This window comes from Coturnix japonica, chromosome 1 (genome assembly GCF_054131305.1).
Source record: "Coturnix japonica strain WE chromosome 1, WE-NBRP24, whole genome shotgun sequence".
Taxonomy (NCBI): Eukaryota; Metazoa; Chordata; class Aves; order Galliformes; family Phasianidae; genus Coturnix; species Coturnix japonica.
In genome coordinates, this window is record NC_140663.1 from 131,973,891 (window position 1) to 132,262,248 (window position 288,358).

General features: G+C 37.7%; 2 protein-coding genes across 10 annotated transcripts in view; one reads left to right on the forward strand and one right to left on the reverse strand.

Moving 5' to 3' along the window:
* The window catches only part of ITGBL1 (integrin subunit beta like 1), a 121,292-nt gene extending 108,708 nt beyond the window's left edge, over positions 1-12,584 (reverse strand). The window contains exons 1-2 of one of the 5 annotated variants that reach the window (XM_015851485.3): positions 12,285-12,584; positions 10,911-11,122 (exon numbers count right to left, since the gene is read on the reverse strand). In XM_015851485.3, coding sequence (XP_015706971.2) covers positions 10,911-11,122; positions 12,285-12,376 — 304 coding nt within the window. In that variant the 5' untranslated portion in view covers positions 12,377-12,584. The remainder of the gene's footprint in view (positions 1-10,910; positions 11,123-12,284) is intronic. The other 4 variants (XM_085552866.1, XM_015851487.3, XM_015851486.3 and 1 more) reach the window with 4 other exon arrangements.
* An 8,755-nt stretch (positions 12,585-21,339) lies between these two features.
* NALCN (sodium leak channel, non-selective) lies at positions 21,340-218,435 on the forward strand. 5 transcript variants are annotated; one of them, XM_085552963.1, is made up of 44 exons: positions 21,340-21,618; positions 30,273-30,419; positions 33,110-33,292; positions 48,290-48,373; positions 48,917-49,056; positions 49,724-49,852; positions 66,114-66,268; positions 95,674-95,816; positions 95,930-96,034; positions 98,800-98,886; positions 125,259-125,390; positions 131,891-132,058; positions 136,599-136,790; positions 142,314-142,451; positions 145,970-146,044; positions 172,103-172,239; positions 173,507-173,648; positions 185,001-185,074; positions 188,597-188,698; positions 189,135-189,204; positions 190,429-190,520; positions 190,668-190,790; positions 192,609-192,665; positions 193,042-193,162; positions 193,262-193,393; positions 195,148-195,315; positions 196,030-196,134; positions 196,742-196,848; positions 198,630-198,750; positions 198,836-198,934; positions 201,078-201,171; positions 201,703-201,809; positions 202,181-202,255; positions 204,889-205,008; positions 206,019-206,087; positions 207,655-207,803; positions 208,146-208,239; positions 208,811-208,943; positions 209,471-209,586; positions 211,292-211,449; positions 212,048-212,198; positions 214,260-214,409; positions 215,079-215,196; positions 216,152-218,435. In XM_085552963.1, exons 2-44 carry the CDS (start codon positions 30,312-30,314, stop codon positions 216,343-216,345), a joined length of 5,217 nt encoding a protein of 1,738 aa, XP_085409089.1. In that variant the 5' UTR covers positions 21,340-21,618; positions 30,273-30,311; the 3' UTR covers positions 216,346-218,435. The 5 variants fall into 5 exon arrangements, with proteins under 5 accessions (XP_085409089.1, XP_015706983.2, XP_015706982.2 ...); XM_015851497.2 differs by having other exon boundaries at positions 21,340-21,492; XM_015851496.3 differs by having other exon boundaries at positions 21,340-21,446.
* The last annotated feature ends 69,923 nt before the right edge of the window (positions 218,436-288,358 follow it).

The window sequence follows — 288,358 nt, forward strand, 5'->3', positions numbered from 1 at the left end:
CTCACTTCTACTACATTAAATTTCCTGTGTACATTTAGATTATTTTTCAGCCAGGCAATAAGCCACAACAGAGTGGAATTCTTGGCTGCTGATAATTGCCAGAAGGTGTGAGGAGGTATGCAGCCAACGTAAGGCTCAGTCTGATCCATTTTTGAAAAGAGATTTAGAAATATAAATGGAGGGTTTGGAATACAAGGTTTTGACATTACTGGTTTTTTGTTGCTGTTGGGTTTTTTTGTTTGTTTGTTTGTTGTTTTTTAAAGAAAAAAAAAAGAAGGAAAAAAAAAAAGGAAAGCTTAAGGAAATCAAGTTCTTATTATGATAGTGTCAAGTAGGTGACCAAAAGAAATGGTATCTTTTAGGTGCCAAAGAGGATCTGTACATAATGACATTAAAGTTGGAACAGAATTAGCAAAAGTATCTGTCAGCAATACCATATGACTCACTGAAAGACATTTAAAATCTCTTCTGTGACTCACACTGGGAGAGAAAAGACAAAGCAAAAGGAGAAAGAATAGAGTGTGTGGTGGAACTGTCCATGATGTCAAGACAGTGTGACTTTTGAGGATTGGCCTTTGTCACTGCTCTTGGGAGGTGATAATTCTGTTTGCAGCACAAAGTTATACCCCATCAATGCCACATCTTTTGACTTGCCATCCACCTAGATCATGTTTTCATCAACACAGAATCACAGAATGACCCGGGTTGGAAGAGACCTCAAGGATCATGTAGCTCCAACCCCCAACACAGGATACAATCCATCACTATCAAAGCATAATGAACATTTGGGAGAGTATGATTTTGTGTTGAGACAACATAGGAAAATAATATCCCCATGGCAATGTTCCAAAAAATGTTCTATGACTATAACTTTATTAGCAATGCAATCCTACTTTATATCTTCTTCTTCTTCTTTTTTTTTTTTTTTTTAATACATGAAAAAAAAAAAGCATTTTTACATATTTACTTTCAGTGAAATATACAGAACAGATGGAGTTCCTGTTTAAGTAAAAATTAAGTTATTTGCTGTCTAATGGGGCCAAAAAGGACAAGGAGCTTCTGGAATATCATTTTTGTTATGATATGCATTATCCTACATCAAACTTCAGGCTAAACATTCAATTTTCCTGTTTGTTTTTAATATTTTGCCTATTATCCTCAGCCAGTCATTGAGTGAGACTGCATGTGGTTAATCACAGCAAATAAAATAACAGAAACGCTTCTGCTTAATACTTACACTACCTCATATCCATTACAAAGGCTTGATATAAAAAAAGTTTTCCAGTGACTCCCAACTTATTACAGAAGTCAAACCACCACATTAATTTATGCTTCACTGTTGAAAGCAGGTTTATATTTTAAACAAACAAACTTGTTCCCTGGATTGCTCTTGCTTAAAGACTTGATTTAAAAGTGGGGTCACACAAACTGAAAATAGACATCTATTCTTTAAAATATTGTAAACACTGTGAAAAAAATGAAAGTTCACGGTCTTAAGAGATTTAAAAACTATGGTTGGGCATTCCTTTCAACTAATTATTACATTTAGAAACATAATAGCATGACAAAAATATCATTACCACAGATCCTCCTCACGAGGGCAGAACACTAGGCCGGACAATTGGCCTCGCAGCAGCGTTGATGAAAATCAGCCTCAAAGAGACCTCTAGAAGAAATCATCTGGTCCAATTTGGTGCCTGAAGGCATAAACAAGTGGTTGCTTTTCACTTCTGACAGCTAACTTTCCAGCCTATGATAGAAATCCCACAGCCTCCCTCAGGCAAGCTTTAAAACTGTGTGCAAGAAATGCTCTCTTTGGGAGTAAGAAACATAATTGCACAAAAATTTTTTCATGTGCTGGGCCACCTCCTCCAATCAGGTGAATGGGGAAAGTAGGAAGAAATTTAAGCATATTTTAGGGATTCTGTGGTTTAGCATCATATCCTACCAAGAGCTTTTACTACTGAACTGCACTCACATGAATAAAGGATGAGTTAACAGTAAGTATTTAATTTCATATAACCATGGTTAACTTCTACAAGTCTGTGAAAACCTGAGTTATTCCTCCTCCATAAAAACACAGCACTGAAGCACTGGTGTGACATTGGAGGTCACTGGTTTGAGAAACAGCCACCAGGAAGTGAAAAGAGAGCCAAAGTGGATCAAACACTCACCCAGGTCTTCACAGAAACTGCTCTTCGATGGGCTAGAAGAATGGATTAGAAAACCTGTTAAGAGTAGCACCAAAGAACTGGGCCAGATAGAGACCACCCAAAAAGCAGCAAAGACTCCAAGAGCAGGGAGTGGTATTAGGAAAAACAATCTGGCATTTGTATAGTCAAAATCTTCAGACTGGGGCTGGAAAACACTGCTTGTGCAGAAAAAAAGATGGAGGAAAAGTCAAGACAACACATGTAAACCTGAAAGACAGAGGACAAAAAGTCTATAAGAAGGTCCAGAAATTACATGCTTGTCTTAAGACATAGCTAAATTGAGTACAAGGTTGAAAAACTTTATCTTAAAATATTCTGAGTACCTTTGTGAGACACAGACAAAATAAAGTGAAATCTGTATCTATTGTATTATTTAAATGAATTATATTGCAAGAACTTAAATTCAAACCTTCTTGTGTGATGTATTTCTTTGAAACCACCAATGGAGAAATAATGATCTCTAATCTGGGCAAATAGAATCTCTTCTAACCTGCATGTAAGTGTAGCAGATACAAATTATAAGCAATTAGAATTTTCTTATTTACAAAACAGAATTCCACAGAGCTCACACACAAAAGCATGAAGATGGTGAAGGGACAGATGACAACTGCTCATCCAATTAAAAAACGTTCTTCTAATTGTAACTTTCCAAATCAGTAGACTGTTTAATAAAACTCGGGATGGTTCTGACAGTATGATTTCTTAATTAATGCAGTGAAGGCTAATTCTGAAAGAATTATGTTTTCATTTATCAGAATGTTTTCATACAAAACTCACATTTCTGTTAAGTCTAATTCTGCCAGTCTAAAGAAATATACATATATATATATATATATATATTTGGTAGATCTCCTGTCAATCTGATGAGTTACATGAAAGTCCTTCAAGTACTAAAATACACCAAAGAACACAAAGACAAAGCACAAAAATCAGATTAAAATGTTGCTGAGATTGAAAGCATTCTTAACTTCAGAGATTTCAATTATACTGTTACTATTTTACCGTTATTCTTAGCAAGTAAATGTCACAGACTGCATGATGCTGCTGTGATATTTATCTGCTATTAACTGGAGATTCTGGTCAAACAAAGGAAGAAAATATTGAAACCAATTTTCTTGTTTACATAGCTGTATTGATTTCATTAGACTTATGTCAGTGGAAAATATAAAAAATATAAAATATAAAAAATATAAAAAATAGCCATACCATTAGCTTTTATTAAAACATCTTTTATCCCCAGCAGTAAAGAGGAGAGACAGGATCCAATTCTAAATCTAATGAAGTATATTACTTGGGTTTGGTAGTATTGCCAGTTTCATCTTCAGTCGTTTCTTATGCGTCTGTGCATCACACAGAAGGCTCATAGGAATACTTTAAATCTTGAGTGTAAAAGTATTTTTTAATGTGACACATAAATTTATGCCACAGTTAAGCCTCTCTGTTTATCAGAGAACACATACAAAGGAAAGTGATTAAAAAAAATAAATAATGCCAATGATACACTCCCATATTTTTCCTCTGTTTCAATTCATTAAGCAGTCCTGGGGGAAAATGGTGCAGTGGGAAATGCTCTCTATCTATGGTGGACTAAGAAATGTGGAAAGTATATTTAATGAAAGAGGTGCGCTGCATCTTGAGCTTATGAAGGAACGGGTTGCTCAGAGTGATTTGTTCAGGGTAGTTCTCAGGCAGATTTTCACTTACAGAAGCAGGAAGGAAAGAACTTAAAGAGTCCTCCAGAGCATGCCAGGCTTATGGTGTTAAATAAGGGCTGGGCCAGCTGACATTGTACTGCTACTGTTGCTGTTGTTGTTTAGAAAGGATCATTGTAAAAACTAATCTTGGGCATTCTGCTTTAAATAAAAAGGATTTTCACAAATGAGACTGCATGTGAACACACATAAATGGGGAGCAGCTGTATTCAATCGCATTTGCTCCTATATTCTCCATTCCCATTTAGAGAAACTGCCCTTTTGAAGATGATGGGCAATTTTCTTTCAGCAATAGCTGTCACTTGGATCTGTTCCTAAGCTCAAACTGGGAGTTATGCTGCATTACACTGGCTGTGTTCATGATGAGGATCATCTGTGGCTTGAAACAGAAGTGAGAACAAAAATAATTCATTCAAAGGATGATCACTGGAAGTTCCAGTCTTACAACAATATTCCAGCAAAGTGCTTCAACACCACCTTATGATTTTAAATACATTTATTATTAGTGTTTATCTGCTTTCCACATAATTTACCTGACTACAAAAACAACAGACAAAAAGCCAAGTACATTTGCAGTATTAAATTCTACGATTCTGTAACAGAAGACCTCTGAAAATCAGACCATAGTTGTACAACTTATTCATTGCTGATATTCTTTCCAGTTTAAAAGCTGATGGAATAACTTTGCCCCCGTGAACACAGTGCTGTGACCAGTTACTCCAGATACAACATCTGCTGTTGCATGTTGCTGCCAGGGCAATAGCAGGTTGGCTGCAACATTTTCCACCTCATAGAATTATTACTCAGTGCACTAATTTCCAGACAACTGTCAGAGTTGGCATTCCCAACCACTTTCCCCATGAAGAGACCCAGGTATCCCTCTGAAGACTCTGGCTGCCACTTTTCAAGTCATTGATGAGAAAATACCTTGGCTTTTGTCAGTGGTGCTTATCAGTTGGACAAATCAAAGGATTAAGTGTGTCTGAGTAGCTTTAGAAATTGCTTTTCAAGAAGGAGACAGGTGCAAACTTTTGAAGCTTTATTATTTCTTATATGAAAATCCGATCATATGGCTGCCTGAGTTGGTGTTTCAGCCCACTCTCTATGTAACACCTTCAGAATCTCTGTCTGCTAATTAGAACCTACTCCCGTAACAGGAAAGGAAGTTTCGAAATAGCCTTTGAAAATATTGTTTAAAGAACTTTGTTTTCACTCTGTACACAAACTTAAAGCAGAGGAGTGCAGAAAAACATACCTCTGGATATAAATATGTGTTTTCAGATGTGGAACTGTTACTATGGGCAGAAATTGCAAGTTGTTTGGGTTGAAGTAAATTCCCTCTTTCTAGTGTGAGTAAAAGCTGAAAGAAACAAAAGGTCTACAATCCAGTAGTAGAAGCAATGGATGGTTTGCAAAACTGCCTACTAGTAACAGAATTTTAAGTAAGCACAGAAAGAGTTACCAAGCAAGTCAATTCTTTTATAAAGGCTCTCATACTTACTAAAACAATCCATTGCCAAAGCAGGTTAAGATCGTTAATATAATCTTCTGTAACAGTAAGTACACCATTTATTATCTATCACCCATCTACTTCATATTAATGGAAATGGAACACATATGTTCATGAAAGTGTGTAGGCTTAAATATCAGCTAGCTTTAAGGCCCCTTGCGATAGGCAGGGTCACCAGCTGCTAGATCAGGCTGCCCAGGATCCCATCCAACCTGGCCCTGAACACTTCCAAAGAAAGGGCATCCACAACCTCCTCGGGCTGCCTGTTCTGGTGCCTCACCACCCTCTGTGCAAAAAATTTCTTCCAAACATCCAACCTAAATTTCTCCACTTTTAGTTTAAAGCCATTCCCCCTTGTCCTATCACTATCAGATGGTATAAAAAGTTGGTGTTCCTCTTTCTTGTAAGCTCCCACTGAGTAGTGGAATGTTTCAATGAGATCTCCCTGGAGTCTTCTCCAAACTAAACAGGCCCAACTCCCTCAACCTTTCCTCACAGAAGAGATGCTCGATGTCTTTGATCATCTTCATGGCCCTCCCATAGACCTGCTCCAACAGCTCCAACTCCACCTTTATGTACTGGGGTTTCCAGGCTTGCACACAGCACTCCAGAGGGAGCTTCACAAGCACAGAGTAGATGGGAACAATAATCTCCGTCACACTTCAAGCCTGATGCAGTCCAGGATACTGCTGGCTTTCTGGGCTGCAAGAGTAATCTGCTTTGAAATCTGTCTGCCTGTCTGACCTTTCTCTTCATTCCTCATTTGTCACTGGTATGAAAATACATATCACAGTTGGAACTAAAACAGTTGCAGGTGAATCCAAGGCGGCTTGAATTTACCTATCTTGAATATCAGCAACATAAAGCTGTGATCAATAAAGGCTTTGCAAGTTCTTTGAATTCCATTCTCAGTTTCTATCTGGAAGGGGAAAAATTGTTTATCAAAACTTAATAACTATGGAAAAAACAAATCAATTTGTTTTTGAGCAATTAATCAATTAGTTGTGAGCATAGAGGACTCCTTTCCTTTTGCTGGACTGTTTTCTGCTGTCACAGGGTCATGTCTGACCCCTGATCTCATTAGACATGAGCAGTGAAATCTCTGGTGCACCAGCTGGTAAGTTCCACATCCATTCTCTAAGAAAACCTAGAGTGTTCCCACTAAAGTTATTCATGGAAGTTTATGCATAGTTTACTTTCTCTACCTTTGTTAATCACAGGCATATTTAAAACAACAGCAAGAAAAACTAAAACATTTGTAAAAATCCACTAAAAATGAATTTCCTCTATTCTTCCAAATCAAAGGCAAACAGGTGTCAAGCAACAGGAAACCAAAGGCAAACAGGTGTCAAGCAATAGGAATTCATGCCACATTCTATTTTCCTTTGCACACAACACAGCCTCCAGTTGCGCTAAGAAAGCCCTAGGCAACATGAAACTGAGGTCAAAACTACTATTTTCAAATAAACAGCAACAATTACACTCCCTGCCCGGAATAATGTATTAATGTTTTAAGATTTTATTTTAGTGGTGTGCATTCTTCTTACTTCTATCTCCTCCTTTGAAAACCAGCGACAAATGGCAAAATACAAATACCACCAGCATTGCAAAGAGAATTACAGTACTGGTATTTCACTCTTCTTTGCACTCTCAAGGTACAGCAGGCAGATAAAAAGGCCCCCAAGGAGGAGAGGGGATCCAATTAATAACTCTCTTCTTTGTTTCTAACTCCTTGAAAAAAATTGCCTATTACATTACCCATTTTAATAGGATAAAAGAGAAAAAACTGATCACAGTTCTTCCCAAAGCATCTGGGAACCTCTTGGAAGGGAAACAGGGCAAAGAAGTCTCAAGCAAGGGAGAGTAAAAGAACAGGGAGAGACATTGTACGTACTTTTCTTTATTGTTTATGGAACAATTTATTTTCTATTGCTTACATAATGCAATAAGAAAAAAATGACTGATACAGAGATGGACGTCTATTTTCAGGCCTTCCATCTTCAGAATAAGGGTTTCCTACATCTGGTTCAGAAGGTGGATCTTACCCAGAAAGCATCTTTTATGAAATGCATACTGAGCAACTAAGCATTTAGTTTAGCTTGGGACAGGAGATGGAAATGAAAGAGTGTCTGAACTGATGGGTAGGGAAACACCAAGATAACTATCTTTGGCGTTAGTGACAGACAACTCTGTCTGTCCAACTCTGAATATGAACACCACTAGCGATTACACATCAGCCACTTGAAAAAGCCATCACTCTGGCAGGATGAAAAGTAGCTCGCTTGAAATAACATTCAACTCAAATGTCATGGCTCTCTAGAGGAATATTCAATTAGTGTCTCAAAGTTCTGCATGTGATCCCGCTCAGCTCCAATTGTTATTATACTTATCAGGACAGACTAGCATGAAATAGTGCAGTATATGTAACATTAAAAATAGGGGGGAGGGGAGGGGGGAATGGAAGGAAGGAAGGAAGGAAGGAAGGAAGGAAGGAAGGAAGGAAGGAAGGAAGGAAGGAAGGAAGGAAGGAAGGAAGGAAGGAAGGAAGGAAGGAAGGAAGGAAGGAAGGAAGGAAGGAAGGAAGGAAGGAAGGAAGGAAGGAAGGAAGGAAGGAAGGAAGGAAGGAAGGAAGGAAGGAAGGAAGGAAGGAAGGAAGGAAGGAAGGAAGGAAGGAAGGAAGGAAGGAAGGAAGGAAGGAAGGAAGGAAGGAAGGAAGGAAGGAAGGAAGGAAGGAAGGAAGGAAGGAAGGAAGGAAGGAAGGAAGGAAGGAAGGAAGGAAGGAAGGAAGGAAGGAGAACAGAAATGCAGTAAGACATCTTGGTTATTCACCTAGAAGGAATATAATTTCATCACTGAGTCATAAAAATTTGCTCTAAAATTCAAAGAAAGAAAGGCATTCCATACATAGGAAATCAGCTTGGTGGCTTAATATGAAGAAATGTTGGAAGATAATGTCCAATGAATGGTCCTTCATAGTCAACATATAATTTTCATTTCTGATGGAATATTCTAAATTTGACTAAGAAGAGTGGTGACTAATAGACAAGACTTGACTGGATGCAAAAATGGTAGATTCACATAATGAATTATTGTAATAGCAGTATCAGCGCAGATTTTGTTGTCAGAATACTTAGACAAGATTGTGAAATTCTCCATATGTGGCATACACATAGAAGCTGGTTTATTAAAACCAAAATACCAGCCATATTTTTCTGTTGTGCTAAATAACAAGACCACAGAATTGAAAGGCAAATAAAGGAAGTCACATTAGTCTTTGAGGATCAATGTCTACTGATGCTCACCGCACAAAAAGGCAGTATTCATTCAGATCTGCCAACAGAGTATTTTTGCAAGGAACAAAGGGGATGTTAGTCATATACTGCATGGATCACCTTCTTGCCAGTTACGGTAGACCTGACCAGGAATGGATAGTCTGGAATATGGTTTCCACTGACCAGATCCATACTATGCATTTCAGCCCCAAAAAAAGTTGCCTAGGATCTGCTCTCCTGAAGTTCTGGTCAACTCCAATCTCCAAAAAAGTTAGCTCTACTACTGACAAGAAATACAAGCCAATCAAAAAATCTCAGATATTTCCCTCCCCATAAATGTGTACTTATTTGGGTTTTTTTTTTAGTTTAGTTAGGATTTTAGTTATTTAACATGCTGTGGTGATGCTGCTTCAGTGCTCCAACTAGAAGAAGTAACAACTACAAAAATTGCTTTTTGGAAAAAAACATTTATCACTTAACATTTGCATTTTTAAACTGATACAAAATATCATTAGAAATCTCTTGGGTTTGTTTATCCTGTCAGCACCTCTTTCCATCAAAGCACTCTCAAAACTTTCAGCTGCTATTCATGACATTAACAGGAACAGAACAACTGAATTTGCAGTAAACTATTAAAACTGGAGGAGCTTTCAGTTTAACTGTGTAATTGCCCCAAGAAACAATACCAAGCACATTGAGATCACACCACTGATCTGAAAATTCACCTTTGGGGCAGCGAAACACTGACATGAGCAGCAGTCCTCAGATATTTCTGGCGTAGCTGAATTTATATTGCTGACTAGAGAGTCTATAAATCAGTTTCTCCATAAAGTCATAGGTGCCAAAGATAAATATTTTTCTTATAAACCCATTCTTGATCTTCTCATATTAGTGTTGGACTTCTTAGCTACATTGTTGCTAAAATAAGTTGCTCTTTTTTTCCTACAGAATTTGCCAAACCCACTGCTGGAATGCATCTGTATTATCCTCTTACTAGCAGAATTCCTGTAACATTCCCATTGACCTAATTGCAGTTTTTGGCCTGAAAAGATGACACGTTTGTGTGAATCTGGTAAAGCTGTTTAAGCAGGGACACTAGAAATGAAGTGCCCGTGTGGCCCCTTTTATCAAGATCCAGACTGAATCCCCTTAGGAATGTGATGGCATTTCTTGCTTTTCTCTAAAATCCTATTCTAAGCTGCTTTAAAGAAAGAAAAAAATAAGAAAAAGTAAGAAAGCAAGAAAAAGCAAGAAAGCAAGAAAAAGCAAGAAAGCAAGAAAAAGCAAGAAAGCAAGCAAGCAAGCAAGCAAGAAAGAAAGAAAGAGAGAGAGAGAGAAAACCCTCCAAAATCTGACAGAAATAGCCCAAAAACTTAAGTAAAGACTGCTGGAAAGATGAAAGAGTGATAATGTTTAGATGCAAACCGAGCAATACACTCCAGCAATTGGCAGAGGCTACATTCTGTCTCAGAAATGTGTGTCATTTAATCTGCCATTAAAGGATACAGTGTTAGTGGAGAAATCTCAGAAACCGCAACACAATTACATTGTTTTAATGCTCTGTTTGGACATCATCATCTCTACACTGAGTAAAACTCTTTTGGTCTTTGTACCCCTCAGCATGATAGATGTTACAGCAAATATTCTTCCTCATAGTAGAAGAAAAACATTACAGGACACAACTGAATGTTTAGCAGTAGTTTAAAGCCTTGATAGAAACTGAGCACCACTAGTAGGTGAGCAATTCAAATGTAGCAGTGTTACAGAAATAAAGCATAGTCCTGCATTCTGTGTTAGATTCAAAACACAGTTTATAGAGTCTCCACACCAACGTGACTCCTACTTGTACACATGCTGCTAAAAAGTGGGCAAAGTCCCATCTTATGTCAGAGGCATTTCCTTTGACTTGTGACATTTAATGTCCTCCAATGTGCCAAAACCCCGCATCTCAGTGTTACGAGGCTCAGTAAAAATATATATATATATAATTAATGGTTAAAAATTAAAGATTCTAAATTATGGTTGGACTTGATAATCTCGAAGATCTTTTCCAACCTAAATGATTCTATGATCTTATGGTACTGTAAGATGCATAGCTGACTGTGTCTCCGCTATATCTATACGCTGTGTTTCCAGCATATTTCTGGACTTCACATAAATTCTTAATTTTCTAAAGCTCCAGTCACCACAGTAGCTTCCTTACCTGCACAGACCTTCCCATCGTAGATCTCGCACACCCAGTCCTGGCACTCGCACAAGGGCCCATAGTATTTGCCAGCCTCTGTCACTTGGCAGACGCAGACCCCGCAGTCACACCTGCCTCTACCGCTGCACAGTGGTCCCCCTGGGACACGACACCGAAGCTCTGCCTCAGCACGGGGCAGGAGGCACAAAACAGGGCTGCCCGAGGAGCTCCTGAGAAGGACAGCCAAGGGAAGAAGCTGTGGTCAGAGCCAGGTGCTACTGAATAAACCACCCTGCTGCCGCAGTTTCAGCCATTCCCCACAACATCATTTTTAATGCCACAGATTTGTTCATGGTTTCAAACTACCATTTTCCTGAAATGACTTGATTTTAATCCCTTTTATCAGAAATATCCTTGTTATCTACAGGAATGCTTATATTGTATATTAATTAACATGTTAAAATGCATTAGAATCATCTCTTTCACATCTACCTGCATTCGTATCTGCACATATATGTACTACACATGTATAATTTGATTATCTGTTATGAAGCATTTTGGTCTGGATTATTTCAAAAGCTTTACAAAAGATAGAACTTCTAAACAGCAAAAACAGAACACAGAATATCAAAAAGCAATTTATTGTTGATTCTACTAGAGATATATTTGTGAAAGTAATCATTTTGCAGTCTCCTGGTTGTCAGAGATAGAAGATCTATGCTTTCATCAGAACAGAAAACAGCAGTCATCACTGATTTCCATGTACAAATTCAGTGGCTGTGATTTTTTAAATTCAGGAGAAAACACATGCAAGATCTACAGATTTGCTGTTCCGCCATGCAGTAATGTCCTACAGTGGAGATCAGGACTTGCAGGATATACACAAGGAGAATCAGGTGCTGACTCACCAGGATCAGGATTGCAGAAAACAGAAAAAAAGAACAAGGCCAAGTGACAAGTGCCAAAAGTGGGTGTTCACCATGATAGGGAATTCTGAGGTATGAGTTTGGTAGTATCCACAGTCCTGAGAAACTAGATGTTACAGGCTTAGGATAGAAGAGCTGCTGACTATAAGCATAGGCAGGTGCTGGCCCTGATGGAGGCAAAGACCTAAAGGAAAATAAAGCTCATTGTGCTGCCACATCAAGGCAGCTGAGCACACACAGTTTGTGGTCATGCTCCCATTCTACTCAGCAGCAAAATTTGAAGTTTTGGGCATAAACAGCCATCCCTGTCCAACTTTTCCCTCTTTAATGCATGAAAGTTCTCCATCTCAGATACAAGATACCCCACACCTGCACACCACTCTGCTTTCTCCACATTCAGACCTCCATCAAGCATCCCCTAAGGTGGGTGATAACCCCCCAGGATCACTTCCCCAAGTGCACTTACCGCAGGGATGAGGGGACGGCGGGCCGCAGACTGGGCAGGGAGCCCACTGACGCCGTCAGCAGCATCAGTCCCAGCAGTCCCCATGCATGCATCGTGCCGGCCGTGCTCCTGCTGCCTCCCTTGGTTAGATGGACAGACAACGGATGGACAGACAGAGCCGCTGGGTGTGTGTGGAGCTGTGAGCTGGACAAGCCCAGCTCCAGGGCTGCTCCCCCCGCACTGCAGTGGCGGTGATTAGCTGCCTGGGAGCGGGATTTGGGCAGCACTCTGGGAGGGAGGCCGGTGCCAAACCCTGAAGTTTACAGTCTAGGCAGGGAAGTAATTAGAAACAGTTGCGCAGCCAGATGGTTTATTTTGATGTTTTAAAAGTGGCCCGCACACAGATGTGAGCAAACTGTCTCAGAGTGCAGGCACCGTAAATATTCGAGGTATGCATATCCCCACGTCCTTTGACGGATGGTTGTTTGGGATGTGCCCTGGAAGGCAACAGGAAAAGCTGTATGGCAGAGTAGTTGGGTCTGATGCTCCCCTGCAGCCCTAGGTTGAGCAGCAGTGCAGCAGATCCAGGTCATGGGCTGGCACCAGGCTGGGTGAGCACCAATGTATAAACATCAGTATTGAGCTGATGCCCAGCAGCTCATTAACACACATAGCACAGTGCTTCAGTGCACCAGCATAAGAGTTTAGAAGCGGCTTAAAACTAACCAAAAAAAAGGGAGATACATACCAAATGAGTGAAATTTGGCAGGAATTAACATGTGCATTTCTGTCGAAGTGTTGCAAACAGAGGGTTCAAAACATCTCTCCCGTGAGGAGAGGCAAAGAGCCAGGACTGCCTGGCCATGGGCCTGGGCACCCTGCTCTGGGTGGAGGTATGTCCAGATCTCCCTGCCTGCCTCAGCCACCCTGTGAGCCTGTGGGTTGTCCTGGGGAATTGCTGACTGTCTAATACATACCTGTGATGGAAAGCTCTTAAGAAAGAAAACAAACTTCCACCACCTAAGACAGTACAGCATAGTTGTCCTTACCTAGACATCCACATGGGCAGTTTTGAAGCAGATAGTTCATAGAAGATTTAATTGGTTCCAGGGAGTGTTTTGTAGGCCAAATTCTTCAGTAGCGTTCACAAAACGAATAACTTTTGTTCTCATGTTACATATCTGGAATAGCACGGATTATACTGTTTTAGAAAACTTCAAAAATGTTACAGATACTGCCTTTTCCAAAAGTGTAATTGGGTTTAACATATTGAACTCAAGTGCACACTTCCCAGGATTCTTGCTAACATCAGTAGTTCTGCCAGAGATCTTTCTGTGAACAATAAGTCAATCTATTGGTCTTAGAGATGCCAAAGAACATTGTAAAGTCCAGTTTGGGCCCTATAAAGTTCAGTTCAGAATCGTACCCTTTCAAGTTGAAATATGCACTTTCAATGAAACGCAAAAGAATAGACAGGAAGAAAATCTGTTCTGTCATAACATACAAGGGCTGCTCCAAAAGTAATGCCTCCTATTTTATTCTGTTGGCCCACAGCGTCAGGGGAAGGTGGTGGTGGCATGGCAGTAGAGGTTGAACTGTCCTAACAATATTCCATTACATTTTGTTGCTGTGTGACAAATGGCAGTAGAGGAGCAATCTGACCGTATAGCATCTGACATGGAAGTGCATATGAAGCAAAGAACTAAATTCTTACATGAAGAAAAGAAGAAGAAGAAGAAGAAGAAGAAGAAAGAAAAAACAAAACAAAACAAAACAAAACACTTCTTGAAATTCATCGATATTTGGTGAGCGTAAATGGAGACCAAACAATAGATTTCAGCACAGTGAGAAAGTGGGTGGTGCATTTCAGCAGTGACGACAGCAATGTGAAGAACAAGACACATTCCAGAGAGCAATGCACAGCTGTTACACCATGAGATGAAGAGTATTTTAATCAGTTTATCAATGTATTTTAGTGCGAATTTGCTCTATCAGACAGTGTTATTACGCTTTTTATCTGTTGCAGTTCTTACAGAAATAAATAGGAGGCAGTACTTTTCACAGAATCACAGAATCACAGAATCACAGAATGACCCAGGTTGGAAGGGACCTCAAGGATCATGTAGTTCCATTTATTTATTTATTTTTTGAAACAATGCATTTACATTCCCATTCCCTGAAGATACTAAACTAGATTCCAATGGGCTATTAAAACATAAGAATTTTGCCTTTCTTTTAACATGGTACCTTAAAGTTGTGGAGTCTACAATTCTGCTACCTACATGTAGTGCACATCATTTTGTACTGTAGCAAGGATATTTAGAAGGAAAAACAATCTACAGTCCTGTATCTAGCTGCTGCATGCTGTACACTAAATTTCTAACAGTTTTTCTGTCCTTTATTGCTTTCCATTGCAAAATTTTCTCACGCAACTGGTAAAAATCTGATATAAAGACTGACTTACAGGTTTCTTCCAAATGTTTACCAGTGCACTAAGCTTTTGCATTTGACTTTGATGGATCTAGTGAAAAGCTAAGCAAATTGGCAGGCCTTTACTTTTGACATTCCTTGCATGCTGAAGTCCACACTTAATAAAGTAATGTGTTCTATACAGTTGTTTTTCCAATTTATTTGAAGTGTTATTATCAGTAAATAATGATAACAAAAAATCCTAAGACCACAAAGTTCAAAAAGGCAGCAGCTCTAAGAACAATGTAATTGTCAGAAATTGTACTGCTAGAAATCTGGAGTTTTAGTCAAATAATAGAAAGCTCTGCATTTTAAACAATAGTAATTCCCTTTTGGCACTAAATTTATCTTCAATCCACACACTAAAATGTTGCCATCTGTTCATCCTTCTCCTTTTTTTCCTGTGCAGACTGGTGGTGATATGTGTCTGCAAAATGTTTGAGCAGTCTGCAAACTGCAACTTCATATGTACAAGGAGAAAACATCTGTCATGATATGTTGACCTTATTGCTTCATTATTTTTTATATATGTACATTTGTTGGTGTTCTAAGAAACACATACATTTTGACTGTGTACCTTCTGAATTTTGAGAAGGCATAGTTACAAGGTTCAAAAAAGGACTATTTCAAATGCGCACCCAGAGCTTAAGTTTGTTAGTTGTTTCCATATGTACTGGCCTCTAATACAATATCTCAATACTTCTTTACTGGATTTTACCCTTTGCTTGGATGTATTATTTGTTTATCCATAGAATCATGGAATCATAGAACCTCCAAGGCTGGAAAAGACCCACAGGCTCACCCAGTCCACCATCCACCCATCACCAATAGTCCTCACTAAACCCTGACCCTCAAAACAATATCCAAACATTCTTTGAACACCTCCAGGGTTGGTGACTCCACCACCACCTTGGGCAGCCCATTCCACTGCCTGACCACTTTCAGAGAAGTAATATTTTCTAGCATCCAGCCTGAATCTCCCCTGATGTAGATTGAAGCCATTCCCTCTAGTCCTATCACTAGTTACATAAGAAAAGAGGATGATCCCCAGCTCACTACAACCCCTTCAGGTAGTTGTAGAGAGCACTTAGGTCTCCCCTGAGCCACCTCTTCTCCAGACTGAACAATCCCAGCTCCTTCAACCACACCTCATAAGGCCTGTGCTCCAAAGCTGAGAATGTTTGTATGCATGCACACATACTTATGCATACAGACTAAAAGGTTTATTATCAATTTAAAAGGAGATGGTCTTTTTCTAAATGAGAACCTGACGTGCATACTTGAGGACTGTTCACTACTTTTCAGCCACTCCTGGATATAATCATAAAAACTTTGTTCTCCGCTAGATAACGTACACCAACACAACGTAGTGCTCATAAAATGTTACTTTTTCTTCATATTGGGGTTTCAGACTGAGGCTTCAGACCTGTAGGAGTGTGGTAGATGTACACTTAATGTGTTGTTATCATCATCATCATCATAGTATCATAGTCTCGTGCGGGTTGGAAGGGACCTTAGAGATCATCGAGTCCAACCCCCCAGGATTCAAGCCTCTGTGTAGCAGAGCGGCACTTCTACCACTTGCGCCACAGGTGGGATTCGAACCCAGGGCCCCTGGTGTTGCAACGTGGCATTCCTACCACTTGCACCTCCAGGGCACACATAACATATGACAGGTTATGTCATCACCTGCAAAGGTGGTAGAGAAGCAGAGAAGAGAAATTCAACACAATGCCGAGAAGGAGGAGGAAATGGAGCACATTACCAATATTGAACACCTTCTGAAAAGTTGGCAATAGATTTAAGTAACACTTGTCAGACAAGAAATGTCTTCACATAAAATGTGGAATCAAGAAAACTGATGCTGCTAAACACCCTGCATCCTGAACCTCAGTTTAAGTACATCCCTAATAATGTTCTCATTACAGGTTTGCAGGATTTGGTATGGTGAGAGACTCGGATAAGTCTTTCTCCTGCAGTTTTATTTACCAGGAGTAGAACAAGTAGTGTAATTTCCAGTCCAGACTAGTGATGGCTATTTTGTGGTTCCATAGCCTTCTGAACTGCCCTGAGCAGCTAGCTTTAGGCAGCTCTGCTTTGAGCAGGAATTTGGACCAAATGACCTTCAAAAGTCCCTTCCAACCTCAACCATTCTGTGATTCTGTTACTCTGATTACATACCGTGCTGCTAAACCAGATTTGATTTGGTGCAGGGAAGCCAATGGACTCTTCTTACTCTTTTATTATGGCCTCACTGTGGCCAGCTTAATTTTCCCATCTCTTTATTTAGGGCATTAGGTTTGCAAACCAGTATTCCATGCTATTTTTAAGGACTTTTTTTATATAAAGCAAGATACAGAAAATCTACTGAAGAGCCTAAGCTTAAAAATGCAACTGAAGACCACCAAAACTTGTCAAATAATTTTCTAGATTTCCATGGAGCCCAATATAATAACACCACCAGTTTTCGTATGAAGAGACATTGCAGAGGCATTCACTTACATAGCAATTTTCTGAAATTAAACAGAAGTTGAAAACAACAGAACTTATTATTTTTCTCTAAAACTTGGAATGAAAAGACTTGGAAGCTCCCAGCAATTCTGCATCACTTCTGTCACAGACACACAATCACCTAACTAGCTGTCTCTAAAGATCTAACTTGTGACAAGCTGTTTCAACACCTGCAGACCAAAACATTTGACAGAGGTAAGTCAAATCTATCTAAACTAAACAGTTTGGAAATGCACACAACTGTTGAGATTCATCACTGTGCTAACCATTGGCAGCAGAGCTGTACAGAGCAGAAAACCTTGTATTCTTTTTGCTGACATGACATGGAATCTGGGACAGCTGATGTATCACACAGGGAATAGAAATAGCTTTTGGAGTTACAGGATCAAGGTTAGAACAAGATTAAAGCTGAGCTGGCCTGAATGTAGCTGGCCTGGATAGTAGTGGATATAAGCTATCCAAACAGTTCACAGGCCAACATTAATCAAGAGGTTATTGTTTTATACCCTAGTGTAAAGCCTTAGCTTACACTTTCAGGTCTCAGTCAAAACTTTATATAGTAGGTACATTTTCTGTTTGTTTAATATTTACTAGTCAATTCCCCCAAACAGCAATACTACCCTTCCTTTACAAAGGCCTTAAGGCAGCATGAGATTTTTAGGCATGAGCTTCCAAGGTGGCTCAAAATGCCAGAAGTAACAGTATGTTTTTAAAAACATACTATCATGTTCTTAACCATTTAGCACTTAGTTCGGAAAGAGAGTCAGGTTCGGAAAGGGAGTCAAGTGTTAGTCCATGCTAACAGTATTGTTGAAGAGGCCAAGAAGGAACGTAAATGGGCATGACATTTTTCAACATAATATGGTTTAATGTCCAAGTTGAACATACGTACACCAGATTTTCCAGGTCACAGCAACCCCTCTCATACAATTTTAGTACTCTGTCTTTCATCGGTCCTGCTGCTTGTTGTTGAATCTAAAATGAAGACAGAAATAGAGGGGGGTGACTGTTATTGCTCCTATTACCATTTTTTAATTTTAATGCCCCCTATACCATTTTTTAAAGATAACACACATACAAACACATTTAGTTTTAGATTTTGGACCCTGGTTAATGTCTGGAAATTTAAAAAGCTTACTCCATGTCCTTTATTCCAGTTCTTCAGTGCTGACGCTACTCACAGAACAGCAGTTTTGCAATCCATCCCCATCAAAATCTCATGAATACTAACCCACCTTCTCTTGCACTCATCAGCCTGAAGTTGCTCGGTGATGATTTTTGTTGTGGTCATATGCTTCCAAGTGAAGGCACTTCTCATCCTGAGCCATACCAAGCTGGCAGCTGGAAGAACACTGGGCGGTTGGACCAGTTTCAATCAGTCAGAGTCCTGTCACTGTGATGCTGCTCTGCATGTGCTGAGCAGAACTTCAGATTCCTGAAGAGTTTTGTGCTCACAGCCATTAAGATGACTAAGGGCTTTGGATGCCTCAGGGCCAGTCAGCAACTTTTTGACTCCTTTCCCATGCCGAAATGATTAAATCTTCTTTCGGGTTTGAAGTTTAAATCTGACTTTCTAAATGATATTTTATGACCTTTTTTTAAAGGCTCGACCATCATTCCAAAATGAATATTTCATGAATTCTTTTACCCATTACAGAATAACTAAAATCAGATCAAGCAGTGAGTTCTTTTCTAAGTGGTTAATCAAATTCCAACAATAGCATTTCCATTAAGCTCAGCTCTATGGGATGTTTTACAATTTTTTTTTTCCATTTTCTTCAACTCCTTAATAGAAATATATGGATGGTGAGAACAAGAAAGGTATAAATAAAGCTCAAATACATTCAGAATATAAGTCCATAATTTCATTATTAATAATGTGCATCTTTCTATTCTCAGCTACACAAAATGCATATAATGCTATGGAAACATGTATTTATATGTACATTAACAAAGAAGATAGTAGCAATTGAGTTCTGTAATACAGAAGATTTGGTGCCTAGAATAAGCGCTTTCCCTTCTTAACTGTTGACCTTTCGCACTGAAAATGGGAAAGATGAGAGGTTCATTATTTGTCTGCTTTGGTACAGTCTAGAAATCCACAACTAATTTTTATCTATATAGTTGCTTGAATTAATTTCATTCCAAATTAAATAAATAAATAAATAAAATAAAATCAGCCTAACAAACAAAAACACAAGCCTTGAGATCTATCCAATTTCTGCTGCAAAACACACACAACCAAGTTTTGCATTCATCCATTTTCTTCAGGACCTACTGAGTGAGCAGGACTAAAAGCATGATTTGTAATCACCTTTTTTGATGGAAGTTCTTACTGTGTTCAAAGATCATGTTACAGAAAGTAAAGTAATAGAAAAGGGTGAGAATTCTGCTCTTGAATTCTTACTATCAGAAATCATTTATAGTTTGTTTTTATTTGAAAGTTTCCTTATGGCCAGTTTCAATCACATGCTCACAGGAAGCACACCAACACATCAAGGGTTAAATCATTTTGCCAGCAGTATTACCACCTGGTGCAGGTCATGTTCACGGACAGACAGTGGAACAGAATCCAGCCCTGTACTGAAGTACTGGTCTGACTCTGTTAGTAGCCTGCAGTTCACAGAAGCTGCACAGGGGTAGGGAGGGCAAAATCTAATCATTACCAATATCATAGGAGGTAAGAGCAGAAGTGTGAAATAAGTTAAGGAAAATGTGAATACACTAGAGCTCAGGTTCATTTGCAGGACAACCAAGATGGTTCAGCAGATTGGCCAGACCAGATGGCCTCCTGAGATCCCAACTAAACCAAATTGTTCTATCACATATCAGTTTTCACTAGCCACTATATCCACTGAAAAGCAGTTGTACAAAATCACACTGGCTTTGCATATGCTGGTTTCTTTTGCTTAGATGTAACTTTAAAGTTTTGCTCTGCAACTGTCAATTCTCATTCAAGAGATGCTATCCTCAACAGCATAACGCTGCCTAAAAACTTAGTCCGACTACTAGAATATAACTGAGGAGGAAAATGATTAAAAATATTAAGAGTACTACTTGTAAACACATTTATTTCTAAACTGATTTGCTTACTTTTTTCCTCTTCATTTTATCTTTTTTTTTCTGTATGAGCTGGTCATTTACTATTAGAGGCACTAGTTCTGCAAACACTGTAATTAGGTACTCAGATTCACTGGAATTGCTAATGCTGTTAACACAGAACACAAGCGCTGACAGAACTGCACCCACAAACCTCAGGCCAGTTCCCTGACAGTCTTATTAGCTTTTTATTGTAACAGTCACATAGATACAATCTAACAGAACTTAATGCAATTTATGCCCTATGTTTCCCTTCTGTTTTCTGCAGTATTTTGCTAAGGGTTTCGTTTTTCAAATCCTATTCCACATCTTTAAGGCTATCACAGCAACTGCATTTGCAGGATTATCTCTTTGATTTTGCTAATTTTACAGGCTCAGAAGGCTACCAACTGGAATCATTTAAAGCGTGATTCATTGAAATTCACTTTTATTATTATTATTATTATTGTTTTTCTTTTTCTCACAAGAAGATAAAAATACAGGCCGAAACGTGGTGACTTCAGTGACAGGGGTAGTTTTCCAAGTATTTCTTTAAGGTATTCCTTTACAACAGGTGATATCAGGCTCTCCATTCACTCATAGCTATTTTAGGCCTCAGTGAACCGACACATTCATTCCCAAGAGCACCCTACACTCTCAGTCTGATGCTGGGGGCCGAGTAGAGGCACTGGCAGTGACAGCTGCCTCAGATGTGCCAACCCCAGGATGCGCTCCCAGGGCTGCATTCTGCTTTCTCGCTGCGTGATGGCTCTGTTTGAAGTCATCGGCGGCCTCAGCTCACCCTGCGGCTCCCAAATCACTTTACTCCGAGCCTCATAAACCCGGAGGATTCAGAACCTGGGGTGGATTTTATTTATTTATTTATTTATTTGGCCTGGCTGTGCGTATGTTGCACTGGGTTGGTCCGGTCCCCTCCTCGGCCGCTCCTCGGGGCCCGCAGGCCGCCCCACCCGCCGCCGTTGCCGAGAGACCGAGGGCGGCCGCCCGGCTCCTCTCCGCTCCGCTCCCCCCCTCTCCGCCGCCGAAACACCGCTAAGCATCTCACACACCCGCGGGGGTCGGGGCCGGCCCCTCCCGAGCGCGCCATGAAGGCGGATGCTGGCGGTAGGTTGGAGGCATCGGGCGCGGCTCTCAGCGCGGTGCTGGCTCGGTACGGTGTCCCCCGGCTCCTCCCCGCTCCATCCCCGGTTCCCCGCGCAACCAGCGCCGCTGCCATCCGCCGCGCTTCCCAGGCCGCCGGCGGAACGAGCGATGAGAGGCCCGGCAGAGGCTCCGGGTATCGCTGGGGCCGCGTCCTGCCGAGCCCCGCGGTGGGAGGGGGCCAGAGCCAGGGAGGAGTGGGAGGGCGGCTGCTCGCTGTCGGCCTGCGGGGCAACGAATGTATCTGGGCCCTGGGTGCCGGCACTGTGCAGGCCGGGTGCGTGGTTCGCGCTGAGCCCGGCATGGGGCCCGCTTTGCTGGGCTTCGTCAGCCGCCGGGTGAGGGGTGGATGGAGAGAGGCTGAGCTGAAGTGCGCCTTCCTGCAGTCAGTGGTCGGTGTTTGGGGTTGGTCCAGTGGAGAAAGGCATCTTTGGGGTTTGGTGTTCGCATCTTTATGTTTTAGCACTCCTGATGTCAAAAGCACCATTCTAGGAAGAGCTGGGATTTCCAATGGTCTTTAGTTTCTCATCAGCCTTTAAGTTAGCTGTGCTTTCTTCAGTTGTAGTGTTACATTCTGAGTCTCTCAACAAGAAAATATTCACAGTGACATAATGCTAACTAAATGCTCTTTAGGTCTTTGTTTTTTGATGTGACATCTCAACTTCCCATTTCATTTTCCCTCTATTTATTTCCTTCTACAGCCACCATGTCCCTCCAACCCCCTAAGCAACCAAAAAAGGAAGTAATACATATTAACTATGAACTATTTTTTTTCTTTCTGTGTAAATCACAAAATTATAAAACATCTGTGGATGGATTAAAAAAACATCTTTGAGCTGGTCTACTGGGCTTCTAGAAGGCTGCTGCAAGTCCATAAGGGTACCCCTAGGAGCATTTAGGAACAGCTGAGGGAATACTTTAATTGCTTCAACTAGGTGCATTATTTTTAAAATGAAATTTTAAAGCCATGGCAATCAACAGCATTGAAGTATAGACTCATGGTCGTATTTTTGTCATATATTTTATTTCATTCTAAAGCTTGGTCTACCAAAGCTCATTCACATTTGAGATACACCCGAGAATACCAGTTTCTAACATCCAAACTGTTTTGACTTCCTTCCTTTTGGACACTGACGTCACCATAAGCACCATGTGGAGCTGTGTGGTATTCATTCCAACCCATGTCTTGAACCGTGTAGGTTTTCAGGCCTTAAATCCTTCTTCCAAAGAAAGAAATGCTAAGCTTTGATATAGGTGTTGGGCTATAGGACCAAACTCAGGAAGAAGTGGGAAGTCAATGAATTTTCAGGATGAGAATGCCTTCTTGGATATTTATCATGATGAGTTAGAACTGTTAGTGGCTTCTGGAATTTGGGGTTCCCCTCAATGTTATTGAGGAATTCAGGCAGTTGAAAACAAGATATTTTATGTGTTTATGAGTTAAACAGAGTCAATGTATTCATGAAATCAACCTATTTTTGCTGTTTTACCAATGCAGTATTTCCACAGTTTGAGAATGACATGGTTTTCCCATAGGTATTGAGCTTGAAATCTTTTTGGAAGTAAAGAGCAAAAAAATCAGACTAATATGAACATTATGGGTTGAAGGGCTATGGTTTCAAACTGTTTTGTTTCTACTGATTTATCTATTTTCCCTTCCTTTATTTTCTCGGATCTATCTGTGATATACTCATCTTGCATCCCTTTTCCCCCTCTGTGAGGATCCTTAAGCAGTTGAAAAAGATGCCCAAAGAAACTGAGCAGTCTCCATCCTTGGTGGTTTTCAGGACTGTACAAATATGGGCTGACATCGCATTTGACCACACTTGAGCAGAAGATTAGACTAGAGACACCGTGATTCCTTCCAACCTGATTTAGCCTGTGATGTTGTGGTTTCTTCTTTCCATTTAATATATATATTATTTTTTTTTCCCCCAAAATAAAACCTTTACAACTTTGCCCTTTTATTCCTGGAGCACGACATTCAGTCATTGTGTTTATGAAGATGGCAATAGGTTTCCAAAGTCTGTGGCTGCAACATGCAAGAACTCTATTGCAGCAATGAGATCAAGTATCACAGGTCAGTTTGTTTGTCATAAAGAAAATATAAGAGGATGGAAGAGTCTTGATAGTATTTTAAGAATTTCACACTTAAAATACATGGGAGGTGGCTGTTTTTCTGGCAGATCCTAAAACAACGGGAAGAATTTGGAAAGGGAAATTCATTCCGATTTTTTAAATAATTACTTTAGTAAGAATTGTAACAGTGCTGAAGGAATATAATCACTACTTATTATATTTTAATGTATTTCAATTTAAATAGTGAAAAGATGTGTACACAAAGTTGTAGGCTCAATAGAGCATAATTAGTGGTACAACTAAATCCCAGCAACATTAAAATAATCACTTAAGCCAGCGTGCTGCCAGCCTTCTGCCTACAGAGAAACTCCTTTCCACCCCTTCATCATACTGGGAAGGGTGCCCTCAGGCCTTCTTTTAAAATCCTGCAAAACATATCTCCTGCAGTATTCATAGGAGATTATGACATGTGGGCTGCTTTAAAAAGGATGGGTTGCTCCCTGAATCCTCTCAAAGAATAACTTGCTCCCTGTCCCCTTGCTTTCATACATATAATGTGATTTCTATCTAGAGAAGAACAGACCACAAAAGCAAATCCCAGAACATAGCTCTTTAATTTTCTTTTTTTCTAGTATGACTCTTGACAGCTCATTGCTGCATTTCTTCATCAACTTTGTCCTTTAAGGGGTTTTCGTATAGACTAGACTGCAGTAGACTAATCTTGGGACAGCAAGTGATAGGTGGGTGGTCTGTACTTGAAGTGAACATTTGAAATAATCTAGTTGTTAAATCACACTGTGGATCCATAGAGGGAATACACTGCCATCAGTATAATCTCCACATGTAACTTCTGTGCCACCATTGGTCATCATTACAACCACAGCATCTGAAATATCATCTTCAGTTTTGTTTTTATTGGTTTCTTAATTGAAAAATGTGAAAACACAACATTTTTAATTAAATTATGATGGCCATTGTCTGGGTGGATACATGTAGGTTCTCCAGAATTGTGTCTTTTAATGGTCAGAAGGTTTCCTGTGAAAGGAATTTGTCACATGACGTGGCATAATGGTGATGGTAGGCTTACATCTTGGCCGTGTGAGGACTGCATTTATATGCAGTTTGATATTTGATTCTGCCTGCTGAGTGGTCCGAATCATTTTGTCTATGTCTGGAATTAAGAACTTAAATTTAAGAACTAAGTATGGCATGAACATTGTCCTTTGACAGAAACAACACAGGAAAATGTCAGGAGGAAAGTACTAAAGCCTGGTTGCCTTTTTTTTTTTCAAGCTAAGCTCTCCGTGTGCAACACTAGCAGCCTCAAGCCAATGTTAAACTTTCCTTGATTGTTGAACCCCAGAGAGAGAGTTTTGGTCTGCAGTTCTGTTAGTGGGTTCAAACTGTCACTTCTTTCTTACCAAATGATGTGAAATTAAAGGGGTTTTTCAGATATTTCCTTCACTTTCCTTCACTTTTTTTTTTTTTTTTTTTCAATCTTTTAACAGTCTGCTGCATGTAAAATAATGAGATTTTTTGGTACAGTTAATCACAAGGAATAATAATACCACACAAAGATAAACATCATGAACACAAACTTTTCTTTGAAACCAGTTATGTGTTAATAACATCCGGAGTGTAATGTGTCATATGATTGTATCCTTTGGAATTCCATCTTTACCCTTCTAAACTGAAGTGTATCTGTGCTGCCATATATGTAATTGTCTCACTTCAAATGCTCTGGTACATGAAAACAAACCTTGAAATATCTTGTACTTTCAACTGTGCCCAATAGCAGTCATGGAGGGAAAAGCTAGTGGAGGAAGAGGGAAAATTTACTAGGAGGGAAAGATGTCTATGGACAGAAGGAAAATGTCTATCTTTTCTTTAACCACATAATGCGTAGCTAAGAACAATTTCTTCCTTCGTCCTGTGTGTTTTTTTGTTTCTTTGCTTGTTTTTAATATAATATGAAAAAATGTTTTATCATCATGCTATATATATGGGTGTTCATGTCCTCTTCCTGTCATCCATTTTATATTTGGTACATTTCAGCTTCTATAGATAGTAAGAAGTTAAAAGATAATTATTCTATTGTAAGTTTAAGTGAACTCTTTGTGTGTTCTGAATCTGCGAAGAGTTGAATTGGAGCTCACATCTTCAAACAAGAGAGAATTTGCATTGAAGAGTGCTCTTGAAAATGACCAGCCATAGGACTTCAACTTCAGGCTGCGCACTCAGGTGACAAAGTCAACAAACTGTGAGACAGAAATATGTTGGAAAGCAGACACTGCTGATTCCAAGGATTTGTCTTATCTTTGAACTCTCTCCATAAATCTTAGATAGGAATATCTGCTTTATTTTTCTGTTTATTTTATGTGAAGTCATTTTTCATCTGCTTTCTTTCTATCAGAGAATATTTATAAGCATATTTCCCTGAGTTTGTAGTAGGAACTTGAGCATAATATGCTATATACAGCAAACTTTCTTTTTTGGTAAGCAAGACATGGTGTTCTCAAGTTTTGATGTTGGGTAGGATCAGCTACTTTTGTTAATTTGTCTTTTGATTTTTGTAGAAGTGCAAACTTCCATCAGCAGAAGTGTCTTACAGTTAGTGTGGATATCACAAACTAGGATTAAACTCTCTTCAGAACTTTTCTTTACGTACATGCACAGTCAGTGTTAAATTTACAGTGTTTATTTTATATATGTACATATATATAAAACACTTTGTTGTGTTAGTGTAGTTTCATTTCAGCAGAAGCTGCAAATTTAGTGTAATGCTGATAAATCTAGTGTACGATTAAATTTAGTTCTCAGGTGGAGTAAAAGGTTGTTCGTGAGAAGGAGAACAGGCTGACCACATGGATCAGAGGGGGCACAGTGAGTGAATCATATTCTGTTTTGTTCTCTTCCTTTAATTTGCTTTTCTTTCTAAAAATAGAGAAGAGTTTCAAAAGCAAATAGGCTTCATTCCTGCCTGAGAAGGTTGGCATCTGTGCTACGGATTTTCATTGTTGTTGTAAAGAAAATGGTCCAAAGAAGTCTGAAGTGAATGTAACCCCAGAATTCCATAATATTTTCTTGTCTCAAAACCTGTCTTTTCCATGCACCCTTTTTTTAAAAGTCTGGAGCTAGAAATACATCCCAGAGAATTTATTAGGCCTTTCATGTTAGTAACAGGTTGTGATCAAAGAAGGACCTAACGATGTATGTCGGAATCAATGTGGGAACTGCAGGGGTGGATTTATAGTCAGGGTTTGGGAGAACTACAGCCTCCCCATTAGCACAGCTTGGTGTGGTGCTCACTGCATGGTGCGTGTTCGATGGAGTTTCTGAACAGCTCCCTTCCTCCCATTCATCTTTATTTTAGTTCCCACTTACAGGAAAAGGTGCAAAATGGATTGCAGTCCAAGAGTTAAGTCAAGATGTTCTTATATTCCATAAATGTTTCCTCTCTTCTGCTGGTTTTATATGCATGGCAGTTTATTTATTCAAGGCCACTTCTTATAAAGAATTCTGATCCCTTTAGTTATAACATTTAAGTATGTGAATTGAAAGTTTTCACTCTGCGTAAGGGTAGATGGGGATTTCTTTAGAAGGATGTGGCATGTCTTCCTACCCATCAGATTTCTAAATGAGCAATTCTAAGAAAAACATAAAAACAATAGATCCTCTCTAATGGCCAGTTGGTAATTATTTCCTTTCTTTCCCAAATGGACACTTTAAGGAGTGTCCTCTTTAAAACAATTGCTCATTTTTCAAATCCTGACTTCTTTCATGATTCTCTTATTGACTGTACTTATCTTATTGATCCTTTATTTACTAGTGAGTGTGATTTGTATGTGTCCAACATGAATAAAGATGTCAGAAGTTGTCCTTTATTTTGTACCGTTACGTAGTTTCTGTTTCATTAAAAAAAAGAAAAGGGGGGTGGGGGGAAAGGACAAAAAACAAACTACAAAACAAACAAAAGCCCAACGTCCCAGAACTGTATAATTTCAGCCCCTTCAGCTGAAGACCCTACTTGTTATGGTCTATGTAGACTGAGACCGATAGTCTAGACTTTTAGCTAGTGGTCCAGGTTTTTAACTGTTAAACAGCAAATATGAGAAAGATGCAGATGGGCTGATCATGTGGATCATATAGTTACCATGGCCAGGAGTTTTAGTTTACTAGCAGCTATGAAGGAGAGTAATCCAAAAACCTCAGAAAGGCTTTCAAGTAGGACTTCACATATGGAGAGACATAATCTGAAAAAGCACAAAGCACTCTTCCTAGAATGGAGCAAACCTGAAAAAAAAGAAAAAAAAAAAAAAAAGGAAAAATAGAGTGGGATAGATTCAGAAGAAGCTGAAAGAACATGATTTGGTGATGCTTGTCGTAATAGTGAAGAGATAGCCAGAAGTGTATGGATGCCAAGTGGGTGAGAACCAGTAATCTGTGTGGTGAAAAGGCGAGTTGAGGCCAACCATATGAGCACTTCTGTAGGTTTGAACTCACTACTTCTTCCAGCTCACCAAGGACAGTTTCTTTGGCATTCCTGCTGCAGTCATGACCATACCTTGTGATACTTGATGGACAACTTGTAGCTTTCTTGTATTTTGTATTAGTTAGTGCTGACAATCTTTTTGGAAGTCTAGTGTCACCTACAAGCCAGGTTTGGCCCGGGGTAAAGGTCTATAACAGGTCTCAAGATCTTGCTTTCTCCTTTCCCTTCACCTTCCTGAAAAACCATTCCTAAGGGACTGAATTTCATGAAAGACAGTTTCTGTGTAAGCTCTGTGCTCCCTTCTGGGTAGGCTGTGATTTCTTGGGAGAATGCATCATCTCTTAGCGTCTATTCAGATTTGGGGATGCATGTTATCTGGGGGAAAGCTGATACTAATATCTAGGTTTCCTTCTGCACTTGTGGCTTGTAGTGGTCACTTCTTGCTTCGCTGAGGCCTGCAGAAGGCTCAGCCTCTGTGCCACCCCAGCAGGAATGTCCAAACTCTGCCTAATCTTGTGGAAACAGCACGTTTTGCTCTCTGCCCCCATGTATCAACATAAGCCCCAAAGACAGCCAACTTTCCCACTGTTAGCTTACTAGCACTACTAACATTAAAGAATTAGAAAAATGCATACTAATAATAAAAGTACATAGCAGAAAGACTCTTTTGATTTCAGTAAAGAACAATAACATCTGTTTGCTACTTAAGATCACCTGTTTGCCTTCGGCTTATTGGGCTTTATCTTAGCCTAGTATAATAAATGGAAGTGTCACCATAAAATTAAATGGCTTCAGGTTAAATCCATCCAATGATTACTTTGGATTTAAGTTCACAGTAATAGCCGCCTTCGCATATTAGTCTGAATTTTCTGACAGTGCTGCTAGGTTTCTTGTAATTGTGTGAGCTGCATACTTTCAAGTAAATTGGCATAAACTGAGAGTCGTCACTGATTTATATAGGCAAAATTTTTTTTATTAAAATGAAGGTCCTGTTAATAAATACAAAATCTGTTTGGCATGAAACTAAAATCTTGCAACATCCTTGTTATGAAACTTAGAAAATGTGGGATAGATTGGTGGATGGTGAGGTGGGTTGAAAACTGGCTGACTGAATGAGCTCAAAGAAGAGTTGTCATCAGCAGTGCAAAGTCCATCTGGAGGCCTGTAACTAGTAGTGTTCCCCAAGGGCTGGTTCTGGGTTTGGTCTTGTTCAGCATCTTTATCAGTGAGCTGATTGAAGGGATAGAATCCACCCTCAGCAAGTTTGCTGATGATACACAGCTGGGAGGATTGGTCTGTGCACCTGAAGGTTATGTTACCATTCAACAAGACCTGGACAGACTGGAGAGCTGGGCAGAGAGGAATCAGATGAGGTTTAATAAGAGCAAGTATAGAGTCTTTCACCTAGGAAGGAATAACCCTGTGCATCACTACAGGTTAGGGGATGACTTGCTGGAGATGATCTCTGGGGAGGACCTAGGGGTCCTGGTGGACAGCAGGTTGGCCATGAGCCAGCAGTGTGCCCTTGTGGCCTAAAAGGCCAGTGGTATCCTGGGATGCCATAAAAAGAGTGTGTCCAGCAGGTGATTCCCCCTTTTACCCTACCCTGATGAAGACACATTTAGACTAATGTATCCAGTTCTGGGCTCCTCTGTTCAAAAACAACAGGAAACCCCCTACAGGGAGTCCAGTGGAGGGTCACAAAGATAATTATGGGCCTGGAGATCTCCCATGAGGAAAGGCTAGGTAATCTAGGTCTCTTCAGCCTGGGGAGAAGAAAACTGAAAGGGGATCAAATAAATATTTATAAATATTTAAAGGGAGGTGGGAAGCAAATGGATGAGTCCAGGCTCTTCTCAGTGGTGTGTAGCACAAGGAGTAATGGCCTGAAACTTGAACATAGGAAGTTCCGTACTAACATGTGGAAGAACTTCTTTACAGTAAGGGTGTAGAAGCACTGGAGCAGGCTGCTCAGAGAGGTTGTGGAGTCTCCTTGTATGGAGATATTCAAGATCGATGTAGATGCCAACTTGTGCGACCTATTGTAGGGTACCTGCTCTAGCAGGGAGGTTGGAATCAACGATCCCTTGAGATCTCTTCCAACTTCTGTGATTCTGTGATTCTGTGACAGTGCTTTAGCTTAGTTATAAAACTGCTCAAAAATGCATTATAAAATAGTTTTGGTGAATTGATGTCTTTTTTCTTTTTTTCTCCCCAAGGACATTTCATGATCATAGATAACAAAAGTTAACTTCAGGATGCTGAAAAGGAAACAGAGTTCAAGGGTGGAAGCCCAGCCAGTAACAGATTTTGGTCCCGATGAATCTTTGTCAGACAATGCAGATATTCTGTGGATTAACAAGCCAGTAAGTATCTTTTTCCAGGGTTATTAATTGTAAGTTAAATGCAACTTATATTGTCGAAGTATGACTTCTAAGAAAAGTTCTGAAATAGTAGTCAGAAACAGTCATTGAGTTATAGCTGCTAACCTGCAAGTTCTATTTGTTATTATTTTTATTCTTATTTTTTTTGCAAAAACGTAGAAATTATTTCAAAAGGCTGGTTTTCCACACAGAGGTGATGGGGATGATCAAATAACAACCAAATCCATCAAGCTGAGTCTGTACAGCCCTGAGAAAAAAAAAGGCTGGAAGGGGATCTTTAATGTTCATAGATATCTTAAGTGTGGGAGGCAAAGTGACATGGCCAACCTCTTTTCAGTGATGTGCAGGGACAGGACAAAGGGAAATGGCCATAAACTGGAACATAGGAAGTTCCATACAAATATGTAAAAAAGAGCTTCTTTATGGTGAGGGTGAAGCAGGCTACCCAGGCAGGTTGTGGATTCTCCTCTGGAGATATTCAAGATCCTCCTGGACACCTACCTGTGCAGCCTGATGTAGGGAGACTGCTTTGCAAGGGAGTTTGGACTTGATGGTCCATTCCAACCCCTACAATTTTGTGATTCTTTGATATACCGATTGCTATTTTACACAGCCACCTTTTTGATGTCTCTGTTTCCTACATATTTGTTACAAGTAGAAGTGAAGTTTGCAAAATGAGCTTTTGAAGAGAATGTCAAAAAGAGCATTTCATTGTTGAAGTGGTAACCAGTTGATAGCTTTGACTTTCAAATTTCCTTTTTTTACAACTCTCATGAATACAGAAGTGTGTTTAGACTGTTTATTTTCAAGTACAGCTCATATTTTTCTAGTACAATTTGACCTACAATGTGCCCTACACAATAGGTAAGTGTGAAATTGTCTGGTGACTTGAAACAGGAGATTGTTTCATTATGAAAAGAGCTATTAGCAGTATGCACAGGATTAAGAGAATGCCTTTGCCACATAAATATGGTTGTTATGATCACGTACTTCAACAGTCAGTGTGCATATGGGATTCCTATGTTTTTTGAATGATTTCTGGTTTCATAGGGAAGGCATTTCTGTGCTTCTCCTAGAGGAAAATTTTATTCTGTGAAATAATACATATATTCTGTGAAATAATATCCTAAAATAAATACCTGTTGTTGGGATTACTTTTTTTTAATGAAACTATCACATCCACTGCATTATGGATCTCAGATCCATCTTGCTTTGCTCCCAACTCTTAACATGTAAATCGTTTACAATACAATTAATTATTCATGGTAAATAGTTTAAAAAAGAATGTTCAAATTGAATTTTCTAATTAGCTCAAAATGTTATTGCAGGAATATATGCAGGGTTATTTACATGTGTTTCTTAGTGCACAGTATTCAGCTTTTTTCTCGTCATATTGCTAAACTAGGTGCCTATTGCTCAGTATGTACAATATTAAAATTTTACTAAGGCAGACAAGAATTTTATATATGAGCAAAACTTTGCTGTTTATGTCATTTCTTTTCAATTAATGCAAGGTTTAAGACAAAGATTGTATAAAAGGGACACAAAGCTATGCATCAGATGCCTTTCACTTTCGGATTATTAATTTAGGCCTAGAATATACAAACAAAAGAGGTATTTGATTCAGGTCAGATTTAATTACATTTAGATGAGCATTAAATGAAATAAATGTTCTGGTCATTTCTTGATATCAGAAGGTGTGAACTGGTGTAAATTACTGTATCATTTTTTTCTGCAAATTGGTTTTAATTCACTTTTATATCTCAGGTTTCTTTTTTGTGTATTTTGGTAATTTTTTGCTTGCTGAAGTGTCTTTTTTTTCTTTTTTTTCTTTTTTTTTCTGAAAGATTTGACCCTACCAACTCTGATTCATTACCCTTGTCTGGCTTCAAGATGTTTCAGCGGTATCTTGATTTAAAAGCACAAAAATAAAATCCAGTGCTAAACCCTTACACTGATACATTCTGCTTTCTCATTAGACCTCCCAGTGTGGTTGGCACTGAATATAGCCTTATTAATAATGACTGTTGTGAGACGGAGACCTAAGTAGCCTTAGAAATAAACTGTTCTCTTACAGGAACAAAACTTGTTTTGAACAAAAGTGTATTCTGATATAGAAAAAGTTGTTTTCTGTGACAATCTTTTTCTATATTTATCCTGATGATTTTAATCCCTGTGCCTCTCTGTTCATTTTTCGAATAATTAACTGAAATAAAATCAATTCATCTAAATAAAAAAACACCTGAAAAATTAACTCACCTAAATGTGAAATAAAATTTTTCCATGAATATTTTTATTTAATGTATTTAACTTATAACATCTAATAATAGCACATTTGTCAGCATATAAAGTGAGTCAAATTGTCATTTTAAAATAAATAGGATTACAAAATAGAAAGGATAGAATCTTTACTCTCAGTTTCCTGGCTCTAAATACTTGGTTTATGAATTATACAGCCTCCCTTATTTCATAATTAATAACTTGTTTTGTATATTTCAAAAAGTCAAGAGTGCTTACTTTTAAGATTAGGACCTTAAATATGTGCATCGTGATGTAAAAGAAAGCCACAAATGTGTGTTTACAAGAAGTGTCAGTACAAGTTAGAGGGGATAAATATTTGAGCTCGTTTTAAACATTAATGCAAACTCGAGATGTCTTTTTTTCTTTTCCAGTGGGTGCACTCTTTATTACGAATCTGTGCCATCATCAGTGTTATTTCTGTTTGTATGAACACTCCAAAGACTTTTGAGCATTATCCTCCTCTCCAGTATGTGACATTTGCTCTTGATACCCTACTGATGTTTCTTTACACTGCAGAGATGATAGCAAAAATGCATATCCGTGGCATAGTTAAGGTAAGTATTTGCAAATTAACCTATATATGCTCAAGAAAATTGAGATGAATAAATACTATTGGCATCTGATCTTTCTTTTATAACTTCTCAGTTCCTTTTGCTGTGAGTATTCTTAGCTGCAAGCAGCATCATGGCATATAAAGAGAAAAGATGGCTCGAGAAATATGTGACTTTACTGCATAGTTAATCTCCACCTAAGTTTAACACATTCATAATAATGGGTTCCTACTAAGAAGTAGATAGTTTCAGTGTATTAATTTAAAGAATGAAAAGCAGAATGATTGGCGTGTACAGTAGCAATAATCTTTTTAAATGTCTCGAGATGCATGTATTGATATAGAACTTGGATTGCCTTTTCACAAGACTGGATATTTGGCTGTGTGGTTACTTTATTTAAATGAGAGCATTATGTCCTACTGTGAGCTGAATGAAAATGCAATCTTTCTTTGCTGTATTTTTTTCCTTAATAGGTAAACAAATGATTCTGTTATCATATATTTACTGTTGTTGCTGAACTAGTTTGTATTGGTAGGTATGATATGGGAGAGCATTAACCTGCATAATGTTTCAGTAGTCATCATTTTTTAGCATTATTTTACTGATTGTTTCTAGTCTTCAGTAAAACAAACAAACAAATAAAAACAAGTTTGTCTTATACATAGTAAAATACATCTGTGGCGCTTGTTAAGAATACAGTTTTATCACTACTGCAGGGAGCATATAATCACTGTGTTATTCTTCCTTTCACTGCTGAAAGGTCTGGTGACTCCATAGACAAGTTCTACTTAGCTCTTCAGTTTGTTCTGAGATTGTGGGTAGCACTTTTTGTTCACTGCCAAACTAAGCTGTTATGCCATCATATATAAAGAATTTTAATAGTAAAAGTTGGAGCATTATTAATATTAGTATTTAGGAAAGTTACTGAAATAAGATGATTCTGATAAAATATTCTCATTTTATGTAAAGCCAAAGTAATCCTTTGTGAAGTAGTATTTCTGGCTGCAAGCTATTGATTATTCAGAGATATCCATTAGGCAGGTGGTTATGAGGACAAAGAAGCTCACAAATGGGGAATTAGTGACCAGTACAAGCATTTGAACAGTGCAGAGTTAATGAGTTACTATTATAGCCAGCATGAACTTTGCAAAGCAATGGGTATTAAAATATTATAGCAGAAGGAGAGAGATGGATGGCCAACAGCATGACTTTTGTAACAAGCTTGTTTTCTCAGCCTTTGTGTATGGAAATACAAGCTTCACTCACAGTCATAACCTAGGGGCAACGAATCACATATTGATGAATATTCTAATATCTTTCATTGGGTGGTTTAAATTGTTATTTTTGTGGATATTATGAACTTATTTTTGAAGCATATCTGATGAGTTTGTCCTCAGAAAATGAATAGCTGTGTGGAGTTTGTTCCACTGTCCTGAATCGTGTTATACATGTATAAATGAGGATGCAGATTACTTGATTTGCACACTGACATTTTACTCTTCCTCTATGGGACAAAAGTATGGTAAAAAGGATTATGCATAACCACTGTTGGGAAAAGATAAAATAGAAGCTATAGAAACATTTATTGTTACTGCATTTATTGTTATTTTAACAAATGAGTGTTTGCTTACAATTAATGTCTTTTAGCACTCTATGCTAAATGCAGTTACACTTTAATGAATTGCTTTTTTTAATGCTATATATGGTGTTGTAGACTAGTTTAGGTTTGAAGGGGACTTTCAGAAGTCATGTAGCCCAACCTGCTGCCCAGGGCAGATCCTGTTAGATTAAGTTGTCCACAGTTGTGTCCACACGAGCTACAGACTCCTCTACAGATGGAGATTCCACAAGCTCTCTAAAAAAACCTGCTCCAGGATTTGATCATCCAAAAAATATGCTTCTCTAGTACCTAATCAGAATATTTATGTGGAATGGGCTGCCCAGGGAGGTGGTGGAGTCACTGACCCTGGAGGTGTTCAAAGAACATTTGGATGTTGTATTGAGGGATATGGTTTATTGAGAACTATTGGTGATGGGTGGATGGTTAGACTGGGTGATCCTGTGGGTCTTTTCCAACCGTGGTGATTCTATGATTCAATGACTGTAAAAGCTCAACAGATCTGTGTCACTCATCCTGACTCTCTAGCCTTTTCAGTAGTCTTCTGCTAGACTAGCTCCATTATATCTACGTCTTTCTTGTACTAAGGAGTCCCAACCTCAACTCAGCTCAAAACGAGGTGTCGATGTGGTCTCACAAGTGCTGATTAAAGGGAAAAGGTTACTTTACTGGGCCTGCTGGCTGCACTACTGATGTGAATAGGGATGAATTGTAGCTGAACTATGTGAACTTGCATTATATACAGTAATCTTCATAAAATAATGTTAGAATAGAATTAGCCTTAATGTGTGTGTGCTATTAAATTAGACCGTTTTTTTAATATGCTACCTACATGTTTCGTTGAATGTTAATCAAGGAATAATCCATTTTTGTGAATTATTTTATTTGTTCTTTTGATTATTGAATCCAGGGAAAATATTGCTTCAATTAATATTACTCTAACTCTGCCAAGAACATAATTGCCTATGGACATAATGGCAATCGAAGTAAAATACAGCACTCTTTAGAAGCCTATTAACATATGTTAAAGATATTGTATATGAAATATCTTTATTGAAGAGAAACTGTCTATGGGTTATGGTCCTGATTTAAGTGCACTAAAAACTTTTAGAGTACACAGGATCAATCAATGTATTGCTGTATGATTCTACTGAACTTTACCATCAAATAGTAATTCTGTAGAGCATTTGGATTTGAAGTGCTAACAAACTTTTCAACCTTGATAAATGCAAAATTTTGGACCAGAGATAAATCTATGGGTAAGGCAGGTAGAATCCACTTAAGTCTCAGTTTGTAACAGTATAAGTATAGCTGAGCTAAGAAGATATTTGAAAATGTTAAGTCATGTCTAATTAACACCTTCTGAGAACAAATTATAAATTTACTTCCTCTGGTTCCCTGGGGGTTTAGAAAAGGTAGTTTCTGAAAATTCTTGCCTTTTCACTAAGTGAGAAAATAAAGTGATGCATCCATCCAAGTGCTTTGTTATGCCAGAAGGAAAGTTAAACTGAGATGTTGCCATGACATTATGTCTTCTAGTGCTCAAGTTTTCTACTGAATAATTATTCTGTGCTAGTTGAGTCTATTTAAAATTTCAGCCTCCTGTACCTTGTGAGTAATGGTCATTGCTTGTCCTATTTGACAAGAAAATTGATTCAGTCAGAGGAGTTCGAAGGCAATGCACATATTGATATCCATCACCTTCAGTACTCATATGCAAGCAAGGGGCATGAAATACAGACATTAAATAAATCAGGTGAAATCAGGGTCTGAGGTACTTTTCTTTTCAAAATAGTATGTTGGTATTTCTTATTATCATATTATCATATGCTGTTGGCTTCCAGTAGGTGTTTGTAATACTGAAATGACTCTTCTGGAAGAATTGAAATGGGGATAAAAGTGCAGTCATATTGTATTCTGTACATAGGTGCTATCTGGGAAGAAAAGCCTGAAGAGCTTATGACACGATACTATTGTAATTGTTTTTAGTGTTATAGACTATTGTTGCTTCTCACAGTTTTAAACAAATGCTAATAACATCTCTACCATAGAAATTCATATCTGAAAAATGCAGTACAGGCCATAATTTCTTACTGACTGAGGTCTTATAAAATTGTAGGACCATTTGTGTAGTGTTGGGCTGTCTACATTCTATAAAACATACATGCAGACATTAAAACCATCTTGTACTGACTTGCAAAGTTTTATGGGATAATTAGACCAAGTCTGTTTGTTTCTTACAGTATAATTGGACACTTGAATTCTAAATTATGTTCTAAGCTGAAGAATGTTGGCCTGTGTTAGAACTCGCTGTGAAATAATGTGAATAATGCTCAGAAAAATACTGTGCACATGGTATTAAACCTATACGAAATAGATTTTAAATAGAAATTGAAGAATAACTTTCAAGAATACTAGTTGGTCTCCAACTGAAATTAAAAGTTTGGTGTTGATTACTTTGTCAAGTAAACAATAGGTATAAATGAAAATGTGGCACCTAAATTAATGGATTATCTGTATTACTCATGCCAATATTTTTGTACCTTATTTTGGAATTATTATGGCAAAAATTAGAAATGGCTTTTCTGGGGATTTAATAGAAATGTTTTTCTTTCCATATATCAGCTAACAAAGGAAATTAAAGGAAGTCAGAAGCAATAGCATTGACATTACTATTGTTTAATCAGTTACATTCACAGCAAACTTGTGTACAAACTAAAGGAGTTGTGACTAGAAGTGCTGGACTTTTTTTCAGTAGCATAGAGTGCTATTCATTGATTTCAGAATTCCTCCAAGTCAGAAGCCATAAACAAGCTGAACTAAAGTTTAACCTACCTCCAGCCCTATCACAGGAGCTGCTTCTGTTAAATACTGCTGTCCAGGTTCCTTCATTAGCTGAAATCAATGGCTTTCAGCACGTCAGGTGTTGCTGGGCAGTGTTAGTACTATACAGGCAGCCCATTGTCATCATCGCCTTTTTTCTGACAGGTGCTTTGGTTGCTGTGGCTGCTATCTCTCTGCCCTAGGTGAGAAAGGCAAGGACGGAGATGATTGGAGGCTTATGTAAGCAGCATGGACTTGCTGCTATACTCATTTCTCTGCAGATAAATGGAGTTGTGCTCCTGCAATTTAGGCAGCTGGAGGTGGAGCAGGAGTTTCTGTCTTGTGATGAGTACTTTGGTTGCAATCCTCTAAATTAGGCTCTGCCATGCTTTTTAGTTGTATATTGCCTCCTTTTTTTTTTGGTCACGTTTGCTTGCATTAGATACCTTTTTGCTTCTTAGTTTTAGGATTTAAAATAGAAACACTTTTAGTAGAATTCATCAAAGCTAATTTGCAGGTCTGTAGTTGTCTGTAATTAGCTGTTTACTTTTGCATCTAAAGGAGGCTCTTCCAAAAGTCAGTTCATCTGGCTTGTTTTTTGATTATATTGAAGCATTAAGTAATGAGGCTGGGTGGTATCACCTAGCCTTTAGGTATCTTATAGTGAGTGGTTAAGCTAACTCCTGGTTTAGAGTTTTTTAATCAGTCACTAAGGAAAATATTACTATAGCTGAGTGCCAGTTTAGTCTTTAACTGTGGCATTAGCTCAGTTATGCCGAAATGAATTTATTCCATAATAATCCTCATCCAAAAGTTAATCTATGAGTCAGGACAAACAAATTGTTTAACTTACTGCAATTATCTTTTTCTTTTACCTTATTTTCAGTGTTTTTAACATTAAGCATTCTACCTTCAGCTAGTGAGAAATTATAAAATCAGTTTAGTTTTACTGTTTGATTATTCAGTAGCTTGATCAGGTCAGTTTGTCTTGTGCTGCAGTCTGAAAACAAGATGGAAGTTTAGAAATGCCTCAGTGGTTTCAGATAACCTGTGTACTTCATAGCATTATATGAATTAAGGATCAGAAAGCTGTGTTGTTCTCAAAGGTCAGATGGTAGAACAGAATATGTGGCTCCTGTTCTCCTGTGTCAGCATGCACAGATGCCTTATAGTGCCTGATGGTGAGTAATCTGTTGTGGGGGGTGCAAGTCACGAACAGGAGTGAGAACCTCAACATGGAAGGCCAGAACAGACAGAATCGGCATGAGATGAGAAAATTCAGAGACTGTGTGATTGAAGAAAGTGTAATTCTGTGGAGGGGAAAAAAATAGTGAATATTACATGCCACTGGTAGCAAAAATGCTCATTAAGCAAATATGAAACAAAAATCCAGTTAACTTTAGTTTTGAGTTTTGACTATGCCTAGGGATTATGAGGTGAAAACTATTTGTCCTTACAATAAATTATTTTACATATCTATATGAAAAGTCAGAATTCTGTCCTGTGTATGAAGCTATTAGAATCCTAGATGTTTAGTTCAGTTCACATGTAATCTCTGCTGGGAGAATGTATTTTAGAGCGAATTGTCTTAAAACTTAACTACTGGAATATCCAGTTAAACATTGGTAGCAGTTATGATTGACAGGCTTCAAATATTATTTCATAAGAGTATTGATATTCATTACTAGAATAAGCCTTTCAGTCCTGTGTTTGTTGTGCAGTTTTCCTAACTACACGTCCACTGCAAGGACATCGCTTTCCTGCCTATTGGGATCCTGTTGCTGGCCAAATGCTCTGATGCTGTTTCCAGTCACAGGAAATTTAAAAAATTAAAACTGATTATCAAGAGAAAAACAAATAGGAAATTGCCCACAGCACGCTGTTAGTTCATTGTTACTGTCTGGGGGCAAAATAGAGGCTGCTGCACTAAAATATAAACACCTGTCTCTATGGTTACTTGCTCCTGGTTTTGTTGAAGTGCTTATTACAGGGAAGAAATGACTCATATTACACAGTGAAGCTTTTTTGCACAATTTTTGCCTTTGATTACTAGAAAATCAAAGCAATTTAAATTACTTACTAAGTTTACATAGGCATTATTTCAAAAATAAAATAATTTTTCTAACCAGTCAGTGGGTCATAGAAATTTTTTGTTGCAAATTATTTTGGGGGCATAGATAAACGTGTCCAGTACACTGCATTTAGTGAATTGCTGTAGTGATCATAATTCAACCTTAAGCTGATAAGGAAGAGTATAAAATATGTTGACATTCATCAGGCATTTTTAAAACACTTTTTCAATATATAGGCTGATGAGATGAATAAAGCTTTTCAGTGATGTTACTTAAATAAGGGGCATTACATATATAGAGCAAATCATCAATAAGAAAAATGATATCCGTCTCTGTGCAAGTGAATAAGAACATATATGTGAATTTGTGTTTTCATGAAAAAAAGGCAAAAATTGTGTAGGGGTTTTAAGGTAGTAACCTCAATGGAAAAAAAAAAAAAAAATTGTGTTTTGCGTTCATCACCACTTAGGAGAGTTTTAAGAACATTGCTTTCTTATGGCTATACTAAGATTGTTGTTTCTTTAAACTTTTCCTGGCCTTTGTAGAATAAAACGGCTTCATCAGCTTTTATTAATAAACAAATGATAAAATCCACCTTCTGAAAGAGGCCTCTTCCTTATGTAATCTGCCTTTCATCACTGTGGCTGTTTTCTGATGAAGGAGGGCTGCCAGTGATGGTTGTAGATGTGAGTTTCATCACGTGACTTTGCCTATCAAATTTCCCAACTCAAGTCTCCCAGCTGTATCTGATGCTTCCAGGTTTGAGCTCTCAGTTTGAACCATGTGGATCCAAAGCAACCCATTGTATCGTCTGGAAACCTGACAGCTTTGGGATGGCAGGATCCTGCCCAAACATCAGTAAAGATTTTTTTTTCAGGTAGTGTATTAATTGTGCTTCTGATTAGCCACTTTAAGAGTTGATGAACCATTGCGACATCCAAGGGAGCTGCATCAGTTAGTAAGACAATCCTTATGGCACTGAATACAGTCAGATAATGAGCAGATGGAGGGGGAAATGCAATTCAGTTTGTCTGTGTGGTAACCCATGAAATCTCTCTGCAGGATACATTGGTACCCATCTGCTATGGAGTAGTGTCTGTAGAAAGCAGCTGTGTTACACATTGGTGGAACTTACCACCCCACAGTTTCTGTAGGCTTACCAGGTGCTGACGGGGAAGTGTGAGTCCCTTGTTAACTGCAGGGGAAGGCCATGCCTGGCAGCTCTTCACATTGGACTGTCTGTATTACTTATGCCTCAGCTGAACTGAGATGCTGTATGCTGATGTTGCGGGTACAGGAGGGGTGTTGAGGCATTCTTTTCCATTGGTCTGTGGAAACAGTTATTCCCTTTGATGCTTTTTGTACTTCAGGGAAGGAGTGTTATGTTTTCATGTCTATTAAACTTTAACAGTTCTGTTTAAAAATACTTTTTAAAACTTCCCCTCCCTCTCCCTTAGCTCCCCCCCCCTCCTCCTATTGTTTTGCAGCAAATGCTGTTAGAGGATTTCTGGCATGTAGAATAGACTTTGCTTGACTATTTGAAAGTCTTGACTCTTAGTTCATTGCAGAGAATTCTTAAATTCTTTAAAACTATTCCCTTTTGTTGATTGTGTATGTCTCTCTGAACTGCCCAATTAACATTCTATTTCTGATCTAGTTTTTTGGTTTTATGGGTAATTTTTGCTATTAGTGGCAGAAAGTGAGATGATGAATAATATAGCTCAAAAGCCTCTGATTACAATATGAAAAGTCAAATACTAAATTTGCTGAACCTCGTTACATAAGTTGACAAAAATCAAGCATGCCTTCAGTCTGCACCTGAGACTGTTTTTTAATGAATGGAATTTTCATGGTAATTCTTAAAGTAAACTGAAAATTTCCACAAATTCACTTTTATTTTAATTTTATAATACAATAAAGTAATTGTTTTGTTGGGACTATTGCTGTTTTGTAATGGTGGATTTCATCTGTGTATGACAGCTTTCAGTAGCACACGCAGAATCACCCTCTAATTCATAGGACTACAAAGGATGTGTTTTGTTTTCTCATATTATGAATAGAGTAGCTTCATTTTGTTTGCTGTAGTATCAAGTGATTTTTTTCCAAGGCTTCTCAAGTACAGAGTACAAGATTAATGTAAACACTGCATTGTGTGTTATGACAAAGATAAATTATACAATTTATAACATGTTCCTTGGAAGCATTTTATGATGGAGCAATTCAGTGCAGTACACAATTAGTTACAATTTGAACTTCTGTAACTCTGTGATGGTACAGTAATATTACACAACCATAACCATTCAGAGTTATGTTTCACAATTGTAATTCCACTGGCTCTCCCAGATGAATCACTGTTTTGTGAATGTATTTTAGAATGGATTTTAAAGAAGTTCTAGCACTGTGAATGAAGAGACTTTGAAGAAAAGAAGACACACAGAAATGAGAAGTGTTGGCCTTGATCTTTTATTGTTTGTTCTTTTCTCAAGGACAGGCTTTTAAATATATATATTTTTTTAATTTTGAATTGATGCTGTCATGTTTGCAGGGGATTAAATTTGAAGTGACCACCCATTTTAGAAAGAGAGAAACCTACTAATGTTTGATACATAAAATAATTTTATCTGGGGACAGGGCAGGAGAATTCAGAACAGAATTATCTTATGATTGAGGACGGTTTAGGGAGTATTTGACAGTTTGGATGCTGGGTTGAATTTGTCTACATCACTCTTCTACTAAATAAACCCATGAACTGCAGGTTTTTAAGGATATGGGAGAAGCTTGGAGATTAGCCAGAAACATGGGTGTACGTGTAGGTGGGGTAGGAGTCAGGTATTCTCTGTGTGTATATTTTTATCTGTGTTTGCAGGGAAGAGGGAGTTCACCAAAATTCTCCCATGAGATCTGTTTTGTTCCTCTCTTCTGTTCTCACTCTTTTCCAGTAGTGCCTGATGAGGCCTTTGGGGAGAAGGGTGTTTCTTCCATCCCCAACTCAGTTGTGCTCCCTCCTTGCTCACGCTTTTTTGCATTATGGTAACAACAACGAAGGGGGAAAATGTCCCTTCTAAATTATCATTCCTTTTATTCTTTATTTTCCTTCTACTTACTCATCTATATTTATGCTGCTCCTAAAATGCCAGTGTCAGCTTCCACCTCTTAATGTCTATTTGTAGTGCTACATTGAGTAGCCCACATGAAGATATGAAAAATTTCCTCTGAGGTGTTGATGTGCTTTATTTATCACCTCAACAGGCAGGATCCAGCAACCATAGCAGAACAAGCTAGCTGGTTGTTCCAAGGCTTGCTTAGGCATCATATTTATGACCTCTTTCAGCTATCCTCCTTGAGGCTGGGTGAATAACATTCACCTAACAACAGACCCAAGACTGCAGATCTGCTTTCCGGAGCAGATGATGATAAATATGATTACCATCAGAGCAAATGTCACATCACCTTTTACGTTTCACTTTCCCACAGAGGCAGCTGGAAGAGGTGGGAGGAAAAGATTCAGAAAACAGGTTGTAGTCCAGGATGTGAGAGAAAAAGAAATTCCCAGAGGCAAACAGGGATGCAGAGGAGTCTTTTCACTTGAAGTGATTTGGTGCTTATCCTGTAGCATTCCTGAGAAACAGGGCAGAAATGACCAAGTTGACAGACTGCACTATCATCCAGCTAAACTGTATGCTTTACCACTGAGTTACTGGAATTGCTTAACAAAATTAGCAGACATAATCAATCTTTGAGCATGCTGCCTTGTGTATTTCAACTGTTGATTTAATTTTGTCTTTGGCAAGGTTGATAACAAAATAAACTTGAATTAAAAACCAGTAGTCTGACCAGTCTTCCCTTCTGGTAGGCATTAGACTGCTCTCATGGTTTGACTTCCTCAAGTGAGATATGGCTCCAGGCTATGGTTCCATCTGTATTTTATACCAGCTCACATTTTTGATGAATTAGGTCTTATAAGTGTAGCCTTTTTGTGAATGTGTGTAACTGCTCCTGAGGGCACATAATAATGTCATTTTGTTTTATCTGTAATGCGCTGGCTACAGCTGAGAAAGTGTTATCGTTTTGCATCTCAGTACTGTAATAGGGGTGTCAGTATACCAAGTGAAAATCAAAAATGAAGGAATGAGTAATATGTTGTACTCAGTTGTTGTAACGGTGATGGTATTAGAGAAAAAATGGTGAAATAAGGAGAGTGTAGGGAAGTGATTTAATTTTGGGCCTGTTTACAAATATGCAAAGGAACACTAAGATCTTATGTTGAGTTTGAGGTACTCTTTCCTATAGCTGTATTGCTGTGGCAGGATTAACATGTTCTTTCAGGGCAGAGAATACTGCAATTACAGACTGTTATTTCTGTTCTTTTTTAATATCAAATTGCAGATTAATTTAGATGAGCACCTCTGAGAGTGAAGCAGCCCTCTAATCCATTCCACATGGACTGTTTACCAAGAATGCCATTTCCTTGGTTTTGTACTAGTCTGGCAATGGTGCTGGCCTGGAATAAATAAATGCCGAGGGAGAAGATTAAAGGGCTATTAGGAAAAACTGTTTGGAGAGACCAGGAGTGATGCTTGCAAAATAATGAATAGAGAGTTAATGAAGAAAAGATTAATCCATTTAACTGAGCTATATTGTGACTTTGACCTTCACATTTTTGAAGACCTTTTTTAAGGACCAGCATTAACTGCACTGTCAGAAGCAAGGGGCTTTGCTGTCTATATGAACTGTATGTCTGCTGGAGAAGCTTTCTTTATTTGCTGTGTATATTAAAGATTTCAGTGTCCACTGCAGACAATAGAAAGCCAGAAACTATAGTAGCTTTATGAGGTTTGGATTTTGTCACAGCATGAGAGTTTAGTCTACAGTACTAATCCTTCATCTTTTGTAGATGCTTAGACCACATTTCAAAAACTTATGAACCATAATGTTAATGATATTGGATAGTGCATTCACAGTAAAATCCTAAAACAAACTCATTAATAATTCTCCATTTCCAGCAGACGTGATGAAAAAGGATGAGGGGTTAACACCTTACAGTGCTTTAACTGCCTTAGGTAAATAAGTAACTATTTGTACTTAATCACACGCATTTGTATTCCTTTCTATGTGTGAAAACAGAATGGCATTCACTTAACGAGCATGGAATTTAAACCCAAAACTTTTTTTAAAAGCTGGAATAAAGTGAATGAAACTCACTGCTCAGTGCTATCAATATGTGAACATTAGTCTGTGTTAAATTTCAATTAGATTTTTTTTGTGGAAAGTAAGTAGAACTAGAAGTCAGTATCCAGGTTCATATTGAAAAGAATATTCTGATTTTTGCAATAAGCAGAATGTTATCCTTCTTAAAAATTCTTCCAACCATGAATAACATCCCTTATACAAGGTATAAGGGCTTTTAAAGAATCCCCACCATGCCCACTGCCAGCAAATGACAAGGGTGAAAACAATTTAGCCAAGGTATGCAAAGCAGATAGGTCCAGCAACTCCCCAGAATGAGTGGTCTCTGTGAATGTAATCCAGATGCCCAGTGAACCCCGCCTCTCACTGAAAAGATGCGGAGGGGGTGCTGGCCTGAACTAACATGAGAAGTGATATGGAGAAGCAGTGTGAGTGGTGAGAAAGCTAAAAGGGGTCACGACATCCTCTTCTGTAAGGAAAAGGATCAGAGCTGTTGCAATCATGCCATGCGTATTGTGAAGAGTGAAAGCAATTTCTAAAAAAAGATTTGGATTTTTGTGAGTACTTGTGGGATTATTCAGAGAGTGAATACAGGAACTCCTGTACAAGCTCATGCTCAAATTTGTATAGCACAACTCAGGGAAAACTTCTTACTTTAGAGAAATGGTGCTGAGGATATGAAAAGTGAGTCTTTCAGCTAGAAGACCAATCATCATCATTGTTCATAGGTACAATTGAAGTCTGCCTGTTAAATGCCACTGGAGATTTGTTTAGTGAGTGGGAACAGGAATAAATGGTGTCTGCTTCGTAATTACTGAGCATAACAGCCGAGACAGCTGTCTGTTCTGCCCTGAATGAAGATTTTCTTAGCTCAGACATTACTATTGAACCAAGTCTACTTTCTTCAGTAGGGACAGGTTAAAATTATGATGCAAGAGTACTTCTTCCATTATCTCCTAATTTGCAGTCCTTTTTCAGGGGTGGTTTCATAGTTTTGTAATTTTTGCTACTGGTATTCCGCATCATGACATCATGTGGAGCACAAAGAACTACACGTCCCAGAGGACCTCATGGTCAAAGAGGAAAATACGTCATGGAAGTGACACTCTTTCTCTCTCACACTGCCTGGCAGCGGGTGTGGGTGTGCTTCCAAGCCGTGGTGCCTTCAATTTCAAAGCAGGCTTCTTGGTCTTTGGAAAACTCTTTTATTTCACTTGATTTATTAGCCTCATTTTTCAATTAGATTGAATTATATTGTGTTATCTTGCATTTTGACATCACAGTTAGTAAAATAAGTTTTCTTCCTTAAATTGTTGCCGCTGTTCTGTTTGTTTTGCTCTGTTTGTTTCCTTGAGCCCAGCTCCCATCTCCCTACCCCTTTCCCCTTTCTCTTCCCATTAGTTGGGGGCTGGAGGGGCCCACTGGCCTACTGTCATGTATATAGATTGATCTAGATAACTCTGTGACATTAGTTCAGGTTGGATATCAGGAAAAGGTGTCTCATCAGAGAATGGTAAGGCCCTGGAACAGGCTCCCCTGGGTGGTGGTCATAACACTGAGCTTGCTGGAGTCCAAGTAGCCTTTGCTATGTATAGTCTGATTTTTGGATGGTCCTATGTGGACCCAGGAGTTGGACTCAATGATCTGTATAGGTCCCTTCCAACCTAGTATATTATATGATTCCAAGGCACTATGGTTCTCATAGTTAGTAGGATGAGAACTTTAAGATGATTGTCAGATAGAAAATATCTTGTCTGAAAATAATGTTATGGTTCTCTGCCCTTTATTTTTAATTTGAAGATCACTTACTGCATTACCCTTATATTCTTCTTCTGTTTGCTTCTGCCCTAAATAATTTTTGCAACTGAAATAAAACTTCAAAAAGCCCACAAACATTTTATCTCTATTTACACAATACATCTTGCTGTCACCTACTGTAAGGAATGATAAATCCTTTCTAGGATAGTGTATGACATTAAAAATATTACATTAAAACAAAACTTCTTGTCTGTGCTTTTTGAATTGATGAAGATGCTGAGTTGTCTAAAAACAAGTACAGATCAACTGAAATAGCTATCTCTGGGATAAGAAACAATGCATTCACATTTCTGTCTAAAGTCAGTCTAGTAATGTCTTCAAGATTTCTGAGAACTGACAGTTATTTTCATTCAGTTATATCTGGGACAAGGGGGTGCATAACACTGTAACAGGAAGAACACTTAAACAGAAAAAAAGAACTAAGAGGATGTATAAAGCAGAGGGGGTATCTTCAATCTGTTGTGAGAAAGTTCATTTGGAAAGGGATATTTCTTTATGTACCCTATCAATATTTCTGCATAAGTTTTTGCTCAAAGATAGCATAAAACTGGGTTATCCATGTTTCTTAGATCTAGTTTTGTCTGGTCTTTGTTTCAGCAATCTGCGTATATCTATATGCATTTGATGTCCAGCTTCTTCTGTGCTCCATGAGCTACCACAGGATTCTGTAACCTTCAGACATAATCTCCTTAATAAATGTTGTTGGTTGTTGTTTTTTATGTTTTGTTTTGTTTTTCCATACTATGCTGAAATATAGTATAAGCCAGTAGCAGTGTTTTATTTTGCTGTGGAGGGTGTTTATTCCATGTCTTTGGGAATTTCATGGGATGTGGGGATACCTAACTGTGCAAACTGGAGCAGTAATGGAGTGCAGTATGGAAGGAACTGAGCTTTGCTGCAGCCTTCTCTAAGCTTCCTTTTAGGAGTGATCTCTGGATTAAACCATCTCCAAATCCAAGCTAAACTGTTATTTTAGAGAGCTAGTTGAAGAAAGTCTAAAACAGAGCCAGAGAACAGGTAGAAAGGCACACATGTGACCAAGGATACAGTACTCAGTCTCTTTTATTCAGTAGTGCGAAGGTATACTCTGAATACCTTGTGCTGGACAATCAGTGGAGTGCCAATAATATAGAAGTTGGAAGCTTCACCATACTGCATATTACCAAGGCTTAAGAAAGAATTGTGAGTTTGAGATGATAAGGAGTTGCTCAGGAAATGTCCGAAACAACTGGAAAACCTACCTTGAGTCAAGATGCATGTATCACACTATGGTCAGACAAGTGCTCCTTTTTGTATCTATTCTTTTTTTCAATTACATCTGGGTATAAATGACAGGCCTCTTAAGAAGTTCTTTTTGACTCAAGCTAAGGAGAAGTGCTGCACAAGAATGAAACTACCGGAGATGACTTCTTTTTTCCAACTACTTTTGTTTATGATGTTACTAAATCCTGGCAATCAGACAACAACCTTTCTGTCTTGTAGGGGGATAGCTCCTATGTAAAGGATCGTTGGTGTGTGTTTGATGGATTCATGGTCTTTTGTCTTTGGGTGTCTCTGGTTTTACAGGTAACTATTTCACTTACCCTTTCAATAAATTTTTCCTTAGTTATGAAAAATATATAACATAAGCAAGTAATTATGAGATCTGGAAATATAATTCTACATGGATCAAGCTGGTTTTTAATAATATGTCAAATTCATTAGCACTTTCATTACACTTTGCAGCATATCTATGTTATCAATTTTGTTTATCTTTTAGTATTTTTCTTGTTTATTTCTTTGTTGTCAAGAAGATAGATATCAGTTTGAAGCTTTAACTGTAAACTGCATAGTGCATAATTCTTGAGTTCTTTAAGACAGAAGCATGAACACAGGCAAAATATATTGAGTGCATTTTGGGGTTTTCATTACTCAGAAATGTGTTAAAGATTTTACTAATATGTTTCTTTTCAAAAACATGTTTAAAATGAACCATAAAATGTCTCAAGAGAAGACTGAAGATGAAAACTAAAATAGAAATCACATACAGTTTTCAGTTCTAAGAATGTACATGGATGCCAAGAGGAACAGGACAGGTTTATCAAGACAAAATAAATTATTTTTTCGTAGGTATTTGAAATTGCAGAAATAGTTGATCAGATGTCACCTTGGGGCATGTTGCGGATTCCACGACCACTCATCATGATTCGAGCATTCCGGATATATTTTCGTTTTGAGCTGCCAAGAACTAGGATAACAAATATCTTAAAGTAAGTAAGTAAGGTGGTTATCTAAAGAACAACAGACTTAGAAGACTGAATAAGCAGCTGAGAAAATGGTGCTTAGTGTATCTTGTCTTCCTAAGGTTTATTTCTGGCCAAAAAAGGAATTACCAAGTTTTCTATAAAATAAACAAAAGTACCAAATATTTAGATAAATCTTAATGCATTTTGCTCATCATTTTAGCTCGTGATTTTCAACCAGTTGGAATAAATTATCTTTAATTAATATGAAAGCATAGCAATAAGGTTGTAATGTGTGCAGGTGTTTCAGTATGTATTTACAGACGCATGGAAGCATACGCAAATATACTGTACAACTTGTAATAGTGAAAGTCATAGTAATGTGAAAGGGTTTCTCTAGTTTATTTGATACAAGCTTTACTTCATCATCTTGTCTGTGTAATTAATTAGATACGATTTTACAAAAGCTATTTACCTTTATTCTCCCTTCTATATATTATTTTCACTTAGAGGTTTAGAAAAATTGTGGCTCCATTTTCTAGCTCTGGCACATAGCAAGAGATCAATCTTAAGGGCAAATTTTCTGTGGGATGAAATGCTGCTCTCTGTGTGAGCATATTTCCTATTCTACAGTTTTTCAGAGGTGGCTTCATGTTGCCTGTGCATTCATTGTGCTGTTCCTTTCTTTTGCCAGGCGTTCTGGAGAGCAAATCTGGAGTGTTTCAATTTTCCTTCTCTTCTTTCTTCTCCTGTATGGAATCCTGGGGGTGCAGATGTTTGGAACTTTTACATACCATTGTGTGACCGATGACACACAGCCAGGGTGAGTTGACCTGGGCAGGCATAATGTGGGACTGTTCATTCAGTGGATATATATAATTTCAGTTAGCATAAATCATAGTTTCATAGTTTCGTGCGGGTTGGAAGGGACCTTAGAGATCATCGAGTCCAGCCCCCGGAATTCGAGCCTCTGTGTAGCAGAGCGGCACTTCTACCACTTGCGCCACAGGGGGGATTCGAACTCCGGGCCCCAGTGTTGCAAGGCGGCGTCTTTAACCACTGCGCCACCGGGGCACACTAAATGGATATAAAATGGTATTAAAATAAATTCCCCACTATAAATTTGGGACACAAAAAATGTTATGAACTACAAGAAAGATGCAAAGTTTAAATGTAAAGAAGATTACAGATTAAGGCATTGAGTGGCAGGCTGTTTGAGAGGGGGGGACGTGGGGATGTGTGTGTCTAGAGTGTAAGTGAGAGAGAAGAGAGCAGGGGAGGCTCTGGGATGAGCATTGCTGCTTGTGGCTGAGCCAAGTCACTAATGTTTTTCATCAGCTTACTCTATGTTCTCCTATCTTTTCCCAGAATGTGTACGTATTGGTCAAGACATAAAGTAATGAGCAGAATTACCCACAGAATCTCACTCGTTTTAGGATGATATGTCACTGAGACCTGATAGTTAGATGTAAGGCTGAAAAGCCTTTTTACCCACTCTTTGGAAAATACAATTAATATCCTATTCTCTTGATCAAGTTTACATCACATTTTTTATTCAGTACATACTTAAGATTAATGTGAAGCACAGTGTAGCCTTTTCTTACAGGGATGACCCATATGATTACACTTCTGTATGTGCGTATCTTGGATATATATGCTTGGCAACCATTGTGGGTTTCTACTGAATCTAATTTTATTTTTTTTTAATTTTATTTTTGTTGTTGTTGTTGTTCTCCTGTTTCTTTGGATAGGGAAATATTAGCTTTGTAGTTGAAGCTTTGCTTTGGTCAAAATTGGATCCTTTTATTTCTGTATTGAATTTGTCAGAACATACATAGAATAGGCATTATAAAAAAAGCAAAATATTGCTTCATTTGTTACTGTGATGAATAAAAAGTCAAACTACTGCAAACTGGCATGTTAAAGATTTTTTCTAAAATAGGGCCTATAAGCTATGAAATATGAAATTATTAAAAGCAGCAGATCCAGTAAGTTTACAAAATTACTCAGAATATGTTAGACATTGCATGGTGTTTTGTTAAAGATGATTGAATTTTGGATATTTTCTCATTTATTTAGTCAATATTGTAGTATGTGGCTTTTCTTTACCTACTTAGTGAATGAGATGTTTTATTCTAATTTTATAGCGCAGATTTTTTTTATTTTCCCACGGACAAGGAGGAAAAAAATCTTCTTAAAAATTTTTATGTGCAGTAATGCTCTGATTTGCCTATACAGTTTAGGAAAGCAGGAAATGGGATAAGTAACGCGGGGAAGATTGGGCATTATGTAATTATTTGTATCAATGGCTATAGACTCTCCATGAATTCAACTGAAAAAGATACAAGGTGTTTTTTTCCATGTAGATTAATGAATATACAATTTTACGGTTGGCCATATATATATATATATATATATATATTTATTTATATTTATATTTATATTTGTATACACAATTTCCTTTGCATGTACTTGGTTGCTAACTACTGCATTATTGGAAAAAAAAAAAATAGAAAAGTGTTTATGGTTCAGTTTTTGGTCATTGAAAAGATGAATTACAGGGAATGGTTAAAAGGGTTAAATACCCAGTGCATAAAATAAAAATAAAAACTTGTCTGAAGTACGTTTAACTTGGAGAAGTCAAGTTTACAGAGTTAAGGAAATGTGAGACTTGAGGCTGAACATCAGTCCTTGACTTAATTGGTATCATGAAACCTGTATTTTTTTAGCTGTTCAACAGTTCGACATCTAATTTAATTTTTGGATACCTGAGACAGTAATCTTCTGAAAGACACTGAATAACTTCTCCCTTATGCTAACCTGACTTCTAACTTCAAATGAGGTTGTGTGTGAGGACTACACTTATGTTGTAAACCTCTTTCCTTACAAGTGCCTCCTCATTTACTTTGACAAATGAAAGGTGATCACAAAATAAACAATATATGTTTTGTGGTTTTTTTTTCTCTTTGTCCTGTGAGCTTGTACCTTACTTGTAACATACTACTCATTCTTGCCCTGAAAACACTGACTTCTTTTTCTTATAACGTTCATCATTTTACCTTGAAAACACACACATCTGACTGTTTTCATTTCTGAGGAATGCATGGCAGCAGCACCAGGTGAAATTATTCTTTCTTCTCCTTGCATAAGTCATGGCTGACCCTACTAAAGCTGCCTGCAGAGTTGGTAACAACTAGCTTGAATTAGGAAAGTAGAAATAAAGAATGAAGTAGCAGTCATACTGCCAAAAGAGGACAAGTTGCAGGCTGACATTGTTCCAGACTGTACTTAAGAAAGGAGACAGCATGCCCCTTGAATCAAGAAGAGTTCACTAGCTGTGACATAGTAGAGCACATAAGCATAGACAAATCTGTTTCTCTACTTTATAATCAGGTTTCAACATACTTTCCAAACTGGAGTCTGTCTGTCTATTTGTGCCTCTACTTCAGGTAGTTCTGTTCCAGGCCATGGAGAGTGGCTAATGTTGACTGTACTTGGCACTAAATAACTTAGGAGACTAAAGTGCAGCTTTAATGAGGCACAGCTGCCAATATTCAGTATTCTGAAAATCAGATCCAAGATTTCTAAGACAATTTTAGGAAATGAAAAGCACACGGTTAGTGGCCACCTTTGATGACTTTAATTTGGGGTGATTACTTAGCAGAATTCTAAAGAAAAAAGCATGGATAAAATCTTATAATGGAGGTCAAGACAACTATTTCAGAAATTACTTTTAGTAAGTCTACTGCCTTCTGAATTAATATTATAAAGGAGGCAAGTGTCTTATGAAAATTACATCTTCAAATCTTGCTATTCCCCTCTATTTGAAAGGACATGGCAGCCACATCAGGCACTCATTGCCTCTTTTGACTGCTGCAAGTTCTTTTATCTTTCCATACTTCTTGACGCCCACACTCCCTGACCTCTTGTCCCTCCACCTCCTCAGTGATTTTCTGATGTTAACTCTGACAAACTGAAATACTGGAATGAGCTAACTGTTGTCTGAGTTTTTTTTATTCCATCTTATTCCATCTGTGAAATCAACAAAATCTGACTTCCTTCTAAAGGCTGAAACGTTGTGTTGTTATTGTTGTTATTTGAAGATATCTCTTTATTTATTTATTTTTTTCCTCTCATTCATATAATCTTTTTATTTATTTTGCCAGACTTATTTTTCCCTGTGGGAAACATTACCTTCTTCCCAGGCAATTTTCTAACTCAGCATTCCCTTGTGCTTATTACTTATCTTTTTAAAACTGCAGTTACAGCTTTTTCCTGATGATTTCTCTGACTGCTATAACTGTTTTTATTATTTTTTTAGTGTTGGTAAGTGATATACTGCATGAACTTCCTCATTATAGATCTTCCTTACTTGCTTGAAAGACATACAGTATGGATGTAATGCAATGTATTTATAGACAATTATCTAAATTAATGAATACACTGTTAACAGATTGACACATTCTTCCATTATTTCTGAAATAATGAATTTCAGAAACTTTTAAGGAAGTTTAACGTGACTAAAGGACATAAAATATCTTAATTACTTAATTCAGTATACTCGCACATTAAGATCCTTTGTTTATGCTTTCAGTAGAGTGTAGACTGAGTATTTCTGTCTGCCTTATCATCATGGCAGTCAATTAAAATCCATCTTGGGAAATTTTCTTGTTGTTTAAGTAAGAACTGCCCTGGAAAATGTGAGAAAATCAAATACCAAGCAACAGAAAGATCTAAGAAATTTTGGTCATCTTTCACTCTAGATTCAGAGTTGCTAGAGCTAAAAGTTAACCACAATATCTCATAAAATAATAAATACAATTAAGAAGAATAAAAGGGATTTGAGATAATAAATATGAGTAACTGGGTTTCAGAGTAAAGGAAGAAATCCAAGGCCAAGATTGAAAAGCCAGTATAACAAGACTTCTGTATGAGGGCGGATTAATTCATTGATGCCAGTTAAGCAAAAAGCGCTGCTTTATTTTGTTTGGAATTAATTCAGAATCTCTGCAGTGGTGATAGATTTCTGGTATTTCCTCGGGGAAAAGAAAAATGGAAGAAATTCTGCTTTTTCCAGGCCAGATGCTATTTAGAACCTATTCAAAATCAAGAAAAATACAGTATCAGACTAAAGGAGAAGTAATTCTATCCAGATGGAATCTTATAAAAGAGTGGAAGAAGGTGATAAGGTGACAGCCCTTATAGAAACCCAAGGGCAGTGGTCTTCATCCTCATTTCCAGAGAATACATAATTTCTGGGTATAAATCCTGATTTTCTCCAGAACTGGTAGAAGCACAGTTATTCACAGCAGTTGGACTGTTGATTTCTTTCACACAGGCTTCCCAGTACTTCTTACTGTCCAGCTATACTTTGAATAAGGAGACATTTTAACAAATTTCTAAGGAGGAGAACTAAATAGCCTCAGCTCATGGTGGCACATGCTTACCTGTGTTCAATTTGAGGGGATTCATGTTTATACAGTTTTGGTTCTAGTGGAGACATCGCATTTCTGCTCAGCCTGTCTGTCTGTATGGGATTCCTCTCCTCTGGCTGATAAGCAGTCCTCTGGGGTAAACTGGAATGGGTTTTGTGTAATATCGTGAAATTGACTGACCATGAACATGAGTCACATATGGCCACAGCTCTTCTTTGCAATTGGAAAAGTTCTGTGTGTATCTGCAAGCCTTTTCCCTTGAATTGCCATGCTGATTTAGAACCTAGAGATTACTGAACTTTCCACAGGAAACCTGTAGGCTCAGAGGGAACTTAATGACAATTTTCTTATACTTAAGCATGGCAACAAAGTGGACAGAGTCTCCACAAAGAAACACATGGAGGGAACAAAGGGTAATGAGTACAAGATACACCAGGAGAGGCTTCTTGATACAAAAAAGACATATTTTACAGTGAGAACAGTCAAACACTGGGTCACAGAGGAACACAGTGGAGCTCCTATAACTAGAGTTTTTAGGTGTGCAACTGAAAATGGTTGATAGATAAACTTATCTAGGTTTACTAGGACAATATTTTGAGGTCCCTTCCAACCTAGTCTATGATTCTATAATTTATATTTAGAGAGGAAGCCAGACAAGTAATGTAGAAGTCTGTGGTTAGAATGATATTCAGAGGTTCAATGGCAGTTATCACTGAATGGGTACATAGATATTAGCCTAGAAGAGCTGTGAAGAAGGGTCACTTCTTGGTATACAAGCAGTTATGGGATATAGTAAAAAAAAGGTTCTAAAAGAGACTCCAGATTTTGTTCTGTCAGCAAACTATCCCATATGCTTTGAAAACCTATTAACTATATTATTTTCAGTTTTTCACTGTTTTCTGGAAGCTGAATATGATGTCTAGACTTGAATCCTGTCTTAACAATTTGGATTACTGAAGTTATGGAGGGTCTGGGAATAGTCGTCCTGAGATATCTATGAGCAAACTGAAATTATCATAGATATTTTATTATTTCCAAGAATTTGGGGAGTACGGCTGAGGAACTGGAAGACAAAAGAGCAGCAGAAATTCAAAAAGAAATAAGAGATAAGAGACAAAGCAAGACAAGCCAGGGAAATTCATTTTATGTAGTTAGAATATCAGTAAGTTTACCTTTTATACCTGAAAGAATTTGTAGTAAATAAGCAAACAAAAATTTGTAAGCAGTTGGAAGGTAGCAAGGAAATGCAAAATAGCTGATGTGGATTTGTCAAGAATATGTCAAACCAGATAATTATCTTCTGTGACAGGGTAACAGACATGAATTGACAAGAGTAAATGTCATATATCTTTATTTTAGGAATGCTTTTTAACAGTTTCACAGCACATTTTTTTAAGCTGACATGTAAAACATTTAAGGTGAAAATAATCATAGAATAGGTGGAAACTGTCTTGGAAAACATTGTCAGTGAGTTCATATTAATGGCTCACTGTCACAATGGAAGGAATTGTCAAATGGGGATTCATATGAGTCTGTTTTGTGCTATATGGAGTTTTCATTAACATCCTGGATGATGACAAATAGAGTATACTTACAGAACTGAAGATTACCTGCAGCTGGGAGGGACTGCAGACATATTGGAAGACAAGGTTAGAATAAAAATGATCTTGAGAAACTGAAGACATGGTCAGATTGGATATTAGGAAAAAATTTCTTCTCAGAAAGAGTGATGAGACATTAGAAAACAATGACCAGGGAAGTGGTGGAGTCACCATGCCTGGAAGTGTTCAAGAAACATGTAGATGTGGCATTGAGGGGTGATGTTAGCAGGCGTGATAGGGATAGGTTGACAGTTGGATCTCAGAGATCTTTTCCAATCCTAATGATTCTATAAAAACACTGAATTAAAGTCAACAGGTATACCATAATACACTTAGGAAAAATGATGAATATAACATTGTGAGGTGACTGTGTAGGGTCCTTCAGAATGTGACTTAAGGGCATAGTTGAGGAACAGAGATCAATATAATTGTGCTTTGTAAAAAAATATAAGTTGTAATATCAGACTATCTAAGAATTGTTTGAAGAGAGTCTAAACGTGGTTGTCTTGGGAAAACCCAAAATAGTCTGAGACGGGGATATATATATCATGTTATGTTGAAGTTTCATATCCAGCCTTATATTTCTACAATTTTCTGTGATCTTTCATGTAAAAAAAGATGAATATCATTATCCTCAGAATCCTAAGCACTATTTGCTTTTGCTACAACTCTTTCGAAGGCGATTACATTGAAAGCTGGGATTGGATGCAAAAGTGGAGCCATTGTGTTTTAGGGCAGAGGTGAGAAAATGCCTCACTGTATCTTATTTTCACTCTCTTTGTGTTTAACTAAGCTTGGAGATTGATGTGAGAGTGCTCTTGGATATTCATTTCATTTTTCGTTATACTCAGTGAACCACGTTGTTTGTCCTTCATACAAACACACTACATTCCTTTTTCTTTTGCAGTACTTAAAATACATATCTGTCTGTCCCTTCTGTAGCAGGCTTTGCTACAGAAACTTAGGCTCACAGATGCCTAAGTTGCCCAGCTCTCATCACACTTTTGCACTTTATTATCCATCCTGTCCCTTCCATCCCATGTCTGCATCACTTTCCCCCTAGCCTGCCTGAAACAAAGGTTAGCCTCCTCACACTCTCCTTCCATGAGGACAAACAACTGTTAGCCCTTCAATATCTCCTGCTGCCTGCATTTTTTTCTTGAAAGCCCTAGCCATTGCCTAGGGACAGTATTAAAATAACAGTTCAGCGCAAATTCCTATACACTTTCTACCTGACAGGTTAATGAACTCTTCAGCTAGTAGTTGCAGAAAAAACTTTGATTGTAGACTATCAACATTTAGTTTTACTTGAACCAAGAGATCACACTGCTGTCTCCTGCTAGAATGACCAGTTCCATCATAAATGCCTAATAGTGTCTATTTGAGGTTAGTGGACTAATGCTGAAAATCTGTTCTTGGGTGCTCAGTGCCAGCAGCCTTCTTCTTTTGCTTTGCCAAGAGTCCCAGCTCCTGTCCCATCAGATGGCACATTAGTCACAGAGCTGTGTAGGTGTATTTTATGAAGGCATCCTGTGTGTATAATTCATTCACAAGAAAAGCTGTAGTAAGGAATTTGTGTTGCATATAGTTCAGATTTGGAGTTATTTGGCAATATTTTTTAGTGATGTTGACAATGACCTTGTCTCATGGCTAAGGTGGTAACGATGTAGTGCTAGGTAAATCTACAAATGCTGCCTCACTGCAGGTATCATAGAATCATAAAATTGTTAGGGATGGAAAGGACCTTTAAGATCATCTATTTCCAACCCCCCTGCTACAGTAAGGGACACTTCTCACTGAATGAGGTTGCTGAAAGCCCCATCCAGCCTGGCCTTGAATGCCTACAGGGGGGGAGCATCCACAGCCTCTCTGGAAAACCTGTTCCAGCTTCTCACACATTCTCATAGTAAATAATTTCTTTCTCATATTCAGTCTAAATCTTTCCTTTTCCAATTTAAAGCCATTTCCGCTTCTCCTGTCACAACAAGCTCCTATAGAAAGTCCCTTCCCAACTTTTTTGTAGGCCCCCTTCAGGTACAGGAAGGCCGCTATAATGTCCCCCCCAAAGCCTTCTCTTTTCCAGGAGAAAGAGCCCCAACACTCTCAGCCTGTTCCTTTAGGGAAAGGTGCTCCAGTCGTCTAATAATCTTCATGGCCCTCCTCTGGATCCACACCAACATCTCCACATCCTTGTGTTGGGGGACCCAGAACCAGACACAGTACTCTAGGTGGGATCTCACAAGAGCAGAGTAGAGGGGCAGCATCACTGGGCCTTCTGGTCACACTTCAATGACACTAAGCCATTGAACGCAACCCTCTGAGTGCAACCATCCGGCCAGTTCCTTATCTTGTGAGTGATCCATCCATCAAATTCTTTTTTCTCCAATTTGACGACCAGGATATTGTGCAGGACAGTGTCAAACACTTTGCACGTGTCCAAGTAGATGACGTTAGTTGCTCACAATGCTCTGCTGCTATGAGTGACAGGTCCCAAAGTGCTTGTGAGCTTTGATGCACAAGAATCCCAGTTTAAATTTAGGCATACAATTTTCATATTCTTTGTATGTTTCCCCTTATTTGGGAAACAGGTACTAAGAAGATATTTTTCCATATTTAACCCAGGTAAGTCTGAGATTGAAATTTAGGTTGTTTTTTTTTTGTTTTTTTGTTTTTTTTTAAGTGATTCTGAACATACTTTAAATTGAAAATGGACCTAGTCTTCATCTTAGATTTTTTTATACATTTCAAATTGATGCCCTTGTAATTTAAAAGAGAACTGAGTTGTTTTTACTTTCTTTTTACTTTCTCTGTTGAAGGACTTCAGTGAATTTTAATAGGTAACATAGATAACATGTAAGTAATGATACCCCTTGGTGAAATGCAGATTCATGCAAGCTAGCTAAATTTGTTTTTGACTTGTCCTTTCTATTTCCTGTGTTTCAGTACTATTAGTAACAGTCTTCATTGATGTGTAAATGTCATTCATTCATTTTGTTTTAATTCTTAAGTCTTACATTAGCATACATATCTTGCAGTTGCTATTAGACTCAACTCCCTCCTGAATGATTGTAGCAGACACAAAAATGAGCTGCCATAGAGCTGTTATGCTGGATGACATTTGATAGAATTTCAGTGTAGTACTATTCATGTGTACTATTAGAAGAACAATTCCACACTGGAACATTTGTATATTCTTTTTTGAGCTTTACTTTCTCATGGCTGGCTGTTCATTCCAGCACTGTCTATAGGAAAAATTTCTTCTATTACTCATTTTTCTGTCATCAGTGGCCTCGTTACTCTGAAGGGTAATGACAGACTGAATTGATTTCTATTTCCTTTAATTCTGGTAACAAGTGATGAAACCAATGGACTGTCACAGATGTTAAGTAGCTGCAGTCATTCCTGTACTCCTTTGGTCAGTGACATATTGCAAGCTATCTGTATTGCATACTGAGTCATCTGGATTTTATTTCAGCACCTTTGTTAGGAGCCTAAATGCCTTTCTGGCTCATGGAGAAAGCTGGTTCTAGAATATGACTGTTATGGTTTAACCTGGCAGACAGCCGAGTACCACATTTGCTCAGTCCTCCACAGTGGCATGAGGGAGAAAACTGGAAAACAGATGAAATTTGAGGGTGGAGATAAAAACAGTTTAACAGGACATAATTGATCACCCACTGACCTGTGCCTAGCCAGTCCCCAGGCAGCAGTAGTCTGCCTGACCAATATCCCGTTTTCTGGCTGGGCATGATGTCATATGGCATGGAATATCACTAAGATTGGTTTGCATCAGCTGTCCTGGCTATGCATTTACCAGCTCCTTGTACAACCCCAGTTCCTCTCTGCCTACGCAGCACAAGAAGCTGAAAAGACTTTGGTGCTGTTTGAGGAGTAACATCAACATGTTATCAACATCGTACTTATCCTAAATCCAAAGCACAACACCTTACCAACCACCATGAAGAAAATTAAATCTATCCAGGCTGAAACTAGAACAGACTGAACCTACCAACCTCTAAGCCTCTGGAGATGTCTTTCAGACTCTTCAAAACTGCTGAAAGTGAATAGGGATAGATGAAATATCAAAGACTCATGAAATGAAAAAAGTCACAATCCCAATCAAATCAGACTTTACTTAATATCACTGCCTATCTAATAGGCAGTTCAATTTAAGTATGACTTTTGACCTAGGAAACTGGATTTAATCATGCCTTTTGAATAATGGAATACAAATAGTACTAGTGTTGATTTGTTGAATAAGCGCTTAATTCATTCTTTCTTGAAAAATTTACCTAAGTAAATGTAGATAGGACTCTAAGTTCTATCTACAAAGGCTCCAGCTTTGACGCTAGTGAACTATGTGAAAGCTACCAAGGAACAGATATCGAAACGTGATGCTGAACATGATCTTAATTGAAAAACAAGATATAAGAACGTATTTATCATTGGGTGTATGTACTGAAATCACTGGATCACTTAGTCTGACTTAATTATGTTTCTCCTTTACTAAATATTATAGCTTGCTTCTAAATCCAGTATCTCTTCTAGATATGTATCTGTTCTTGGTTCGGGTATTAGCAAAATATTAATTTATAAGCAAGGTAACTTCTTATTTCATACTGAAAGATGTTTCACTGTTAAAAACTATGTTCCTAATTCATCATCTTAATTTGTCTAATTTCAACCATTAGCTTTCTGTTCACATTATACTTTTTCATGGTAGATTACACAGAAGCGTAACTCCCAGTACCTTTCTAGTGTGAATTCATTAACATGCAATAATTTAGGCACCCTTCAGTATGCATTTTCAAAAACCTAACAATCTGTAGCTCTGTTACTGCTAAACATGTTTTCCCCATTTCTCATATTCATACTTCTCTCCTCTTTCTGTAAACTTCAAAACAATTTTAATAGATGAAGAAAATCCTGAATATAACATTAATCATAATTTGTGTGAATGTAATACAGAAAGGAACACAAATTCATTATTGTTATGGGAAAAAGCACTAGCTCTTTCTTGCCCTGATGTTACAGTGACAAATATAAGGGAGTGTCCTGTTATGTCACTTTATCTTAAATGCTCACATATCATCTATATTGTATGATTTTGCATTTACATCCTCCTGTATCACCTTTATTCCAACAAACCCTAAGCCATAACATTTGCTTGCAATGATCCTACCTGCATAACTTTGCATTTAGCTGTATTAAAAGCCATTTTGTTTCGTTAGATTCAGGTTAACAAATGATCCTGATATCCATACTTCCCAGTCCTTATTGTCCTTCATGTTTCTACTCTGCTGTAGATTTTATACCTATTTCTCGCTCAGGTGTTATGGTAGATCATTATGATAATTTCTTGTCAATTAATCAGTTTTCAGGCCATTTATGGTTTATTGATACTATATAGTACTAATTTTTTAATCAGCTGTGTTATTGATTGAATTGCTTTATGAAGTCTAATGCTAGACAATTTCATTAGGCAAATCAGCAATTTAATCAGAATCATGCTAGTATGGTGAGAATTATTTTCTGTGCCTGCCATTAATTACGTTCAAGTTCTTCACTGTTTATCAATTAGACTGTGTAACAGCTTATTCTTTCTTTTGTCTCTGTTGATCTTAGGATAAGCTGTCATCCTGTTTGTCCTTTAAAAATAATGGCACACTGGTGTTCTTCAAGAATTTCCCTGCTATCTCAAGTTTTATTAAAAATTAATAAAGAGATGAGAAAGGCCCTCAGTTATTTGGCCTGTTGATTTGAATGTAATTATCCCTAGCAGATGCTATTTAATCTTCTCTTCACTTAGTGAAGCTTGAGTAGGGAAATCTGTGAATATGAAGTTAAAATGTAAAGTATGGAACACTGCCAAAGTTGAAACTTTGTGCTGATACTCTCCTTAAACTCATGAGTCCTTCATGCGCACTCTATCTTATTAGTTAATGTAATGAAAACAGTGCTTGGATATCAAGGACAATATGTTACCAGGCAGATTTGAAAGATTTATAGTTATAATTACATATATAATTATGAGAAACATTAAATATGTATGATGTTTTCACACTTACAGTTTAAAAGATAAAACAGATTTTGTTATCTGATTAGAAACAGAAAACTGATTCTGTAAATTGCATGTGGCTCATGATGACTTTAGACCCGAGTTCATCTAAAAGTAAAATATAACATTACAATCTCACTCTTGGGAAGACTGTAGAACATAAGAGGGAGAATTGTGCCTAGAAATAACAGTAATCTTTAAGACCAAGAGGTACTCTGAAATTTCTTTAGCTACCACCAGCAAATGTGGATGATGCTGTTAGTGGATTATCTAGAACCTATGATGATTCCAGGAGCAGCATTGTCTTGCACTTCAATGGAAAGAGCAAATTGGAAAATCTAAGTGAATGAGGTTTTCAATAGAGGCCAATTATGGTATGACTCTTCTACTGTAATTTGTGGTTATTTGTAGGAATGCTGACGAAAGTGCTGGCTGTTAGTGAGCTTTTTAAAAGTATGACCTGTAATAATCTACCACTGAAAGCTTTAGAAATACCAGCACCAGAGTAGTGGGCAGAGAAATATACAGTTGAGCTCTCGGGATGAACTGTTTCTTTGTTTGTCTGGGAAGTGTTTGGGATTTTATCAAGGCACCCTATTCAGCAAATTACTTAAGTACAAGGGCTACTTCAAAAGTACGGCCTCCCATTTTGGCTTGCAACATCAGAGGTGGATGATCATTTTGTGGCAGTAGAGACTGAACTTTCCTACTGATAGATCCTGTTATGTGGCAGATGACAGCAGAGGGGCAGTCTGACAGAATGGTGTTTGCTGTGGAAGTGTGTATGAAGCAAAAGTGTGTCATCAAATTTCTCTATGCAAAAAAAAAAATAAAAAATGTATCCACTGACATTTATTGATGCTTGTTGAACATTTATTAAGAACAAATAGCGCACATTGGCTCACTGATGCAATGTTTGGCAAGCACAGCATCCAGGCTCTTGTTCACTGCTGTCAAAAAAGAATGGCTGATGATAGTATGCTGAAAAATAGTATTCTGTAACTGAGAATTTGTTCTATCAAATAGTGTTATTGTACTCCTTGTATCTGTTGAGGTTTTTATGGGAATAAATACAAGGCATTACTTTTGGAGCTATACACATACATTACCTTATAAAGCTTTTCAGATCCTTAAAGCTAGTTATGTACTGAATCAGCACCTCAGTTCTTAAGCTGATATTGAGTAGGGGCCATGTAGGAACAAACATTTTAAATCCTGTTATGCTGAAAAATAACAGGTGATATAGCCAATTATGCATTAGGAGCTTAATATTTCTAGTCCATGTAGATTCGTCCATGCATAGTACAATCCTGAACCAGAATACAAACTGCCTGGTGTTATCTACCCTAAAAAGCCTGTGCTTGCATAGGTACAGATCTGTACTCAGAGATTCTTCCTTTGTAGCCTAAATTGTACACGGTGCATGGAGACAGCTTTTCTTCTTCTTTAGAAGGTGGTGTGATGTCATATAAAAATGACTGACAGAGTGATGAGGCACTGAAACAGGCTTCTCAGAGAAGCTTAATTTCCATGCCAACTCAAATCGTTCTGTGATTCAAGAACCCTACATTTCTGTTATTCTCCCACCTAGGTTTAAATCAAGCTCTTAAACTAACTGCTTTGCACAGTTATGATGGATCCAGCAATACTTTTAATAATATGTCCTCTCACTGCAATCCCTAGGATACAAGGGATTTGCTAATGCAAACCATAATGTACAGTCAACTAGCTACTACCCTGGGTTCTGCATGCACTTTATCCAATGAATTAATAAAATGTTGTCTTTTGAAAACCCTATCTTATAATGGCTGGTGTACCATAAATCTAAAGTACTTACACAACTGGATATGAATTAACATACTGTCGTACGAAGGACTTAAGGTGGCCAGATTAAATTTTAAATCCTTGAGTGACACAGCTGCTGAGCATGTTTACAAAAAGTGAAATGGATGCACATATTCTTGTGTGTCTGTCTGTCATTCTAGTTAAGCATATGGTTAATTTTCAGAGCATTCTTTAAAACTTCATCTGGAGGTGTTTACGTGTGTGTGTGTGTGTTCATCCATGCAGATGCGTGTGGCTCTCAGGCATCATTTAGAAATGGCTACAGAATGGGTGAAGCTACAGTTATTATCTGCATTTATAATTGCCTAGGAAAAAATGTGTAGGAAGCTTTAGTTTCACACTGACAGACTTAGAATAATCTATTGCTATTGCATGCAGCACATAAAAGCAAGAAAAACAAAGTAATTACAGCTCCTGTTCACCCAATTTAGTTGTCAAAATGCATGTGTGAGTTTGATTAAAGGAAGAGGACTTTGAGAAGAACAATAAGATCCTAATCATACTAAAGGGCAGACTGAAAATTGCACCTGTTCTGTGGACAAACAAGATTAATTAAAATGATGAATTTTAAGGCTCTGTGCTGAGGCCTCTCGATAACAAGGTGAATACTACAAGATCTTTTAACTTTCAGTGGTTCATTTTACATGTTTCTATACTGAAAGTCTGTGCTGTGCCTAAGAAGTCAAAAAGCAATTGGAACTTGCATCACAGAATGGCTTGAGTTGGAAGCAACCTCAAGGATCAGAAACTCCAACCTCCCCGCTGCGTGCAGGGCCACTAACCATATCTAATTCTAGACCAGGCTGCCCAGGGCCCCATCCTACCAGGCCTTTAACATCTCCAGAAACGGAGCATCCACATCTTCTCTGGGAGAATGCTATGGACCATTTTTTTTGCTCAGATTATAGCTCACTCTGATTAGCTTTCCAAGTCTGACTTGAAATTACTTTTGGGACTGAACCAAAATGCAGAATTTCCATACAATGAAAGAGAGAATATAAGCAAGGAGAAAACTGATGCTGCTTAGCTGTGTACCTGTTCAGCATATTTGGAATTATGCCGCATCACAACCTTTCTTATCTTTTTTTACCCAGTTGGCTCATAGTAGAGGTAGCATAAATCCTCACTTCTGTACTTAGTACTCTCCTGTATTGATTTGTAGACCCTAATGCGGACCTTCTCAGAATGTGATTTTTTGCTAGTTACCTCTTAACTAAACCACTTCTTGAGAAGCAGGATGGCTTTGATTCTGTCCCTTCCATGGCAAACAGCAATGTGTTGTCATTATCAACAGCATGCTGTGAATGCCAATGAGGAATTACGTATCTGAGCTTCTCCTTACAAGGGTCTGGGAGTACTTAGATTCATGTATGTATGCCACAGGCATAGAACAAGGAGCCACAAATTTGCTCCCCTCTCCCTATACCCTTTCCAGCATAAATCTTACTGAATCAATTCATTACTTTCTTCACTTTTTTTTTTTTATTATTATTATTATTTATTTTTTTTTTACCAAACTCTTACTGGCTTCTTTCAGAACTGAATCAGATATGTCACAGTCAAGCAGTATTTACATCATAACAGCACTAAAGGTGTAATTATGTGAATTCCTTCCTGTCTGTGACTAGTTATACTTAAGCAAAATTAAGGGTTTGGCTCTCTGTGATAGAAACCTGACCTATGTAAGGTACAAGTAATTAACACATACCTTCATGGCTGACATGTCATCCATGAAGACCATGCTAAGGGGTATCAAAGCCAGTTTTGACTGCAGTTGAACATGTTCTCAAGATCCTCAAAGGAAACTAAAGCAGTAAGTGTCCAAATTCCAATAAAAACAGTTGGAACAGCTCTATGTTAAATTTGTATGTCTTCTAGAGTCTCCGTTTTTTACTGAGGTCTCTAGGCATTCTTGTGAAACCTCTACTGCTTATATTTGTACTGTCAGCACATAAGACTGAAGTCTTATGAGTCTGTTGGCTCATCTTTTACTCTAAGTTCTTAATGAAAACAACATACATCAGAGAACATCAGGTAGTAAAAAGAATAGCTGATATAATTTTTACTTTACTTTTCTTACTTTCAAGTATGTAGTTTTGCCATGAGCTGAGTTTATGTAACACCTTAATTTTGTATTTTTCACAGAAATGTAACCTGGAATAATTTAGCTATCCCAGACACCCACTGTTCCAGAGAGCTAGAAGAAGGTTACCAGTGCCCACCTGGATTTAAATGCATGGACCTTGAAGATCTGGGACTAAGCAGGCAAGAGCTGGGCTACAGTGGCTTTAATGAGATAGGTCTGTCTTACTGGTAAAATCCATTTCAGTATACATTTAAAAATGTTTATGAAATGAGTAGAACAGATAGCTCATGTCTGTTCTCAAAAGATATCTAGTGCAGTCAGCATTCTACTCAAGTAGAACACATGACAGAAAGAGAAGTTGCTATTTGTTTTGGAGTTAACTGTTGAAGTTATTTATTTTTATATTGCGTGGGATTCCAGGATTTAAATACCGTTATTTAAGAAGAGTTTACTTGTTTGTCATCAATATACAAATGCAATAACCAATTACTGTGTTTTATTTATGATTCACTTTAGAGTATATAATTCATCTTGTTTGTCTAGTTTTAGTAGGAATTCCTATGCAAAACAAAACAAAACAAAAACCCCAAAAAAGCACCAGAAAAAGAACACCAAATCCCAACCTGGCAACCTGGATCCAAACTGCTTAAGTCAGAACATCATTCAACAAAATGACTGAGAGTCAGGCAGGGAGATGTCAAACTACTGATGCAATATTTGTTCTGTGAGAAACATTCAGAAAGACCTGAAAATTGCAGTCTCTGCAAGCTGGCTTGTACTGTGCCCATCCCTGTAGGGAAACAAGTAGAACACAGAAAAATATTTCAGTGAAGACGGCAAGGGTATGGGCAGCAGTGGTGAGATCCATATCGAAATGGAAAATGTGCAGTTATGCTATCAGAGAATTGCGGTTATCTCACATTTATTTAGTAGACGAAGGTCCAACATGACCTGAAACTGTGCATTTTCATGAACACTGCTAGGGAATTCCCTTCAAATGAGAAGGCATGCCTAAAGGCCATGTTCATTCTGATGCCTCTATCTGACTCTGATAAGCTTATTTTTCACTTTTCTTGGCATGAATTCTAGCCAGTAGACTTTCATCCTGGCCACGGCTAAACTTGAATGCAATAAAAAGGTTTGATGACTGGATGACTACAATCCAAAAGGATTTTTTCATACCGAGATCCATTGCAGCTGAAGTCACTTCAGCATAACCAGAGAGTTAAAAGAATAGTCTCCTGTTATAACAGGTACTCTGTAATACCAAATAGTTTCTGAAATGAAACTGCCATTTCTGTCCTTCTTTTTTCTGATGAGAAAGGGAGGGAAATAAAATTATTTGAACCAGGCTCCCTTCTACTTCTCCCAGAAGGCACAAGTGTAACAGTTGTACCCAGTACTGCTAACTCAATAGCTCTTCAGGTAGTATCTGTCTTTTATATGAAATTTTTCTTCAGTAGATACCAAAGAACAACTTAGTCTGATCTCACAGACAACTTTCAGATTCTTAAGTTTGTGGCATACTGCCATGCCTGGGGAAATATGAGCTGAGTTCAAACTGAGGATAAAAACATCCACATGCAAGTTCTCTAGTTTGAGACAGTTTGGCAGTGGAGCGTGGGCTAGGTGCATCATCAGAAAAATTATGCCTCAAATAGATGGAAATCACCCTTCTAATCCTGACATTCAAAATTAGCTGTGGCATTGAAGGCTGTTATTCTAGCTGCCTACCTGGTCACCAAGGAAAAGAAGTTGCAATGCGTTAGATCAGCTTAGATGAATGGATGATTGGAAGAAGGTTTGGAGTGTTTAATAAAGGAAACCATTCCATTTTTAATGATAGAGCAGGTTGACAAAGACATGTGAAATAGCTTGTCCAAGGGTGCCTGCAAGGCAGACTTTAAAAACCACTGAGTCCAGCCTCCTGAGTCACAGTCCTGGCTTTATCGATGTGCCATTCTGATTGCTGTATTTGAAAGATCAAAGATTGCTAATAGACATAGGAAAGTTTTCTGTTGTACACTGTTTTCATCTAGATGTTAGTAACCAGAATTTAAGCACTTCTCAGTACTGTAGTCAGAAAATGACAATTGAAAGCTGATTAATAAATTTTAAAATACCAGATAATTCACAGCAGCCACAAAATGCTAAATAAGCTTTCTCACATTAGGAATGTTAAAAGCAGAGTAATAACCATAAAGTTTATCAGTATTTTGTAAATCTCTGTTTTGTGGCGTACCTTTATATCTCATTAACAGGTAAGTAATAAAGTAGATTTTTTTTCTGTGTAATTACAGTATTTTATTGTTTATGTTCATTGATTTTTTACTTCTCATATTAATATGCAGCCTGTCCTTTTGGATCCTGAAATGTATCATTACAAAAATCACAAGAGCATAGCATTTTGACAGCTACCATTTCATTACTGCCAATTAATCTGGGGTATAGAAGTATTTGATATTTTTCTTTGTTCTTTTCTTGGGGGGTGGGGGAGGGGGAGGAGGGAAGAGAAGAGGGGGAAGAGGTTTATTTTTTACAATTTTACTTGGGGTGATCAAACTGTCCCCATCAGATAAAAGTTAATGGAGTTCTCTGTGCTGTGAGGACATACCAAGCAGGTAACAACATAATTGAAAAGTCCCTTAATTTTGTCCATAGCTTGCTCACAATTCTATTATCTTTTACTCTAAGGGGATGGAAATTGAAAAGATAGCATTGGTTTTGGTAGTTGTAAATTTCCAGGTTTTCTGGTTTTCTGTTTTTTTGCTTTAAGGTACTCTGTTCTTCTGTTATATCTATAGTTGTATGCATGCATATATGATTTTTTTAAGGAGGAACATAGTTATAGACCATTGATAAATATGGCTTGAAGTCATCTTGTCAGAATAATCTAGTCTATCCCCTTTCTGTCTGAAGCAGATTTCACAATCTTTCCAGGCAATCTGTTGCACTACTTAGTTGTCTGTACTTTCCTCACATATAACCTGAATCTTTCTTTTTGCAATTTAAGATCATAATTTCATACCTTGCTCAATATGGACATGGACAAAATTTCAAAAAAGCTTTTTAGCATCTCTGAAGACCATCATTTTGCATCTTTTACACTGTAAGGATCTGCTAGGCAACATAGTTCTAAATGTTTCAGTCTTTTGCTGTAAGACTTGTATGTATTTTGCACCTCAAATTATTCTTTTTGGCCTTCTATAGACTTTCTCCTCTTTGCTGAAGTGCACTATTGGCAGAATATTTTAGTAAAGCCATTACTTAATGTGCTTTTAAGTTTTATTATGGCTTCTACGTCCCAGTGAGATGCTTTCCATTTTCAAAACAGCATGATGTGGGTGATTCATGTGTTTTTCTGATTTGCTACTGCCTTTGTGTCCTTTTGTAAGAGCTGCCATCAGTGTTTTCCAACCTGTATTCATTTACTTGATTATAACTTTAAAAAATGTAGAACCTCTTTCTTGTCTCTTTTGAATAGCATACTTTTTTTTTTTAAAGACTATTTTTCGCTTTGCCAAGTTCTTCTTGAGTTTTATTTCCTTCCTCCTAAGTACTTTCAGAACTGCTAAGCTTACTTTTCTCTGAAATCTGATGAATACAATTTATTTTTCTATCATCTTGGTAAAAAACTGATATCCAGATTGAGGACAGACTCTTATGGAAACTCATTTGATAGTCTTCCCTTCTGACAATGTGCAATTAGTAGCTGCTTCCATTTACAAATCCTGCTTCCGTTCTGTGTTTGTATAGCAATAATACAATAAGATTTGTACCATAGGTTCCCTAGTGCCTGCAGAATGCCAATGTTTACTAACAATATAATACTCACACTTGATGTTTGTGATAATTTTTCAAACATAGGACACATCAGTGTATATCTATGGCTAACACCTCTGTTTTTCTCCAGCATACGTATTTCTATATCAGATATAGAATGAAATTAAGAGTGCCAATCATCTTTGCCAACTTCATCAGTGTAATCTTTAATGAGAGCAAAGTTATTAATAGCCCGGGCAGTTTTGTTTGGCTACTTTTCTCAAAGAATTATGCTCAGCACTTAAAGAAATATATCTTACAACGGTTTATGAAGTGAGGCAACAAGTAAAACATTGAGTGAAGAATAAATTATCTAAACCCTCTGTAGCCCAAATCCATTTCTCTTTCAGGTTCTGAGAGAAAGAGTAATCTGCTCCATCTAGGTGAAGTGTTTAAGGTTCCAGATGTTAAAGGTTCCAGCTAATGACAGGTTACAAGGAGTTACTGCTTTTTCTAGCAAGTGGCTCAGGAACTCGGTAGAAACTCAAATGCTCTTTCCAACAGTTTGGCACACAACTTCTTAAGTAGATGTTGTTCCAGTGCAGGAACAACCTGCTATCCATCAGGATGCCTGAAGATTTTTCAAATACTACCCATGGGGCTGAGTGGGTGTAAAAGAAAGGAAATGAATGAAAGGCTTGGCTGACTGTGTGGATGTGGGTGGCAAAGCTCCTTACTACTGACTATGCCTGTATAGTACTGTCAAGCTTTTCTCTTTTTCAGAATTCTTAGCTGATTTTGATTCAGACTTCTATAAAAAGATTGATATTTGCTTCATATTAGAACAGCCTTCAGCTTTGTCACACACTGAGAGCATCAGGTGCATTCACAGTTGGCTTGTTTCTCATTTAACTCTCTTGTCTGTTTTTCCAAGCAACATTTAACTCCACAGAGTATATCTGACAGCAAGACAGTATTGTGAAGAGTGTAAATATTTGGGGCTAAATATTGAGAAAAATGACCTTTATGCTATAAATTAACCCCCAATAACTGTATAAGTCATTGGATGCAATTGTATTTGCGTATATTCATGCAACATATTTAAAGTGCATAAATGTTGAATTAAACAGAAGTATGGGAGACCTGGGGAACTTCTGCCTTCCATGTCACTATGAGTGTGACTGTGTGTCTGTCTCTAGACAATGTGTTTAACATGGCAGTAATTGCTGTCTGGGCCACACAAATGTTATTGGAAAGGCTGAATGCCTGGGTGCTGCTGAAGAGGGTGTCATGTAGCAAAAAAGTACAAAATTTATTGCTGGGTCTTGGGCAGTTTTCCTCCTACCTGTACATTCCATATACTATAAGTCCTTTTCCATTCAGGCTAGTAATCATTTTGTATGTGTCTTGGGTGCAATCATCTGTTATCACCTACAGATGCACACTTGCAGCTACTGATTTTACTCTTCACATAACCTTACAGTCTTATTTTTTCATTATTTACGATGCTGTGTATTGCCTAAAATATTCTCCAAAGTTAAGAAGGCCCAGGGTGAAAGATTCCTGAAAGTTAAAAAATGTTCTACTAAGAGAAAGAATTTCTATGCCATGAGAGGTCATTCCAAAAAAAGAATCAGGGGATCTTATTCTGTTGCTTGCTAATTTAACTCTATTAAATTATAATAATTACATCTGGTACATGCCAAAAGTGTTTGCCAAAGTATACCATATTAACGTCAATTTTGTGTATAGGAGATGAACACACTGATGTTATATCTCAAAGAGAATGAAATTCAAATGCTAAGGAGTGCTTCAAATTGCATGTTAAACAACAACAAAAACAAAAATCTATTAAACATTTCTCACCTTATAGTAACAATGAACATTGTTCAATGGCACAGTAAGCCAGCAAAATCATCTAATTTCATGGGCTGTAGAACAGCAACAGAGCTTGAGGTCTCAGATATTTCACATTCATATTAGAAGAACTTGTCCCCTTATGATATGTGACCCAGAATTTAAATATTCATGGTATATGTACAGTTGAGAGCCTTTGTTTAAACTGGTAATTAGGAAAAAAATGTATATGTCATTGTGAAAAATGTCTGCCATGAGTAGCATAGAAGTTAGCCTAATTTAATATTTGTTAATGGAAACATCATTGTGTGGCCAAAGCCAAGTTCCGCTATTCACTTATAGCTATTATTTTAATAAAAGGTTTCTGAAATGATCAAAATAGCCTATTTGTTTAGCCGTAAACTGGATTTTTAAATGCCAAAAACTGGGGTTGCACTGGTTCCTACAGGGGTCCTTTAAACATGGGGAAAATCTGAGACTGTGCAACCAGTCTGAATTGAAAAAGCATTGCTCTTAAGAGTAGAGTGCCATAAGATCCACTAGGAAGCAGAAGACAAGATAGCTGCACTATCAGCAATTGCTTGATCTGTCTGTGTCCCTAGTGGGACCCAGAGGAAAAACCTGAGTTGACTCTTGCCCTAAGCAAGAGCTTTGGAGCTTTTCAGCTCCATGAGAAACTGTAAATTTCAAACTGATGACCAGAAAAAAAATGTTTTTAAGGTTCTTTGTTCAAAGTAGAAAATACTGATAGCCAAAAGGATTACAGGTTTGTTTTCAGCCTCCTAAGGTGTTGCCTTCCTCTCTGCCCTTTCACACAAAAGTCTCCACCTGAACAAATCCAGTGTGGTTTTACACTAGCACACAGGGCCAGTAATGGGTAAGCATCAGCATCAGAGACTGAATCCCTTGGCTCTAAGTCCATTGGTATCTGGGATAACAGAAAGCCACAAATGGATGTAATAATGTCAGGGTCTCCATTTAATTGTACCAGATATGGAAGATGAGCTCTTATGAAAAATGTTGGCTCAGTAATTATTTCATCAAAGCCTGGGGTCAGGCTCTTCTGTAGAGGATATGTACATTTGGTACTGTGTACTGAGTCTTAATACTTCGTTTATCTTACCAAGTGTATCATAGTATTGAATACTTTGATAAAAAGATCTAACACCATGCTATTTATACAGCTCTTTTTGTCAAATGCTTGCATGTAAAGTGCCTAATAAGAAGGTCTTCATTCATGACAGTGGCCGGTATGGCTGTTATGTGGCAGTGTGACAAGTGATAACAATGCTAATGTGTAAAGTTGCCAGAACATAATCAGGGAAGCCATTCAGAGTGCCTAGCAATGAAAGTCGTGTTTTCTAAATGTGAATCAAAATAACTTAATACAAACCCCAATCGTCTGCTGATTGAGAAACTATGAAAATCACTATTTTAATTTTGGCAATACGTTTTTGTTTTCATATTGGAATTTCAACTTAAGCCTTGCAGATGGAGACTAATAGGGCCCTGATTCCAGTTGAAGCACTGTTGTGGGTAGAACGCTACTTGCTCAGGGAATTTCACTTAATTTGTTTTATTGCCAGCTGACATGAACTTTCAATCACTGACTCAGGTATTGAGAAGGAAAGAAGACAAATAAGTAAAGAAGCAAGGAAAACACTTTCACTCCTCTGCTTGTCTCAGTTTCAGTCTGCACAGCTCCCTCCACATGTCCTAGTCCTCACTCCCTGATTTTGCTGCATGTAGAGTGAGGTCCGGCACAGAACCTGGGTTAGGTACATTGCTACTTGAAGCTCTTAAGGTAGCCTGATATTTTCTTTTAGCATTTTTTCTGAGATTTTTTTTTAATCTGTTTTCCAAGTTATTACAATTTTGATGCCTTGTTTATATATTGCTTCTCATACTTCAGTGTCATGTAAGTGGCTGAATTAGCACTTCTTCCTCTTCTCAAGAAAACTTATTTCTGAATAGCTTATCTTTCAAAGGCAATTAATAGTGTCCTATAAATTGAATGACTGGAACAGTTTCAAACACTTTGGTTTATCCTCCCTCTACTCTAAGTATGCTTAGTAGTATTGTTAGCAACTTAATGTTAAAATAGACATTAAGAATGGCATAACTTTGAACTAACAAAAATGAAAGATTTATCAATGCACTGTGCAGAAAATTCATTTTGCTATTACTCAGACTTTTCATAAAAGCTAAATCATATGACTTAATTTTCAGATCACTGCACCAAAAGAAGGCTGTTCTTTAGGAGCAGAAACAGAAAAGAAGTCTAGGCAAATTTCTTTTAGTAAAATGTGCTTACACAGTTCAGTATTTCTAGTCTTGGCAGTGTCCATGGAACATAAATTTAATGCATTGCATAGTAAAACACAGTGTGATAAACAGCACCTTTCAGATGACAGCAATAAGCTTTTCTCCTACACACATCTCTACTTTCTGCATAGTGAACTTTATATCTTGATCCTATTTCTTCCTATTCTGAATGAGAAACATTAGAAAAAGCTTTAAAATTAGCTACATAATTTTCTTAGAAGGTCACCAGTTCTGTAGTTTCCATGGCTGTGCTGTTAAGTAGTTTTGTAGTGGTCTTCCACTGTTTTCCATGCTCTGGCAAGGATATGGTGTGTTCTGAAGAAGGTCTCTTGGCTAGATCACAATGCTGTCAGAACATTTGTTCTTCTATCTTAAGTGGCCTCCAAGATGCTCATGCTGTATTCTTGCCTCTGAAGTTATTTCTTCATCTGGAGGCAGCTGTGTCCCCATAAAATGAGTTTTCTCCATTTAAATTTAAGTTTATTTGACAGTTTCTAATCCTCATAATCAAGATAGCAATTTTTATGCCATTTTGCAGGATAACTGGCCAGCAGACTAGTTTTACTAGAAATACTGGTATTCTCCATATGAAGCTTTCTTCTGACCAAACATGGAGTAATTGGCCCTAACTTATTGACTTCCTTTGGTCATAAATAACTTGGTTATCCTTTGTAAGTGACTTGCTCCTGCAGTCTGACAGGATGGGGTTTTATACCCTCTCTGAACTACACAGGTATGAAAATACTTCTGCACGTGATTGGATATTAGGAAAAGATCCCTAATACTGAATGTCATATATTAGAGCAGGCTGCCCAGGAAAATAGTGGGGTCATAATCCCTGGAGATTTTTAAGAAATGTGTACATGTGGCACAGAGGGTCATGTTTTAGTGGACATAGTGGTGATGGGTTGACAGTTGGACTAGATGATCTTACTGTCTTTTCCAGTCTTCATGATTATATGATACTTTGAAAAGTATTTAAAAGTTATTTAAAAGTATTGCACTAAGGTTCATGAAAAGCAGACAACTGCATGTGGTTCTTTAGTCTTGATAGAGATTAGATGTTGTTGTTACCCAAGTCTCTGGGGAATGATAGCGGTTTTAGAGTCATTGTTATCTCTGATTAGCAAAAATTCTTAGATGCGTGGCAGAATTATTACTGTAGGAAGACTGAAAAGACCTTTCAAACATGAGGTCCTGATGAGCCATCCACTGAAGAGGAGTAGTTTGCAAGAAATCTTCAATTTATTACAATTAATTTAAATTATTTCATAATTTAGTATGATGATTCTACCCTTAACAGATGGTGTCATTATAAAATGGTGCTTCTCTAGTGTAGGTCCGTGATAGTGAGGCTGCATGGATTGTGGAGAAAACAGGTCATTTCTTTACTTGCAAAGAACACAGCACCAAAATGAACAGACGACCAGGGAGCATGCTTCTCGAAAATTTTCAGTCTCTTGCAAGCTCTGAAATGTTGTATGTGAGATGTAGAATCATACAATGGCATAGGTTAAAAAAAGGACCATAATGATCATCTAGTTTCAACCTTCCCGCAATGTGCAGGGTTGCCAACCACTAAAAAGTAGACTAAATTTAACTGAGGAATTCATGAGAAATTTGCAGCAAATTACTGTGTCTTAATACGGTACAAATAATAAGAGGCCTGGATTTGGAATTTAAAAAAAAAGAAAAGACAAACTCCAACTAACTGCCTTTGCCAGTTGGTGTTTCTGCGAACTTGCCACATTCCCCAGTGACACCATTTCACTTGCCTCATTAATTGAGATCTTTTTTATTATTATTAATGGTTTATAGATGCAGAGCAAATAGCAAAAGTAGCATCCACTGAATTAGTTCTGTTACACTAACAAATGATTTGTAGAAGTTGTAGAATTTGGGGAAATTAAGAGTAGTTTGAGCGGTCCTCAAGTATTTTAATTTATTGCCGTGCTAATCCTGAAGTAATTGAGTCTTGCATTAAACCGAGCAGTCAGGTGAAACTAATGTGAATGGATTAGTACAGTTGTCTTGTACTGACAGTCGAAGAAAACTTTATTGCTGCTAAGCAAATTTTCTGGAACATACTTCCCCTGGCATTCCAGGATATGAGGTGTTATTTTCAACAGCCGAATAGTTAGCTCTGTAATGGAGTAAAACTTTCCAGAATGCTTTACTTTTTCTTCTGCTCTCAGTTTTGTTTGTAATCATGGATCTTTAGTGATATCTATCCTATTTATATATATATAGTTTAATATATTGCTCATGGCAGCATAGTATTCTGCACAGCAGGTAGTGACCTGCTTGACGTCTATGCTGTGTACCTTGTCCATTCCCTTTCTTTCTTTTCTGTGCTTGGGAAGAATGAAAGAATGGTCTGCACTATGAACCAATATATTTTTGTTAGATTTTGTTTTGAAAGTAGGTAGTTTGATGTTTTCCTTCTTGTATACCTTCTGATAAGTATTTATGTGATAGGGTTGGAAATGTTGAAAAACATACTTTCTGATGTTGAGTTGAAGGCCATAAATTTCACTAATCATAAGCAGAAGGAATGGAGAAGTGACAGAAATACTGTCATATAAGAAGGATTTAAGAAAATGAAATTTGAGCCATTTGATTCAAATGCAAGCTTTAATTGCATCTTGTTTCTGTGTGGGTTTTTTTTCCCACTGTATGTTGTATCCCCTCAGACACGTCAATCTCTGATTGATATAGAATTCAATGCACTTTTTCTTAAGTAATATAGTCTTAAATTCTGTATGTGTAACTTTATTCCAATGATTATGAGGAGATCATAAGCATAATAATGAAAAAAAAAAAAAAAAAAAAAAAAAAAGCTTACATTTTATTAGAACTCACTGGCACCAGAACCAGCATTGGCTTCTTAATGGGCCAGATTATCTCCTCTCCTCCTCCTCTACTGCTTAGTGTCTCAAGAGGTCTTGCTTGCTCCAACACACATTTTTAAGGAGTTGTGGAGTGGAGACTGCTAAAAAATGCAGTGCTGAAGGCATTGTCATTTGTGTTGCAGGAGCAGAGGGAGTTTCTAGGAATGATTCACGTTGTGTTCTCCAGAACATTCTGAGTTAAATGTTCTGTTCAGTATTATCTCTACAGATGACCACTTCATCCTTGCTTTCTGCTGTCTTGGTTCAGCACAGCGAGGCCTCCCAGTGTGATTTTGAGATGATGAGCTCTCTGTGAAGGCAGAAGAGGAAATTTGCTTTTGTACTGCTGCTATTGTTTGTTTATAATTCCTGTGGGAAGCATAAGTTAAACACTCGGGTCTATTATCTACGATGACATTTCTTGTTCCTGTAATGCAGAATGCTAGCCTAAGGGTTCGATAACTTTGAGAGGCTAAATAAAGCAATTGCAGGACGTGTGCTAAAAATGCCATGGTCAATGGAAAATACAGGTTTAAGTTGATCTCCTTAATGAAAATTTACTAAGAAAATAAATATAAGTGTCTGTTTTGAGTAAACTTATGGCTCTGCTCACCACTGTGTGTAATAATTTAAATAAGGCTTGTGTCAAAGGCAATATCTGTTTCTGTATGGACAGCTACTCAACACCTCACAGTCTTACAAGGAGCAATCTGGAGGAATGAGAAGTGGAACTGCATGACAGTAGTGTGCACTGTCCTAAAACAAAAGACAGGACTGATTTCTACCACACTACAGAGCAGGAAGCTCTTAGCCAATAGGCAAAGCATGAAGATAGGCAATTAGAAACCTGTCATTCCATAGAAAGAAAATTAGATCCTATCAGCTTAATTATCAGTCCGTGCCATTAAGACAATATTGCTCTGCATAATGAAAACTGCAGTTTTGGGATAATAGAGGTAATTGTTTTCTCAGTGGAAGATTTTCACTTTCAGACAAGAGCTTCAGTATGTGACCACTTTACAGGCTTTGACCTTCAGTATTTGCATAATGCATGAGAGGCATTGTTTTACCTTGCCCCCTGAGATTTAATTATTTTATTCTAAATAGAATTTTTTTAAAAACTGTTTGAAATGAGCAAAAATACACTACAAATAGAATCTATTATAATTGTGCAACAGGCCCTTCTGCTACTGTAATTAGAATGGCTTATCAAATCATCTTTGATTTAAGATTTGATAATGCAGGGCCAGATTGTAGCTTGGTTTTCCCACTTCTGCTGAGCAATACAGGGGAATAATGTAATTCCAGAAAATCTGGATCACAGATGGCCACTCTAGAGGGGGTACCACACACAGCAGGAGCTTAGGTGTGACTCCAGCACATCACCTCATCAGTGCTGACTGACTTCACACTGCTGCCACTCAGCAGTGCCCTGTGGCAAGTCCATGATGGCCTACTCCTTTTGCAGTAAATCGTGTAGGCTCAGTTTTATGCTCTCTAACTCACACATTTAAATTGCTTCTTTTCACTACTGTTGGTTGGCACTTTCAGTCGTTGCTTTATCGCATTCTAGAGTCTGTGTCATTACAAGGTAACATGAAAAACTTCTTTCACAATATCTATTATGCTGTAGCAGAAATGCTAAGTCATGTCTTGAAACAGTGATTGAGCACCTGGTGAGAAGGCAGGGCCAACCCATGGGAGTTCAAATGCACCTGAATGACTGAATGGTTTGGAGCTAGGATCTTTCCCTTCCTAGACCTCTTACGGGTTGGCAGGGAAAGTGAGCATAGCTTGCTGGAGATTCCTGCCTGCTTGAGGCCTTCTAAGGGTAAGCAGGCTTTTTGTTTTGCTTCTGCGTCTACAGTTGCTGCATTTGGGCATATTCTTGCTTGCTGCAGCCTATGACTTTGGTACCCTGCTATCATTGCTGAGCTTTCTGTTGTGTTATAGTGTTATATATGTACTGTATTTAGAAAAGACGGGGTAAAAGAGTAGTAGAGTATTTTGTATTCTTTGTGAACTAGTTGGTGATGGAGTGCTGGAACAGGCTGCCCAGGGAGCTGTGGAGTCTCCTCCTCTGGAGATATTCAAGACTATATATATATTCTCCCTAATACTCAGCAGAACTGAAGACCTTTTGAAGACCACCTGTTCTATCTCTGAATGTGGGACTGATCATCTTGGAAAGCATTGAGATAACTCTACTTATGTGCTGCAGTCAGCATTTTCCACTGTCATCCAAACACTCCTGTAGAAGATTTTTTTCTACTTTTCCAACAGAATCAGGATACTGCCACGTTGAAGTACAGAGGATTACCATAATGAGCATTACTTTGCCTCATTTCAGCAAGTGATGCAGACCTTAGCTGATGCCTCCTAAGAATGCTTAATTAGTGTGAACCCTTTCAGATGTTTAGTTCACTTCTGAAAAGGACTAAACCATATAACAGTATCACATTTTTCTCTTCACTGTGAAGAAGCTTGCAGTAGCTATGCTCCCAATTTTGGCACTTAGTTTAAACAACTGCAATAAGATCAGATTAATTTGAGACCACGCTTCCAGCAAGTTATACACTTCTACAATTAATGGAAAAAAATAAAATTACTTATTGCAGAGGTTTCGAAAGAGCTGAAAACAATTAGCTGAATTTTCTATCGGGAGGTCCTGGTAGTCACCAGCAGAACAGGGTGGCACAGATGCTGTGGTAATGTGTACAAGAGAAGAAACTTCAATAATCTGTTCTGTTTGTAAGGAGCTGAGTATGTAATGCTGATTCATCTTGACAGAAGTTACCCAGGGGCTGATAAATTTAAATAAAACAGATTAGTCACAACAGGACTTCTGTGTGTCTCTGCTGATAAACTGTGGTATTCATTTTTTTAATTACCTGCCTATGGCATGTTTAGCATGTTTTTTTTAATAATGTGTAGTACTTGCATATCTTTCTGTGTTAACTGACTTAACTGTAACTGCATACAAATATGTTTTTTTAATATATATTTGCTTTTCTTCTGCTATTTCCTTATTTTAAGCATTTCTCAGGTTAAGTCAGTTAATTAAATATTTTAATTATTATCTCTCAAACAAAAAGCAGTTGCATTTGCTACTTTAATCCTTCTCTCCAAAAACAAAAACAAAAAAACAAACAAACAAAAAAACTCCAGTTGTTTTCTTTTTTCTATCTTCCTGGTTTGCTTCATAGTTCTTCCATTACATCAGTCTTTTCATTTTTCTTCTCAATATTTTATATAGAGCAGTGGGTCAATGGCAGTGATTTGCAGAGTGGTAGTGGGAGTGGATGGAAAATGTTTACTATGGAAGTCGTTGAGTAAGTCAGCATACAGTCATTCAGGTGTCATGTTTAACCTTATCATACCGAACTTGCTTGTCTCCTTCATCTTGTCTATCTCCAGGTGCTTTCTGATTTCATTTCTTCCTTAGAAGTGCTACAAAATCCATAACACGCATGCTTTCATGGATATAAAGACTCTTAGTATCTTTGAGAGCTGACTTGATTATTTTTGCTAAATTTCTGTTTAGTTCCCTCTGGTCCTTAAGCAGTCCATCATTTCAGTTAAATATTAGTATTGGTAGTGGATTTGACTTCCCATGAAATAGCAGTCTCACAAGTAGTAAGTGCTCAGTTATTTAGGACTGCTGTAGTGAATATTCTTGAGCAAAGTACATCCATGGAAGCATAACATCAAGGAATGGGAGATATGTAAGGGTTCTCAGAAGCTCTGGTTTGCAAGAAGCTGAGACTGTGGTTTGGCTTGTGTTAAGACCCATGGCACAGATTGTTCAGGATGAGTCAGGATACGTGAAGTCTTACAGTCAGAGTCACGCAGGCATGTGATTCTGAATATATATCAGCTTAGTACCTTTGAACCAACTTTGTGTGGGTGATAGGGCAGGTATTTTCTGATCTCCTGGTATAAGTGAGGGTACAGACAGACTACACATGGTACAGAGTACCATCTTTTAGTGCAAAGCAAAAACATTAAAAAGCAGGGTTTCTTTTTCTTAACTGGCACACTTTGTGGCACATGGCAGTGGTGCTTTTACCATAGTATTCATAACAAGAGTTAATTTATCATCTAGACATGGAAAATGATGTTTTTCATTTTTATTTTATTTGCAGTGTTTAGTTCACATCCCTGCATCCTATCCTGTGTAATAAAAAAAAAAACAAAAAAAACAAAAAAAAAAACAAAAAAAAACCATGGAGAATCTTAATGCTTCACTTAAGCCACATGATTCACTGTTAGAAATGGGATCCATGTGACAGTTTTCAATAGAAGTTAGATCTACAACCTGTGACTCATGAGTGCTTCCTTAGGAAAGAAGGAATTCTTACTGAAGAATAATGATTTAGCCAGTTCAGAAATAGTGAACTTGGAACATTTATAGGAATGTAGCTGGATGAAACTGCAACATAAGCTGTTGTTTTTTTTTTCACTTTGAGCTGTTTTAATTTGTAGTGTTTACTTGCAGCTTTGGAAAAACCCAAGTGTATGATGGTCAGTGTCAAAAACTACCAGACAATTCATTTTAAAATTGAGATAGGCTTTTATTACAGCACTGGTTTTGTTCTGCATTCTAAAGCAAACGAATCATAGAATCACCAAGGTTGGAAAAGACCGCAAAGATCATCCAGTCCAACCATTTACCTATTACCAATAGCTCCCACTAAAACATGTCCCTCAACACAACATCCTGTCTTTCCTTGTTTTTATAACAATTTACCATTTCAAATTTTGATCCTTTACTTGTTATTGCTACATATTGCTTTTCTTATAATATGCTAAGGAGACCTACTGTAGAAAGACTTCATGTGACCACGTCTAAACAAACAGATTTTTTTATGCATGTTAATGTCATTCTTTTCATAATTACAAAGGATGAGATTATATACTGATTTTACATGACTATGAAAAACTTAAGAGGATTTCCACTCTGCTTCTATCCCATCCCATAATTTCCATAGGCTTGTTTGTGAAAAATTAGTAGAAGGTGGCCTTGCAAAGCTTCCTCTGGGCTGTTAAACAAGAAAGCCATCTGGTTGCCAGGCCAAATAATTAGCATAGTCAGTACCACAGAAAGAAACTGGGTAATCTTTTGAAGTTAATAAGTAGAATATTTAAGAAAAAATATATATATTTAGGCATACTAATCAGTGAAATTCTTTATTGCTTTAATTCCCTACATATGCAGGTTACAGCACACACCTCTTCCACCTACTACAATTTCACTTTCTCTTTCTGTGATTTGAAACTTATGTTCTCTTAAACTTGTGTTTTCTTCTCTCTCTTTATCAAAAACTTATTATTAGGATTCCTGTTCCTATTTGATTATTAAACCTTCAGTTCATAACACAGAAGCTTCCAATATTATCAGATAATTGAGGGTACACGCTTTTGCTTTCGAATGTTGCTGTTAACATTGAGTATGAGCCCTCTCTAGGTGCAAATCAGATCTTTTAAATGTTTTTATAGAAGAACACAGGAGTTGCGGGTGAAGGTGCTTCAATCCCAGATGTTCATTGTGACACAACAATTTTTATGCTGAATTAAAAAATAAACAAAAAACTGAAGAAAATTATCTGAGATCTTCTTGAAGGTCTGGCTCTTTACCTGGTCACTCCAAGACTACATGATTACTTAAAGGTCCGCTTCTCATCTGCTCTTAAACAGCTCATGTGAGACAAATTCTACAGCTTTCTATTTTACTACAGTGCATGCTTGACTATTATGTACTAGGATTTTTTCTGACCTGAGCACGTTATTCCTGCTAAAAGCATTTAATTGGTACTTTCACAAGTTTCTTGGGATCGCTACAGGAAGTTTTATTGCCAGAGAATAACAGATCAGCCTCATGGACAGTTTCAAAAGCACTTTTTTTCCTGAGGCTTTCTGTTGCATTCATCTTCATTTAGGAAGCCCATCTCCTAGATGCTACAAAGTAAATGGATCTGGAAACAGTGGTTATTTCTTCTCTGACTGCATCTTACAATCTCTAGCTTTACTTTTAATGTATCGGGCAACTTAATAACTTTTTTGAAAACAGCCTATTGATCAATCTACTGTTTTCCCAACGTCTTTTGTGTTTTTCAGAGACTTCTGTGGTGAAAGCAAAGAATGATATATCTAACTTCTCTACTAAAAGAAATATTAAAATTCCTTCTGGCTTCTAGCACTGGCACTCAGGCTGGGGCTGAAAATTTAGAGCTTGTGTCCTTCAACATCTCAAAGAATCAGATTAATTTTAGCTATCATAACATCAGCTCAGGTGTCTGAATTTGGGATTTTAAAGTTGCAGAGCTTTCAGATTAGGATTTTATTCCTGTTTGAAAAATAAATGTACTTAATATAGCAGCATTAAACTCTACCAAGCTGTGGTAGGCTAGTGGACAAGTTACCAAGGATAACAAGCTGTGTTTATAATAAATTTTAGTAATAACTGTCTTCATGTATGCTCTTACTCTGAAGTGAAGTAAGTGATAATTAGAGTTACCTTAGTCTTCAGTGAGGTGATTGGGTTGACCTCTGGACAAGTTTTTCAGGTGAAAGTAAGTAAAGAGGTAGACACTATATAGTAAATAACTTGCAGAAAATTATCCCTGGATTTATACATGTCATGTATTTGTGCTTCCATATCTAAAAGCTCTGATTTCACCAACTGATGATTATTTTCACATGGGAAATGGGGTCTGTTTAATTCATCCTTTGATAAAAAGCGACCGGGGGTAGATCTGATCTGTATTTCTTGGGAAGCTTTCACAGAGCAGTACTAAAACTATTTCTTTTCTTTCTTTTTTTTTCAAGCACGGTCACTCTTTTTTTTCAAACCACATTACCACGCACCTCTGATCATAATACCATATTTTCCTCCTTAGCAAAAATCTCTGAAGAAAAAATTGTTAAACATCGTAGGTTTAAAAGAAATTAAATCATCTTTGAGTCAAAGCATGAAGCTGACACACATGCACATAAAGAATAAATGTTTTTTGTAGGGAAGTTTGATGCTGGAAAAAGAGAGAAGGCATATCTGAGAAAAAAAGAAAACATTTTATTTGACAGCGAAAAATCCAGGAAATTTCTCTTGTGGGTGTGCAGAACTATTTCCTGTAGTGCATAATGGCCAGAAGGAATTTCTGCAGAAGGAGATAATATGGAAAACAAAGTTTAAAATGGGTATGTTAAAACTTTGAACGTTCTCTGTCCCCAGAAATATATGGCAGTTTATACAGCTTTTCTTTCCAAAGGTTTTGATTTTCATCTCCAGCTGCTTAGTCTATTAGTACAAGACTTCCAAGAATTCTTTTGATAACCACTATATTTGTGGACATGCAAACTGTAAGGCAGGCAATAACAACAAAAAATAAATATTACAATAATTGCTTTGTTTTTCATCACAATGTTATATTATCTGAAGGAGAGGAAAAAATAGTAACTGCCTATTCTTGCTGATATACATTTTTTTAAATTAAATAAATTGATGTTCATTCCCTTTTAATATTCAACTAAAGAACAAAAACTGTGAAAATCCTAATCTGCCTTTTAAAATCATGAATCGTTAAGTTACAGTCTCACCCCAGACTTTGTTTCTGTTTGCTATGTGAGGAAATTCTGAGTCTCTAATTTAATATAGTCGTCTCTGAAATGGAATTAACACTACGCTTATCTCACAAAGGTGCTGTGGGCTTTAGAGAGCTAGCAGCATGCTAAATCAGTTCTTGTCTTCTCCTTCCCCTTCTCAGAGTTCTCTCTCATTTCAACACATTCTTTTTCCTCCAGAGATATAAAATACACAGGGAATACTTAACTTGTTAATGACTAAATCAGTCATCGAGTGGCATTTGGGTTTTCTCCTGACAGTCAATCACAACTCCTTTGTCTCTCCTGAAGATCATGTCTCTTTAGTTACACTAGTCTCTTAAGATGTATTTAGCACTGCATATTTTCTCTTGTTATTCAGATGTCTGGAGGGTAATGAGATTTCTGACACTTAACTGTTTTATAATGTCTATTTGGCTTTCAAGTTCCTTTGCAAGCTTTTGTGTTGTGTTTTATTTTGTCTTTGTTCTGTTTTTTTTGTTGTTTTTTTTAAAGTCTATTGAGCTAAGTGCTATCTGGCCACTGAGTATTCAGCAGGTCTTGCTAGTTGTGTCTTTTTGCTGTTGCTCTTATTCTCAGGTGAAATTTTATGCTGAAAAAGAATAAAGGCTTGCTCAGACATACACTGTACCTGCAGCAAGAAGGAGAAGCAATTAAATCAGGATGCTTTGGGGACTGGTCTGATTCATATCTTATCTAAGAGGAAGGCTGCTTTAACACTGTCTGCAGGATAGACAAAATTTCATGCAATTGCTTTTGGAAATGTTATCTGTGAAAGAGAAAGGGGTCGATCTCTTCATTCTAGGGAAGAGATTATATCCTGGGAGAAATGAATACAGTTCACAGGTGATACTCAGAGGAACAAAGTGATGCTGAAACAGTCCAAGTGCACAGCCAGAGCTTGGCTAGTCTAGGTTCCCTTAAATTGTTGAGTTTCCTGCTACACAGTAAAGCAAATAATATATCCTTCAGTAACATCCTTCCTGTCTATCTGTTTATTTAACCAACTGTTACTTATAAGTTTGACCAACCAATTCCCGCACAGTCATGGGTTCTTGTGTAGTAAAATGTAAAGCCCTTTTTTGTTCTCCTTTGTATCTGAAGTTTCTGTTGAGTGGAGAGGTAGTTTCCTCTGTAAACGTTTACACTTTTTGGTTTCACTGCCACTGGAAGTAATGAAACACATTGCTGTAGATCTCAAATAAAATACACAATAGGTTTCAAAACCATTTGAAAGAGGGCTCTTTATTAATTTCTAGACATGATCTTATTTTCTTTATGGACTATGCCAGCCTACTTTTCTTACAGAGCTTTTTGTCTTGAGCTTCTCTGACTTTTTCAGTAGTCACTAATATAGATGTCACAATGGAAATGCTCCACTTAGACCAGGCAACTTCTTTATTCCTTACTTCCCAAACACACACACAATTTTATGGGCTCCTTGCATATCAGCTCCCCCAGTTTTTCTTCTATTGAGCTGAATCACTTATGGCTGTATTCAGTAGCTCCTAAATCTTTTCTTTTAGTGCATTTCTTTTTCCACCTTCACCCACTTTCATGCTTTTGAGGCAGTTATTACCAGTTGATCAAACTGAAGATATGGTGTTATCAAGTAAACTTTACAGTCAGGGTTCTCAGTTAACTCTATTTTTGAGGGAAGTATCATCATGGTCATGCTGGATATGGAAATATTTCGATGTTGAGTGTCCTCTGATTTCATTTTTCCATACTTTAACAATGATTTCTTTCTTCTTTCAAAGCAGATACGTTTTATATTAAGAAAATTAGCTGACAGCTTGGTTCCTGCTAACTTTAGTGTTTTGTAGCTCCTCTTGAAATGAGTTGGATTGCTCTGTAAGACTATTGGGGGGAAAAGTGAAGCAAAAAGTGAATGATTTTGACTGACAGTACAGAAGTCAGTGCTGAAGTTAATGCCACTGAAGATTTACATTCTTAGTTTTCTCTCTAACAAGGGGATCCGTCACTATCTTGATTTTAATAGGCATTCCAAATATTTCATATATGCCTGAATGGCAGTCCAGATAACTAAAGTCTGTAGTGTTTGGATGCCTTGTATTTGTCTGTTTAATACAATAACCTCTTAAGCATTTGTTAACTTTTACATGTAAGAATTTGTGGGAATTTCTGACTGTTTTGTTTTTGAACTGTCACTGTGACTGTACAGTCTTAGAACTATCTACATGCATAATATATTTTAAAGGAAGAAAAAACTAGTCCTATAAAAAGTTGGCTCATTTTCAAAGGAATAAGTTAATGTAAATTACAGAACTTCTTCTTTTTAACAGGTTTTATGTTACACGATTTTGTCATAACATTTACTGTAGCAGTCATTTTCTTTTCTGTGACTGTACTTTAAATAAGAGACATTACAAAGACTGAGGTGGTAGCAGGCCCATATTCACAGCATTTGTCACTTTTAAAATCAAGGCCTCTGTACTTCTGTGTTCTTGCTTTCTAGGTCTGAAAGTGAGTATTATTAGGGTTTGAATCACGGAATCATAGAATGGCTCAGGTTGGAAGGGACCTCAAGGATCATGAAGCTCCAACCTCCCCGCCGCAGGCAGGGCCACCAACCTCCATGTTTAATACTAGACTAGGCTGCTCAGACCCCATCCAACCTGGCCTTGAACACCTCCAGATATGGGTCATCCATAGCCTCTCTAGGCAGCCTGTGCCTGTGCCTTACTACTCTCATAGGAAATAACTTACTCTCTGATATTCAGTCTGTACCCAGGTGTGTGAATCTGGTATAAGCTGCTTGTCTAAGCATGTGCCTTGGAGCATCTGGGCTTTGCTAGTGACCCTGACTTCCCTGTGATATTCCGCAGGGCTCCTCAGAGCAGTGTATGCAGGTATGTATCTGTGCACCTTGTAACTGTTCCATCTTAATACTGTGAAGCAGATGCTTCTCCTGAGAGAAGGATGGATTCTACACTTGGCATAATTTCTGTTCTGGACCGCTCACCCAAGTTCCAAAGATCTGAATGGGGAGAAGAAACCTGGAGGGCAAGTGGGCCTCAGATTCCAGGGAATGCTGGCTGTTAGGAGTCGTGGTTTTGAGCCCTCAGCCAGTGCCCAGCATAGTAGTGTCCTACTTTCAGACACCAGCCCCAAGTTCTGCCAGTTCTGATGGGGATGGGAGCCTGGGGATCCAGAAGAAGTTGCCTCCTTAAAAAGCCTCTCTAGGGAGGAGGAGAGGTGGGAGTTGTTGACTGTGCTGCAGAGTTTCCAGGTAGTGGTGTGTGAGGTGTGAACAATTCACAGTTCAGCCTCTCCCTGATCCTCATCAGCTGCCAGTACATTTTTTAAAGTTGCCATACACAAAAAGAGCTGTGATTCTATGAGTGTCTATATTAGCACTATGGCTGTGGGACTGCAAGAAAAGGGAAAGGCAGAAAGCACATAAGAGCAGCTTATGAGCTCTGCTCATTCTGCTGACATTCTGGATCTTTGCTGGTTTATTTGTGGAGCATTATAATCAAAGTATTAAGGAAAAGCAACTGTAAATGCTAGTCTGGTTAAATATTCATACATACTCACATCTAAAGTCGTTCAGAAGAATGATTGTCCCAATTTATGCGATGGACTTCTTTACAAATTTAAAACAGATTTCTCTTTTTTAAAGTATTAATTCAGGGAACACCAGTAGTACCACATCTAAGACATTAGTGGTATAACTAAGTGTGAACTGCAGTGCTTCTTTTTACCTTCTGCAGCCAATGTACATGCAGACTTTACTGTCTTCATATTAGTAAGCTGATGCTTCTCAGTGATGAACAAACTTATATTTGCAAATAATGTAGTTGTCTGACTTTCCATCTTTCCATTATTATGTCTGTAGAGCAAATCACATTCATCCTAGCATCTTTTATTTACAGTGTTTCTTTATCTCCTTACTAGTATTTTTCTGTATATAGTCTTGTATAGTGTCTTCTCATATATAGACTCTTCATCTTCTCATAAGGAAGCAGATTTTCAGAAGGAAGAAACAATAATGTGACAGGTTATTGAAGTCACTGCATTTTCATGGGTCAAAAATACTGTGTTCAGACTGGGAATGTTGTGGTTTGTTTTTTTTTCTTTCTGTTGGAAATCAGTGGTCTACACAAGGCTTTGGTTTGCCAGCTTTGTCACTGCTCAGTCTGGCTGATCAGTGGGTCTTGAGGTTTCAAAGGAGGAGCAGAACGTTGGCATGGTTTGACTTTTTTCTTTTCCTCCTCACCCCTACTGGCTTGCAAACTCTGATTCAAGTTGCTAGGGAGAGTAAAATGGACTGGATGTCTCACTCAGACTACAAGAAAGCCCACCCATCCAATATTTGGTTTTTGTTTCATTTCACCTATTGCTTATTTCCCAAAAACACAAACAGTTTTGCTGTAGCATTCCAGGGCAATTTTTATTCATTTCTAATTATACCAAAGCAACAGTGTAAAATAGCTGGAAGATCCTGACTGTATGTAGTGTTTTACAAATGTGTCAGTGCAGAAAGATGAGACATAATCTAAAAGCCAGGTCAGTGGGAACATCCAGGAACATTCAGCTTCTTGATTTTATCAGTGAAAGTGAGCAGTGACAGCGGCAGAATCAGCAACATTTTGGCAGCTGAGAGAGGGGTTGTTTTGCTACGGGTACAACATTTAGCAAGCCATCAGAAGGAAGGATACCTTTCAGTATTCAGCACAGCAGAGTTAAATTAGACTGCACACGAGGGCTTCTTAGTTTCGCCAGGAAATAGAAAAATCAATCCTTTCGCAGGCACGCTGGGAGGTTATCAGCCCGAGCTGTCTCGGGCAGCAGCTTAGCGGCCGCCTGGTGTTCCAGATGTGCTCGAGGTGCTGCATCGCCATCTAGTGGCTTCTGGGACGTGAGGAAATCTACGGCGAGCTGCCAGGTGGAATCTCAGGCTTGTCTTTGGCTAACAGCATGTCATATTTTAAACTTTTAATAAAAACATCTGCATTCCTAAGAATTCCTGATTAAAAAGAAAAAAAAAATTAAAAGCCAACCTTATATCATGTTATTGCAAAACTCAATTTTTCTTGCATCTATCTTACGGGAACGGGTTTATATTTGTTCATTTTATTTTTCTTAACCTTGCACTATAGGAGTCTCATCTACAGACTATCCATCCCCCATCCCTAGCCCACACACACAAATTCCTTTTCTCAACAGCTTCATTGCAGGCACAACAGAACTGAGAAAAAACTGATGTGGTTATCTTAGGTGGTCAATAAATATAGAATACATATGCAGAAAGCTCTGGAATTAGAGGCACTCCAAATAATAGTTTTTAGCTAGTTTTTCACCTGGGCTTGCTACAAATCACACAAGACCGATGGTTATAAATGACACGTATTGCCCTGCATCCTTTTCCCCTAATCTCAAAACAAGAACATAGCACAGAGTCAGGATAAAAGGATTCTGTTTCCAGATCTGGTAAATGTTCCATGTGATCTTTTAGCTTGGCAGAATTAAGTTCTGCAGTTATAAAAATGACATCAGTAGTGCACTCCCTTTTTCATTGTGTCTTTTCTCAAGATGGGGTGATTATAGCAAGATCTGATGTCACAGAGGCATATTTCTTAGATATTTAAAATATAGGTTTTTGGTAGAATAGGTTTTTTTCACTCCTCTATGGAAAATCACCAGCTATGCGCTCTGATGCCTTTAATTCTTTTTTCTCTGGTACTCTATACCTCTGCATAGCATGAAAGAGCCACCCTGCACCCACTTTACACCCTGTTAGGCATGGAAACCAGTAGAGTTTTCTTCTATTATAATCAGTTATAATCCTTTATCCTTTGGGTAGTAAAGCAACTACTTCCTCTATGCCCCTTCAGGTTCAAACACTGAAGAAGGCATAAGCCCCTACATCTCAGTGCTGAATGTTCATGTATGTAAATAAGCATAATTAGCAAGGGTATAATTTTTCCTCCTGATTACTGTATTTCTACTTTAAGATTTGAAACAACTGGGAAATATCAAACAAGTTGAGTAAGATTCAGTTTCTTTTCCCATTCTTCGTTCTTTTCTGGACTTTTATTTTTGATAATAATTGCGCGTGATTGCAAAATGTTTCTAAAGGTAAAAATATGTATTGGTTGTATAGAAGTAATCTTTTAAGACTGAAACATGCTATGATATTTGGGTATTTACTTTAATCTGTATTTAGAAATATTTTCCTTCCTTTTTTTGATGAACTGTCCTTGTTGGCTAAAGAAAGTTATTTATTGTAACATAAAAAATGTGGACTCTGTTAGATGAGTTCAAACAAAACCTCTCTTCTTGATGTGCTTTAAATCACTGCACTTCTAGCACTGAGCGACCATGGCTTAAGCCCTCTAAGCTAGTGGAAGGTACTATGTCACTAATGTGCAAAAAGCTGAAACCTATAGAAAAGGAGAATTCTGCCTTTTTATCTGAGATGCATAAGTTAGGTTTCATATATGGCAGCATTGCCACGTCGCTTAAAATTCATGGTAAGAAAAGCAGGGCTTCTGTGAAAGGAAAATCTTTTTAATGACTTGTACATTTGCTTTAGGAAGATGTACTCAGATCTTAAATGTCTGCAAAGAATAGAGTTGGTTGCTGATTGTCTTGAAACAAACATAATTTTTAGAAGAGCAAAGCACATGCAGTAAGGAAGATGTTAACCAAGAAAAAAATCATTGAAAGCAATATACTTTATGGCATTGGATCCCTTACTGTCAGGCCTGTACTTTATATCCAGTCAAAAGAGTATTTACAGAGGCAGTTAGCAGTTTAATTCTGGACATCAATATTGAAAGCAATATTTCTTTATAGTCACATACATCAAGTAAGAATGCATATTCTTAGTGGTGATTGCTTTATAATAGCTAATAGCCTTAAGTACACTTGTACCAGTTACATACAAGGTGTAGTTTTGCTGTAATGTCATAGATGAACACACACTATTTCAGTTGGGCTAATTGGGATTTTTTTCCATTCACTATATTGCCTGAGTGTGGCAGATGGCCCAGTGTATGTGTTATAAATACTTAACATGACATCCCCGCTATTTTACTAGTCTTCACTGTGACTTTCCCATTGGTAATGTCTAATCACAGTTTGCTAGCCAGCAGCTTTTAATAGTTTCCTTCTTTTTCTTAATCTCTGCCTGCTCTTACCAACACTATTTTATTCCATGTTTTAATCAGTACAGCAACAGTATAATATTAGATAATTGAACCATTACTTCAGGAATTTCGGAAACGCAAAATACTGAACTGTACACTGATTAGTATTTTGGTATTGATGAGACCAGTCTTTTCTGAAGAAACAGAAATGGCTTTGCTATCTATGTTTGATTATTATTTTTACTCCACTCCTGTACATTGATCCTTAGAACATTATTCAATAAACAGGAATTCAACAACCAAAAGAATTAACAGAAATTATTGCCAGTCCACCATGACTATATCAACCATTCAACATTTATAGATCAAACTAGTGGGTATAAACAGAAGAAATTCCATTGATCCGTGTTTCCTCATTTCAGTAGCAGCACTTCTCAAACTCTCTTTTATGCAAGATCTTTCATGAAATGAAGCAATAGAATTGCAGAGTTAAAAGGTGACTGTAGAACAATTCCATGATTTCACAGCAGTCTGTGAGATTCCACAAATTGATTTCACAGTTTAATTTTGTTCCTACTCAGACTAAAAACCATTGATTTAAGAAGAACATAACTGGAATAAAGCTAGAAATCCTCTCTGGGATGAAGATTTGATTGTTTAATTGCGAGACACTGGATTACTACAGTTCAGATCCCATGTCCACATAAATTTGAACGAGATTTCATGCCAGAACTCTCCAGTTGGAGATAAACTGAGCCTCTCAGCTACACAGAGTACCACTGTCATATTGAATCAAAATCTCCCTCCTGAAAGAGCTTCCTGCCTTATAAAAATCTTTACAGAATGAGATACAGATCTGAAAATCAAATGGGTTTGTAAATACTTTGTTGATACTTCATTCAAATGAAGAGTTCTTTGACCTGCTCTGCTCATGTGTTTTCATTCTCTCTATGCCTCTGGCTCTCAGGACGTGCAAAGACAAAGGAGCAATCTGACTGATATGGTGAAGAATAGGAGCATAAGTGTAGGAGTGCTGTGATGAGGAGAGGGGTGTGGAAAAGTAAAATTAATTCAGATTTGGTTAGGTAGAATGGGGAGTATGATAAGGAAGCTGGAATTGATAAAGAGATTGGGATTGGTGTTCAGTATTAAAGTGGTACAACTCTGTAGGAAGAGTGATACTGTATAAGAAACCAGGGTGAAATGAATTTGGTGTATGGGTATGCCTGTCTGCTCAAGGCATGTTACTACATAGTTAGAGAGTCACTGCTACATTGTTTTTCTTTGCAGGGTGATTTAGAACAAGAAAATTCCATATTTAATCATTTTCCTTCAAAATAATTACCATAGATTTTTCATTTTAAGATATCTAGGTTTCCTTTTGCTTTAACTTGCTTGTCTCCTTTGTCTGTCAAAGTCCAAGGGCTCTTTTCAGTAGAGGTCTATGCTGGAGCTCTCCACAAAGAGTTGGCAAAACAGCGGGCGCATTCTCCTCCATCTTGTCTTACGCAGGAAGAATCAGATCTGTATGGTCAGACATCCATTGGCAAGATCTGCTTGAATGCAAGTCACACATTTGGTCCAATTCAGACCTAACTATGCTTATCCACTATGCTAGGTGCATTATTTACTTATCTTCATTTATTATTATGCATTTCTTTCCAAGACTGCTTAATGAGGAAAAGGTAGTTAATTATATATATTAATTGTGCAAACAGTCATATTTTTCTGTACTTAGAGAGGATCAAACTCTTTCTTATTGTAACTCATATGACAAGTTTACCATTGAACTTTGGAGATGCTCTCTTTGGGGGGCATTAGCAGAGTTAGCACTTTCCAAGCACTGCAGGTTTATAAATATCTCCATTCTCAGTAAAGCAAAGCTCACCTATCATTACTTACTAAGCCACACAGGGGGAAAAATTAATGGGTAAGAAAATTGATCCCCAGCAAGTGTTTTTATTCATACCAAAATATCATTCCTTATGACAAATCTAGAAAAATCTCTACTCTTCTTTTTTTTTTTCTTTATATTTTCCAAATTTATATATTACATACTGTTTATTGGAGACTTCTTAGTTCGTTCCTTTTACATGGCAAAAATAGAGAGAAGAATAAAGAGTACATGGCACTTCTCTTTCTAGTTTTATTTTTCCGTATTGAGATTTTGAGATCTATCCCTATTTGACCTTTCATACATAATAGACTTGTCATTAGCAAATGACTAGCTAATTGATAGGATGAAAACAAAATCAGAAGTTCTTAAATTTAGCCCATGTGTAAAAAATTGACCGCTTAAATTAGAGTTACATTATAGCTAAAAGTCTGTCATTGTCTGAATGCTGTTTCTCATGGGTTAATAAATGGAATAACAAACGTATTCCCCCTGGTGGGGAGGGTGCCTGTGTGTAACTGCTGCCAGCTAAGTGTTGGTTGGGGGCTGCTGAAGATAAGATTCTTGATTCAGTTTGTAAACTCTGAAGTCCGTTCTAGAACATCATTTAAGCCACATCACCCTAGCTCCATATAAGTGGAGAAACTGAACTTCACTCTGTATTGTTTCTGTGAACTGGGACATGGGCATTTTAGCATTCCATCTGGTGCAGGTAACTGTAGCTCCTATGTTACTAAGCATAATGTTTTCATAGCCAAATTGCAGCTAGTGATACAACTGAGACACGCGCATCATGAGGGAGCTAGGATTGTTCAGCCTGGAGAAGAAGAGGTTAAGGGGAGACCTTATAGCTCTCTATAACTTCCTGAAGGGGGGTTGTAGTGAGCTGGGGGTTGGCCTCTTCTCTCGTGTAATCAGTGATAGAACTAGAGGGAATGGTTTTAAGCTGCGTCAGGGGAGATTCAGGCTGGACATTAGGAAGTATTACTTCTCGGAAAGAGTAGTCAGGAATTGGAATGCACTGCCCAGGGAGGTGGTGGAGTCACCGACCATGGGAGTGTTCAAGAAACACTTGGATGTGGCACTGAGGAATATGATTTAGCCAGAAAGTATTGGTAATGGTTGGACTAGATGATCTTCTAGGTCTTTTCCAACCTTGATAATTCTGTGATTCTGTGTGATCATTTGGCACACTTAAATCTGTTCACAAGCCTGCCCTGTGCTTTGCAGAGTAGCTATACAGAGCTTACAGCAGTAACAGTTCCATAGAATAACAGAATCATAGAATCATAGAATTACTCAGGTTGGAAAAAGACCTTGAAGATCATCAAGTCCAACCACAGCCTAACTATAATACCCTAACCCTAACAACCCTCTGCTAAATCATATCCCTGAGCACCACATCCAATCAGCTCTTAAACACATCCAGGGACGGTGACTCAACCACCACCCTAGGAAGCCTATTCCAGTGTTTAACTACCCTTTCTGTAAAGAAGTGTTTTCTAACATCCAACCTAAACTGACATATGACTTGCCAACCACAATCAGAATTTTTAAGTTTCTGTTGTAGAGATAAGGAGTAAGAAGGAGCTGGCTAGAGCACTTTATCCCTCAGCCTTTAGGATGAGTTTAGATCTTATGTTTTAAGTGAAGAAGCAGTAACTTCACAGCTTTTATTCAAAAGTGATTGCCACTTATTTAAACCCCTCATAACTTTTCTTTTGTCAGGCACCATCTTGGCATATTGCTGCTACTCCATCTGCCTTATGTTAATAGTGGTTCCTTTCACCTGCTGAATGCTGAACTTGATAGTTTGAATAGAAGCTACCTTTTGTTACAAGTGTTACTGAAGGGACAAGGTGGGACAAATTCTGCCTTTGGAGACATTTGCCTGTTCGCAGTCAACTAATCTAAGGGATTAAATATGTGTGTCCATGAAGGTAGTGAAATCTGATGTGATATGAAATCAATTCATATTCAATTACATAAAGAAGAAACAGAAATGCACCTGAAAATATTCTCTTTGAAGTGATGATAGGAGAGCTGATACCTTTTAGAGAAGAGAAAAATAAAATGGATAAAAGGTGATTGTTTGCTGATATTGGAAATTTTCAGGGGACCTAATGCCAAACATTTTCATTTTTTTTCTCAGGCACGAGCATATTTACTGTCTATGAAGCTGCTTCTCAGGAAGGCTGGGTATTCCTCATGTACCGCGCGATTGACAGCTTTCCCCGATGGCGTTCATATTTCTATTTCATCACCTTAATTTTCTTTCTGGCCTGGCTTGTTAAGGTACTGAAAAATTTGTTCTCTTATACGTGTCTGAAATACAGATTGGAATGAATTTCTTCTAATTTCTGCTTGCTGAGCTTCATTTCAGCCATTCTTTCTTGTTCTTTTTGCAGAATGTTTTTATTGCAGTCATCATTGAAACATTTGCGGAAATTAGGGTGCAGTTCCAGCAGATGTGGGGATCCAGGAGTAGTACCACTTCAACTGCCACCACTCAGGTGATGAACCCAATACTGAGTTTCTTTGAGGATTTGATAGTTTTTTTGTTTAAGAATGAATAAGTAAAACATTCCAGTTAATTATTGTTGCATCCCACTAGGTTCAGTTATATACGAGTTCACGTGTTACCACATATGTTTTACAGTTGGTATACGTATTTTCATATAAAATTCTATTCTAGAGTATATTATCTTCTTAATAAAAATATGGTAGAGAAGAGTAATGTGGTTCTCTAGTTAACTGGGTATCTTATAGCAAAGTTTCTATCTAAATTAAGTAGAACAGTAGTTTGTTTCTCATGTCATTGGAAGGTTTGGAATTAAGGTTGCCGAATGAATGTCACTTTCTTTGCTAAGGAATAAGAGCTGAAATTGCTAACTGTAGCTGGAATAAGAGAGGTCAGAGTGTAGCTGAAGTGTGAACAAAGTGCTGAGGCAATGAAAGAGCTGTGCTCAGATTTGAAGTTGGAATAGAAAGAGAGAGCCTGGATTGAAGATAATGGGTAGAAGGAAGATAGAAATTGCACTAAGCTCAGACTGGGTAGTAAGAAAGACCCAGGCTGAAAAATAAGGGCACACAGGTTGAGATTTAAACTTCCTCACTCATGATTGTAACAATCATATTAAATAACCTGAGTGTACAAATGGTCAGGCTTTTCCAGTCTAGAGCTTTTTGCCATCTTTGAGAGACCAGTACCAATTGCATGCGAAAAGCCCTTAGGAAGGACAGATGTGAGAAATACACTGATGGAGAATTTTTTTCTAATCTCCATAGCTAGAGATTATTTGTTTTCTTAAACCAGAGTTTAAGTATATTAATTAAATATACTTAAATATATACTTAATATATACTTAATATACTTAAGTATATTTAATTAATATATATATTAATTATATATATATATAATATCATAATATAAATATTAATGTATATATTAAGTATATTTAAGTATCTCCAAAACTGTTTATTAATGGTTTCTGATGTACCTTTGGATATTCTTGTAATCCTTATATAAATCTATTATTTTTCTACTTATTACTATATTTTTTGCCTCAAATAGACTTTATCGCATTGATGCACCATTTATTGCTTTGTCAAAGAAGACTTGTTGGTATCAATGTAATGTATAACAAGAAAAGACTTTTTTACATAATACATACTAAGCATAAGGAATGCAGTTTTTATTTCTCAGAGGCTTAGCTACATCCTCTGGAACAGAGAGGTCTATATAGGGAAACTCAAGAAGCAGCCAATATTAAAGTTTTCCAAGAATAAGAAAAAAAAATCCAAAATAACGTCATGTTGCTGAAGAAATATGAACATATTGAATATAAATAGTATAATGCAAAATAAAAATGGTATGTAGGCTGGAGACAAGTAAATGGTTACTTTGTTCATTGAGTCACTGATATAATGAGACATAAAGGGAGTACTGCTTCCAAAAAAAAAAAAAAAAAAAAGGATTTATCTTCTGTATTAAGAAGGAAAGGAAATTTATTCCAGGGTTTCTTGTTCAAGGCACCAAATGCAAATTAAATACCTTGATTGTTTTGTGTATGAAATACACTTGAGAAAGAGCATCAGTATCTTGTTTCATTTGACCACTTCATAAGTCATTAAAGTTGTCCAGAATCTTAGTCCTATGGAAGAGAGTCAAAGTCAATGAAGGGGGCTATGGAGAAGGATAAAAGGAAAGTTCTTGCAAAGCTCTTCAGCTCTGCACATTGAAGCATGGTACAAAGAGAAGTAAATGCTGATCTGATTTGGCAGCTCCTCCTGGTACCTAAATGCTACATAAGAACGTCATCACAACTACATCTGTCTAATGAACAGTCTTTTAGCCTTCAAATATGCAGTTCTGGCTGTGTTCTAGAGATGGCCTGCTTGGTGCTGAGGGTCAAGAAAAGAATGGGAGTGAGGTGGGAACTTTTCCCTGCTTCGTTAAATAATGCATGCAGACCCTTAGACAGCAACAAAAATGGTAGAGCCTTTTATTTTCTATCAAGGACATTTTAAGGGCAGTGTTAATCACTCCCAGACATGACTTCTTATTATTTCTTAAGCCCATCACTGTACAGCTATTATGGCCTTTTGTTTCTGACTTTTTCCCCCCCCAGAAAAAAAGAGTTGGTAAAATGTGAGTACCACTGTGGTCAAGAGAGTTCCATTTACATCATAATTGCTGGGATATTGTTCGGCTATTTACATTAATAAAATCTTTCAGTAACAGTACAGAAGTACTTCATGGTTACTCTTGATGTACATCAGTACAAGAAAAATGAAGTCTGATCCTTGGGCTAAAATAATTTTGCGAGTAAAAAAGTCAAGAGCTGTCTTTTATTTGAAAATGCATTGTGAAACATACTTTTGGGTCACAGTATGTTTGTATTTCTTTAGATTGAGTTTACTAAGGAAGAAATATATTATAAATGGGTACCACAATGTGATGGTAGGGATCAGAGTTAAGTTGAATCAGTTTCTGTGTAAGGACTAATAGAGATACCTTGTGTTTGATGTTACCTGAGTAAAATTTATAGAACCTATTTATGTTGGGAAAAGTGTGTGTTACTTGCTTTTCTTCTGCAGCAATAAAAACTATTCCTCTTTCATTTTAAGTTAACTATCATGAAAATGTATGCAGGTCTTTAAGGACCTTCACTCGTATTTATTCTTTATAATTTTATTTTTAATATTCTTTTTATTTATACTTCACTTGTATTTATTGGCATGTAAAACATATCTGACAACTGTTTTCCCTTTCAAGATGTTTCATGAAGATGCTGCTGGAGGTTGGCAGCTTGTGGCTGTTGACGTGAATAAACCCCAGGGTAGAGCTCCTGCATGTCTACAGGTATGACATGGCTTTTTAATGAATCACTGTGTGTAACCAACACTACTCAAATGTTGGCATAAGGACTGCGGTGGAAGATAGCAGCTGCAGTATTTATGGACAAAAATCATTTAAAATGCATTTAATTCTGCAGTTCTTCAAAATTTGTTAGATTAAGAAGAAATGTATGACATTCAAATTGAGAAGATTAGAAAAATGTGTTCCATATAAATGCTTTGTATTGTGTGCTCAAAAGAGAAAGATATTTAATCTTGTACTTATATATATTTATATATATTTACTTTAAGCAATTATAATTACTTTAAGTAATTTTTCTTTATCTCTGGTAATTTTTGCATAAATCAAATCCACTCCTAGGTTATTTACCACAGACATACTTGTTTAGTAATGACAAAATACAGTTACACACACCAAGAAACACGATTAATCATAATGAACACAGGAGTACCTCACTACTCTGGTTCCATCTTGAAAATAGACTCACATGAGGAGGGGAAGATGCATATAGGTGGTGACTGACTATTACTTTTCCCCAATTTAGTTCTTGTTTTTGGAAGCAACAGAAACATCTTTTGTGGTATTCTAAAATAACTATGTGAATAAAATATAGCTGAACTCGCAATGAAAATGCCTCCATGTGAATGTTAGGATAGCATTTGATTTACCTGGTCTGCCTTTGCCTTAGTTAGGAATCATGTGATTAGGAACAAATGGTAATGTATGTTCCGGGGAATGTAAACCTCCTGCATCATGAGTGCTTAGTACTCTTGAATTAAAACTGCAGTTTTCTTCTCATCCTCCTTTGTCAAAATCTGAAGGTTTTCCAGTGTTCTATGACCTTGCTGGATGTCAGTGACATTCAAAAGAAAGCAATGCACTAAAATACTATTTCATTAAAATAGTGCCCCATATAGACTTCATTCTAATGAAACAAATACAAAAATACAGACCAAAGAAAGCAAAGCATCAAAGTCTAGATAAATACTCAGAACTTTATTCATCTCACCATGGGTTATTGTTTCAGTTCTATCTGTCCAAAAGTAAAAAGAAAATAAGCTTCTGACAAAATCCATGCATGTAAAGCCTTTGCAGTATTTTGAAGGTGTTCTTTGTGCATGAAATCCTTACTAAGTACTGTGCTTGTTATTTTTCAAGGGTTTGGCTGGCTCTTGTTCCTTAAGAGAAACATGATTTATAAATCTGAATTTAGGAAAGAGTTAGCCAGATTGGAGAACATACATCCTACCTTTGGTGTACATTCTTCTGACCTTTAATATCTAAGGGTTTTGTCATACAATATCCTGTGAAAGATGGGTTTCTTGGAAAAAGGTAGTGAAGTCTCTCTGTTATCCTGCATCATTTTAACTAAATTTCATAGTAAATTTGGTTTTAGTAATTCCTCTCTGGGCTTTTTAAATATTACTGCTGTGACTGTAAAAGGGAGCACTATTAGAAGTTCTCTTTCAATTGTTGCATGGGTCTGGTTCTGTGCTTTGGTGGAACTTCATTTACTTCACATATTCAGTTATTTAGAATTTACTTTCTCAATAAAATGTGCTGTATTTTGGGAGAGGAAGTATCCTAGCAGCTAAGGGAATAGAGTGGAACTCTGGAGGTCTGGGTTCGGTTTATTGGCCAAGTACCCATTTCCTGCAGACCTCGAGAAAACCACTTAATAGGTATCTTTGATTTAGTTCATATTCCTTAAGGTGGTAAGGTGAATGTATCCCTTTCCCATTTGGCTGTTGTGGTGTTTAAATCTACTAACTACTTGAGATGCACATCAGTAAGATGGGCATGTACCATCTAATTAAGTATACATCTATCTCTCTAAAGCTGCTAGTGATGATGGAAAGATTGACATAATTTGTGTGCTACAGGTAATATAAAGCCTTTCTAATGCAAATTTTTCAAGACATTTCAGGTCGACACTCTGGGTCTGTCAGATTTTACTAGTTTTGCCCTTGTACAGCCATTCTTAATTCCCAAAGATTTGTTCAGGTGTTTCAGCGTAGAAATCCTTCCTAGCTTAGATATAGCATAGCAGAGGCATGTAGAGCAATGCCATTCTTGAACTAATAACAATTCAGACAAGTATCCTGTGGGCTCTGTGCAGAGCTTAAGATCTTTTACAGTGAGGATGGTGAGGAACTGGAACAGGTTTCCCAGAGATGTGGTGGATGTCCTGTCCCCAGAGACTTCCAAGGCAAGGCTGGTTTAGACCCTGGGCAACCTTATCTAGCTGTGGATTTCCCTCTTCGTTGCAGGGGAGTTGGACTAGATGGCCCTCAAACATCCCTTCCAACTCTGAAGATTCTACAATTCTATTATTCTGTTGTAACTTTCTCTCACTCTAGCACGTCATTACAGCAACAAACTGCCCAATTAGATCAGACCTAATGAGAAGGATAACCGTGTCTTTACACTTCTGTCACCACTGTTGTACAAAAAGGGGTTTTCAAACAGCTTTTAGAATTCTGCTTCATAAAAAGTGCTGGGCAGGTGAGCACTGGTGAGTGTGTCTTCCTGTCCAGTTGTATGGCATAAAGGTAGAAGAGAACCAGCAAATAGATTTGGGATGTTCTCTTGTATACAATCTCATACCAGTTAAAAATTATTAAAATTAAAAGAAGGATGTTAATCTGGTATTTTGGAATCTTACTTAACTCATACACCCATCTACTAAGTTTTATGTTTTTAGAGCTGGCTGGAAGTGGCAACATGAGAAATCAGCAACAGTATTGTTTCTGATTTTGACTTGCAAATCTATCCCAAAGTGGGCCAAAGAGGCTTTTATTTCAGTGTAAGGGTTTTATATTTTTTCTGTTTTTTTTTCTTCTAAGCATTCCCAAAGGTGCTTTGTGGTCTTTTATTACTTGTTCTCACTGCTCCCCATGACTGGCATTGATTTTAAATATTGATTTTCTTTTGTCACTGACAAATATTCTTTGTGCTTGCCATTTTAACATCAACCATTTTGAATGACTGCCTGCTGAGGTTCCCACATTGCCACATTATTTTGTCACTGTTGGTATTACTTTAACACATTGTAGTGTGTTAGAACTTCCTGCCTACCATGACTTACTCCTACAAGCACAGTAGGAAGCTCTCAGTTCACAAATAAAGAAAAGTTGAGTAACAGACTTAAAAAAAAAAATGATTTAAAAACTCTTTGGGGATGTATTTATCCCTTTGATCCCATGCTGTGTTTTTTATTTCTTTCCTGTTAATTTTGGAGATTGCTGATGTTTTTTATCACTCCTTCCTTCTCTCTGGCTTCTAGATCATGTAGTCTTGTAAAATGTGCATAGTTCTTTAAAGCTGAACTGGAAAGATTCAACTCACATGTCTTCCATAAAACTGTTTGATATTGCTAATACCAAGAAGTTACGTCTTCATTCTTTTTAGTAAAGTTTTAATGAACAAAATCAGGAAATATAGTTCCTCTGCAAAATAGAGGAACATAGGAGGACAAAAATTCCATGTTCCTGCTTATATTTTAGGGTCACGTGTCCAGCAGAAATGAAACATACTGCTGGAGATGGAATGGCATCTATAAAAAGCTTGGGAACTCTGTACGCTACGTGTAAACATGAGTAGAAATGGTCAGCTACTCACAAATTGCATATGTGCTCATATTCTGATAATAAAATCTTTCACAGATTAAAAATACTGTATTCCATTTTAATTTTAAGTGCTCCATCTTGGGAAGAAGTGGAAGGTCAAAGCTATGATCTGAAAAAGCAAGATACATTATTATAATTACAGAGCTCTTGAACATATGATTATTGTCAGAAATTTAATCGTATATTTTTACCTCAAAAAAGTTAGTCCTTCACGCTATGTAATATTAACAGAACGGATGTATATATTACAGAACTTTAGCAAATCTTGAAGGGAAGGATAAAAAGATCAAAAGTAATAAAGAAAGACAGAAAACATATGGAGGGTGGAGGATACATACTCAGTTCCTACTTCTTTGATCATTTTAGCAGTTTTATAATGGATATATTGAATGAAAGTGAAATGAGATTAAGCCTTTCTTTAGGGATTTTCACTGCAGGAATAACAAGAGAGCACAAATGGCTTTTCTCCTCTATCTTGGGAAGTAATTATTTAATTATTAATGAATTGAAAAGCATGGTAGTGCTATTTATGTAGTAATTCACCTTGTACTGTAAGTTTGGAATCCAGCAAAAGGTATTCCTACTCATTCCTATTCTCTTCTTCTCTTCTTCCCATTAAATACATGTATAAATACTTTTCCTTCAATTAACTGAAGTCCTGTCTTAGAATGAAAAACAAAACAAAACAAAAAAAACCAAACAAACAAAAAAAAAAAAAAAAAGGAAAGAAAAATCTTCTCCACAGTAGGAAGAAATGGTGAAACTCTGGAGTAAAGAGGTAGAAATTATATCATACGGCTAGCTCTTAAACTTGTTGAGAATTCACAAAATGGAGTAGTGTTCAACATGTATTCAGTTTCAGCTTTATGTCATATCACATGAGAAAGGTAAAGCTGTGACCATCCTCTCCTGCCTGGTTCCCCTTTTTCAGGGTTTTCTAACTACAGTAACAGTGGTAACTGCAGAGGCAATGAGTATTCTCCCGAGATGCTGCAATTCAGTGTCTCTTCTAGGAATGTGAACTGACATTAAACAGTATGTCATTAAAAGAAGTTCTGAATTCAGACAGTTCAGACTACAGTCCATTTAACTGGAGGAAGGACTACATAAGCCACAATGAAAATGAACTGCTATGCTGTTAAGAACCACATTCTTTCTCTAATACAAATTCATAGAATCATAGTGTAATTTAGGTTGGAAAAGACCTTCAAGAAACACATAGATGTAGCACATAGGGACACGGTTTAGTGGATATGGTAACTTCCGGTTGACAGCTGGAACTGATGATCTTAGATGATTCTGTCATTCTGTGATTCTGTGTCCAGCTGTCAACCTGACCTACTGAATCTCATCACTAAATCTTGTCCTTTAGTGCCAAAAACCATGGACATTTGCATACTCAGACTAAGAATCCTGAGGTGTTTTTAATCAATTTATAATGACACAATCATAAACTGTTGTAATGTGCAGTCAGTAACTAATGAGACATTATGGAATGTAGATGATGGGTACTTTATTTTTCTATTTGTATGTATAAATAGAATTAGCATGATGAAGAAGCTTCAAAAAGTAAACTAGACTGTGGGTATCAGGTGACCAGTCTGGTATTTCCCAAGAAAATTTATAATCTCCCATAAATGACCTTATGGCACTTACAAGCATTAATTAACTAATAGGTTATTAAATTCCTAGAGTAATTTTGTCAGTGCTTACAATTGTCCGCTATTGTCTACATTCATTTTGTGAACTTAGTGAACACAATAAGGTTCAATAAAGCAAAGTGCAATGTTTCTCACTTGGGTCAGAGTAATCCTGGAAATGTTTACTAACTGGGAGAAAAACTCCTTGAAAGTAGCCCTGCTGAGAAAGACTTCTGGGCCCTGGTAGATGAAAAACTTAAAAGGAGCCAGTAGTGTGTGCTCGCAGACCAGAAGGCCAACCAGAAGCCCAACGTCCTGGGCTGCATGAGAAGAGGAGTGGCCACCATGGAGAGGGAGGGGATTGACCCTCTGTGCTGTGCCTCATGAGGCCCCACCTGGAGTATGGCATCTCGAGTCACCAATACAGGAAAGTTGAGGAGTTTTTGCAGATGGTCAGAGTACCTCTCCTCTGAAAACAGGCTGATGGTACTAGGCTTGTTGAGTCTGAACAAAAGAAAGCTACAGGAAGACCCTACTGTGCCCTCCTAGTTTTCAAAGGGAAATTATAAACAGGAGATAAATCAACTTTTTGCACGTGTAGATGGTGATAAGACAAGGGGGGATAGATTTAAACTAAGGGAGGAAGGATTTAGATTAAATGTCAGGGAAAAGTTTTTTACTGAGAGAGTGGTGAGGTGCTGGAACAGGCTTCCCAGAGAGGTTGTGGATGCCCCATCTGGGGAGGTGTGCAAGGCTTGTTTGGATGAGGCACTGGGAAACCTGACCTAGTACTTGATCTAGTGGTTGGCAACCCTGCCTGGGGCAGGGGGATTGGAACTTGATGATCCTTGAGGTCCCTTCCGTCCCAAGGGATTTCATGATTCAGTGATTTAAAGGAAATTCACTTCAAGAATGTATAGAACTGCATGCATATTTCCACCTGAAAAGGCATAGAACCAACCTGCCTACATGCATGCCTCGCTTTCATTATCTCTCTTTCCTATTTCTCTTTTTTTCTTCCCTACCTGGCTGCCTTCTTTTTCCTTTTTAACAACTAAAACTAAGCACATTAAAAAAGCATTCTCAATTTTTCTGTGATAGTTTCTTCTTCATAGTTTTCTATTTTCATAAACTGTCCTGATTCACTACAACTGAATTGAATCACTGGCACAATTTGTAACAGTACATCTGCAGAAGCTAAACAGAAAGAAAGAAAGCATGTTAACATCCTTGTTTTATCTTTCAACAAATAGATTTCATGAGCACAAGTTCCTCAGCTTCCTGCAGACTTAAAGTATCAGAATCCCATCACAAAGACTGAACAGATAAGAGTTAAACTACAATTTAAGCTTATGAGAAAGCAATGGTTTTCCTTGGCAGTATCCTTTGTTAGAGGAGGGCCTGCTGCAGTTGAAGACATGGTCACAAGATGCCCTTGACATCTCCTTGGGAGATTTAAGATTGAAGATTTGGGATTTTTCAGAGGCAGTAGGTTACCTTTATGTGTAAGACTTATGGAACCCTTGGCTGACACTTTGAACAAGTCAAGTCTCTGAACTTTCCTTTATTTTTGGATAAGCGGATAGTAGAACTTTTTGCCTAACCCTGATTTTTCACATGGGGCCCCAGATAAACTTTCTGCCCCACATGTAATAAGTTTCACATAAGGTGTTTTGTTTTGTTTTTATTCTGGCTTTCTTTTACAGAGATATTTCTCACCCACACAGGGGCTTTAAGTAGAGACATTAAATCCTTTCAAAACTGTGGTCAAATTAACTATCAAAAACCTCTTCCATGATAAAGATACACAAGTTGTTATAATATTTTTAAAAGACTGCTTTGGCTTTATGCTTCTTTCTTTAACCTGAGTGTTTTTGCTGATATCTGAACAGGCAGAATGGACCTTTTTTTTTTTTTCTTTTTCTTTTTTTTCAATAATGGACTTCAATACAGCCCATACTAATAATTTGCACTTACAATTTGAAGGGCACTTAACTGTCAGTAAATTATAGAAACTATTCAGTAATGCCACTAAAATTAAAGTTCAGCTGAGTTTCCTTTAGAAAATTTTATTTCTGGGGTTAAATGTGTCCAGTGTTTCAAATCCCATCAAACTGAAAACAGATATTTAAACTGTCATGTAGCTTTTTTGTGTACAGCACAATTACAGCAATCAAAGTGCTGGAAGCAGCAGCAGCAGCAGCATGACTTCCTTTCGAGCTGTAACTTGGATGACAAATCTAAGCAAAGTGGAAGACTGCAGAGTCTTAGAATAAAACTAGCAGGAATTTTTCACTTTGTGAGAGTTGTTCTTGCCCCAGTATTTTCTGTATTTCTAATCTTTCTCTAAGAAAGGTCTCCTTTCACTAGAATTACATAGAACATCATGTTCTGCAGCTCTGTAAATTGTTAGATTTAAACCCCCTGATATTTGCAGGCTTTTGAAACTTTTTAAATTATCCCTCTGCAATGTCTTTTTTTATTATTGTTGGGGCTCCTCAGTGGTCATTGTAGAGAGTGATTCCTATTGTGAATCTGAAGGGCACATAATTCACGTATGGGGGATGCTGAATTTTCTCTTGCATTTTCTGTATTTCTGCTGTGTCGCAGGAAGATCGCATGAGCCTTGTGGCTTTCTAAACTCCTCAGTGAAGTTCCTAAGAGTAACTGGGTGAATCTGAGCTTAAAAATCAGTTCTTAGTAAATCTTGAAATACATGGCTATTTCGTATTCAGATGAAAATTATTATTTACAAAGAGTCCTAAGTATACCTAACCTCATTTTTTTGTAAACATATTTATAAGAAAAAGGCTGTGCCTTTTATTATCATATTCTTATTATTGCAAATGCTGACCATAACTCTTCTGAGAATCAGCAGGGTACCAGTTCATCCCAAATATCCATAAGCTCTTAGATGCCAGTGTAAGGATCATGAAGGCACAGGTTTCTCATACAGCCAGCAGCAGGAGGTGGGCATTGCAAAGGACATCAGAGAATCTGAATTTGGTGGTGTCCATTTACTTATGGTGTGCACCCAAGTGGAGGGTGTATAATTTCCCATTTTAGGTGTGCCAGTTGTTTTGGGGTAAATATCTAAAGTCAAAGTCTGTATCTTCATTTTCTCCACTAGTCCATAATAATCTATTTTAAAATGTGTGTCCTTGTAAATTTATTAAAATTGATATTATGTGAAAACAGAACACTGTTTTTCTTAGGAAAATAAAACAATATTTCTGCTTCAAACTCTAAGCCAGAGTTGTTTTCATAATGAAAACCAGCTCTGGGGTTGTTTTTTGTCTCTTGTTTATTTATTTTGTGGACAGCTTAATTGCCACTGAGCACTGAAACTATTATTTCTTTAAGGATGTTGCTTAAAAACATCTCAAGAACTGCAATTGTTTTGAATGTGCGAAAGGTCCCAGATTTGTGACACTAAGAGATATAGTTTAGTGATGGAACTCAGTAGGTCAGGTTGACAGTTGGATGTGATGATCTTGAAGGTATTTTCTAACCTAAATAGCATACATATGACACTATAGTTCTGTATGAGTATATTGTTTGTATGCTGCTTTGAAGCAAAATTGAGTCCTGTTTCTGCAAGCATGCATACTGAATTTTCATGTTCTCTTTGCATCTATTAAGTGCTATTGATCAGTAAAAGGTACCTAAAGCTTTGAGAATCATTGTTCTATATGAGTGATTTCATTGACATAAATGCAGTTGTTATATGGGGAATTATTTGTGCAGTTATATCAAAGATTTCATCCTTCATGCTTTGTGAATCTTAAAGTATCAGCTGGCAAGAAGCATTGCCAGCTGACATATACATTTTTTTGCAAGCTAGAAGGCTACAACTGTGCACAGTAAATTCAAATCTTTAAGCTGATTCCCTCAGTTTTACTTCCCCTTCCTAGGATTACCCTTCCTTCCTGCACTCACCTCAGATTTTTGAAGAGGGGTTTTGAGGCCCAGCAGGCAAGGGCATGTGTCATATGGAGGATGGCTACTGACTTCCCTGCTGTTTACTGTACATAATACTTGGCCCTTGGCCTTTTCTGAACCCCTGTGGCATCCTTGCATCCTTCTGGTGCAATTGTTTCTTCGTCTTTATTTCTGACAACCCAAGATGGTATCGGGGTTGTGTTGCAGCTCACCATTTCTGTGGGATGATGGATTCATATTCTCAGAGTTGGTACGAGGGCAAAGGAGGTTATTTAAGTCCTCAAACTTCTGTGATGTTCCAAGAGTGTGCAGAATGGAGGGAGCCAGGCTTGTGTTTGAAGAGGTCCCACCCAGACCCATGCAGCTTGATAATAATTAGGTAGGCTGTTTATGGAGGCCAGCGTTCCTTCTTTGCTTTCTTTCTTTTAACAGAGTAAAAGTACCATCTGGCACCAGAGATTGGATTTTCACAAGGTGAAAGTATTTCAGCAAATTCTTTCTTTACAGAGGGGAAGGGTAAAGTACAGTCCTTAGATAAGGAAAAACAAAAAACATAAACATGCTTGATTGTTAGTGCTAGATAGAAGAAGGGAGTTGGAAGAACAGAAAAATATTCAAGAATAAAATGGAGTATAAATTATGTGATACAAAGGAAATAAGAGTAAAATTCTAGTTAAAAAAATGTTGTAGGTTCTGTGAAGGAGTTTGTGCAGTAGCAGGAACATGCTCTCCTGTAGTCCTTGTCAGACAGGCTGGGCAAAAACCTAGAAAACTACTACATCGGTAAAGCTAAGGCTATGATACAGTAGATTACTTTTTTACTCTCTTATAAGATGAGAAAGACAGCAGTAAAGAACAGCTGGAACAGTGGCACTCAACTAGGTTGAATTTTTTTCCCTAAGTTTTCTAGTGAGTTTCACTAGAAGTTCCACTTTGAGTTACTGAATAAAGCTCAAGAGTTCATACTTTTAAGTGTTGTTAAGTGCTGCCATTTTATTAATTGTACTGTGCTCAAAGTATGAATAAATCATATCCATTTCTCTAGCATATTCTTTTTGGAAAAGTCAGACTCAGGAAAGCAGATATATATGTTAATGGGCTTGATTTCAGAAATTGCCTAACTACAGATGTTGTTAGTGTGGCAGAAGTGAGAGTACGTGTGTGGTGCTCCTTTTTTTTAGGTCTCAACTTCCCTCCATAGGATCCTAAATACTCAGAAGAGGAACTGAAACACTAAGTGAAAGCTGACTATATGTCTGATTCCCTTCTTCATGCTCTCTTTATCTGCACACAGGTTTGCCATCCAGTCAGTGATTCTGTTGGCTAAGAGCTATCATCTTGGATACCTCCTCAGTTTTCTTTGGTAGCTTCCAAGCCATTTCTGCTGAGAATCTGTCTCCCAATGACTACTTGTGGCTTTTACCCATAGTCATTCAGTTTCATCCCTTGTACAAACTAAGCACACCTTAGATGCCACCACCAATAAATCCATTCATAGATCTGTAGTTTCTCCTTACTTTCTTCACTAGCCAAGATTCAGTAAACTTTGGTCTTCAGTGGCTGTCCTTAACCAAGCCTGATAAACCTTTTCTGTTCAGGCCTACTTTCCCTTATCTGCCACGTAAGCAGATCTTTGCTCATGTAGATACATGCATACACACATTTATGCACAGCAGTTACTGAAACAGGGAGAAACAAAGGAAGCAAGTATAACAGACCTCTGAGCAAGATTGTTATGGTTGAGCAGTTCTACGTTTTGCCTCTGGAGAATTATCTGTATTATTTTTCTGGGTGCATCTTTCTTGTACCAAGTGCTTTCCCGTTGTACGTTTTGTGGAGCTAGAATAGCTCCTGTACTGCTACTGTACCATATTCTTTTTTGCATAGATTAAACTTCTTCCTGTTAAAGCAAACATTTCTGTGCTGCTAGGCATGAGGTAGACTTTAGCCATAGCTATCCAGAGTGTTTTGCTGAGGTCAGAATATAGCTGCTATCTGAGTAATGTTTGCTTGTTGTTGTTCCATAGTAATCATTCTGCCAAGCACATTCAGTGATAAGCTTGACTGAAAGGGAAGGTTTCAGTAACCATTAATTCTGCAAACCGCTCTGTTTTTCTATTTTTGTACATTAATAAGGTTCCCACTTCTCTGAAGATTGCACACTTTCCTTAAAATGACTATGTTGAACAAATACCAGTAGAAAGAGAGAAAAGAGAGATGTACTGTGGAAATAGTAAGGCGTATCCATATTGCACAACCACCTAGAAGTCACTACTCAGCTTTGCTTTTGAAACTCATGGAAGGACGTGGCAGACAACACACTTGAAATTCATATTTTTACTCTGTTGATTTAGATGACTTTAAAATGAGGACCACTGCAATAATGACAGGCTAGAAAAAGTTTCAAGCAGCTTGGTTAGCATCACAAAGTTTTCAGCAGTTAGGCACTGAATGCAGTTCTCTGAGAAAATGTATTTTTTGCCTTAGTATGAAGCCATCCTGCATATGCCATTCTCTGCCTCACTCACACCCACACTGCAGAGGTTTTTATCTTCTGAGGTATATGCTGCTGCTCCTCCAAGTTCACTGGAAAGATTGGAAGCTTTGTTCAGAGCTTTTGTGATCACATCATTGAAAACTACCTACCAGATGCACACAACCTTAATTCCAACAGTTTGTAACTTTGCAGCTTTGCAGATTTACTTTAATTGGAAGTAATTTTCATCTAAAACCATTAAGCATATATGCTCTTAGTATGTTACCTGAATACCATATTCAGCAAAAATTCAGTTTAGCAAGCAAAGACATATCTTTGAATCTCATTAAAATCACTGAAATATAAGAATTTTGTGCCCTGATCCCATTATTGGTGCCATTGGGATTGTTTGTGCGAATGTGAGCATGCAGGTATGGATGGCAATCTGGCCTACTCTGTATCTTGCATCAGATGGTATAATTTTTTTGTGGTTTCTTACTGTAATTTGCATGTTCCCAGCTAAAAGGATTCCCCTGAGAGAAGGGAGCCCTGTTCAATTTTCAGGGATGCTTCAGAGAACACTTCAAACAGAGATGGCTGCAAAGGATGTGGCTGGTGTCAGACAAGGTGTAGGTATATAATAGCATCAGGATCTTGCTGCCTGTGTCATGAATGGTTGTGAGTAGGCATCCTCAGAGAGATGATAGAAGGAACTTACTGCGTTCAGAGCAGGCTGAGCGTAGAGAATGCAGTTGAGAATGTCAGTGAGTTAACTAAAAATGAACCTGTAACAGTGGTCTGCCTGCAAGGATATTTGAATAACTGTTCACAAGCTTTTTTCACTCCTATGATTTCTGGTTAAGTTGTGGTTATTCTTTTCTTGTTTAAAGGGTTTATTTCTACTTTTCATTCCAGTAAAATACAGGGTTTATATTCTTGTCGTTGTTACTGCTTAAAAGCTTTTTGGCTTTTTTAGGGAAGATTTCTCTAATGGAAAGGTCTGAGCATATGCATCACAAGAGCAGTAGCTGACATGTAGTCAATCAACAAACACTTTAGAGAGAAAATTGATGCAGGACAAAACAGAAAGCTCTTGGATTATCTCAAATGAGCGTTATCTTAAAGATGAAGCTGTGAAGTTTACTTTCAAACTAAACAATGTAAGAATAATATTCAATATTTATGATTAGAAACAATTCACATTCTCTGTTCAAAATTATGTCCCCAAACCAGCCTCAGATGATGGTTATTTTTAGGTAATTAAAAGCTAGATAAAGATACATCAAATTTGCCTTGTGGTCCATTCAGTTGAGTGTTTTGAGGCATGTTGTTATTCGCTGATCAAACTGCAAAAGAGAATGATTTACTGATCATGGGTTGGGTTTCTGAAGTTCTTGAGGAATTCTCAGTGCTCTGCAGGTCTAAGTTTAGTGACCTTGTTTTATTTATTCCTACCCTGCCCCTTAAAGAAAAAAAAATCTACTTTTAGTACTAAAGGATGTGTGACCAGCACAGTTTTTTTTCCATACTCTGTTCCTCCAGATTTTTTCTCTTCCCATTTGGGAGATGTACAGAAGAGAAATAGTAGAACCAACATCCAACTCAGCAAGAGCTATGCCATCACTGGCACTGGAGAAGGATTTCATCTCTAATGTTCTGAATATACAGAATTGTTTTTTCAGACTTTAAGAAAAGTAGATTGAAATAAATGAAAATGTCAAAACCATCCTGAAACAAACAAAATTACTATAAACTCACGAGGGAAAAGGGACGTGCTTCTGTTAAATGTTCCTCCATAAAAGCATGAAGATTTCGAGGTTTATGGAAGAAACTAGCTGGTTATTTCTCCCAGCTATAAATATAAAGGGAAAACTGGATTTCCTTAAATTTATTATAGCTGTAAGAAATTTACTTTCTTGCATATGTTTATTGATTTAGAACACAGTTTTTTTCAGTAGTGCCTAGTTCTTGGAATTAATGATGTACGAATATACTTCAGCAATTCCAAGAATTGATTTGTACTTATTTTTTTTTCATTGGAACTTATGTGCTTAAATCCACTGGCTGCTTGAAAATCCTGGCCTCTATAAAGACAATTCCAGATGTGAGTCTGATGTTTTTGTAAACCAATAAGAAGCTTACAATGAGACAGTTTAGTACATGTACAAGGTACATAGTGGATGCTACAAACCCTTTCCTGTGAATTGTACTTATGCAGATGTATTAAGCTAAAAACACCAGGAACTTGCAGCAACATTAAAATGAAAGTACTGTAATATAGGTGGGTATATAAGAAACTGTGTAGTTACACTTGCAGATTATTTGGAAAACTGTAGGAATAATGACACAGGTTCTGTTGTCGGAGAAAAAAAAAGCCCACAAAAACAAAAGCACTATAAATCAGTATACAATTTACCTTATGTACACTGCTGTCTTGACTGTATAACTAGTAAGGTTAATCCTACTGGTTGTTCAAGAGAAGAATAGCCTATAGTATGCAAAAAATGAACATTATATAACTGTGGTTTAGATGAGGTTGTGGGTGGGACAGCAACATTAAGTAAAACAATTTAAAAATTACTTAAAAGCCTTGCGAGTGCAAATGAGGGCAAGCAAAGATATTTATGCATAGGTGTTGATACAATGTTATACAGAGATGTAGGAGTAATGGAATTTGTTTGGCGTGTCTGAGGAGTCTGAGAATTAAATGTGCTGATCAGACTTGATCACCTTAGGTGCTCTATCATTAGTAGAAAGACATTTATAGAAGGTGATTGTATAATTTATATAATTGCATAATCTTAGGAAAGTCATTGATGATAGCTCAGTGCCTAGGAGATTTAAACATTCAAGATTCCAGCTGAATTACTGAATCCCATACTGAGCTAATACATTTTCAGTGGGCCCTGTTCTTCAAATAAGTATATTAATGAAATGTTTTGGAGTACTTTCTCGTTTGCAGCCACACCAGATTTCATCTGCTAAAAATAAAATATACTTTGGCAAAGCTGAAAACTGGACATCTATGTCTGTATAGGTTGTACTACATTGACATTTAAGATCGCATATTAACTCAATGTCCTGCAATATAGCTTGGGTGACAACTCCCTCAAAAGAATTTGTAGGGATAAAAGTACTATGGCAGTATGTATTTACTAATGTCTTTCAAATAATCCTTAAATTCTGTATGTATTGCAGTGACCAAGATTAAAGAGATGGGTATTGATAAAGACAAATAGCTACCTTACTATCTAGTATAAACCTAATCTTTATTAAATAACTGGAATTTCTATAATTTCTTCTTTTTCAGGAATGACTGTATAATTGGGCTTTATGATTTATATTAATGTGACTGTTTTTAAATGTGATGTAGCTATTTTTCCTTCGAAAAATAAAATCAACTAAATTATTTTCAAATGAAAAACATCTAAATTTCTGTAACTTGAACCCATATTGTCAGATTTATGTTATTAGCTTGTTTTATCATTTAATTACAGCATACTTCTTTCTTTAAGTCTTACGAGGTACCTTATAATTCCATTGAGAATTATCAATTCAATTATCAGTACAAATATAGGACAACAGAATTTTCCTATCAAAGGATATTTCTTTGTTGCTCAAAAAATGTTTGATGCTAATATTTTAAAGAAACTCTTTGAAGTTAACTTCAATAGAAACTCTTACCATACAAACTAGAAGAGATTTAGTTTACTAATTAGCTGCTTCCTTTTGTTCAGTGTGTATCAAAATCAATTCATAATTATAGTTGTTTTTTGTTTTTTTGTTTGTTTTTGTTTTTGTAATTAAACTTCTTGAAACAGCTGTGTATGCGTTGGTGGTAAACTTTTAACCTGCCATTCTCTTTTATTTTATTTCCCTTCTTTTCATTTCCCACCTTCATTTAACATTCTACATTCCTACACAAACAGTGCACTAATCAGTTGAAAAGGAAGAACTGGAAGTAAGGCTCATGTAAATAAATCTATATCCTAGAATGAGTTACACAAGTCCATGAATGGTAATTCCCCTATCATTGCCATCCAAGATTCCATCAAGTATTCTTGCATGCTAGCAGGTGGTGTGGAAATGGTGCACAGGCTTGGGCCAACATATAGGGCCCTCCATTCCTCTCAGAAGGGAGTCCCCTATGACAGTTACACTTCTTTCCTTCTTGGTGGAAGCAGTCTTTAGGCATGGAGTCTATCACTTCACTCTAGTCAACCTTCTAAGTGGACCTTGAATTGCATCCTCACTCTTCTCTTTCTCAAGTTCCAGAGCCTCAAACCTGTTACATAGGGGCAACCTGGGGAATTGAGATAGGTATGCAGTGCCAAGGTGGGAACTGCTTTCACTCCTCCTCATCTCTTGAACCCCCTACCTCTGCTCAGTGATGGCCAGCCAGGGGGTCCACAATTGTTTGCGGGATATCACTCTGGTGTCTTTCCTGCAAGTTTGGCAGGGAGATACTCTACCAGTTTATCTCCTGGTAACATCTCATCTGCTGCTTAATCTCTCCACCAGCTCTGTAGGCTCTGCCACCATACTGAGCAGATCATTTACCTGCTCACCATCACATCACACAGGTGGAATCCCTGCCTCCCTTCATTGGTAGCATCAGGCTCAGACACTCCCTGCAGCCAAAACATGAACCACCACATTTTTGGGCAGGCACTCTGTCTGAGTTACCACATTCTTTTTGACAAGAAATTCCTGCCTAGTGGAGACCATGGCCAGATTTGTTGCCTGGAAGTCAGCCCGTAGGTGAGCCAGTCTCCGAGGCAGCTATGAAGCTGAAGAGTTATTATGTTATTCATTCAATCACCTGACTAATTTTGAGTAAATACTCAACTGAATTTGTAAGGGAGAACTTAAAAATAACCAGAAGTCTACAGTCTCATGTATCCTGATCACAGCTGCAACAGGATTCCTGTGTGGTGCAGTCCAAATCCAACCGTAATTTCTTTACCTTAGACTCAATATATTCTCAATTTCAAATACTATTTTATTTAATCTGGGCCACATTAGTTTGAGTTGGCTTTTCAAACCAATGCCTCTAGTTCTGCTTTAATGAGGAAAAGATAGATGTCACATCCATATTGCAGTAGTGAGCAAACTTGGAGAACAGATGTGTTTTGAGAATAAGGAAAGTACATAGGCAATCACTTCTCTTTGCTCTCCTGATTAATAGCAGTCAAAATCTCTGATTAGTTCTGCTGTCCCCTTACTCAAGGCAGCAGATTCTGTATGTATTCAGAAGTTTCCAGCACTGTTTCAGTTAGGTGAAAATAACTCCAATGATTCTCTTCTGTGATGAGTTAAATTTTGTTTGAATGCAAGCTGCCTTATTAGAAAGTAGGTTTTGAGTCTATGAGCCTTGTAATTATTCATCTGATCACTTATTTAATGGAGCATTTGATTTATTTCAAAGTTATTCCTGCTTTTATATGTAAATCACAAGTTTTTGAGAACAGCGTGGTAATTAAATTATGCAAGGAAAATGCAAAGAAAAGCTAATCAGAAGGTAGAAATTCCATTAAAATGTTTATACTTATTTATATAGCCAAGTAATTCAGTTTAGAAAAACATTTTCTAAAATTGAGATTTTCCATAGCCTGCTACTATGAGTATGTTCCTTATGTTTCCCCTTCTATACCCAAGTAACTACTTCTGAATGTTCTAAGCTTTTCTGTGTCAAGCAGATGCATACGTGTTTTGAATCACATTCACCATGTGCTGAATGTAATTCAATTACCTATTTCCTGACATAAAACTTTTCCCACAGTGTGAAGTTTGTGTTGCTTCATTCGAGCATAGAAAAGTCATTATATAAAGGTGATAAAGACCAGAACTCAGTGCATTTTGAGGGAGGTAACTCTTGCCTGTCTGAACTGCATTGTACATCGTGTTCCTAAGACAATTACATATAGTAACCTAGAAGATTAATGCACTCTATTAGGCAAGGCATTGCAATCAGAAATCAATAATTGATACAAATGACCAGCCCAACTCAGGGAAAGATTTTTCTTAATTGTAGATAGAATGGCCCAAAGCACACATTTGGCAGTTTCTAGTTAGGGAGGGAAGTTTTCAAAGAATTGGAGTATTCTACTACTACAAATGCTGACCAAGTACCTCTGTAAGTTTTGAGCAGCTCAGCCATTCAAGAGTTAGAAAAAACACTGAAATTTAGCTCAGCCTTCTAAAGAATTCCAAAGCATTACATAAGTGATATAATAAGATAAAAAGCTGCAATAGGGTCTGAGAAGATAAGAAGTTCTAGTTGAGTTTAAGACCTTTCCATGAATGAAGGGATTATTATAATTTTTTTTCTTACTATGTTTGTCATGAAATGTAAATAATGACACAATTCAATAGTAGACAAAAGAAAACCCCTAAAGGAAATATTTTCTTCCCTGAGGAACTGCTATAAACCTCACTTTCATTCTGTTTTGAAATACTGGCAGCAAGATGATTGAAGAGAAAACTAGGTGCTTCCACAAATGTATTTTGATGCTGGAAAAGAAGTTTTTCAAAAGGACAGTGCTGTAATGAGGATTCTGAAGTAGACTGAGGTTTCAGACAAAAACATTGAAAATGTATATTGAGAATGTGAAACACATCCATAATAATGTGACCAACAGAGCACAACATCAAAAACTATCTAGAATTTGGTGTGCTCTCTCTGTATATGTATAGACAGATAATGTGTATCTATTTTTAAAAGTATTTATGTATATATATATGATGTATTAATCTATAATGCAAAAGGTGAGAATGTCAGTTTGGGTATTTACCAATTCCTGTACCTGATGATAAGTGCATTTACCACTCTGGTTTTAAGGTAGTTCAGATAGTAGGTTGCTGCTGAGAGATTGGTTATAATTTGGAAATATAAAGTATTTTTTACTGTGAAGGAGAAAGAAGTTGTAGGCTTTATTTTTGAAAGTACTATGCAGGCAAATCCATGTAGGGCAGATAAGGAATTAGTTACATCTTGGTAAGGAGTAAGAACTCTTCATCTCTACAGCTTAGGTGAGCTCTCTAGAAATAGTTCAAAAATTACTTTGGCCTACTTCATGTCAGTTTCTATACAGTAATTATTTTGTCTCATTGCATGTGCTGAATTGTTTTGCAATGCTTATTAAAAAAAAAAAAAAAAAAAAAAAGAGGTACATTTGTATTGAAAGTATATTATTTTGCATCTTATCATACATAGCTTTAAGAAAATTACTGAGGTGTTGATATATTTCCTAAGAGTTCTAAAATTTTAGGGAAGGTAAGAATCTTCCTGCATTGTTGTTGTCATGAACAATTTAAGTAGTATTTTTAGGCTTCTTTTATGTTGCAGCTGCTGCTCGCCATTTCTTTAAGTCAGATTGCAGACATTGAAAGGCAGCTTACTTCCTCCGCATGTTTTACAAAGAAAATAACATATTGGTGCTAGCTGATTTATAAACCAGTGAGGAGGAGGAGGTTCATTTAGTTTCAAGAAAGCCATTATTTCATGGAATTTAAGGACAGAAGAGTCACCATTGCTCTGATTGACTGTCCTAGAAGTTTGTGGAAGGAGAAAAGTGGCTGCTGTTAGTGGGAGCACATCTGTAGCGCTTTATTCTGTTATTATAGAATGCAAAGTAACAATGCAGAATGTCTGACATTTTTGCCATTAGCTTGTTTACTTGTAAAAGTCGTGCCTTACAGATTTTATTTTCTCTTCAGTAAGCTTTCCTTTATTATTGCCATTCACTTCCCATGTGTATATTTTCTCATTCTTCTGATTTACTGACTTTACTTTGTTTCTTTGATTGGATTTCTGTTCACTTTTTTTTAAGTAGATTTTTATTTTCATCAAAATTTACTTTTAGAAAATAAATAAAAAAGACAGGAACATAGTCCTTGGCACATGCAGATTTCTGTGTGATTTTAGCTACAAATAATTTGAAAGTGATATCTGTTGTTTTAAGGAAGATATTCTGATAGCATGAAAAGCAGGCACGTGCTTGGTTATAGGAGCATGTTTGCATCTTCTGCTATGTCATATTTGCATGTTCTAATATTTTTCCATTATTCAGTGATACTTCCATTTGCAGCATATTTTGAGGTCACAAAAGTAATAACCATATAAAAACACATAGATGTAGTCTGTACCTTGAGTTTTACTGACTAATCAGATTAAGCAGAAGGTGGAAGAAGAAGCACATTAAAGTGAAGCATGTACAATACTTTTCAAGGTAGGACAGTTTTCTATTTGTGTTCTTTCTCCCAGGGTACTTTCACCACTACAGCAGCCAGAAATGTAGCATTTAGGGAAAGGTTTCTAACTGCATATCACAGGGAGGCCATCATTCCTCTCTACTCTGCCCTCATGAGGCCCCATCTGCAGTATTGTCTGCACAATACAAGAAAGATGTGGAGCTGTTGGAGAGGGTCCAGAAGAGGGCCACAAACATGATCAGAGGGCTGGAGCACCTCCCTATGAAGACAGGCTGAGGGAGTGGACTTGTTCAGCCTGAAAAGAATTCAGATTTTTTTGGGGGGAGTGTTGTACTTCCTTCAATATCTCCAGCAACTGGAAACAAGGTATCTCCATGCTGTAGAAGTAACTAGTTTCCATAGTTCCATAGGCTACTGAGGCTATTTGCTTTCTTTACAGTATCTAAATACCACCTCTGTCAGTACGCGTCAAACTCACACTTCACCTTGTTTCCTCACTGAAATTGCATTACTTGAATTTGTCTCTCATATGGAAGTTTCTCCCAAATACAAATGCTATCCTAGATTGACAGTGTTTTGTAGTGCTCCACACTGATATATAACTGCATGAATATAAGATATTAGAAGCCTGCTTCCTTAAAATTTGTGGTTAATTCTTAATAATTCTCAGAAATATTCAGATCTGCTAAATTTTTCTTGCAAGCATATCTCTGTCAGGCAGCCTTAAGTATGTTGAAAGCAAAACGGTTTGTAGAAAATTAGTTACAGGCTTGTAAAATGCTCTACAGTGTTCTGCAAACAAAAGGGAAAATTTCCAGCAATTTCACAATTTTGTATTTGCCTAGATGGCCATTAGCCAACAAGATGAAATCAAATTTATCCTATTCATGCTATGAATTATCTGTGATTAGCAGTGTATAGAATATGATTTTCTAAAGCTCTTTTCATTTAAAAGGTATTATCAAGCACTTTGTAAGAAAAAGAAGGAAAAAAAAAAAAGGGGGTGGGGGTGGGGGGGAAGATATAGATTAAATAAAAACCAAGAGTATAATAAACCTGAACAGGATCAAAGGCCTTGTCTGTTATTTAGCTCAGGAATGAATCTTTCCTCAGCAACTCTTCAAAGTCATGTTGCACAGAATCCTAGAAGTCAAGCTTTCTTTACTATTTCTAGTCTTGTTGCCTTGTTAGTCTTGTTGTCTTGTTACCTTACTATAAACTTGGAGGCATGCTATGTCTCCTGCTTCAATAATCAAACCAATATTGGCTAGCATCTTGAGTGACCATTTTCCATGTTACTGTTTTAGTGGTAAGAGTTTGGTACATTCAACATTACTTGCCCCTACCGTTTTAATGCACTTGAGTCATGCTTTGTTAGCTTTTCTAAACAAGGATTTTGTCTTCTGTGATAGGCTCTGAGAAAGCATCAGGTACCATAAGACTTACAGTACAGTTAGAATGGTCACTAGCAACTAGTCATGGTGATGCATTGCACACAGTTGAGTTAGAAGTCAGGTTGCCTTTATGTCAGTGTGTTGGGGTGACCTAGTCTGCAACAGTCCCATAAACAAAGAAGGTTGTAGTAGCATAAATGTAATTTTTTTGATTGTGATGAGTATGTAAAAATATAATCTCTTTCATACACATGTGAATAACTTGTACAAATCAAAAGCTAGTCTAGCTACCTGAGAAGGCATGTGTAGATGTGAGTACAAATTATCCACAGTGCTAAATATATATAAAATACAAAAAGTTACAAACTTACTTTTCCTGATGATGGATACAAAATTCAAGAGTAACAAATTTAGGAAAAAAGCTGTTTACCCATATAGAGAGTTATTTTAGTTAAACGATGTTTACTCTGCTCAATAATTGATCTGGATCTTTTAAGAGCTGCTCCTGCCAGTCTGACAATTATGTACTCTGAGCTTTTTACACACTAAGCGGTGAAATAAGCAGAACTTTTCTGGATATCAAATTTTCTCTGTGACTTTCTCAGTACTAATAAACATCAGGTTTTTGTCAATATTTTTTTTTATTCTTTAGGCCACTTCATTAGGCCACATCATCAGAATTTTTTAATTTGGCCATCAATAAGAGTTGATCATTGTCAACTGGAGTCTGAATTTCTTTCAATCTGAACTAAAACCATTGCCCTCTTTTAGGACATCTGTTTCAAAATTTCACATTGTGTCACTGAACATTACCTGATCTGCTAGTTTTGAGCTAGTAACATGAGGGTAAAACAGCCCATATGTCCTTCTGTTACAGTCAGACTTGAGAAATTTGAATGTTTTCTTGGTAAGGAAAGTCCTGATAATAGACCTGAAATAAAAATCCCATCTAAGGGATGGTGGAAAAAGAAAAGACTTGATATAAATATTAAGCCCCAAAAATGGTTTTAGAATTAGGAATGCACACTTCCATCTTATGTCGTTATTCTGTTTTTCATCATAACTGCTTTCCACATGTAGCACTGCTTTCATGGCCTAGGGTGTACGTTGCTCTGGTTGTGTAAGGTGGCAGCTACTGTGAATTTTCTCCACGGCAGTGAACTGGCAAAGGCCAATTTATGTCACTCATCCTCCCTCTGCCATGTAGGAAGCTGCTGGATGGAGTATTAGAGCAAAATACTCTGTTCCTGGAGTGACAGAAGACTGCTTTAGACCTACGCACAGTAATGCTCTGTCAGATTAAGTGACCCAGGTAGTTTTTCTCTAGCCAGCAGTTCCAGTGTCGTTGCTTGAGCTTTTGAGTGAATCCATGATGTTATAGTTTTTCATTTAGAGTGCCTCTGCCATAATAACCACATCTCTAATGTTAACGATGAGTAGGATTTTAGAAAACTTTCCTGTTTGCCTGAAATTTCAGTCTACACACAAAGAAAATTCTCAACGTACTTGTGTGTTTCCAAACACTGAAGGAATCTGATTTGCCACATGTTTGTTCTACACTGATTATTAGAGCCATTGCATCCCTTCTGCTTTGTATCATCCACATTCACCACAATGTCCTAGACACTAGAAATCATCATCTTACATGAAGCCAGATGCCAGCTTTAGGAGTGACTTGGGGTAGATATGAGAAATTCTTCACTGCTGTAGTTGATTGATGGCAGCAACAGGACATTTCACTTAAGACTGCTTCAGCACAGCTAATCTTACATCCAATTTAGTATTAGACACAATTTTCCCATCATGCATCTGTCTGACAGCAGCATTGGAACATTTCTCTCTTCTTATTTCTACAGTTTAAGAAACACACATCCACACGCTGAAAAAAAAAGAAAAAAAAGAAAGAAAAAAAAGAGAAAAAAAAAGTCAGTAAATTAAACAAGATCAAAACCTGGCAATGACACACTGCTGTTCTGGTGATCCAGAATGATTTTAAAAGCTTGGATAACTTCTGTGATATAAATTCTGCTCTCTCCTACACCATATTCCAAAAGGAATATGTAAAAAGATAATGAACATTTATGGTCAAACATTAACATAGAGGTGTGGATGAGCCATCTCAAGGTCACAAGTCCAAATTAAAATTCTGTGATGCAGAAAGAACAAGATCAGGTGAAAACAGAGAGAAAGCTGGGCACAGTAGGTGTCTGTGCTAGAACAGAGTAACTGATCTCCTAAGGATGTTACAGTCTGTCTCTAAGACCAACAGGAATGCAGCTTGTCATTCATGGCATTCCTGACAGGTGAGCATCTAGAAGACTCTACTATGCTAAAGACAAAAACAAGAAAGTAACCCATTCGGTGTTTTAAGCGCAATGATGAAGATGTCATAAAGGGTCACACAGTTTATCTAAATCCAATTATTTTAATCCTCTGGGAAGAATATTGCGTGTTTGTATATAATGTGGATATATTCACCTTTGATACAAGTTAGTTGTAGTGAAATATGTAGCCTTACGATGCCAGTCTGGCAACCATAAGCAAGCCAGTCTTGAGATTTAAAAATAATGAGTTACTTTTTAGGTCCTTCTCAGTGTAGTGCTTTTACTGTGCATGTGCCTGCATATTTCTATCTTGCAGGCCATTTGAATTATCCATAAGCAGTCCAAGGACTATACCATTATTATCTTGGTGTTGAACTGTTTTATGCAAACATAATACTCTCTATTAGCTAAATTGTCTCCTTTCATGTTAGCTGAGATGAGAAGGCAACAGTTAGTAACTGACAAAAAGCTTCACTGAATTTTACTGGGCTTATTATAGTGCTGTAGGGTATTATTTATGTTATTGTGTTTTATTTTCCAGCATAAAATATAGCACTGAAAAATCTTTGTATGAGTTCCCCAAGATATGGACAGCATTGAGAAAGTATGCGTGTACATATATACACATATACCAAGATGGCTTATTAATTTTTATTCTTCCTCTGGTACCATATTGCTTCCCTGTTTTATACATACATACACACACACACACACACACACACACACACACATATATATATTAGGTTTTTGGTTGTTTTTGGTGTGGGTTTTTTTGTGATAGGACAGAAAAGTAAATTTTTCATCCTTACACAGCAGTTTATTTTAGTAAATCCTGTCACAATTAAGACAGCATACTTTGTTACTATGAAGAAAATTTTAACACTATTAAAAATACAGTGTAAAATATGCAGAGAGACTAGCTGTCTGTTTCAAACTTGTGTGAAATAGAAAAGTAACAGATAAGATGCTACCTACTGGAATCTCACCACTTATAAAATTGCATATTTGAAACCATGCTTTTTATTACTATATCCTGATAACTTGCTATGTGAATTAAAAATAAAAGCAAGAGAGCATTTAGCCACTAAGTTTTAGTGGATTCACTGCACTTTAAGGATTGTTATTAGCCCAGACTTTTAAAGTAAATTGCTGCCTGTCAAGCTTTATCCCCTCAGCCTCCATGATGGGAATATATAACAGTGTTGTACCATTAAGTTTGAAAGGAAACCAGTCTGAAGGATTAGGGTTGAACTGTGTTCTGTCTGCAATGCTAACAATAAATCACATATTAAACCCAGATGTTTTGAGGCCAGAGGCTGTGTATGTATGTACATGTAGCTGTGTGCATATTCTCTACTCCGCTTTGATTTCAGTGGAATTCAACAGAGAATTCAACAGACAAATGCTCCTGTAGGCAGGTACAAGTACTTACCAAAAGCCTGAACAAATGCCAGTTTTTACAGCCTTCTATATTTATTGTACTGTGTTCTAATTGGAACACGTACAAGTGGAAAAAAAAAAAAAAACAACACAGTTTTAAAGTGCAGTTCAAGACCCTAAGCTCCTGGAAGGGTTAATTGTAGAATGTAAATGTGGAGATTTCTTTGTCAACATTACAACCTCAGCTCCCAGAAGACTGAGATAGATAGTATTTTACAAAAGTGTATGAGTCTTCTTGTTAACACGTGTTATCATATCTAAAAATACATGTTACTTAACTTTTGCATTCCACTATAACATCTTTGTATTCACACAATATGTGTGTATGCACAGCACAGCAGGGAGCAAACACTTCAGGAGATTTTACCATGATGGTAACTTCCTAACACATGTGATGAGGGCAGGTTTTCTGTCCAGACCTCTTATAAGCAAATAAGAACTAGCTGGATTGTGAGAGCTAAAGGGCAGACTTGGTTGCCATGACCATGAGATGTTGAAGTTCACGATTCTTGCAAGAGGGAGCAAAACCAAAAGCAGAACCACCACCTTGGAGAACAAACTGTCCTGTATCTGTTTGGAACAATCCTACAAAATAAAGTCTTGGAGAGAAGAAGGTCTAGAGCAGCTGGTTATCTTTCCAGGATCTTTTCCAAGCTCATAGAAGTCCATCCCCAGTTTCAGAAAATCAAGTAAACATGACATGCATGAGCAAATAATTGCTGATGAAACTTAGACATAAACAGGAAGCAGGGCCAGGCAGACCAGAAGATCTTGTGTCCTAAGGAAAGCTCCTTTAAATATCTGCCTGTTCTGCTTTGCATCCTTGTCCCTGAGGACAGCTTCCCAGGGGATTTTGTTGACTAACTCCTCGAAGAGCTAGAATTCAGCTTTCCTAAAATTTAGCATACTGCCTTTACTTTTTGTCTGTCCAGTGTTGCTCAGTAGAGTGAACTCCACAATTACATGATCACAGCAGCCCAGGCAGCCTCCAATGCTAATGTCAGCAATCAGTTTGTTTGCATTGGTGAGCAACAGGTCATGTTTAAAGAAGTTCTTGTCTGGTGGTTGGTGACCCTTCCCATGGCAGGGGGATTGAAACTAGATGATCTTTGAGTTCCTTTTCAACACAGGCCATTCTATGATTCTGTGATTCAAGTAATGTATTAGAATATTTTTAAAGACTAATAACTTATAATCATGTTAAAAATAATTATAATTATAAAACATCATTATAGATTATTATGTTTTGACAGTGTAATAAAACTTCATAATACATGTGTTTTGATTCATCTTGACGAAAAACTTTTCTTTTGCAGAAAATGATGAGGTCATCAGTGTTCCATATGTTCATACTAAGCATGGTCGCTGTAGATGTTATTGTTGCTGCTAGTAACTACTACAAAGGAGAAAATTTCAAGAGACAATACGATGAATTTTACCTAGCTGAGGTGAGTATGCTGAAACAACTATCTATCTGCTTTATTTTTCAAGATAAGCTAAATAGGAAAGTCTAAATGTCAAGCACATTTTAGGAGGTAATTTATTTTTTTTTTATTCCCTTAAGCATTCCAAGAATTCTTTGCTAACTTGTTCCTCTGTCTGACAACCTTTTGAAAGGTAATTTCCTCCAACAAAATGTCAGTGGTAATGAGCTGAGGCTTAAGTATAACACCTGCAGGCAATGCATGGCTGCTGAATTGCTGTGGTTCCCTAGCAAGAGTATAACATTCATAAGAATTTAACATTTAAAAAAAGAAAAAAAAAAAGAAAAGAAAAATGCAGAACTCTGAAGATTATTGTAGCTCTTTCTAAATCATCTTCATTTGACAAATACTTGTCTTCAGGATGGTCCTTAAGCACAGCTAGAATAGTGTTGAAAATAGCTTGGCTTCAGTAAACTCAAAAGCCTTAACAGCACATTGCAGAGAAGCATTTATTCGGTCATGAGGTGGAGGAAGAGTCTGTGTTCCTGAACTGGAAGAAAACAGATTCTTCTAATGTGCATTTCCCACTGAGAGCCTGCTTGAGTGTTTAATTGGTCAAGGATTTTACTGTGAAGAATGTGCCAGAGTGCCTAGAACCTTGCCTGTACGACTTTTTAGTACTATTTAATTCCGTTATCAGGAACAAAAAAAAAAATAAAGACATTTATGAAGTCTTTGATATGAATGCATAGGCATGCCTTCAAATAGATATTTGTTTTTCTAAAATGAGTACTGCAGTATTTTTAATTGACAGTGCTTACTTCAGTGAGCACTACGAGTTGTCACTTCACCCAAGAATAGAATCATCACTGCAGATATTCACTGAGAATGGCTCTCTGAAGATGTTGATCATGGTTGCAAGCTTTACAGTTACTGCAATTCTCTTGACTTAAGTAATTAGACAGACCTTCTTTGGAGCCAAAGGGGTTAACAACTAAAATAAAGGTGCTCTGAGAGTATTCTATGGTCTCCCTCTCTGAAAGTTTACAGCTTTTTTTTGCATTGTGACTCTGCTGCCACCGGTATTGCATACAGCACTGACAGTGACAATGGCAGAAGAATCACAGGCCTTTTAGTGCATAACATTATACTTTATGCATCTCTCTGTTCTAAGGGAAGATGAGTTGGTACTCATTTTTTTATTTTTTATTTTTTTTTAATTTATGGTATACTTTAGAGTTTTAATGTGACCTCTTAAAAACTTAGAAAGCACCAGAGACCAAACCCTCAAATAGTGTGGGTTCTAAACCTCACTGCTCCATCATTCTGTTGTCTTTCATGTTGATGGGAAATGACTGCAGTTTGTATGAACATTGAGTAAATGTTGGCCTGGCCCCAGGAAAAATATAGAAGCACTTGAAATGCAATCTCTATAGGCCAGTATTCCTTTTTACTGGGGCTTGTGTGAAAAGCAATTATTAATGCAGGTGATAGTGGCACTCTGGCTTTGTCTTCTTTTCTTTTATTTCAACTGGTAAAAGAAGTGATAGACAAAACAGCTCCCTAATAAATTGCTCTGAAACACAACACTTACTACCTTGTCCCTTTGAAGAGGAAGTAACATTACAGCCTTTTTAGAAATCAAACTTTCTTTTATTTCTAAGTTCCAGCAAGACTCTAATTTCTTTAAAGTGACTAATAAAATTAGGATGTTTGGACTCCTTAGCCAAGATCATTTACAGAATAAGATAGGCTATTTTCCGATATATGCTTCAGTTTAATGTCTATTATATTATATACTAATAATACTTAGATCTAATGGATTTTCTAACTATCAGATATGACAAGTGTTTCTGAAAGGACGAGCAACCAGAAAAAAAACAACCTTTGAATATATGTATTTGTAAGAAATCCAGTAAACCTTGTTACTGTTAAACTGGAAAATCATCTGTATAAAATCAATCCTTTTCTATATCAAAGCAATATATCCCATACTACTGATTAGCAAATAGAAGGAATTCACTAAGACCTCAAATACAGAATTCACCTCAAATCTCAAAAAACAAGTTCTGGCTTAGTTATGCTGTTTAGAACCAGAATTCTAGTCAGAAGGTAAGTGATGACTTTACATATTCAAATATCTTTACATATTCAAGACTAAACAACTTCCCAAGTAAACCCCAAAGACCTTTAGAAGTATTTTGTTCCAGACCTTAAAGTTCTTAAAAAATTATACATTTAGCATATTGAAGCTATCTGAACTTCTGAACAGTTGTCATAGGAAAAGGATTGTGAAAAATATTAGCTTTATTTTATCTCAGGTTCTAAGCATATTCTAAAAACAACATGAATGAGCAAGAAGATGATCCTGGGAATAAGACACTGGAATAAAACCAACAAAAAACGGATCATCTTAGGCTATCCCCTGCAGGTTTGACAATATTTTCACTTCCTGGAAGTGAAGATATTGGAACTCATTTTAATCTCCAGGCCAGAACTGAGTTATTAAATCAACATTAAAGCCTGGGACCATAAACTGCTCATGGTGGGCACTTTGCTTCATGCAAAAAAATAAAAGTGGAACCTTAACATTAATTCAACTTATATTCATAATAGGAAATGCTGCATGTGATATTTCTATTTTGGCACTTATTAACCAGCGCTAGAAATACTCTTTTCCAGATCTATTTGAAGTTCAGGGCTTGGAACTTTTCAACATTAATACTTTCAGGGTTTTATTCTTCAAGATAAGTGCTTTTCTAGACAAGTGTACTAATTTTCTCTTCTACGAACAGTGTCTGGTTTTCTTTAAATATATATTTTTTCTATCTCTTGAATGGCTTAGATTAATCCCAAAACTGATTTGATATTGGGGAAACTTAAAAAAAAAATCATTTGTTTAATTTCTACTATTCTACCTGTTTACTTTTCTATAAACCAGTCTGGAATAGAGAAGGGTATTCTGTCTGTAAGACATACTGTTTTGATGTCCATTTAGGTTTTGTTTGTTTCATTGTTTGTTTTAACCGTTACTACAAACAATATGAAAATCAAATAATAAACTCCTATTTTATGGCAGGAGGTATAAAATGCAGCAATAGAAGAGCTAAAGAGAAAATGTTTTCATTTCCTATTCAGCTATTGTGAAACTTATATTTGCAGCACAGACTAGGAGCCTTAGAAGAAACAGGTGGAATTCTTACAAATACGGTTTTAACATGTACTATTTTAAAAGGCCTGAACACAACACTGCTAAAAGCTGTAGTTTCCAAGTGATGGCTGGGAGGCAGCGCTCAGACATCACCCCACTTCTGGCAGCTCTTTATTTCTTCCCTTCTCTCCCAACCTTATTTCCTTATACAGGGCATGGATAAAGGATTTTTTTTTTACGAAGTAAAATTTGCAGTCTGGTGGAGCGCAGCTGCTTATGTGTTACACCTGTTTTTCCTGTTCTAACCTGTTCTGGCTGCTTGGATGAATCTGTTTTTGCTCTGTCTTTACAGCAAAAGTAGTGATTTCAGCTTAAAAATAAAAAAGAAATCTATAACATTCTATTACATTTCACACCTCAGAAGAAGATCTAGTAAAATAGTCTCAGTCTTCTGATATGAATTAAAAGCAAAAATCACAAGCTCTGTCAGTAGAAGACAGGTGTATAAGTGTAATCAGATGTTATGCAAACCATCTGATATATTTTTAAGTGCTTCTGGTTTGAATTCATTTCCCAAGCATATAAAATGCAAATGATCCCGCCCACACATTTTTAGAATTAATTAAAATATACTTAACATTGTATTTGTGAGTGTCTTTTCCATAACAGGGAAGCTATGTGCTCTTTAGTACGTATGTGCATATTTAAATAATACTGTTATTCCACCTGTTTTAAAACAGAATTCCAACAGCTTTCTACTCTCATCTCTAATTTACCCCTCCTACTGTTTGGGTCTTAATTAGATGAGTTTTTCTTCAGAACTGAGCTTTCATTTTAAAGCTTTTTGGTAAAGCGGTGGCCTTGTGTTTTACAATAAGGATTTTCATATAAAAGAGTAATTTCTTCAGACTTGGCACATGGTTTTCCTTGAGCTCTTTGAATTGCAAGGGCTGAAAAAACTAGCTGTATTTGAGAGTACAAGCATCCTGTATACCTGGAGGCGTGTATGTATGAAATCACATGGATAGTTCTTTGCAGTGTTTCTTTTCTAATCTGACAAAAGATTTGGAGGGCTATGAAGCATTTTGCCTTGATTTAACCATTCAAAAGACATTTGAAGCCTGATAATTGTTTTACATGCTTTGGAGAAGTCATATAAATATAGTTGGCAGCACTGCTCATAAACGGCTGTATATTGTAAAGGTGTTAACATAGGATATAAGTTTCTGTGTTTGATCCCCTTGCTTGTGACAATTCTGTACACATAAAATACATAAAGTTCTAGCTACCTGACTCAAAAAACAACTTGTTTAGTATTGATAAATGTGTTTTTGATGGACTAAATGAGGTAAGCACTTAAGCCGACATCACTGATGTTGTCACTGTTGCAGATAGAAAGCAGCTATATTATACTGCACTCATAGGAGAAAAGATAGAGTATGATTACTGATATAATATGGATATAATATAGTGATTTAACAAAGCTTAAATGTAACTAAGACCGTGACTTAACAGGATTCAAGATGGCTGGATACACTTCGTTATTTACTGCATAAAGAATAGGGTAAGCGTCACACATATAGTAGGCCCTCCTGATGAGTCATGAGGTTCATAGTGGATCTCCTTCCTTTCATGGAGGTAAGGAGCCAAGGTGCATCTGGATGTACTCCTAGTTCCAGTCTTGGTCAACAGTTAATTTCAAAGGGACACCTTTATCAGGTGACACGGAAGAAGAATGATTTTGCATGGGGCCCTGAGCAGCAGCAGGCTTTTGAACAGATTAAACAAGAGATAGCCCGTGCTGTAGCCCTGGGGCCAGTATGGACTGGGGAGTCAGAAGTGGGATGGCCTTGTGAGCAAGACTAGGCTGAAGAAGGTGGTTTAGGGAAGACTGGAGAGTTGGGGCAGCGCACCGTCACAGTCAGATCTTAGTCTCCAACTTTGTTACCCCTGGCAAATCCACTAAACCTCTTTGCCTGCAGTCAGTTAATCTCTCCATCTTCTACCTTCACATTCTGTAATAAAAAAGGCTAATAATTTTTAATCTAAAAGAAGCTTTAAGCTGTACCTTTTTATGTTTACACAAGACTCTGAAAGCTTTAGCTGGGTATATATACCGCCTAATGTTATTTCAGTGTCTCTCTTATACCCCAAAGCATGTAAACAGTTAGACAGGAAAACTGCTGAAAGAAGGAGAAATGTCTTTTCCATCTTGAGTTTCCTGGCTGCTGGAAAATGAGGGAGAGAATACTTCATATTATAGGCAGTGCTTAATGAAGAAGGCAAGTGAGAAAGAAACATATCCAGCCAAGATGATTTTCATCACTGTGAGAACAAATTTTGAAGATGTAAACCTTTAGAAAATTGTCTCCCTTTTGTCACTGCACTTTGCTGTGGTAATTATTTCAGGAAAGGCTTCTCTAACTCCTCTGTAATTCCCACCTTAATCCCTTTGCTTCTTTAACACAGTCTCTTTTTAAAACTTAGAAAAATTATCAGTTCTTGACTGAGCTTTTAATGTTCAAGTTCCATCACCTTTTCCTTTTCTTTTTTTTTTTTTTTTTAAACCTCTTTCAGTTGTCTTACTACTTTGCAAATTGTGGAAAAATTGAGGTAGCAATTTTCAAACAAAAGACCTTTAAACTTTGGCTTTCTCATTAGATCTCTTAAAATTCTTCAGACAGCTCCTCTGTGTTCACAGCTTTACATCTTGAAAGTATCTTCTTCATTCTTTCCTTGGCTGTATTTATTATTTCATTCCATTCCACGTTTGTGATTGGACTTCAGAAAATTTCATGACGTGTACACTTCAATAATCAATATGAGAAAATATATATATATAAAAGAAGTCTTAATTAAATTGAACACTGGGGTATTTGAATTTTCAGATTAAGCATACAGCTTTTGAAAATTTAGGTGTCAGATTTTACAATTATATGAATTAGACAGATTTCCAACTATTTGTAATGAAAGTTGAATAAAGAACAAGTGTTTTGGCAGAATAGATATAATTCCTTAGAAGAAAAGTAGATGCATGATTTGTCACGGTTGATTTTCATTAGATTATCAAAATTGTTTATCCAGATAGTAAAGTACTCTTACGGTTGTTCTCAATTGTTTATAAATGTAAAAGTTCATTTCAGTTCTGTATTATTCATCAGTGAACAAATAGGTGTCATGCAATCTCAGACATTTTTTTAAATCATGTGAAAAAAAATGAAATACCATGTTTAGGTGTCTTTTTTTTTCTTTTCTAAATACCATGGAGATCTTTATTTTTGCCATACAGAATCTTGATAGACTTTATAACTTAGGAAGTTGTAATTGAACTCAGTGTTTGACCACATCTTTCTTGTTTTATTTATTCACCTAGGTTGCTTTTACAGTTCTGTTTGATTTAGAAGCCCTCCTGAAGATCTGGTGCTTGGGTTTCACTGGATACATCAGCTCTTCTCTTCACAAGTTTGAGTTGCTACTTGTAATTGGAACCACTCTTCACATTTATCCAGATCTCTATCACTCTCAGTTTACATATTTTCAGGTATGTACAGCTGTTTTTTCACATTTTACCCTTATATCAATTAAAAATATTACTCATCAGGAGGAGTACATATTTCAGACTCATTTATTTCTATCATCAGAATACAGATGTTCTCACAGTAGGGACACCTTTTGAGAATACCTTTAAAATAACAAGTAAGTCTGTACTTAACTGTGTTTCTTGGGTAAATTTTCAGAATTAGGATTATTTCTAACTCTTACTTACAACTGCCTACTGTCACCTTCTAAAAGCCACCACTGCTTTCCTGGCTTCTGTCCCTAAGATCTAAATGCTCTCTCTGTTGCTTCTCCAAATCTTGACATCAGTGGCAGTCACATCCCTAACTGAGAAGAGCAGTCATTGGGTATTCTGAAGACATTTAACCAGAACCAGCTTAAGGTTTCTCTTACAGCTCTCCCACTATTCTCAGTCCAGAGGGAAAGTGTGTTTATTGAGGCTATTCCTACATGTTAACTTTGGGGAAGAAGGGGAAAACAAGATAAGGAAAGACTTACTTATCAGTTCAGACTTGTGATTATTCCTCTGACAACTAATCCAACTAATTCCCTGTATCAGTCTCACCTCAGTGTCCAGAATTGATAATCTTAGGAACCATCATGGACCAATTAAAGGTCAGCTAGGAGATCAGGCTTAGTCAGCATGGTTATGTGAACGGTAGATCCTGTCTGACAAACCTGATTTCATTCTATGACAAGGTGACCTGCTTGGTGAATGAAGGTAAGGCTGTCAATGTGGTCTTTGACACAGTCCCCCATAACATTCTCATGGAGAAACTGGCTGCTCTGCTGGGTGAAGCACTAGCTGAATGGCCAGGCACAGAGCTGTGGTCAGTGGAATTCAGTTGGCAGCCAGTCATGAGTGGCATCCCCTAGGTCTCAGTGCTGGGACTGCTTCTGTTTAACATCTTCATTGATGATCTTGATGAGAGAATTGAGTGCACCCTCAGTAAGTTTGCAGATGACACCAAGTTGGGAGGGAGTATTGATCTGCCTGAGGGGAGAAGGGCACTACAGAGGGACCTGGATAGACTCGATCGAGGGGCCAAGGTTAATGACATGAGTTTCAATAGGGCCAAGTGTCGGGTCCTGCATTTTGGTCACAACAACCCCAGGCAACCCTACAGGCTTGGGGAGGTGTGGCTGGAAAGCTTCCTGATGGAAAGGGAGCTTGGTGTGCTGACGGACAGTTGGCTGAATATGAGCCAGCAGTGTGCCCAGGTGGCCAAGAAGGCCAATGGCATCCTGGCTTGTATCAGGAATTGTGTGGTGAACAGGACTAGGGAAGTCATCCTGCCCCTGTACTCGGCATTAATGAGGCCTCACCTTGAGTACTGTGTTCAGTTCTGGGCACCTCAGTACAAAAAAGACATGGTACTGGAGCAGGTCCAGTGAAGGGCAACAAGGCTTGTGAAGAGCTTGGAAAATCAACCCTATGAGGAGAGTTTGAGGGAGCTGGGGCTGTTTAGTCTGGGGAAAAGTAGGCTGAGGGGAGACCTTATTGCTCTCTACCAGTATCTGAAGGATGCTTACAGTGAGAGTGGGGCAAGTCTCTTCTCACTGGTGACAAGTGACAGGATGAGGGGAAATGGCCTCATGTTGCACCAAGGTAAGTTTAGGTTGGACGTTAAGAAACACTTCTTTACAGAAAAGTTAGTTAAACACTGGAATAGGCTCCCCTGGGAGGTGGTTGAGTCACTGTCCCTGGATGTGTTCAAGAGCCATTTGGATGTGGTGCTCAGAGATATGATTTAGCAGAGGGTTGTTAGAGTTAGGGTGCTGTGGTTTGGCTGCGACTGGACTTGATGATCTTCAAGGTCTTTTCCAACCTGGGTAATTCTATGATTCTATGATTCTGTTTACAAGTCTTTAGATATTAATGATGACAGGTTAAACGGCCAACAAAACAGGTTACTGGAAACAGAAGTCATCTGACACATTCCAGTATAATAAGCAAAAATATTATTTTCTATGTCCAGTTCTGGTTAGCAGATATTTTATTATTCATTTGTCTCATAATTATCTTTTGCCAAGGTATCATTTGTTCTTCACCACTGTGGCTACTGCTCACTTTCCTACCTATCTTTCTTACACTCATGTTCATTCAAAACACTTTGCAAATTCCTCTGTGAAAGAAAACACTTGTAAAACAAAGCACCATTCCCTAATCTACAGAACATCTCATCTGTAGAGAAATAACAGAAATTGCATATTGTTAGACTTCTAATAAACTGGCACGAAGGGGGAGATTTAAACAGCATTAGATTGCAAAATGATAGTTGTGATTGGAGAAATACTGCTGAGTCATTTTTTTAATAAACTTCATCACTTATACAAGATGCAGCTATTATTGTGACAGAACTGTGATTTCCCTTTTGTCGTTTTCATTTTTATTTGTTTTTTTAATGTGTTTTTATATTTAATCCAGATTGGGCACCATCTACATCCTTCAAATTTAATACAATTTGCCCTCCAATTACATGGAATGCATAAATGTTCATTACAGTGTACTTTTGCTAGATTAAATTTGTTGCCTAATGAAAATAAATGAAAAAAAAAGAAAAGACCAATAAGATTAGCGTGTTGCTTAAAGGTCAGTTAAAGTTCCCCAAAGGAAGATAAAAAAAGTAAGGCAGTTAGTAAAGTTAAACCAAAACACAATTCAGAATACAAACCAGCATGCAATCTTCACTCCACTGGGGTCATTGTTGACATTAGCATTCATGTACATTTACACATTAAGTAGATGTCTAAGTAAGAAGGCACCACATTTAAATGTTTGTAGTACTTGGAAATCTCACTGATTCTTCTTTCTGTCACTGTTTTGGCAAACAGTTTTATGTACTCAGCTTACTTGCAATGTGAAATGTGATAGAAATGACATTACCACACTTTATTCAAATGATGTTAAAGTTAGGTAATGTCTCATGTAACCTCTCAGCTCCGTGGCCCTTTTTAATTACTGAGGAAAGTGCAGATATTTCCCATCTCAACAGGGGTTTGGTTTGTTTGGAATAAACACTCTCTGGTGTTGACTTTCTGTCTCCCCTTTGACAGCTGACTCTGTTGTGATTCTTTCCTGACAGTATAGTATATTCTGGGTACCTGATAGGTAGGTATCCAGGTGCACGTAACATCAGCTTATAATTTCATTGTAATCCCTACCTTTCAGTTGCAACATGATTTTCATAGAAATATAGGCTATACCGTGGGTTGGAGAGTCTTCTTTGTAAGAACTGCAGAATTAGATTTGACCCATATACTCCTGTCAGTTGTCTTCCATGCCTACTGAGGATGCCACTGCCTCTTGCTGGTAGTACTGTTCATGTTACTGCTTTTGTCACCATTAGCGGCTGGAATAGGAGGTTCAGAGCTTTTCAAAAGTAGATTCAGCAGTGGGTGGGTCAGGAGTTTTACACATGATCAAAGTTCTGCTGCTACTGCTAACACTGGGATGCATAAAATACATCAAATTCTTCAGTAGCACACAATGCCATTTTCTCTGATACTGAGAAACAGTACCCAAAGTTTCCCTTGTTGTGTAGCAATGTGTTTATTACCAAACTTGCTAGGTTATACTTGACAGAATGTCAAGCAATTTTCCCTTGGGTCACTGAAATAGAAAGATGAACTATGGAAGATCTGTCCATTTGAAGTGCAAATACATAACCTTCTGTAACAAATAACACACAATCACAGAAGAGTAGGTTAGAAGTCACCTTTCAAAGTCATCTCATTCAGCCTGTTGCTCAAAGTAAAGCTTTCTTCAAAGGCTCTTCAGGATCTTGTTCATTTAAAACGTGATTTTTTAAGAGTGATGGTAAGCAAACTTTGGAGCAATTTACTTGCTGCAATCAATTCTCAGTTGTTAAATTGTGACTGCTGAGTTTTGTTCTCTACTGGAGGCCATTCTTAGATGTTTGAACCCTCTGTAATTCCTCGTTACATTCAGATTCACTATTGTTTGTTTTGTGTATTTCTCTTCCTTTGTGTACCCCAAAAACAGCTTTACTCCCTTGCATTTTTGTGATGGATATGGGTCACAGAAGAATTGATAACTCTGGGGTCTTTAGAATCCTCCTATGACTCTACTCTCAAGAAATATGCAGTCATACCATGCCTTGGTGCTGCATTTTTTGAAAGGGCTGTAGACAGCTTTATCTGTGCAAAATTGCTTCTTTTTATTAATGTATGTTAGATCAAAAGATATATGTAGCAATGAACATTACAGCATACAATGTTCCAAGACTGAGCAAAATTTAAATATGTTAATAGTTACCTGGTCATTAAATAATAATTTTTAGTAGCTAAAGCAAACCTCTAGGCAGGTCAAGACAAGGACAAAGTCTGACGGGTTCCGTGGCTTAATGTTCTTAATCTAACAACTGCTGCACCAGTGATAACCAAATATTTACTGTGTTATAAGGCACACGTTCCTTTTTTACCTTGAAGTCTGACAAGTTTTTAATTAACATAATAATCAAATAATTAATGCAGTTCTATTTTTTGTTTTTTCTTTACAGGTTCTTAGAGTAGTTCGGCTTATAAAGATCTCTCCTGCATTGGAGGATTTTGTGTATAAGATCTTTGGACCGGGAAAAAAACTTGGGAGTTTGGTTGTATTTACTGCCAGCCTTCTAATTGTAATGTCAGCAATCAGTTTACAGATGTTTTGCTTTGTGGAAGAACTGGATAGATTTACAACCTTTCCACGGGCAAGTATAACCAGCAATGATACTTTATTGTGTATAGATATTTTCTTGTCATTAATATGTATATTCATTCTTATATGACCAACATTTTTATTCTTTTTTCTATTTTTTCTATTATTTATATAACCATGGGGCAGGAACAGCTTATGTATTATAATATGTATATGTATAATATGTATTTTCTGGATGTCTTCCAATAGTATATCAGTTGTGAAGTTTGTATTTCTATTTCTGTTACAGGAATATGGAAAAATGTTATGTGTGCGCAATGATAAGCATATGGTTTAACAGTAGTCTAGCATGCTACAAAAAAAGATCCATCTCTAGAACCATGGAAATTATCCACAAGATGTATATAAAATGTGTACACATGATTTATGTCTACATATTCTAGAGTGGTTGATCTTGATTAGTACAGGAATGCTTCCTTTTCACAGCATTATAGAACCTGTATGCATTGACAAAATAAGTGTCTGCCTTATGGGCAAAGAGTTAATTCAGAATAGAACACTGAAAATTGGTGGAAATTAGAGCTAATGCATTTATTGAATACTGTTCTGAATGAAATATGGACATTTATTTAATAATGCATTAAACTGCGTGTACGTGGATTGGTTTCAGTCATAATTTATTAGTTTCTGTCACTCCAGTTTGGTTTTCCAATGTATCTATTTCAGAGAAAGTGCATTGGTAGGAACAATTAAATACCAATGAAAAGGACAGCCTCAAGACTCATTCATTTAGCAAACAAAATAACTAGAGAACAATTTGGCCTGAATTTGATGTATGGGATGCTAACCATCAAATGTAAGACAAAAATACCTACTCACAAGGAATGAAATTTATGCCGTGTTTTCTATATTATAAATTGTACTTACAAAAACAGTCGTAAAGAATTCAGTATAATCCAGTTTTGAAATGCTGAAGAAAGCAAAAAGAGGATAATATAACTTAAACTTTACTTAAATAATCATTGCGTCTGCCTCTAAATTGAGTGACACTGCCACCCTATGCTATGCCCAAGTCCCATGTATAACTTCTGATGAAAAAAAACTGAACTTCAAAAGCTTCAAATCAACTGTGGAGCCTAGTTTCAGAATTTTTTTATTTTTTTTTTACTTAGGCAAAATGGCAATGATAGTCTTGAAGGAGTTATTGTAGTATAATTAAAACAAGACATTTGTGAGTACTTGGATATTTCTAACTGAAATAATTGGTGTAAACAACTGAAAAAGATTGACTTGCAGTAAAACATTGCTAAGATATCTCACGATGTTAGGAAAGTTTTAAATTATTTTGAAAGTTCAATCTGAGGCCAAGTAGGTTTTAATAAAAAATTTTACCATGTTGAATTTTTGCAGATATGTGTATATACTAAAATACAAAACTGAGCAAGTATTTTCTCCAGTAAGTTTTAGGGTTGCTTTGTGTTTGTTGTTGTTGTTGCTGTTGTTTTATTTTTTTTTTAATAGAAACTGTTCAGTTGTTTTCTACTTTGTGTTTGGTTTTTTGTGGGAAAAAATGCAAGAGCCATTACTCATAGTAAAGGACTGCTCCAGTATTCAATTCCAGAGAACTGAAATATTTCCTACAGCTTCTGTCTGATAGAGTGCAGTAAAGTGTTTGTTTTTTAGTTATTCTTTATTTATATACTTATTCAGCTAGTCCTAAATGGTTCAGAAAAATATATTTGCAGCATGTGAAAATTAGGGAAAATTAATTTCCTTAATTTTCTAATGAAGAAGCTTTTAATAGTTTCACACAGTCAGTGAAAAATTAATACTAAAAATAATTTGTTTGACAGTGTCACTGTAATGTCTGCTCTCAATAAAGACCGCAAAATGGTTTTGCAGTAAGACAGAAATGAAATACACAATTGTGGATTTGACTGGAGTGCATCCTTTTCATAATGTGACTGATGAAATACTTGTATCACTGTATAACATAGAAGAAGGTATGAAGTCTGCCTAGCAGAAATTGCTGTTGTGAATTTTTAAGAGCTTACACTCAAATAGGAGCAAACCCCAAATGGCAGCACTGTTGCTATGAGCTTCTTTCAGTTCTGAATACGCAGAGGACAAGTACACTAACAAAGTGGTGACTCTAGAGGTAAAACCTTCATTTTTACTTTAAAGTGCTTTCTATAGTGAAACAGACAAAACATAAAATCATTTTGATGCCAGAAGTGCTTTATAAGAAGGCACAGTATGGGTTTGGGAACAAGGAGACCTCCTCCTTTCACTAATGCCTATAAATTGCATGTTTTCACATGGTTTCCTGACAACAGTCAATAGGCACAAACTCAATGTTGCTATGGTTACAAATTTCACTGCTCTTTTGCCCATTGCAACTTTCCAATTGGACTGGCTTTCTCTCTAATACCAAATATAAATATATAAATGTTTGCTATCTGCTTTTTAACCATTTTGCCATCTCTATTTTTGTATGTCTTCTTTGGCTGCACACATTGAGCCACGAGTTCAAAATTGGGTAGTTCAGTGTAAGGCCCCAATTGGAGAAAAATCAGAGGGGAACTTCTGTGCAAAGGCAGCAGTATAAGATGGCTGCTTGTAAATTTAAACATTCGCTGTATGGAAAACAAAATATGATTTTAGTGTCTGAATTCCATGCCCCACTTTCTGTTGAGGGTTGAGGCCTTGTATTTGTCTACTCAGTGTCTCAGCCACGCAACGAGGCCAGGAACAACACTATTCTCTGAAATGCAATAAAAAGAAAAAAGAAAAAAAAAGAAAAGAAATCTAGGCCTACTGATCTCTACACCAACAATCTTGCGGTCATCAGAAAAAACAGGACTCAGATTCTAGTCTGGAGAGCAGAGGAAGCTCCATCTCTGACCTTTTCATTCAACATAATCAACATCCCTTTAAAAAGCTGACCCATATTTTCTTAATTTTCTGATGCAATTACAGTCTCTGTGCTGCTGATATTTTCACAGAGTTTCTCGTGGAACTTCTTGCACTGTGTCATAGAGCACTCATTACTATGTCAGGAGAAAAAAGAAAGTTCAAGACAGGTAGAAAGCAATTCCAGCATTGCACAGCATTGGCCTGAATCTTGCTAACTTCATTTGCAGAAGTAATCCCACTGATTGCAGGGGTGCTTGCATGAATAAGTGAATTTGGGAACTGCTTACCAAATTCCTCAGGGATTTCGCCAAAATTTTATATGGACAAACAACACTTAAAAGGCAAGTACATTAAAACTGCAAGTAGCTCTTGAAGTGGCACCACCCTGTAATAGATGGGCAGGCTATCAGAACTGGCACTTCTGTTTGTACATTCTACCGTACATTTGCCAGTCTTCTACTAAAAATAAAAAGGTAGTTTGACTTCCATCATCAAAACAGCTAATTAAGTAATAGGGCATAAATACTCAAAGAAATTGACAGTCTTTTCTATAACGTAAATTAATTCAGAATATCACCATTTGCATAAATCTCTAAGCCTCATCTTCACAGATGTTGATTCTGTCAGCTAGATAGCTGCATTTCAAATTCATTTTAATATAAACAGTGGGAAGTGCACCTTTCAGCTAAAAATAACTTGCTCTGAAGGAGATTGACGGAAGCAAAACAAACTCATTGTGTACTGCTGTGCTCTCTTAAAACTAATATTCTGACATATACTGGACTTAGTGTGATAATAAAATATTTAAATACAATAGTATTTAAGGAAGGCCATTTGAAATACCTGTATGCTTTGTGGACAGCTGATTTATATAGCAGATTGGATTTTTATGCTGTTGTAAGTGTGTCTTTTCCAAATATATTCAGTGTTTGTACTAATAAGGGTCCACAACATAGCAGTAGTTTATCTTTGTATCTGAAGATTTATTTAAAATACTTATTTAAAAAAAATATGTTTTGATATAATTCAGTATAAAGAATACTGCACTGGTTCAATTAGCCACTCACCCAGGTGTTTTTAAAGCCAGAATTTGGTTGTATTACTTAATGTAATTAAGCATCTAAAGTATATTTCAGCAAAGAGAGTCCCACCCATTAGGTGAGGTTGGTCACTACTGCATCCAGAGGTGCTATACAATTCCAGAGATGCTCCGCAATTGCCTACTTTAGCTTTATCCTCACCTGATAGAAGGAGGCTGAGAACTGGTACTGTGCATTGATGAGGTCATCATCCTAAAATCATAGAATAGCTTGTGTTGAAAGAGACTCAAAGATCATCTAGTTTAGACCCACCTGCACAGGCAGCATTGCCAACCACTAAACTGAGCACTAGATCAGGTTGCCCAGGACCTTATCCAAAATGGGCTTGGCAGCTTCCAGCACTGGGGCTCCTACAGCTTCTCTGGGCAACCTTTGCCAACGCTTCACCACACTGTCAATGAAAAATTTCCACCTCATATCTAATCCAAATCTCCCTTCTTACAGTTTAAAAGCATTCCTTCTTGTCTTATCACTATCTAACCATGTAAAATTTTGATTTCTCTCATGTTCGTAAGCTCCCTTTAGGTACTGAAAGGCTGCAATGTGGTCTCCTTTGAGACCTGAGGCATGATCTAGTGAAGCCAGACTGATTGTAGCAGATCATGTTCTCATCCCGTATGTGCCTTAACATGTCTTCCCCAAATCTTCCTTTCTCCCTTTCTTGAAAATAAGAGTGATATTTCCCTTTTTCCAGTTGCCAGGACTTTGCCTGGCAGGCATGACTTTTGTTATTAAAAAATGGCAGTAGATGGGACAGGATGTAGCTTGTCTTCTGTTTTACAGTGCTTAGTCCTGGCATTTTGATCCGTGGCTTTAAGTATGTGGTTTCAGAAGTTTCAGACATCTGGATTCTAGGGCTCATCTGGATTCAGACATTCCTATCACCAAAGAAAATTGGTTGAAACATTTGCCTTATTCTTTCTGTTTTTGACATTCATTCCTGGTCTGAAGGGATTTGAAAATGTTACATAAACCTTTGCACAATGAACACTGTTGACAAAATACATAGAGGAAGAATCTGAATAACTGAAACAGACAGAAGAACTGGGACCTTGTTTTGTATTGGTTAGTCTCATCAGTGGGATGCCTAGAGTGTTTCTGCTGTTAAGATAACATAAACATTTTGTCTCCTTTCATTTTACATTTTATTATAGACTTATTTATAGAGAGGTAACACTGAAATATGTGCATAGCCAACAAATTACAATTCAGTGTTCTATTGTAAACAATAAGCTGTAATGAGCAGGGTTTTTTGTTTTGGTTTTTTTTTTTCCTATTTTGTTATTCCAGGAGGAAACCAAAAAGCTTTTCATATGGGCTAATGGAGCTTGAGCTATTGAAGCAATTGAAGGTTAGGTTATTAATTGCTGCTGTTGCTCTGAAATAACCTGTCACCTGACTTCAAAACTTAGAATACAAATATTTATTAAGATTAAAAAATAACAACAACAAAAAAAAGCTAATGTTCAGCTCTGCTAAGTCAACTTTAGTAATGAGTGTAAAAACTACATTAATACAATTTGTGAAATATTAATATGTATGTGTTTCTTTTCTTGTAGGCATTCATGTCAATGTTTCAGATTCTCACACAGGAAGGTTGGGTAGATGTCATGGATCAGACACTGAATGCTGTAGGACATATGTGGGCACCAGTAGTTGCCATTTATTTTATACTCTATCATCTTTTTGCTACATTGGTAAGCTTTAATTTGCAAATGCATTGTGCTTTTCTTTGTTTAGAATTACTCACATATAATTTTTCCTTCTAGTTAGAACTGATTGTGATGCGCATGTTCAGCATAAGGGGCTTTTGGTTTATTTCTTTGGTGCGGCAGAACCTTCAGCCCTTCAGCCATGTGGCATAAGTGGGGAGCTTTTGTTCTGGCGTGACTTGTTCTTCCTAAGATCCAAATCACACTGGTAGGCTAACAGTATAATTGTTGACTGTCTTGTGCCTTCACAGTTCTGATGATTACAGAGTGAAGCAAGTGTTTGTATTTCACGTATAAATGGTTTTCAACTTCATTCTCTTTGCAGTAATAATTAGAGTCAGAAGTGTTAAGCTTTAGTATGCAAACTCTTAACAATAAGACAGTGCTTGCCTGCTCTCTGATGCAAAATCACTGCATCAAAAATATATAATATAGTATGGTAGGCAACAAAAGGATGAGAATTACTAAAGCAGTTCCTGGATGTGTATTGAAAGTTGGACTATGTCTAAAAAAAAAAGTTTTTTCTGTATGGATTTCAAATGAGGTTATTATGTTTTTTTCTATAAAGAAAATGGTAAAAAGAACAGCCTTTTGGAAATCCTATATCAAAAATTGTTTGGTAATGTATTTTGAATTTGGATAAAATGCCACAGTAAGGGGAATAACCATTTGATCCACCCTTAATTCTCTACTGCTTTTATTCTGTACTTTTGTATTTTCCATTCACTGCAGTTTTTGACACACTTATTCATATTTTCATTTTCTTTTTTCAATTTACTATGCTGTTACCTGCTTCTTAAGGTGCTAATTATATTTATACTATCTCCATCAATTTCCAACTGCTTTTGTGGTTTTTTACATTGTGATTTATCCTGCTTCACTTATAATTGCCTGGCTGATCAGTCTATAATTGTGAGTGCAGTAGATTTCTTCACATTCATTGAAATCCTGACCATTGAGAAATGGCAGTAAAGGGCATTTGATTGTACTGGAACTGCTTAACCATATTAAAACATAAGGAAAGCAAAGGTACAATGCTGTCAGTTATATGGAACTTCTACTGGTAAGTCCTTGGGTCAGGAAAAGCAAATTAATATGCTAGTGAGATCTTTAAAAGTCCTCTGGTAGTGGGAATAAAAGGAAAAGATAAGTGGACTTTGGTCATGAATTGGTTACTGATTTGAGAATTTTATTGTGTTTTTTACCAACCTGAAACTGAATCAATTTTTTTTCCTCTTTGATGAACATTTAAGCAAATGCGTAAAGTAGTGCAAGGTGGCCTCTGTGCTAAAATATCACAACTTAATGGAAAAGTAAGTTAGTTGTAAGAGATTTCTGTATTCTGCTTTATACTTTCAGAGTTATCTGGGACTCCTATGTAAGCTTACTGAAGCTACTTATTTTGCTAGTTTCTAAACCACCTGTCTGTACACTGTCCACAGTCCTTTTCCAGGGCATTTGCATTTTAATTATGTAGCCCTTACTTTGCTCCCTAAGTCTATGCATTTCTTTTGATTCACTTACACAACTTCTATATGTATGAAGAAGCTCTTCTAAGAGAGCTTTGCAAAACTACCTGGCTTTATGAATTTGTTAGCTTCAGTTTTAAGTTTTTCCTCAGACCTTGAAAGGGAAAAGCTTCCAAGGACAGAATTGTCTGAAGACAAAAGAAGCCTAAAGAGAGAAAAAAACTTGTAATTGGTAAAGGAGCATGGAAACAGTTGGGCTGTTCCTGAAACCAAAAAGACATTTAAGAATAAACAGCTGCAAGTGAAAAAAACAAAACAAAACCAAAAAACAACTGAAGTCAAATGGAGAAATGACTTTCAACAGCCAGAAGAAGGGGGTGATTTAGAATTGAGAAGTGATAATTGCAGCCATTTGGCAAAGCAAACTGTAGAGTTTTGGAGTGAAATGAATAGGTTTCACATTAGAAAGCAAAGGAAAGTTGAAGCTCAAAAAACAAAACCTCCTTTGGAAGTGAAGACTGTTATTAGTTGAGATGGCAGTGGAGAAAGTTAAACAAATAATAAGTTTGCATTTAACTTTACTTTTCTGGTACATGGTTGTTAGTTCTTGTTGAAGAAAGCTGAAAAGGGAATTAATGAAAGTCCTGATGCCTTGATAGATTGTATGAAAAAGCAAGGCTGAAAGTGGTAATGTATTTAATGAGCACTATATTTCTGTTTTGCATAGAACAGTACCTCCTTAACTAGCATGTTCCAAACTGCAGGTACTAGAGTGTCATAGGCTGTATAAAGGAGCTAAGGAAAGAAAAACACCGTACTGGAATATCCTGACAAAATGATGGCAAAATCATCAATTAGGGAGCGAACTATTTTGTACCAGGAAATATGTATTTTATAAGTTTTCTGACCTGTTTTGCATTTTGAAGGCCATCTTATATTTTACAGTTTGTAATAATGAGACAATGGTAAACAGTTTGAAGTGCTGTTTAGGTATGTGAAATATTTAGTATGGTTTTCATAACAACTACAGGAAATTCTACATATTTCTAAAAGACAATTTCCTATTAAAAGATAATTCCTTTTTCTGAAGACTGGCATTTTTTAAATTTATGAGGATGATCCTTTCTTTTCAGTATTGTTGAACAATAGTAAACTTTAACAGTGATGTGCAAATAGAATGCTCTGCTCTGATTGTCAGTTAGCAGTAAAAACCACAGAAATATTTTAGGCCTGTAACTCCTGTAAAAGAGCTGACATTCTTGCTGATATCTCTAGGAAATGATGCTTGCCTATAGAATCTCACCATGACAGCCTTCATCCACAGAGACGTAAACCTTGGCAATAGTTGTAAAGCTATATACATGTATTTACTGCTTTAAGACTTAAGTCAACTAAGGGGAGATGCTGAATGTTAGCATTCTTCCTCACCCACATCCTTTCTCTGCCTGTTCTCTCTCCTTCACAGCTGTATCAAAAAAAAATTCACATTCTTTGCCTTCTAGTCAGCATCTCTACACAAGAAAATTATCGTGGGATATACACATTTTCTGTGATTCTTTCTCCCAAAAACATATCAACACAATGTTTAATGGAAAGTAAAAGAAGGCGCATGAGTTTCCTGTGCTTTGGCAATGCGCTCAAATGGAGTTAGTGACTTCGCTTATATCCATTCGAAGCACTGAGCATTAGGCATAAAGTAAATTAGTTTCAGGTTGCCTTTGTTGATTTTAATTCAGTTTTCCTGCAAAATGTATTTTGATTAGTACTATGTTAAACATATGTAAAATCTTGGTTATAAAACCTAGCATTCCATTTTTTAGTATTCATACAATAATTGTATAACAAGCCAGGAAAAAAAAAATCTACTTACAAAATAGCTAGCAGGCATATATCAGAATGAAATATTAGTTCAACAGATGTGATAGGCAGTACCATTTAACAACAGCGGCACCCTCACTTTTCCTTCATATTTGATAGTACTTCTACCACTACAAATACAAGACAATTAAAAAATAATTTGCATTTGTTTTGTAGATTCTTCTCAGCTTGTTTGTTGCTGTTATTCTGGACAACTTGGAGCTTGATGAAGATCTGAAGAAACTTAAACAAGTAAGAACATGTTTTTGCTCTGCCTGAAGATATTTTCAATAAGACATTCCTCTACTGGTGCTCCTATGGTTAAAGACATGAAATATTTTCACTGAGTATGAAGGAAACAGAAAATGTTGAAAAGAACAGTCCTATTCTCTTATATACTTACTACCACACAGTATGGGGTAAAAATTAAATGATTATAAAAAAGAGGTTTAGAAAATGGTTCAAATATTCAATGAAAGCCAGTATAGATTGATATGTAATTAAAATTATGTAAAAATCACAAGTGGATAATATTTTTGTTTACAAACTACATACTGAAAGATAAAATGTTGTTTGGCCTATTTTCATGTTAATGAAGGTTATACCATGTGACTGTTGTACTTTGTTTGCACTGCAGCAAGAAAAAAAAAAAAAAAACAAAAAAAAAAAAACGTGAAAATATAGTGTACCTCCTTAAGCAGATTAGCTGAGAGTAGGATGGACCCATTTCTTTAGAAGATAAAATTTTGCAGGCTGTATCTCCTGTAGCCTTTTGTAAATAAAATAATTTTTTTTTTCTTTAGAGCAAGGCTTACATGTTAATATGTGAGCAAACTGTAAAACTATTGCAGGGGAGAGCACTAGCAAGAGTCAGCAGACAGAAAGTGGGAAAGAGGACCAGACTGAATTTGTTAGATGACTCCTACAGGCACTTGGCAAAGTCAATGTGTTTACTTAACTGTTCGTATTTGGGGATTAGGTTTTCCTAGAAGTCATTGTCTCAGGCTTGAATTCCAGAATGAAAATCAGGTAAAACAGATATAGCTAGAAAGTTCATGTTGGCCATTCTGATGTAGTGGACAAATCACCAAAGACGAAGGTGTCTGTATGCTTTATGTAAGTATACTGGAGTGAATTTATATATGCAAAGAGGAGTCAAATCATCAGCATTTGCCTATTTCATGTATGCAACAGCAAACTGAGAGTTTAACTTGTTGGAACTGTTTTTGTAATATTTGAATTATAGCCTTCTTTCACCTAGCTTCTGTTTCTTTTGCCATGGCAAACTGAGTCGAGCAAATAAAGTTTATTCATTTTTTCTCCTTATTGGTCTCAAGAGGTAGAATCATAAGAAGTGTAAATTACTCAGAGATATGACAAGCCATGTCATAGCATACTGGTAATCTTCCAGTAAATTTTTCATAATGTCTGCATGAATTAGGAGCACAAATCAACTTTCTGAAGTGTGGAGCTTGAGATTTGAAATCTGGTGGCTTTTGTGTAAAACTTGAAAAATCTACAGCTTTCTGTATGAAATGACAGCAGCATGGCTTTGTGTTTTAGATATGCCCCACTGAAACTAGGGAACTAAGAACAATGATGAGAGGCTACCACTTGATGCGCTCACCACTGTGACAGCCTAAAATCTCATTAGTCTGGTAGGAGCCCTGTCTCTGTAATAACCCTTGTTCTGTCACTGGGCACTGCAAAAAGGTCCACATGACTCCCACAGTTTAAATATTTATAAGCACTGCAATGATTCCCCCTCAGTCTTCTCCAGGCTGAACAGCCCCAGGCTGAACAGCCTGTCTTCTTCAGGCAGATGTTCCAGGCCTCTAATAATGTTTATGGCTCCATTCTCCCTAGAAGTTCCCTGTCTTTCTTGAACTGAAGAGAGCAAAACTGAGCACAGTATTCCCCGTGCGACCTCACCAGGGCAGAGTGGAGAGGGAAGATCAGCTCCCTTGACCAGCTGCTGGCCATGCTCTTTTTAATGCACCCCAAGATACCATTGGTCTTATTGACCACGGGGCACATTCTTGACTCATGGACAATCTCTTGTCCACCAGGAACATCTCGGTCCTTTTCTGAAAAGCTCATTTCTCTACAGAGCAGGTCAGCCCCTAATCTGTGTGTATATCACTTCTCAGCATTTTCCTTTGTTAAACCTCATAAAGTTCCTCTGCCCAGCTCTTCAGCCTGCATTGATAGTCTGTTTCCACAGCCAAGCCAGCATTAACAGAAGAGCCACGTGGCTGTTGGACGTGACAGTTTGCTTGTCTCTGGCATAATGGCAGAAGCATTATATACCATCATGGCATATGAAGATGTCTAAAGTAGCCAACAATTGTATTTATGGTATGGAAATATTGATGTAAACAGTATAGCCTCTCTTCAAAGACTGTTACTCATTGCTACTGGATGCATTCTCTCCTGGTGTTTTAGCCAAACAAATTCATATTATATAAAGTATTGCATGATTAAAAAATGCTTTAAATAAAAGAAAATAAGAAATTGGTTCTTGGAGCTGAATCACTGGAAGTGATTGCTCAACTGATTAAGTATCTAGAACAGAGGATGTTTCCCATGAGATAAACCTGCAATGGCATCACAGGCTCAGTGCTGATAGTAGCTGAGCAGTATCATACTGAAATATTGGTTGTCTTATCTCAGAAGATAAAGCAGAACAAGTTTAATTCAATGATATTTTGAATTCTCCATTAAAAATGAACTATAAAGGGAAGGAGGATTGGGAGGTTAATGTTATGTTTTAATCAAGAACATTTCTATAAAGAAAGATCTGTATCATTGCACAGGAATTTTTTTTTTTACATCTATAATTCAAAGCTGAGTAGTGTTCGAAGGAATTAATCAAATCATTCAAGCTCTTATTGCAAAAGTACATTGATTTGTTAAAATTGGTAAAATTGTAGTGCTTTCAAAAGTATTTTCATCCTCATGTTTTCTTTTTTTTTTCACTGCCTTTAATGACTGTAGAACTTGAGGCCCAAGGCATTTCAAATAATGAGGTACTGAAGGATTTTCAAGGAAGAAGGGAGAATATATTTAGGCCAGAAATGGTACATAGTTGATAATCACTTTTGAGATGTTTAGTTCTTAATTATATCTTCATTCCTTAACATGATCTTGATAACAGAAATGATATTATTTTCAGATTATTGACCAAGGACTAATTAGCTAATATTTGCAATGTACTCTAGAATGTAAAGTGATAACCACTATACCATGTAGACCAAAAATAAAACTTGTAAGAGGTTTATTTCAGTGATTTACTTAGCTTTACAGACACACATAGGAGTGGAATCTGTTCTACCAAGATGCCATTCAGATGGCTTAAGAGAATTATTGTTTACTTCATTATAACTTTGTGCTTTGTTCACAGTATGTCCCCATCCTTTGTCATGTGTCATCCTCTTGGCTATGTCTGCCATGATAGCTCAAGTCAAGTGAAAGGAGATTGTACCATAGTTCACATTCATCAGCTGTATATATATTAACCTTGATTGTTAATGTCTTTCCAGACTGACCCTACCACATGCACTAGCTTCCAGGTGTGAGGTTGATCCTGCTCGTTTTCCAGTTCTGCCCTCTTCTGTGGTGCTCAGCACATGAGTTACACAAAAGGAATCTATCAGATAAAATCTTAGTTTACTCCTCTTCTATTCCCATCTTCCACCCTCTCTCCTGAAATTGTTGGTGAAAATTTAAGAAGCTGGAAGGATTTCTATGAAAACCTTCTGTTGGGCTTTTCTTGTTTGCAATTCAGCTACATTGCATGAGTTATTACCTAGATGTTGTTTGACTACTTCAAAGTAGTCTTAAATAATTATGAAGCGTGACTTTCCACCACAATAACCACATTAACTTTTCTATAATATTTTCTACATACTTAGTAATTCTGTAGTTTCTAAATTTCTATCAGTCTGCCTAGATAAGCAGTCTGAGTCACTGTTTTCAGTTTCCCGTGAAGCCTCCTGAAATTCCTTTTTTAAAGTTAATTTTGTATGTGATGCTTGCCTTTATCTCATTATTGATTTTATTTATGTGATAGACTATTCACGACTGTTAGTATGTCACCACTGTTATATCTCTGAGATTCCTTGGAAGTCTTCAGTGAGCATTTTTGAGTCTTGAAGAGTAATAAATTGACCTTGTGTCAGCTATCTTTCAAAAGTGTTTCACCTGATGTTGCTATTGGAAATTAATCTTCCATATGGGTTTGGGTCTTCTTTGACTTCCTCTGTGGTAGATATAGTTCATTTCACTTTATTGTTTTACTTTACAAATGTCAAAGCTGGGAGAGAATGCAGGAAGTATAATTTCTTGTTCTTAGGTTCATATACTCATTTCCTAGGCAGTTTTTACTTGTCTTTGTCAGAGGCTGGAAACCGGTGAGATGGACTTTTGATCAAATCCAGTGCAATCATTTTTGTACTCCTATAATTTTCCATATTCTGAATGGGATTTCAGAAGCAATTTGCAAGAAGCGCACTGAGGAACCATTTAACTGTGATGCATTTCTACAAAGGGAAGAGCAAGTCTCTCAGGCATCTCTGAGTATAAGCAGGGGCCTAACTTCCTTGGCTCTCTGCACACCTACAACATGAATACAGATGGCATTTGTTACTAAAAATATTTTCTCAATACATGTGTTACTACCTAGCAACAGAAATTCTTGGACGAATCAGGAGTATAAAGAACACTTTTCTTCCTATTTAATGACATTTTCACTCTCACCAGTCAAGTTACTTACCAGGTGTACATGCTCCTTTCCCTCTCCTTTAGCTCCATATAATGAAATACAAACAACATTTCCCCTCCTCCCCCCCCCCCCCCCCCCCCCCCCCGAATTCATATCAAAACAGCATATGCAAGAGGTGTGTGTATATTTATCTGCAAGAAAGCCATTGAGACCCTGGAACGTGTTCAAAGGAGGGCAGCAAAGCTGGTGAGGGGTCTGGAGCACAGATCATATGAGGAGAGGCTGAAGGAGCTGGGAATGTGCAGCCTAAAGAGAAGGCTCAGGGGAGACCTTATTGCTCTCTATAACTTCCTGAAGGGAGGTTGTGGTGAGCTGGCGGCCGGCCTCTTCTCTTGTGTCATTAGTGACAGGACTAGAGGGAATGGTTTCAAGCTATGGCAGGGGAGATTCAAGCTGGACATTAGGAAGCATTACTTCTAAGAAAGGGTGGTGAGGCACTGGAATGCACTGCCCAGGGAGATGGTGGAGTCACCACCCCTGGGGGTATTCAAGGAACAACTGGTTGTTGTGTTGAGGGACATGGTTTAGTGGGAGCTTTTAGTAATAGGTGAACGGTTGGACTGGATGATCTTTTAGGTCTTTTCCAGCCTTGTTGATTCTATAATTCTATGATCTATTTATAGAGTATATTTTAATGGTCTTTTAAAATAAACATTACTTTGCCTTCGTGCTTCTAGAAAAAGCAGATGTTTTCCATGTTCATTTTCTCTTATATTTAAACTCATTGTTAACTCTGATGTTGAAAACAAAGATGTTCATGAAAACTGGAGATAAAGATAGCTTCTTTGATTGATTTTTTTCTTCTTCCCTGCTCTCTTTGGTACTAAGGTTAAAAAATCCTCAATTCATAATGACAATTTTGGCCTCCTACTGTGTAAGGGGAGTGCCTGGTGTTTCCTGAGCATCATACAAATTTCTGGAACCAGTTTCTGAATATGAGTAGGATACTGATCACCTTTCATGCAATAGTGCTTAATCAAAATTTTGGTCAATGTCAGTCAAGACAGAAAGTATGTCTCAAACAAAAGTTTTGGATCAGAGATTTGTGTCAGGTAAACTCAGACACCTGACAATTCCAACTTAGATTTTCTGTGAATAGATATTGCCTTCTGTGAGTTTTTTCAGTTTTTATTTCCCTATAAACTGGAGAAGGGAAGCACAATTTGTACCTTCAGTCTTAAGTTCATATGCAATCAGTTGTCGATTATACAATTACTATTTTGATGAAGTTAAAAATATTTCTAGTGTCTGTGCTTTTCATATCTAACTTAGAGAAATCAAATACATGCTGTTAATCCATGTGAAAGAAATCTCCAAAGAGTACTTTGTGTACTTCAGAAAGTGCAGTTATTTCTGAGTAAGAATGGTGTATCTTGGAAGGAAATGTAGACCATTTTCATTTGAAAAGCCAAACTCAGAAGAAAGTACAGGCTGGTCTGCATGAAAACAAACATTGACCATTTGCCATGGGGAGTACATCCGCAATGTGGCACTCATGGGTTTCGTTGCATTCCACTAAGTTTTTATGGTTATTTTTGGTCTTTGATGACAATCATAGAAATAGTTGCTTCTTCAGAGAATAAAGCTCTAACTGCACCATCAGTGATGTTGAGGGTATCCATCTTATCCTCCCTGCAATATTTTGAGTGATGTTGCTACATCATTACCAAGATTCTGGGATTTTTTTTCTTGTTGTTTTATTACCTGCTGTGCTTCAGTCTTCTTGTTGCTATGTGTAGTACTGCTGTCATTGTGGTTCATACTTTCTCACCAGTTTCTTTTTCTTTCATATCTAGTTGCAGTAAATGCAGTCTTTTGTTTATGTTAGGTCATATACTCCCTTCTGCCTATATTGACTTCTCCCCATTTATTGTCAAAGGAATTTATCCATCTTCCCATCTCTGAAAATTTTCAGAGCAGATATTTATTTATTAGGAGAGCCTTCATTAAGTCAGAAGTGTAGTATCAGTTTTTTTAATGTTTCTCTCCTTTCTGAACTTGTTTGTTGCTCTGGGAATGATCCCTGCTCTCCATTGGACCAAACTTCCTACTATCAATCAATTTTCAGTATTTCTGTGTCCAAAGCATTTACTAATTCCTGAAGTTTGTGATGTTTGAGAAAGCTTTCACACTGAATATGGAATTCACACCGAAAAGAGGGGAAAAAAAAAAAAAGAGAGAGAGCAGTACACTCATCTTTCCCAGAGCTAAACACAGAAGGCTGCTCTGTAACCTCATCTTGCATTTGTGTTGTTTTCACTTTCTCTTTTGCATGTTGCATGTGTCTACTTTCAGCGCTAGGAAAGGCTTCAGATTTAACCTCATTTTCAGGCTTGGGTTATTTTTGTTTTTCTGTTGAAGTCAGATGAATGGGAAAAAAGGCAAGGGTTTTGCTGCTCTCCTCCTGAGTATAACACACATTATGTTCACTGAGGCAGCTAATCTGTCTATTTAAGCCTTTCCAGTTTTCATTTGATTTTTTTTTTTTTAACTGTTCCTAGATACTGAGATACTTGAGGAACTTGGTTTCCATATGCTTTTGCCCTCCAGATACTCATGATCTCTATGTAAAGCAGTTCTAACAACTGAAACAGCACATGGGTTTTCCAGCTAGTGAAAATTCATGCTATTTTTATAGCATCTGCTAGACACTCCTGCTGCTGGCATTTTATATGATTGTCTAAGGAACAAATAAAGAAGGCAACCTGAACTCAGCACCATACTTACTTTCTTTTAACTTTTCACTCTGAACATATAAGAAGTAATTTTGCTTTGATCTTTTTTGATCTTTTCTTAAGTTTTCATCCAAAAAATATTCACAATTAAAACTCTACAGAAATTTAACAGAAGCAAGGGCTAACAAAGTGATTTATTCAACAGAATTGGTCATAAGGAAAAGGTAAATCACAACCTGTCAGCCAAACTGAAACCTATGAAACCCAGTATGATATGTGAGGCTGAGAAGTTCTTCTTAAGCCTGGTTCCAGAACAAAAAGGAAGTCTCCACTGTATAATGTAAAAGATAATTAAAATAATGCAGAAGTTAAAAACTTTTCTTAATGTGGATTTGGGAATTGTGAAAATATAGTTGCATACTGTAAGTGAAGTCACAGAATCACAGAATCACAGAATTGTAGGGGTTGGAAGGGACCTCTAGAGATCATTGAGTCCAACCCCCCTGCCAAAGCAGGCTCCCTACACCACGTCACACAGGTAGGCGTCCAGTTGGGTCTTGAATATCTCCAGAGAAGGAGACTCCACCACCTCCCTGGGCAGCCTGTTCCAGTGCTCCGTCACCCTCACTGTAAAGAAGTTCTTCCGCACATTCGTGCAGAACTTCATATGCTGTAGTTTCATCCCATTACCCCTAGTCCTATCCCCACGCACTACTGAAAAGAGACCAGCCTCACCACTATGGTTCCCACACCTCAGGTATTTATAAACCTGGGTGAAATCCCCTCTCAGCCTTCTTTTTTCAAGGCTAGAAAACAATGATTTCACCTCTATTAAGAAGAAAGCGCATCAACTAACCAACAGGTTGTTTTTTCCATATGTAGAACTCTGCTTTTCCATAGAACACACTCAAAGGGCAGCTGGCCAATATTCAGTGAACTGCTAGCCATGCTATAATGCATGGCTTATTAAAAGCAATTTATTTATTTATTTTAAGGGAATAATTACTTTGAAAGTAAGCCACTTTAAGAGCACCCTGATGGTTTGTGAGACCTTGATTCTCACATTCTCCTGATCTTGAAAAGCAAAGCATAAACAATTCAGGTTTCAGAACAAGGCTGTTACATCGCCATCTGCAACACAAATCATCTGTAATTTAAAGTGCAAGAATCTGCATTACTTCAAAACCAGTAACGTCTGAGGTCAGAACATCCGCAGCAGTGAAGTGTTAAACAGTTGGCAGCTTTAATAATGTTGACCATTATGGGATATTCTTTCAGTGTGCTCCTTGTTTTAAGTGTTTGCCTTAGGACTTTGGATCTGTGTAATAATATGGATGACAGAAGAGAAAAAAACAGTTCACTCATTTATACAGTACGTATCTTAGTTGAGTTCCTGGTGTGTATCAAATAATTCTGGAAGCATAAAAAGATGTAGATGGTCTTGGAGAAAACATGCTACTTGCAGTAGCTGAAAGTAATTTTAAAATCTTGGCAGACCTTCTGTAGGAACCAAAACTGTTAATGCTGGCTGTCATTTTTAGTCTTTGAATTGTGGTATCAATAGATGCACAAAAAGCTTCTTGAAAAAGATTTTCGAGCGTCAGCTCTTATCTCTTTACCACATCTTTGAAATATACTGTAGACTTAGATTTAAGTCATTCAAGAAGCAAGGGACACCAGATTTTTGTGGGATATATAAGATGAAATCCTACACAAATAAAACAGTGTTCCCAGAACTCTGTTGTTCTGGTCCATCCTTTGTCCTCTTCCTCTTTTTCTTCCTCTCATTTAAAATTTTGATAAATCTCTCTCAAAATACTTACAGTATGTTTCCAATTTAAATGATGAGAAGGAAATTATTTTATGGTTCAGTTCCAGAAGAATAGACTTTTCTGCTTCATTTACTGAGGCTGTATCTTATTCAGGAGTACATATTTATACAGGAGCTGTAACAAATTCTTACTGTATGATTTTTCTCCTTGAGTGCCTTAATGTGATCTTCATTTATATTTCACACCACTTATACTTTCCTTCCCTACAAAGTGAGTTTGTCTTGAAAATCGGAGGTGATAGTCTGTAATACATTTAAGTATTAATTTAAAATAATAATAATAATAATAATAATAATAATAATAATAATAATAATAATAATAATAATAATAATAATAATAATAATAATAATAGAAAAGTTGATTATTAGAGGAAAGTTTCTAAAAGTTGTACTTTTTTTGAGAGTTTCAGCAGGCACTCTTTATCCACGCTTGAGGTGGTGAAGAGAATGCATATTCTTTCTTCTTTGCATTTGTATGTCGATTTTGCTGGCTTCCCCTAAGCTCATAGGAACAAATTTGGGCTGAGAATGTAGCAGGAGAAAGATACCTTAACCTGTTTACAGTGACTATGAAAAGGAATAACACATACTGCTGCTCTGTGTGATATACTGTTGTCTCAAACCTCCTTTATCTTGTGAGTGTATATGTGCAGAGACACACACACACACACACACACACACACACACACACACACAAAAAAAAAAAAAAAAAAAAAAGTCTGCTATATTTTTTTTCTCCTAAGAACTGGCTAAAAATGAGTTATATCTCCCACTGCAAAATCCTAAAGCTGCCTTAATGGTGCAAGAGAATTTGGCAGAAGTTTCAGCAGAATCAAGTTACATTAAGCTAAGGTGAATTGCAGTACAGTGTAGATAATGATCATCTTCTCTACTCAGTATCACTTCATATTGAAATCAAATCAGTTGACATCAGCTCTTGTTGGCAGCTGATATGAGTATATTTCAAGATGGAACTTCCTATCAACAGGAGAGCATAAAATCTAGAAAAATGTAACATAGCCATGGAAATACTTACTGTGTACTGGCCATCATACTGCAGTGATGATGTATTTCTACTGGTAGGACATATCAATAAAACTTTCACAAAATGATCAAGTAGCAGCTAAGATTTGTGGGTTACATTGCCAGCTGTCTGCTCACTGATTTATTTTTTATTTTATTTTATTTTATATTGAATTCAGTGTTAGGACAGTGTTGTGTCATCGTTACCACTACCATTTTTTAGGTCTGTCCTCACAGTATCATCATGATCAGTTGAGCAGAAATGATCTCTTGCATAGCTCCAAACATCACGGGAGGCCCATAGGCCTGATTTAATCTTTTCGAGCATTTATTTCTTCTTTGCATCACCCACTACCCTTTTCATTCTTGAGTTCCATAAGGGCTTTCAGTATGCTTGTGAAAACTGGGATAAAAGGCTTTATTGTTTTGAATCCTGTTTTTCTGTGTTAATCTGGGCCAATCGCTAGGTCTTCCTTCCATGGAGGCCCTCTGACTATCACTTCAAAGAATGAACTAAGTTCAGTATGAGTGAAATCCTGGCCTTTCACTTTCAAACTTGTCATGCAAAGATAACAGGGTTGTTGTTTTTTTTCAGTAAAGTCTTCCTGTGTCTTGGTGATTTCGGGTTCTACCCGCATGGGGGCAGAGGAGGCCATTATACAATGTATTGATACAGGTACAGCTTGTCACAATGTAGTACCATGCTCAGTTGAAATCTATAAATATTGCTGGTGTGTACATAAAAATCATTAAAGTGTGGTGAGAGCTTTTCAACAGAAAAGGTGTCCTCATCCTTTCTCCTTCTTTGCATTAGTGTTTAGACTGTGATGACTGTGTGCTGAAGAAAAATATGTGTATGTGCAAACCAAACTTTACTCTAATATAACCAGGTACTGTAATTTCCATTTATGTAAACAGCTCCTTTGAAAGCAGTATACAAAATGAAGATCTCAGTTAATGGGTTTGTACTGGCATTCCTGGGGACAGTGCAACCAACTCAGCACACTGAAATGGTGTGGCAGACTATTATAGAAACTTTTCATGATGTTGGATTTGTTTGTTTGTTTTCATTATAGAAACAAAATCAAATTCATTTATGGTTTACACTACTAGCAATAGAGGAACTCTTGTAAAAGTAAGATGGTATATCTACTAGACTGAACCAGTCATGTATAAGATGGAAGTAATAACAAAGCTAATCATTTAAATGTTAAAGCCCTCACCTGACTAAACAGATGCTGCTCCTGTAGAAACTAACTTATAAGGTTTGCCCTCAGATTTCTGGCCTTGGTAATACAGTTGCATTCATTCTCTGAACAATGGTGAGGAATTGGCTTCTCCAGAGACAGAGTGAGATCTTAGGTATGCTAAACAGAATTTTGCAGATCTCTATCTCATTCTTTCATGAAGCTGGAGTCCAGGGTACATGTTTAACTAAGTTTGGTGCCTTGGTTAATTGCTTACAGTTGAGATAAATTAATTTAGTGCTAGAGTGCAGCTTTTACTGGAGAAGTAATTCAAAATTCAGTGCCTTTAGTTTCATTTCATGACCTTATAGATGGAAGTGGTATGTGTATAGAAATATGGCTAGTTGACATACAAGCAAATAGCAATTACTTTTTGACTTATAGATCAGGGGATTCCAGTCATCAGGTCGAAAAATAGGATAGAAGAGCAGACTTGTGCAAGGAGCTTGGAGAAAAGATCCAATCCAGTTCCCAATGAAGAAAGGAGTGGCCAATTGTCATTGGCAGTGATGACATCCTTCTGAAAGGAATGGTGTATTTCAGTCTTGTTTAAAATACCTCACACAAGTTTTTGAAAAAGAGAAAAAAGTAATAATAAAGTAAGGAATTCTAATATCTATCTTTTTAATCACTCAAAAAAGACTGAATCAGATTTTACTTTTTTTTTTTTTTTTTTAATTATACTGCCAGTGCCTTAGGGTAATTAGAATGCATGCAGTGTGCTACATTCTGTCCTGTACTAAAAATAACATATGAATACTGGGAAGATGCCTTTAGGTAATAGTATAAACACCTAACTTTGGGGCAGAGAAAGCACCAATCAAAATGTCAGGACAAGATCTTTTTTCCAGTTGTTTTTGTGTTATTTGAAAAGATTAAGGGGTGTGAAGACTTTCTGTGTGTATTCAGATATATATTTTTCTGTGCTAGTCATCTAATTATCACATTCCAAATCTACATTTTGGATCTGTTTTCCTGCCAAACAATAAAAATATAATATATTTTTTTTCTATCGAGTGTATATGCTTAAACTACTTTTGAATTTACTCGTGAACACACACATATGGACAAATGTTTTTAGAATGGTAAAAGTTTTCTTTCATTTCTGCTCTTGCAAGTACCTTCCAAATATATGTGTATGTGACTTTCAAATATATGCATATGTGAATGCAGGTGTACGCACACACCTACACGCCATAAACTTGTTAAATATACAGAGTTTTTCTGAGTGTCATGATTCTTGCAGGTTGCTGAAGAACGGATCCTGTTTAAAATCAGGCCAGTTTTATCCAAGTATTGTATGTATTCACAAAGTCTGAAAATTTGTATTCGTACTTTAGAATAATGTTGTTTGAAAAAAAAAAAAAAAAGAAAGAAAAGAAACCCTGAAGTTCTAAGAGCTCCAATGGTGTCACATACCACCTCTAATCAGCTTTCTTTTGTTAAGTAGTGTTTCTTAATTCTGCGAGATTATTTTCCTGTTGTCCGTAATGAAATGGTGTGCAGTACTTACATATCTTGTTCGTACTGGCAGTTGGTTGTCCTAAGGTAAATCCTCATTAGAGATGTTTGCTTTGGCAACCCAAATCTCTCAAGTTCAACTGTAAGTCCTCTTGCGCCTCTACCCTTGAACTGCTGCTCTTTGAGTATGATTGTGCTTGATATTACTCATGCAAGATAATGGCCGCTGAAATCACAGGAAAACCCTCAGCAGCCCCTTCTCCCAGGAACCCTGGTGTCCAGGAGAGGGGAGTTTGTGGTAACCCGTCTCCCTTTTAGCTCTCATTAGATTGTTACTAATGTGGCAGTCATCTGAAAGTAAAACCAAGGCACTGTCACTTAGCAGTTCTCTTCTGACCAATAATTTGTGAAATTTCAGAAGCCATGTTTCTGGTAATGAGGAGTTAAAAAAATGCCAATACTGTGATTAGGCATTTATTATGTAGAAGAGCTTGTAGGCTCAGAAGCTTACAGGTCTTTGCAGACCTTATTAAAGGAAAATCCTTTTGGTTCACAGCCTCTGACAGTGATCAGTAAAATATGTTTACGGAATAGCATAAGGAGAGAGAAAGTACATAGTGAGTAATGTTTCATTCATCAGTGATATTTCATATGTGAATGATGGTCAGTCTCTAGAGGGATATGTGGCTTGAGAACTTCCAGTGTCCAACAAGTAAACGCATATTTCTACTTAAACTTGCCAAATAATTATTTCATGTAATGCTTCCTTGATTTTGTGTTATATGTTGTCATTCCAGTCAAACAATTCCTCAGTGTGCTTTTCTTCCTACATGCCTGTTATTACTTCCACTGTATTCTGCCTTTCTGCATCTGCACATGCAGCTTTATAATTTGACCAAATTTTCAGTTCACTGGGTAAATCTGTTTAAAATGTTCTGCATTTACAAGTACACTTGGCACTTTAAATAAAACATCTTGGAATAATTCATGTTTAATATCCTTTGCATAAACTTTCCAATTTTTCTATATGTGTAGAAAATACAATTTTCTAGAATTCCTGTAGCACCATTTTCTGGAAAGGCCTCCTATTTATTTCTATAGACTACAAAAGATTCAAACACCACTATAGCACTATTTGGTAGAGCAAATTCTTAGCTACAGAATGCTCATTTTCAGTATAGTCACCACCATTAGCTATGCATTTTCACCAGTGTTGAACAAGAGCCTCCATTCCACTCGTGTAAAAATCTGCAAGACCATCCAGTACATGGCTTGTCTTTCACATAGCTGTTGCCACTGCTGGCACACACCATCCACCACCTCACTGTTCAGCATGTGCTGATGAATGTCAGTGGGTGCCATTGCTTCTGCATGGAGGAATTCAGTTTGCATTGTCTATGCCTTCAAGTGCTCTCCTCAGACATCTATTCTAGCGAAGCAGCTTAGTATCAGAAAGTGAATTCTTTCTGAATGGCCTGGACTTCCCCAGATACAGCCATTGTTCATTCAGAAGGTAGTTTTGACTTTATTCCTGTTAATACTAAGAAGTCCACCCTGGCAATGCAAACATCGTTTTGACAGGCCTGTTAACAGCTCTTTCATTCAGTGAGGAGCAAAAATGTTTTCATACCTTATGACCCAGTTGTACTTTTCAGTGTGAAGAATTTTTTTCTTTTCTTTTAACAAAGACTCTTGATAAATGGAACTTAAGTACATAGCTCACTTCTGCTGTTAATGGAGACCAGGGATAGTGGCAGGTGAAACAGTGGTTGGTCATGTGGTGTTTTAGTGTTTTATGTTTGTTTCTTTTTGTCTTAAGGTACACTGTTAGGATTATGCAATGAAGAGCTACAAAGGAAAGAATCATAACATTCCTAACCCAGTTTTATCTGGGATGCATGGGTCAGAACACAGACCCTGATCTCTGTGCTTTCCTCAGTACTGCCAAGCACTCAGCAGATCTAGGAACCTGCCAATGACAGTTTCAGCTGTAGCGTCAAACCTGGCACTTCCAAATTTTGGGTGCTGAGGTTTCAGCTTTGAAGTGTGAGTTTCAGCATAGGGATTTTTCATGAACATATTGTGCAAACAAGGTGTTATAATTGGTATATCTAATTTAAACACACTCTTGTATATATATATATGCAAGTGTGTGTGTGAAAATCAAGGAACTTTTTAAAGCTGAATTAGATTTACTTGCTTTCAGAGTATTATTATTCAGAGAATAGTGCTTGAGGTAATTCTAAGTGGGAATAACTACAAAATTGAATGTTAAGTGCTACATAAAAGGGAGGAAATCCTTCTTTTCATCATAGTGAGAAGATGGTAGAAAGTTCACAAAATACATGTTGGTCCTCCATTCAAAGGCCATATACAAAGCATTTAAACTATTGTTATTTCAAATCTATACAGAGAATATTTCATTTCTAGAAAACTAAACTGGAAAATGTGATCAGCTGAAAAACTGCTTGTGCCAAAGTCTTCTTTCTAAGTTCTTAATGTTTTGAAAGTCTTCTGAAGATTGTAGTTTCCACATTTATTTTTTACACTTCTTACCTTATCTACCACTTTTTATAAAGTATCAATGGATCATAAACTCTGGCTTTTGAATTTCAGGCTCAATAGTACATACCTAGGTATTAATTCAGAAGTTACCACTCCCTGACATATGCAGCAATGTATTATTTGTCAATAAACACAGTAAACTCAAGAGAATTTCTCTTGGAGAACAGTTTTATTGTATCAAATAAAGCCTTTGAAAATTCTAGTTGATGATCGTAGTCAAAGCACACACTTTCCAAGGATGGGAGATGGGAGTTAAAGTGGCTATGAATGTGTGAACAGCAGTAACAAAAATATAAATATGAGCTTCTGCTGCTTCATTTATGTCACTAGGGAAAAAAATGCTTACCTAGCTTTTATATTGCTAGGAGTCCATCTAATCTTTTGTTGTTGTTTTTTTATTTGGTTGATATCTAAGAAAAATTGCAAGTGTTTCCCAGTGCAGATAGTGATTCTAAGTGCTTCATTCTCTGAAGTAAGGGAAAATCCTGTCAGTCTTTAGCAGGGAGGAGAACAGTGGTGCAGCAGTACTTGTTCTTTTGATGGCAGTTGCATCCGTGAAAATTTATGCTGTATTTGCTTCTGGTTTCACTTGTATCATGCAGAACTGCATTTCCTTTTCTGATTTGTGTCTTAAGCCCATAGGAGCTTGTGCATTTGTGCACTCCTGTACATATTAAGCACAACCCGTATAAAAATAGAGGCCTGGCCCTTGCATGAGATTTAATTCTTGGTTTTCTCATTGAAAAATCTGGCTGTGCAGAAGGATGAATTGATTACAGTTTTTCTTGAGAGTTTTGGGTTCCTGATTGTAAGTCACTTATCTTCCTCTAATGATTTGGAGAACTTCTCTTTACAGACTCTCAAAAACAAAACAGGCACTCTTAAAAACATGACAGAAGATGAGAAATCAAAGGCATTTTTTTCCTGCATAATATCCAACAAGTGGGAGCACTGTTTCAGAATTAAGGAAGATAATATGTATATTGCTTCTCAAAGAAGTAATTCATCATCAAAAGGCAAAGAGAACCATACCCATTGCCTGTGAAACAGAATGTCAGAATGCAGGAATTCAGCCCCAGTTAAATTTCGTCAGCAAGCTTGTATGGTAGAAAGGGCAGTCAGCATCACCAAACTATTTTCTTTCCCATCTAGTCTGGACCTGAAGGTTTCTGAAGTAGCTTGCATCAGCCTCACACAGGTTTGCCTCTGCGTGTCCTTTGGTTAAACTGATTTTATGCGTAAACATGTATAGTGAAGAAATACTACAAAATGGCAGTGAATCAAAATCCGGTCACCTGTGTCAAGTTACAAACAACAAAAGCACAAATAAGCAAGAAGCAGCTTGTTTGTGCAAAGACAAAGTCTTCTGTGTTTAAAAATATATACTATTTTTTTTGCCCTCATTTATATAAATTATTTTTTTCTCAGCTTTAGTTACAGCTTCTCAGTGTTAAGAATATTATATTGCAGAGCTTGGTCCACTATGTATGTCTCAAATCTAAGTTACATAAATGACCTTCTCACAGAATCTGACAGAGTGTAGTAATATTTTGAATTTAACTGCAGGATATCAAGAGATGGCAGATGTAGACTTACAGAAGTGAAACTGAAAGCAATTGAAGAATTGTCTTGGACCAGTTAACTATCACCAAATAATAGAATTACAGATAAATACAGGTTAGAAGGGTCTTCTGGAATACCTCAAGTTGGATATGCCATGTGGCCACACCAGTTAAGCGGTGATCTATCCTCATAAATCAGCCTATAAAAATCACATGTGATAAAGATTTTGCATAGGTGGATGAAATTCTACTCTTCCTATACTTTGATATTAAGAGGGCCTAAGTCAAGCCTACCTTTCTGCATATTTTTATGCTTTTCACTGTCTATATCCTGATAGGAGGTCAAGGTTATGACTTCCTGGGTCAATCAGTCTGGTTCTCTTCAGCTCTTTTTAAACTGAATGTGGGCTACCTGTGATGAGGACCTTGGAAAATCTGTCTATAATTGTAATTTCTCAGACTGGCCCTATTTTTCTGTGAATCCAGTACGACAGATGAATTTGTATGTTTTGACTAAAGAATGGTAAGCACCAGTTACTAAGCTACATTCACGAATCTTCCTTTGTACTGGCTCTGGAATGGGTGAGCAAACTTTAAGATTCTTTGAATTTTCCTGCAATGCTACTTCTTTTGCTTTCCAGACAGAAGCTGTCATTAGTTTTGCCATATGTCTTGAAAGGTTAACACATTGTATCTAGTTGATATTGAATGACAGTGTTCTTAGAAGAGCACGATTCATGCATCTTCTGCATTGTTCATTTGAAAATATTTTAGCTGCTTATTGTTCATCAAACATAGAAGTCATAACAAATAATGGTGCCTAGTTTTCACGAAGTCTCAAGCAGTTTCCTCTGATGAAATGGAGCGTGTAATGCGCTTTTTTATTGTAAAGAATATTCTTTTGTGACTCAGTAACCTTTGTATGGAAACAAAGAAATCTGTGCTCTTTATTCCAAGAGAAAAAATGATTAATTTGAAAGTGGCAAAGCATCATCTAAATGTGAGGAAAAAGAAAAAATGTATTGTTTAATTTCCTTTATCTGTTTTTTTTGTTTTGTTTTTATGTTGTGTTTTTTTGTTGTTGTTTTTTTTTTTTAAACTATCCATCCCAAAATATACAAATCTTTGAATTGTTTTAAAATAGGGGCCAAATTTACCCTGTCAGATTGGACACGGGGTAAAAGTTTTTTACAGTGAGTGGTGAGGCACTGAAGCAGGCAGCCCAGAGAGGTGATGGATGCCCCATCCTTGGAGACATTCAAAGTCAGGGTGGATCAGGCCCTGCACAACCTGATCTAGCTGTGACGTCCTTGTTTGTTGCAGCAGAGTTGTATTAGATGACTATTAAAAGTCCCTTCCTACTACTAAGAACTTCTATGATTCTATTATAAACTAATTTTTGCACTGTCTAAGCTAGAGATTCTTCTCTAAGCTAATCATTTTATCTAGCTATATGAAGAGAGAGAGCTGTTTAGAATCTGATCTCTGTCCTCAGAGCATACTGGCTCACACAGCATGGCTTTTCTACGCAGCTGAATTATTTTCCGTTTCCAAAACTGCCTACCGCTTAAGCAGGAAGTCTCCTAACCACCTAATGGGAATATGCCCACAAACCGTGCTCAGGCATCATCAGGAGAGTGATAGCTGGTCAGGCCAAAGCTTTGCCAGTAACCTTACTACAGTTTAAGAATATGGACCATCTATCTCAATTCTTGAATTGATACTTCATTATATTACTTGTCTACTACTGGTGTAGCCTGATATTTTCTCCACATTTGGAGAAGGTGCCCCAATGTACTATTCTATCTTAGTATGGGATGAGCTACGGGACCTGGAGTTACCTGTTCCCATTAAGTGTAGGAAGTGCCTAGAGGATTAAACAATGTATTTCACCTATGGACAGATAAAATTAACTCAGGTGAATGCCATCATAGGTGCTGTGACTTACATTCCTCCCCTTATCACACAAGTGACTTAAAGAATATACTAGAAATAAAATCTTGGTTTAGTCAGTGGAAAAAGATAAGCATGTCTGAAAGATGCAGCAAGTCAATGACCTGTAAGAAGAGTCTCTTCATTTCTTTTGGCTATAAAGACAGTCATCAAGAACATAATTAGCTAAAGTAGGTACCCAAGTCTAAAGGCATGAAGAATGAATCTGGTACAGACAGCACATGAATCTGGTCGCTGACTGAACAGAATCTTAGATTTTTTTTTATTGTTACTATTTCTTTTTTCAAAAATAATTTTTTCTCGCTGGAAGATAGGATAAAATTGAGAGTATAGCTGGTGTGTGGAGTATGAAGAAATTGCTCTGAAAAATTCATTTTATTTATCTCAATCAAAGGGAAACTCTCTGACACAGGATTCCTCTCCTCTATTAAATAAATGGACTAAATCTTAGCCGAGTTTTGCTAGAGGAGTTTTGTGTCATTTGAATTGCAATCACATCTTTTCAGCAGGATTTGTTCATGAAGAACTGATAGGAGCTACAATTTCTAGAAGGAAGTTATTAAGAAAACACATTGGTGAAATTTTACTCAATGTCTTATTAATTTGTTAGACGATGCAAAATTGAGGAAAAAGTTATTTAAATGAACAATTGGGAAGCGACAATCACAGCATCCAATCATAATATGCACAGCATATAAGCCCTGTGACACAGAAAATCTGTTTATTAAAAAGAAAAAAAAAATCTTATACAGATGAGAAATAAATGTGTAATCTTGTTCCTCCATCTGCCATGAACTTTCTTAGTGTATTTTAACCTTTGATTATCAACAGTGCACTCTCTGCTGTGAATGCTAGCATGGCTATAATCATTTTTTTTTCTTTTTCTTTTTTTTTTTTCTTTTGTACATTTCAGTGAAAATTCCCCACACAGAATGTGGTTAAAATCAATTTAAGTTCTGTTTTACAGTTTCTAGATGGAAGCATTTCTTCCTGCCTGCAATGTCAAAATTTGCAGTTGGTACATCTAAGCTCTCAACTATAGGACTTGAAAGGAACCTTAAACTATGAGCCCTTGTCTGAGTAAACTGCATAACTGTTAGCTCATAGTTGGCTTTGTCCTGGATGTCCAGCTGGGCTTTCTCCCAGGCAATGTTTTAGTGTAGTTATGGAATCATTTTACCTGAGGGAGTGCTTTCAGACAAAGCCTGGACAAGGCTTCATTGGGTTTGTCACCTCTAAGCCAGGCAGTTCTGTTGCATTCTCCTAGCAAACCTCACAACTTGCAGACAAACTCATGTGCTCTTGTATCTCTCAAATCAGGCAGTACACAACTCAAATTTCCTTCCACAGGAGTGTTACTTGGGTGAATTGTACATAAAGGCTTTCACTTTATTTCAGGTGCCTCGACAAACTGGAAAATCCATAGAAAAATAACTACTGTAATTGTGTCTCAGGGCCCAGAGGAACCAGAAGCCTAACACTAAAGTATAGTTGAAGTCAGCTGGTATGAATTTAGACAAGGGTTTTAGGCAGCCCTTTACTTAGCACTATAGAGAAACTTAGTAACACACCAACAACATAAATAATGTTGGTTTTTTTTCTGTTGAATGTGTTTCTTTTACCTGAATTCAACCTACTGCATTCTGTCAATATTATTTACCTCCATTTTCAGGGTTTTTGTTTGTTTGTTTGTTTGTTTGTTTTATCATCCTTTTTGCTTACAGCTTGTGCAAATAAAATTTTTAATGGAGCTACAGATGTAAATTGTACTAACTGAGCAGCTGCTTTGTCTTAAATTTTAATCCAATACAGGTACAAATGTATTGACATGTCTTTATTAACAGCTGTTTACAAGGGTAGATAGTGATATGACAAGGGAGAATGGTCTTAAACTAGGACAGGAGAGGTTTAGGTTAGATATTAGGAGGAAGTTTTTCACACAGAGGTTGGTGATGCACTGCAACAGGTTGCCTAATGAGGCTGTGGATGCTGCATCCCTGGAGGCATCCAAGGCCAGGCTGGATGTGGCTTTGGGCAGCCTGGTCTGGTGGTTAGTGACCCTGCACATAGCAGGGGTTTGAAACTAGATGATCGTTGTGGTCCTTTTCAACCCAGGCCCTTCTGTGATTCTATGATTTATGCCAAAGCTGAATGAATCATGGCTGTGAAAGCTTACTCGTATTCATACCTTTTTGTGCAGCTCTTATTCATGTCCAAAAATTTACCAGATCTGTGGTAATAGAAAGGGAAAATAAAAACACTTATTTATCCTGTCTTTCTGATTTTGTTTCATTTAAATGTCATTTACTGCTAATTGGATTTTATTCAAATCAGAGATCATGGCAAATATGACAATTTGGATAAGAAATAAAAGATCTGGATGACTGCTGGATGGATGCTGGTATTACTTTGCAATGTGTTTCGTCCTGTCAACTATTTGTATCATGCTCAAAGCATTCAGTGCAGGAGCACATAGCATATCCTGTCAAGAGGGTAGCACAGATATGATATCATCACTTTATTCTTCAAATACCTGCCCTAGGAGAGATTTCCAGTGAAAAAAAATGTTAGTATATAGCAGCACTCTGTAATGTACCAGACAATATTAATTTAAAACTATCCTGTAGTGAGACCCCCCTGAACTTCCTTCAACGGTTTGAACTTCGCATACTCACCGTGAAATTACTCTGGGCAGCTGGCCATTTCCTAAATAAACTGTATGTACTTTGGTAGTGCAGCTTTTAATTTTGGACATGATTGATCTCAACTTGTTATGAAAACTGTCAACTCAAATGGAAGAGTTTGAGCAATTACACCGAACATGATATTTTTCATAATCATTTAATTTCATTGAAATATTTACACAACATTTCAGTGAATTTCACAGACTGCAGGAAAAGTGAATCTTTCATTTGTTAGAAATTGCACTTTGCTAGCTCTTCTTTCAATCATAATTAAATGAACAGAGAGCAACAACAACAACAAAAATGTTAGGAAGGGTTGGTCTCATCCCCTGGGATATGATTAACTCTGTTTTTCCTCTGGCATGTTCTCACCAATGTGTCAATGTCCTAGAAACTCAATGACTGTATTAAATTTGAGCTTTCAGTTTGCCTTGCCAAGAACATTACTTACAAGGATGTTTCTGTCTTTAAATGCAAATTGGTGATATGAACATATACCTCAGTTAGCTCTTTGAACCGTTCAAGTCATCGCGCACACATTACCTGACCCCAGAGCTCTTTTATGCCCCAAGCTGTTAGCTTCTGCATGTCAGAGAAGCTGCACTACATGCTTGAAAAGAACTTACTGCTTTCACCCTGATGACACTGTTTGTGAGTAACATCTGTGAGATGATAGTACTACAATGTTTTATGATAGAAAACACCAAGATCCACTACTTACTGCTTTACTGATCTATTCAGCTTCTATATAGCAATGTGTGGCTGAAGTACTTAAACATAGAACATATTTCAATTATTTTTTTTTTTGTTAATTTTGCCACTTTCATTTCTAGGTCATAGATGAGAGAGCTTTTATAGTTGGCATAGATGCAGCATCTGTGAATGATCTTGTTTGGCATCTCTGTTGGCCTGACTAGGGCAATGTGGTTCCATGGGAGATGCCAGCTTTCTGCTGGGAGGGCTGTTATCTCCAGTAGAGCAGTAACTGCTTTGCTGGCCATCCTACCTCAAATATATGACCACTAGCAGGGTGCATATGTGTTAAATAGCTGACCCTTCCCCTGTTTCCCATTAGTGATTATCTGCTGTCTCCGTTAATAACCCCTGCTACTCTCTTCTTCCACTTTCACCACCATTCATACTATTGTATGTACTTAGGACAACTGCTTGTGGGTTTCCTCCAAAAACAATCTGTTTTGCTTACCAACACAGCTCCCAAACTAAATCACCAAGCAGTGAGTGCAGATGGTTGAGGGACTTACTTCAAATTGTTTTGAGCCAAATGGAAGCATAGAATAATGTCATTCTGAAAAAAAGCTGTAAATATCGCCAGTAAGTTTGCCTTTGTTACAGTTGTCTCCTGTATTTATCTGTAGCAATTATGTGAACCAGATCTAGAGTTCCTGGTGCTGTGAACTTGTATCTACATGTATTGTTCAAGCTACTGTGAACCACTGGATACCCAAATTAATATTTCCTCCCCATTATTCCGAAAAATATACTGTTTTGATAAGTTCTTCTGATCTTGGCTCAGAGTAGACAATAGTATCTTGACATTAAATCTGCCCTTATAAACTTGGGCACCATAAAAATAGGGGAAATGGCCATAAATTTCTTCTATGAACTTCTGCTAACAAAATGGTGAACTGCTCCCCATAGGCTCTTTGTAGCTGGAGACCAGGAGATAAGCTGACCACATCAAGCCAGTACACACTTCCTTGCCAATAGTAATAATAATAATAAAATAAAAATCATAGAGAAAGTGTCTTGAAGTTTTATTTTGGGTTTAGATGTTGCTAGAAACATTCTGCACCATCATTGCTACGTGTCAACTTCATTTTTTATCCTTAAAAAAATGTGTTATGTTTTAAAGACGGTTAAAATGTAAAGGATTTAAGCAGCAATATAAAATGGGATGTGTGTCATGCAGAGCAACAATTACACAATCTAAATGTGTAGAGAAGAACTCAGTGAAGCTATATTTTTCATGGTCCTCACTATGTAATATTATCACAGCACGTGTAATTGGAGTTATTTTGTGGTAATGCTTTGAATTTAGCTTACTTTAAAATAACCGAGATAACAAGCCTATCCTGGATCATTCTCCTGGTTGGGTGGGGGTATTACTGTCCCCTTGCTTGTCGCTTTAGCTACGCAGTTCCCTGTTTCCAAGCTGTCTTTGATCTGTTCTGCACTGAGACTTCAGGCAGCGCTGCAATCTATCATATACTATCTTGAGTACACTGACTTTTGTAAATAGGAGTCCATAGCTGCAAGAGACATAATATATCCATGCCAAGCCTACCTGTTTGTACAATGATTTATTACTAAAAGCAAACTAGCAGAAACTCATAGCCTTCTTTTTCCTCTAAAACTTCCCCCTTCTCAAAGATTTTCGACACTATAATGTTGCAGGAAAGTCCTGGCAGATTATCCAGTTCACTTCCCTGATACTCTGGCATTTGAAGGGTTCTGTCTGAGTAGATGAAATGATGAGGCACTTCCCTCCAGAGATCTCTCTAAACACCAATTTTTATTCTCAGCCCATTCTTAATTTCATCCTTGCATTCCTATATCTGGGGTACTCTGTTACAAATACTTTGTTTTCAGATAATTCTTCCATTATTTTAAATCTCCTCCTCCTGTTTTACTGTCAGTTATGGTTGCTGAAATTTTAGTATTGATCTTTCACTCCTCTTTTCTCCTCTGGCTCACTTGTTTCTGTAACTCTTCCCTTGTTTCCATGTCTCTCTTCTTCACTTTTTAGGCTAAACAGTGTGAGGCAACAAAATGGCATTTCGAATTGAAAGCAGAGCCTGGAATAGGCTCCTCATAGTAGCATAGAGAGGAGCTGCAGATTTCTGAGCCATTTTCTAAGACTATATAATATCTGAAGAGAAATTGGTTGCAAACATAGCCTTTGTCTGGTAATGTAACTGGTGTCCAAATTGCCTTTTTGATGCTGTATTGAAGAAGTTCTGGTACAGCTTCTGCTCTTATTCTTGCTCTAGAATTATTTTCAGTCATTATTATCTCCTGCCTCTACTTCTATTTCTGTCTCTCTCTTATTTTTTTTTTGGTTCACTGCAGTGTTTGCAGGCGTCACATTTTAAGATCAAGTGAATTTCATTAATGTCATAATTTCTTCTTTTAAAGGAACATTAACGAAGCCATTAAGTAGGACTGGACATAATACAGATTTATGCAGTATTCCCCTTCTCTTCCGATTCAGTACTTTACCATTAATCATCAGTCTTTGTTCGTAGCCCTTCAAACAGTTTCCAATCCACATGACAACTTGTATCCAACCGTATATGAATTGATTTCCAGTTTAAGCTGTCTTGTGGCTGGAAGTGGTGATGTTGCTGGTAGCATGACAGTGCAGCAGCACAGCTGTTCTTCTGTGTCATGCTGTGGAAGCATGCGCTGCTTGAGGCAGTGCAAATGCTCTGTTCAACTCCTATTCACCTTTGTAAAAATCTATAGCTGATACCTGTTAGCAGCATTCCCTGCAGGTGTTGATTGTGCAAAAGTGTCATAAAATACACGCTCCCAAGATCATGCAAACAAACTGGCGTGGGAAGGAGAACTGAACTTTGCAACTAAATAATATCAATCACTCATGTGATTACTGATGTGGTGCACAGCATTTGAATACACAGAGGATAGAAATTAAATGTTTAATTTCCCATTTAATGCTAAATGTTAAAATGAATGTGTTTCACAGAATCTTTCTGACTTGGTGTTTTGTTGTGATGACACAGCTGAGTTGCTACATGCTCAGGATCGATATTCTTAGTAGTCAGAATTCAGGAATCACATCTCCATATCAAATATCTTTCATCTTATATCATTAGATCTATCCATTATCTGTCCATGTAGCTGTAACTGCCATTTTAGTACTTAGATGTGTGGCAGTCCACAACCCTTTTTGGATTCTTACAAATGCAAAATTCATCATTTGATTTGATGTAGCTCAGTGTGAGAACTCCACTCTTTTGAGTCCTTTTTATTCCTTGTAATACTTACACAAATGCAATTTTCCTGTTATTTCCTTTTTCTGAGGTCTGGATTCCTTCATAATTCCTCACCTTATGTATATATGCTACATTCTGTTTTAATATTTTAGGGCTGTCAATGCATACAGAAAGATGTGACTAAAAAGAAAAGAATATTGATGTTTATTTCCTTCATAAAGTGCTAGGGGACCGGGAAGGAAACACAAGAATAAGCATACAGAATAGAGCACTAATATGTTTTGTATTTTAAAAGTAAAAATGTTAGCATTCCTCCTATTTATTTTTTTTTTTACTTTCAGCTGAAGGCTGCTATTGTTCAGGATTTGTCAGCTTTTAGCTTCTAGCACAGACCAATACGCTCCTGAGCTAGAAATGTACCCTCTGTAGTTCTTTGCTGCCATCTTCTGTTTCTTTAAGTGATTGCTATTATTATTCGAATTTAGAAAAACAGAGCTGCAATATCACATAACAAAATGTTGTTTTTCATTATTTTCTCCTTTTTAATAGCTAAAGCAAAGTGAAGCAAATGCAGATACGAAGGAGAAGCTTCCCTTACGTCTACGCATCTTTGAAAAGTTTCCAAACAGGCCCCAAATGGTGAAAATCTCCAAGCTTCCTTCAGATTTCACCGTTCCAAAAATAAGGTATTGCAATATTTCCATTGGTAACACGCTACTAACCTGCCCTGTGTCCCATAATACCAACAATACTTAACTGTTTTGCTAATGGAGTAAGCAACTACCAGAAAATCAAAGTGAAACAAAATTAATATTGAAGTCAAAAGGAGCTGACGTTTTATTTTTACCTTAAAAATATCACTCATTATAACATACTCATGAAAGGAGTTAGATTGACTGGAACCAACGCAAATAAATAATTGAAAAGCACTCTGTTGTCATTCCACTCCTATTCCAGGTTTCAGTTCTTAGCCGAAACAGGCAAGCAACAGTCTAATCAGTTCTTATGTGACTTTTTAAAGATGAGTTCAACTGACAAGCAAATCATGAAGAGTGGATAACACAGATCATCAAACAGCAGTTACACTGTGACGGCCCCCTCCCTGCTTTGGACGAGTGTTGTTACCACCTTCCTGCAAAACTCACTTCAGCAGCTAGCTACTAGATCATCAGTTAATAATACCATTCATTCCTCTTGGCAAAGTACTGTGAAGAATTACAGAGATCTCAGTGCTTCTGCTGCAGATGTGCAGCTAGCAAATCAGATCTTTGAACCTAAAGATATTCTACTATGTGGAATTATCTCTCCAGATAAAAATTAGTTATGATACAGTCAACTTACACTGAAAACTGTAATTACTACTAAACTGCTGCTAAACTTAAAAGACAGCAAGATGAACGTACATTTGTTGTAAACAAATACTTCTGCATTTTGAATGTGGCATATGTGAGGCACAGAACTGCTGAAGTGCCTTAATACTGGCATTCTGAGCAGCTATGTGAACAGATGTTGTTTGAAGTCTTGAAGAAAGAATTTCGTGCACGAATTATGTTTCATTTGGATTATATCAGCATTTGATTTATATTGCACTAACAACTCACACTGTAATGAGCTCAAAAGAGCCAAAAACTGCAAAAGGCACTTAAAATATTTAGCACTTTAATTAGCAAATAAATAGTCAAAATTCTCATAATTATTTTTAAAAGGAACGAAACTGTTTTCTACAGAGCTATATGCAAGCCATCTACTTCTTAATTCAGCTACAGATTAATAACTAGATTTATGTTTTATCAGTTATTTTTTCTGTACTCTCCATATATACATCTGCAGTTTAGCATACCTTTTCCTCACAGCTCACCTTGGCACTAATGTGTTGTGACGTATTATAAAGAAAACCAAATATTAACATTTCTGGTGTCTTTAATCCATTGGTATCTTCTGTTTACTCACAAGGGAAAGTTTTATGAAGCAGTTTATTGATCGCCAGCAACAAGACACCAGCTGTCTGCTGCGAAGACTTCCTTCAGCGTCGTCTTCATCCTGTGACCACTCTAAGAGATCAGCAATTGAGGAAAACAAATATATTGATCAAAAGGTAAATCAAGAGTATTCAGTGCTGTAGGTCTTCCCTCGAGTATTTTGAAGAGAGATCTCAGATTATACAACTTGTCAAATTACATAAAAGCAAACATAAGCTAGGACAACTGAACACAAAATAAAAGGTTATACTTAACTTTGATAGCCTAAAGCAGGCATCACAGCAGTTCCTCATTAGGTTTAAATTTTCCCCTCTCCTTTAACTTAAAAACTCAAACTGTGGTACATAGTTTTGTTCAATGCAGCCATCTTATATGCCTAAACTTTTTTAGTCTTGCTGTTAAGCAGTGAGAAGCTGGTAGAAAATTAAAAGCCAGTGAATATCCCGGTGAATGCCTAATTGGCTTGCTAATTTTCTACCATTGACAACTCAGTCACTGAAGCAAGGTAAATTGTAACCAGTGGAGATAAGTAAAAATCTAAGAATTATTCTAATTACTCAGAGGATATTTACATATATGTAGATCTAGGAGTCACCAGAAAACAGGTGAACACATGCATTTGAGACTCATCATGTTAAATGCTGATAGTCTCCCAGGTGATATAGATATTTGAATCTGAAAAATACCAGAATTGCTTGGAAAAATGATGACCGTGGTGCTGCTGCGTGAGTAAATGTGCATGATTTCTGGCACCATATAAAACTACAGGGTCAGAAAAGCACTCCATATGTGTTGTGGAAGATACTGGTTTCCCAGATTTCTAGTGGCATTTACACTGATATCACTTCTTGATCACCTGTAAAGCTGCACAACTAATTAGTGACATGTGTAAGTATTTTCCTAATTAATAATGGGGTGCTCAAATCCTGTTTGAAGCCTAACAAGAGGTTTGTAAGTACAGTTTAATAATTACAGAGAATCACAAGTGAAGAAAAGGAAAAGGGCACTTGTGGTTATGCAGTGTGTTTGGCTTTAATAGTAAGTGGTTTGCAACTAGAACTTTCAACGGGGGAACTTTCCAATGGGGTTGAAACTTCATGATCCTTGAGGTCCCTTCCAACCCAGGTCGTTCTCATTCTGTGATAGAACTCAGGGTAGCAGACAGAAAGTAGGCATATGGAAAGTAATACTCTTCTGCTAATGAGTGTCAAGAGCCAATTGAAATATTACTGTTAATTTTCATACCTACTGCAATGCAAGGACTCCTTCCTGGGGCCAATGTAGTCCATGGCATCAGTAAACCAAAGCTGAACAGCACAGCCTGAGGGGGAGGTCTGTGGTGCAGTGTTGATAATCAAACAAAGAAATCTACGGGATGGGATCTAGCCTACATAAACACCATCTACTCTAACAAGCCAGAAGAGTTACTGGATAAGTTATTAACTGATAATTCTAGGGGTCAGCAGAACTATGCCAAATATTATTAACGATGGATCTCAAATACTGTGTCAAGGGAATGATTAAAATGATTACATGAGGGAATCATTTCTCTCATGTAATGAAGGGATGAGTGGAGACCTTAAGCATGTTCTAGCCACATACATAGGTCCAAAGGGTGCAGTGCAGAGCTGTGCAGTGATTTTGTAGGTCTGTTTACATGACTGTAGCTTAAGTATATTGAATTGTAGTCTTAACTTTGTCTCATTGCTGTTCACAAAAGTTAGTCCTTGCTGGTTATGTTTTAAGATAGGTGAATAAATGGCATTCAGTGAGATTTTGCAACATGCAAATAGAAATGTATGTTCTTTTCAACTTTTCCCTTCACTCCAAGAGCAAGTACGAGTGATCAGACTTTACATTTTGAGTTGAAATAAGCTTTTGCAAATTCTTTTTGGACTGTTTATCCTGCTTTAAGCATGCACTTTTGGATTTCTATGCCTTGAGGGTAGAATCGGTGATGAGTAATAATTTTGACAAATGTAGCTTAAAGCAAGGTATTTACACATTCCTATTAAGAAGGAGAAAGCACCATGTAGGATTTTGTGAAAGTAATTACTCTGGCTTCACATAGTTACAGTTGCCAAGGCAACCTCACTTTTGTATGCACAAATCTTCTTAAAAATATCCTTAAAACAAACTTGGAATGACTGGCTGCATTTAAATGTAGACTTTGCATGTATACCTTGCTTTTCTTTGTAAAACAAAAGGAAACTTGACCAAACATTTTACAGGTGTTATTGCATAGCAGGATGCATTTCCACTCCTCCAGACGACAATGTGATGGCTTCAGAAACTTTTCACATCTCTCTTGTGTTGTAGCTAATAAAAAAAATAGAATGGAATCAAAATGTGGGATTCTGCTGGCAGATTTGATTCTTTCCTTCCTTTTTCTCCCAGATTTAGATAGCATTTCTTTACTCCACACTTACTGAAGTGATAGGAAGTGTGTAATATACCTGCTTACTTGTAAAGTAGCTCATCAATGTTATTTTTTTCTTTCTCCAAAAATGTGCCGCTGTATGTATGCTACTTGTTTTTGTGTTCAAAATCAATCTGACCCATCATTTGGGTCACTATTATCAAAGAAAATCATTTTGTGTTCTATTATGTAATGGCTTGAGTAAGACTTGTTAGAATTATAATAGTCTACTTCCTTGGAAAGCAACTTTAAGTTGTAAGAGGGCAGTGGATTTTCACTGCATTGTTATTTTTATGTTGCTTTATCTTCTTGAAATAACTGATAAGTCTGTTTATTCATAACCATAACTATAATGAAAATCCATCCAAAATTATTTTCATCTATGCCAAATCAATGAACAGTTTTGGAAAACAAATATCCTTATTGCATCACTTTTTTATTTAGTCAAGTCTGGGAATTCCAGATTTATTTCAGTCTCCTCCAAATTTCTAAACTAGTATCACAAAATAAAATATTTGAATACTATAATATAAATATACAAATATTTATGATATATGATATATGATATATGATATATGATATATGATATATGATATATGATGATATATGATATATAAATAAAATCTATTATAGTTTTTATTTAACTATATAACTTTTTTTCTCAGAGAGTGGTCAGGCACTAGAATGGCTGCCCAGGGAGGTGGTGGAGTTGCCATCCCTGGCAGTGTTCAAGAAGCGTCTGGATAGGAAGCTAGGAGATATGGTTTAGGGGTTTCCTGTATGTATGGTAAAGGGAGAACAATTGGACTAGATGATCTTATAGGTCCTTTCCAACCTTGTGATTCTATGATTCTATGAATGTGTAATATAAAAATGACTTCTGGATACTTTAATACCCTTAACCTTGTGTACACCCCCTCAGTGTGTGATTAGGTTAAGAAATTCAATGTAAGGGTAGATGTGTGTAGACAGATCGTGCTGTGTTCATTCTTATGCTTCGCATGCCAACTATATCTGTATTATTTCAAGTACAGAAAATTGATAAGCCATAAGTTGAAGTTCTGGGTCTCTCACTGGTGTGACCTGGGCTGTCAAGGTTCCTGCTGTAGTAGAAAGTACTACAAAGATGTCTACTGGTGGAAGAAGGAAGACTGATTAAACAAAAAGTGCAAGTGTAAGAAGACAATGTCATTCTAAATTTGTGGGAAAAGTATGTAATGAAAGGGTTAACAAATAAAAATTATGATATTATATGAACCTTGTAGCTGTGGCAGAAATGTAGCTTTACAGAGACAGAAGGAAATATGAGAACTATTCACAACATGCTGGGAAATTTCTTATCTAACCAGTATTTCCATGAATTCTTGAACAAGACAGCTGTTTGAAATGTGTGTTCACAGATGATTTTTTGGTGTGGGTGAATGAGAAGAAGGGAAATTGACTGAAAATAAAGACATCTCACCGTGATGGCTCTAACAAGAGAGCCTGAGGAATATTTGCAGCAAGATTCAGGGGGCAAAAACCAAACAAGCTGTAAGATTTACAAGAAATCAGGTGTCTAACAAAATGCAGCTGCGCTAGTAGAGTACTGGCCTTGAGCTCTTAACTTCAAGGCTAGAATCAAAGGAAGGCAGAAATACTTTCTTAAGAGACATACAGCTTCCAGCAAGCCATACTAAAAATTGTTGCTAAGAGGATGCTCCCGAATTAGTTACTTATCTTTGATCACACAACACAGCACATCACTGTTAAATTATAATTCAAAACTGACAGGTTCATGAGATGAACTTTGAAAATGCCTATGGCTCATTATGTAGATATACCCATGTGCATGTTTACAGCTGTGGCACAGCAGGAATGAATTGCAAAACAAAGCAAAAGGGTTTTCAATATATCCACAGTTTATTGCTCAGACTTTCACTTCTTTCTTTTAGATGAAGTAGTATAAACAAGTTGGTTGCTTTATTTCTGCATTTTTAAGATTAATTGGATAGTAGCAAATATATTTTTTCCATCTCCTTTACCACCATGTTTCCTTTCAGTTGTGTGAGTTTTGTTTTTAGCTGTACAAGCAGTGAAGTTCATAGCCATTCCTTTTTTTCCTGTGGGAACAAGATCTGTAATTAAGGTCTAGCTCCAGTGGAAGCTCAGCCTCCCACACCATATGCCTCTCCCATGGATTTCCTAGTTACAGCAGCAGCTGTATGATGGGAGGTGATGGCCAAAAAGGGAAAGCTGATCTCGAAGGTAGCCACAGCTATTACCATGAAGGACTATGAATATTAAGCAGCAGGCCTCGTGCTGGGTTCTGCATTCTTTGGGAAGTCAGCACACAGAACAGGGCACTGAGGTGATATGTTCATGATGACCTGTGTTACTTAGCAGGTGGGCTGCTGAGCTTTGCATCTGGTGGATGTGTTTTTTGTATGAGTCTGTTTGGCTTCATTCCCAGATATTATCCTGCTGATATCTGATATCTGTTAAAGTTAGATGGGATGAGACTTAAACATCGACCTGATTATAAGCCTCATCCTGGAAAGGTCTGAGTACTTCCTTGGAGATCAACTCCCCTTAGTTTATGTAGAAATCTGTTTTCAGCACCTCAGGGAATGTTAATGATTTTATCTGGTTATTATTTTGCACACATATTCAACACACAAGACTGACCACAACTCTTAATGCGTGTTTGGTTAGCATCATGGGTACTCCATTTCTGAGCAGCTGAGACATGCAGTCTAATCTTGATGTTACTTAATGTGGTATTTTGTTCCAGCATGTCTTCTGATCTGCTCTCAGCTTCTTTCATTAACTATTCTGTTTCTTGCAAAAAGAACTACTTACATTCCAAGGATATTCTGTAAGGGCTTTTCTTTGCAGAAGTTGTTTGTAATTGTAAGAGCTAAAAAACATTTTAGTACTGAAAACAGAATGTCCTAAGATTCCTTTTAGAAAATCATCAGGAACAAAGACACTCTTATAGACTGTATTCTTGTTTTTAATTCTGAGAAACTAGGGTAGAATATTTATCCATGAATGGTCATTTCCTGAAGTGAATTTGCACTTCTTGTCATAAACCAGTGTTCAAGGTTAATCAGCCTCTTCTGAACTTTTCTTTGGATGTTCTATTATGCAAAGCAAGACTTGTGCATAAAAAATATACAACAGAATTCTGCCATGTTCCTCATTATTCTGTTAGCTATGTGATTTGAAAAAAAAATAACAATGTGTCATTAATTTTGAATATAACAGAAGCTAATAAATAGTAATTGCATATGAATTCCAAGCAGAAAAGGGTACTGATATGTAAGCACTAAGACTATATTTTTTCTAAGGTATTTTTTGCAGAACTTTGTGGATAAATATCAACAAAAATCCCACAAACCGTATCCTAATCTCCTCTCACCAAGTATCTGAATAGATCTCTGTCCACAGTGTCACTGTCCTTTTATCTCTTGTTAATTAAACCCAGGAAAGTTGTTCAGTCTTACCTATTACTGTCATCTGCAGGATATTGCCAAAAGCTATTTAGATATAACGTTCAAAAGAGCCATTAAAATAATCTAGCTGGTAGAATAAGAATGGCTTGTGAATCCATCATTTCTTCATTATTACAACCTTGATTTTAAAAGGGGATTATTTTTGTTCCATGTCTGTTTTTACAGAGATCTTTCTAATGAAGTTAATATGTGGAAACACAATGATGAATTTCAGGTTTTTAGAAAATAGGACACTTCTCTATCTATTTTGAATCTTTTAGAGATTTGAGTTTTGTTTTTCAGTTTAAGCAGATGTGTAACAATGTTCTTCTATCTAAAAAATAAAATAATAATATGAAATAATATACATATATAAATATTATATAGTATTGCAATAATATAAAATAAATTACAGGAAAATACAAACTTGTAAACTGTGCTCTCATAAAGTGTTTTCACACTTCATCCTGTGGTATTTTATTTTCTGACCATATTTCAGAGCAGAGAAGGTAGAACTGCAATAATAACAAGGTGCTGTTCTCGTTACGGTCTGTCTCAGGCTACTGATGATTTTAAATTGCTTTGTCACTCTTGCATCTATATAGTGTGATAAGAATTCTGCCCAATTTTCACTTACATTCTGAGACAAAGGTAACTGGGAACTTCATTCTTTGCCATTTTCAATGTGCCATAATTTGTAACTTCTATCAGGCATTATCTTTCATCAGTTTTGCATTTACAGTTTGAAGGTTTGTTACAGGATGCCTTAAAATACAAGGGACTGATCGTACCCCTCTTGTTTCTTCAATCAACCAAAATTCAGGCATGGCAAAATTGTTACAGCTCCTGGATTACGAGGCCTGCTCTGAAAATGCCTCCTATTTACACTGGCCCACAATGTTAATGGCAGATGGTGGTGATATGGCAGTAGAGCCTGAACCTTCCTGCCAGTATTCCATTATGTTTTGTTGCTGTGTGAAAGATGGCAGCAGAGGGGCAGTCCGAAAAAATGGCATCTGACATGGAAATACATTCAAAGCAAAGATGTATTATTGAATTGACCCTTTGACCATCATTGCTTGCTGTATATTGCTTGCTGATTTAGGCATCAGTTCTTTTGAAAATTTTGTTAGGTGACTGTCAACAACTTGCAGTCTTGTAGTTAGCTTTCCATCACTTTTTTAGTTTTCTGTCACTTTTGTTTTGATACAGTCTGGGATCTTCAAGCTAAAGATGCATAAGCAGGATGTCTTTGAAAAAATAATAATGCCTGCATTTGAGAGGCTACACAGCAAGCTCTTGTGGACCAAAAATATCTTGTATTTAATGGAATGCTCAAGACTTGTGCAGATTCTGCACAAATAAACATTATTTCCTCACTGTTTCTTAGATATAACTCTATCACTTATTCTACTGACTCCTTATATTTTCCCTTGGAAATCTACATGTTTAAATGACAGTATAATATCTAACAATCTGTTCATTTAGCAAGCCTGCATAAATCATCAATTTCCATTCAACAAATCCCAAACTGAAACAGAAGCTTTGGATGATTTTTTTCCCCTTGCTTGGAATTTCTGGTATGATTCAAGAGAGTACTCCCATACGGTCCCGCAGTTGCTTATATAAGATTGCTATTAAGAGTACTAAACTAAAATGCTAATGTACATAAAACACTTAAGAGATTGCCTTAGGAAAATCTATTGTGTTCACATTTTTGTCGTTGTTAACTACACTTTTCGGACATCTGTGTGCTGTTCTTTCCTTGTTACTTCATCTCACCTTTTGTTGCAGAACACACACCAACACTGGTTTGTCTTTCCTGCCAACTCTGCCATGATACAAAAACATTATGCTGTCATCACATAGCTTAACACAGCTTAAGCTGTTGATAACACAAAATTCTATGTCAAATTCAAGTTGAAAACAATTGCTTTAAGCAGTGCTTGCTGCAGTTTATACACGACAAACAATTCGCTAGAAAAATACATCAGAATTTTGACAATAAATAGCATTTCTCAAAGCTTAGAACAAGTGAGACATATCTAAACATTTACTAATTGTTACAGATACCCCTGAACTCTGCACTGCCATGCCAGTACACTTCGCTAATGGGACCGATCCACAATCATTGCTTGTCATCTAGCAAAGACACTGTTCTGTGATGCTTTCCTTAAATCTCATGAAAAAAAATATCTTTTTGTTTTCTTTTTTTTTTTTTTTTTCCCCCCCAAGTAGAAAGCCTCAAATTTTTAAATACGCTAAAGCTTTTCATTTAACGCGCCTGCAGTACCTTTCCAAAGCAGAGGGTGGCACTTGCAGAGCAACAATGTTCTGTGATTTAGCTGCCTTTACAGAGGATGCAGTGGTTCGTTGCATTGTCCCAGTCACTCTGGACGAACAGAACTATGTGGGAATGCAGAATTCAGATCAAGTTCACACTGACAGGACTGAATGATTCTGTCTGCCCAAAGTCTTTCCTACCAACAGCAGAAATGAAAGGTGCCAGTACTTGTGGAAGAGGCACTGCATACAGGTTGATTTTCTAAGTCTGTCCCCAAAGGCGTGGTTATAGTAATAAAGTGAGAGGAATGTGGAAATCAAGAGATGTTTTATTCATGGTATTATGGAAGCACATGTTTTCCATAGAAAATCATTTCATCTACGAAGTATTACTGGTACCTTACTGACCTCTCACAGTTGTTCCTTATAAGTTCAAGAAAACGTATTTAAGACTAATAGATGCTGTTAGGTGATCTCAGGACAGTGCTTATGCCAAGAAAAAAGTTGTTCTCTAGCAAAACATTATATGGCACTGTTGTTTCTGCTCTAACTGTACTTACAGCCTGCATAAATAAATAAATATGTATGAACAGCAGTATGTTTGAGGATGCCCTTGTAGTACATCACAATCTGTACTAAAAATAAAAAGCCAGCAAGCTAACGAGATATGCACTAAAATAACCTGAGTAGATTATAGTACACTTACTTAATTCTGTATCATCTGATCAAGTAATGTCTTTTCCAAATTAAAACTGCCAGTAATTTCCTCTATAACAGTCAAGAACTCAGCAGGTATCACAGGTTTTTAATTGCCAGCCTCCATCTACACCAACATGCAACATCTAGACGTTATTAAACAACACAGTCATAACCAACCTCATTTTCTATTTCTGCAGTTCCATTGCATTTGCCTGGTGTGCTATGCAAATCTGAGAAATAAAACAGGAAATGGTCTGCTTCATTTATCTAATGCAGACACATTTAAAAATCTGTAGTAATCCTTGATTTTCTTCAACATGAATAATGACATGTGCATGCTGCTATCTGGTGGTTGATACTTTGTGTGTGTACACATCTACAAATACTATTTCTTATTGCTTCTATTAGCTATATCTATTAGATATTTTAAATTTAAGATAAATTCAGTGGTGTTGCACTGACAGAAGAACTCCTAAGTCCTAAGGAGCAATCATCTTTAAAAGCTGTACACCTGGATGAAACAGCTGGATACCTGCCTCAGCCTAAACTCTATCACAGTGCAGAGGTGGGCAGAGTGATAAACCTTCAGAACTGCACCTAAGCCTCAAATCTTCAAGTGTGCTCCAACCATGGTTAAAGCCCAAGGCTGTACAGCTTCAGGTGTGAGTTTGACATCTAGTTTTCTTCATAAGTCTCACTGACTGGAAAGAGGACTCAGCAGACCTACATAGCTCTTGCTGTAGACCTATTAGAAGCCTTACTTTAGATTTTACTTGCTGCCTGTGGATGGCAAGGAGGGGCACTAAATGTATGTGTGTAAATCTCTGCTTTCTCAGGGCTCCATCCCTAGATGACAGCCTGGGTGGGTTTTTTTGTTTGTTTGATTGGTTTGGTTTGGTTTTTGGTGGGCCACTTGCTACAGGCCAAAGTGTTTTTGCATCTATTTTAAACACTGAAAGAAATCGTCTACGGCAGATAGGAAGCTATAGAAAAATTTGGGAAACTCAATTTGACTCATTTTTTTCTGGCACTATTTGAGCAAAAGCTGGATTTGGAAGGAAATATTAATTATTTTTCTGTTCAAAATCTTTTATTTTTCTATGATATGTTAACAAACAAATAATTGACATTAGAAATAAGTGGACGTCAAGCATTAGCAGGCAATACTCATTTAGCCTTTATATTTGATCTAACTGTAATTATTCTATCACAATTATTTGTATGAGAACAAGAAAAAAACTGAAACAAATAAGACAGTTTTCCACCTTCATTTTTCCTGTAAGATTAACGTTGCCCTTAAAACAATAATAATAGCTAACATCTTGCAAAATGATAGGTACTACTGGGGGTTGGATTATTTTTTTTCCAGTCCTGATGCAAGAAAAAAAAAAAAAAAATCAGTGATCTGATATTCCAGTTGCTAATCACTGGCATTAGAAAAAATAAAGATGTGAAAGAGTTGCCATTGCTTTTCCCCGTGCAAGATATATTTAGACCCATAGTAAGGTACCATGCTAAAGTCCTTTAAATTATTTTAAGCCCATGGAAATATATTTTAATATATGAAATATTCACATCTACATTTAACTGGTTATGACACGTGAAGCCTAAAAGCAACAACCATTTTATTAAGAGGAGCCTAACTAAGTTTTAAGATATTTTTTAGGCTTCTGTTTTTTCTTACAGTGAGACGTCTTACCATGAATCAGAAATGATCTACGTCTTGAGAAAAGTTCTAGCAAAACTGTTGTTGAGTGAATTTGGATTTGTGGTAGCTTTTCAGTAATCTGTAATTAATGCATTTGTAAATAATCTCAAGTCCGTAAGTGGTGAATCCTTAAGACAAACATCAATTAGATTAATCCATTATTTATAATGAATAGCTTTAAAAAAATGTCCTTTTCAGATTGATTAAAAAAAAAAAAAAAAGGAAAAAAGTGTATATTGCTAGGAGCTCCTAAATCTCTCTAATATTTGTTTCAAGATAATGATCTCCGAACAGCTGGCAGAGTTAATTCTTATAAAGTACTAGAGGCTTTCTGCTCATCACTGGGTGAAATTCCTAGACTTCTCCATTCTGGGGGAGGGAATTAAGTAAGAATATGCTTTTTCTTGTAACCCAGTCTTTTTATTTAATATTAAGGAAGTCTTGAATAACTTTTGCAAGGATATGCTTAAAAATGGATCAGAAGTAGGCAGGAGAGGTACAACAATGATAATGCATTATTTGGCCAACTGGGAGAGAAAATAAATCTGCAGTAAAGGGACTAATACTAGTGCTAATCAACAATCTTATCTATCTGCTTCTTTTTACCAAAACTGGCAAAGGGTTGGAACAGGAACACCAAAGTCTGGAACTATGCTCAGTCAATAAACTTGCTTTGCAATTTTTCATCTTTTTCTAGCACTTGTTTTTGGCAAATAACGTCAGGGACACAAGCTGTGAAAAATATCAGTATGATGGAGAATATAGGTGTTTAATTTTACATATTCTCTACGTGCTATGTTTCATTGGTCTATCAATATGCATGTTTTATTTTATGATAATTAAAACATACTTCTTTTTTTGTTTGTTTTTCTTGATTTTATAGCTCCGTAAATCAGTTTTCAGCATCAGAGCAAGAAATCTGCTGGAAAAAGAGACAGCAATCAATAAAATCCTAAGGTAATCTCAATGTCTCATGACTATGTTTTTCATTACTGCATGTGTCTGTTCCTTTGTAGTATGTCTGTTGCATTCATTATCAAAGATAAATTGTTCTTTGGGTACATTGCACTAAAAGAGCAGTGAAAGAGAGGTTCTTCTTCAGTATGTATTTGTGCTGTGTAGAAAGAACCTGTTTCAGCTGTTTTCACTTTTTCCATCAAAATTAACCCAAGAATAACTCCATGTAAACAGACTGACTTTATCTAGGGAATTCCAGCCTAATTCTTACAGAGTTGTGCAAATAAATATTCATGGAGATTGTATGCTTGAAAGCACAGGCTACAGTTAATCATTTTCCAAGTGGGAAATGTACATTGACAAAGACTCCAGGTGTGACTTCTGTAGAAGGGGTTCGTGATGTTTTGATAGTAATTGCTCGTTTTAGTACTCAGCACTGCAAGTAAGCAATACACACCCAAGTCTACAAGACTTGTTTGTGTAATGTTATGCTGCAAGTTTTCATGCCACTGTCAGTTTTATATTAGAGTGATTATTGTGGATATGATGTGCGTCAGCAATGCCAACAGGTTATAGATCACTTTGACTTTATATTTACATTGTCAGCGAAGCAGGTTCATGTTTAGAATGTTATCAGTGACTAGTCTCAGGGAAATAATTAGTATATGCATTAATAAAGCATTTGAGAAGTACAGCTGCAGGATTAGGTGTTGTAGGGCAAGGTTTTATGAGGAAGAGTGCAATAGGAATTCAGCATGATTTCTAAATTGTGAAGTTGCTTGGAATATTCCTTGGATTTACATGCTATTCAAACAATATTACTTCTCATTTGGTCTTTTTAATACTCTGTGAGAATACTGCACAAATAGAACTGTAGAAGTTAATGTGCAACTTTATCTGTCCTTAAACCCATTCTTATGAAACACAATTACTAATTCCAGTGAATGCCCTCTGTCAAAATATTACTGAGAAATATAATTGAAAGACCTAAGTATTCCTTCTTAAGAAAACTTAGGGTACTTCAACTACACAAGTATATCTCAATTCTACAAGCACTATTGTTACAGATAGAAAAAAAAGGTGTATTTAACTTAAACAAAAATCCTTAAAAATATGAGAGATACAGATTTCTTGCTAGTGTTTTAGTTAAACATTTGTAATTCATTTCCTTGTTATATTACAGCTGGAAAACATTATCAATGCCCATAGAGTTACATAAATGTCAAGTTGCTTCAGGATTTTTCTGTACACTATGGCAGATAGCAAACGTAAGGACTGAGATAATACATCACTTTTTAAAAATGTATTCTTAATTATTTATAAAAATACATATGTGGGGTTTTCTGTGTGTTTCTTGGTTTGGTGGTTTTCTGTTGTATTTTGTTTGCTTATTTTTCTGAATTCATCCATCTGCCCAGAACTTTTTCCTTTTCTGGAAAAGTCTGAAGCAGTGTGGGAGGAGAATCCAAATGAACCCTTGTTTCAACTTACCAAGGTTCTCAGAGGTACCGGGACATAACTGGAAATCAGTCCCTCCAATTTCAGTCCCAATCGCACTGATTTGCATTTGGTCCTTTTGCCTTGTGCCAGATCTTAGTATCAAAGAGGTCTTCTCATCGATTCTTCTCTGAAGAAAAAATTCAAAGGCAGAAGAATTTTTTAAATTATTAGTTAAAAATAAAATAATAAAGTAATCTATTTAATGTGATTACATTTATTGTGCTTTTCCATCTACTTCCTGAGTCATCAGTGATGGATTTTTGAGGCACACAGCAAAATGGGGAAACTTCTGTCATATAGGCAAAATGTGGGATCATACATCTTCTAGTCCTTTATAGAGCTGCATGCAAGTCATTTACAAAGAGGCAGTCCTTAATTTCCTCTGGGGAAACAGGAACAAATAATATTTATTCTGGTGTCTATTAAAGCATGTTTCACAGAACCCCAGTCTGGCTGAGGCGGGCAGGGCTTTCTGTGTCCCAGCCCCTGCTCCAGCAGCAGCACCCAGAGCAGGGTGCCCAGGCCTTTGGACAGGCAGCTTCTGGAGAGCTCCAGGGAGGTGAGCCCACAGCCTCTGGGCAGCCTGTGACAGTGTTTAGTTACTCTCATATTGTGGCTTCTTTCTGCCTTACTGCCATGCTTTGATATGATGCGTTTCTCAGAATGGATAAGCTAGTAAAGCTCAGATGATGATTATTGTCATCAGGAGTAAAATCCAGACAGTCACTACCTTTTGAAATCTCCATAAACACAGAACATCACAGGATTTCACCTGCCTCCTGTAAACACAAACAAAAAGAAATACTGATGGTTACCATTGGTAAAAAGTTACTCTGATTTATGGTTTTGTGCCAATTGATAGATCCACTGTGTTATAGATCACTGTGATATAGCTAAGGAGCTTTGAAGGCTTTGACACTGTAGATATGGAAAAGCAAGTTAGCCAAACATCTGCTTATCACAGTGCAGACACAACAAATCCTGCTTTGAGAGGTGATAATAAAGGTTGGCTCCATGACATCCCTTCTTCTCTGTTGACTCTATCAAGTCATCATGTAGATTTTTTTATTTAAATATATATATATATACAGGAATTCAGTTCATTAAAAAGTTTGAAATATCACCAGATGGGTCTTGTATGACTTTCTCTAAATCATTTGCATAGCACAAAAAGAGCTCTAAGTCATGTTATGTAAAATCAGTGTCCCTGAAAAGTGAAAATATTTTTCTAAGGACGGAGTTATATTTCCCAGCCATCAGAGTTCTTTCTGCTGCCTTTTAATGAAAACTTCTTTTCTTGATGCAAATCTTGTAACCAGCAGAAGAAACACATGCCATTTAGCTGTAGCATGCTTACTAACCAGGTCTCTGAATGAAGTGCTGATTTCTGACAAGATAGATAGTGTATGATATGCATCAGCCAAAATTCAGTAAAAGTAAAATGAAAATTGAGCAAATGAATGGTGAAAGAAAAACACAACCAAACGGGGCACATAACAATGTGCTGAAATTCCTTCATGGAAATCAGATTCTTCATATTACAGGCTATCAGCAATGCATAGCATTTCATTTCAGTGAATATTTGGTCGCATTCAAAGATATGCTGAAAGTCTTGAGCATGTGAAAATGTGCCAAGTACACCTCTGAAAGGGAGATACCCTGAAATGACAGCTGCGCTTGTACTTTCCCCTCCCTTTTGCTTAAGAGCTGATGTTACTGATGACTCTTTTCACAGTCAATGAATGAAGTGTGGAGGGAACATAAATTCTTTGGCAAACTGAAAAGACTCAAAGATGACAAGACATGAAGAAGGTTTATCAAATGACTTGTTATGTTGCAGATTGGGGACCACTATTTTGGAAATAACACCTTTTCATGGAAAGTATTTTGCTGCTTTTTTATTATGTGTTAAATCCTTCACTTAGCTACCAGGTAACTAGGCTGACTTGTCTGAATGCACTGCCTCAGAATTTATTGCTTATACTGAAAGTTATATGTCTTTATTAACATATTTCTTTGTAGGGCCTGCACTAGGCAACGCATGCTGAGTGGATCCTTTGAGGGGCAGCCTGCAAAGGAAAGGTCTATACTTAGTGTCCAGCATCATATACGACAAGAACGCAGGTAAATGGACCGAAACGATGGTTTCAAAATGGTCTTAAAATGAAGGCAATGAACAGAGTTAAATTTGAGCAATACCAGGTATGTGTAAACCTAAAATTACTTACTTCTGCAGAGGGCTGAGTTTTTCATTCTTCACTATAACCATAATGAAATTCATTGTAGTGTATAAATGGAAAAAAAGCCTTTTTATTTCAAATGCCATTTCCTTTACTGACTACAAAGCTATCAATTTAAAGATCAGAAGGAAAGAAATTGACTTATGTTAGACCAGACTGAAAACAATTGAAGAATATATAAGCTTCTGATGTGAGTGAGAAAAAAATGATATGAATTTGAGATAATGTATGGCTGGAGAACAGTGCTTTATAATGGCCACCCTATAAAGGTCAGAATTTCATCTTGAGATGTATCGTTAAATTGATTATGATTATTTCAGATCGCTAAGACATGGTTCCAACAGCCAGCGAATCAGTAGAGGAAAATCTCTTGAAACCTTGACTCAAGATGTAAGTCCTCATAGAAAAGCTGGTTTCAATTTGGGGATATAAAATCCAGAATATGTACTAAATAATGAATACTTGTGTAAAGCTAATGTTTGTCTATGGTCTTGATTACAGTTTGTCTTTTGAAATCTTGAGATCGTAAAACAAGTACTATAATTGCATATAGCCATTGGCAAGGCTGTATCACTGATAAAGTTACTGGTTTTGAAGCACTTTCTGAGGCAGATATCCTGAAGCTGTAGACACTGCTTTAGGAAAACGAAAACTGCTCCACAGGATACCTCAAAAGACTTTATTCTAGAATTGCAAAAATAACTTGGGATGGTGAAACAACGCTTCAAAATTCCCAGTGGAAGTTTAACAGTATTTTTCAAACATGAAAACTGCCAGAGTAAAGGACAAAAACTGAAAGGGAGAATGGTAGTCACATATTTTGCTTACAGATTTTGCTGTGGTATACTTTCATGCAGTCAAGTGCATCTTCATTTCTGCAAATTTGTAATATTATGTCATGGGGAGATTTCTGGCCCTTCAGTTTCCAAGTGTGACAGCCATTTTCTCAATGAACTACATATTTGAAAACAATTGCATAAGAAGTAATTACTGAATTATTTTGCATGACGGTAGAAACTGTAGGTAACACATATCTTCCAGTAGACTATGTCTGATATTAAGGGTAACCCCTTCAGAAGTGGCCTAAAGTCTCACTGAACTCTGAACAGCAATATGTATTGCACTCTCCACTGGATGAGTTCAGACATTCCTCTTCACTCAGCCTCTCCTCTTCATATATCTGTGCAGTCACTGCCTGTATGTTGTGAACAACTCACTGTCTTCCTCTGTTTTGCCAAGCAGTACATACAATAGATTTTAGATACTGAAAGTATGCCTAGAGCCTTCTCTTTCTGACTCCTGCTCCTTCAGCGACGTACATTCCAGTTTGAACATAGCAACTGAGCTTGTGGGACTTCAGCTTTTAATATTAACATTTGCATTGGACTTCACACATGACATTAAAACTGAAATTAACCTTGCTGAACATAAAAAAGACCTTACTGTAGATAGAAAATAGTGTACAATATGCTTGACCAACTTAGCATGCAGTGCATTTGAAAAGAAAGTTTTTCCATTTGAATATTTCTGTGCAAAATGCTATATCTTGCTTTCATCTGAAACATTAAAAAACGACCCACGGACCTCATTTAAAAGAGACTGTTTTCCTTCTAGCACTCCAACACTGTGAGATACAGAAATGCACAGAGAGAAGACAGTGAGATAAAGATGATCCAAGAAAAAAAAGAACAAGCTGAAATGAAAAGGTATTTTAAAATGAAATGTATGAATGCACACTTTTCTATATTAAATATTCTCTATATGAAGGAAAAAGTATGATGAAAAAGAATGAGAGATATTTTTGGCAGGTATAATGCGCATCACTTAATAATTTACATTCTGTCTTTTATAAGGAAAGTCCAAGAGGAAGAGCTGAGAGAGAATCACCCATATTTTGACAAACCACTTTTCATAGTTGGTCGTGAGCACAGGTTCAGGAATTTCTGCCGAGTGGTCGTAAGAGCTCGCTTTAATGCGTAAGTTTCTTTCATATGAGTTTTTCTATTCAAACAGGTGTTTGTTTTCATGTTCTTAGGAGGGATAGCATGATATAAAACCATCTTACAAATCTTCCTTTAAACCTCTGTCAATGGCTGGCACCCTTATTTTGGGGCTCCATACATGTCGTCTTTCCAGTCAGTAGTCTCAGACAGACAATGACTCAAGTCCATGAGTTTGGAATGTGGAAGGCCAGGTTTTCAGTGCATGCTTGGCTATAGAATTCTCTCTGTGTCCTTCAACAAATTACTTTTAGGTAGAACAGGAAGGTTAGATAATCAGGTTTACAACACTGTCATTAAAGTGTTCTGCCACTTACATAAAAACATAACCTTGAGTTAGGTGCCTAGGTTTACTCAGTAATTGCTAACTTTATTGTGGTCTACTGGCTCATGAAGCAGTTTCAAATTAAAGAAGCAAAACAAAACACATAAACACATATTCCCATCCAATTCTGAAACATGTGTCAGTGCCGTCTAGCACTGTGACTACACAAGGGTAATAAGATATTTACATCAATAGCAGTTTAACTGATATGTTTGTCATTATAAGAGTAAAACTGGTTTTGTTAAACAGTTTTTTGTCATTCATTTAAAGTGTGCCTACTTTATATTTATTTGCACCCAGCTTGCCAAGCAGGATATTCACAGAGACCTTTTCAAATTGATGGGAAACAGAATATTTTCTAGTAAAAAGGTTGAGGAATGCTGCTGTATGCAATATGGGAACAAGGTATGAGTTTAGGAAGGCATAGAAATCAGCGGGTTCAGTGGAAAGACACCAAAACAGGTGTATTCTGACTACTGAAGGGTGTAAGTGGCTGATCCTGGGCTGTGGAGGATGCAACTTGTTCTCCTTATATGCATCTTGCTTTCTTGCAGTTCATAACCATGAAATATCCTTTTGCAGTAATGCTTCAAGTCAGGTCAGTCCTTTTTTCACTTTAAGCTCAGTGAGGAAGTGATGGCAATTTCACATCCCAGTGACTAGAGCCCTCACTTGGGATATAGGATTCCTCACTGCAGATCCTTTCTCTGCATGATTTGCTACAAGGATTTGAAAGATATGTAAAAAGTGCCCTTAACCTCTGGGACAGAGTGGATGGGATTCTTGGGTAGGATTCTCCTGCTGAAGCCATTCTGCTTTATATAAAAAGCCTAAATAATTGCTGGAGCAGGATCTTACATTGGATCACCCAGATACATGCTTGTTGCATCCAGAGCGTGTAGGCCTGTCTTACTGCCTAATAGCTTTTTGAATATTGTAGAGAAAGAAAGACAATTTCACAGGAAAAATAAGAAGTGGAGAAAAATATTAATCAGAAAATGACTGAACAAGTAAAGAAGGAACTAAGGTTTGTGGAAGGAACACAATGTTTCTTCACATGTTGGTTGAGGATAATGGTTCGGTTTCTGAGATAAAAGGAAAGAACTCTTGAGAAAGCTTTTAGCAATATAAAATTCAGTAGCAAGTCACCCACAACCAAGGCATAAAATTGATACCTTTACAATAACAAGACTCAAAAACTAACCATCCAAGGAATCATTGGAGAAATTATAGATAGGCCATGAGGTGATACAGCTGTATTGATTTTATACCACAGACATTTGAAAGTAAACCAAAATAATATATGTACTTGACTTCAGTCAGGAATTACACGGAGGTGATGTATGCATAGTATAATGATAATGCTGACAAAAAATACAATGTAAATGACTATATCTTTTCTTCTTTTTTTTTTCTTTTTTTTTTCTTTTTTTTTTTTTTTGTTTTTGTTTTTTGTTTTTTGTTTATAGTTCTAAAACAGATCCTGTTACTGGAGCTGTGAAAAATACCAAATACCATCAGCTTTAGTAAGCACTATAAAAGTAACTTTCCTTGGTCGCATAAGCCTGCAGTATAAGTGTGAGCACATGCGTATGTGTGCATGCACTCGCTTATTTATTTTTTTTTTCTTTTTCCCCCAAAACAGACTTTCCTTCCAGGGATTTTTATGTGAGAATAAATAGAAAGAGGATTTTGCTTTTAAGTCAGGCTTTTCTTCTTCCTTACTTGCTTGTAATTTCACTAGTTCTGCTATATATCTGCTGTATCAATTAAATCTTTGACATTTCTTAGTTTGATTTTTTTTTTTTTCCATAAATAAGTGCTTAAATGTGGTGTAGCCACAGTACAAATGACATAGTACTCAGTCTTTCTGTAATAGTTATCCTTACGTGTTGTTCACAGTGACTTACTGGGTTTGGTAACTTACCTGGACTGGGTCATGATCATCGTTACTATATGCTCCTGCATTTCCATGATGTTTGAATCCCCTTTTAGAAGAGTTATGCATGCTCCAACACTCCAGGTACTGATATTGAATCATGTTGCCTTTAATGAAATGAAGCACAGCCGCCCTATGATTCTCCACTCCCTGTTGCTAAATGTTCTCTGCTTTGATTTTCAGATTGCTGAATATGTTTTTGTAATATTTATGAGCATTGAGCTTAATCTGAAGATTATGGCAGATGGCCTGTTTTTTACACCAACAGCTGTCATTAGGGATTTCGGAGGAGTTATGGACATATTTATATATCTTGTAAGTTTTTATATTTATGGGAATGTTCTGTAGCATACTTAATTTTGATAACTTTGAGTAGATAAATGTTTGGGAAGGTAATAAGGTTTGGCTCAGCAATCTGATGCAAGTGCAGTACATTACTTTCTGTACAAACACAACTGTATCCACCTGCAGAACTGTCAGTTATGTGTACAAATATTTGTTCAGATATCTAAATATACACAGATGTGATAAGAGCCTGGCAACTGAATGTAAGCTTTATATTATATGGCCCCTTTTAAGTGTTCATTTGTTGATCAGATCTTATTTGCATTCTAAAGTGACCCCAGAATCTCTGACCTTGCTGTAGCATTTTTATGCAGGAGAATCATTGTTTTGACTGTTCCTTTGTCATTCATTGCTTCCGCTGCTTTTGACAGTTCTTCTGCTTTGTGAAAAAATGCTTAAAAGCCTCTGCCATTTGACAGAAGGACACATCCAGGTTGCTGGTTTTATTGTAGCAGAAGGCAAGAAGAGCACTGCCTTTCTGTGTTGCATTTGCATCAGAACTGGTCCTAAGGGAAAAAAATATTTCTACTGTTTTCATTGTTCCCTGGAAATTTCTTGCATTCCTCTCACTGTAAGAGAAGAGGTTCCATTTCCTCTTCACTTATGACAATAAATACCAGCAAATGTGTCAAAACCAGTGTGCAGCGTAATACAGTATGAAATATTTTATAACTGAAGAAATTACTAAGTAAAATTGCTTTGATGGGTTTAGATTAAATCTTTCAGAGATTAATCCACCAGACAGATGTGCTGCATAAAATTTGTCACGATCAATTTGTATCGAAGACTCCATTGTTGCCATAAATACAAATGTGCATACTTCTGCAAAGCTCCCACTGCAGCATGCATAATCAGTGGGTGCACTAGCCTTCGGAAATCCCTCTGCATCCTCTGCTTATCTGAAGGAAAATTTAGGTGGTCCACCTTGGTGATTCTAAACATGCTTGTGATCTTAAAGCAGTATAAAAGGAAGTCAAAAGCACTGGCAAATCTTGTTAGGATGGTTGTCTTTTAAAACAGCTGTTTATAACAAATCAAACTACTTCTGAAATCATATCTGTGGTGTCAGGTTGATCCTTTGGTTTTTGGACACTTACTTATTCTTTATAGCACTCTCATCTCTGTCCCTCTTTAAATAACACTGGACTTATATTTCTCAAAAGTCTGAAATAATTAACAGACTTTCTAATTAATCGCTGTCAAAGATTATTCAGGTTACAATACATAGGTACATTAACAGAAAACACTTTGATATGCATAGTATTTGTGTGGTGAAATAGCATAGTGACAATACTATCTATAGATGTAATAAAGCAGTGGGAAGAACTGGTGAGGATACTGCTAATACCTGTTCTGAGGGTATCTCAGTTTCAGGAGAGTCTCTGAAATGAGGAGAATGAGATTACACTGCCTGTCCAAGAAGAGGCTTCATGTCCCTACACTGAATCAGCTGATTTGATTTCCTCATTGGGAACTATTCAATCTGCCAAATAGAATAAAATAGATTTTGAGTCAAAGGGGAAGACAGGCTGATCCTCATTAGTTAGACAATCAGCCAGGGTATAGGAGATTCAAGACCTCTTTCTAAATCAGCCATTTCTTCCTTAATCTTCCCTTTAATTTTAAGGAAGAGAAGCATTTATTGATCTCCTGTGCTCTTCTTATCTCAGGTAAAACTCTATGGTTGTAATTCTTCTTTGTCTTTTCTGCTCTGTCTCTTCAAGGTAAGTTTGATATTCCTGTGCTGGATGCCTCAGAATGTCCCTGCGAAATCTGGAGCTCAGCTCTTAATGGTGCTCCGCTGTCTCCGACCTCTTCGAATATTCAAACTGGTTCCTCAAATGAGGAAAGTTGTACGAGAGCTGTTTAGTGGCTTTAAGGAAATCTTTTTGGTACGTACGGGTTATTTTTCTTGTTAAAGACCAAATGTAGGAGTAAGAAGATGCCATTTTTCTATATTGTTTATGGCAATTTTCTCCACTGTTGTATGTTTACTTCTCACAGTAGCTGCAGATGACCACAGAACAAGTTAAAAATCAGGAATATAAATAACTCATTTTCATTTATACTAAATAACACTCCTGTAGTCATTCTTTTTTCAATGCTACTGTTTTTAGCTCACAAATATTTGCAATCAGTTACTAGTAGAGCAAGAACAAAATGTTTAAAGCTAGTTAGCATTTCATAGGTGCTGTGTCCTCTTAAAGATATTTGCATCATTATTTGCTCTTGCATGACTTTATTGTAGTTACGCCGGAACTAACTATCTAACAATCACTTACTCAGATTAATTAGTAAAGCCTGATTCAGCAAAGCAAAAGATGCACATATTTTAAGTACTTGAAGATTTCTCTATAAAGCAGATGGAAATTCCTACGTGTGCAGAATTTAGCTAGATTGCACTGAGTGCAAGAAAGCTTTGATCCTTATCTACAGTTCCTAGATGTTATATTAATAATGTTAATCACACAGCACCTGGTTACTGGATAAGAACCTAAAGTAACGTCATGAAAGCCTTATGTGAAGGCTTGTGCAATGGAATGATCCTCTCTGAATTGCACAGAATGATCTGACCCCCTTTTTCAAATCTAATTTCATCTTCACAGGTTTCTATTCTTTTGCTGACATTAATGCTTGTTTTTGCAAGCTTTGGAGTGCAGCTATTTGCTGGAAAGCTGGCTAAATGCAACGATCCTCACATCATCTCTAGGGTAAGAACTGCATTCCTGCTTCAAAATAACAGTATGCCGTGCCATTTCTGCCTTCTAGGGAAAGCAAGTGGTGCAATCAGAACTTTCATATGAGTGATGGACATCTTGGGCACTTTCATTTTCAGTTGCAGGATAAGACTGAGAAAAGTATTAAAGAAATGAGTGAATGAGGGTAAGACTGGGTTTTCATGTCAAAAAGGAACAGAATTCCAGATAAAGGGGACTGTCTGAACAAGCTTTGAAATTCATTCAGATATCCTACATCACATGGAATTAACCATGACTCCTTTGCATTCCAAGGGAGAAATATCATTGTCACTTAAAGAATGCAGTGGCCTTTAGGAAAGAGGTGAAAGGCTAGATAGTTTTACAACATGATGAATGCTTTCAGTCCTGGAAGAATGGAGGTGGTTTTTTTTTTTTTAATTATTCCTAACCTGTATTTTACTTTGGGTAAAAGACCGTGACTACTAACTAGACCTGCAAATAACTCATCATTTCCATTAGCGTTGTTTTCCTGTTATGGCAAGTGCGCTGCTTATACTGGCATTCTAACCTCTTGCCCAGACCATTATTTAATCTCAGGCTGTGGTTTGTTTTACTGTAGGAAGATTGTCATGGCATCTTCAGGATAAATGTAAGTGTTTCCAAAAATCTCAATTTAAAGCTAAGACCCGGAGAGAAAAAGCCTGGATTTTGGGTTCCACGAGTCTGGTGAGTTGCTACACTTTGACCTGTCTTTTTTCAAACAGTCAGTTGTTGATGTCAAATATGTCTCCATTCTCATGACATTGTACTGCTGATGGGGGGGACCTTAGTAAGTAATACTAAGTACAGGTAAGAATTCTGGTATATTTGTGATAGGTCAAGCATATGAAATTTTACCAGTGTTAGCCTTATGTTCTATTCATAAAGCAGAACAACAACAACAACAACAACAAAAATGGTTAGTGAATCCAGGACTTAGACGTATGATTACTGGTTTGAACCAAGATTATCACTTCATTGTAATTGGTGATGCTATTAAGGCACTTGGGAGCTATTTCTTAACACCACAACCTATGAATGGATAGGAAAATCTGTGAAGAAAAATAAGTAGTAATCAACGTTTCTATAAATAGCCACTAAAACTAGCAAACAAATCACACCTAAAACCACCTCTATGGCCCTCAGCTACACTGTCTACCAACTACCTCCTATGTCCCTTGAAGGAAATGCTTGTGGTCCATCTGGCAGAGAACTGCAATAATAATTATTTAAGAGCTAATAATATATTTATGATTAAAATTCTGATAAAGTATTCTAATATTTTGTAACACCTGAGCAGGCAAAAAAAAATCCCTTTAATTGTTTATATTTTAAGTTAGTTGACGTTTTGCAAAATCAGCTAAACAGCAACAATTATTTTAATTGAGTGTATGTGTGGGCAAAGAAATTACCAGCAGTGGTAGATTCAGAGCCATCCTACACTAATGAAATATGCTGTGATTCAGTCAGTGAAACTCTGACATCTGCAGAAGTATGATTCTGTATGCTGCAGACAAATACTTCCTCAAGTAAGCAAATTCATTCCACTTTAGTTTGATCCAGAAATAAGCAAAAAATGACTTCATCGGCATAACTGTAAGCTCTGGGGGATGTTTTGTTATTGCAGAAAAATATTTTACCTCAAGGACTTTTGTGCCACCTGTTGGCTGCATCTGCCAAAGTTTCAGGAGACTAACAACTTATAAGGGCCACAATAAATGAGAATAAGGTACATAAAAACAAGTATGAAGCAACATCTGAGAGCTCTATTTTGCACTGACTGATAGGGTTTTCAGAATGAACCACCACTCAACAATTCTTCTGGCGTGCAACTATTTCCATTTATAAGTCGTTGAAAATTAGGTAGGTCTCAGACTGTGGAGACAGCAGAGTGCTAACCTAGCTCAAAGAGGGTACTTTTAACAGTCAGTTGGAATCTCAAGTGATAGAAAAAATCAGAGCATATGGTATGGGAAAGCTCAGATGTGATTTCCTCTCATTACAGTTTGCTTTACACCATGGTGATAATGAAATAATGAATAATATTTGCTAAGTGAGCTCATTGCTTTATAAATCTGAATCATTTGTATGATTTGAGCTTGATCTCCTCCAGGTAAGTTTATGAGAATGTGGCCAATGGCATCAGATGCATTACCAATGTATTTTGCTTCATTAACAAAAACACTAAGATGCAGCAACATGTTACAGATTTAATTACTTTTATTTACTGCAAATCAGTTTATGAATAAGAAAATGAAACATATATAGGGATCAAGAAAAATAAAGTTGTCCATATTTACTGCTGTAGCTCTTGTTCTCTTATTTCTTGAGACAACTTTTATGTATTTCAGAGACTGTCTTTCACACCAACTTCACAAGATATTTAAATGTTAGACTATAAAGAATAAGGATAGCAAATAGAACAGCCTCACTGCTGAAATTTACACCTACTTGTATTCTGATTTCAGGGCGAATCCTCGGAATTTTAATTTTGATAATGTGGGGAATGCAATGCTGGCACTATTTGAAGTTCTTTCATTAAAGGGATGGGTGGAAGTCAGAGATGTTATTATTCATCGCGTTGGGCCGGTAAGGAAACACAGCAGAGTTTTTGAATTTTATAACAAGTACGTTGATTTATTTTAACAATGAATCATGTTTTCCTTCTGTGCAGATCCATGGGATCTATATTCATGTGTTTGTATTCCTTGGCTGCATGATTGGACTGACTCTTTTCGTTGGAGTTGTCATTGCTAATTTCAATGAAAACAAGGTAATGGGTGAGGTGGTTTATCATATATAGAACTGGCTCTGTAATACATACAAAATGTGTTATTACATTGTCTTACATCTGGTGTTGTAAGACTGCCCTTATGGCAAACTTAGCGGTCTTACTTTGCAAGTATAGCCTCAGACATACCTGATCCATATTTACTGCAAAACTCACGTCTCTCATGCACTCTTCCAGAGCTCTCTAGTGTAGTCATGTTGATGGCTGGAGACTGAACCTAAAGCACACAGTAATTACAGATGCTCCAGAGTCCGCTGCATAAATTTAGTGCAGGTAAACACGCAGTGGCTGGTAAAAAAAAAAAAAAAAAAAAAGGCATGAAGTGCTTGTATGTGCTACAACTAGGCTGAAGATTGTTTAGCCTGAAAAAGAGGAGGCTCAGGAGAGCCTCTTATCACTCTCTACAATTACTTGAATGAATGCTGTGGCGAGGTGAAGGTCAGCCTCTTCTCCCATGTGGCTAGTGATAGGGAATGGCCTTAAGTTGTGTGAGAGGTGGTTCAGGTTGGCTATTAGGAAAAATTTCTTTTCTGAAAGGGTGGTCAGGTGCTGGAACAGGCTGCTCAGAAAGGTGGTTGAGTCACTGTCCACAGAGTTGTTCAAGAAACATTTAGATGCTGTGTTAAGGGACATGGGTTAGTGTGGAAAATATTGGTGGTAGGTGGACAGTCGGACTGGATGATCTTGGAGGTCTTTTCCAACCTTTGTGATTTTGTGAACTGTAGGAGCCTCAGCCCTAGAGATGATGGAGTGGGAGTACTACAAGGGACTCTGGTCTGGGTCCAGCAATCCCTTTGTCATGGCCCAGTGCACTCCATACTCCCTATGCTGCACAGCCCCATGCATCTCTTGCTGCAGCTCCCGAGCATCATGTGTTCAGACATGATTAACTCAGATTTTCTGATGGTTTTGAACTGAAGTCCAAATGCAAATATAGCTGCTCCAGAAGTAGACCCACTCACAGACCCAGCTGTACTTTATTACACCTAGTAATGATTCAGCTGTTGGACTGGTAGTTTCTGATGAACAGATCACCTTGGCATCACCATTTATACAGTTCCACTTTATTTTTTTACTTTTTGTTTGTTTGTTTGTTTGTTACCTTTTGTCTTCTTTGAAAGCTTTCCAAGAGTGTACAACAGACTCACTCGTGGATAAATGAGTTGCCTTTTTAATTTAATCATTTCTAAATGAAATGTTTTGTAAACAACTAATAGACATCCCAGTATCTGCTGCTGTGTCTGTGTCATGTTTCAAGGTCCCAGAGTGACATCTGAGGATGCAGCTCCATAAAAAGATTATGTCCACCTCAGAGGGAGCTTTACTGACCTTATTAGCAGCACAGTCAGCCTCAGGTCCACCACCAGCACAGGACAACCATGTGACCAGGAAAAAGAGTTGTAGCAGTCTGGGAAGATCTCTCTTGTGCCTCCAATTCCAGTCTCTTTTTGTGAAATTTTACAGTTCTCTGAAGTGATGAGAGTCCAATTTCATTTCAAGGGACATTCTCAGTGATGTTGAATTCTGCTTTGGGCTTTGTCTTCTTCTTTTTTTTTTTTTTCCCCCATCATTACCATCTAACACAACCACCTTGAAGGTTCGTCTCACAGCTCTTCCTAAGTGGAGAACTCTTGTAGATTCACAGCATACTGTTATTTTATTTCAATTACACCCCAAACAGAAGAGCTGTGGAGAGCTGCAGAAGGCTCCTAGAGGGCTTGCTCCCTGAGAAACTGCAGCAGCACTGATGAGCCACAGGATTTTCTGCAGCAAAGTCCAGACAAAATCGACCACTCTTTAAAACAGTGCTTCCTGGCATATGATGTTCAGTCAAATGGAAGGCCTCCTGTAGTGCATCACTGTCTGCCCTGGGTTGCTGCTACAAAGAGCAACAACTGTGCCTGCTGGGTTGAGTCCCAGAAACTGGCAGCTAATGCATCCAGAAATCCTCTTGAGTGCAGGTAGATACTTTGGCTCCTTTCTCCAAGTAGTGTGTTATTTAAGGAGGGCTGAATATGTAACTTTATTTCAGACACCAAAGAGAATATTGTTTTCATGTTTACAGCATTAAACGTTCTTGCTTTTGTATGACAAGAGCTTCATGTGCTTCTCTTTGTTTGTTAAGGGGACAGCTTTACTGACTGTAGATCAGAGACGATGGGAAGATCTGAAAAGCAGACTGAAGATAGCACAGCCTCTTCATCTCCCACCTCGTCCGGGTATCAAAGATATTTTGATTTCATTTATGTTGAGCCTTAGTGTTCATAATGCCCCAGGAGTCTGAGACTCAAATTAAAATTGTAATCGTGAGGCCACTAGGAGGTTGCGCATAAGTTAATGTGGAAACAGGCTTCAACTACATATCTCTGCATAAGGCTATTAAAATCAACCCAAAAAAGGTTGCACTTCGATGGTTTTAGAATAAGCCTTAATGAAAAAATGAATTTTTAAATGAAATATATTTGCAGTTGGCTTTTAATGATATGAATGGAATGCATTAACCTGACAGCAGCTGAATGGTGCGCTAGCCTTACAAGTACCAAAGCCTTCATGCAACACTGGTGGTGGGTATTTGAAATTATATTTTCAGAAGTTCTATTTGATACGGGAAATTGTAGCAGAAAATTAGAAATGTATTTCAAAACTGGTCAAGGATTATGTTGCCACTAATGAACATGGAAAATAAGTCAAGAAGCTGAAAGAGAAAAATACTGCTGTGAATTTTAACTCTCTACCTCGTACTTTTTCAGATAACGATGGCTTTAGAGCTAAGATGTATGATATAACTCAACATCCATTTTTTAAGAGAACTATCGCTGTACTTGTTCTGGCCCAGTCTGTGTTGTTATCAGTTAAGGTAATTGTGTTTCTTTAAGCATTTTATTGTAGTTTCCCAACACCAATTAATGATCAATTGAGCCATTACTTTGATGAATATAGCGAAACATGATTGCTAGGTAGAGTTGGCATAGGTCACAGTAGATTAATTGTAATTTGTGGAGTTGAGTCAGTTTCTGCCTTTTTGTGGTCTGGTCCACTAATTTTAATTCCCAGTTAAGCTGTAAATCCATGAGAGGAGAATTCATCACAACGCTGCTTCTATCTGAATATATATTAAAATGTAATCTACTCATTAATAAATACTTTAATAAAAGTAAGCAATGAATAGACATCTATTTCTGTTTAACATCTACTCTCTTCTATGAGCGGACTTTGTTTGCATTTCAGTGGGATGCTGCAGATCCAGTGACTGTTCCTCTAGCAACAATGTCTGTTGTTTTCACCTTTATTTTTGTCCTTGAGGTAAAGTAATGTATTTTATAACTTCTTGAGATTAAGAACATAACATGTATATTCCATTTGACTTCAGGAATGCTGTCTTGTTCTTCACTGGTTTTTATTTCAATACATGCACACTTGGGATTCTCCATGTTGTTTGCCTTGCAACACATATTGTAGAAGTAAACTTTTCATTTATTATAGTCATACAGCTCTGCTGTCTTGAGCCTGAGGCCTTTTATATATACACACTCAACTGATCATTTCAGCTTGTATTTTTGGTGAACGCAGTGAAAACTTTTATTTTCATTGGTTTTAGAACATCTCAGATTCATTCTGGACAACACAATACCTGTCAGACAGAGTTCTTGCTTGATTATAACTTGCCCAGACCTTTGAAATGGGGCATTGTTAATCCTCACTATTCTGTAGCTGTGACATCATCATACCACTCACAGTTATTGGTATGATTTCATTGTAATACCTTTCAATAAGCTGTGTCAGATATCAGCATGTCTGTCTTCTGTTGAATAGATCTGAATCTTGTGTGCTAAGTGAAAAATGTGTCATCGCAATCACCTCTGCAACTGTAAATAACCTGTTTTCATAAGACTGGAACCTAAGGACTTAAACACATTTTAAAATCTCTCTTTATTTATTTATGTATTTATTTATTTATTTTCTGTATAATGATATACATAGTGTAGCAAAGCACATTAAACATTAAACGAGATTCTTCCTCTGTGGGTTGGTTAGTACAGGACTCTAAGTTTGTTGTTGAGTATTTTTTCTTTTCAGTCACCACTGAATAGCTGATACTGACCACTATCATAGACAGGATAGTGAACTAGATTTCCCACCACTCTAATCCAATATGACAGTTCCTATGTTCCAGTGATAGGTTTTGCCAGCAGTGATGAATAGGCAATGAAGCGAATACCTTGTAGCAGCTGTAGATAGAATATGCCCATGTTGTTACTTCTTTTTCCTCTACCCAGGAGAAATCAATGTCTCTTGAGAGATGCAGCAAACATGGAAAAGTTTGATTTGTATCATACACAGACTGGTTTTAATTTACCCAGTAACTATGTCTTCAGAAATACTTTTTCTTCTGAACTGCCAAGGGAAATGCATACACTTCTAGATTTTAAAAGGGACTTTGTCAGAGCCAGGACTGTCTCAACAGGCAAGCTATCACACATTGTGAGTGCACTCAGTTCATGAAGTTAAAAAGCAGCTTCCTACCCCTAATCTTCTCTAATGCAGCAAAGTGATGTTATGGGGTCTGTTGTGCACATTACATTATCTGTTACCACTATGGACTTAATTCTTGAGGGAGGCCAAGCTTTTCTGCCTTTTTAATGGTCCCAAGTCCAGTTTAATGAGTCCTGATTCCGGCCTAAACATCTATGTGTGTGGTATAGAAGAACAGGAAGAACTTAAGAGATCTCACTTTTGTTGCAGAACTGATGATCACAGAGCAAATTGATATGTAATTTTTGTATTTGCATGCAGTGGTCAAGATTATAAACACCTGAATGTAGGTGAGGTAGATGTTCTGTCTGTGACTCTAATCAGGGGAGATGTGGAGTGACAGGCATTAATAACAGCTGTTCTGGTATCTTAGCTGACCTCCTCTTACCTCCCTGAGCTGCTACAGCAGAGTAAGGATGTTTGGAGGTTATCCCTGCCAGCTCCATGCAGCTGTCTCTGATATTCCAGGGCACCTCAGCTAACTGGAAAGAGATGAGGCAAGACACCTTAGGTATTACCTCAAATGCTAGTTATAGGTTGAGAGGCTCTATTCTTTATTCTATAATCAGGTTTCAGAAAATATACTGCTGAAGAAAAGTAATTGGAAAATCAGTTTTTTGCTGTAACCTACTGTCCCTTTACATACAGTTTGTTTTGCAGAAGTTTAAAGAATGCTGCTAAGTGGCAGCACTGCAAGCTGAGATTGGAAAAAAAATCATGTAATGAATGCCTGACAGTTTTTCCCTTTATATAGCAACACTTCAATTGCTTTGATGTTTGATGTGAACTGAGTACAAGAAACACTCTGGCATCCCCTCTGCCTGCATCACCGTACCTCGGTTTCTGTTGCTTGTGACTTTCCTATCGGTATCTATTCTTAAGCTTCATGCCTGCACTTCTGTTACCTGTTAAGGAAATGTCAAGCACTTCTACTGCAGTTTTTAGTGGGAACATCATGAAATGTACTGCCTTTACTGTTCTTCGTTTTCTTTTCTATATGCTTCTGAGTACAGATGGTGTGGGTACAGATCATTCCTTAAAGAAATGAATATTTGCAATATGGGAATGCTTTTTAATTAATTTGATATATAGGAGCTGCAGATCACATCTATACTCTTGAGCTCACATATGCTTTTGTGAATTTTGCAGCTTTTATGGACAGCTGTATAAAATACTACTACCTCCTTTATTTACATATTATCAGCACAATCATTTTAAACTTCATAACTCATTTAACCACAAGATGTCTTAAACTTACTTTCAGCAATTCATACATAGAATATTCTGTCTGGGATGTTCAGCTGTACTCCTTTGGAACTCCATCAGATATTTCAGAGGATGGAAGAGGTCCCTATTGTAAGAAATAATAATTCTGAAACTGAAAATTTGTTTTTAATCTGTAGGTCACAATGAAGATTATTGCCATGTCACCTTCTGGCTTCTGGCAAAGCAGAAGAAATCGATATGATCTCTTAGTGACATCTCTTGGAGTTATATGGGTGATTCTTCACTTTGCCTTGCTGGTAAGATTTAAAAAATGCAGTTCCAGTGATTAAACTTAATTTTATCTGTTAAGCACCAGCAATAGGATCACTGCTACACTACATCCACATAAACCCCTGCTCATTTAATAAGTAAAAAACTGAAATACAAATGAAACAAATGAAGCTTGTTGCTAAGAATAAGAAATCCTTCTCTTGGGCACTGAGGTAAGAAAGTAATCTGACTGGTATGAGGTAGGATCTCTAATATAGTAGAAAATTGAAGTCTTTAGAAAGAATGTGAATGAGGAAAGGAAGTAACCTGAAAAGACTAAGAGCTCTTGCCAGCAGGAGTCTCATAAGGAGCAAGTAGGAGACAGTGCACAGAATCCAGATAGGAGGAAAAGACTGAAAGAAGGCATAGGTTGAAAACTACAGCACTATCTGTCGCAAACCCATCAGTGATTCTGGTTTACTGATATTAAGAAAACAGAAGAAATGCTTTGTGGAGGAGAGGGAAAGAAATCAACCCTTCCTTCATCCAACCCCAGTTGTTTTTTAAAGTTTGCTGGAGTGTTGGTTCCATTATTTATGAAGGGAGGAAAAGGGATTATTGATGCTTGTCACTAATTGCCAACTGCTGAAGTCAACTCCCTCTTATGACCGGGGTTTCTTCTCTTGCCCCAAGCTTGTTTGGTGGAAAGCCTGTCCTGTGTAACTAGTCCTTTTGTTCTGGCATCCTCACTTTACTTCCTGCTGCTGAGTATTTACAAAGGCCTGAGGAGTTTCTTTAAGCAAGCAGCTGCCTAGACAAGTAGACCAGGGCAGCTGAATGTAATTACAGCCAACCTATGAAGGAACTTGATGTCTTTTTAGTTAGATATGTGTGGACTCTGGGTCGGTGTTATCAAAGTGGTAGAGCATCTTCTGTTATTTTCTTACTGCCCTACTGTTCTTATTGAAATAGTGTTGCTACTGGTTTGCGTATGGTGACTGCCTTACTTTCCAGGAGATCAGCATGGGATAGTTACGTATTCATGTTTCTGTTCCAGAACGCATACACATACATGATGGGGGCATGTGTAATTGTCTTCAGATTTTTCTCTATTTGTGGAAAGCATGTAAGTATAAGATCTACAACCATTGCAGCACTCATGTATAGACTAAAGGAGTAGCTGTTATTCATCTCCAGTGCATGTTCCATAAGGTTCCAACTTATAGGCCAAAAAGAAACTTCAAGTAGCAGTCTCTAATTTTACATGCTGCCTTTAAAATGTCAGGGTTTCTGTGTGCATTGTATAATAAGAAAACATTGCAATTACTGGAAAAGCTGCACTTTTTGTAAAACAAATGTGCCTCTGCAATACTGAACAGTTATGATAATGCTGTGTAATAGAAGTTTCATCTTCCAGGATGCAGGTTTGTGACTTGTGCCTTCAGCACTGTATCTCTTATAACAATAAAGGATTTCTGTTCGAGTTTTAAAAATATTGGGCTAAATTATTCTGGAAGCACCAGGATGGCTACAATCCAAGTCATTTCTGAAGTCTTCTTTCATTCTGAGATTTGCTGCGATTTAATTGAGAGTAGACTAGCAGAATTAGAATAGGCAGAAAACATTTTTTTTTAACAAGTAACATTCTGCATTCTCTAGCTGTAGAACTTGGATTATCCAATCATTTTCTGTGAAGTCTGACATATTAAGGTAAATGTGATGAAAAGTAAAGTGGACTGCCAGGGTTAAGAACAGCAAGACAGAGGGTTTGTTCAGTAAAGATTCTGCAATCAAACTACACTGAGCCTGTAGATCTTTGGAAATCAAATGAAAAATTCTTGCTTCTCCTAATGCAGATAGACCAAGTGATTGCCTTCAAAGCTTTCTGATTGATTCTGAAGCTTTTTCAAGGTTTTAACCCAGCCATTTGTGCTTTAATGTAAGGAATTGCATCAGCCTCACCAAATTATTTGGTGCAGTGCAATACTTGAAAGTCAGCATGAGTTACCAGTTTGGCATGATTCTAAAGAAAATTGATACCTTAGTTCCATTAAAGAGAATTTTCTATAGCATCCAAAGTGTTCAAGGATTTTAAGGAAATTTAAAGCAATACTGTTGTAAAGAGTAAAATGTTCAATATGGCTGCATGTAAAAGTAATATATAACTATTGCCTATGTAATTTTCAGAATTACAGTATCTTCTTAAGCTCTTTGGCTGACTTGCATGAGAAATTAACTAGTTTAATCAATCTGTTAAATCATTCATATTGATCTTAAGGAGATCCCCTTCTCTGTATATTAGCACAATTTTTTAGGTAAGCCTAACACTTAGCATCACTTTTAGGTAAGTTCTAAGGAGTTAACTACAGCACCATTCATACAATGCTAACTTTGATACTTATGCTGAACACCAATCCATAGTAAAGCTTATTCTTTATTGTTGTCATCTTATCCTATACAGTACTATTTACAGATATTGTTTGAGGATGGGCTGATATCTTCAACAAGTAGAAAGTGCACTGAATTTCACAGGAGGACATAAAATGTTGACTTTCAATCAGATTTAATGTACTGTTTCAGTGGGTTCTTCCATTAGCTTATATGTCAAAATGGCAACTGCAATAACTCGCTTTTCACTCATCTCTCTGGTTTCCTGAGTGACATCATGAATTTCCTTTTCTCTTTCCTTCCAGGTTACACTAAAAATGCTGCTCCTGACTGTGGTTGTCAGCATGTACAAGAGTTTCTTCATCATAGTGGGAATGTTCTTACTGCTTCTGTGTTATGCTTTTGCTGGAGTAGTTTTATTTGGTACGGTGAAATACGGAGAGAACATTAATAGGTACAGTACCTCATGGGGTTGTTCCTGGGAAATTCCCAATCAGTACTGTCATCAGACTTCAAGAATAGGGAGAGGAAATAGGATCCGGCTTTGAGTCTTCTTCTGCTGTTTAATAAAATGAGCCAAGATATTCAGACCTGTGTCTGAGCTACATTTCTTGTCTTAGGTCATGAAATAAATAATTCAGTGAGCTCATGCAGATAGTACTGTAACTGTTTTCAGTTCCACATAATAACAGAACAGTAGAAAATGAAAACAGTTTGCCTTTTTGTTTTGTTTTTTTCTTGCCATAAGTTACTCCTGGGACATCAAATGATCTCTCTCTCTTTTTGTTTATAACAGACATGCAAATTTCTCATCGGCTGGTAAGGCTATTACTGTACTCTTCAGAATAGTTACCGGAGAAGACTGGAACAAGATTATGCATGACTGCATGGTAAATACAATACTAACAGAGATAAACTAGGCAAGGAATAGGTAACATCCTTGCATCACAGTGTGATTCCAGTACCTTGGAGTGGTACTAGGAGCAGGACTGCCTTTGTCTCTTCAAGACATGCAGCATTCACAAAGTTCAGTACATGACGCAACAACTGCAGAATCACAGACTCACAATGTAAAATTTCATGGGGGTAGGCTGTTAACGTGATTTTAAAATCAAAATATGCTTTCCAAATCTGAAGTGCAGTAAATCACTTTTCTGCTGTTATCTCTGCTTTGATTGTGGCAAAAGGACCGCTCAAACGAACTGAAAGGTAAATGCTGGTCATAACAACCTCAGAATTTGTCCTTGGATGATTTTACTTTGCTTAAGTAAAAATCTGCCTATGGACTCCATTGCAATAAAAATAACATTATTCACTTCCTTCTTAAAATTAATGTATGGAAAAGCTTTTTGAAAGCCATATTTCAGGGCACCAATTTGTTTCTTTTCAGTGGTACAATTGTACAGTGTGCCTTGTGTGTGTCAGTGCTATTGACAGACTTTTTCTTCTTCGGTTTTCAAGGTTCAGCCTCCATTTTGTACACCAGATAACAGCACCTACTGGAAAACAGACTGTGGAAATTATGCTGGAGCTCTTATGTATTTCTGTTCATTTTATGTCATCATTGCATATATCATGCTAAATTTGCTTGTTGGTAAGTGAAAACATGCAATAAAACCAAAAGTGTCAGTCTTACATGTATATATTAGACTTGTGTCTGTTGTGCTGTTCAGATATGTTACCTTACACCTTCATCGTTATCTTATATTCATAGCATGTTATTGATACTTCTCTGGCATGGTGTATATTAAAACTTTAGAAGTTTGAGAACATGAATTTTTTCAACCAAGAGATATGTTGTAGAATGCTTATACACATTCTATTTTCTGAGCTTCTCTATCCTACATTTTGCATTTTTCCAATATTGTAGGAATTCTTCTAATAACTTTTAGAAAATGTTCAACTAGGCACATTTAAGCACAGCATCTTAAAAGTAAGCACAATGAGTATTTATGTAGTATGACAGCGTATTGCCCATTGAAAGTGCTCATCTGATCACTGGTGTGAAGATGGCGCAACAGTTCACATTTTGCCAAAATTCATTGTGGCTTACAGTTCATAGGTTAGAATGTTACTACAGGCTTTATTTATGGTGTATTTTGCTTCTGTGTTTTTTTTTAGCTATCATTGTGGAGAATTTCTCATTGTTTTACTCAACTGAAGAAGACCAACTTTTAAGTTATAATGATCTTAGGCATTTTCAAATTATTTGGAACATGGTTGATGACAAGAGAGAGGTAAGAAACTTGAAAGTCAGTACAGAAATCCAATTATAAATGTTATTTGTGAGTTATTTACTTATTTTTTCATTGAAAATTCATATGGGGGAAACAAAGTGCGCTGAAGAAACTCACTGAGCAATTACTGTCCAGATTCTGAAAGCCCAGTGAACATGGTCTAACATTGCTTATGATCTATCAAATAGTAACCTGTGTTCTTTATAACAGTAAAGTGCTGATGGTAGTGGACTTAGAAATAAATGTAAATATTCAGAGGATCAATGCAGTAGCAATTTTAGTCCCAGCTTCACAAGAGTTGTTCCATTATTTCCAGTTTGTAAGCTCACATCCATTTTTGTCTAATCTTCACAACTGCTTTGCTGAGATTTTGACACCATCTCCTGTAAGATCCTCACAAGGAAGCAAATAAATTATGGGCTGGATGGGCATAAAGTAGGATGGATTGAAAAGCTGACGAACAGCTAAGCCCAGAGGGTGGTGATCAGGGGCACAAACCCTAGTTGGAGGTCAGCAAAAATCTGAATGGTGGGCTGAGTGCATGCTCAGCAAGTTTGCTGGTGACACAAAACTCACGGAGTGGCTGATATGCCAGAGAGTCATTCTGTCATTCAGAGAGACATGGAGAAATGAGCTGACAGAAACCTTATTAAATGAAACAAGGGGAAGTGTATAGTTGTGAAACTGTGGAGGAATAAACCCAGGCATCAGCTGGGGACTACCCATCTGAAAAGCACCTCTGCAGAATAGAACTAGGACTGCTGGCAGGCATCAAGTTGAGCATGAACCAGCAATGTGCCCTAGCAGCAAAGAAGGCTATCAGTATTCTTGGCTGCATGACAAGTGTTGCCAGCAGATCAACTACTGAGGCCATTGGAGAGGCCACACCTGTAGTACTGCATTCAGTGTTGTGCTCAGCAGCATGAGAGACATGGAGCTGCCAGAGACAGTGCAGAAAAGTGCAACAGAGATGAGTGAGGATCTGGAACAACTCAGCTATGAGGAGATGAGCAGCTGGAACTGTTCATACAGGAGAAGAGGAGGTTCAGGGATCATCTCATCAATGCCTATAATTACCTGAAGGGAGGGCTCACAGAGGACAGGTTCTTCCCAGTGGTGCCCAGTGCCAGGACATGAAGCCAAGAGCACAAACTGTATCCCAGGAGGCTCCCCCTGCACACCAGGAGCAGCGCTGCACTGTGCAGGTGCCAGAGCACTGGCACAGGCTGCCCAGAGGCTGTGGGCTCTCCTCCCTGCAGCTCTCCAGAAGCCGCCTGGCCATGGGCCTGGGCACCCTGCTCTGAGTGATTAAACAGTTTTACAGGTAGATATAAGTCTGGATGTGAATGTGGAAATTCTAGTTTAATTTCATTTTATCAAAGGCAGAATTTCTGATGTATAAATCTAATTTCAGATTAATGCAAATGGGGAAACTGAGTACCCTAAGGAATTTTGAAAAATTCTGACAAAATAAACAGCATAGATTTTCTTTGTGTATCCATAAAATAAATGCAAAGAATTCCACAAATGACAACTAGCTGCACGTATGTATTATCTAGTAATATATTCAGTTTGACTTTAACAGTCCAGGATTTGACACAGAATCTTTGGAGAAATGGTGTTTCTCTCGCTGATCAAATTGAACGTCTGAGTTGATTGTTATATCACAATAACAATTTACCAGCTATTATCCAATTTTACCCAGGGAGTAATTCCTACCTTTCGAGTGAAATTTCTGCTGAGGCTTCTGCGTGGCAGGCTGGAGGTAGATCTTGACAAGGACAAGTTGTTGTTCAAGCACATGTGCTACGAAATGGAACGGCTCCATAATGGCGGTGATGTCACTTTCCATGACGTGCTGAGGTACTGTGAGATTCTCTCTAAATTTGTAGAATGCATGTTATGTCATGTATTTCCCTCTAGGCTAAAAGATACTTATTAGGTTTGGTAAGAAACAAGACTGGTAGCCACAGAGTCACTGCCTCAGAGGGAATCCTATGGAGCTCTAAGTAATTTTAACATTGTTTGAGACAATTGTCTTAACAAGCAATCCTATGCTGTCCTTGAATCCCAAGCAAGGCAAAATTGTCTTCGCACATGTAGGAACTGGACGATGTATCTGATGAGAAATAAAGTAGAAATGAGAATGTTACAGAATCATGGAATTATCTAAGCTTACCATAAACATAAAAATAAAAGCCCACCAAAACTATGCATGCCTTAATTCCTCATGGTTCAGCAAATAACCTGCATCAGATAGTTAAGCATAGCTGATTCATCTCTTTTGAGAACAAGTCTCTTCCATAATTATCTCGGTGTTTTTTAGCTTCAGGTCTGAATTTCTTGCACATGCCTTAATTATATATTTTAGCTTTAAAGTTTTAATGATGAGTTTTGATTTTCTAAATTGCACTGGATGGGTGTCAACATTTTAAAAGTGCAACATCTGTGTTTCCTCCAGCATGCTTTCATATAGGTCTGTTGATATAAGAAAAAGCCTTCAACTGGAAGAGCTGCTTGCGAGGGAACAGCTAGAATATACCATAGAAGAGGAGGTGGCCAAACAGACCATACGGATGTGGCTGAAGAAGTGCTTAAAGAGAATCAGAGCAGTAAGTCAAGCTAAAACAGAATCTAAATGATTGCAATAAATTGTACATTTCAGCAAAGCTAGAATTTGCTGTCACAATGCTTAATTTACTCTGGAGCCATCATAATATTTATGTGAAAAAGAATGTAGCTGTTGCTAGCTCAGCAAAAAATTATGCCTACAGCTCAATTCACAGAATTACAAAAATAAGCATCTTTTGAAGTCAAAAGCTGTCTTCCTGCCAAAAATGTATCTATCTCTTCAATAGAGCAGGAAGATGTGTGTGCAAAGTCCAAAGTCTAAGGAACGAAGGAGAAAAAAAAACAACAATGTAATTTGATGAAACTTTCTAATCCTTCATCTAAATATAGTTCTATTATTTCCTTGCCTCCACTGGTACAAGATACCATGAATAAGATAACAGCAGATGAGTCTTCAAATGGTATCTGTCATGAGATACATTGAATGAGCCATGACAGTAACTGTATATGTTGAGCAACATGTACATGCAAATCATGTCTACAGACCATAGCACATAGTACGTGTGTCTATGCAGGTAGATGGAGTAGGGCCAGGTCATTGTGTCAGGAGTGGCAAGGGACCACCCATACTGGTTGTATGTTCCTTGGCACAGTTTTGGCACATACATGCTCCTGCTCTCCCAGACCACTGTTATAAGACTACCCTTCAGGCACAATTCAGGGCAAGCAGAGCAGAAACTACAGTAAATTTAAACCTTTTGTGGGAGACGGAGAGACTGACCACATCACACAAGTCTTGGCCTGCCTCTTGGCTTCAGCACTGCAGGAAATCCCTGTCTGTTTAATTCACTTGCATAGACCAAGCTCTTGCTGCTGTGTTGTTTATACAGCGCTCCTGATTGTCAGAAACATTTTTGCCTTTGTTCTGCATAGCTTCAGTATATGCTGATCAAGTTTTGTCTTGGATGAAATGTGTGCTAAATACTTCCAGGGATTTTGAATTGGCCTTTGCAGTTATTCTCCTTTTTCATTCATTAAAAGTATTGTGTAAAAGGTTTAAAGGTAGCTGTCTTGATCAGTGATTTTTCTTTTTTTTTTTTTTTTATTAAGTTTACTTCTTGTAACCTTGTGTGTAGGTTCTCTATAGAGATCTCTGAGTATGAGATCTGGCCTTTTCTGTTTACAAATTTATAAAATCTTAACTGGATTATATGAATGTAGCTTACGTTCAAGCTGAAACATAAGTGTTCAAGGCATATCCAGATTAATAGTTACATTTTGATTCCATCTCTATAACAGTAATGACAGTAAATTTGATCTCAGCTCTCAATTCTGGGTTTGTTCAACTCAGTTGTTCATTTCATTATGATATCAAATTACATTGTGTTAAATATGCTGTTCATTCCACTCTCATAATATGGTTCAGATCATTTCACATTATATGAACCTTCAACAAAGTGAATATAATTATGAAAGTTAAGATACATTTTCTAATTCTCTTGTTAGTCTCTAAAGAGGAAGTCTGTGAAAACTACCCAGGAAAACAAAACCCTTCCTAAAGGCTGTTTAGTTTAATTTAAAAGCAAATTAGATTGTATGATCGTAATGGTAGTGGTTTTGTTTTTCTATGTGTACTGTAAGTCTATACTCAGTCCCATGGTTTCCACTGCTGTTTTATTCATCCTTATTGGAAGCCTGTTCCAAAGCCCATGAAAACAATCTGAATTTTTTCATTGCTTTCACGTAAATCTTAAATGATTTTCTACCTTCTTTAGGTTTCTCCCTTGGGAGAAATGTTGACACTTAAATTCAAAACTTTATATATTGTCAAACTCCAGGTTACTATGAGCGACTTGTTTTCCACTTAATGTGTTTTGTAAGTTTCATCCTTCAGTTACTGCATAAAGGCCAGACATATGCTGGGAGTCACTTTATTTAAATGTCAGCCATCTGATACTGCCAGCTTTATCGATGCACCTGGAATCCACATCTGGCACTCAATATTTGGTTAAATATTTAAAAGTTTGAGGGGAAAGAAAAAAAAAAACCACTGACATACACCAATGAGAACGCTGTTTTTGTCACATATTGTATCTTGATAGAAACAACAGCAATCGTGCAGCATTATTCATAGCCTACGAGAGAGTCAACAGCAGGAGTTGAGCCGATTTCTGAATCCTCCCAGCATTGAGACAACACAGCCAAGTGAAGATATGAATGCTATTAATCAAGATAACAGTGCACAGCCGGAGGTATGTTAACCAGGAGACCATCAGCTACTCAGAGCAAAATTAAAAAACAAAGGCAAAAAACACCCACATTTCTTATTATTTCTTTTTTAAACAACATTTTCAGTGGAAAATTTGAAGGCAATATTTTATTTTGCTCTGGTCTTAGCCTTCAGGTGTAAATACAAGATAGCCTAAGGCAGGAATTCCCTGGCTTAGTTAGCTGCCTTGCTAGCACTGTGAAGGACTAACTTGCAGCACCAACTTTCAGCTGTAGTGTGTGTTTTCTATAGGCTTGGGAACTCGAAGTTTTCCTGTTATGCATTCTATACTTGTTTACACTGGGAGTGAGCACTTGGCGTAGAGCGGGTCCTATGAGTAGGAGTCATGAGCTTTTCCAGGGTAAGAAATAAAAGTACTACAAAGAAACTTCACTGTAGACGTCTGAAAGCTGTATTATATGTTTTACTGTGGCTGCATAATGGAATTGAGCCCAAGTGGTCTTTTTATTTTTCTTTGTTCTTTTAGCTGTAGGCTGTTGGGACAGCAAAGAGTGAAAACCTTGCTGCATTACCTTTTGCTAGTATTTGTGTGCAAAGCTTGGAAATGGAATAGAAAGGCTAGATAATCCTTCTTGGAATTATCCCCTTGCAATGGGGTTCATTAACAGATTCTTTTTTTTTCTCCATTCAGACAAGTAGCCAGCAACAGCTCCTTAGCCCAACACTTTCTGACAGAGGGGGCTATCGACAAGACTCTGCAGATGCTGGGAAACATCAGTGGAAAATTCGACCACGGTGTTTGCCATCATGTAAGTGAAAAATGCGTATCAGTAGAGTACCCACATGACAAATCCTTGCTGTACAATAATGAGAATGTGACAAAGTATGAAGTGTTAGAGATGCAGACACACAATTGAGCAAAACTAGAAGCTTCGTAATTCACAGTTCTACCTCTTGTCTGCAGATTGCATCCACATCAGAGTTTTTTGACCCTCAAGTGTGCTGAAATACAACTCTCTCTCCTTCCTCCCAATTCAGAAAGCTTGGAAGATGTTTCCAAATATGGTCATTTGAAGGATTTCTTGGGTTTTATTATTTTTCATACACTAACTTAGAATCTTTTAACTGAGGGCTGTACTGTGCCATACATTTGAGAACACAAAGAAAGAGTTAAAGAGGGAACATATTAAGAAGGGGTCATCAAGCTGCAGCCAGCTTGGTATGTTTTCTATGTGAAAATGGGGAGTTTAGGGTTCACTTCCTTAGCTCTTATCTTAGCCAGAGGAATCTTGTATGTTCCTTTGTGGACAGCTTTGGAAAAGCAGAAGTATATCCATGGACAGTGCAGACCAGTATGTGGTAAGCGTTCAACAAACAAACAAGCATTCCATAAACCATGTTGGTACTTTGCACTGGTTTCTACTCCTATGCCATTGTCAAATATCAATTTCTAGTAGTAAAAATACTCTTTTCCCTCCATTTTTCTGTCTCTTTCACAATTTTGCTAGCATGTCAGCTCACGTAAGCAGTACTTAAACCATTTAGTTCACAATTAAACAGGTAAGAAATGACATATCATGTCAGTTATCCCATACAAGGAAGTCAAGCCCTGCTCAGCTAAATGCCAGCAGGTGAGTGGGAATAGGGTGAAGCAGCTGGAGCATTTTAAAGCTACCCTACTCCAGTTATTTCTGTATACCTGAATTCCAAGCAAAAATGTTAAAGAAGCAAAACTAATACAGAGCTTTCTATTTAATTTCATAGCCCCCAAACCAAGAAGCCATCCCGGGTCTTCAATCAACCTACGCTCTGGTGGATGTTTAACAGTGAAATCTGTTGGGTGCAAAATGAATCCCATGTCTGATGCTGCTTCCTGTGGATCAGAAGTCAAGAAATGGTGGACAAGGCAATTAACGGTGGAGAGTGATGAAAGTGGAGAGGACCTTCTTGACATCTGAAAGACTCTTAAGTCATATTGCAACAACACCCACTTCAAATACAATCTAATTTTCTATGTTTAGAATCGAACTCACTGTAAGTGATGTATGATTTATTTAAAATCATTATTGTAACATTTTTCAAACGCTTATCCTACTGCCATATGAAACATAGCACATACTTAAACATTAAAATTCACCTCTGTAGGTATTAACTGTACTTTAGGAAACCTATATACAATAGCAGTACTAATAAAGCCAGAGAGACTGTATTGCCTTTAGCAGAGACAGAACTTGGTGTTCTGTACATATATAATGAAAATGCATTTTGATATACGCATATCTGTTTTTCTTCAACCTATGCTGTGCTTTAAAATGGCAACACTTTACAATATGGGGGTAATGCATTTCTTCTTTCTGTGTTTTCCTTCAGTTCTTATTTATTAAGATTTCTTTAGAAGGATTTTATTATTCACAAACGACCTGAAGAGGTCAGCACTGACTTCATGTTCAAGGGAAGTATTTTTACAAAGTACAGATTCTGAATTACAAATCTAAGCTTTTTTCTGGACATTTTTTTAAAATATGCAAGATACAGGTTAGCTCACTTTAAAATCAGAAGGATTGGATTGGATTTAAAATGTAAATATCTTTGTGTTTTTGTTAATTATGCAAAAAGCTTGAATTTCATACAGGGAAAGGAAAAAAAAAAGAAGAAGAAGAAAAAAAAAGACATGAAAACTGTGCATTTAAGCATCCAGCAAAAGACTTCCATATGACAAAAGTTGTTATGTTTCATTTTCAGATTGTACTGGTTACATATATGTACGGTGCCATTATTCTCCTGTTAGCTGGGTCCCATTTCCCTGTGTAGTCGTAAGGTAACTTTGTTCTTGTCTGTGCAATGAAAGTTAGCATCTTGGGGGTTCCCATTAAGGAGCAGAACTGTATAGCTTTTAAAATACAGTTCAGTTTTGCCTGTATAGGTAGAAGTGAATTTTATTTACCCAGGATACTACTCATGGAACAGCCCTGCAGTGCTAAAACATGACACAATACTGTCGTTAACTATCTTTCTCCTTTTTACCCTGATACATCACATTCTTACATGTTAGCATTCTTCTGTTTTATGAAGCAACAATAGTGCTAAATTGCCACTGGTGAAAAAAAGCAGCTGTCCTTTTTTGTAAGTTTTTCTGGTGAAAGGCCAACGCTATACAGATAGAGAGGCAGAGAAACAACACAATGCAGCAAAGCGATTTTGCACGCAGTTTGTTACTTTCAGAATTAAGGCTGCCTAAAAAATGTGAGCTGAAAATTTGCCCTTCCCTCAGGGAAGAACTGAGAGGTTGCAGATTTTATGGCTTGGCCACTGACTGGGTTTTTTAGCATACCTGGGACCTTTCTGTTACCATTGTTTCCTATGGAAATGATAGGTTGCTCTACCACGGCCTGATGTGGGATCTTGTACAAGGCTCACAGCTGATGTTTATCACCACTTAGAATACATATCCTTTAAAAAGCTGACAAAAGCCAGTGCTTTGTGATGTTTTCTGGCCAAAATATTAATGTAGGGTGGTCAGAATGCAGAACTGTTTTCACAGATGCCTTCTCCATAAATGCAAAATTAGTTTTGGCCATAAAATGCAGTTTTCTTGGCATCTGTCACTATTTTGTTCTCTGTGTATTGTTTAACATTGCTTAGATTTTTTTCAAAAAATGTCATATTGAGCACATCTGTATTTTGTGGTTTCTTTATTTGCTTTGGAGTATAGTTAAGTTTAAATCTAGTCAACTCTTGCTATAATCTATGTAACCAAATCTGTGCATTCCCTTGTTTACAGGCTAGATTATGAACCGTCAACAAAACCTCACATGCAAATCCATCATTTTGTGTTCTGTTCCATGCTTGTTTAAGTTCAGCTTTTGTATATGTGACAAGAAAATGAAATTGGATTTATGAGACAGTTTCTTTGAAATTTCAATAATATATTGAATTGTGGATCTTTATGAATCATTCTTGCTGCATATCTTCTTTTTAAAAAACCTGGCAGACATTTTTTTCTTTGCCTCACAGTACTCCGTCAATAAAAACGAGTTGCTTTAAGCAATACTCCTCCCTCTGGTTTTCATTCTAACCGTGTTTGCTATATCTAGCTCATTTGTGATAGTGCTGCATGGTGCTTGGGTGCATGGATTGTAGTGGAGTTTTTAAAGCAGTTCTTTCAAACTCCACTAATTGGAGGGTTTTTGGGTTTTTGGGGAGAACTCCATTGATTGACCTCAATGGTACTTCCCCAAGGTTCAAATTCAGCAAATGGGACTATATAGGTTTAGTCATTGCTTATTTCTCTTTAACTCTTTTCTTGGTTTAGTTCCTAGATGTGAACATGTTTGTATATGTGTGTACGTTTCTGGTGAAGCAGTTGTAGAGGTTTAATAGCCTGCCTTCCAGCACCTTACAAGACAACAGAGATCCCTGGGCCATTAATTTAATGTGCAAGCTGGTTCTATGAAAGCAATGTTCACCTGCTGACTCCCTCATTTTGCTTTTGCAAAAATACAGGAAGTGAAATACAGTTACATAAATATGAAAATAATGTACAGTAGAGCACCCAGGGAACTAGATTTGGGTGAAAAATTTGTCAGTTTTCCCATGACTAGAGAAAGTGATGACCTCCTGCTCCACAGCAGAACAACCACTGCACATTTGTATGTGAAGACAAAGAAGTGTAGTTCAAAACAGCATGAACAAGCAATGGAGAGAGACAAGGAAAGAATCAGGAAATCAGTCTGTCCAGACAGCCTTGAAGAAACGTTCAAACAAAAACAGATCCTAGACAAACAAAAATTGTGGGGGGAATATCACTACCTATAGTGCTCTTAGCCCATAGAATTAAATTCAGTACTAGCCTATAAAGATAAGTATTTAGTCCTCTTCTTACCCCAGAGACCACTCTGTTCCACAGGAAGCAAATGGTAGAACTTTTAGTAGCTTGGGTGGTGCAAAACATGGTTTGTAGTACTAAAACAGAATTTAGCAGGGCCTTTTTAGGACATGAAGAAATGGCTTCAGACTAAAAGGGGAGATTTAGACTGGATGTAACAAAAAAGTTTTTTACAATAAGTGTGGCGAAGCTCTGGAACAGGTTGCCCAGAGAACTGGTGGATGTCCCATCCCTGGATATATTTAAGGTCAGGCTGGACATGGCTCTGAGCAACCTGATTTAGCTGTGGGTGTCCCTGATCATTGCAGGGAAGGTGGATTAGATGGACTTTAAGGGTCTCTTCCAACTTAGAGAATTCTATGGTACTATGAAGTCTGAGAACACACAGCAGAGGTGTAGCTCACTAGCAAAGACAGGTCTTTTTCCAGACAATTGCATCTATAATGAAGAAATTAATAATCTGAAACCATTTGCTCCTGGACAATATCCAACTGATTTAAGAGCTAAAAGCATAAAGTGCACTTTGTCTGGCAAGCTAAAAAAGCATCGTTTTAACTAATAAAGACCAATCAGGCTTAAATATCTTCCAAATAACACTGCATTCAGTGTTGTCTGTACACAAAGTCCAATATCACGGCTTCAGAGAAGCTAGATATTTGGATGCCAAAAGCAAGTGACTATGGGGCAGTAATCATTTCCGTCCTCTTATGTTATTTACAACATGCCCAGAGTTCTTGGTGGTGTGCAGATAAGACATCCATGCATATCCAAAAGTGTCATGACCTCGTGCTGTTGTAATAGCACATTTGGAGTCCCAGCAAGCAAAATCTGTGCTAAAGCTTTCCCTCCAGAATGCCCATTGATCTCGTCCTTCAGTATTTCCACTGACAAAAACAAGCTCTAGCCATGTCTGTCAGTGTTACCAATATGATTAGCTCAGTCTCGGTGACTTCATCTTCAGGAAGGCTAATCCATCCCTTCTACTGGAGGAAGTTCTGTTGCACTACAGATGAACTTGCAGCAATGCATAGGGTGATGCTGGGAAGTTGGCTGCCCTGGTTTGTTCAATTGCTCTGCAAAAACAAGGGAGCCTCACTAAAATTCAATTAACCTTCCTTTTCCTCCCAAGGGCACTAGTGTCAGACTCCATTAGCAGCTGTTGCCCATTGTTTCAATGAAGAATCTCTAAGCACCGAGTTATTAACCCATCAGTGAGCAAAGTGTGCAAGCAGTGGCATTTTAGCCCACTTCCACAGGTTTCTGTCTATACAGGTATTTCAGTGCCATTAGAAGTTTCATTCATTTACCTGACTTGCATTTCTGCCCTGAGGAATTTGTGCAAACTACTTGGGTGCCTACAGAATTGTGTTTCACAGAAGAATGGCTTAGTGGGATTGCAATGAATGCCTAAATACTGGTAGAAGAGGGGAAAAAATGACAGTGATACGGCCTGAAAAGATGTTGGCATGTCTGAATAGGAGCAGCAGCCACAAGTGACGCAAGCCTCCAGTGTCTCAGTAGACATTGCTCTGTTTCAGGAAATCTTTTGCTACAGTTGATAGCAAACTGGTTCATGTCAGATTCATTACCTTAATGTGTTCATTGCTGAAATGCAGCTCAGTTTTCATGTTTTGATTTTTGCTTTTAGCTGAAAATGTCACCAGAACTTATTTGCAGTCTCCTATTTAAAACTATCAATATTTTGGTCAGCCAAAAATAGCATTTCCACATGAATAATCACCGTGCACAAAATCTCTGCCAAGTATTTCCACTTCTTCACTTTCCTATAAATTTTTGTATCAGGCATACATATAATGTCATAGTGAAAAAAAATTACAGAGGAAAAAGAGAAATATTACCTTTGTTATTAGCATGTTGCATACACAATCAAAGCAAAACCAAACCAAAACGAAAAACATCGCTGTGTTTGCTGAAAGGGATTTAGCTCAGATGCCAGGCAAAGTTGACCAGTCCACTGTGGAAAAGAAACCTTCAGCACTGCCATACCTAGGCAGCCATGAACAGCCCATGGGCACCATGAAGCTCACCTGAGCTGTTTGGCCAAAACTTTCAGATCCGTGATGATAAATGTGCATTTAATGCACTCTTGTACTGTGGGTGCTCCTGAGGGACTGATGCAGGGAATGGTTTTAACTGTAAAAAGGAGCTCCCAAACACACCTGCTCATCAGCTGCTCTTCTCGCACCAGAAAACATGATGCCTGAACTCAGCTGGTATTATGCTTCACTCACTTGTTTCCTTTCCTGATCTCTGTCAAATGCTCCAGGTTTAAAAATCCAAGTATTATAACCTTCATCTTAATTGGATCAGTAACAGCAAGAGCATTTCCCTGACCTTGGCCTACAAATGTGTTTCGGCTTCATATGCATACATCAATTCACTATGTATCTGTAAGGGCTTATCTACAGGATGCAATTGCAGCAGCTTAAACTTAACCTGTTGTTGAAAATTGATTTCTCTAAATAACTTTGAATACCTGTGGAAATGCTTATTTCAGTTTAAAGCTTTTTTTCTCTATTGACCTGCATTAAAAATGAAATAACCTTGGTTTTATTCTTATGGCAAAAGTCCTCTCATTGGTTCACACATCAGCTAACTTAAATGATTCACTTATATGGTTGCAAAGCCTCTGTTCAGAGCAGGTTTATCTTTGGATCTCTGGCTAAGCTCAGTCCCAGCTCTATGTTAATCCACCCCAGCCAGGTTACTTCAAAAACAATTGCCCGACCAATTTCTTTCTACAATGGAGTGACATCATAGCAACTAATGTAATCTATTTGGACCCTGCAAGGCCTTTTATGTGGTACCAGACTACATCCTTATCTCCAGATTGGACAGAGATGGATTTGAAGGGTGGAATATTCATTGGATAAAGAATAAGCTGGACAGTTACTGCCAGAGGGTTGTGATCAATGTCTGGGTCAACTGGTGATGAGTGGTTTTCTTCACAGGTCCATGTTGTGACTGGTACTCTTCAGTGTATTTACCAATGACCTGTAGAGTGGAATTGAGTGCATCTTCAGAAAGTTTGAGGATGGCACCAAGCTAAGCAATGCAGTTTACACAATGGGAGGAAGGGATGCTGTCCAGAGAGACCTGGACATGCTACAGAAGTGGGCCCACATGAACGTAGTGACGCTGAACAAGGCCATTTGCAAGGTGTTACACCTGGGTCAGGGCAATACTTGATATGAGAACAAGCTGGGAGGGGAACTCCATGAGAGTTCTTGAGACCTTCAGAGAAGGACTTGGGAGGTTACAGTGGATGAAAATCTGGATGCAAGCCAGCGTGCGTTTGCAGCCCAAAAGGCCAACAGTACACTTGACTGCCTCAAAAGAGGAGTGGCTAGCAGGGAGAGGAAGATGATTGTCACCTTCTACTCTGCCCTTGTGAGGCCCCACCTGAAGTATTGCATCTAGGCCAGGGACCTCCAGAACAAGAAAGGCGCAGATCTGTTGTAGTGGGTCTAAAGCAGGGCCATGAAGATAATCAGAGGGCTGGAGCACCTCTCCTACAAAGACACGCTGAAGGAGCTGAGCTCAAACACTGTTTGTACAACTTCTGCTGGCTTGGCCTTGGATTGCTAAAGTAAGATTTTCTTTGAAGTTAACCAGCGCTGTTAATCAGAACGATGTCTTAGTACAATCCACACACTATTGTTTTTCTGAGCCAATCCAGCTACAGCAATGTATTTTATTGTCTATCCTACAGACTTATAACCAAATGTTGTATTCCTCCTGAGTTGGGCAGGCAGAAATGCCCAAGGCATGTCAACAATTTCCAGTAGCAAAACCTTCTACTAAGTTATCACTGAACTGTGATGAATGTAAACACTTTTCTAACACTAGAGGGCTAACACTGCTTTATACTCCCTACCTGCTCATGCACACAAGATATTATTAGTAGGTTGTTCATCTTTGTGGCAGAACTGGGGTTTTTTGTTTGTTTGTTTTTTGTTTATGTTTTGCTTTGTTTAGCTTTTGTTCTTTGCAGAGCATTTAGATACCACAGTGCTAAGCAATTTTCAGCATGATTCTATGACAAGGGACTTTTCATTAACCTTGTGGTACTTACCAGGAAGCTGCTTTATTTTGTTTGTGGGTGTGTGACTTTCAGGGAAACTAATGACACTGGCATTCCCATTTGTATGTATAGAAAATTACGTTACCAATAACATTACATTTGCAGTATTTGCATGTCAGCTGGAGTGCAGTTTACGTTCATGTTTCTACTCCCAGGAAAATTCAGAAGCAACATCATTTTCAACATTCAGCACCTCCAGATGAAGAACCAGGTAGCTAAGAATGTCAGAAATATTAAACCACAGAATAAACGCACATTTTAATTTTCTGAAGGCAAGTTATGGTCAATAATTTGAACTAAGACATCTGCTTTTTATGCTGCCTGCTTTCCATGTCTGGATTGGTTTGGGGTGGGTTGGTTTTTTTGCATAACTGTAAGCGTATGTTCACTAACAAGCTATGGTTATATGAGATATACCATTACAGATGACATTTGTTGACTGATATCTTATTGTTTGGGGAAATATTTCTAAGTGCTGCTGTTGTTCTGTACTTTAACATGAAAAGTAGAGCGTGTTTGGGATTATTTCTTAATGTTGCTTTTTACATCAAGAGAGAGAGGGAAGAAAAAGCATAGGATGGTGTGCAGTGTTCACTGAAATCAGCATGAAGTTACTGCATCTTTGGCTGCAGTGAGGTTGTGTTGCCCCTCTTTAATGGACCCTATAAGCTAATGTACTTTATTTCACGTTTTCTGATAGCTACATACGTGCTCACATGTGTACCGCACTCATCTGTGTGCAGTGATTTGCTCAGCTGCAGTTTACTCACATTCAGATACGTGCCCACATCTCTCCTTGACGTTACTGGTGATGCTATTTTGGGCTTCCACCCCGAGCATTCATCCAACACGAAACATGAGATTTTATGCTATATTGAAAGACTTGCCAGGTAAGCTGACTCACCAAGGGATTTGATGACTTGAACTGCACATGAATTAATCAAAAAACTTCACCACACATCCACATCTGAAATTTGCTGCGAGTGCACTGAGTAGTGATGCCCAGGTGCTGCCATGCAGCCATACAGCACCCTGTCACCTCACAAGGAGGGTTTGGTTGTAAATTACCATTGTGGTTGCCCATTGCATCTAGCATTATGGCTAAACATCTCCTGCACTTCTCTGTTTCTGTGCAATATGAGAAGGGTTGCAACAGAGAGAGATTTTTCTTTTCTGTGCACAAAGGGATAATGTAATCTGGAGCACAAAACAGACCAAACCCTTCCATTGTTCTTTTTCATCTTTCCCCAGCATTTAGTTGGGAACAGGATGGGGGTGAAATTAAGGGAGCAAATACTGGTAATATCTATCATCATCCTGATAATAACTATAAGCAGGCTGCTGCAAACATAGAGTCATGTTGGAGTACAGAGTGAGTTCATGTAGGAGTCGTAGGGCTGATAGGCCAGTTGCCAGAGGTACCACTTAGTACTACAGGCAGCAGCATGGTGAGGGCCATCAGGTGTTAGTGATGGACTTGGGACCCTATTGGGACCACTGTTACTCGCTGTAGAAAGAGTGGGTTCACCACATCAGCTGAACAAGGCTATGAAATCACTGACAGTAGTTGTCTCAGAGGTGTCTTCAGCAGATTCTGTTTGACACAACGTTGACCATCCCAGGAAGACACACCATGCCACTGCTTAGGACAGTGCTGTCCCCAAAGCTGAGGTGCAGAAACAGGAGGGAAATATGTTCTCCAAGTAGAAGAAAAGCAAATTGCAGTGCTGCTTGATATCTCAGAGCTTTGACTGGCAGAAGAATTATCTTTACTAACACCTGCAAATGAATGTATAGTATACTGTAAAATTAAAAGTCAGGGGGAAATGGAATTGCTTAGAGCTCACAGAAAAAAAAAAAATCTTCCATCTTGCAAATGGTTGTATAGCAGCAGAAAGAAAATCCAGTAACATGGCAGCCTCCAGATCAAACATCCTTGCTGTTTCTGCATTTGTCAAGTATGCCTCCTCCTGTAGTTTTTCCTAATTAACCTTGACAGTGGGGCCAATAAGGTTCTTCCAAATCTTTCATATTTCCAAAATCTGCCTTTGTGCAAATGCTCTCTACTAACACACAGTGAGGGAGGTGGCTGTCCTCCTCTACTCCACTCTTGTGAGGCCCCATCTGAAGGACTGCATTCAGCTCTGGGGCTCAGAGCACATGAAGGATGTGGAGATGTTCAAGCAGGTCCAAAGTAGGACCAGGAGGATGTTCAGATGGATGAAGTACCTCTCCTGTGAAGAGAGGCTGAGGGAGCTGGGCTTGTTCAGCCTGGAGAAGGCTCCAGGGAGACCTCACTGTGGCTTTTCTGTACATAAAGGGGCCTACAGAAAAGCTGAGGAGGGACTCTTTCTCAGGTAGTGTAATAATAGAGCAAGGAGTAATGGCTTTGAACTAGAAGAGGAGACATTTAGGTTAGATATCAGGAAGAAATTTTTCATTATCAGAGTGGTGAGGCACTGGCACTGGCCATGCAGAGTTGCTATGGATATCCTATTACCTGAGGTGTTCATGCCCAGGGTGGACAGGGCCCTGGGCAACATGGTCTGATGTGTGGTGGCCCTGCCCATGGCAGGGGGATAGAACTGGATGGTCTGTAAGGTCCTTTCCAACCCAAACCATTCTAAGATTTTACAGTTCCTTAACACTGAACTCTTACCTAGAGGTAAATCATGTATTTGAATGCTCTGCTTTTCATGTGTCTTACAACACTCAGGGCTGCTTCAGTTCTGCAACAAAACAGAATCCTGTGATGCCTGAGACATCTCATCAGCCAGCTCTTCACCCAGGCAATTTCTATTGCAGTTTGAATACAATGGGATCATTGTTTTGGCTGACCCAGACAGTTGTTCTGAATGTGAAGAATCATTACGGTCTTAGCATCTATGTCTGCCTTGAAGCAAGCAAGTTGTTTGGTTCTTGCAGTTGAATCAATTGGACATTCCCAAAAATGCAATCTGAAAGGACTGGACCCATTGGACAACTATGACATTGTACTGTAAGGCTTCTAACTCTCCAAAACTTGAGGAATTGTTTGCAAATGTACTGCAGCTTTGGCCACCTGATGCGATCAAGTTCAAAAATCCTGCAGCGTGCAAAGTAAAAGTTTGTTGTCCCAGATCTGCACAGTGTGCCAGAGTAAGGGGAAAAACTCAATATAGAAAGGCACTTCTCAATAACAGGCAGCCATGGGGAACCCCCATGGCAGGACAGTGGGTGAGTTCAGCACAGCAGTGCTTAGTGCTTTCTCAGGGCTTGACCACAGGGTATTTAGGCAAAATGCAGCTGGTCTATGACTCCAGAATTCAAACATCAGTAAATTGGTTTGATCATCCTCCTTCTCTGCCTTTTTAGATCCTTTTTTCTCCTAGGGATCCATCATCATAGCCCAAGCACATCCAGACAGAAGCTTGATCCCATTCAGATCAGAGCCAACCAACATCTTGGGCAGATAACAGGTCCTTGAGTGGTTACATGGATCTGTAAAACCCTTTGAGGTTAGCGGGCATTTTCACAATGGGAACATAGCAAGGGTGTTAGCAGGATGCTCAGTAAACTGAGCTTCAGTAAATTGTAGTAAAGGCTTTACTTCTTTCTCTTAAAACCTGCAAAATTATAGCTTTCCAGCAGTTACTGAGAGGGCTTATGAAAATGCTCAAGCTTCCTATTAATTTTAGTTTTCCTTTTAAATGTCTCTTCACCTCCAGGTGCCCCCTCACTGCAGGGCAGAACACCTGCAAAGGGGTAAACCCAAGGGAGGCTGTGCTGGTGGTTGTCAGCCTGCAGCACATGAGTGGCAGAAGCCCCTATCATGGGAGGGTGCCAGGCAGGAGAGCTGCCCCTGGGGCTGCCCCTCTGAGTCCTGTTTGGGAACCGTCTGAACACTGCCCAGCTCCAGCTGGCACAGAATTACCCAGGACCTAATTACAGCAACCTGGTGACAGCCCAGTGAGAGGACTACCTCATTAAATGTGATGGTCTGGATGTCGTGGCTGGCTCAGGGAACTCTTAAAAAGTTATTGCTGGAAATGGCAAGTGCATACCAGGGGAAAGATCACTCCATAAATGCACTATTTCTTACATTTTTTTCTCTGAGCATCTGTTATTGCTCTCTGCCAAAGACAGGATATTGGATCCTGAGCTTGGCTCAGCATAGTCAATCTTCTGTTTTTATGGTTAGATCTGTAGCAGCAGCTACAAGGAAAACTTTAAAATATTTGAGTGGAAAAAATCCTTTAATAGCATTTATGTATTTTTGTTTGGCTCCTGCAGTACTAAGTAGTACAAGAGAGATGTGTCAGTATTGATCAGTATTTTCCCATTAGAGAACGTATTTGCTTTCCATTTCCATTATATTATTATGTTTAATATAATTTATATGTATATAGATATTTAGATGTTTATAAAGTAGAAGAAAACCCTTTTCCGATGTTGTTTGTTGTGCTGTGGGGAACTCACAAAATGTGCTCTCACAATATGTGGCGTGTAGTGGAAAAGCTTTTAGCCTTTTTACTTTGATCAAGTAGGATAAAGAACAGGTCAAAATAGAAGAAACCTGTCTGATCTAAAAATAAAGAAAAGGGCCTGAAAGAATTGCACTGCACCCAGTGACCTTTGGCAAGGCCTATTCAGGGACTGAAAGCATGGCCTCTAGATTTCTGAAACGTGCTTTTCTTTCCCTTACACACCTTGTTTTACAAGTTTTAGAAGCCAGTTGCCAAGAAACCAGTTTGGTGATTTGTGATGCAAACGACTCCTCATTGGCCATAGAGAGGAGTAGTGAGAGCTCTCTCTTTGCCTTTGGTTGGGCTCAAAAGGTGTTACATCTCTCCTGTTGTCACCATCAACACAAACTGAGCCTTGCTCACCCTTCCCAACCATCTTCACACCTGGCATGTCCTAGGGATTTTCCAAGCTCTCGCTATTCTCTCTGTGTCCAATTCTGCCTCCTGATTCAGTGCCCAAGCTGTCTTTCCTTTGATATATACAATTGTCTGAGTCACCATTGGTTGTGTTCCCTGGGTGTTAAGTTTCCCAGAAGCAACAAAGCATGTGATTTCAGTGTTAATACCACTTGAACGTCTCTCACAGGAGTTTCTACTGTGATGGTAAGACTTAGCTACGTTGGCCTGGAATTAGCATTTCATTGCTAGTGTTACAAATAATTAAAAATGACCTGAAGTCACTCCAGCAGTTTTTAATTGCTACTTTTCTACAGTGAATCTCTGCTAGCAACAATTGACAAAACAACAATGCAACATAAAAGCATATTTAAATGTCTTTTTTATTATTTTATAGTGCTGTTTCCTACTGATGTGGGGCACTGCAGGACATGTAAGCATAAGTGCAATATAAACCACTGAACATGAAAGCCCTGACCATCTGTTCTTTTGCTGAGATGAATGAGGGGGAAAAAACACAGTTAAAACAAATTTCAAAGTTGATTTACTTTAAAATGACCACAACTTTGCAAATTCAAGCCTTTCAGGCTCCAAATAATTGTTATTTTAACATCTCCTTGTTTTCAGAGAAAGCCCTCCTCTCTAAGAATTGTCGGGTCCACTGTTCTATATTTACCTGGAAATCACAATATTTACCTGGAAAGCAATATGTCTCCTAGATGTTATATAAAAATATGCAGAAAGAAGGGATCTTTGCCTGAAGGTCTTTAAGTTCTAAAATCTTTAAGGTCTTACAAAGAAAAGCCTGAGGCCACACCATTGTTGGCATGGAGAGCCCCAACTCCATTGGGAAATAAATATTTTTAAGAATCCTGTTGTAGGGATGTGCCAACCCCATGGTGCATAGCCACCATGTACACAAACATCTGGGAACGGTTTGGCCAAGACCAGCTCTACAAAGCAGCACTGAAGACATCACGTGCCCATAACCCAGTGTCACTCATTGGCTCCTGTGTTATGGAAAGCAGCAAGATCAGGAAAAGATTTAATTTGCAGTTAACTACAGGCATGTGGCTACAGCTGCAAAAGAGCTGCATATTACTCCTCTATAGAATGAGATTGATGGTGTTAAATTTGACACAGTCCAGTGTGGTAAGATCACTTCTTAACAAGCTTGCCAGATGATGCTGCCAGGTGGGAGACTTCCCTGAGTGCTATCTGCTTCACATGCCTCTGTCACAAGGGCTCTGCCTCCCTCTGTGCTCCAGGTTCTCTTACTATGTGATTTCATACACAGAAGTATCTGAGGTATCTGAGGTATTTGGCACAGCCCCATGTTCATCTTGAACCCTTGTTCTCTCAACAACGGTCTAATACCTAATGCCATGTTGCCCGCCCCACTAAGCAGACAGACAGATTCTCTCAGAGTTCTGCTCATTCTTTTTGATCTGATTTCACATCCACAGGCAACCATTTTCATGTTCTCTGCATTTTAAAAGCAGAACTTACTGTATAAATGTTAGTAATTTCCAGAACCTCCTGTCTCTGGGCATTCCTCTAAGGTCCATGACTACTTACAGCAGCTTCCTGCTCATTCTTGTTATGCTGACATATAAGTTTCTCCAAAGCCCCTGAAGAACTGCAGGCTTGTTGTATTCATAAATTTCCCAGGAAGTCTACCAGAGGCATAACGTGTTCCCAAGTATCTGACAGTCATTGGAGAACTCTGAAGGCAATATTTAAAAACAAAACTAACAAGTGCTTTGGAAAGTTGAAAAATGTTCAAAAAGTGTTGAGAAAGCCATAACATAGATAGAAAAACTGCTGAAAAACACCCTCTTGTTTAACAGTTAAACACAGGCAAAACTGGGAGCTGTGAGCAGAAGTCTGTCACGTGCAAAAACTGAAAGTGAATCCAAGATGGGGAGGGAATACCTGAAGGGCATCTGCAGGCTTATGCCTGAAGAACTCTTCTAGGTGTTACATTAAGAAACTCTGACTAACTTTGAATCCATACACTAAATTTTGGAGATACACAGAACAAGGTGGTATCCCTAGACTGGGTCAATCAAATTAGAACCTGTTGCTACAATTAGCTTCAAGATTATTTAGCCATATGGCATGAAAGGCAAGAAGATATCTTACCAAAAGCCTGAAAACTGTATTTTGGCTATAGTCATAGTCATAGAAAATCCTCAGTTGGAAGCGGCCCAAAAGGCCTCCATACTCACCCAAAATCAAACCCTATATCGGAGAGCACTTTCTATTCTGGATAACAAATCATTTCAGCTGATGAACATATTAAGAGAGATGGTGATGTGCCAGCATAAGAATTCTGGTGATACATTTTCCTGATGAGTCCTCAGGTGTTCCTGGTCACAACAGTGGGTACAGATTGTGTTCTGGTGATGAGACTGGCTGGTCGCAAAGCCAGTCTTCACTGCCTCCTAGGAGCATAGTAAGTAAACATGAGCAGTTCACAGATCTTTTAAAGTCCACAGGTCGCTTCTTCACTTCTTACCGTTCCAGGAGCTGTCATAAAGACCCTCCTGGGACAAAGCTTTTACACTGGCAAAGTGTTACTTGCTGAGTTAAGCGTTCTTACATGCAAGCTGAAGTGATAATTTTTATTTTTTTTTTTCATTTAATTAATGCTAAGTTACTGTAGCAAAATATGGAGTTTCAGCTTTCTTCTGAAGGTTTTCTTTCTTACACTGGAAGCCATCCTACATCAGGTGTGGGAGATAGGATAGTTGCCAAGAAAGACTTCGCTTCCACTTTCAAGTGAAACTAACTGGGTTCCACTGCATGTAAAATCCTATATAATAAAGTATTTATTGGTTTTCATCCAGAAATCTTTCTGACTGTTGCTGGTTTCCCCCACCAGCTGAGAGTCTGTCTTCCGTGCAGCTCTCTCACCAAGCCATTCCTCCAGCCTTGAAGAGTTCCTTGAAAAATGGATTTGGGATGCCCACAAGTCCGTCTGGCTGTGGGGCTCCCTACCAGGTCCCCTGTGCTGCTGCCTGTGAAATAGCTCCTATTCAGGCTAATGAACACTGCTAGTGCAAGAACCATTGGGCAGAAAGTGGCTGTGAACACATTTAGGATGGTAATTAGAGAAATATCTCTGAGTCTCAGAAGAGGACTGCTCCAGAAAAGCCTTTTGTTATGGCTGTGGTACTGAACTACTTCAATTAAAAATAAAAAATTTGAACAGTTTATGTTCTGCCTACAAATAAGAGAGCAAAGCTCTGCAACCACTGTTTCCAAGACTAAATATTAACACATAAGACATCTCATATTGCCAATAACAATTTCTGAAGTGCCTTTGAGGGGAATTTGGGCTCCTTCTGTGGCTTGGTGAGCTGAGGGGGGCACCCAGGGAACCATTGCTGCCAAGGTGAGTGTGTGACTGGGTGGGACTAAACCTTCCTGGAATTTGTGACAGAAGGGTTTTCTGAAATGCATAGGTGTCCATTCACATTTTGTCAGTATGCTGTGGTTTACCAGTTTAGCAGCAATGGGTAAATGGGAGGGAGACTCACAAGGGACATATGCACTGAAGGGATGCTGTCAATCCTGGTGCTCAGCAGAGGTCTCTGCCCAGCTGCAGCCGGATTACTGTCAGGTGTTGCTGCTGGCATCACAGCAGAAGAGGGTTTTAAGGAGGGATTAACCACCAGAGTATCTTCCTTCTGATTCCTTTTGTTCTTTTGTTTTCCCTGCTGGCTCTAGAACAGCAGGTAAGTAGCTTGTGTCATTGTTAGACTTTTTCTTGCTGTTATTGATGATCTGTAGCAGCACAATGAGAGCAAGCAGAGCCTAGGAGAGTAAAGCTCTAAAGAGACAAAACGAAGGAAATCAATGTTTGTTAATGGAGAAAACAGAATCACCTGCACTGAAAAGAACTTACTGATGGAATGGGGTTTGTGAGTCCCTGCCTCAGCTCCCTCAGCCAATTGTCCTGCTTAAGAAGGGAGAGAAGTGGAGACAGTGGAAAAAGGTAAAATGTTGTTCCCTGAATTAGAGCAAATGCTCTTACCATTCTGGGATTTAACCACTGTGTCTGTAGAGTCTGCTGAAGCCAAAACCAGTTTGTGGGACACGTTTTCCTTTTATATCTGAATAGCTCTGTTCATTACCTTTTCTGACCCTGTCAGGTGTGTAGTAGCCATGAGCTAGGCTGTATCTAAAGCAGCACCAAGAAAAATAACTAAAATACTGGTCCTAACTAGTGGTGACAGATTAAAAAGACCCTTATTTTCTTTTTTTTACTAGCAGTGTGTGGAGCCTGTGTGAATGGGCCCAGAATGGGGTGATTAGTTCTTATTTAGAAGCATGCACTGTATGGGATTATTGATTTCTTCTCTGCTTGGAGATGATTAAAAAAAAAGAAAAAAAGAAAAAGAAGAAGCAGGAAACTGTTTTCACACTTGACCTCATGCATGTTCAGTGCTGAACTGTTTAGTAGCAGGTTCTCATTTTTAACCTTAGGATGCTGCTGTCTTTATGTGCTCAGCAAGGGCACTTCACAGACTGTTATTTTCTCCTCACCATCAGCTAATTGGTCTTTACAAAATCCACTTCGTTCAGCCCAAATTCTCAAATCAATTAATTTATTTTATTTTATTTTTTACATATAATTAATCATTTCTCCACTGCTCATCTGCTTGGTTTTGTCTGCTTTTCTCCACCCGTTCACATACTAAACTAAGCTATTGTTTTAAGCTATACCTATTTATCATCTTTTGTTATTAAAATAGGAACAATGGTGGTGCTCACGCAAATCTGGTTAAGGGGGAAAATGATTAATTAGAGCATACATCAATAAACCATTGACTTTCCCTTAGTGCAGTGTATCTGTAAAGGATTTAGCAGCTCTAGAAATAAATGCCTATGAAATAAATATCAGTCCCTTTTTATTCAGAAGTACACTTGAGTTATATGATTCTTTTAAAACGTGATGTATTTACTTACCCTGCAATTTTGAAATTGGTTGGTTTTTTTGTTTTGTTGTTTTTGTGTGTGTGTGTGGTTTTTTTTTTAATAAAACATTTTTTCCTTACTTACAGTGTTGATACACAATTGCAAGTTATATAGCGTACAGAAGGGTATGGGATAATTCCTGTAACTGGTGAGTTTGTTACAATTTCCTCTTTCATCTCTGTTTTGTTTTATTGTAAATTCCCATCACTTGTTGCTCACAGTCAAGTGATTCATAGAATCACAAAACTCCTTGGGGTGGAAAAGGCCTTAAAGATCATCTGGTTCAATCACAACCTGACCATGCTACCCTAACAACTCTTCTCTAAATCACATCCTTGAGCACTACGTCCAAATGGTTTTTAAACACAAATCATGACTCAACCACCTTCCTGGGGAGCCTATTCCAGTCCTTAACTACCCTTTATGACCTGAATACTCAGGATACCAAGCCACATCTTTCTTGAGTTACATACAGATTAGTTTTCAATCATGTTATGTGCACAGTGACCATGCTTTGTCACCCACCACTGCTCACCTTCACATTGGTCAACCAACCCTAGATGAGGAGCAGCAGTGACTGGCTGTACACAGCCAGCAAGAGATGTCTAGTTTGAAGTCAATGTACTCTAAGCATTTCTGCCATCATCCTCCTTACTTGCAGGGAAAGTATTATAAATACTGAGTTGGAAATGCAAGAGTCAGCAGTGGTGACAAAAGAACAAAATATGTCACTGATGCACTTTAAAAGCATAAGGACAGAAGCTTTAGTGTCAAATCCATTTATATTCTATGACACAATGAAGGGCTGAGGAACAATAACAGAATTTTTGGACAGCACTCTCTTGTATTTCTCACAGTGGACTCTTTCTTCCTGTATTGGTATTTTAACTACGCCACTATTGTAATCCAGCTGAACTTGTCTCTAGCAGATATTCAAAAGGGAGCTGCAGCTAAAAAGCTTGTGTTTAAGGCAAGTAAATAATTCTAAACAGCTCCTATTGGTTTTCTAGTGGTGTCGTTTCCACGAACAACAGGACATTTTTTGAATTTAAAACAACAATTGAATTGTCACAGTATGGGTGGCATTTCAGTTCTGTGCCACTTTCTCACTGGACAAGAAGATAAAAGGTTGAAATATTAAGGAACATGGAAACAGACGTGATTCATCTGTTAGCATCCCAGCATGGAACCAGAAATGCACATCTGTGGGGGGGGGAGGGGGGCGAAAACAAGAAAAAACTCCAATGTTAAAATGACGTCCTTCCAGTGTTAACCCTTGTATCACCATTCTTTGCCTTCAGTTCACACATTTTTCTTAGAAAATTAAGGTAATGCCACTGTAAAGGCAAGTGTCAGATTAGGTCTTAAGCAATTGGGGTGAAATTGCACGCAAAGCTAATTTCTTCATGTGGCCAACTCCTTTCATCTCCAAATCTTTTTTCCCCTGCAGATAATTCATCTTTCACAGAAGAAACTGTGGGTTCTTTCTACAGCCCTTTTCCAGCTTCTTCTATGGGCTTTCATCTAGTTGCTGCACTGTATCTCCTCACTAATATCTCTAACTCCACATTATTCTAGCAAAACTATTTCCTGCTTTCTGCCTGTTTCTTCTTCTCATCCCTTTTTCTCTTTTGTGAACAGCCTTCTTTGAGGTTCCTGAACTGTGGTTTAATCCCAAAAGGCATATGAATTTTCTTAAGACTTGTAATTGAGAGGAATGTGAACATTTGCCAATTTGCTTAGGGGAATGTGAAGCCTGGAGTTACCCCATGCACTCAAAGCTGATACATTCTGTATGACGTGGTCTGGAAAATGACACCAAGTTGGGAGGAAGTGTTGATCTGCCTGACAGTAGGAAAGCCCTACAGAGGGATCTGAATAGGCTAGATCACTGAGCTGAGGCCAAATGTATGAGGTTCAGCAAGATCAACTGTTCAGTCCTGTACTCTGGCCGCACAAATTGCAGATACCACTACAGGCTTAGAGCAGAGTGACTGGAAAGCTGCATGGAGGAAAAAGATCTGAGCATGTTGGTTGGCTCTCGACTGAACATGAGCCAGCAGTGTGCCCAGGTGGCCAAGAAAGCCACCTGAAAGCCACCAAGAAATCCTGGCTTGTATCAGAAAGAGTGCTGCCAGCAGGAGCAGGGAGGTGATCATCCCCCTGTACTTGGCACCAGTGATACCATGCCTTGAGTACTGTGTTCAGTTTTGGGCTCCTCACTATAAGAAAGACATTGAGGCCCTGGAGCATGTTCAGAGATGGGCATTGAAAGCTGTGAGGGGTCTGGAGCATGAGTCTTATGAGGAGCAGCTGAAGGAGCTGGGATTATTTAGTCTGGAGAAGAGGAGGCTCAGGTGAGACCTTATCACTCTCTGCAATGACCTAAAGGGAGGTTGTGGATAAGTGGGTATAGGCCTGTTCTCCCGTGTAACTAGCCATAGGACTAGAGTGTTGTAGAACAATGTCAGCTGGGAGATGGGCCTGAGTAAACTGTCCCTGGAGGTGTTCAAAAAACATTTCGATGTGGCACTGATGGACATGGATTTGTGGGCACAGTGGGGATAGATTGATGGTTGGACTGGAAGATCTTAGTGATTTTTTCCAACTTTAATGATTCTATGATTCTATGAAAGCTTGCCAGGCACTATTCTAACAGCTTCCAAGTGTCACAGTTACATCCTAGTGCGTGGGCTCTTGCTCTGACACTTATGCTTTTCCCAGTGGGGATGCAGACCAAATTTATTATTTAGTCACTGACCTCCTGTATTACCATCAGTACAAGGATATGATGCTGTTTCAAAAAGGTCCTGTTTGCATTCCATTAAGTTGTCTCTCCTTCAAAGCTAGAGTAATGCCTGTCTGATTTCTAATTGTTTCAGGATGAAAGAAGACCAAAAAAATTAAATGGAACAGAAAAGTAATGTGAATAGTAGGCTTTCAACTGCTTGGGGATCTTAAGTTAGATGTAAAATGCTTTTTTAAAAGGTCATGTAGTAGAAACCATCAATTTTAATAAGACATTTCTCTCTGCTGTTGAGGCAGAAGTGTCAACATGCAACAACATTGATTTATGCAAAGATGGTTTATACGAATAAAATGTCCCCGCAACTTAATGAATTTGCTCAGTATTTTTCTATTATTTACTGACAGATTTGGAAAAAAAATTTTAAAAAAATTTAAAAAAAATTAATTCAAATATGAAAAAGAAATAAAGAAATGAGTGTTCAGATTGATCAAGTCATTTGTCTCTGCTTGTGAACGTGGCTTCAATAGCTGTTCTGAAGTGTACACAGCCCTTTAATACGCAGCAGATCGTAGTGCCAGTAATAGTGTTTTTAATAGCTGTTGCTGAAGTTTCTGTGCTCCGAGTGTCTGCACTCAGAATCTCAGTCAGAAGAGATTATGTGATGAGAGATTAGCTTCATCGTGTAAGAAAGCCTAGCTTTTTGTTGAGAAAGTTAAGTTGAATTACATGCAGTAACTTCTCAACAGAAAAGTAAAGACAAGGCTTCCGTAGATTTTAGTGGGTCTAGAGTTACACTCCAGAAATGCAAGCACAGTCAAAGGAAAAAAAAAACATGAAAAAAAAGGCAATTCATGAGAGGATTTTGAAACATGGATGGCATAGAGAATGCAGCTGGTACCAGCAGCCACCAAAATTCAGCTGCTCCTGTGTAAAGTTTGAAGGGAGATACAACTGCTCTTATTTTCGTTTTACTCCAGAACTTCTCAATGATGATCATTTTTGAAACGAGCTTATATCTTTGGGTCCTTTGGGTCACACACAGTCCCAAGACACACTGCGGAGCCATGGTTCATGTCTTTAAGCGATTACTTCATCACTTACAAAAGGAGGCATTACAGCCATTTTAGTCTTTATGTGCAATTTTTAAAGACCTTGTTTTACAGAAGCTGAGTGTAGGATCCCTGCAGGCTTAATGAACAAAATTCATTCTCAAGATTACATATTATTGCCATCATCTAGCTGTCATCTTGCTGTCTATTTTGTGTGTTCAGTCACTATTTTCTTTCTCTAATTCCTATGATGGGGCATTTTTCAATGTGACAGATGAGGAAAAACATCAGATTTCCCTCTGGATAATGGGTAGCGAAGCTAGCAAGGCGCAGCAAGCTGCTGATTTTTAGGGAACAGAAAATATTCTCTCCTGTTGATTGTGCTTTCACAGTATTCTGGTTAAAAGTGGACAGAAAAGTAGGAGCGGGGCTGAGACAGGGCTAAATAATGTTCACAGCAACTGTATTCTTCCAGATACTTTAGAAATAATAAATAGAGGAATGAAGTCTGCAGTAGCTCCTTTGATTAGTGTTTTCATATCCAGCTTTTGGAGTGTTTACATGCTGCACAATCAGAGCTTTCTGCAGCCATGGTACCAGCCCCAGACACCAACACAATGCTCTCAAAAGCGGTGTGGCATGGGCAGGGCTCAGACATGCATGGGGTTGTCCAAGACATCAGCTCTGTAGAAAAGTTGATCTTCGAGTTGAGAAAAATCTGCAGTGGAAATCCAGCTCTGCTCACTGTCAAAATGACTGTTTAGAAAATAACCCTTTCCTGTTATGAGGTTTTCGTTGCAATTTCTGAGAGCCGATGTTGCTGTTGTTCAACTAATTGAATTAACCAGTCTTTTTCACACTATCCTTACAGCAGAATGATGATTTGTGGGTGGACAGCCATTATTATGGTCCACTGTGGGGGTTACAGCATAAAGAATGGCATTTATGCTTCGCTCACTTCTCAAGCAGGCCATAATATGTACAAGTTCTGGTGAGAGCTGATTGTCTTAACCAGAAGAAAAGAGCATGTAAAAATGTCCCAGCTCCTTTGTTCAGCAGAAATGGTAGAAATTTGTACTGGTCTCCAGAGGAAACCTGGTGTTTTGTTCTTCTCTCAGTTAACGAGGACCTGTGTGACTGAATCCTTGACATTATTTTTTTCCTATCCTTTGCAATATTTTTCACAGCTGGCTGGCTTGATTCTGAGAGTATCCCTTCACTCTTCTGCATTTCTCATAGGTACGTTTAACTTACGACATTTCCCCTCCAACCAGGGGAGATTTCTGTTTTATCCTTGCAGGTTGAAGTGAAATCTCTCTGCATTTATGTAGGAATTACTAGGACATTTCTTACATGAAATATAGTGACCTTCACAGCCGCACCTGGAATCTTGTACAGTCTCTGTTTTCAGGGATACTAGTGAGACTTAAACTTGTCTAAATGCAGTATCTCAGGATTGTCCAGAATAGAGAATCCTTTTATAACAGAAGTGGATATTCAGTTATTTCAGGATATTTCTTTTTTCTTTTTTTTTTTTTAATAAATCTGTGATCCTTGAATTTAGTGGTTTATCCATTTCATCTACCTGAAACTAATGTACTGTTTTTTTATCTTGAAGATTAATATTGCTGTCTGGTGCTTCAGAAAATTAAATTAGCATTTATTATTCTGTATTAGCCTTAATAAAAATAAACCTTGTTTGCTGTTTTCTTCCTTCAGGCACGGGCCAATGGTCTGAAGAAATTTTAGAAATGCTCATAACCAAAGCTGCAATACAAAAGTCACAGAGCAGTGAGCAAATTGGAAGCATGTCCATTTTTCTTTTTACATAAAGTGCTTCTTGCTGCTGAAAACCCATAACATGCTGTGCTTTTCTAATAATGCATTTGGGAATTCTGAAAGAGTTCAAGGAAAATTCCAAAAATACATCACTGAACTAAATAAAAAAGGCAGGAATTCCAAGAGAAAATGTAATAATCTGGAAACTGAGCCAAAATCCCTCTTTGTATATGCAAGCATAGCGTTTGACTTTTTTTGAAGAGGGAGAATGCCTCATCTTTGTGCAGGTGGGTGGCATCTGGTAGTCCAGATACCACTGGTTGAAATATCTATGCAAATTTTCAGCTGTGTGTTGGTACCTTATAACATAGGAGGATTCTTTTCATAGATTAAGACAGTTAGCTACATTTCTGTGAGCCAAGAATTTAGTTCTCAGTATAGTCAATGAAACTCCAGGTAATTCTTCAGGAACTCAGAAACGTTTGGATGTTGTGTTGAGGGATATGATTTAGCTAGGAAGTATTAGTGATGGTTGGACTGGATGATTTACTAGGTCTTTTCCAACCTTGATAATTCTGTGATTCTATGATTTTGCTGTTTCATTTTCCCAGGCACTAATTTGTAAGCCCGTGAAAGATGTGGTCTGGCATCCCACCCTACCTCCAGCTGCTACTGCACACCAGGTCCTCAAGGCGTGAGCATCACAAAAGGCCCTGTCAGACCAGTGCAAGTATCTCAGATACTTCAGGGTGTCATATATGTTCCAGATGCCTCTATCAGCATAGTAGACATCTCCTCATGCTATGTGCAAAGGGATTCATCCTCCCTTAGAACAGATATCACATGTCAGCTGAACACCTTTGCTCCACTGGCTGTGCTGGCTACATGGGGACACCCAGAGGGCTCTTGTACTGCTGGAGGTGCTCAGGATCATCCCAGATACCTACACAGGGTGGGCAGGCATGACATGAGCTTACCAGTGACCGCTCTTTCTGAAACAGCCTCTGGAGACTGAGTCACCTAAATTGATTCTACGTTCCTATGTTAAGCTAAGAAGTCAGTTCCTTCAGAAATCTCTCTCTCTCTTGTAACACAAACCTGAAACAAAGATCATATGTAGACCTATAATTTAAGGTACAAGTTAATAAGTCCTCATTAGACTCCACGGTCTAATACAAAATAAAATAAAAATAAGGAAGGATAAATGCAGGTCATTAGGAATCTTTTGTAATCATTAAAAAGAAAAAAGAAGAAAAATGAAAAAAGAAAAAAAAAAAAAGCAGATCTAAATGTGCCATGGTCCACAGTGAATAAGAAACTAATCTCACAGGTTTAACATTTTATGCAAAAAATTATCATCCCTCCTTTAAAAAGCTGAAGCCAAGCAGAAGAGTAACTCATAACCTTCCCCTTCAATCTACAAAATCCAAGACATAAAATGAGGTGGAACTCAATCTTACCCTATTTTCACACAACTAGAGAGAATGGAAGCATCATGCCCTCCCCACCCCCTCCAGTATGTTCAAAAAGGAAACTCATGAGCAGCCATGAGGAACCTCTCCACAAGTGTAAATTCTAGTGTTGGTAATGCTTTGGCTTTTATTTGAGTGAAATGTAGCTTTAATGAGAACTGAATTGCATTATTTGGGAGTCTCGGCCTCAATTACAACTAATGAATAAATAAAAGGGATAGGGAAAGAAGGTGGGGAGGGGAAAAAAGAAGGAAAAGAGAAAAAGCGGATAGGCAAAGGGAAGGGTAGGTGAAAGGCAAGGCAAGGATAAATATCTAAACTTAACTTTCACAGAAAAATCCTTACAATAGGGTCTTATGTACCCTAACAGCTCATAAAACAGGAAGAAATAAAAAACCTTTTTCTTATTTATATTTTCACTTAAAATCTCCTGGCTTCTAACTCAATATCAGTTAAGGAACTGTGATGAGTGAACTTTGAACTTTGGGGTCAGCGATATTAAAACACATATGGATCAAGAGTAATGGAAGATAATCAGAACCGTATAATGTGTCTTCACATCTTACATCTGATGAATTCCACTTAAAGAGAAGAACATTAGAGGGAACACTGCAGGTAGTAAAAAACTGAGCATTTGGATGCCTGCCATGTCCAATTCCCTATTGACACTGAAGTGCCTGAGATAATGCAGAACAGTACCTTGCAAGACTCACTTTAGTTCTCCTTTGCTGCATGTAAATGTTTCTCTTTCCTCCTATGGCAACCACTTAAAAAGCTGAGTGGTTATGTTACCCAAGTGTTTAAAATATAAAAACTTACTGAAAGGTTGCAAACTTACTATAAATATCTGCTGACTCTTTGGCCGGCTTAATGCTCAAAATGGATGTGTTATTTCAACATATTAATATGCAAAGTGTCACCTTCCTCTCTTAAAGATGAATAAATGGCATTATAATTTGAATTAACGCTCCCCTGTGACCAAAGGGGAGGTGATGCAGAGAGAGATATTCTAATTGCTGGGTGCACGTGAAAAGGACTCCACCACAATGTCCAACAATAATGTTCTTCAAAAGAGCTGGCACAGTCTGAGGGTGTAGAGGTGGTAAAGTGAATGTCATCTTAGCTAACAGGAACAATAAAGTGGTTAGCAGCTGGACAGGCAACCCCATAAATTAACACCAGAGGCCTATACAAAAAGGATCTGATACAAGACGACTTTGTCCTTCTCAGACAGGATTAGACCCTCATCCAAGATTCTGTTTCCAACTAGATAATTTCAGAGCCCTGAGCTCATCTCCTCATTGCACCTGAATATGATGTAATTTTATGGAAAAGAGAGGGTAAGTGCATGCTTGCTCCTCCTGTCTCCTTGAAACTGCCAGTCATGAAAGCATGGATCTCCCTTGGGGTATATATGGATCATACAAGATGATTTCCACACAAAATAAGCAATTGTGTACTGATAGATCTCCTGTCTTCCTGCTCTGAAGGGCTGCTTCTGAAATTGTGACCCCTTTTTGGATGAGTAACCTGTGCAGGTAATTGAATAGTTCATGTCATCTAATTTTAAGCATCACTGCTTAAAGGTGTCCCAAATTTTGAAACAACTTTAGAGAAGCTGCTCAAAATAGACATCTAGAAATTTGACAGTAAATAACTGCTGTTGAGAGCAGAGAGTATTTACTGCTAGAAAACAATGAACGCTTGTTTCCAGGAGATGCAGCATTCTCCAAGCCACTCACCAGCGCAGGATGACCTAAAAATTAGCTGTTGCCTAGGTAGCAATAATCATGATCTGATTACATTTGTGTTGTACAAACATACGTGGCACTAACAGATGATGTATAGATTCATGTGTTTAAAAACACTAATTTTCTAAAAATGACTACAACTGTTAGCATATCTAGTTTTAAATGTGGTTCAGGAATTCTCTAATAACAGAGTTTGCATAAATTCCATAGATGAGCAGTCTGTTGCTGTAAAAAATATATGTATAAATTAAAATTTTTTAAAAGAGCATTAATGATTAACAATAAAAATGAAATTAATCACTGCATGAAGAGTGGATAAAGGGAATGCTGAAAAATAAGGCAAACAACCAATACTGATAAAGATGCTGAGTAGTCAAAATGCACTCAGAAGATCTGCCTTCAGCCAAAACAAAACCCACAAATAGTAAAATAGAAAGTAATGGTATAGAGATATTCAATAAATACATCAACTCTACATTTAAAATCCGGAAAGAAAATGCATCCATTCTACTTGATACTGATAGAAAGTTACTATTGACATCAGAAAGGGTGGTGAAGTAGGTAATAAAGTGCATATTTTCTGTTATAGACATACAGATCATATAAATCTGAAAAGAAAGTAGGTGAGGAGCATTCTGAAACCATCTGTTTAATTCTGAACAGTTATTGGAAAATAGTGACGTCTTTCAACTGCAGTGCAGAATATCAAAATGCAAGTCAAAAGGTTATATTACTATCCTGGACAGTATTGACAGTACTTCAGGGATCTCATACAAACTAGTGAAATCTATAAACTCGACCAATGTAATTCCAAGTATTAAATGCTCAAAGGGGCTTACATGCCAGTTTGCCTGATGCAAGTATTGAAGAAAATAAACTAAAGCCCAAAGCTGAACTCTGCCAATACGGAGTTAAAGGCTAAGCATGAGATGCAAAAAAATATATTAATTCAGTACATGAGAAAAATTTGAGAAAAACTTTAGGCACCTACCCTGGAAGTTTGACCCCGTAGTAATCCCCTGACCACACATGCCTATACTGTGAGTTTTTTGCTTTATCGGTTTCCATGTTGCAGAGATAGACTTGCAGTAACAGTAAACCAATCCTTAGTTTAGAATCTGCTGCTTAATAACTTATAAAATTTGTTCCATCCATGGAGATAGAGATTAGAGATAAAGAAAATGATACCACAGGCATCTTCAGACCTAAGTTTCAGTTTGGATACTAGGAAAATCTTCTCTGAAAGAGTGGTCAGGCACTGGAACAGGCTGCCCAGGGAGGTGGTGGACTTACTATCCCTGGAAGCCTGCAACTTTTAGATGTGGTACTAAGGAACATGGTTTAATGGACAATACTGGTGGTAGGTGAACAGTTGGAATGGATGATCTTAAAGGTCTTTTCCAACCTGAATGATTCTATGATTCTATGATTTGAAGTCAGAAAAATGAAGCTCTCACTAGCTATGATAGAATCTGTCTTTAAAACCTCAGGCACCAGAGATCTCAGCTCAAAAACAGTAGTACAGCTGCCTCTGCCTCTTGGTTTCTTGATTATCAAGTGGTTAGGGCACTTCTGCAGGAACAAGGGCACAGAAGATGGACATCCTCCTGGCTAGGTAGAGGATTACTCAGCCACCCTTTCTAGTTTCTAGGCTATGCAGAGTAGCAGGTACTGAGCAGCTGATCTGCCTCTGCATTTCACCCCATAACATAAACTGAATGAGGAGCAATTTCCAAGTGAAAGTTATATATGTTTGGTCACAGCATTACTGATCCCAGATCAAACCTGATTTGTACCTTTCTCACCAGCTTTCCTAAAATCTTCAGATCTCTGATTACTGAACCGCATCAAGAGGGACAGTGAGATCAAAGACAGGAACTTGGAAAACATTGAATGGTCCAGTGGCAGTGGACAATGGTGACAATGAAGGGAGCCAACACACAGAGCTTCATTGAGATCACGCTAAAGTGCTGAGCTGGGGTAACAGTTATTTTTGTGATGTCTTACTGCAAATCATAGAATAGAATCATAGAACCACCAAGATTGGAAACGATCTGCAAGATCTTCCAGTCCAACTATCCACCTACTACGAATATTTCCCCAGTAAACCATCCATTAGTACAACCTCTGAATGTTTCTTGAACACCTCCAGGGATGATGACTCAACCACCTCCCTAGGCAGACCATTCCAGCACCTGGCCACTCTTTCAGAGGAGAAATTTTTCCTAATATCCAACCTGAATCTCCCCTGTGCAATTTGAAGCCATTCCCTCTAGTCCTATCACTGGTACCCAGGAGAAGAGGCTGACCTCCACCTCACCACAACCTCATTTCAGGTCATTGTAGAGTACAATCAGGTCTCTGTTGAGTCTGCTCCAGACAATTACACTATAATGGCTCTTGATTGTAGCGCACTACTTCTGATTGACTTCTCACTCAGGTAATCCAAAACAGCTCACAATGAGAATAGAATCACTCTCAAAACCTCACCAATCCCACAACCATAGACTGCAGGCACCGTCAGAAGATGGACAATTGTTGATATTATTACTCAAGACAGGATTGTCAGAGCAGTGCTGGAATCTTGTCCTGCTGACTTCTACACTGCATCTGGTCTGTGAGTAATGAGAAGACTTCAGACCCAGGACTGTCAAATTGATAGTTTTGACAAGCTGTAAGTCCTGGGAGGGGGGATTTTTAAATATTTTTTAAGCAAACACTTACAGATAAAACTGACTACCTAGCCCAAGCTATAGTAAATTGACATTATTTATAATTTGGTTTTCTGCACTGGAGATCTACCAGTAAATGCCAAGGTTGTTTTGCTGATGTACTCCAAGTGTTACAACCCTGTGTCTCAACTGGTACAACAACTCTGCTCCAGCAAAGACAAACGACACCTTGTACTGTTGGCATGCATTCAGAACATCACCGTAAGAGTTGTCTCTCCAACCCCATGACTGTGCTGGTGATATCTCACCCCATCTGCATATTTTTTTCAGCAGGTCTGTAGTGCCAGGCAGAGGCCATGTGCCTTCCTCTCCTACAGCATTATTTCCTTCCTCCCTCCCCCAGCACAGACAGGTCAGCACTCTGTCCCTCTCCCAGGGAGGTGATCATCCTGCTTTCTCTCATCCTTCTCAGCATTTTGTTGTTTCTTTATGCTCCCAAGCTGTGAGGAGAGCGGCTGTCTCTTTGTTCCGTATTTGTGTAACACACACTGACAGAGAAATGCCTCCTGTTTCCAGCTGCTTTGGTAATACAAATTAAACGAGAGTAGTGGCATGGTTGCCTAATTACCCTGTTTTCTTCCCTATTTCAACAGCAGTTTCAATCAGCTGAACTTTGTAATGATGGATTTAAGAGTAGGCACCATACTAAGACGACTCTTCTGTATTCTGATGGCTGAGAGCTGCTGGGTATGGTCTTTAAAGAACTAATAACATCATGGCTACTGCTGTGTGTTCTTTGGAATGACCCGGGGATACTTAAGACTGGAAAAGTCCTCTAAGATCAAGTCCAACCATCAGCCCATCCCTACCGTGCACACTAATCTTGTTCTTCAGTGCCACATCTACATGATACTTGAACACCTCCAGGAATGGTGATTCCACCATCTCTATGGGCAGCCTGTTAAAGTGCCCAGCCACTCTTTCAGAGAAGTTTTTCCTAATATCCACTGGGGATAACTTTGTTTGCTCTCCCACTGGGAATGACAACCCTATCCAATGCCACCATGTCCCAAGCACAGGCCACTAGTGTTGCACTCCCAGCACCAGCTGTGCCACCAGACTATAGCTGTTAGATGTTCTGCCATGCTGCACTTCTTAACATGTGCAACTTCTGCTTTGATCTTGGCATCCTGAGACACTAATTTAAATGCCTCCTGCCTCCTTCCCTAAGTGAGCACTTCAGCATCACTGACTGCTAAGAAACGCAGCAGGCTGACAGCTCATCAGAATCGGCCTCTTGAAACAAAGCCCTGAGAGAGGGAATGTGGCATAGTGCCCTGCTTGCTTCACAGATCTGAAATACGCAAGGGCTCAAATGACTAATTCTTTAAAGTTTTTCAGTTGTAAATGAGCAGTTTTCTGAACAAAGTAGGAGCCCTCAGTAGAGCTTCTCACCAGAACAGCCTTTAGGTATGTTCCATCCAGGACCAGTTCTCTGCAAGTCTTTATTTTTTGGTGCTGGAAGTCTGGGCAAAATCTCACTGTGCTCCCCATGTGAAGTCAGATATGTGGGGTGCTTGCATGGTGCCTGGGGCAGCTCTTCTTAATGGGCTTCAAGAGATCTGCAATAAACTCAGCAGTTCTCCAGATGAGAAGTTTGCACTATTCCTGAACCAAGCAGCTAATCATCAATAACCATCTGTAATCATCTCCAAGCTTACTTGTAACCCAGGCTGCCTTTTTGAAGGCACATTTAACCTTGTTTTTTTTTTATTGCTCATAGCAGAAATCTAAGAAAAACTTCCACGAATCAGCAAAATAATTGACTTTTCTATTAGCTCGGGATGATTAGTATGACTGCATAAATAAGTGAATATTGAGATTGGTGCTCTCAAGGGTATTAATTTTCTGCAGAAGTTTTGGTTAGACCCTGGAATATGATATGATGGCAAACAGGAGTTGTTGAAGAGAAAGCATATGTAATACATAGTAGATTGCACATAAGAAGTTATATAATGTAATGAGAAAGTACTAGAGGAGCTGATTGCCTGCAAAAACATTTAATGCTGAGCTTTTTTCATTTTTCCTCCAGATCAAACTTATAGGAATTTGTGATATTAAGATATAATTACCATTGCAGTATAAATACCTTTGTAGACAAGTTCTCTGACCCTTCAGACAGCTGCTACAGACTTTTGTTTCTTTATTCCTTCATCTGATACAGACTGTTATTGCATCAGAAGAGGAGTGGCCAGCAGGAAGAGGGAGGTGATTGTCCCCCTCTACTCTGCTCTTGTGAAGCCCCATCTGTAGTACTGTGTTCAGGCTGGGGCCCCTGGCACCTGAAGAACATAGAGCTGTTGGATCAGGTCCAGAGGAGGACCATGAGGATGCTCAGAGGGCTGAAGCACCTCTCTTATGAAGACAGGCTGAGAGAGGTGAATTTGTTCAGTATGGAAAAGAGAAGGCTCTAGAGATACATCATTGTGGCCTTTCTGAACATGAAGGGAGCTCGGATAAAAGATAGGGACTGTTTTTACATAGGCAGATAGTTATAGGACAAGTGGGAATTGTTCTAAATTAAAAGAAGGGAGATATAGATTAGATGTTAGGGAGACTTTCTTTACTCAGAAGCTGGTGAGACACTGCAACAGGTTGCCCAGAGAAGTTGTTAGCCCACTTTTTTTCCTTGTAAAATGGCACAGTGCTCACAGATTAAATGAAACTATACACATCAAGTATGCATTGCATTTTGCAATGCAGCAATCCCTGTCAGGTTCATAGCCTCTTTTCCATTACAGGTGAAACATAAGTTCTTTGTACTACAGAAATTGCCACAGGAATTGCCACTGGAACTGCTGTACCACACCAAAATCCTGACTTGTTCATTATCTTGTCCTTGACAACAGACAGAAAGCACTACATCACTGGGAGTTATAAATACAGGATAATGTCTCTTACTAAGACAGTAGGATCTCTTTTTTTGCACAAGGAGTCATTCAGCACCTGACAAGGCTTGCAAGATACAGCTTTCAAGATGACTTCTCTGAGTTGCAGCAATCTACCCTACTAGATTTTCATTATGTGTTTAACTTTCCCATATATATGCATGCAGTAGAATTTAAAAGCTGCATATTTTACATTTACTGCTCATAATTTTGCAAGGCTTATGGCTTGGTCAAATTAACCCAATTCCCTGCACAAAAAGCATAAATATTTCTTTACAACAAAAGCTGTTTCCCTGCCAAATTCTACTAACGGCCCCAAGCCTTTTCACTCATATCATCTTATATACAGCTGCTTAAAAGAAGAACCCTTCCTAAATTTCCACAGACTCAGAAAAAATGCCTTATCTATTTTATTTTATTTTCTCTCTTACTCTACCTCCTTAGAGCAAAAAATAAATATTTGACTCAGTTTTGTTTTCTACCCATCTGACTGTGTAGAACATCTCTTGCATAAGCCTTGAACAATGCTCTACTGGGTTAATAAAGGGGGCTTTTAAAATGGCAGTTCTCAAAAATTACCAGTAACTAATAAAAGGGATGAAATGAAAAGTCTTTGGCTACTTAGATAATTTGGACGTTAATAAAAAAGTGTTAATGCCTCTCTTTTAATTGTTGAAAGGACACAAAGATATAGATTAGAAGCTAGACAGGCAATTGCTTGAGTGTGATCCACTGTGGTAAGTTTCCATCTCCTAATGAAAATAAATGAATGTTTAATTTGAGATTCGGACACTATCATGCATTGCTAGTCTATGACTCTAATTCTTGTTAGTACAAGCTTGATTTGCTTAAAATAAAGGCGCTTCAAAAGCCAAGAAGATTAGACTTACTTCTTTTATTATGATACTGAATTAAATTGACTGGCAAAACTATGAAAGCTTTGAAATGAAGACTGGAAGGAAATATTGTTCTAATGTGCATAAATCTTTTTCTAGCTCTTCGTTTTTTTAGAGACTACTTTTTTGGAAAATCAGGAAAAGAAATTATGAGTAGCCATAACATACCAAATTCATTTTGTCATACTCTTCCTTGTAGAGCTACATTATGAGCAGATCAAGACAGTGCTCCTGGAGTCACAACCTTCCAAATTTTATTTAAAGCCATAGTTAAGCACAGTGAATAATTCAGTTTTTAAGGCAAAAGAGCAAACTAGGGAATGCAGTCTTGAAATTGAACTTTCAGTCACTTCCACCTGAGATTGATTAAGTGAGATTTGCCAACTGTAGCACTTGGGTAAATCAATCTATCAACTATAGGAAAGTCAGAGAGCATATGAAAAGTTAGTAGTTGAGCCCTTTGACTATAAGAACTAGTTCTCTAAACTACTTGATAACTGTTTTCCATCAGAGATATTTTGCTGTGCAGTCATTGTAGGGAAAAGATGCTGGAATTATTCTCAGACCACACTGAATAGAACACAGATGCTTGTATTAACACTGATTTCTACTGAAAAAAATATCTCTCAATAATGAGAAAGTAAGAAAGTAAGACTTACAACTCTGTGTCAACACTTGCTAGCCAGTTTATCAGACATTCCAAGAATAAGAATGAGACCCAAACTGAAGTTTCTCTAAGCTACTGAATGCAAGCCTTTTGGGTTATTATCTGAATTTATCAGTAAAACAAGGAAGATAAACTTGTGTATTCATGTCCTGCTTCAGTTTCCTGTGACTGAATTGGTTGACTAATTTACTTGTTAACAAAAACAGTTTAAAATTTCACTTCAGTTTTAATACAGAATTGAGGTTCTGATCAATATTCCCACTTAGGCAGGGAGCTGAATTATGGCATGCAACGAAGGAGGTTATGAATTACAAATACTTTCCTAATGACCATTTATTAAGTTTGCCTTTAAAATATTGTTAAAGAATGTAAGAAACATACATTTGCTACGTTATAAACAAAGGTTCATCTAGACAAGATGTTAGACAACCATGTCTAGGCCCTACATTTATCATGAAAGATTGGACCAGATGATCTTTGAGGTCTCTTCCAACCTGGACTTTTATAGAAAAGCTATTCACAATTCCTAGTGTCGCAGATCAAAGATGAAATTTGACATGCATCTCCTCCAGAGGAAAAGGACTCTGGTTAAGTCAAACCATGTGGTGCCATTTCCTGCATGGGCCTCTGAGCCATCAGGATAAACAGTGGCTGAGAATCTAAATTATTACCTCTATACCTTTCTCACTGCATAATTCACATTAATGTAACTTGGGTGACCAGCACATAAACTGAATACAAAATTTTATTCACTTTGGCTTTGAAGTACTGTGGTTTCCTGATGCTGAAAATCAGGCAGTATGAGGAACAAAGAGTGTTCATTGTTGCAAACTTTATGACCAGTGCTCAATACAGCTGTTTTGGGTGCAAATGAACCCAACAGAGATCCCAGTATAGATCTTCAACCAGAAAAAGTTAATGAAGGAGATCCTGCTCCTTTTTTTTATGCACTGATGAGGTCTCACTTGGAGTACTGCAATCAAATGTGTATTACTCAGTATTGGAGAGATGTGGACTTTTTGGAGCTTATCAAGAGGAAGGCCACAGAATTTATCCAAGGGAAAACCTTCCCTGTGAAGGCAAGCTAGGAGAGTAGATCTGAATACCCCCCATGGGTACACTGAGAGAGATGAAGCTGTTCAGCCTGGAGAAGAGAAGGCTCTGGGCAGCATTTCAGAATCTAAAAAGGAGCTGTAAGAAGCAGACAGACTCCTTAGCAACATATGTTGAGACAGGACAAGAGGGAATAGTTTCAAACTAAAAGAGGGGAGAATTAGATTGGATATATGGGAAAATAATAATAATATAAAAAAAAATAATAATACAGGTAGTAAAGCACCAAAACCATTTTCCCAGAGAGACAGTGCATGCCCTGTCCCTGGAGACATTTAAGGTCAGTCTGGATGGGGCTCTGAGGAGCCTGATTGAACTGTAGGTGTCTGTTCACTGCTGAGGTGTTGGACTAGATGACCTTTAAGGGTCCCTTCCAACTCAAATGATTCTTTGATGATTTCATAGTGAATGGTTCTATGAAATGTCTAAAAGTTGTATTTGACTCTCACTGTTGTGTTGCATACACAGCGGCACAAATAAGATGAACTGTTCCCTGAAGAACACACACTTTTCTTCTGTTTTTCTTTAACTAATAAAAGTACCTCACGTCCACTATCAAAAGAACATCTCAACCTTAGCAACAAACAGGAAGATACAGGTGCACTAAAGAGATATAATTCACCATGTGCTTTCCATACATATTACAAGTATGCGGTAGAAATAGCATTTTTATCTCTTGTGAAAAAATCATTGATTCTCTTTCTAAAAACAGAATGTATAAAACCTATAGACTAGACTTGCTAATAAAAAGCAGTAATATGTTAAGCTTCCATAGGTTAGCCTTTTATATTGTGGTTTTTGTGTTTTTTTCACTTCACTGAACACACATGGTTTTCAATGAATCGGTGTTGATCTGAACATAAATCCTTATTTGACACTAAACATAATATTAGTGAAGGTTATAAAAACAATAACGATTTGTCTGAACCTAGATCACCTTCTTGATCCAATTTAGAGCCCAAATATACATATATCTGAGTGAAATTTAGAAGGGGAAGCTGGCTTGCCCCCAGGGGATAGGCACAGTTGCAAGATTTGAGAGGAGACAGGAACTTCTTCAGTCAGCTTTATCACCAGAGAAATGGTAGCATCCAAGTACTCCTTGGTGTTAAAGTTTGTAGTTAATATGATTAGACTGGCTTGCCCTCCAAGTGAACTTGTCAACACCACCGAATAAAGACAAAGTGATGCAATGCAAAAAAAATATATATATAGTGGAGCTGCTTCTGTTTCAACTGCTGCTTTGTTCCCAGGGAAGAACCAAATAGCTGATGGATATTAGTAACTGTGCTGGAAGAACTAAATGAATGAGCACCAGCCCTTTTAATTAGTTATAATCTGTTTAGACTAGATGCTGGGGGCTTTTTTGCTAGTCATGGTAAATGACATGGGTAAATTTAGTTGTGCCTTGTCAAGAGCATGACAATTGCAGCCTGTTCCATGTCTGTTCGAAGAGGTGACTTGACATTCTTGATCATTTGGCATCTCTGAAATTGATGAAATGGGACCTGGGCTTATTATTTTTACTGAGCTTGCTGAGCTGTGAAAAAGAAGTATCACAAAGGTATTTTCAGTATGATTTTGGAGAAATTGAATAGTTCATTTTAGACCGTACTGTAATGTACCCCTAACATATCTTATACCTATGATAATGCTTCAGATGTAAGAATCACTTAATGTACATGTTAACTCATGACATCACTATCAACTTAATCTTGATTCTGCTGAAATTAAGAGGAAAGCCCATTTGCAATAGCAAGGCTTCAGTTCACACTGTATCTTTGGTATGCCTCACTGAATATTAGTATCAAAACTCTCAATTGTGTATTCCTCTCACAGAATAAATATTCATCTTGCTGTAAAGTTAAGTCCAGCGCAGTTTTTGAATGCTTATTTATAGAAACTTATGGAGAAGAAATTGATTTAAATTCCTGCTACATTTAACCTGTTTTTCTATGGAAACAGTCTTGTGTGACCACTGTAGATGTGATTCAATCTACCTAACTTCAGATACCTAAAACACAGATGTTTATCTCTAGGTATTCTTATATACACATCTGTGTTGTAATTAGTTACAATTTCTGTGAGATTAGGTAGTTGAGCAAAAAAAGATAGATCCTGTACATATTCAAACAATGGGAAAGGCTGCAGCTATAGATCCTTCATCTGCAGACTCCAGAGGAGCCACATAGATGTAATCTGGCAGAAATCTCAGGCAGATGGGGACAACTACTCCCAAAGAAGAGGTATCTGTCATGGATGCAAGTGTTGGATAGCTACAGTGAGCCTAGCCTTGGAAACCTAATAGTTTTACACTATGGATATCTACACCTGAGATAATCACTCCAAACTCCCTTTTTAATGGAGAAAAACAAAGACATTCCAGCACAATTAATATGTTCCATCTCAGATATCTGTGTGAAACTGAGAATTGCATCCTCAGTGTATCCTTGTTCATGCATAATAAAGGACACTGCACCCTCAGACCACTGTCAAAGTGGGGATGAACTGCTTTCTTTGGAGCATCTCTCCCAGACTGCAGAGGGAGGTTAGATTTATGCATTTAATCAATAGATGGCTACGATTAGTTGAAGAAATTGCATCCAGACTTCAACAGAGTGAAGAGATGAGAGAGAAAATAACCACTGTTCTCAGCATGTTCCACCATTGGAAGGAAGTTATCCTTTCCACTGGGATAAACCAAATGAATGCTCCAAGAAAGCCTCATTTATCTGACATAAAGATTTATTTTTTAATTTTTCCATGACAGGAGCTTGCAATGCTGCGCTGAGCAGCAGCGTTCATGGAGTGTATGCAGTGATATTCAGCTCTTCATGCCATGGGGGAACTCCCAGTCAGACACCTAACCTTGTCCTCATGAATTGCCACACACAGCCTTGCCAGCAGAATCTACCCTTTCACTACATTATTTTTCTTACTAATGACACATTTCAAATCCAAAATCTCCTTCAGCCACCACTAATTGCAACTATGAAAGATATTTACTTGCCTTAGATTTGTGCACGCAGACTGCAGAAACAATGTATTGCATTTCTATAAACTTTCGTTGGCCTTTTGTGATGGAAGTAAATCAGATGCACATTACATCCTGCATAAAAAAAGTAATCTAAATACTAATGACATAAACATTTATTCATTTTAAAGATTTATGAAGCACTATGCTCATGCCTTTCAGGTGGATTCTCATCACACTTCTCCCCATACTCAACATGCTACCACTCGTAAGTGTTGTGGTTTAACCAGACAGACAGCTCAGCACCACACAATCGTTCACTCACTCTGCAGCAGTGAGGTAAGGGAAAGAATCAAAAAAAGGTAAAAAGTGTGAGGATTTGTGGATTGAGATAAAAAAGCACTCAATAAGAAAGAGAATGGGAATTTAAAATAATAATAATAATAAAATAAAAAGAGAAAAAAAAAATGCAGTGCTCAATTCAATTGCTCTCCACCAGCTGACAGATTCCCAGTCAGTTCCCAAGAAATGGCAGACCCATCTTGCACAAATCCCGCAGTGTTATTGCTGATTGTGGTGTCATGTGGTATGGAATATCCCTTTGGTCATTTTAGGTCAGCTGTGCTGGCTGTGTCCCACCCAACTCATTTTGCATCCTCATCTCCTTGCTGGCAGGGCAGCACAAAAAGGAAAAAAGTCCCTTGCCCTGCATAAGCACTGCTCAGCAACGATTTAAAAGTCAGTGTGCTACTGACATTATTCCCATCCAAAATACCAACCTTTAGGAGCAAAACAGTTTTATTAAATTAGAGGCAAAATGTTGAGAACAAATATGTCTCAACTAAAGTGCCTTAATCAGGGAGACCTCACTATGGCCTTCCAGTATTTGAAGGGAGCATGTAAACAGGAGGAGGAACGACTGTATTAATGGGTGGATAGAGCTATCAAGGGGGAATGGCTTTAAACTTAGGCAGGGGAGGTCTAGGTTAGATATTAGGAGGACGTTTTTCACACAGAGGGTGGTAAAGCACTGGAACAGGTTGCCCAAGGAGGTTGTGGATGCCCTATTCTTGGAGGAATTCAAGGCCAGGCTGGATGTGGCTCTGGGCAGCCTGGTCTGGTGGTTGGTGACCCTGCACATAGCAGGGGGATTGAAACTAGATGATCTTTCAGGTCCAACCCGGGTTGTTCTATGGATCTCTTTACCAAACTCAGTCCCACATAATCTTTCATGGCACCTGTGGATCAAGCTTTGTGTTTGTGATTCGGGATGCTGACTTTTTGCCAAACCAGATTTTTTACAGCATCTGCTGCCAGTAACACCCAGAACCTGGGGTAAAAGAGGAAGAAAACTACAGAAGAAAAGTTTACTGAACTTTTAAAAGCTTCCATTTATGTTCAGTTTCATTTTTCTGCAGAAGATATTTCTCTTTATAGATATATTTGACTACTAGTTGCATAGATGCCTGCACCAGATCAAGTAGTAAAGCCTTGAAATACAGAGACTAAAATAAAGAAACTGCTTTCAATTTTCTCCTTGTAAATGAAGAAAAGCAGAAACAGATCTAAAGCAGAAGAGAAAAGAGTGAATGCTTTGCTGTAGGGCTACATATATTGCCCTGTGAAATGCCTCACATACTGATTACTGGCTCTCTCTCAGTGTTCCTGATGGTTTAGATATTAGGTATTAGATGAACAATTGTCACTAATAATTCATTTGGCCATATTCCAAGTAATGAGTCCTGGGACAATTGTGGAGTTTTATATGCAAGAAGAAATGGGAATATTTTATTTCCCAATTCAAGAAATCCACAGAGATACTTTAAAAACACACACCAGAAAAACACACACACACAAAACAACAAGAAGGCAATACAGAGGGATATTTGCTGAAGAAAGCACTGATCAATATTACTGTTTGCAATAAAGAATGAGCAGGTATAAAAGAGATATTACATAAGAAATCTTCCAAAGCATTCTAGGCCAATACTTTCAAATATTAATAGCTAAGATGAAACTTCTGAAATCAGTACCAATCATTCCATTCCTAAATTTTCTCTTTCAGTCTAGACATAGATTAAGAGGTTAATATTTGGACTGCGATCAAGAAGAGAAACAAAAGAAACAGAAGACAAAATGAAATACTTTTAATTTATGGTATACTGTTCATGCAACATAAATAATTTCATATGAAGATTCAATAATGTTTCAATAAAGGAGACAAACCAGGAATTGGACTCAATGATCTTTATGGATTTCTTCCAACTTGGGATGTTCTATGATTCCATGATTCTATAAAATACAATGTGAGTCTACAGTTTTAACTGTCAGGCCCTCCCTAAAACAGAAAAGTTCAGAAGTACATAGAAAAAAATCATAAAAGTGTCTAAGAACTCAAATTCTATTCTCATAAGGCCTGATTCAGAGCATTCTCATGTTAATGAGAAAACTGACTGTCAGAACATCACAAGTTATACTGTCACAGTGAAGCTACTTCAAACTCTTATAAGAGATGCCTATCTATGGATTTCTTTTCTCTAGTTGCCTAGGTTGAAGCAGGTAAGTGCATGACTTTAATGGATAAAAATAAGGAAAAATTAGCTTGAATTAAGACAAATAGTGGCCCTACCAAAAATTCAGGTTGAAAAGCTAACGTATTTCATAAATTGATTTAAAGCTTATATGCTAACTTTGGGCAATCTAATGAGCCACTGAGCTCACACAATTCAGAAGGATTTTGACAGTTAATTTATAAGTGATTGCTTAAAACAAGCAACTATGACTTCAGGTCTCTCTGTGCCAAAAAGTAATTAGCTTGAATCTATGTGAGTTTGCTAGCAGTTAAAGACAAGCTGAGCTATTTTATATACCCTGTAGAACATAGTCCTTTCAACAATGTGCAAATGAGCTTTCTTTGCAGACTTGCACAAGTCTACTGTAAACTAAGACCAGATTCTGTCTCAGAGGAATTTTGTGATATCTGAGGAAAGAATTTGGCCCACGCTTTTTAATCACCTGCAAAATTAAAAAATGCCATATCTTCCAGGCAAAAATTTGTCATCTTTTTCCAAGTTGAGCCTCTATAATAAACCATAATGATAGTACATTATAGTGAATATCATTAAAACCTAACATTAATTAAACAAATGTATGAATTCTCTCATAGAAGAAATACAGAGGCATTCAAATCTGTGTAGCAAACACCACCCCAACAGTCTTTTAACACCTTGTGGGTACTTTGAATAAAGGACAGGTCAATAAACGATTAGATTTTACCTCACAGCTGAAGTGGTGCTCTAGGAAGTCTCATAGCCCATAATGTTCCTAGCACATAATAAAAAAAATCAGTGAGATAATGGTATAAGTTTTAGCGCAGCCTTTGGCCTTTAAGGATGTACACATTCATTGCTCACATTCACTGTCACTAACTTTCTGAGCTGCATCTGAGTCATTCTTACCAATTAAAACTCTGTGAACCCTAAAGGACTTCAGTGAGAAATAAAGGCATATTTATTTCCTTCTGGAAATAACCAAAAATTATGTGTGACTTGAAGAAAGTTTTCCAGCATTTGAGTTGCAGAGACTGGACTAGGAAATGGATGTTGTCTGAATCTCCATTCCTTCTTTTCCCCCAGGATCTCACGACTTTTGTGTAAAGGAAAATTCATGGGACAAACTTCTGAGCTGCAACTCTCAGTACAGAATGACCATTTTCATTGAAGGTAATGATTTCTAATTGAAGTAAAAGAGCATGTGCAACTTCTATATCAACATAGTCAGCAACAATAATCTTCTATCAGTATGGAGTAGTAGTCACTTGAAGACGTAGTGATACAATAAAGAAATAATTGGGTCATTTCACTTTCCAGTTTCTGTCACCTAAACACTGAACAAAGGAATAACTTCCATTTTCACCACACACAGCACTGTTATTTTCATTCTGAAGACATTTGCCAGTGTTTCAGCCTTGCTGTGATTTGCTTTTCCTTCCTGATCCTGCAGCCATGAAGAATGGACAGTCTTGCTCAAATGGAGCTCCATTTCAGCCTCTCATTTTATCCAGTGTCTCTCAGTGGAATAAAATCCACACAAAGAGTTGCTCAGCCATATTTCTGAGAAATTTCATTCGTAGATTGTAGAAAAAAAAGGAGAAAATGTGGTCAATTTTTTAAAATCCCAGATTCTGCAACTCTGTCCAACTTCATAACAGAGGATGGTATGCTACTTCAAAAGCCACAGATCTCAAATTCATGTATATAGAACTTATATTTGAAAAGTAGATCCAAATATTGCTGCCTACACTAATGCCAGGCCTGCAAGTTTCAAAAACTTGGTGGAAATAAACAGATATTTAAAAAGAGAGAGAGAGAGAGAGAGAGAGAGAGAGAGAAGAGGAAAAAAACCTATTTTAACAGAGATTTCTTTTTTTGAAAGTGTTATCTGTTTTTACAGTTTGCCCCATAAGGCAATTTTAAGCACACTCAGATAAAGTGGTATCTAGGCTTATTTACTATGTTATATCTAGCCTATATCTATCAAGGAGACAAAATACTCCTTCTCTCATAACCACATTTTTCTTCTCTTTATCTTGTAAGAAATAAAGACTTTGGGGGTTACAGAAAGAGATGTTTGGTAATCAATAATCTGTCAATATTCCACAATTGGCAGAGAAAATTACTATAAGATTTGAGGGGAAAAAAAAGCTCTTGTTAGTTGACGCTTTATACAGAATAAACTGAAATTTCTGTATAAGCAGACAAAAGAGATGAATGATGTAAGCTATAGGCCTTCTTGCTGCTCTTTCCAATCTCTTGCAGTTAACACAATTACATACACTTACTGAAATGCAATTGTACATCTCTTTCACGTGTATCCAATATCTAAACAAGAAGATAAAAGATGTGCTTATTGCAGAAAAAGAAGTTGTGCAAGAAAAATATGGGACTGGTATTTCTAAAGTTATTCCTATGACACCTGTCTCGGATTATCTTGATGGACAGTCAGGGTTATCAGGAGCTTAAAGGAAGGGCCTTACATCATCATCTATGGGGGCATTCCTTATTCACAATAACAGTCTAAAGGACACAGTGAACATTCTGTTTTTCCAGTGTACTGTCAATCAAATAGTAGTTTGCTTGCTTTTTTATTTTGAAATCTCTATCTTGGCTCAAGATTAATAATTTTGCAACGTTATAGTGCTAAAATGACCAGAAGTGGTATTCAACTTACAGATAAAATGTAGGTGTCTTTGTATAGAAATCCAAATGGATGTATCTTGAACTCCTGGAAGAGTCAAGACTGAAAACATGGCCACAGACAGTGAGAGCACTTTTGGAGAACGGTGAGCCAGAGCTTACATTTGCATATGTGTGGAACTCTGAGTAAGCCACAGATCTGAAGTGGATCAGCTCAGACCTTCTATAATGAACTCCTCCTAGAAATGTGAAAAATAAATAGACTGAGGAAAAGTTAATCTTCACTGGAATAAAAACTAGATACTTAGCTTTTGAAATAGATAGCACTCAAAGCAACTAGGTCAAATAGAATAAAATGATTTACACACAACTCCTCCCTGTCCACATCCTTGCAGGCAGATTCTTGTTTCAAGCTGAGTTGCAATTAATTCCATAAGGGTTTTTTAGCCATAACAAAGCTTTCCCAGGTCCTTTTTCACCTCTGGGAATTCTTTTTGTCCTTTAACAGATCTTGCCATTGATTTTCTGGACATGACTGAAGACTCCCAGGCTTTATGGTGGAGATACAACTCCTAGTTGTCTTCTATGTGTTCCTCTATTCTCTACCATCCTCTGCAGCATAAAGAACCTTCTTCCCCATATAACTTGCTTCATAATCTTGCTGAGGGTCACAGCAAATAAATAAGAATACACAAATAAAATAAATACCATCTTTTAGTTAAAAATTAGCATAAACAGTGGCAATCTATGTAATTAAGGAAACAGTTCTAGCAAGTCAGTAACTTCCAGTAAGTCAGTCTAATGTGCATCCAGGGTTTGTGTCTTTTTCCACTGGCTGAGCTGTATCCAGAAACTGACATTTATCTATGCACCAGATTCAGCCCCAAAAAATGAATCTCTACTAAAGTGAGACAGTTCATGACATTTTTAAGATGGTATAATTAGATCAGTTTAAATTCAACAGTCTTGGCAGTGTGCTTTGCAGAAAATGGTAAAGATGGGGGCTTATGGGGATCATTTTCAGTGTTCTGTATTCTACAGTAAGAACTGTGACAGTAAACTCTTCTGGACATGGATCTCTCCATCTCTTCATTTTCTTGGTGTAATTTTTTCAAGCTCTACTTTTGATGAATGTGTGCCTTTGTAGATGATTGATTTTAGACAAAAGGGAAAAGCATAGTCTGCTCACTGCCAGACACTGCTCAGAGCGCAAGCCAGAACTGCAAATGAGACTGTTGTTGGCAAAGGTTAAAAGCTGAGCTTTTGCAGCAGGATACACTGCTACTATTCCTTCACTTTTGCAACTTTTCAAACCATTCATGAAGCTAATGAAAAAAAAAAAAGAAAAAAAAAGTCTCAGACTTTTATTTTGTTATTAAAAATGTTGACGAAGACTTTGCTTTTTTAAAAAAGTAATGGTTGCATTCATTGTTATTGCACTGCTTTTTCAGCTCTATATTCTTCCCTCTTTATGTGAAACTGCATGATGACTCTGTGTCTCATAAAATTAACTCAAGCAAAACCTTCTAAAACAGCTACTTAATTAAGCTGTAGTACTAAGTTGGGTGCTTCAACATCAGTCCTTAACTATAAAGTTTGTATCAAATGAAACCTTCACCACTGCCAGGTGGTTCCTGTATTTTTGGTCTCCCAGGTAAGATCTTCAGATAATCCTCCAGATGCACCTAAAATGATAATGTTTCCTTCTGCAAGATGACTGTGACTCTGCTTTGATGACTATAAGGACTAATTGAGTCCTAATGGTGCATACCACTTTTATAGATAATAGGACTAGAGGGACCATTAGACCATGCCTTCTCAATTTCCATATATATCACAGACTTTTGAATTTTCCAATGTTATCCTTGCATTTAGCTCAGCCAGTATTTTCAGACTGAGCAAGGCTATATTCCTGGCCTCATTTAATGGGAGCAATTCCATCCCTGGCCTGAGAGAAACAACTTACTGTTTTTAGGAGCCCCTAGAATGAGCAATGGGCCTCTGCAGCTCACCAGACTACATGTATGTCAGCCACATATATCACTGTAGCATCAGTAAATCCATGCCAGTCACTGATGTCATGGAGGCCATCCATCATTTGGACTACTGGTCAGACATACATCATTGTGGAATTCAGAAGGAGAGATATTGCATTGGGCTCAGTAACAAAACTGATGTCTTGACTGAATCTTCTCCAGGGCAGTTTTTAGATAATAAAACCAATATTATGTAATTTAATCATCCACAGGGTACTGGTCAATTTTATGTATGCAACTTTTACATATCTTGGAAAGCCATCCTTAGCTTCTTGCATCAGGCCAGCTTCCTCTTTCTACCTGGTCACCAAAAATATAATGACAGTGAACATCAGCATTATTAGCAATAGCATCTTGTTACTCCAGTGTACTGTAGGCAGCAGAGCAAAAAGTAAATAGCACGACTGTCCTTCTTTCCAGATAAGTTTTTCTGGTGTTAAGCAACACTTGTAGGAACAGAGGCAAATTTATCCAGAGGGATTTAAGGAGAACAGGGTGCTTTTGCACGCCTCCTCACCTGCTCTAACACTACCTTTTCACAGCCATAGTGGTTATGAGTCAGTGAAAGAAATGGCTGTGTGTAACACCAGGTCCACTGGTGCTGACAGATCCACCATCCTTGAGGAACAAGCATGACCAATGCATGACCTGGAGTTAAGATTTTGGGCAGTTCTCCTTGTTCTTGAGTATCTTTGCTTTTGAGGTACTTTATTTACCATTTACAATCCCTGTGAGCAAGAGCTCAAAGAAGTGGTGAAAGAGCAACAAATGGAAGTTAGAAGGTGCCAAATCTGAACTAAACAATGGGTTAAATACAGCAGCCCAGATGAGATTGGCAATACACTCCACAGTCTTCAAACTGGTATGGGGCCTGACATTATCATTTTGCAAGAGTAAGGTTGTTTTCTCTGGACTGAAACTGGAAGTTTGAGACTTCAGCTTAGTCAGTGTCGTGATGTAACAGAATTGATGATTTGTCTAGGTTCGGGGAAATTCATAAGGATCACTCCTTTCCTATCCCAAAAGAGAGTATGTATCACTTTACATGCTGAGGGCAGTGTCTTAAACTTTTTATTTGAAAGGGAATTCACATCACCACTCCATGGACTGCTGATTTGACTCTGGCTCATAGTGATGACAAAATGTTTCATCACTGGTAATGATGTGATCCAGGAAACTGTCACCTTAAGCCTTATATTTCTTCAAGAAGTCCCGACAAACTTATGTTCTTTCTCTTCCTGTGTGAACACTCATGGGACCCATCTGGAGGAAACACTGAGATATTCCAGTGCTACCTACACTGTTTCCAACTCACTGAAGTCAATATTCAGCTCCATACATAACTCCCTGGCCATAATCCAACAGTTCACTTGGGTGAGGTGACTGAAGTGCTCTTCATTTTGTGGTGTGACAGCTGTGCATGATTGTTTGGAATGTGGCTTGTCTTTCACATCGCTGTCACCACTGCTGAGATGTACCACCCACCACCTCCCAGTCACTGGTTGGTCTTCATAAATGTTCAGCAAGCATTAGTGAAGGTCAGCGGATGCCATTTTCCTCCCACACGGAGGAATTCAGTGACACACTTTTGCTTCATACATAATTCCATGTTAGGTACCATTCTTTCAGACTGCCCCTCTGCTGCCTGTAACAGGGCAACAAAATGTAATGACATATTGGTGAGAACATTCGTCTTTTACTGCCATACCACAAACATCCACCTCTGGCATTGTGGGCCAACATAATAAAATAGAAGACACTACTTTTGGAGTAGCTCTCATAGCTTTCATTTGCATAAAGACCAGTCACTTTTTACAGCCCCTGGCAGGATATTCAAAGAAAGATGAGAAGCATAAAAACAGGCTACCTCCTGGCTTGGCTTATTAGAAAATCAATCATTGGTTTCTGTTAGATTCAGTTGATGTTACTGGACGGGAATACAGGCTCTCCTCCTGCCTTCTCAACAATTTTCTTCATTTATCTCTTAATTAAATTTTCAGAGCATATCAGGAACAGGAAACAATCAATCTTCCCCTCTCACTCCAGAAACTATTCTTTAATATTACCCATTGGAGACTCAAGATTTGTCTAGTACTCCACAGTTAAATGAGGAAGGCAGTTATGAAAGTGTATTAAAGAATTTTGAAGTATATCATAACCTAGAAAGATGGCAACATGCAATTTTTATAGAAGCAAAAAAGCGAGGAAAGCTTTCCAACTTCATGAGACTGCTTGGTATTTCAGGTAGCTTTGGTGCTGCTTGGAGCCTTCCAGTCACAAATTCACAGCTTGCTCTTCTCCAGTGGCTTTGCACCCTCTCACTCAATTTGCTACAGCAGCATTTTCCAGAACCTCCAGGGCAGTACATTCTCTTGTTGCTCTCATGCTGTTGTTTTCATGTTGTTACTCTCCCAGTGTGGGAAGGTCATGCCTGACCAACTTGGTGGCCTTCTGTGATGGAGTGATGGCATTGGTGGACAAAGGGAAGGCTACTGATGTAATTTACCCAAACTTGAGCAAGGCCTTTGACATGGTCCCCCACCACATCCTTATCTCCAGATTGGAGGGAAGTGGATTTGGTGTGTAAACCACCCAATGGATAAGAAATAGTTTGAAAGACTGCAGACAAAGTGTAGTGGTTGATGGTCTAATGTCCAGGTGGAGGCTGGAAACAACCCCCCAGGGGTCTGTCTTGGGACTGGTGCTCTTTAGCATCTTTATTGATGACACCAGTGATGGAATTAAGTTCACCCTCAGCAAGTTTGCTGATGACACCAAGCTGAGTGGTGCAGTTGACGCAGTGGAAGGATGTCATTCAGAGGGACCTCAATAAACTTTAAAGGTAGGCCTGGGTGAATCTAATGAGGTTCAACACAGCAAAGTGCAAGGTTTTGCACTTGGGTCAGAGAAATCCCAGGCATACATGCAGAGGGGAAGGAGCATTCCTTGAGAGCAGTCCTGCAGAGATTGACTGGGGGTCTTGTTCGATGAAAAACTTAATGTAAGCCAGCACTGTGCTCTTACAGCTTGGAAAGTAAATGGTATCCTGGGCTCCATCAGAAAGAGGGGTACCATCAGGGACAGGGAGTTGTTTGTTCCTCTCTACTCTGTGCTCATGAGACACCATCTGGAGTACTGTACCCAGGCCTGGGGTCCCCAATACAAGAAAGACTGGCAGTCACTGGAGGGGGTTCAGATGAGGGCCACAAAGACAATCAGTGGGCTGGATCACCTCCCCTATGAGGTCAGGCTGAGGGGACTGGGCACATTGTAGCCTTCTAGTACCTAAAGGGAACCTACAAACAACAGGGAAGTCAACTCTTTGACAGGGAAGCTAATAGCAGGACAAAGGAAAATGGTTTTAAGTTGAAAGAGAGAAGATTTAGTTTGAATGTCAGGGGGAAGTTCTTTACTAGGAGAATGGTGAGACGTTGGAACAGGCTGCCCAGAGAGGCTGTGGATGCCCTGTTCCTGGAGGTGTTCAAGGCCAGGTTGGATGGGGCCCTGGGCAACCTGACTTAATACTAAATGTGGAGGTTGGAGGCCCTGCCTGTGGCACGGGGATTGGAGATTCACAATCCTTGAGGTCCCTTCAAAACTGTACCACTCTGTGAAATCCTACAAATGTCAGTGTTAGTAGGGTAGATTTTCATCTGTGCCACTAGCATGAAGATTGTGCTAATAGCAACATCTGAGGATAGAAATAAAATATTTGAGCAGGTTCTGATGAGGACTATGTAGCTACGACATTAAAAGTTTTCTAGGAGCGATATCCTGCTACACTGGAGAGAAGATTCTCATTTGTGTGATTACCCCAGCCTCTTTTCCTGGCTGGCCCTGGGGACTTTCCCTTTTGCTTCTCTCTTCCCACCCCCCCACCCCCCCCCGCCCCACTCCTCCCACTCCTTTGTTTCTAATTTTCCCCAAAATAACCTTCATAACTACAATCAATGTATTTCATCAGTAGAGTCTGCTAAAAAATGCACATGTGAAGCTGGCTTTAAATGCTTTGCAAACCAATAACAAAGATGTGATTCCAGTGTGAGAGATACCTTCTTGGTAGGCTTGTTGAGTTCACAAGTAGAGTACAATGGGGTATGGAGGGGGGAAAAAAGGACAATTAGAAGAGCCAGTCCAGAGGAGACAGCTTCAGATCATTATTCAAGGCTCAGAAATAAAATCAAGACAATAGTGAAGTTCACTGAACTATGAGATCATAAACCATTAAGATGATATAAAGCTAGGACAAAGCTTCCAGTCAAAAGCTTAAAAATGCAGTGAGTTTGTAAGAAGTGGCATGAAAAACGTTCAAAGGCAAGAACCATAGACATTATGTTCAATCTTCAGGCAGCTTTTTTATTTTTAAGAAGCAAAATCATTTTGCAAAAGTCTGGAGATGTGGGCTGACAGTATGAAAAAGAAACAAAGTGAAAGCGCTATAATAATCTATATCCTTGTTAGAAGATTTCATCAGTAGTTCAGAAGAGGTTTTTCTAAGCAGGGAATCAAGAGGATTTCTTGCTAACTGTTTAAGGTGCAGCTACATGCAATAAGTACAATAACAGAATAACATTACCTTCTAATACTAGTATTATTAACTTGTTATTATCCAAATATTATTAATAAAAGATTTGTAGGATACTTTATTTCTTATAAAAATTAGCAGTTATGATTGGGGCCTAAAATATTGATCATTAAATACACTGTAATAGATAACAGACTTCAACCTTACTGTTTGGAGGTCAAATGTACTGAAAAACTAATTACTTCAAACACATTTTTCCAAATTTTGTATAATAGCAATCCCCTCTGCCTGTGGAGATGGTGTGAAAACCATTTTGAAGTTATTAAGAGGTAAAGGAATCAAATTTGAACCATTTTGAATTTTGTACCACACAGCAATAGGGCAGTCCGTAATTCCAGGGGCTGCCTTCCGACAAGACCTTTGTTTTAGATTAAAGCATAGACTTTCATATGACTAATAGGTACTGGATTAATAAGCAGAGTAAAGTGAGAGTTTATATAGCCAACATGAGAAATAAGAGTGGATTATGATCCAGGATCACATTGCCTATAACCTCTGCAGCTCCTCTAGGCAGCCGGGAAGGACTCCTCCCCAAGAGGCAAAGGAGCGCTGAGTCAATATGGCCTCTTGACAGAGTGGCTCATTTCTATTTGAAACAGTAGCATTTTGGAGTGAATTGCCCTTATTGGACCACCAGAAAGACTTAAATGTTTATTGTTTTGGTTTTTTTCCATGTATAGAATTGCTGGCATACACTTGGGTACTCTCACACCATGGCAAAACCGGTATTAAGCAGTGTCAAATCAATGTGAATTGCTGCCCAGTCTTCCATCCACAGCTTTGGTCATGCAGCCTTGAATCATGCCTGATCACCAAGTCACCAGGCAGTGGTCATGTAATAACACAGCAGTACCCAGCTCCTTCTCCTCTTCCTGCTGTTTTCAGGCAGCTTATAAACTCAGAGAAGTAAATGGTATTCATCTTTAAATGTATGAAGTTTTACTCTTTGCTATTAAATTTCAACACAGCTCTAACCTTCGAACATGCAGGGTCATCTACTTTGTACATAATATTCTGTTTCTCTTTGATATTAATAGTGCCAACCAGCTTTATAGCAGCAGCACTACCAAATTCATTTGTGAAATGCCAACCTTTTTCCTAGGGTCACTAATGGGAGAAAAAAGATAAAAAAATGAACAAACAAAAACCCACAGAGAAGATAATTCTCAAGATTAATTCTAGAGGGTAAAAATAACAGAGTTTGTTGTTGTTTTTTTCCCCCACAGTAACATGTGGTTATTTCTATAACGAAATTGGGTGCCTGAAATTTTGGCTCCTTGCTCAGAGATGATGGCCATTTCAAATCTTTTTCTATGCGTATCTTTAAAGAATAAATTATTCTTTGCAGAGTTATAAAATGAAAATGTTAATGTACGAATAATTACCCTCAGTTTAGGGGGACTTTGCGTAGATTGAGAAAGAATTTGGAAGTTCTATTGGCCAAGTTACACTGGCAAAGCCAGGTGCCTTTATTTACCATTGGAGACTAAAGGTTTATATAAGTTTCTGACTTGTTAGATCTTTGAATTTCTGTAAATATAGATATAGGCTTTTTAGACCAAATGACATCAAATAAATCACAAGAAACTAAATAACAACTACCAGAAGACTCACAGTTGATTTAATAATAGTTTTTTACTTCTGTCGTTTAGATTAATTTTCTTTTTTCTTATGCATTTTATAGGCATTTTCTTGATTTGTATTAGAAATTAAGATTGTTATTATTGTTTACATTTACAGTCATAGTTTAAATTAGACAATAACAAAAATGCAAACCCAGGACATTTTAACAGTCTGTCTCCTTAATATGAGTATATGACAACATAAAAATGGTTTTCTTTCTTTGTTTTTTGCCTGAAAGCCTACAAAGAAGTGACCTCTATAATACATGCTTTACTCAAGCATTGCCCAGCTCTTTCTCTTCCACTAACATCATAGCACAAAAGGCAAAAGCTGCAACAGAAAGTGCCAGACCTGTACTGTCAGTTTTGGAGCAGCCCAAGCTTGCTTGTAACTGCCTTGGCTACTAAGTTCTGCACTGTAACCCATCTCTGACAAGTGCTCTCTTTGTATGTGCATTAGATAATTAACAAGAAGTGCTCCTCACTAAAATTCATTATTCCCTTTTGCTTTTCTCTTCTAATTAAAACAACTCCCTATCATATTTTCTTGATTTGTCTGAGGTGATAGTCACACTTTTGCCTGCCAGCAAACAGCAGTAAGTCTACAGCTATCTCTGGGAACCAAATGACTAAGGTTAGGGGATAAATCTCTGATATCAGGGACTGTTGATTCATTCTACAGAGGCTGACAGTCAATCTGATATAATTTTTGAGGTCAGAGTACATAAATAGCAGCTTATGCTGGCTTTATCTTCTCAAGCCTGTCCGTACCTTGAATGGATTCATTTCCTGCAAATGGGTTCATAAAATGTCTTTGTAGAATGTTTAGAGATGAACATTGTAATGGGGATTAGTGCTTTTCTGTTTCTGTGTTTTCTTTCACCATAGCATCTGGACTTTCTGGCAGCATGGGAACATGCCATTAGTAAATAATATTTCTACCCTTAAAAGACTTCCTAATTTCTGTCTGGATGTCCTTATGGTTCTTCATCTAAGATAACTGGCAAACACAAAATGGACAAAAAGTTTTCAAAAGGCTGAGGTTGTTTTGGGAAATGTTGGGGGAACAGATTTCAAAAGTATTTTTTAAGTACTGAAAGATATATTTTACAACTCCTATGCTCACAGTTCATCAGCACCTTTACTCTAAAGGGGACAGGAGGCCTTAGTTATAGTCACATATCTTTCCCACATCTTGGCATTTGGCTGAGTGCAAATTGTGGCCATCAACGAACTATCAGATGGATTTTCTGCCTGTGTCTAGCATGCCTCTGAACCATGGAAGAGTCCTCACTTTACTGTTAACACATTAAAAGTTGTCCAGAAGCACAGGCAAGCATGGAATAACACTTCAGGTTTTTATTCCTCTGAGGAAGACTAGATTTCAGCTTACAAGCCCATTTGGAAGGTCTGATCTATAGGAAGTATTGCATTACTCCATTAATTTTTTCAACTGAGAACTTACTTTGCTGGAAGGTACTACATGTTATTTTGTTTTCCAGATCAAAAATGTATGAGAAATGTAACTGAGATATACTGTAGGTGGCATTATTAATGTAGAATCAAGGAGAAATTAATATGGATATGTCAAATTAATTTTTAAAGGAATACACAGGAACAAAAGTTCACCTTGAGATTAAAGAAACAGATAAAGAGCCAGGAGGTGAAGGTTAATCTTCTGAATCTGATATTGCCATAGTTTTGGATGGGATAGAGCTAATTATATTTGCAGAGCCTCTGTGTGATTCTGTTTTGGATTTCTGATTTAAATAGTGGTTATAGCACAACGATGTTTCAGATAAGTCAAAGCAGTGCTTGCACAGCACCAAGGACTTTCCAGTTCCTCACAGTGCCCTGCTAGTGCAGAGCTGGAGTGCTCAAGGAACTGGGGGGGACACAGACAGGACAGTTGACTCAGATTGATCAAAGGAATAACCCATAACATATTGTCTTGTGCTCAGAAGTAAAGAAGGTAAAGAAAGCTGAGAAAGAGGAAGGTGGGGATGTTCAAAAAGGAAAGGTCTTTCCAGTGGTCAGGCACTGGAATCTCTGCCAAGGGAGATGGTGGAGTCGCCATCCCTGGCAGTGTTCAAGAGGCATCTGGATGAGGAGCTGTGAGATATAGTTTAGTGGCCTGTGGTAGCAATGGTAATGGGAGGATGGATGGACTAGATGATCCTGTAGGTCCTTTCCAACCTTGTGATTCTATGATTCAAATAGTGAATTAACTGGGGTGGTCCCTGTGTTCTTAGAGAGGGAGAATGTAACTCCAGACTAACGTGAAAAATGATTCTGGGAGATGATGATGTAGACACTTTTGCACATGGTGATTTTAATCACATAAATGATCCCACTGAAATTAGGTCTTAAATCAATTCCACATTTTCTGCATTACTGAAAGTTCTAAATCCGTGAGAATAAACCCGGAAATGAGAAACAGCCCCTGCTGCACAGCACTGGCAAGTTATGAGGGGATGGGAGGGATACTATTAGGAAGCTGGTGTCTGCAGAGTCAGTACAAGTGAACCCCTTGATAACTGGAAATTCATGGTCACCATTCTTAACAAGAAGATATTGATTAAAAACAGGTTGAGAAAGCATTTGTGGCCTTGGAAGGACCTATATTGGATGGTCATCTCTGCATACAGACAAAGATTCTATTTATGCATGCATGGCTGGGGTGAAATCTACCGCAAGAGATTTGGTACTCCAATATATACAGAAGAAAATCTTTCAAAGGTTAAAGGACGTACTGAAATTGGCACAACTAATCAAATAGAAAGCACCAGCTCTTAATTGAGGATAGTTATGTTGATTAACAGATTTTTTTTTAATGTAATGCTCTTGCCTGAAAGTTTCCATTTAATCATATTTTCTTTAGACAACATACACAGAATGCTAAAGAAAATTAAGCTGTGAGATCAGTTGTTTTATAATGGACCAGTGAGAGGTCTCCTGCTCATTGGGTACCGTATTTATTGAAAGAGCGATCAAAGTACTGAAGCTTCATAAAAGCTTTTCTGGGGGGCCAAGGTCCAAAAGCTTGATAGTGTAGTGCTTAAGAGACTGAGGCAATAATGTTCCCATTTGTCCTGAAAGTAGTGGCATGTGTTGGAATTATGCAGCTGGTGTGCTGGCTGAATTCAGATGTAAGAAAATAATCTGCTAGGTCTGCTCTCAGGTCTGTTCCTGCCATTTGGTGTCAGTTGGCCATAAATGAGAACTATCACTGTGAATCATCAGATGACATTAGAAGGCTTAATCACCTAAGACATTACTTTGAAATAAACCCCCCTGCTATGATTTTTTGCCTCAAATGAAATAACCTGTGGTAAGGTTGAGGCCATAATTAAAACATAAGATATTGTTTTCTCTCCTGTGGAATCTCTTGGACAACTACAGGTTTACACTTGATAGATCCATAATGATAACTAAATCTCTGTATAGATGTGAGCCTACCGCATGCTGAAGTACAAATAGTGTTTTGGACTCAATGAACATTTTTGCTGTTCATTCCAGTAGGGCTCATTGTTGTATTTCAAAAAGAGAACATACTTAAAGAGGAAATTTTCTTTACTTATGAAAACTGTAAAGTGTGTGTGTTGAGCAAAGATAATGCACCTATTTTTCAGTAACTCCCAGGAGAAGGTATGGTAGTTATGAACATACAAGTTCCACATACTGAATTTTAATGTACAAGACCTAAAAATATCCTTTATCCACATGTGAGTTAGGAAGGATGCTGCAATGGGGAAAGCAAAGAGGGTGGAACAATATCACCACATCTCTGTGATGCAAAAGAAAAGTACATGTAGATATTAAAATTTCCTTTTCTGCTCAGCTCTTCAGTCTTCCCACTGACATTTCCTTAAACATCATTTCCTTTCTGTGCAAAGGATGTGTGCTTCAGAATTGGTATGATGTAAGCAGCTCTTTTGTCTCCAGCTTACTGTTCAAGCTGATGGAGTAAGCAATGTATTTGTTCATTGCTTTAAAGCATCCTACATTAATTTTCTGCAATTATGTCTATAAAGTATCCCATTAATAAATCAGAACATGATCTGCTTCCAAGTATAAAAGTAAATATTCAGGATATTAGGTCACATGTCTGGTACTCTCTGCAAAAGCGATTTCAGTGAAGGTATGGTTAACCCGTGAGGCAACTATCAAATACAGGAAGCAATTATCTCATGTTCAGCTTGTCTCAGAGGACCATCTTCTCAGAGAAGTTCCTCTAAAATCAACTATCCCCTGTAAATACAACCAGTATTAATGGGAAGGAAGATAGATTTTGTATTAGTGTGTTTTGACATTTGTACTATGTGATCAAGGTAACTCTTTCTAAATCTCCAGGAAGTCTTCTGCTGCCCTACAACTGTCTTAAACATGAACTAAAACCTTTATGCAAAATTGATTAAAACTGATACCATGAGCAATAGGCTGGTGTCTACTATGAAATATAATCTTAGAGACTGCATTGATTTCTGTAAAATAACCAAGTTTTCTTGCTGCTAGGGTGTACAGAATAAATGCCTGGGAATACAGCATATCTGCAACAGTGAAAAAGGTTTGGAGATAGAGGAATCAGTCTAAGTGACAGTTTGTGAAGTGACCACAGATCTCTTCTGGTTTCACAGAAAATGATGGACATGCGTCAAAGCATTGTGAGCTATTCTGCCCATGTTTCACAAAACAAATTCAAAGTAATTTTTGTTTTGCCTTCCTTTCAGCAGTTTAAAAAAATAAAATAAATGAATGAATTGACACCTATAGTCTCTTCCTCTGTCTTCTGGATTTGTCACTTGGAAAAAAACAAACAGAAGCAGATACACAATTTTGTATCTATATGTTGAAGACCATTCTGTCTAGTGCTATCAAAAAGCTTAGAAGTTGTTACAGAAGTAGAAGATTGCATTAATTCAATCAAGAAACACTAAGTGATTGCTGTTAGACAAAACATCACTGGCAGTGTATTGACTTACTATGCTTTCAACAGAGCTAGAGATTTTTTCCTTCTGAAATAGCATGTAAAAAGGTAATCAGCGTAGGTTATTATGAATATCCATTCTGGAATGCAAAATGAAAGGTTTTTGCTCCAAAATACCTGGAAATGAGCTTCAAAGAAGAAATCATGGTGTTTTGTTTTTTTCCCCCATTTAAATGTCAAAGCATTCTTTTCATATGTCAGTTGTTTCTTCTTCCTTTTTTAAAGGAGAAAATGTAAAATAAATAAATAAAAATAAAAAATTCAAATGTTCCCTGTATTTTCATAGCAGGAAAGGTAGTGCTGAGCCAATAAAAAATAAAGTACAGGACCCTGATGTATCCCTACCAATTTTCACTGGAGAGACACTTGCATTGTCAGTTCAACACAATAGAAAAGATATTCTTTCCATGATATCTTCATGATATAATGATCCTTAATCATATTACTTTATCAAGGTGTGTTTTGTTTTTTTATTTGTTTTTAAATAACTTCTATAATGGAGAAGGGCATTATTTGGACTTTAACAACAGAGAATTTTCTCGACACTATGAACAAGATGGTTCCTTTATTAAGACAAAAAGTAGAAGTCAATTCTGATTTTAAATCAGACCTGTTCATGTGAAAATACTTGGTGAACATTACATAGAAGTCAGATTATCGAAAACAGAAAATCTAGAATAGGCTGTTGGCACAGGTAGTGTGAAATAACAACTAAATTAGATAACAAACAGTGAGTTTGAATGTCAAGATTGGGAATCTCATGTTCTTAACAAGCTCTTCAAAGCCACTATATGTGAAAGTCTGGCATCTGGATATGATGGCTGTAACTTTCTCAGTATTAGCAACACTCAATTCTGAATGAATGGTGGCTGTTGCTGAAACACAGAAAAACTTTGTTAAGAAATACTTGCTTTTTTATCTCCTGTTACTTAGGTTTTGTGGCTTTGAATGTAGAATTCGATTAAGGTAGAGGCAACAATTTATTTCCTTAGAAAAATAAGGCAGTTTTCTCATAATTCATATTATTTTTCATTTTTTTCAGCACTGTGAATATTCAAGTTTTAATGCTGGTCTAGATTTAATCACAATATTCATGGGAGCTCTGCCTATCTGGTTTTCTCTGCTTGTTTTAACAGCTTTAGAACATACTCATTGTCTTTATTGTGGGTTTGGGATTTTCTTTAATTACAGTATTGAAAGCTTGCATCATGTATTAAAAAAAATAGTCTTTTCCTTCATCATTAAAAAAGAGGCAATCAAAATTTGTTTATTTATTCCATCACTATTGCAGTTTTACATTTGATAAATATCAGTTCAAATTTGCAAGTACCATCTCAGCCTTGCTATCTGCGAGGAATCTAAGCAGAACCAACAAGTAGGATTTACAGGATGTTCAGGGGCATCAAAGCAATCTTCCTATTGACTTAAAAGAAATTCAGGTCAGTCATCATAAGGAAACTGGGAAGAAGGAATTCCTCAGTCATTCCTTAGTCATTGGTGAATTTCTTATGAATCCCACATCAAATTTTCATAGAAAGGAAAAATGTTCCAGTAAATGACACTTTGAAAGATAGACTGGGGCCACTAATAGCTCTTTTGAAATTCTCTTTTTCAGCATGGTGTTACACTACATGTGGCTTATTACTATGGAGGAAAAAAAGAAAAAAAAGTTTAAATCCTTTGTTGATGTTATAATTGAAGCTAGGATGACTTCCATTCATACCATCATGAAGCACCTGATTAACCCAGTGGTGATCATAAAGCAATTCTGATTCAGCTCCAGTAATTTCCTCCATAGGAGTGCCATGTGAGGAAACAAGTTAATGCTTTTTTGTCTTTCCGTAGAGGAAAAGGATTAGCAACATTATGCAGCTGCCTTTTTTCCTCATGATGCTTTTTATTACTAAGGATCCAGCTCACACAGCACTACAGGTAACAGCCTGCCTGCATTGCCAGCATTCTGCAAATTCACTCGTGAAACAACCTGGGCTGAGAAAAAGAGCTTCACTGAGACTCTCTGTGGCATCTCTGGGCTGCTGTAAAAGAGCCACAATCTGCTTTGCACTCTTTAAGACTAAAACACTCATTCTGGGTAGGAACCTCGTCTTTTTCTTTGACACATCCAATTGTCTGCTGAGTCCTGAAGAAGTTTGTATTGATTCAACCTGCTGGCAGCACAACATAGAGCACAGAAACAGAACTGAGGCAAAGGCTAACTACTCGCTCAATGTAAGTTATAACCTAAAAACAGACAGTTGTCTGCAGGCTGCCGTGGGAACAGCTTTGCACTGCCTCTGATTGACCAGCTGCTGTCAATAGATACTATGCCCCTCCACAGAGATCTCTCTGCAACATTTGGCAGTCTCAGGTATGACCTGTAGCAGTGACAGTTGAAATGGTGGCTCAAGAAATCCATTAAAATAGTTTAAATCTGTCCCAAGGAATAGTACAATGAGTTTCCATCTCTCTTTGTAATGTCTCCCCAAATTTACTTGTTAATCTTTTCATATTCAACAAGCTACTGAGGCTGCTCTAAAAGTAATGCCTCCTATTTTATTATGCTGGTCCACAAATTCAGGAAAATGTTGTTAAAGCAGTAGAGGTTAAACCTTTCCACTGTTACAACAGGTGGGAGCAGAGGGTCAGTCTGACAAAATGGCATCTGACATGAAAGAGGATATGAATATGACATTTGTCAACTCTTGCTGTTCAATATGAAGACCAAACAGTGAATGAGAGCACAGTGAGGCGGTGGGTGATGAGTTTCAGCAGTGACGACAACAGTGGAATGCTTGGCTTCTGCAGATTCTGACAAGTAGAGCATGCAGACCTTTGTTAAAGACTTGTTATGTTCTGAATTCAGCAGTTGCTTTTGTTTATCTCATTAGCTGATGATGTCTTAGTGAAATATGGGAGAACAATTCGCAGTTAGACAGGCTGTGCTACATTATCAGTATTAATAGCAGGCATCCTAATATAGAAACATCACACATAATTCTATGGTGAGTTAAGGTATTTTTCCATTATAAATACATTAGAAACAAGCCTGTAGCTGCCACAGGGAGCATCACTGAACTCCAACCAGAGAGCAGGACATGGGGGTACTTTCAGGTGTGATAAAACACCAATTGCGTCCCACCCATTTGAAAAGATGAAACTCCGTAACACCTATGCCCAAACTATCATTCATTTTCAGTGGGAGAACAATTTTAGCAGCCAAGCAGTTTTGGAGATACTGTATATCCTGACAGACCTCCAGCTGTGACAAGTGAGGCACCAGAGCATCAGGGAGCACAGTGCAGTGCAGCAGTTTGCATCTCACCCAGACACAATGACTGATGAGCATTACATTAACTGCTCAGCTCATCTCTCCTGGGCCCCAGGCAGCTCAGTCTAGTGGTTGGCGAACCCTGCCCATGGCACAGGAGTTGAAACTAGATGATCTTTGAGGTCCTTTTCAACCCAGGCCAGTCTATGATTCTACGATTCTTTTGGAGCCATCACTGTTAGCTCTCCACACTCACTGGCAATTTAAAGCAAGACAAAAAAGCTCAGCTGCACTGCCTTCTGAGAACACAGCCCTGCTCTCTTGCACAGCCAAATTGTCTGCATACACTGTAAAGCACCACACTGCATAACTTCTGAGCCCTGTATGTGCATTGCACTAGCTTAACTAGCTAATGTTAAATTTGTCATTAAAGAAAGTGAGTAACAGAGATTTGAGATGTGAAAGCTCTACACTGTGGGCAATTACAGAGAGTGATTTTGCCTCTTACCATAGTGTGTTGAAATTCTAAGCAGCATAACACAGTTAGAGGCTGGCATTGTTGTCAGAATTTAGAGTGCTTTGAAAATCAGAGTTAAACTAAATCTTATTTATGGAGCTACATCATCCTTTGGCAGGCTGATTTGTGCTAGAAAGCATGAGTTTATTAAAAAGAATTGCAGTTACATGTATGCTGTGTAGCTCAGCAGAATTTCACTTGTTTATATCTCATATCATGCATTAAAGAAACATTGTAGAAATTATTGTGAGGAAAATATCAGTCACATGTAGTTCTTGGGTGCATTGATTCCCCCCTAAGCATAGCGCTTACTGGACATCATCACGTTTTAGAGTTCACTATGAAATGTTTCCAAACCAACCTTAGCCCCAGCTGAATGTTCATTTCTTATCTTTTCCTTTTTATTTATGATTCACCACATTTATTAAGATAAAAGCTTGCACTGCAGAAATAGACTAAAGTATACCCCCTACACACAAAATGATCTCCAGATTACTAGCAAAATTGCTGCCTTTGTATACTTATAGGCTGATGTTATAACTGAAAATAACTTCCATTAGCACTATAAAAACTCCAGCTGATACCAAATGAATTTCATTTGATACCAGCAGAGAAAAATATTGGCTACTGAGATATTCTTTGTTCATGGTTATTTACAGTTAGCTAGAATCCATGTGCCTTTCAGGATTCAGAAGTCTCCAGATGTTTTTCTTTACATCGTATTCTTAAACATAAGCATTTCCTTCTGAGTCTACCAAGCATTTGAACATTTATGCAAAGTTCTCTCTTATCTATACAGCCTCCATGTCTTTGACTGTAAAAACCATTCATTGTAAAGAGTCTTGTAAATAAGCTTGTCTATTTTCTAGTTTGATTTTATCATATTCCCATGGAATTTTCTGAAAAGATTGCCCTGTAGATTCATTGGGTTTGTTTCAGACAATGCAATTTTTTTTCCTACTATCTTGCCAAGCCATAATGCAGAACAAGGGCACTTTTTCACTAAGACAAGACCATAAGTGAAAGAACTTGTACACTGTCTACTAAAGGACAGAGACTGAGTTACAGCATCTTAGGTGATCAGTGAAAGACTCACCTTAATGGTGAGTTTGAGTGCTCTGTTATTGTCTGATAGTTCTAGTTGCCTTCTTCCAAAACACAGGCAGAGTTCCAGTTGTCACAAAATAGCACTGTGAAACAATGATGCTTAGATCCAGGTGCAGACTGATATGGGTTTGTCTTTGCTATGAAATCGCATACTCAGGTTCTATTAAAAAAAAAAAAAAGAAAAAAAGAAAAAAAAAAGAAAAGAAAAAAAAAAGCATGAAAAGAAATCTAAAACCATAGCTAAAATTTGTTGTCTACATATTTTTTTTAATACAAGAATAAGATCAAAATCAGTCAGTGGGTTGCTTAGATGTAAAGTTCATGGTTGCTGAAGGGATTCTTTAAAAATAATTCTCTTTTTTAATAGTTTAAGTTGTGCTTCTTGGTTTCTTTCTTAAATTTGACTTTTATTAGGAACTGGACTCCTAGAAAAACACTCCACAGGTTTTATTTTGCCTATTGTACTTCCGTATTTTTTACTTTCTATGTTTACATTTTTTCCTAGTGTTTATATTTTCTGTCATCTTTTCTATCTATAATTATTCAAATCTAATCAAATAATTTAAATCTTCTTTGTGTCCAGGCAATAAATAAAGGCACTTTCAGAGAAGCTTTCCTTGACCTTTTATACTCACTTTTATATCTCCGAGTCTGAATAACCTGGGCCCTGCTTGAGGAGGCTGACATGGCAAACATGGCTGTGATCATCACATGTGCTTTCCTACTCTGGAGAGCAGGACTGTCTCCACAGTAAGATAGAGTGCCCAGATCTTTGGTTATGTGCTGGGCAAACGAGTGTCAGAATATCCCGAGTTGGAAGGGACCCATAACAGTCAACAAGTCCACATTACAACCCAGCATTAATATCAGTTAAATTTCAAGAACAACACTTAGCCAGGTCAAGCTGGTGCTATGCCTCCTGACCATCTCGTTAGCCATCCAAACAGCAGGGGGATCACAGTGTTCAGGTATGGAGCTAGTTCTGTTGCTGAAAGTCTTCTTCACCATAGCACGAGCCAACTTTTGCTATTTCCTACTTGGATGCAATGGGTGCTACAGAAGAACTATGTTCCCTGGTATGCTTCTGTAACCAGCATGAAAGGAAGAAATGCAATTATTTCAGTAGGTCACTTTGCTGGAAAAAATATACTCAAACATCAACTAATTTCACATATGCACGTTCCGCAGTTCTGATTCTAGGAAAACATATTTGAGATAAAACTAAACTCAATTACAGTTAATGTTTTTAAATCAACATTTATAAATTCCACCTCGAGTACATTAGATGGCAGGCAACTTCCCACTGTCTCAGATTAAATACTTTGTAAAGGAATTTTTAAAACTTTCGAAAATTTTTTCAGCAAGAGTTTATTGTAGTGGCTCTTACTATAAAATCTTAATTGTTGTTTAAATATTTATGGTTTGGGTTTGTTTTGGAGTTATAGGATAATCTTTCCAGTATAAACTTCTTGACCACCCAGAAATAACAGATGAATTGCTTATGCCAAACTCAGAAAATAAACAAATTGTACTGTTATTTCTTTACTTTTAAGAATGCTTCCAGGATATTTATTTCTACAGTCTCCAGGCTTCCCACTTAGATGTACCAAAGCAAAAACTTGCTCTGGACATTTGTGGTGAAGCATCTATTGCATGTAGTTTTACTTATCAGTAGGAGTTGGAATTTTTTTACTGTTTCCTGAAAACAATGGAACAACAAACTAAAACAATGGAAAAAATGAAAAGGAGCATCTTGAATATAGGGGTTTTTTTAGGATTGATTCAGCCGGTAAGATTTAAGAACTGAGATACTGTTTTGGTCAGTAGTAAAATCTGCTACCTAGTAGAGCGCTACCTACTTGAGACAGTCTATAACACATTTCCTAATAATGACAATATGAGATCTTGAAGCCTGTATCATTGTTAATTTTGCTTCCACAGTGTTCTGGAAAAAGTGATTAGTGAGATTTTCTTCTTACAGTTTTGGTCTATGAAACTGATAGCAAAAGGAGAACCAACAGAGAACATCGATGAGTGTGGGTCACTCTGAAAGTAATGCCTCCTATTTAATTCCATGGAAACTCCCAACAGATACAAAGAGCACAATAATGCTGTTTGATTTAAGTAAATCCTCAGCTACATAACACTATTTTTCATCATAGCCACTACTGATGTAAGCACTTTTTTCAGCAATGAACAAAAGCCTGCACACTGAAGTCATAAAAGTCTGCACCAGTGTAGGTGATCCACAGTTCCAAAGACGTTGTGACCATATCATTTCTAGAAAAATGTTATGCATGCACTCCATCTTCCATCATCCCAAACAGACGGAAGTTAGAAGTGCCCAATCCAGACTATACAGTGGATGGGATTGGATAGTCCAATTGAGACTGACAGTGTGCTCCATGATCTTCAAACAGGTGAGTGGCCTAGCATTATCATTTTTTGGTCACAACAACCCCAGGCAACCCTACAAGCTTGGGGAGGTGTGACTGGAAAGCTGCCAGACGGAAAGGGACCTTGGTGTGCTGATGGATAGTTGGCTGAATATGAGCCAGCAGTGTGCCCAGGTGGCCAAGAGGGCCAATGGCATCCTGGCTTGTATCAGGAATGGTGTGGTGAGCAGGTCTAGGGAAGTCGTCCTGCCCCTGTACTCGACATTGGTGAGGCCTCACCTCGAGTACTGAGTTCAGTTTTGGGCACCTCAGCACAGGAAAGACATGGAGCTACTGGAGAAGGTCCAGAGAAGGGCAACGAGGCTCGTGAAGGTCTTGGAGAACCAACCCTATGAGGAGAGGCTAAGGAAGCTGGGGTTGTTTAGTCTGGGGAAAAGGAAGCTGAGGGGAGACCTTATTGCTCTCTTCCAGTATCTGAAAGGTGCTTACAGTGAGAGTGGGGCAAGTCTCTTTTCACTGGTGATGAGGGGAAATGGCATCAAGTTGCACCAGGGCAAGTTTAGGTTGGATGTTAGGAAACACTTCTTTACAGAAAGGGTAGTCAAGTACTGGAATAGACTCCCCAGGGAGGTTGTTGAATCGGCGTCCCTGGATGTGTTTAAGAGCTGTTTGGATGTGGTGCTCAGGGATATGATTTAGCAGAGGGTTGTTAGAGTTAGGGTTCTATGGTTAGGCTGCGGTTGGACCTGATGATCTTCCAGGTCTTTTCCAACCTGGGTAATTCTATGATTCTATGATTTTGCAAGAGAAAAGTTATCGTTTTCTTTGGTCTGATCCTGGAAGTCCAAGACATATCAGTGTCATTATTTAGCAAATAGATTTGATGGTTTGTCTGGGTTCCAGGAAATCCAGGATCACCCCTTTCCGATCCGAAAAAATGGTGCATATCACTTCGCCCACTAATGGCTGCATCTTGAACTTTTTCTTTAGTGGGGAATTCACATGACTTCACTCCATGGACTGCTGTTTTGACTCCAGCTCATAGTGGTCACCCCATGTCTTGTCAGTGGTAGTGATGTGATCCAGGAAACTGCCACCTTCAGCCTTGTATTAGTTAAAGAGATCCTGACAAACTTGTATATGGTGTTCTTTCTGTTCCTGTGTGAGCATTCACAGGATACACTTGATACAAACTTTGTAGTATCCCAGTGTTGCCTCCAACAATTCCAGTGTATTGAAGCCAATATTCCCTGGTCATAATCTTTCAATTCACATGGAAGAGCTGATCAAAACTCTCCTCAGTTGTAGTGTGACAACTGTGCATGGTCATCTAGAACGTGGCTTGTCTTTCACATCTCTGTTACCACTATTGAAAGGTACCACTCACCATCTCACATGTTCACACTCACTTTTTGATCTCTGTAAACATCCAGCAAGCATCAACAAATGTGATTGGATGCATTTTTTCTCCATGTGGAAGAATTCATTGGCACATCTTTGCTTCACACACTCTTCCATGTCAGATGCCATTGTGTCAAACTGCCCCTGTGCTACTATCTGTTGCACAGGAACAGAATTTAATGGTATATTGATGGGAAGGTTCAACCTCTACTGTATACCACCAACATTCACCTCTGATTGTGAGCCAATATAATAAAATAGGAGGCATTACTTTCAAAGTGCTCCTCATATTTAACACTGATAGAATAAAGAAATGCCTTTGAGATCAACATGATAAAGTACAAATAGTAGAACAGAATAGACCCTGTCTTAGCCTAAAAAATAACTCGGGGAAGTTTTTACTTATTGATCTACTTAGGATTGAAAGGGGAGCTTCTGAAGATGAAAAAGTAACACAGACAGAAGGATGTATAATCTTTGGTTTACCCATAAAAATAGATGTAGGAGGACTGTCATGATCAGAAAGACTGAATAAGATTAATTCCTGACACTTATTTACTCCAGAGCTAGTCAATGTTTGTGCTGGCAAAGCTTTGACTCTATGTCACATAATGACCTTCAAAACACCTGGTATCAAGGTTCATCCAAGCTGACAGCTGTCCAATTTTCAAAGGTAATGACAGCAGAGGAGTAGGGATTCATATTGTCTATAAGGCAACTTAAGCTATACTTACTGTCGAATAAGTGTTTTGTTTCTATGGAAAGAAACAGAATGTCAGGCCTTTAAGCTCTGATCAGATTGACAGATTGGAGACATAATGCTGAAAGATTGCTTACCCTGCAGCTAAGCCTGTATTTTTAAAATGAGGTTATTCTCTGAAAAGTGACTGAATAAATGGCCCAATTTTTATTTTATTATTTATTTGAATTTACGAACATATAAAAAGTGGGTAAACTGTGTTTTGACAGTTTAAACCCCCCACAAATCAAGGTAAAAAGGGAAAACCAGCAGCAAATACCATTATGTTACCAGACAGCAGTAAGGAGGCAATCCTTATAAAAGATTACAGAGCATCTTACTTTCTGACTTTTTCAGCCTCAATCACTTTTAAGTCTCAAAGTATACACGCTACAGGGACCCAGTGTCTTTCTTGTATTGTGGAACCCAAAACTGAACACAGTACTCAAGATGCAGTCTCAAAGTGCCAACACTATTTTTGATACAAGCTAGGATTCCACTGGCCACCTTGGCTGCCTGGTCATACTGCTGGCTCATGTTCAACTGAGCATCAACCAATTTCCCCAGATCCATTTCCTCTATACCGTTGTCCAGCCACTCTGCCCCAAGCTTGTAGTGTTGCCTGAGTTCAAAAGGCTTTACTAAAGTCTAGGTAGATGTCATCAACAGCCTTTCCCTTATCCACCAAGCATGTCACTTGATCATAAAAGGAGATCAGGTTGGTCAAGCAGGACCCGCCATTCATGAATCCATGCTGGCTAGGCCTGATCCCCCAAGTTGTTCTGCACACACTGTGTGATCTCCCTCGCAATGATCTGCTCTATAACCTTCCCTGGCACCAAGATTAGTCTGACAGGCCTGTAGTTTCCTGGATCTTCTTTGTGACCCTTCTTGTAGATGGAGGGGTCAGACTGGCAAGACTCCAATCCTCTGGGACCTCTCCAGTTGACCAGGAATGCTGATAGCTGATGGAAAGTGGCTTGGCAGTCACCTATCCCAGCTCACTCAGCACCCTTGGGTGGATCCCATCTGGCCCTATGGACTTGTAGAGTAGCAGATATCTAACTTTTTCCACCTGAATCATGGGTGGTTTATTCTGATCCCCATGCAAGTCTTCCAGGAAAAGAGGTAGAGTACCCCTAGGATAGCTGATCTGATATTTAAAGACAGATGTAAAGAAGACATTGAGAACCTCAGCTTTTTCCTTTTCCTCAGTATTCACTTTCCCCTTTGCATCCAGAAAGGGATGGAGATTCTCCTCAGCCCACCTCTTACTGTTAATATGTTTGTAAGAAGATTTCGTTCTCTTTTACCCTAATGACCAAGTTGAATTCAGCCTGGGTTTTTGCCTTTCTAATTTTCTCCCTTCATACATTAACAGCTTCTTTGTATTCTTGCCCATCCCTTCTTCTATATACCTTCTTGTCTTTTTCTCCTGGGAGCCTCAGGAAAATATCCTTGTTCATCCACATTTGTCTTCTTCCCCACCAGCACATCTTGCAGCACAGAGTGATGGCCTGTTCTTGTGCCTTTAAAACTTTTTTCTTGAGGAGGGACCAGCCTTCCTGGACCCCTTTAGCCCTCAGGACTGAATTCCAAGGGACTCTCCCTACCAGCGTCCTGGACGGTTCAAAATTTGCCATTTTCCATGTGTTTCTGTAGGAACTATGAAGAAAGGCAACTTCTTGGTTGCCAATTCACTCTCCATCATGTTTGAAAAAGCACGGCTATCTGGTGAAGTCCCTGCCAATTGGGAAAAGGGAAATATTACTCACATTTTAAAGAAAGTTAGAAAGGAAGTCTACAGGCCAGTGAGCCTCACCTCTGCGTCTGGGAAGATCATGGAGCAGACCCTCCTAGAAGCTGTGTTAATGCATATCCGAGACAAGGAGGTGATTCAAGACAGCTGGTATGGCTTCACTAAGGGCAGATCTTAACTGACCAACCTGGTGGCCTTCTGTGTTCTGGGCTGCATTAAAAAAGGGGTAGCCAGCAGGGACAGAGAGGTGATTGTCTCCTTTTACTCAGCTCTTGTGAGACCCCATCTGGAGTGCTGGGGCCCCAGCACAAGAAAGACATGGAGCTCTTGGAGCAAGTCCAGAGGAAGGTCACTAAGACGATCAGAGGGCTGCAGCAGCTCTCCTGTGAGGAAAGGTTTAGGGAACTGGGCTTGTTTAGCTTGGAGAAGAAAAGGCTCCAAGGATACTTCATTGTGACCTTCCAGTACTTGAAGGGAGTGTATAAACAGGAGGGGAACTGCTGTTGATGAGGGTGGATAGTGATAGGACAAGTGGGAATGGTTTTGAGACAGGGGAGGTTTAGGTTAGATATTAGGAGGAAGTTTTTCACTCATATGATGGTGACACAGCACTCATCATCCCTGGAGGCATTCAAGGATTTGGCTCTCGGCAGCCTGGTCTAGTGTTTGGCGACCCTTTCCATGGCAGAAGGGTTAACACTAGATGATCATTGTGGTCCTTTTCAGCCCAGGCCATTCTATGATTCTATGATTCTTTATTCCACACCTTATTCTTATACAATAATGCAGTTAAGCATGACCCCAGTCATGTTAAATTAATAACAAATCTTGCAAACCATTTAATTTTTTCAGACAGATGGTAAGCATATTTGTTCTCATGCCAGGATTAAATTACTATAATATCATTACCTGAAACATGCTTCTCTACTGTTTGCATCTAGAGACATCTTATTTTAATCTATTCACTTATTGATTGGAGGATGTTTCCAAGGGGCCACTGAAGTCAATGAAAATTCTAATCAGCAGGCTTGCATCAAGTCCTTTACGGCTCTGCCTTATGCAGGCCATGAGCAGTACACTTAAGTTATAGGCTCAGATTTAGTATATCCTAACTTCAGTGCTAAAAAAAGCAAGCGATAATGTTTAACTGGTCAAAAAGATTCTTATATCTATTCATGCTTCTAGGAACCTTCTATATAGGATGAGTTCTATAAAATAGTGAATTTCATAATGCATATATTGTTTTAAGCTCTTCCGCTGTTCTTAATAGCGGAAGAAGATAGAAGGATCAGTAATACCACAAGTCTACAGGATACATGTGTTTATTTAATATATTTGCATATGGAAACTCAGAACAATATCTGAACTTTACTAAAAATAGTTAATAAATTGACTTCATATTTCATTTAGTTTTCTGCTTAGAAATATTTCTCTAAATTCTGCTTTTGCTATGAAATCTGGACTGACATAGGGTTTAACAGAATTTCCTCAGGATGAAGAAACCCCAGTGAATTTATTGAAGTTCATAAGACAATTCATAGGGTAAAGTTATCCTAAAATTTTTATTACTGACATTTAAAATTTCATGCAGCCTAGGTATCCATTTGGCCTCTCTATTTTGCTGCATTTACTTTGCTTGTTGTCTAAAGAAAATCTCTCTGTTTCTCCCCTTTTTCACATCTACTTCTTCCTTATCACTGGTGCTCTGCTCTTCTGCCTTCTTTGAGATATAGCTGTCCTCTGCCATCTTCTATATCCTACTTGCTCATCCTATTCCCCTCCTCTATTTTTGCCTTTTCCAAGCCACCAACTCTACCTTCTCTTTGCTCAAAGTGTAGCGTCCTCCTGAAACAGTAAGGTGATCCGGTAGTGTGACTGTAAAATCTTCAGTGGTCTAGTTTAAAACAGTCAGCTCACCAACTCACTTTCTGTATACATAGACTTATTTCTGCTGAACAAAAAGGACCTGGATTCTTACAGTACAATATGGTATCTGTATATTCCTTGTGAAGTTTGTGGTTTCAGTCACACAGCATCTACTGTACTGACATAGGCAGGCAAAATAATGGTTGTGTTTCTTATTGATACAACAGAGAAAAAGAGCATGTGTTTCCACAGTCTGCTTATTTTTGATGCCTGCCTTAGGTATGTTGCCACAGTAGCAGAGGCTCTTAACACTTGCAGAGGGGGAATGCTCTTTCTACCCAACAAAGCTCTCAAAATATTTGGAAAACAACTGCCATGCTTCTCTCACTTAAGGAAAGAGATGTATTTAAAAATATATGGTACTTATATTTAGAAGCATCAGGAAATCTATCTATCCTATATGGGTTTTTCCATTGGAAAACAATAAGAATATTAAGTTTCTGTACTAGGTCAAGACTGTGTCCTCCTGTGCCCCTCCTGAAAATAAGGAGCTCCCATATGCAGTCCCCGAATTAGTGCCCAGCAACGAGTTAAACAATAGTTTGCCATTTTATGGCCAAGGATGCAGGAGATACAGAGCCAGACAAGGAAGCGGGATGCTATCAGCAATCTGCCTTTTCTCCCCACCATCTCTGGCTGCCCTGGCAATGGCTGTGAAAGGGCATAACCTCACTTGACCTTGTCTTGGGCCTTCTGGTTGTTTGAGTTTCTCCCATGCTGGATGAATGATCCAGTGCCTAGACGTTTGCAGAAGAGGTAGGAGCTGTACTAGCATAGGTTAAGGTAGACCTGAATGTATCCATCCTTGTTTTCTGTTCTGCAAGAATTTAAACAAGTGCCTGCCTAAAAGTAGAAGCAACACAGAAAGAAAAGTAGAAGCTTCTCTACAAAGGAAAAAAAAAGGAGGCACCCATCTCCCAGAGACAACCTTTTCAGGATTGCTCTTCACAGGCTATTAATAATAAGCACTATAGACTATAGAGGGAGTTTCAGGTTAAGCAGGAAGAGAGCTGAGATACTTAAGAAGTCAAGCAATACTGCAAAATGAAGGGACCAGATTGCCATCTCACCCTAGGGTAGGTTTTAATCACTACTAGAGAGTGTTTCTTCCTCCAAGGCTGAAAATGCCAGGATAAGGTTTTATCTATGCCTGCCTCTCATGTCAAATATGAACACATTTGCATATCATTTGCAAGCCCAGGGTAGGCCCTGTGCCTTTGACTGTTTGCTGGTTGCTGCGACTCTTCTTTGACACAAGACTGAGTCTGGCACTGAGAGGGAAGTAGGGTTTTTGAGGGGAGAGAAAGAGAGGCTACACCAAAAGGATTGGACAGAAAACACTGCTTTCCAAAAAACTGTTCTGCCCTAGCCCCAAGCGTGGTCACTGGACACATTTGCAGCACATCACAAATAGTTCTTCAGTCCTAGTATATTTAACTAAGAACAATGCCTTGAATAGCTGGGAAAAAAAACATGTTTACTTTGCAATGACAGGATATTAAACTATGGTATTGCCCAACTTATTTGAATCTGTGTACACTTACAGGAATTGTACATAGCCCCAAATGTTGCAGAAATTGGATATACGAACTACTAACAGCATAATTAGAGGCTAGATATCACTGCAAACCAACTTTTTCCTTTCCATGCAGTTCCTTTTTTCTTCGTACATTAGTTGCCTTTGTTTCGAAGTTGGAAAAATGACTAATTTTCTCTACTAAAACCCCATTAATGCTGTGCAATATACAACTGTGCAGCACCCTGGCTCTGTTAACAGAATGATGCCAAACGAATCCACAACGGAATTAACTTTTTCCATATAGAAAGAAGCGTGCATGCTTCACTCACTGTCCTGTGCCCAAAATTCACATAGGGAGAGTAGGCACTTCTCACCATGTGGAAACTGTTAAGAGGATTTGAAAACAAATGTTTTTAATTGAAATTGTCGTTGCAGAGCCAGACTGCTGTCTGGGGTATCTTGCTGAAAAGTGACAGCAGCAGCAGGGAAACGATGTAAGAGATTGTAAAAGCAGTTTCCACTCCACACTAATTCAGGGACCGCATATGGGAAGCTTTCATCTTGTTTATTTTAAGAACAATCAGCCCCTCAGTGGTGTGAGATGGGAGCTGGGAAGGAAGAACAGCCTGGGCCCTATGCTGGTGTTCCACACCACTCTGACACTAAGCTGCTGTGCCATTGCATCATCATCCCCTGTGCATTTCTTTCCTTGCAAATTCTGTCATTGTTTTACCTCTTGACACTGACATTTCACTGGGGAAAGTTACAGTCTTTGTGCAATGCGTCTTTAAGTATTTCCACAATAACACTGCTATCAGCACTGAGAAATCAGTAAGAAATAATACTTTGCCTTGGTACATCAGCAGTGAAAGATCCCGTTTCCCTCCAGTTCAGCTCCAAACTTATGGCAAAAGTCTAAAAAAACCCAAAAGACACTTGCTGTTCCTGAAACAATTCTCCGTTAATACGAACATTTCTTTAACTTTTATCCAGACAATTGTTCTATGTATCTCCTCTTTCTTGTTCTGTGAAGTCCTGAAGGTCTGACTGTGTAAGTTTGGCTTGCAATAGGCCTGGGCATTGTGCACATGCTCAACCCACACATTAGCCAAGTGTGTCTCCGGTGTATAAGCACCAAGGAGCAGGGTCAAACTGTTCCATTTATCCTGACCAGCAGAGATCACAGCTGTGGCACATCCATATCACCACCAGTTCTCACTGGAATATTGATGGCTGGGCCATGTTCCCTAAGAGTGTGTATATAAAGTAGATCTTGGCAACTGGATCTGAAGCACAATGCTAAGCTGGTTTCCATGTACCTTCTCTCCAGCACTCCCCTTGCAGCTCCTGCTTCAGCCTTGGAAGCTTCCGTTAAAAGTAATGTCATCCAGTCTTATTTTGCTTTCACATAAATTTACATAGTAAAGTGTGAAAGGGTGAATCCCAGAACTAGGATCATTTTGATTTTGTCAGCTTTTATGAATGAAACTATGAATGAGAATGAAGGCTTTCTCTCTTTTGCAGGAGGCAGGGAGAACAACACTTGCTAAAGCCAAGCTGATCTTCCTGAACTCAGAAGATACAGCATTGCCAATTCTGTCAAAGTGGTTTCAGTTACGTGAATAAACCTGATAATATATTCAGACAGGCCAAAACTATCTGCAAAAAGCTCCTACAACAGTTCACAGCATGAGCAAACTACAAGCAAGTCTTTTCTGTTTCAGACAAAGTGGAACTGAAACCAAAGAATTAGCGCAATTTTATATTCCATTTCAAAGAATTATATAACACTTGCACTGCTGCTGAATCCATAAATAACCTTCCTCCTTCTCCCATGTGCACTCGCCTCTCTAGTTCTTGAAATATTAAATGCTTTTTGATAGCATCCCTTGGACTCTTGGTTTAAACACTGCATGAGCAAATTAAGTTTGCATATGTAGTGTAATGTCCATGTGAGGTACCCCTTC

Excerpts from the sequence above, each read along its gene's own strand:
- NALCN (XM_085552963.1), top strand. The coding sequence starts at position 30,312 with ATGCTGAAAAGGAAACAGAGTTCAAGGGTGGAAGCCCAGCCAGTAACA. Across the intron at positions 142,452-145,969 it reads ATCATCTTTTTGCTACATTG|ATTCTTCTCAGCTTGTTTGT; the intron begins GTAAGCTTTAAT and ends TTTGTTTTGTAG. Across the intron at positions 190,521-190,667 it reads GAACAAGCTGAAATGAAAAG|GAAAGTCCAAGAGGAAGAGC; the intron begins GTATTTTAAAAT and ends GTCTTTTATAAG.